We start from the raw sequence: 251580 nt of genomic DNA, 5'->3' as shown, positions 1-251580 counted from the left end.
TGACTGTTAGCACGAGTTTGTTATTGCATCATCTTCTAAAATATTTGTAAGATTGCCATGAAACTTGACGTGCATACACAGAAATAAAAGGCCACAGTGGCAAGCATGAAAATCTTGTTACTGCAATGTCTCCTAAAATGGCTAGGCATATCTACATGATTTTCACCAAAAGACTGCATTTAAACTCCAGTTAGTCCTAATAGACAAGTCATACATTGGTATAGTATTGTATGTTAACGATGGCACATACACAACTAATCTGGCAACTATCAAAGATCTCAATAAGAGAAAGAGTGAAAAGTGCATCATTCATATTAAGGTTAAAAGTTTTATTGCAAGCAGTGGTGTACTTGGCATAGATAACCACCATGTTCTTAGAAGAAATTAAGTATCAACAGTCCTAGCTAGCCTTCATTCTGGTAAATAATACATTAAAAAATTAGTAATCATAATATAATATTAATGCAAAATTCTAAGTTATCCAGAGCCTGGGTACATTGCCCAGAAAGTACACCCCCCCCCAACCCAACAAGGTAACATTTCTTGCTAATTAATATATTAATATGTCCATACTCTATCAAGATCAATTATACATCATTGCTCCAGGAAATGATTTAGATTTAATTAGAAGAACTGCTTTGTACTTGGTTAATTAACTGACTCTCTATGTAATTAAACATAATATGGATTCTTCCTTATTAGAGTGTATGCTTGAATATCTTTGCATTTAAAGATGTGAACAATCTTCAAACCCTGTCATCTCCCCCCTCTCTCTCTGCCTTCCACTCTCTCTGTCTTCCTCTCTATTCCTGTCTTTCTCTATCTTCCCCTCTCTATTTGTCTCTTCTCTTTATCTTCCCATCTTTCTCTATCTTGACATCTGCCTTCTCTTCCTTTGTCTTCTTCTCTTTTACTCTTTCTCTTTAGCATGTCCCATCTTTCTCTCTTCATCCCTATCATCCTTGCTTCATCTTTCTATATTCCTTAAGTTTTCTTCTTTCATCTTTCTTCCTCTCTGTCTCTCTATCATCTTTCTCTCCCTTTTTTCTCTCTTCCCTGTCTTCCTCTTTTGTCTTCTCATCTTCTCATTCCCTTCCCATCTTCTCTCTACCTTTCTTTTCCTCCTTCTCTCTTCCTCTGTCTTCTTCTATCTCCCCCTCACTCGTTCTCCTCTTCTATCTCTATTCCTCTCTCTTTCTGTCTTTCTCTCTCTCTCTCTCTCTCTCTTAGTCTATAACCTTTCCTTTCACTCTTCCACTCTTGCTCCCTCCATTTTCACCATCTGGTGCTTTAGTAGTCTCATATATACTCCCTCTTCCTGTCTTTCTCTGTCTCTCTCTTCTTCTGTGTCTTTCTCTGTCTCTTCATCTCTTTCTCCTTTTTCTCTAGCTCTTGCTCATACTCTCTCTTTCTCTCTTACTCCTCTCACTTGCCCTCTCCCTCCCCCTCTTTCTTTGCTCCCTCTATTTTCATCATCTGCCTCAATAGTGCTCTTATATGTGCAACTGTCTTTCTGCGGTACACACAGCACAAAATTATAAATTCTCAATATTCACTTTTTGTACTTTTACGTCAAAATGGATTGTTATATTTAAATAACAGGTAAATATGCTGGTCGACATGTTGACTGTGACAAAACTTGAAAAATGCCATGAAGGGTATTACTGGAAGGGGATGAAACAACATGTAATAAAATATGTCAGTGACTGCAATAAATGTAGTAGAGTAAATCTAGGGCCAATACAAGCAGTACCTCCTCTGAATTCTTTACCAGTGGCATCCAGAGTGTAGAGTTTGGTTGGAATCAATATTGTCTGTCCTCTTCCAATGACGGACAATGGGAACAAAAATATTGTTGCAGCCACAGATCATTTTTCAAAGTGGTCTGAGGCTGAAGGTCTCCCTAACAAAAGTACTGATGAAGTAAATAAAATTCTATTTAAAGTGACCTTGGGCCTATGGATTCGATCATAACTGATCAGGGAAAAGAGTAAACAAACAAGCTAATAGATAACCAAACAAGTGAATTGGATATGAACCACATAATTTCCTCTGCATACCATCCACAAACCAATGAGCAGAGAGAATGTGACAATGGACCCTGAAAGAAATGCTATCCAAGGTAACCAATGACCAAACAACACATTGGGATGTCTGGTTGCTCAGTACACTGTTTGCATATAGGACGAGTCTATACACATCTACCAAGGTCACATCTTTTGAGATTATATATGGTAGGAAGGCTTGTATCATTTCTGCACCTTGCTAAAGCAGAGATTGCAACTAGTTCTCTCATGATTTGTTGGCAAACATTAACACGGGGAGTTTATGGGTCAAATTCTAGCAGAAAACATTACAAATGCATTGATCTGCCAGAAGCAAAATATCGATAAAAGGAATCCTTTAAAATCTAGCAAAAGGGAAATCTTGTTCTTGTGAAGAATGCCAATAAAATAAGGCAATCTGGCTGCAAACTGGCACCACAATGAATGGGTGAATCCTTATGTAGTATTAGATACAAAGGGTCGATTAAACTGCAAAATGAACGTAGTGGCAAGCTGCTAATATTTATCATTGTAGCCACTTGAAACTTTATACAAGGAGACCAGCTATGACAAAAGCCACCACCACCAAATATGCCCCAAATTCCAAGAAAGCACTGAAAGAACTACTAAAAAGACATGACAAAAGACAACATCAGGCTTCAGCTCCTCCAACAATAAGTAATCGAAGTAATGGTAATCCACCTTAATTTCTTAAAAAAAGAAACGAGTCAGCAATTGAAAAGATTGCCAACAAGACTTCCAAGGAGGCCCCAGGTACACAAGGAAAACAAAATCATTCATCAAAATAATTGTATCTTCAATCCACCAACAGAAAAACAATGCAAAGTCAGTTGCAGCAAAATGCAAATCACCTAAAGTTTATGAAGTGACAGAAGTATAATTTACATAAGACATCCTCAACCCCAACAAAATTGCAAGTTGTATGAGGTGATGGTACAGTGTGACCCTGCTATAACATGGTAGTTGGGAGCCATAAAACCCGACTGCGTTATATACTGAACTGTGTTATATATACCCAACTGTGTTATATGCAACCAAGTCAGTTAGCTGAAGAAAATGTATCCCCCCAACAACAAAAAATTGTGGGGTGTGTGTGGGTAATAAATGCGGACGGTAAAATACGTGCTTCGTTGACACAGTTACCATCTTGAATTGATGCATATTAAATGAGAAATACACCTGTAGTGAAAACAGAGAAGACATAATATAATAGTTTACTTTATTTAGAGAACCATGAATTGGTACATATAAGTGAATCCTGTTTATATATAAATGTCTAATGTATAGCGTGAACACTGTGTACTCCCCTGCGAACCTCATCATATACATTGAATCCACAATACAAGTGATTCCATCAAAAATATGCACACACAGCTTTAAAATATTCATTAATTTTGTAACAGGTCATATTAGTCTGAATTCAGTGGAAAAACATATCACAATCATGTCACGAATGACGAAGCACATTTACTTTAACCCTTTACCTCATGCAACCGTCTTTGGATGCTTCTACAAAAGTCGCATCGAAGCGCCTTTTGATGCCTCTACAAAAGTCCCATGGAAGCGTCTTTTGACGTCAACTGTAAACATCAGCCATTTTAAGCCGGTTTTCGTAGCACTCCTTCGGGGAAAACCCCTTATTAGATACTACATTCATTTCTGCGAATGACAATTACATCAGATCACGTGGTCACTGTTTATGTACTGGTCGATATCTGCTATTTAAAGTAACAGGGTCATAATCTCCACTCTCCAAAATGGCGGTCGCGGATTTCATTCAGTACTTACAAAGTTTTCACGATTAGAATCACAACTATGAAAGATTCAATAACCTAGGTAAAGACTCTGATATTGATGTAGGCACCAATTAGTTTTTATAAATTATCAAATTCAGATGACTTAGTGATGTAGACACAGATGAAAAACTTTGAGTATGAGAAATGGCAGCTACAGTTGGTCACACGGCCTCACTGACATGACGGTGAACGAGTTCTCTCCAGATTTTAAAGCAGATAACAAATTCTTCCGTGATAAATAATTACACAGCTATAACAATCAAACTTTACTCTTAAATTGTTCGACATATAATGTGTACCAATAATGTAAAATGGCTAAAATTGCTGTTAAACGTAACATACACTACATTGCTTAACAGTTCACAGGCAGGCTATGAGTATGCGGTCGACTAGGTAGCATGTGTTCTATTTATAGCAAGCTGCACTTTGTCACTATGCTCTATGAGGTAAAGGGTTAAAGTACGTTCTAAGTCGGTAAAAGTTAATTTGTGTTTTAAGCCGCCGTTGCATAAACTTTTTCCCTACAGAAAGGAAACTTTCACAGCAAGGTTAACATTTTCAAGTCACGTTGGAAAATGCAAAAATCCATTAGATTCCATCACTTTTACTTAAGTTTGGTACTGACTTTCTTTGAAGAAAAGTTCTTTGAAAGATTATAGTCGGCTTTCTTTGATGAAGGGTGCATGCACTATAGAAGTCACCGCTAAAGGATAGCTTTGGAGAACCAAACGAATGCCCATTTCTTATTGTGGTGGGAACATCAAATAATTGTATTGCATGATTGAGACTGGTATTTTTTCCATTTGCCGAGTACGTTTTTATAACAGTCGGTGCTTCAAAGGTAATATGTTTCCTTCAAAATTTCAGCAAACTATTTTATCTGGGTACATTTTTAAAAAGGAATTGGCCATCGTTTAGACTATTCTAGTTACTGTCCCTCCATGCCTACTGAATAAACCAATAAGTAAGATGTATTTTTTTTTTTTACATTTGTGGTAGCAGCATGATGCTGCCTTCCATGCATGCATCTGAAAATTAACAAAGGATCAACAGACGATAGAGACGCAGGTGTTCTGATGACAGGGATTATTACAGGAAACATGAGCGTTCTGAACGATTTAATTCTGAGTGAAACGAAGAGGAATTTTACTTACCATCCACATACAAATGTCAGTCTTTATAAATATATTAATTACTAGCGAGCGGCCGAAAATCCGATGAAAGATAGATTACGAGACAATAACTTGTTCAGTTGATCTCCATTACCAGAAATGTCAACAACAAAAAAGCGGATATTTCACAACATACAGAACTCATGCTAGATGTCAGGATAAGCGGATTATGATATAACAGTGCACTGTTTAGATGGTTTGTCAGTATGGACAAAGAATTTGTTTATATAACAACAGATAAATTTCAGTGCATTTTATATCCAGTTTGCATCTTCCTTTCATGGGGCCTCTGAATTTCTGCACTCCAAACCAATGGTTGTATATAAAAGTTTAAACAGCCAACATGTCGCCAACAAATAAAAAAAGCCACATGGTATGTTTTACAGCCAATAAGGAAAAACAATCCAAGTTTGCGACATTGGCGAAGACCTATGCGATCCCAGAATAAACATTTTATGCATTTTTTCTTCTTCTTACTCTTAAGAAGAAAAGAAAAATACTTTATCATGTATGAGAAAAATACATACAAAATTTCAGGAGCCAAGCAACGATCGTCTTGTATTATTCATATGCGATCTCTTCCCCAAATTTTTAAAAATTATTTTTTGTGCACAAGAAAAATACATGTATATGAAATTTCGGGAGGCATGCCATGACCGTGTTATATCCGAATTCGCGTTATAATGGAGCACACTATAGCGGGGTCACACTGTAATTGTGATTAGAGCTATAAGCTTTACAATTTAGGAAGTGAAGAGAGCCATAATAATATTGTCAGGCATATGCACTCTACAATGGATACTAAAAAGCTTAGCAATTACCTCAACAACAATGTAAAGAAGTATTTACAGGATAGTAAGATGGAGTCTAATACTGTATAGGAAACTGATGCTGAGATTATGGATGTTGCATCACTGTTACCCACAGACATTTATGTATATTGTGCTAGAGGATCAAATTCTAAACCTTGTGATTGGTTGAGGTACCCAGCATCCTTTTCATTGAACACTTTCACTCAGTCTAGAATTTATTTACAAGACCTTGCAAATGATCATTTTAATGTAGTGTTAGGTTGTTCAGGAGTAGCATGAACATTAATAAAAGTTCTGTCTTATTCCGTGATTTTTGAAAGTTTTTTTGTGTCTGAAATTGTAATCTGTATTAATATAGAGGTTCATATGAAATAAACCATATGTGAGAGTTTAAGGGAAACATGTATTTTATGTTTTACATCTGGGCCATAAGCAGATTAGGAAAGAGTCCATTCATGAAAAGAAACCAAAACTAGTTGTAGTGGGGAAAGACTCGGCTAGCTGATCCCACCCCCTTTTGTTAAGTGACCCATTATATGTATGATATTTCACTTGTAGGCCTTAAGTATATTACCAAAGAGCCCATCAACGAAAAGAATTTGGTTGTGCGCGTGTGTGTGGGAGGGGAAAGATCAGCTATATCTAGTTGGTCCTAACTGAAAATAGTATCAGTCTATTATACACTATGGCCATCTTGAAAATCTTATCACTACTTCACTGAATAAATGATCATACAAGGGTCAAGCTAGATCTGAACTTTAGGGAGAAGTGACTTTTCCTTTGGAAAGAGCAACAAGAAGTGAGAGCTGGACAGGAAGAAGAGGGAGCAAAACAAGAAATGTAGTATATATATATATATATATATATATATATATATATATATATATATATATATAGTGTGTGTTTTCATTCTTATTTGAATTATGACCTCTATTTCCTAGTATGCATATCTGTATTTAACAGTGGTTTTAAGCTATACTTTATTTTCAAGTAGAAAACTTTCTGATTTCTATGTATATTAAAAACACCTCAAGTTTGTTTGTAAAACTTAACATATTCATATGCAGTGCATTTTGGCCATATACTTTAAAAGAGCACAGTAGAAGCTACAGATTGTAATGAATTGTCACTGATGGGAGTAGGTATATTACAGTAAGTGCAATTAAGTAAAAATACTTAATCATCTATCCTTAATTAAGAATTTTGTGTTTTCAAAGATCACTATAAATTGGCACTTGAAAAATTTCTAAACTTGTCTGAAACAACCCCTGTACCATGTACATGAGAGCAAAAGCACACTTGTCTTCACATCATACTGGTCGATGCACTATTAAATTGTTGTATTGACAGGAAATTCTTAGTCTAGCCCACGAAACTTTTTTGAAAGATCATTTAGAGGTCTGTAGGACTTATCACAAGATCTTTAATCATTTTTATTGGCCAAAAATTAAAAGTGATATTGTAAATATTGTAGATCTCGTCACACTTGTCAAATGGTAGGAAAACCCAATCAGAAGATACCTAAGGCTCATCTGCAACCTATACCTGCATTTGACAAACCATTTAGCAGAATAATAGTAGACTGTTGGTCCCTTACCGAAGACCAAGTCAGGCAACCAATATTTGTTGGCCATAATGTGTGTTTCCACAAGATTTCCAGAGGCAATTCCTTTGAGGAATATTAAAACTAAAACCATTGTAAAGCTTTGATAAAGTGTTTTACACAATTTGGCCTTCCCAAGTCTGTTCAGTCTGATCAGTGGTCAAATTTTATGTCTGGAATTTTCCAGCAAGTTGTATATGAATTAGGAATTCAGTAATTTAAATCTTCCTATCACTCTGAAAGTTAAGGGGTTTTAGAAAGATTTCATCAGACTTTGAAAAATATGATTCAGTCATATTTTTAAGACTATTTGGGATTTAATTTAAAATACTGTAAGTACTTTTGAAATGTTCACTTTGCATTGTAGGGAAATAAAATATTTGTTGAATTTTTCTAAACTTGCTGCTTTTCACTCTTTTCCCTTATTTTATGACCATAGAGTTGTAACACTGAAAAGCCTTGAACTGTAGAATTGAGCAAATATGGGCCATAGATCTTGTTAAACAGCTGAAGGGCTTAGAAATGAGAACCAGATCTAAATCTTCCAAACCAGACATCTTAAGCTTTCACCTGGACTCCGATTCAATGCATAGCTTTGTCTTCACCTTAGCTTCTAAAAATCTTACGCTTCCCCCTCCACCCCTCAACTGAATACTTGCACCTGCAGAGACCTTGCCATGCAATGATGATAGATATTTGGAAGCATACATACTCAATACTATAAATAAAACTTTGTCAGAGTGTTGAACAGTGGAAATAATGATTTCCTGCATCTATTTTGGGCAAACCTCCTGGTTCAAGTCGCCTCCTATCCTTGTTTCACAAAGATGATAATAAAGGGCATTTGGGGGTATATTCTGATGTTGCCAACTATCATGGAGTAATGTACCAGTTCTGAACACTTCTATTTTGCCTCAACATCAGCCATTGGGTGTTCACAAGGCCACTAGACTGGAATGGCAACACTTTGACTAACCTCTTCATCCACAACGATGGCATACATGGACATAAATCAAGCACAAGACTCAAAATCAGGTGGACAGGGATGAGATGGCAGTGAATGGTAAAGATGAGAACTTTAGACCACAAAGCTACCATGGGGCCCTGGTTTATAGAAAGAAATGTGATGCAACAATTGTGGAGAGGATCTCATCAGCTAGACAGTCCTCCAAGCAAATGAGAGAAAAAGGAGAGTCTTCACTGATTGTTGTTTTTCACAAGGACCTTTCTAACCTGCTGACCAATTTTGACCACGCTCACTGGCCCTGTTCTCAAAGCAGAATCTGTCATAGGTTTTGACAAGGTTCAACTCTATTAAGTTTTAGACCTTATTTATCACTTCCCTAAAGCAGCTATTACACAGTACATGTTTCTTATAGCCCTCACTTTCTTTTCATGTTTTTTTTTATAGCCCTCACTTTCTTTTCATGTTTTTTTTTATAGCCCTCACTTCCTTTTCAAGTGTGAGTACACTACATGCACTGTCCACAGATCTAGTTTTAATCAGATGTAGATTCCCACAAATGCGAGCATCCTCTCTTATGGAATGCTCAAGTTAAAAATGATGTCTGGGTTTTGGGTAGCTCCCTAATGGTATAAAGGGACCTAATCTATAAATTTAAAGTAGTTTCCTTTAATCTATATGAGGGCTGCTGGATTCCAGAGGTAGCAGAAAGTAATTCCTATCATTAATTTGACTGGGTAGGTATTTTTTGGAGAAACATGATTTACTACAAAATTTACTTTTGTTGTTGTGATGTGACAGAAAGAACACCAGTTTGTTGTTACTTTGGGAATGAGAATTGTATCCAAGGCATGAAATATACCCCCTGTACTGTTTTAACTGTATACTTGATAGAAGGATTATATTGTTTGGTAATTAAAAAGGTATAGGAGGTAATCCTGTTAACTCTGGTATTACAAACATAAAAACAAAAACAACTTAAGATAATTTTTTCTTTTACAGACCATTATACATTTTCAAAAACTACACTAAGTTTCACAGTGATGAAGCAGCTGAGTTAGCAAACAGTAGCTTTTGCATCCAACTATACCTCAAAGGCACAACTCTCAAAGCAGCCCAAACAGACTGTGTAACCAGTGGACCAGCCCACCTCCTTGCCTGCCCAGACTTGTTGAGCATCTCTGCTTTTTCCATTTAGAGATATGCACCAGTCATATGCACAGAATATGGCAATATGTACTGTGTTAAAATTGCTTGTGCTTACATCACATCAAGAGGTATGGAGAGGTGTAACAAGGGTTGTATATATGAATATTGTCACATATATGTATAAAGACTTACTAGGGGCAAGGGAGCTTATCCTTCTATGGGATGTGGTATTGGAATCAAGGCATGCTAAGCCCTGTACAGGGGGGTAGCTCTCAGACTTTAACAAGCTTGCCATAAGGAAAGGAGAAAAAGCTCATTGATTTCTTGCAGTTATTGGGTGTAATTATTTAAAATTGTAAGAATTTTATCTACTTAGATAAACAATGGCTCATGCATTACAAACACGTGCGTGATTTGGATTTTTAACGTAGCTTTAACAATTTTTCAGTCATATCGCTATGATGTCTGCAGTGTGGCAATTTAAAGTGATGTCTAGCACTGGGGCATTATGCCGCAGACATGTACCAGTCAGATTTATCTTGACACCAGGCCAACCAGTCCTAACACTAACCTCTTAATGCTGAGTGCCGAGCAAGGCAGCTGTTCTGTAAGTACCATTTTTATAAGTCTGACTGAGGTTCAATTCTGAAACCACAAGAGCTACTCAGCCCTGAAGCAACTCCAGAAGTGACTTGCTCACCTGTAGGTGATTTGGCATAGGGAAAAGTGGCACTGCAATAGTAATTTGGTCACATAGAAAATTAAATGGAAGATGATATCCACACAGCCCTGGACATTATATATGTATGTCTGTACTATACAGCTATAATCAAAGAGCATGTCTATAGCATGTTTTGCAATATAAAAAATAGATCCCCACTGGACTTGACATTATACTAGGGTACCAAGTCTGAGGTGAGACCCTGATCTTGGATAGTACAATGCATGACACATTCTTGTGACCCTCCCAGCAGGAGTGAAGTTACTCATCTGCATTATGCTTCTCTTCTGTGATGATGAGGAGGAGCAGGTAACTGACAAGACTGACCCAGTTGAAGACTGGGTACACAATGTAGCTTTAACAATTTTTCAGTCATATTGCTACGATGTCTGCAGTGGCAGTTTTTAGTGATGTCTAGCACTTGGGCATCATGCCGCAGACATGTAGCATGATGTCCCACCCAGTCACATTATCCTGACACCAGTCCAACCAGTCCTAACACTAACCTCTGAATGCTGAGTGCCAAGCGAGGCAGCTATTAGTACCATTTTTGTAAGTCTTTGGTTTGACTCAGTCGGGGATCAAACCCAAGACCTCCCGCATCCAAGACAGACGCTCTAACCACTAGGCCACCAGAGCGGTCATAACAAGAATGGTCATAACAAGAATGTGTAAAGAAGCTAAACTCATTTGAAATATTGTCTCAAATATAGTATTTTCCTTAAGCAGCTATTTTTGGGGGTCTCTGAAACCAAAGATCCAAGACACAAATTAATCCTTCTTAAGCAGTGATCTATATTAATTTATCAAAATTTCTGTTTTGGGAGGGTGGGAGGCAATGAGGTGACCCTGAAACATAAGTCTTGTGTTGCTCTACAGTCATAATTATATTTCTTATAGTCATAAGCTGGAGATTAAAAGGATTAAATTATAATGAGATAGATTATCATTACTGTAAATATAAAGACCACACAATGTCATTACTGTAATTATCTAGACAATACAATATCACCAATGTAATTATCTAGATCCTATGGTATCATTACCAGTCCTAACACTAACCTCTTAATGCTGAGCACCAAGTGAGGCAGCTGTTAGTACCATTTTTGTAAGTGTTTGGTATGACTTGGCCGGGGATCAAACCCACAACCTCCCGCATCCCGGGTAGATGTACACAAGGGAGAAATGTTTGTCTAAATTTTATGTGATATGAAATTTTAACTTCTTACTTCTAAAATGTAAAAAAAATAAACATGGATCATGAGCTTCTGCGCATATTTTTTTTAAAAATTATTTAGTGTCCTCTTATCCATATACAAGACATAAATATGTGGAAATATTACTCACCAGCTCTATCAATTTAAATTACTATTAACATGACAATATTTATTTTTCAGAATGAACAATTAAAACATCCCAGATAAGAGTTGACTATCGCTACAGAGCAAATAGTCCCTCACAGTTCATGCCAACAAGAAATAAAACTCTTCATAAACATCCAAGATGTAATGACTTTTGTATTCTCTTATCTTGGAGTGGACTATAAAACAAATAACATCACTACTGTAAGGAGAAATATGTGCTTCATATTCATAACCGTGTTAATCTTCATTACATCTCTCACACTCAAAGGAAGTAGAAATATTGGTTTCATGCTGTCTTTTCATCCATTCTTCCTCATCTGTCACAACAAACTTGCAAGCAAGATATCTCCTTGAACAAAGCAAGACCTGATTAAACATTTCGACAATACTAAGACTTGATTCTCATGGTTAAAGGGTACCAAATTATGCTTAGAAAACATGAGTTTGTATAATGAAGATATCTTCTAATAATGCAGAAATAAGCATTGACTAAATTTAATAAACTGATGTTTTAGGAGGTTCCTATAACCCAATTATTTTTTTGTGCAATTTTCATGGAACTTTCTATGCTGCAAAGTTATATTCTATGTCGGGGAAGGGAACTAATGCCTGCTTTTTGTAACTTTTTAGTGTTAATTATAACTACAATCATCCAAGTGTTATCAGGGATGATACAAAGCTAGGCTAAGGGTACTGAGAGAGTTGAGCTGTGGATGTCACAATGAGACTATCAATGTTCTCTCAATTTTGCAAGTACTCTAATACTGTCAGTCACAACAATTACATTTAATCCAAGCATACAATTTTGCAAATTTTTACCACTACATGTATTTTTCATTAACATATATCAACAACATAACTGCAACATTTGTGTATTGCCAATGCACAAGTTGTGAATTTTTATGATGCAACAAATACTAGAACTTACAGTATATATCAATGTGGGACTAAAATTTGGCCATTTGCTATTGCTTGATGATTCTTCTGTTTCTTAATGAAACATCTGATAAAATAAATATACAATTTACAATATGTTAAACAGGATAAAATTACAGAACACGAACTAAAGCATGATCATGTTTAATTTCATTTGGCACAATCATTATTAACTAATCAGTAGCATCATGTATGTAAACTCACAATAATGAAAAGAAATGACTAATTCACAGTGTTTGATAAAAGAATATCATATCTACCCAACAGGTTTGTCTACTTCAAGAATATGTAAGATTAACGCATAATATCAGTTAATTAATCTGTTGCTTACAAATGAAAGTCAAATGAGAAAATCACTTCAAATTACTATTACTACATATAATACAAATGTACAAGTAAACTTATTTCTCTGTTCACAGAACATTTCTGATTAATTTAATCCAGTAAGAAGTATTTGTATCACATGATCATAATCATAAATGGAAACTTTGATCTGTAAATACCTTCACAATAGGAAACAATACTGTCAACATTTTAAAATATCTGCTTCCATAATTCATTGCTTTAATATATAATATTCAAAAATATAACAATTTAAATATTAGCACAACAGCTCAGGATCAGCTGATCCATTAAATATTTTATATCCATGTCACAATTAATATGTACATGTGAAACATCTGATGGAGTTAGAAACCAGGGAGAAAAATTCGAGTAATATTCTGACATTAAATAAAGCTCGAGTGACACAGTTCAACATAACAAAGTAGGCTTCAGAAAGTTCAAAATATTTAATACAATTCAAACATTAGATCTAAAGCAACTCTTCAGGTAAAACACTGAAAATCATTTGGGTTTTTTAAAAATTGAACAGTAAAGCAAAAATGACAAGGTTAAGGTCATGCAAAATACATACGGAAAATGTGGGTAATGAAGATAATATTTTAGCAGTGCAAATCGTGCTGCAAATACTAAATACACAAACTTAAAGTGCATTATCTGTCTACACCACAAAAAAATGAGGTTCACTATAATGTGACAAAAACTATGGAGCAGAATTTTATTAATTTCCTGAAATAACTAGTTACCAACATGATGTTTTCATGCAAATAATGATATTTCATGCATTACGGCAAATTTAGCCAGCGTAGAGTTGACTCTTTCATTAGCCTTAAAACATGATGTGCACTTTTTCTGTTTTTCTGACTCTGACCCTCACCAACAGTTGTAGCTAATATTGTATTTTACAAGAAATGGCATGGAGATTCAGACTGCCCCCCCACCCATGCATGCACCTTCTTACACTGTTAGCATACCATGCTGCTCTGATAATGAAACTGTTCTCTTTACATGTTCAACCACAAAACATAAAAAGTTTTGTTTTTAAAAATATTACAACTTCAGTGACATGGAACTAAAGGCAAAAAACTTTAGTCAAAGACATGAACTAAAGGCAAAAACTAAGTGGATCACTCAAGTGTAAAAAGGTAAATTTGCCCTACATTTGCAAGCAGTTACTAGTACTCCTATAAATAAATGTACTAAAGAATAAAGTTTAATAAATGCTGACCTTGGCCCCCAATCAGATTTTTATGAAACTTGGATAACAACATGTCCCTTTTTCTTCGCAAAATATTAATTCTTATCTAGGATCAATTTTAATAAAGAAAATCAACAATTAAAATGCCAATTATTTTCTCCTGTTATGGAACCTATTTTCACAGACTAAAGACCTTTTTCAGGAAGTCGAATCTGAGTTTTTCTACTCCAATATTTAACGCATGCGCAATCAACATAGGGTAACTTTTAAGCGATTGTCATGAACATAGTGTATGTCATGAAGAAAGTTTCAAACAAATTTTTAAAGGTTTGACATCTGTACACCCTTCACAGAAATAGCGTGTTTAAAAATCATGAGTAAATAGTTCAGTAACCCGCTTAAAACAGAAAAGTAAATATGAGCACAAAAAGCATCAGAGAGGACCAGGGCAGAGGACAGGATTTGTGGGCCCTAGGAAACATTTTCCAATAGGCAATCACAAATTGAAACAATGGTGGACCCGGTGACTGTTGTAGTCCCAAAGAATTTGTCCTACTCTGTCTGTGGTCCTGGATAGGACTTAAAAAGTTGTATGATCCATTTCTGAAAGGAAAGGGGTGGGTGGATGATTTTCGTATGTGATTAGAATTACAATTTGTACAAATCTACATGTATTTAGACTCTTCAAGACCATACACTCTTGAAAACATGAGGACTTACAAATCTGTTGCATATAATTAATTTCATAGTGGGTGGATGCATACCGGTAAACACAGCATTATCAATGCCAGCGTAATCAGATCCCATTCCCAGTCTGAGAAGCCATATGAATTACACAAAGCTGATACTACTGTGGCAACTGGCCACTGCAAATGTATCGCAGGATGAGTTAACTCATCATTATTATCCATATTTGTTCAAGGTGTTAGCAAACTAAGGAGAGAGAGAGAGAGAGAATATATATTTCTTAGATAATCCAATGTAACATAAACAGTTTGGGGATTCACATTCATTCCCATTTAATTTATTAACTAAAAATGACAAATCTTTGAGGAATCTGCTTAATGTGTGATGTACCGCCTTTGGTATTCATTGTTTGCTGCTAATTAGACAAGTTAACTGGTTTATTTTTGGATCAATCTTTACCATGCAGTCATAAGAGGGTGAGGGGGGAGTTTAGATGATAGTAACATAAATAGATACTCATTTATTGTTAAAAATACTTGATGAAAATGTACATTTCAGCTCCTATACTTGTGTGCTGACATATTTTTGTTTACTACTATCTGCGGCAATCTGTAATGACAAATGTTCTATTCATGTAAGTGTAGGTCACTCGAGTTGCCCTACGTCAAATGCACATGACCGTACCGGATGCAGCTATGGGATAGGTTTGGCCAGGTAAAAATTGTATCTGAAAATAATCTATAGACAGTATGGCTAACAAGCCCTATGAACATAGAGCTGATGGCCAAAAAGAGATGCATCTTAATTTCTGTATTTGCACACAGTATGCATAATAATAAATCATAGTTTTTTGTTTTGCAACATTGTTTAAATGATGTGTGTATTTACATTAAGTTTGACTTCACATTTCTTTTTGTTTTCATTTAAAAAGTTATGTTTAACACTGACTTGCATGTCAGAATCCTGCCATGATTGCCACAGAGTAACAATTTATTTATTTACCACAAATAATCACACAAAAGCAGACTTATGTACATTAGTAATAGCCATATTTGTATAATTATGAATCAAAACCAAATGTTTGGATCAGTGACCAAAGCACTTTTATATATGTATCAGAGAGTGAAAGCTTACATTATAACCATTCGATATAATTATTCCTTTTATTGATCAATGATCACAAAATGCTTGTTTACAATTTTTTTAATGTGAGAGAAAAGTACATTAGTTAAGACATATGGTACATGACTCACTTTAGTTTTCTGTATGGTACTGTTTGTTACTTAACAGACTGACAACATCAATTTTCATATATTCATTGTGAGCATGATGAATGGACAGGCACCAGTTTCTTATTTTATTTGATATTGGCTGCCAGAATGAAAGAAGGAAAACAGAAATAAAGAGTACACAATTTACTACAAATGTATTTGTTCCACTTCCCCTCATCCCACCATTATTTCATCAACGTCATTGCTGTCAATTAATTGATCAGAAGTCATGAAAAATATTCCAACTATTGAAAACATTGAAACAAATATTTTTGCTCTAATGTATAAAAGTAAAAAAGAACTTATTATATCCACTGTATTAGCTGAAAAAAAAATCTTCAGGCAAACAAAGATTTTTTTTTTTAGAGGCTCAAAAGTTAATTCCAACATCCCTAACCCTAAACGTTATATGGTCAGTCCCTTGTACATGTGAACATACAACCAAGCCATGAATACAAATACACCAATTGTGTAATATTCAATTTAATTATCAAACAAGCAAATAAATATTCACTGGGAAGAATTATAAACTTGGGCATGCATGAGCACACACACTCAGGCATTACATCAAGCTGTAGAACAATGGTCCTTTTTTTAAAGGAGTTACATAATTAGGGATAAAGAAAATCAGATTTAAGCTGGCATATGATCACTGGCAAGGTACAAAAAATAAGCTCCATACAAAAATAAGCTCCATATAAAACCATCACTGCCACATTTTTCTACATTCACACAGGTTCTCTCTCATCATGGATGATCATAGACAAATATTGATTGAAATATGTGCATGATACCCCGAATCATACTGCCATAACTCCCTTAAGATTCTCTAGAGTGACATAGCTAAACTTGATGACTGTGCATAAGTCTCATGCGACAATTGCCTGTGCCCATTTAGGTTTGTATAGCCATATATTTTTTGTAGTTGAGTGGAGACCTTATGAAAAATGCCAAAATAAATAAAATCTTACTCAATTCAATTTACATGAGTTGCATGTCCGCATTCATAACTTTAGGGACCCACCATTTCATTTTCAGGGGATGGGGTGTGGTGGTGGACATTGACATTTTCTCCAAAAAAAAAAAGGAAAAAACATGCCCAGCTCTCAAATAGCTTTAAAAAAATCTTCTTGCTCTATGATTATATAGCACAAAAGACCCTATTAGATCTATTATATTAATGATTGTTATTTTCTTCTGGTGGGAGGGGAAGACATGGTTGCTTAGTTGGTAGAGCATCAGATTTGTAATCCATGAGTTGCGAGTTCAATACCTTCACAGGACACAACCTGGGCAGGCTGACTCAGTGTGTCCTTGGGAAAGGCACGTAGCATCCACTTCCTTGGCATGATATATCCATTAATGTTTTTACTATGCCATTCCTACCCTACCCCCCAGCATTAGTTGACAACATTAATGTGTAAGCAATCAGTTGAAATCACAGAATTTTAAAGAAAATTATATTTAAACTCTGAACTCAAACCTATGGATACAAAATAGTTAGAGTCAAAAACCTGTTTATGGTCAGTTTATAAAGATGGTTATTTTAGAGAAGTCTGATAACTATTACATCAACTCAAATGGGACTAAAACTGATTTCCAGTCTACATATGATGCCATTTAATTGAGAGGCTGATTTAAGTTAGTTTCATTGTATTCTAATTGGTGACCAAGGCAGCAAAGATCTCATGAACGTAAAAAGTCTAAAACAAAGAGGGGAAAGAAGCAACGTACATTCAGACCCCAAATTTGCCAAGTTTTTAATATTTACTTATCCACCCAACAGTCTGTACCCACCACCAATAGAGTTTAAAAACTAAAAACATCAAGGATATTTTAAAAAAATGCACAAAACTTTATCATTTCATTCAATGATTTATGATTTCCAACCTCACTGTCGCCACAGGGTCTCTAACACTGTCATCTCTGTTCATGTTTCAAACCAAATGAGAGTTTCTTTACTGAGATAGCCACATTTGCATGGATGAGTCTATTTTTTTCAGACAACAGGAATGATCTTGCTTATCATCTCTGATAATAAATAATTCAGTAAATTTCCATAACCTTGGATATTTCATCATATGTACATAAGACTTATCTTGCCCTTTTATTTTGTTCAAATTTTGGGGAGAATTATTCAAGCTGTACTTTGCAAATACTGGTTGCAGATAACAGTTTTTACCTTCTATGTATCACTGAAAATGGACTTTTCCAGGAATTGGAAAAGGACAGCAAGCAGGCTCATTTTGTACCCTGAAAACTTTCATTTGGTTTCAAACAGCAGCGATAGGGCCCACTGGCAATGATCAGGTTATGAACTATAAATGAATGAATGAAATGACAAAGTTTTGTGAAATTTGTATATCCTTGATGATTTTCATTTTTAAAATTAGTAGGAGGGTGCAAACTGCTGGGATGGCAGACAAATATTATAATACATTCTAAACAAGTAGCATTGCACAAACAACCCCAAAATGGAAGTTGATATAAAAGTATATAAATGAACTATCTGAGCCTTATAAAACTGAAAACCAAAGCCATTGTGATGAGAGCTGGTGAGATATTTTTTTTTTGGAGTGTCAAATTCCCATCTGGCTACAAGCTGATGATGAAGACTTAAGTTATATGAAAAGTCTATTATGTAAATTTAAGTGTAGGTAGATTTAAACACTTAGAAAGCAGTATATTGAAAAATCTGGACTAATTATGCAATAAGATTTTAATATCACATTTATGTTTTTCATGTGTCAACACTAGTGTGAACATCAGACACATGTTAATGTCTTCAATGCACAGGACAGGTACACAATTTATGGGGATGTTGCATTATTTTGTCCTATGATAAGCTTGGGGTGACAAAGGAAACATCAAAATACATTTTTCATGAGGGCTTACAACTAGACACAAATATAACCTAAGTAAATACAGTATTGACAACAATTAGATGTTTTTGTGTGTGGAGTTCATATGTCCCTGAGTTGCTTAGTGAAACTTATGATCACTTTTCAAAATACTTGTCTTTCGTAAGCAATTACATTATTATATGTGAATAGTGTACTCAGATATTCAAAGTCTAGTAGAATCCTACATATCTAAATATACAGTTAAATAGACATCTATCAGATTTAACAATGAAAACCGATGGACATAGTCAATATGAAGGTTCAATACACTTGGACCAAAAGTACTGTAAAATCAGAAGTGAATGCAAGATAAAATGAATGGCCATCATTAAGAAAATGCAGTAAAATGTAATGTTTTTTTCATGTAATAAATGGAAGGTACCTTTAATTGTAATTTGCTTGTTTCTCAAAAGGAACTCCCACAATATTGAAAATGCATTAATGATCAGCAGTGAAGAAAACACCCAGCCAAAACTACAATGACAAAAGCATGCACAGAGGGTAAAGAGTTGCATTTTTAAAAGTGTGACTAAAGATTCAGCAATACCAAATGCTTTCTGTGAATCTTAAATTATTACATATTTTGTGAAACCTGTACATGAGTGCAAAGTAATAAATGTTTTCAGAAAGCCATGACTTTTAGGATTTTTGTTCTTAAATTTCCCAATACAAAATTAAAAGGTCTGAAACCAAATTGTTACATAACATTATCCAAAATTGAAGCTGTCTCATGCTTTTAATGCAATTTAAACAAAAACAATGTTGCTAAACTATCTTTGGTTGATAAATACTTTGATATTTTTTAAATGTCTATATTTATTTTTAAAAATCATTACAACTGCAAATTTGACTTAAGTAAGCAAGTCCGAGTGAAAACAAAGTTTAAATAAAATAACAAATGAAATTTTCATACATACATGTGGATAAATAAATCATAGTGCTTGATTGCAAAGGATATCTAAATTCATGAATCTGGGTAGTATCTTAAAAAAAATTATTTATACATGTATCTTCATCTCATGGTTGAAAAGAAGAAAAAAAGATCATGATCAAACTTAATATCTACATGAATTTGCCATATGCACATATTCAAAAGTACTCATTGTATTACTTACTTACCACACAAACAGATTAGACCTGCCGGCAGATATGGATCAAGCTGTTCATTCTATATTCTATTACAAGCAACCAGCATGGACCTAAATCTGCAAGCACATTAAACCAAGACATATCCCAGTCTATAATGCTTGCATTTGATCATGTTATAGATGTGCCAGGTAACACACACACACACGATACTATTAATACTATATATAAATAATAATGTATGCAAGGTAACCAATGAATTAAAAACAATAAGATTAGTGATGAGAATTGGTCAGAAATTTATAATTGATAATTGGTTCCACTTAACCAACTGATAATCGATTATAATCGGTTACTAAGAGCAAATTTTATTTTTTGTTTGTTATTCAGTTATATCTTTGATCAATAGTTCAAGATGTTAGTAAATGTACAGGAGTAATCTCTTTTAATGACATGTATACTTTAACCTGATAATAATATTACATTTTTGTCTACTGTGTTGTGTGTTAGTTTTGTTCTACATCTTTGTTAAATGAATGCAACTTTTTATGGCTGACAAGTCATATGCAACTGAAATACTGCTACAATCCCCCAAAATCCTTTCATTCATATGTAATGTGTCTATAATTTTAAGTGTAGAAGGACTTGGTTTTCTTGTTTGTCATTGTTTACAAATACTACAAACTATTTAACAACTTGATCGTGTAATAATGGCCATATGTTCCTAATTATGAAATTTTGCACCTATGAAATATTCTATGGTTTTATATTTGTAGTTGTGAAGGGAATTAATAAATTTCAGGTCAACTTTAGTGGCTGGGAGTTTTACTAACCTTTGTGCTTTGCATACAACTAAAAAGTAGTCTCCCTTTACACATAATCGATTATGGAGTTTCATAATCGATTATCTTATTGGTTCGCTCAACCAAATGATGATCGATTATAATCGATAATTGGAACAACACTAAATAAGATTACTGCAAATGTCATGTGATACACTTGTCTTTTGAATTTTCCCTACTAACCATGAGCTCTGAACTAGGGACTTCTTTTCTGAATGATAAAGTGTGGACCAGGATACATTTTCATCAAAATATGTGCTGGGTGAAAAAATGACATCCTGTACCAGAAAACATATCTTATGACTTTATCTTCGAGCAAGGGGGCATGACTGCAAAATGTGAGATCCTATCAAGTCAAGATATATAATAAGCTAAAGTTTGATTGAAATATCTTCATTGGTTCAAGTTATAACTGTGTATGAGAGGTCACTGATTTACATTTTGCCTTGCTGTGACCTTGTCAATGAGACAGAGGACACTGCTAAGTATGTCAAACATTGTCCAGTCAAAATAATGGTCATGGTCAAAATTTCATTTAAGTATCTTCAGTGGTTTAAATATTATACTCTGTACACAGATACAAGTCATAGAATTGCATTCTCCTTTGCCATGGTACTGATGCTAAAGTAGGGTGCATCACTATGCTATGTCACACACAATCTAGTCATAATATATATTTCTGCAAAGTTTTATGAAAATCTCTCCAACAGTTACATGAGACCCACCAAGTGGCCCTGATGTCACTCACCTTATATATATAATTCACCATTTGACCATTTCACTAAGCAGGCATCCTGTATAATTTCCCATGCTTTATATCATACCTATATTTCCTATTTTACTATATTCTGATTAAAATTATTTCTAAAGATAACTGCATAAATAATATAGTCTCTTGTTCATAATCAAATCCATCTGAGATTTCAATGATATCAACCAATTTATCAAGTTTTATAGAAGTTGCATGAGAAATATAGTCTCTAGATAAAGAGAACATGCTCAGCCAATCATGCAAGGCATCTCATTAATATGCACTGATCTCACTTATTACAGAACCTGCTTATAACAATGATAATACACACTTACATTGGAACAAAATCTGACTGGAATTTGGTCTCCAGAGTGTAAACAAGCTTTGCCAATCCAATACCAGATTATGTCATTAATATAATGAAGATCTTCCTCATAAATCAAACCCATCAAACATCTTGATAACAGTATAGGTGTTCTTAATATCATTAATCCAAATCTATAAAAAATAAATTCCATCAACAAGGTGCAAGATCACATCATTAACTTGCAAAACGTTTAGTCATAATCATGCTCAACCAAGATTTTGATAGAAAATCCTATATAAAAAACAGTCTCAAAGTGATGACAAAAATCTATATTAGATGCGAGGTCATGCCATAAATATGCATAGGTCTGACTTATAACAAAAGTCATTAAACATCTTGATAATAACATCCTCTTTACCAAGTCTGATCAAAATTGGGTTAGAAGTGCAGCTTCTAAAGTGGTAAAAAGGTCAATCATATTCAAGATTACCTCACTATTACACTGCATGCATAAATCTTGCTCATAAGAGAGAAAACTTGATAAATAAGAACCTATTTACCTAGTTTGATAAAAATATTAGAAATGAAGTGTTGATGAGTACAACAAATGAGTCCAAAATCACCTCTTTAATATGGATGCATCTTGCTTATAACTGTACTCATCCAAAATCTTAATTATGCCTACTGACCAAGTTTTGATCAAAACTGGAGCAGGAATACAGCATCTGGAGTGGTAATGATCTCAGCCAGTCACATGTAGGGTCAATTCATTATTATATATTCAGATCTGTTATGTATATTTAAGTTGTGTAATTGGCCTTTGTGCATAAGTGAGATCTGGAGTTTGGGCTTACCCAACTATTAACATCTTGTTATTTTGTACACAACATATTACATAGCTAATTTTTGTCTATGAATTTAGATTATATTTTAGGATCATTATTACATGTACTTGGAGATAAATATATTATTTGGGTTTGAATTCAGAACATTGGCATTCCCTAGGAAAAGCAATATCTACCTACCCTTTTCCAGTTAGCTTGCTCACATTTAAGTAAACATACCTGACATTGTTTACGAATTGATGGAAAAATCACTAAGATGACATTTTTAGAAAATTATATTTTGCAAAATAGGTCAGGTGGAGACATATATGAAGTTGTTTACATAGGAATTGGAATTTACTCATAACATCATTCTTTAAAACAATAAATTTTAGTTATGTTCAGTTAATATTTGAGAAGGTTTATTTAAAGTATTCATTGGAATTACAAACTGTTCATTACTTTTCAGACTAAATCATTATTCTGGTATTATTGTGAATTAATTCAACACATTCTGGATTATATCACTGTGATACATCAAGACTGTTAGTCCAGCAACACTATTCCTGGTGATTCTTACATCAGCACATTCAAAATTGGAATTCATTCAGAATACCACTGGAATTCATTTGGAATACTTTTGGACTTGTGACAGAACTTTTAGGACTATATGGATTTAATTCACAAATCTGAAAGTGCTTTTAAAATTTTCACTTTTTTGTATTCTAGAAAAATAAACTATTTGCTGAATTTTAGAAAATTTTGTGGTTTTCTCTCTTTTCTGTTACTTAGCTAAAGACAATAGTCATAGCAGATACCAACTATTTTTGAACTGATTCAAGATCTTGATCAGCCTGTACATGAGGTTTAATCAACACCATGTCAAAATATGACTTCAAGTGTGGTAACATGCTCAGACAATCTGATGAAAATCGCTTCACTAATATGCACTGATTCTATTCTGCTCACTTCTGAAACTGTTTAAAATAATAATGACATAAATCGGAGTCAGATCACAAATATGGCTTCCAGAATGGTAATTAGCTCAGCAATCAGATCCAAGATCACCCTATTAATATCTATGAATTTCACTCATTATTAAAATTGTCCCCAATCTTGATAATATCAACCCATATTTTAAGTCTGACCAAAACTGAATCAGAAATATAGCCTCTGGAGTGGTAACAAACTGGGCTAATCAGATGCAAGATCACCTCATAAAATATGTACGTATCACTCTTTATGAAACAGCTGACATCATGCCCAATGGATACAAGGCTTTACCATAAGCTTCATGGGCCTTATAGCCATGGGTAGGAGAGTAAAAATTGGATCCAGAAAAGGTTTGTTGTTGACTATTGCTAGTGTTACATGTACTTCAATGTTCTGAACCCATTATTCTGGTACACTTGACCCTATTCAATATTCCAGCAAAATGTTAAACCCACAGTTCACTGTGGTCAACAATGTGGGTATGTGAGAAAGCTTGCCAGTAGCTTCTCGTGGGTCACTGGTTCTTCCTGGGTTCTTCCTCCACCATTAATACTGGCCACCATACATAACCTATCGTGTGCTGAAAAATGGCATTAAACCCAACAACAACAACAACAATACTGTGGTCAAGTTGCTATATATACTCACTTATAAGTCAACCTTTTTTAAATCAAAATTTGATTCATGCAGAGTAGGAGCCATCTTATAAGTGCAACAAAACTAACTGATAACCAAGAGGTAATTTTGGAAACTTGTGGTGTTTGCATTACACAAAAATACTGTGAATTAATATATTGTTATGTCCTATGTGACTATCCACATCCAGAAATGTGTATGTGGTATGTGCTGTGTTTATCTTTTTTATGTCAGTATTCTTTACACATTACTTGTATCTGCAGTTAACTAAATGTTAAAATATTATGGGTAAATACTATCCACTGCAAAGTTAAGTGTCTGTTAATGTTGTTTACCATGGGTACTTATTAGCAAGTGTGTTGCTTCTATTTTTGTACAAGTCCTAACAACCTGTATTTGAACTAATATTTGTGTTTTGCTGTATAAACACTGTGTTTGATGTAATACAAGTTTTGCTTTAAGTTGTATTTTCCTTACCAATAAGTTAGAATTGTAATTCCCAAGTGAAATTTCCCAACTTTTCTGCCAGTGTACATGACCCAATAAGCCCTCGGCTTGTAAAGGCAGCACTCAATTTCAAGTTGGCCATCCTTTTGATCTAGCTGTGAAATTAGTACATGTACTTGTTCTGCACCAAGCAGAGTTCTACATCTTTCATCTATGACCTTAATACTTGTAGCATGTAAAGGCAGCACCCTCTTTATTTTCCCATATGACAATCCTTTGATTGAGCCACAAGTCTGATAGTTGCTATGTACTGAGTAACATCTGAACTCCCTTGACAGGTGTTTGGTTTCAAACGTTAACAAATTTCACAGACTAAAGTGTTACTTATTGAGCCCAAGCTCAGTCTGTACATAAGTACCTGCCTATGACTGTGAAGCCAAGAAAATGGAATCAGACCATATTACGATGACTAAACCACGACCATTTACTAGACAATGATTGAGGATTTCAGAATTTTATCAGGGAATGAGGATGAATTCTTGTACTTTGTACCTGATGACATTCGATAACATTTATAGGATATCGTGAATTAAAAACAAATGTGGACTTAATTTCATTGTTTCTTTGTAAGATGCATGCAATTAACATATTATGGGATACTGTGAAATCGGGTCATTCTGAACTATTTTTATACCTGCATGTGACCTATAATTGAATTCATGAATTTATCATATAAATGGATATAAAATGCCAATCCATTTTAATGGATTTAATTTGGAAAAACTGTAAGTTGTTGATTTAGTTGTGTGACATGTTCTACTCAATAATAAAATTGTACTTTACATTGGTTCTGTCATTTTTCATATCTATATATCTATTAATCTATCAAGTTGGGCTTGTTCATTTTTCCAAAGTGCAACTATGACTCACTGATTACAAGTCATCCCTTTGTATGAATCTGATTTACAAAACACACCTCGACTTATAGGAGGGTAAAAAATTGGCTTTCTGTAGCCCTGAAGCAAAAAAAAAGGGGGGGGAGCTTATAGTTGAATTGACTTATAAGTGAGTATAATATGGTATACCAAGCTGCAAGACATTTTGCAGTCAGTCTGAATGAAATATAGTACCAATGATTTTACAACCAAACTGTTGCAAATTGTATGGCAAGAGAAAAATATGCATGATTGTGATAAATCTGAAAAATGTTTTGTCAAAGTAGTCATATATGAATTTTGAAGTTTTACAGTTATCCAACATAATAATAATAAAATGGACATATGTGAATCTGAGTACCTAATTTATATTAATGTCCATTTCTTTTAAATTACCATGACTATGAAATGATGACAAATGCACTGACTGTATTTTAAAAGGACCAGTGAGCCAGTCAAATGCTGATTATTGCACAATTTTTCACCATACACAAGTATAAGTGGTTATAATATAATTTTATGGTACACTCTGATCATGGCATTGACATTAAGTGGCTAGCTTTAATTTTTCAATGATATTTATTAGATAATAGTCACCTTACTTTATGACATAAAAGCAACAGCAATGTCAAAGAGTAGTCTTTCATTTCTTGTTAACAATGGTTGTGAGGTTTTGATTGAAAACTGGATAACCAGCTTTTATATTAATGTAGTTCCCTAATGACCACAGCCAACAATGATCATAGAAATAGCTATAGAACACAATACTTCAACTTACTTTTTGTCCAAACAAAGTTGATTAATTTGTACTCAACTGAAAATATTTTCTTAAAAATACAGCAGAAATAACTACAGCAATAATGTTTAAATTTTCTTTTTTATGTAAGATTTTATTCATCTACCTACAAAACATAAAAGAACCAGAAGTACTCTCCATCCATTGTGAATCATAAAAATCATAAAAAGCAGAAAGCTGGTACTAAGGTGGAAGTATGGAATGTACAAGTACAGGTCCAAAAGGTCAGCTTCCAGGTTAGAGGTCATCATCTCCAATGGCATCATCAAAGGCGGAGTTTGTTACAGCATCTCCATTCTGTGTCCCTAAGCCCTTCAAAAAAAAGAAAAAAATACATATTTATCAACACACTCCCCAGTGACTAAACAAAACTTCTGATGAATTCTGCATCTTATGCTCTAGCTTGGCATAGTCAAAAATCCATGCAAAATTGCAAAGAGAAATAGGTAAGTGTGACCTGTTCTTGCCTCTGCCAAGTAGTACCCTCAAGGATGATTAACTGACATAAATTTATTCATGACTGTACAAAGGTGTCAATGAAAAGTGGAGTAAACAAAAACCTTCATGTCATAAATGGAGCATGAACAACTGGTCATTGTGACCTACTTTTGCCCCAAGAGTGTAGCACTCCCCAAAATGAATACAGCAATCATATTTCATGACTGTACATACAATGCTGTCAGTGACAATAAGTTAAATGCACAACCCATATGTTACTGCTAGAGAATGAAAAATGTCGCCATGAGTAAGTAGAACATTCCATATAGTTATTTTTTATATTTCTTTATTTTTCCTTTTTCACCTCATTGTGTTAAATCTATTTGTAATTTGGCATTCAATGTCATTGCAATATTGTTATGTAACTAGTACTTATGGGTCTATGACCTACATTACCAATAAACAACTGTCTGTCAAATGTCATTGTACATCATTCCAAGATGAATACATTGATCAAGTTTCATGCCTATACATACAATTGTGCCATAGAAACAGAACTAAATGAAGAAAAAAACATAACATAATCATGGAAGCCTGAAAAGTCTGACCTACTTTCCACCAAGTAAGTAGTGTACTGTCCAATACGAATACACACATCAAGGTTATGCATCTATATACATTATCAGAGACTGTAAGCTAAATGCATAATGTATTTTGTTTGTTGAGGATGACTAATTTTAATACTTACCTGCTATTGCCACATTGCTCTATCTTTTCCTGGTGCTAGTCATCAGTCCAAGGACATAATTCCCTACTACCAAGTCTTGGAGGTCTTGAATAAAAAGTATCATGATCCCAGTCTGATACCTTAGTCCACTTCTGACAATAGTTCTTAAACCTGTACTATGATTCAAACACACCAGTGCTGGGAGTGAGGCAAGAAATGGGCAATAATAGCATGCAAGTACACATGGCATATTTAAAATTTGTTTTATTCCTCTTCCCACAGAACTACACTTTAATAGCAGTAATACATTACCTGCTATATTATTGCAATGATATATTCTCCAATAAGCTGTCAAGTGAACTTTACTTTGCTGTCAGTAGGATGTTCTACTGCAGACTGGAGGACTGCTTTACAACTTGTTGAGCTGATGCAATCGGACCAGAGTATAAATACTCTCAATAATGACTGAAGGTAAAATGATGAGAAAGTGGAGTGAGAGTGCCAGAAAATGGAGTGGGACTGCATAGATATGACTGAGACTGGAGATTATTTAAATAGGAACAGGAGCGATCAAGGGTACCTGATTCTTGGCCAAAAATCCTGGCAGGCAAGCATGAGTCTAAATCATAGTTACTATTGTAATGTAAATAACATTTATCTACTCAAAAACCATGAATTTCACTCCTTCACCAGTACTTGGAGGAAAAGGAAGATTGTTTTAAAGGCAAAAGTTCCTGCAATAAGTTGCACTCAGAGTTTTATAGGAGGTTTACATATTGACCGATGAGCATGTGAGGATCCATTGTGGTATCAATGGGTGAGAAATGTGGGTCCAACCCTACAGTGAAACCCATTAAGAACTTAAGAGCATTAGATGTTCTAAATTTTTCAATTGTGAATTCTAAGCCATCTTTTTCAATGAAAAGAAAAAAGAAAGAAAATATGCAACTGCAATTAAAGAGAAGCAAATAGGATCAATGAATTTCCTAGTGCAGCAATTACAGAAAATTCTCCACATGCAATTGCAAACTTTGGACACTGATTACTATTAGACAAAGCAATACATTTTGGCAATCTTGCCTGAAAACTGGTCCTGGTGGATAGATCATTTGACAGAAGTCATGCATGAAGGTGGAGAATCTGACAAATGCTGTCCAGAAAAAGATCCTCTGCTGTAACAATTTTGCTTGCCCCTTGTCTGTATACACTATCTGCCATAATATTCCTCTTGCCCGAGTGTGCCTGACTCTGAGATTTATCTCTCCTGCTGATGTCTAATGGAGGAGTTTCCAGACTTCCAAAAAGCATGAAGGGACACGAATGCCCCTTGACATCTGAGATATGCTATGATGTATGCAGCAATGTCTTATGCAGTCAATGCACTCTAGAAATGCTAAAAACACAGCCTGCATCTGCAGAATGTTGTTGCAAAAGGAAGAGTCTTCCTGACACCACATGCCCTGCAGGATCATTCCTCAGGCTTTAAGTGAGCGCCCAGACTGAATCTCAAGTGTTGGTGTAAAGGAAGGAGGTTCCTGTATAAATTAGAACTACAGACAAAAATATGTCTATAATGTTCCACAAACTCAGACAGTGATGAAACATGAGAGGATCTAGCCACACAGGGGGTCCTCATAAAGTTTTCAAAAAGATGGAAGCAAGACACAGGAGCCATACATGAAGAATTTCAAGGGGGACCAAATCCACTGCTGCAGTGTCCCTAGCAGAGAGAGGTAGAGACAAGCAGATTACATATTTGTCTTGTCCAGCCTTGTGGGAACAACACAGACTGTTCCTTGACGGGTGCAAAATATCATTCCCATGTAAATGAAATTCTGAGAAGGGATCAGATTAAGTCTTCTCCTGAGGATTAGGCCCAGACAAGTCACTGTCTCCAAACAGAGAGACAGATCTCTCAGCAGAGCATGTCTGATGAGTTGCATCAGCTAGTTATTGAAGTACTTGAGAATAAGGACCGCAAAGTATTGTAAATGAGCCACTATTACACCCATCATCTTATGAAGGCTCTGAAGTCGAAGTTTGACTATAAGAAGAGTGCAACTTTGGAAGATCTGTCTCAGATGAAACAACAGCAGGATTTTACCCTGGGCTGGAAATAATAGATGTGAAAGAAAGCATCTTGGTGATCTATGCCCATATGTTCTGCCTGATAGACACCTTGCCTTTGGCAGTTGTCTCCTTTATGCAATGCCTTTCCAGGCAAAACCTGTTCAACTGGGAAAGATCAAGAATCAGTCGAACTGCTCCCCCTTTCTCTGAAACTAAGATGATCAAGAAACAATACTCAGACTTTGTATATTCCTCTTCATCTCTACTATGCCTTTCCTGAAAAACAGTGTACACCTTTTCCCACAGGTATACCCTTTGGGATTGGTGGAACAAAATGGGCACCACTGAAAGATGTGAAGCTCAAATCTTGCAAGACCAATCTAGGGTTTATTCCTCCAAATACTGTCTCTTCATACAGAGGGGCAGCTCACAAGAGACTTTTGCTGCCCTCCATCAAGACCATAGATGTCTCCAAGGCAACATCCATATATTGCATGAGCTTTGCAGACAGCACCATAAACATCATGAGTGCATGTCTTGATGCCTTGGCAAGAGCCTTTATCAACCTCTGCAATGCAGCTGGATTTAATTACTCTACCTTCAACTGACTGGATACAACTAGAAAATGAGAAAATGATCAATATAGAATACTAGGATTATACAGTACCTTCCCAATTTGACCACTCTGATGGCCTAAGTGGTTAGAGTGTCCGCCTTGGATGTGAGTTTCAAACCCAGTCGAGTCATACCAAAGTCTTATAAAAATGGTACTAACAGATACCTTGCTTGATACTCAGCATTAAAGAGGTTAGTGTTAGGACTGGTCGGTCTGGTGTCAAGATAATATGACTGGGAGGGACACCATGCTACATGTCTGTGGCCTGCTGCCCCAATGCTAGACTCACTATAAACTGACACATCATAGTGATACGAGTGAAAAATTGTTAAACCTACATTACAAATCCAGATTACACACACACACTCTCTCTCTCTGTTACCAATTTAGTTTCATAGCCTCAAGAGCACTGATGGGGACATGGGCCCGGGTCACTGCCAAAATTCCCACATGGGAGGTAATCTTGTCAAAGTGGAAAGCTTATGGGGCCAAGCATGTGAATGGAACATGTAGCTATTTACAAAAGTGTAAATTATGGGGCAAACCAGCTTTTCTGCTTCCTGGCTCCTCCCTGGCTTCTGGACAATTTCTGAGTCAGCTACCTCACCATCGCTAAGCACAGGAGTAACAGCAGGTCTGACTTGGGTTGTGCCTGTAAGCCCATTGTCAGATAATCCCAAAGGTATGGGATATAGCTCTGGAAAAAGTTTGTTGCAAAACCCATTACTGTTTTGTTGGAAGTCCTCACCTCTACCTCTTAGATCACCTGACCCACTGGGTGAAAAACTGAAAGTAAGGTCAACATATATGAGCCTGGAATGACATGATTTTCTAGGAATGCATCTGCACCTACAACAAATGACAGTTCATCACTATGTTTTCATTCTGTGGTAAGGCAGGAGTGTTTTGTTTCATCCCCCTATTGGGAGAATGGGGTTGTACATCCCATCTTGGGAATAGCCTACTGATCTTCTCTCCCTGGACACAGGGATTGGTGATTCCCTCTCAACACCAAAGGTTAAGATAGCCCCTCTCCTTCCCTCAATACTGTGGCAGAAGAAGTGGGAAAGATCTATGGTGCACATAGTAGAATGATTCATGAAGCCATGGCAAAGTCATTTTGTGTTTCCTATTGCACTGGTTTTAAAATTAAGGTAGGTAAGTAGTTTTATTTTAAACATTATATATATTGTAATGATTAGTATATATAACATACTAAGGACTTCATGTACTGGGCAAAATCAGTTCAGTTAGATGCATAAATCAATTAATTTTGTGAATTTTCTTTTTTTTTTTAAATGTTTTTATTTTAACCCAGGGGAAAAAGTACGAGGATCAGCTATGAAAAAGCATGGATGATCAGCTGACCAGAAATACACAACTTGTTTGGCTTAATTTAAAAACTGACTGCCTCAAATGCAGAGATTTTTTTTTCTAACAAACTTCAAAATAAACAGAATATAATGTACAGAATCAGAACTCAGTGACCGGACACTTATGAATTTATTGCAATTCAAGATTACTGATGATACAGGACTTTAGAGCTTTCATTACAATGTTATCACCAATAATAGATTAAGATGAAAATTTCAGCAATACATCCTTGTTCTTTCTGTAATAAATATCCAGAAACATTGTTTCACCTTTTTTGACTGTTGTATCATAAAACTTTATGAACTTTATGCTAAGAGATAAATATGACATTCAGTTTAATCTAAATGCAAGTTCTGTGCTTCTTGGTGTTGATATTCTAGCTGAACATGACATTATCAACTTATTACTAGTACTCTGAAAGAAAGAAATACACTTCTATTGTGAATTTTTGGCACATATACCAAGATCTTTAATAACAATGAACTTTATTCTGTACATCTCTAATATCTTTGCAAAGATAGATAATATCAGAAACAGATGGGAAAAGACAAAACAATACTGTTATGACAAAATCTATATTTGCTCTTATTTTTTTTAGTTTTACCAAATCATACAAATTCTTATTCCTGTATGTGTTTATGTATTATTGTTAAGCATATGTATGTGTATATTTGTGTGCATATGTGTTTACATGTAGATAAGCATGAGTGAATGTGTGTATTACATTTTTGTAGCCATAATGTGATATATTATTTTCTCTGTATTTATTGCAGATAAATTTTTAAAAATTGTTTAAAAAAATAATTATATCTTAAATAAAGAAGAAAAAGGCCTATTCCTAAGGGCCTGGTGACTGATGCATAGTGAATGTCACTTGGGACATGACCAAATAACTGGTGACCAGTATCCAATGCTCAATTCCCAGTGCCTAGTGATAGACCTCTGACTGCGACTTGATACATACCCCAGCGTGATTCATGGCCAATAGCTAGTAACAGTGACAGACTTCAATGAACTTCACCTTACATATTATCCATTTCCTGGTGATCAGTCACAGTATGCAGATCATAGTAAGGACTGAGAAACGTGACTGACAAATGAGATCTCCTTGATTTAAATCCCAGTCTACTTGATTGAGAAAATTAACCATATTTTCCCTTGTGATGGGCTTGCCATTGGGGCTTGCCACTTCCCTACTCTTGGAAGTGCAAAGTAACTTCTTTCACATAAGACATGTTTCTACCATGTGTCAAAATGTACCCCCACCACTACTAATGAAAATGGGCACCTTCCTTATCCCTGACCCTATTTTATTGAGGCTGGCAACTTCCCTACACTAGGAAATACTATAGGTCCCTGCTCTGAGTGGAGGGCTTATCCAGAGATGAAGAGGAGGCAGCAGGGCCATTCTTCTTGTCCCTAAAGGCGGAGCTACTTCCTGACAAATACTAACCTTGTTCAGCCAAACAACATAATATTATGGGGATGGGTAGGACCTTTTTATCCTGCACTGGTTACTATTATGATACCTGTTAATATTAGAAGGATGAGAAGAAAAAAAAGCACCACTACTCAGAAAGTAATTAAACGATCAATAAACAATCTGATGCATACATATATCAAACTAAAGCAAGTACTTTAGAAGAAAAAAAAACAGAAATACTACACAAAAGAAGAATATGACTGAGAATGGAATTGCTGAGTTAAATGATGAGGTGTTGAGTGCCCAAGAGACACATGTCAAATGCATGGAGTCCAAGGAAAAGAACAATGATATTCCAACTATCAGAAGCAGATTGTGGTATCAGCCTGGAACCATGCTGGTTTTTTTTCTTCCTAAACCTTTAATTACTAACTAGAAAAAGGAACATTGTCCTTAGACTGGGGATTATCTGCACAAAAAGATATAGCAACACAATAATAGCAGGTAAGTTATTACTGCCATTAAAACTTGATTTTAATGTTAGTGTCAAAAAAATGGTCACTGTGACCTATTTATGCCTGCAGCATGTGGTACCTTCGAAAATGAATATATAACCATCAGCTTTTACATCTATAATACAATGGTATAAAAAAAAAAGATCTACATACAGCAACTTAGCCCTTACACCTATGAAGATAATACCACCATTGAAAATCAGATCCCTATGCTTTGCAGATGAAACAAAAGCTCTCAAACCAATCTATGGAGACCACTCAGGTTCCTTATGACCAAGAATCTATATATATACATGTAAATGATTTACGAACAAATGGGACCCAATGAATTTGGTCTTCAGTTAATAGTGGTTTTTATATGCAGGTAGCTATTATAGGATATTGACTGTATTGTGTACTGATATATCAGGTGGTTGCTATAGCATTTCAACCATACATGTACTATGTATTGATGTAGCTACATAAAAAAAAGACTTTTTAGCGAGACATCAAATTATTTGTTTATCAACAGAAGTCAAATTTCACTACACAAAACAAACAACATAAGCAATAACAAGATTCCCAAGTTGGCCTGATATTGCTCACCTGAGTAGTTGATATGTCAGCTTGTGACTGTAAATTCAAGCATCTACTGAAACCGCGATGAGGAAAGAAAAGTTTGGAGCATATAACTGTTATTCTTGTTGTCATTTATCTTTTTTCCTAAACCATTTATATAGGATGACTTTCATGGCATAAAAGAACAAAAACTTTATACAACCAGCATCTTACCCTTGGTTTCTCCCTGCAATGGGTCCCTGGCCCTAATTCATAACTTACAAACTGTTAATTGTCCCACCCTCAAAGCATATACACTTACCTGGCATGGATTCCTGGGTCTGCCATTAACCCATGGGGCCATGTACCTGCAGTCATAACTTTGAAACCATTGAGATCTGCACCCAAAGAAGGGGCTATCATGGTTCAATGTATAAGGCATAAGAATATGACCAGAAGTATGCAAGCTTGAATCCCACAATCTGAGCAGCCTTCCTCAGGATCTTTTTAAGGTAATGGAATTCTGTGCTCTTAGTAATTAAATTTAAAAGTGTTTCAAGAGGAAAGCATATTAGGTTGTTATACAATTTTTACGAAAATTTATGAGTAATGGTAATGAATATATGAAAAGCCTTAAAAATGAACAATACATGTGATAACATATAAACAGCAAATGCTTCAAGCATTGTAATATGGCAATATAAGCAAATGTTAAATTTCATTTAACCAAACTTATCACATCTGCATCAAAATATTAAAGAATAACAAATGTGGTCAAGTTTAGCAATAATTCTCTGCAAACAAACCTGGAAAAGGATTCTTAAAATGTTCATAAAGCAAAATCTTGTTTGTTCCTCATAATTAAATATGCAAAGAAAGTCTTACACTTAAATACCTTTCATGGTGTGCATCAGTTTTTCAGCCTTGCAGTTACATTGCATTATTAGTGAAGCACAGTATCTTTCTCTAGTAAAATAATTATTGGTGTGTATTAGAGAAGCATAGTATCTTTCATTAGTAAAATAATTATTGGTGTGTATTAGAGAAGCACAGTATCATTCCTTAGTAAAATAATTGTTGGTGTGTATTAGAGAAGCACAGTATCCTTCCCTTGTAAAATAATTATTGGTGTATATTAAAGAAGCACAGTATCTTTATTTAGTAAAAAAAATATTAGTGTGTATTAGAGAAGCACAGTATCTTTCCCTAGTAAAATAATTATTGGTGTGTATTAGAGAAGCACAGTATCTTTAGTAAAATAATTATTGGCATTGGTGTGTATTAGAGAAACACAATATCTTTCCTCAGTAAAAATGATTGGTGTGTATTAGAGAAGAACAGTATCTTTCCTTAGTAAAATAATTACTGGTGTGTATTAGAGAAGCACAGTGTCTTTAACTAGTAAAATAATTACTGGTGTGTATTAGAGAAGCACAGTATCTTTCCTTAGTAAAATAATTATTGGTATTGGTGTGTATTAGAGAAGCACATTATCTTTCCTTAGTAAAATAATTATTGGTGTGTATTAGAGAAGCACAATATCTATAGTAAATCAATTATTGGTATTGATGTGTATAAGAAAAGCACAGTATTTTTAGTAAAAAAAATTATTGGTCTTGGTGTGCATTAGACAAGCACCATATCTCATGTAAAATAATTATTGGTATTGGTGTGTATTAGAGACCCACAGTATCTTTCCTTAGTAAAATAATTACTGATATTGGTGTGTATTAGAGAAGCACAGCATCTTTCCTTAGTAAAATAATTATTGGTGTGGATTAGAGAAGCACAGTATCTTTCTTTAGTAAAATAATTATTGGTGTGTATTAGAGAAGTACAGTATCTTTCCCTAGTAAAATAATTATTGGTCTGTATTAGAGAAGCACAGTATCTTTCATTAGTAAAATAACTGTTGGTGTCTATTAGAGAAGCACAGTATCTTTAGTAAAATAATTATTGGTATTGGTGTGTATTACAGAAGCACAGTCTTTCCTTAGTAAAATAATTATTGGTGTATTAGAGAAGCAGTGTCTTCCTTAGTAAAATAATTATTGGTGTGTATTAGAGAAGCACAGTATCTTTCCCTAGTAAAATAATTACTGGTGTGTATTAGAGAAGCACAGTATCTTTCTTTACTAAAATAATTATTGGTGTGGATTAGAGAAGCACAGTATCTTTCTTTAGCAAAACAATTATTGGTTTGTATTAGAGAAGCACAGTATGTTTCCTTAGTAAAAGAATTATTGGTATGTATGAGAGAAGCACACTATCTTTCTTTAGCAAAATAATTGTTGGTGTGTATTAGAGAAGCACAGTATCTTTCTTTAGTAAAATAATTATTGGTGTGTATTAGAGAAGCACAGTATCTTTCTTTAGTAAAATAATTATTGGTGTGTATTAAAGAAGCACAGTATCTTTAGTTAAATAATAATTGGTACCGGTGTGTATTAGAGAAGCACAGTATCTTTCATTAGTAAATTAATTCTTGGTGTCTCTTAGAGAAGCACAGTATCTTTAGTAAAATATTTCTTGGCATTGGTGTATATTAGAGAAGCATAGTATCTTTCTTTAGTAAAGTAATCATTAGTGTGTATTAGAGAAGCACAGTATGTTCCCTTAGTAAAATAATTATTGGTGTGCATTAGAGAAGCACAGTATCTTTAGTACAATAATTATTGGTACTGGTGTGTACTAGAGAAGCACAGTATCTTTCCTTAGTAAAATAATTATTGGTGTGTATCAGAGAAGCACAGTATCTTTAGTAAAATAATTATTGGCACTGGTGTGTATTAGAGAAGCACAGCATCTTTCCCTAGTCAAATAATTGTTGGTGTGTATTAGAGAAGCACAGTATCTTTCATTAGTAAAACAATTCTTGGTGTCTATTAGAGAAGCACAGTGTCTTTAGTAAAATATTTAGTGGCATTGGTGTGTATTAGAGAAGCACAGTATATTTCTTTAGTAAAAATAATTACTGGTGTGTATTAGAGAAGCACATTATGTTCCCTTAGTAAAATAATTATTGGTGTGCATTAGAGAAGCAAAGTATCTTTAGTACAATAATTATTGGTATTGGTGTGTACTAGAGAAGCACAGTATCTTTCATTAGTAAAATATTTATTGGTGTGTATTAGAGAAGCACGGTATCTTTCTTCAATAAAATAATTATTGGTGTGGATTAGAGAAGCACAGTATCTTTCTTTAGTAAAATAATTACTGGTGTGTATTAGAGAAGTACAGTATCTTTCCCTTGTAAAATAATTATTGGTGTGTATTAGAGAAGCACAGTATCTTTATTTAGTAACAAAATTATTGGTGTGTATTAGAGAAGCATAGTATCTTTCCCTAGTAAAATAATTATTGGTATGTATTAGAGAAGCACAGTATCTTTCCTTAGTAAAATAGTTATTGGTGTGGATTAGAGAAGCACAGTATCTTTCTTTAGTAAAATAATTATTGGTGTGTATTAGAGAAGTACAGTATCTTTCCCTAGTAAAATAATTATTGGTGTGTATTAGAGAAGCACAGTATCTTTCATTAGTAAAATAATTCTTGGTGTGTATTAGAGAAGCAGAGTATCTTTAGTAAAATAATTAATGGCATTGGTGTGTATTAGAGAAGCACAGTATCTTTAATTAGTAAAATAATTCTTGGTGTGTATTAGAGAAGCAGAGTATCTTTAGTAAAATAATTAATGGCATTGGTATGTATTAGAGAAGCACAGTATCTTTCTTTAATAAAATAATTATTGGTGTGGATTAGAGAAGCACAGTATCTTTGTTTAGTAAAATAATTATTGGTGTGTATTAGAGAAGTACAGTATCTTTCCCTAGTAAAATAATTATTGGTGTGTATTAGAGAAGCACAGTATCTTTATTTAGTAACAAAATTATTGGTGTGTATTAGAGAAGCATAGCATCTTTCCCTAGTAAAATAATTATTGGTATGTATTAGAGAAGCACAGTATCTTTCCTTAGTAAAATAGTTATTGGTGTGGATTAGAGAAGCACAGTATCTTTCTTTAGTAAAATAATTATTGGTGTGTATTAGAGAAGTACAGTATCTTTCCCTAGTAAAATAATTATTGGTGTGTATTAGAGAAGCACAGTATCTTTCATTAGTAAAATAATTCTTGGTGTGTATTAGAGAAGCAGAGTATCTTTAGTAAAATAATTAATGGCATTGGTGTGTATTAGAGAAACACAGTATCTTTCCTTACCAAAAGAATGACTGGTGTGTATCTGAGAAGCACAGTATCTTTCCTTAGTAAAATAATTACTGGTGTGGATGAGAGAAGCACAGTATCTTTCCCTAGTAAAATAAGTATTGGTGTGTATTAGAGAAGCACAGTATCTTTAGTAAAATAATTATTGGTATTGGTGTGTATTAGAGAAACACAATATCTTTCCTTAGTAAAAATGATTGGTGTGTATTAGAGAAGCACAGTATCTTTCCTTAGTAAAATAATTACTAGTGTGTATTAGAGAAGCACAGTATCTTTCCTTAGTAAAATAATTATTGGTATTGGTGTGTATTAGAGAAGCACAGTATCTTTCCTTAGTAAAATAATTGTTGGTGTGTATTAGAGAAGCACAGTATCTTTCCTTAGTAAAATAATTATTGGTGTGTATTAGAGAAGCACAATATCTATAGTAAATTAATTATTGGTATTGGTGTGTATTAGAAAAGCACAGTATTTTTAGTAAAAAAATTATTGGTATTGGTGTGTATTAGATAAGCACCATATCTCATGTAAAATAATTATTGGTATTGGTGTCTATTAGAGAACCACAGTATCTTTCCTTAGTAAAATAATTACTGATATATTGGTGTGTATTAGAGAAGCACAGTATCTTTCCTTAGTAAAATAATTACTGATATTGGTTTGTATTAGAGAAGCACAGTATCTTTCTTTAGTAAAATAATTATTGGTGTGTATTAGAGAAGTACAGTATCTTTCCCAAGTAAAATAATTATTGGTGTGTATTAGAGAAGCACAATATCTTTCATTAGTAAAATAACTGTTGGTGTGCATTAGAGAAGCACAGTATCTTTCCCTAGTAAAATAATTATTGGTCTGTATTAGAGAAGCACATTATCTTTCATTACTAAAATAATTGTTGGTGTCTATTAGAGAAGCACAGTATCTTTAGTAAAATAATTATTGGTATTGGTGTGTATTAGAGAAGAACAGTCTATCCTTAGTAAAATAATTATTGGTGTATTAGAGAAGCAGTGTCTCTCCTTAGTAAAATAATTATTGGTGTGTGTTAGAGAAGCACAGTATCGTTCCCTAGTAAAATAATTGTTGGTGTGTATGAGAGAAGCACAGTATCTTTCTTTAGTAAAATAATTATTGGTGTGTATCAGAGAAGCACAGTATCTTCAGTAAAATAATTACTGGTGTGTATTAAAGAAGCACAGTATTTTTAGTAAAATAATTATTGGTACCGGTGTGTATTAGAGAAGCACAGTATCTTTCATTAGTAAAATAATTCTTGGTGTCTCTAAGAGAAGCACAGTATCTTTAGTAAAATATTTATTGGCCTTGGTGTGTATTAGAGGAGTACAGTATATTTCTTTAGTAAAATAATTATTGGTGTGTATTAGACAAGCACAGTATCTTTAGTACAATAATTATTGGTACTGGTGTGTACTAGAGAAGCACAGTATCTATCCTTAGTAAAATAATTACTGGTGTGTATTAGAGAAGCACAGTATCTTTCATTAGTAAAATAATTATTGGTACTGGTGTGTATTAGAGAAGCACAGTATCTACAGTAAATCAATTATTGGTATTGGTGTGTATTAGAAAAGCACAGTATTTTTAGTAAAAAAAATTCTTGGTGTTGGTGTGTATTAGACAAGCACCATATCTCATGTAAAATAATTATTGGTATTGGTGTGTATTAGAGAACCACAGTATCTTTCCTTAGTAAAATAATTCCCAATATTGGTGTGGATTAGAGAAGCACAGTATCTTTCTTTACTAAAATAATTATTGGTGTGTATTAGAGAAGTACAGTATCTTTCTCTAGTAAAATAATTATTGGTGTGTATTAGAGAACCACAGTATCTTTCATTAGTAAAATAATTGTTGGTGTGCATTAGAGAAGCACAGTATCTTTCCCTATTAAAATAATTATTGGTCTGTATTAGAGAAGCACAGTCATTAGTAAAATAATTGTTGGTGTCTATTAGAGAAGCACAGTATCTTCAGTAAAATAATTATTGGTATTGGTGTGTATTACAGAAGCACAGTCTTTCCTTAGTAAAATAAGTATTGGTGTATTAGAGAAGCAGTGTCTTCCTTAGTAAAATAATTACTGGTGTGTATTAGAGAAGCACAGTATCTTTCCCTAGTAAAATAATTGTTGGTGTGTATGAGAGAAGCACAGTATCTTTCTTCAGTAAAATAATTATTGGTGTGTATTAAAGAAGCACAGTATTTTTAGTAAAATAAATATTGGTACCGGTGTGTATTAGAGAAGCACAGTATTTTTCATGAGTAAAATAATTCTTGGTGTCTCTAAGAGAAGTACAGTATCTTTAGTAAAATATTTATTGGCATTGGTGTGTATTAGAGGAGTACAGTATCTTTCTTTAGTAAAATAATTATTGGTGTGTATTAGAGAAGCACAGTATGTTCCATCAGTAAAATAATTATTGGTGTGTACTAGAGAAGCACAGTATCTTTCATTAGTAAAATAATTGTTGGTGTGCATTAGAGAAGCACAGTATCTTTAATACATTAATTATTGGTACTGGTGTGTACTAGAGAAGCACAGTATCTATCCTTAGTAAAATAATTACTGGTGTGTATTAGAGAAGCACATTATCTTTCTTTAGTAAAATTATTGGTTTGTATTAGAGAAGCACAGTATGTTTCCTTAGTAAAATAATTGTTGGTGTGTATTAGAGAAGCACAGTATCTTTCCCTAGTAAAATAATTGTTGGTGTGTATTAGAGAAGCACAGTATCTTTCCTTAGTAAAATAATTATTGGTGTGTATTAGAGAAGCACAGTATCTTTCCTTAGTAAAATAATTATTGGTGTGTATTAGAGAAGCACAGTATCTTTCTTTAGCAAAATAATTACTGGTGTGTATTAGAGAAGCACATTATGTTCCCTTAGTAAAATAATTATTGGTGTGCATTAGAGAAGCAGAGTATCTTTCCTTAGTAAAATAATTATTGATGTGTATTAGAAAAGCAAAGTATCTTTCCCTAGTAAAATAATTATTGGTGTGGCTTAGAGAAGCACAGTATCATTCCCTACTAAAATAATTCTTGGTGTGTATTAGAGAAGCACAGTATCTTTCTTTAGTAAAATAATTGTTGTGTGTATTAAAGAAGCACATTATCTTTCCCTAGTAAAATAATTATTGGTCTGTATTATTAGAGAAGCACAGTATCTTTAGTAAAATAATTATTGGTATTTGTGTGTATTAGGGAGGCACAGTGTCTTTCCTTAGTAAAATAATTACTGGTGTGTATTAGAGAAGCTCAGTATCTTTCCTGAGTAAAATAAGTATTGGCGTGTATTAGAGAACCACAGTATCTTTCCCTAGTAAAATAATTGTTGGTGTGTATTAGAGAAGCACAGTATTTTTCTTTATTAAAATAATTATTGGTGTGTATTAGAAAAGCACAATATCTTTAGTAAAATAATTATTGATACTGATGTGTATTAGAGAAGCACAGTATCTTTCCTAAGTAAAATAATTGTTTGTGTCTATTAGAGAAGCACAGTATCTTTAGTAAAATAATTATTGGTATTGGTGTGTATTAGAGAAACACAGTATCTTTCCTTAGTAAAATAGTTATTGGTATTGATTAGTAAAACAATTATTGGTATTGGTGTGTATTAGAGAAACACAGTATCTTTCCTTAGCAAAATAGTTATTGGTATTGATGTGTATTAGAGAAGCACGGTATCTTTCCTTAGTAAAATAATTACTGGTGTGTATTAGAGAAGCACAGTATCTTCCCTTAGTAAAATAATTATTGGTGTGTATTAGAGAAGCACAGTACCTTTCCTTAGGAAAATAATTATTGGTGTGTATTAGAGAAGCACAGTATCTTTCTTTAGTAAAATAATTCTTGGTGTGGATTAGAGAAGCACATTATCTTTCAGTCGTAAAATAATTGTTGGTGTGTATTAGAGAAGCACAGTACCTTTCCTTGGTAAAAGAATTATTGGTATGTATTAGAGAAGCATAGTATCTTTCTTTAGTAAAATAATTGGTGTGGATTAGAGAATGTATTAAAAAAGTACAGTATCTTTCTTTAGTAAAATAATTATTGGTGTGCATTAGAAAAGCACAGCAACTTTCCCTAGCAAAATAATTACTGGTGTGGATTAGAGAAGCACAGTATCTTTCCATAGTAAAATAATTATTGGTGTGTATTATAGAAGCACAGTATCTTTCTTAGTAAAATAATTATTAGTGTGTATTAGAGAAGCAAAGTATCTTTCTTTAGTAAAATAATTCTTGGTGTGGATTAGAGAAGCACAGTATCTTTCCTTAGTAAAATAATTCTTAGTGTGTATTAGAGAAGCACATTATCTTTCACTAGTAAAATAATTGTTGGTTTGTATTAGAGAAGCACAGTATCTTTCCTTAGTAAAAGAATTATTGGTATGTATTAGAGAAGCACAGTATCTTTCTTTAGTAAAATAATTGGTGTGGATTAGAGAATGTATTAGAGAAGCACAGTATCTTTTTTAGTAAAATAATTATTGGTGTGGATTAGAGAAGCACAGTATCTTTCCCTAGTAAAATAATTACTGGTGTGGATTAGAGAATCACAGTATCTTTCCTTAGTAAAATAATTATTGGTGTGCATTAGAGAAGCACAGTATCTTTCTTTAGTAAAATAATGATTGGTGTGGATTAGAGAAGCACATTTTCTTTCCTTAGTACACTAATTAATGGTGTGCTAGCAGTGGCCATATTTGATGGTAAAACAGCATAATTTGTATAAATCTCAAAGGTATTCAAGCTAGGATACTTTCTGTCAAAAATTGATTTAAAGTCTGTAAATTGGTATTTTAGGGAAAAAAAAACTGTTACAGGTTTTTCCACTTTTAGCAGCCATATTGGATGGCAAACTGGCCTCATTTTATAAAAGTAAAAAGCCTTTCCTGCCAGAATAATTTCTGTAAATTGTCATTTAATTCTGTCCAATAAGTCTTAAAAAAATAGTTTAAAGGATTTGTTTATTTTTTATTAAAGGCAGCCATACCAGATGGTGAATAACATTTCTTGTAAAAAAAGAAAAAAAGAAAGCCCTTAATCACATAATGCTTTCCATCAAAATGGGTCAATTTCAGCTGAGCAGTTTCTGAGAAGAAGTCATTTAAAGTTCTGTGTATTTCTTGTAATAACAGCTCTATATGATGCAGAGATGCTGCCAGGATTTTATTTAAAGGGGGAAGCTCCCCACCCACTTGTTACAAAAATAAAGGGGGAGTAGAAGAAAAGGAAGGGAGGAAACAGTATAGTTCAATATTTACCTAACACTTCAATTTCTCTCTTTCTTTCTGATCCACTCTTTAGATTTCTATTGAAATCAAAATCTTTTAAAGCTGTTACATCTAGTTGTGTACTGGTAAGCAATAATCTGTTTATTGTTTATAAGCTTTATCTGTACCTTATCTGTGCATGAATACTGTTCTGTGCTGTGATCTCACTTTCAGTCTTCTGTCTGAAGGGACATTTGCATAGCTAGCTTAGCCAACTTGAACAAGTTGGGAAACTGTTCTTTACGGTTGTTATGTACAATTTTCTACAGGTCATAGATACTGTCTTTTTGATATTTCTGCTACAAAATGAGATTTTTCACTAACATAAGCTCTGCCAAAGTTTCACTTTCTTGAATCAGTGCTTTGCAGGCTATTATAACAGATTTCTTACCTGCTTCATAATGCTGTATTATGGTTTTAGGTTCATCAATGCCATAAAGTCGTTTTTAAGATAGAGATATTTGGATCAAATAATATCTTTAGTTTTTAATTTCACTTTAGATTATTATGTATTCAATTTATCTTAAACCTTATATGCCCCCATAGTTTCTTGCACAAGATCCAGCTGGGCTAAATTGTTTGAGAAAAGAAATGAAAATTGCACCCAACTTTTAAATTGTCTATATTTTAATTAGGCTTGGTGTTCTGCCTTTGTGACATCTAATTTCAAAATAATTCTGAGACAGTGGTTGGCCTGCATGCCATCCGCTTTATGTCCACACAGCATGTATAACAGACTCCAATCATTTATGGGTCCAAAATCACTCACTGGTATCTTCATTAACACTTTCTCAGCTCCAGTAATCTGATGTAGTTAATGAAATTAAAAACCATTGTCACTCTCATCAGCCATTATTTGCCAATGGAATCCTCATCTGAAGATGAACCACACTGGGAATCTGCCATTTTTGGTGTTATAGGTAGCATGTATTTTGAATATGCATTTGTATAACTTTGTTGATGTAAGGATCAAACTACAACAGAACGTTTGTTCCATGGCCCAAGTCAAATTTAGTTTAACATCCACTCATGTCAAGCCAAAGAACCCAGATGTGTAAATATATGCCTACCTGAAGTTGTGACAAGCACTACAATACCTATGGCATGAGTTATGTCATGACAGGTTCTTTAAGGGTTAACAATTAAATACAATTTCTATTCTGTGCAGAGTACATGTTAATATGCACAACTTTTAACTAATTTGTGTGAGTTTTCATGTATCATTCCTTTCCAAGGGTAGAAATTCATACAAATTTTGTGCAATTCCTGGATTCATGCAACTTGGCATGACTTGTGAAAAACAAAAACCATCTATGCCAGATACTTCCTGTAAACTTTGGTCACATTGTATTGAGCAATTTTTGAGAAGTCATTTTAAATTTTTGTTTCATTTTTTTCTTTAATTTTTTTATATTGTCCCCATAATAGTTTGACCACTGGGTCAGAGAACTAACTCAAGGTCACCTTCCAATCTAACATAATCTATTGACAATAAGCCCAGTGTAGAAAAACAAAACACAGACACATGCAAGCACTCACACACACAGCACACAAACTCTTTTTGATGCATAATTTAGTCAAATACAAATATACAGTATCTAGGTGACACACACTTTGTAACATTAAAATCTTTTGTTCTTGTTTACCATCAAATCAGACTCAATTAAATATTACATGATTTTTTTTAGCTTTTAGCTTATATTACAATCACATTATATGCTATAACATCATGTTATAAAATATGCAACTGAATTGTAACACATCTGTCTTAGTTACTGGTGGAATAATGGTTCCAACTGTTCAAACATCAACATATATGCTTATTTTTTTCAGATTTGATTGCAATATATTTTTCCAAATTATAGTGGACTTTAAGAAAAACTTTAAGCCCATCTAATCAAGGCATTCATTTTTACATATACTGATGCAGTATTTGTCTAGAAAAAGAAAAATACAAAGTTTCTTCATATTTTATGCTTGTATCTCCCAATATAACAGTTTCTGTACTTGGCACAATATCTATGTTTGCTTTATTCTGAATCTAATGGGACACATCATTCTACAGCCTGATTATTGCATTTCCCAAAACTAATGCAGTATTTTTTCTGGTAAAATTTTACAAAAAGTACATTCATCAGTATCAGACAATTTTATTTTATACAGAAATGAACTTGTTGGTAAACTTATATAAGAACACAAAATTGAAACCATTGTAATTTTGAGTTTCTTGTTACTGTAAAAACTCTGGCATACATGTCAGGCCATTTATCCATATTGAAATTGAAAATTCCATTCCATTTATTTTCACCAGCTGGTTTAATATCCATTGTCAAAAGTAATTTACATCCTATATTGTTATAAAATACAATAACTGGTCTGACTGATGTTGTTATATCTACCTATAACATTTTATATAAAGGGCTATGCACACTGAGCCATACCTTTATAGGTAAAGAAATTTGTGTTGAGAGTATATTTAGCTTTTAAAGCTATCAAAATCCATAAGCATATAACTAATATAGATTACATTATGTTCAAATGACTTCCTATAGAAAATTGGTACCTTGTTTACCGTTATAAAGGGAGTTCATCCATAACTTGTTTTGATAAGATCTTCTCCTGTCTTGGGTATATTTTTCTCAATTAAGTTCTCAAGCCAGTAAAATATCATACCAAAAACATTATTTCTCTTTTCTGGATAATCACATTTTCAACTCCTAACAGAAACATGTACTTTATCTTGCATATTTCATATTCAAACAAACTGACCAATTTTGTATTAGGTACTTCAATAGAGGATTTTAAAGATTAAAAAGAGCCATCAAGAATTAAAGCAGTAAAGCAGTATCATGACACCTTTTTTGTATTTGTATTATTCTTCAATAGTACAGACAATATTTCTGCATATAATAATAAGAGACATGGGGATACTGGATCACTCTTTCAATAACCTCAGGAAATTTTCAAAAATTCTCCAAGAAAGCCATTTTGTAAAATTGCTGATGGGATATTACCAGTACAATAATAAATTTGAACAACGTGCCTTATACTTGGTCCAAAATTAAAACAAGCTAATACATTATGAATAAATTTCCACAAATTTTTAACTCTTCTGTAATGTGCACAATATCATATCCTTGTATTTAGACTTAAGTATCTTCATTTTACAAAACCAATTTGATCGTCTGATATTATTTCATTAGGTGCCGACTTCTTTCTTTTGGTCATACATCCTGATACTAATTTATGTACAACATTAAGCAGAGAAACTGGACACCAGTTCCTCAGGTACTGCTTTAGCTTATCCTTCTTGGGTATGCAAGTTATAATGCCTTGTCTCAAAACAGTTGAGAATGATCCAGTTTCATATGCTACATTAACTGATCTAAATGATTTTAGTAACTTTTAGTAGTGGAACCAAATCTAATGCTGAATCAGCATAATCATTTGAACAAATCTGAAAGACCCGCCTGTCAAGTTTGGTCAAATCTTTTCGAGTCATTTTGGGAAAAGGTTGTATAAATGTCTTTTTGTCAAATTTAAATTCTGCTGAGCAGTTCTAAAGAAATAATTTTATGATTTTTATACTTTTAGCAATGGAAGTCATAATATTTGCAAGTGATCAGCATCGTTTGAATAAATCAGAAAGACTTCATATTAAGATGCTTTCCTTCAAATCTGGCCAAATTCTGTTGATTATTTTCTTCTTCAGAAGTTGTAAATAAAAATTGTTAATAGAGAAAACACAATGGACAATGAACCATATCATATGCTCACTTGGTTTATAGCTAGTAAAAAAGATGCCACAACTGCAGAAGCATTTGTTTTCTTTCTGACAGACTATCAGAGAATATTGTGAAAAGAAAGCTTCATAGAGGCTTCAAGATTTCTTCTAGACTGGTAGTATACAATTTCTAGTAGGCATGACTGATTATAAAGAAGTTGTAAAATTAAATTTGAATCATTACTGCTGATACATATTATGAAAACAATGAATGGCAGCTATAAATTAAGTCACTGACTGTCTATCCTAACAAAGCTCTCTGTAGCAAGATTTCTTGCATTTGGGACTTGATTCTCAGGGACAGGGTTACAATTTATCAAAGTTTTCTTTCCCCTACAACATGGATTCCATGTTTAAGAGATACCTGATCTGGACTTCCATTTTCAAATTCCTACTGAGAGCTGTCTGAAGAGCAATGCACAATACAACATGGCATGCATGCCATCACATGCACAAAGCATGACAGACTAGAACAATGTTTCCATGCATATCTGGACACCAAAACAGCTGTGGCATGCAATATAGTTATGTCCAACCAAGAATGTGATAGAGACATTTTTCTACAAAGTGTTGTTGCCCATGTCCATACAATCTGCTAAGTGTTTAGGTCACTCTTTTGAGGCAATCATGTATCATGTATCATGTAACATTTCTAGCTGCTACAAAAAATAAGCTTTACACTACTAAAGTTACATATGCTCAAACCAATATTTGTAACAGGCCAGTGTCCAAGCAGAAAGAAATCACTCAACATTATCTGTTAACTTCAAAGGCAAAACAATTTGTCAAAAATGTTACATTCAACAATTATTCAGAGCTGATTTCACTTAGCCCCAGATATAAGAAAATTTAAATATCGAAGCTTGGTAAACAACAGCATGTCTAATAACAATGCTTAAAAATTGTTTTCTTATGTTAATGTTGTTAATTTGATTCTGTTACTACAGCTTATACATATTGCTGTTATTATGTTTTGTTAATAGTTTAGATCTGGTTCACACTAAATATTTTACCCAAAACGTTTTTTAACTACATGTTACATACATTTCCTCGATCCCTATAAACATAATTTTTAACAAATACAATGAACAATGAGTAGTCTTAAAATTTCTAAAAATTAAAAAACTTTTAAGATTTGCCAGATTTCTGGTGAGTTTCAAAAACTGGAAATTGTTTCTCCAAAAATAACTACCTGATCACATTAACATGAGGAAATTACTTTCTTCTACCTCTGGATGCAGCCCTCAATGAATAATGAAAAATGTCTTTTCATATCTTTTATCCATCATACCAATAAAGAGAAGTAACATACAAAACGAACTCCTGTGTTTACACTTGGTAACTAGTCTAAGCTTGGGCAAAACTTATAACAGGATGCTCAAAGTTGTGTGCAATGGGTAACAGGGATTGATTGTTTTGTAATCAGCTAAATATTTTTGGACAAACACGATTTACTAAAACATTTATCTTCCAGATTACAGATAACAATAATATTTGGAAAGTAGGTAAGAGGATGAAAAACTTGAGCATCCCACCTTATCCATGTCACCTTGAAGGAGCATAATGACTGCTCTACTGAAAGGATGAGCTTTTCATAACATGAAGGCAGTACAACTGAGCACATGCATTTATATATATGACAGGATGATCCCTGTATGTTCCCACACATGGCTATTGCTTTGTATAAAAAGTTTCTCAGGTGAATCCAGCTAAAGATCATACCCAGACTGAGGTTTTGCTGTCATGAACAGGGTGTGGTAACTGTCAGGATATCTCTCTGTAGCCCAAAAAGATTTAGCTCTATTATTTGTTAGACCATGCCACACAAACAGAAGTTGGAGAAAGCAGACTCTGCATGCCAATCAAATTAATTCACTGTCTTAAATTGAAACATTATGTTCAAAGGAATGGCTCATGGAAATTGTTTGCATTTTGTAAGTTAAAATCATCCTGTGTAAGTTCAGAGTAGTGCTGATCTAATAACACCTTTAGCCAAAATGCCAGTGCTTGTTGGGTTACATCTTGCTTTTTTGCCTCAATGGGTTGGAAGAGCCTTTGATGGCCACCAGACATTCTCCCTGCACCTCACATAGTATCTGAGGGTATGTACTTGGTCCTGTAACTTCACCCGCTTGATTGGTTGATCGAGGAGAGAGGGCAATTAATGATTTATTGATTGCCTATGAACTGTAAGCTGTTCTTAGAAACAAAAAAAGAGCATGCAGCTCACTCATCCTGCAAGTTGGTGCAATCAGGAAGAAAGTCTTGTATGATAACTGCTTCAGTGATATGGAAGACAGGGGCTTGAACTTGAATGAGTTGAGCCACATCAAAACCCACGGATAATTCCATTTTGGAAAAGGTGAACGGGTTAAGTAAGGATACTTATAAATTGGGAAAAAAGTCATGAAGTTCCACCCATGCATGGAGAATGGCCTTTATTTCTAGGAGACTAAAGCGAAGATACTTTTCTAGCAGCATCAACTTGCCACTAAGTGTCACAAAGTCAGGTAGCAATCAAGTCCCCACCACCACTATAAACTGGCATCAATATAGAGTATGACCTCAAGTGGAGGGGCTTCTAAAGGTATTCCCCTGCTAACTACTTCCTGTGTTGCTATTGTAGCAGGAAGCACTTCATTTGGTCAAGATTATAACCCATCTAAATGACTGGAGATCAGGCACCCATATGCAGGAAGAGATATCTATAAACAGAACATAGGAGGTCTGATGATGCAAAAAGCTAAGGCAGATGAAGAAACTCACCTTGCCAAAATGAACATCGTAGCAGATTACTTCTACAATGTATAAACAATACTGATGATACCTTTGAAAAGAATATGAATGGCTGATATGCATTATAAAATCTATACCTAGATGAATGAAATGCTGAGAAGAGACTAGAACCGACATCACTATCCAGCCTAAACTGGGAATGGGGCATAGGTCATTTGTGAACTAAAACCTAACTTACCATGTTTTTGTATTATATTGTCTAGTGAAATCATTGACACTGCAGGAGGATATTTTGAAGTGAGATATGGTGCAATTCAAATTTCTGGTGAAGGCTCAAGAGCTGAAATTAAGACCAAATGGAAGCATGCAGAAATGGAATATTACAATGTGGTAGCTAAGTGAAGGTACTGATGTGATGCCATGAGAACAGGTTAAAGAAATAAACATTGGATGGTTAAGACTGATTTCATATTCATTATGTCGCAGACACAGGTGGATGGACCTGGCCATCTCCATCCTGAACTTTAGGGCAGCAATAAACTGATGGAATCTACCCAAGTCATTGATAGGTCTCAATTTCCTGTTAGCTTTAGTGACCAGAAAAAGCCTGGAATAAAAGATCATGAAGTCTCGTTTTCGGACTACCTCCAGCACCCACTTTATAAGCATCTCCTTCTGTAACACATCTGCCTTCATGGTATCATTTGGGATATTGGTCATGAAGGTGGAGGCAAGATAAACAAGATCTGGAACACTTCTGAAACAGGTTGATCCAAGTCTGGAGAATAGATGGAGTCTGGAGCACACAGGTGACTTTCCTACATGTGGGAGGGACAGTAAGTTATTGACAGTCAGCAGGAGACTTAGGAGAGGAGAAACATCCCTCCCCCACTGGCTTGCCTGTAAAAATTAGAGGCATAGAGCCACCTATAACTCACCTGATTAAAAATAAGATTACAGTGAGAGGAGCTTGCACAGTGAGTTGAAGGGCAATTTATGTGCAGTCTGCTTTTGTACCCACTCAATTTGAACCACAAACTGAATACTAGTCATTAGTACGTGATTTGTACCAGTGTGGCAACAAAAATGCTGGCAAAACTAACCAAAATGAGGGCCACTGAATTACCAAATTAGGTTAAATCTCATCAACAATCTCAAAGACAGAGCTAATTGTAGTATGCATATTATGGTCAATTATGATGAAGCCTGAGTGGAATCACTTAGTGTAGCTTCAATAGGATCAGAAGAAATGCCCAGAGTGGGTTGGATTGGCATCACGACACCCCCCATAAGTATTAGCCATTAATTTTGAATTTAGATGAATTGTAAATACTTCATGCTTGGAAGGCTCTGTGCATGCCCATTTTACATGGCCCTTCAAATGCTTTTTCAGACACTGGACCAAATGGTCTCTGCCCACAATGCATAAACTCTATATGGGTGTGAGGAAGAACATTTCCTGCAAACAAGGCACATCTCATGCTTGTCTTCAGAGGCTTTAAGGTGTCTGCACCTGATTGCAGTGAAGCGGTAAGAAAACAAAACAACATCCTCAAGACAAATATAATAACGGCTAAAGTAGGTGAACTCACATTATGGAGATAACTCAAGAATTGCATTATGAACTGAAGTTTAAAAGCACAATACAAATATACCAGTGAAAACTACATATTTACCAATCAATATCACATGGACAATAATGCCCAGGAAATAAAATCAATGCAGAAATACAAATAAATCCACTAGAAAAATACACACTTTGTACACCAGGCACATGAACCTTTTGACTTGCATACCACTGAAAAAATATTACATGATTAAAAATGAATCTTCAGAGGCACTGTTACTATAACTCTATTGATTTTTTTAAATATATTTTTGATGTAAACAACTTTACAGAAACATTGTATCTAATGCTGACCTAGTTCCTGACCTTGATTCAGAACCAGTGATAATTTGTAGTAAACAACTTTTAAAAAAAATGTATTATTCTTTCTCAGGGTACGATTCATAATGTAGATTCAAGGCCATACATGGATGTGTTAAATAACATGTATCAATTAGGTTTCTCAAGAGGACTGACCCACAAATTCTGTCTTGCGTTGCAGCTAGATTTATTGTTGATGAGAAATAATATTTATACTTGCCTTAACACTGGAGATGTCCAGGCGTTTTATGTTGTGACCAGTTTTGGGGCTAATTATTTTGTTTTCTTCAATTAATGTGGATTTCAAGTTGGTTTTCCCTGGAAATACTAGTGTTCTAAATTAATTCTTGAGCAAAGACAGTTATCAAAATTTAAACAGAATTTAAATTGGAATATTATTTTCTGTGATTCAACAAAGAACTGTTGACACATCAGTACCATGCTGACCACAGCATAGGTCATCACCTTCCATTTTGGATTTCATCAGGATTCAAACTCAGTTTCATTAGGACTTTTTATTACTAGGACTTCTATTTTTTAATTCTGGATTATTCTTGGATTATTTTTGGATTTGATTCGTAGAAACTTAAGTTCCTTATTCCCATTTTCACCTTTATTTTCTAGGGAAATAAATTATTTGTTAAATTTTACAAAGCTTGTTGTCTTCACTCTTTTTTTGTTACTGTTTGAAAGAGCCTAAACAGGTAACACTAAGAATATTATGGAGCACTTTGTATTTCCAGAGAATAATAATTAATTTCACCCGAATCAAAATACTACACAACAACAATACTACTTGATTCTGCTCAGATGTTAATGCTAGAATAAATAATTTTTCAACTAAACAAGATTTTATACTCTTCTACCTGACCTAGGTCACAACTAGCATTTTCTATAGAAAACAAAATATGCTTCCCAACAAGGTCACTAGCAGACAATATTCTGCCCATTTTAACAGACATCCTGGCAGTTTCTCCTATACGCGATGACCAAAATTTATCATTTTTAACAAGGCACAGAGCAGCAAAGTGAACTTATAAATCACAAATTTAGATACTAACAGAAAGCTTGACTTGCTTTCTGTTTATGTATGTAATTTTCGTAAAAGTATCTTGATATTCAATGAATTTATTTCAACTTCCAAACACCATGTAAAGTCAACAGTAAATCGGCCAGCTGACCACAAATATCATTCAGGAACTATTTATTACCCAGTGGAAAATTTCCTTCTAGAAGATTCCAAATGTTTGCAAGGTAAAATTGCTTACAAAATTGTAATACAGACTGTGGTAAACATAATGTCCATGACTCAAAGATTAACATGTTTACTTCTATTGATAGTGATCATAATACTAAACCCATAATCATAGAAAATATTAGCTATGTATTAGTTGTCTCAGAATTTTAAAAAATCAATGGTACACAATGAACTTGATTTTGGACAAGGTAGGCTACAAGATACATTTTTATATAACCACAGCATATAATAAATTTAAAAAAACAACAAATAATGCAAATCAAATATACATAACACTGTTATCAGGTTGCAAGCAAATGTCTACACTAGTAAATATCTGCGATACAGGTGACCCCCAGCAGGAACAATAGGAATTAGTCTATATGTGTTACTTCTTTCTTCAATATAACTGAATGACATTTTTCGACTTTCAGGAAGGTTGGATTCACAAGCAGCTGAGTAATTTCCTAATTTTAATGTAATCTGGTAATGTATTTGATAGAGAAATGTGAATTTTATTTATAACCTGCACAAAAGCATTTTCTTGTATAATAAAATTTCTTTTTAAATTAGTTTGAAAATACTGCAGACTGACTGACAGTCACAGAAAGTACTGAAAATCTCCAGTCTGAAGCATGCAAGACTGCAATGCAATTATGTTTTTTCACATCCTCACGATGAACAACTCCTTTCAGAGTTACAATTAGAACCACAGCAAAGAGAAAGAGACACACAATATTAGTCTACAAAAAAAATCACAGCTACAAAAATAAATTCTTACATATTGTCTGTGATTCAAAATTTTCTTCACTGACCAACTGTCTGATTTTGTTTGCTAAAAAACATATGAAAAGAAGATATTCAAATTTTTAAATTAATACCTTTATACAGGTGATGGATACTTCAAAAGTGGCCAATGTGCAGGCTGATTTAGTTTCCACATAGGATTTTCAAACAAACTGCAGACTGATCTAAATTTTCATCTGGATCATCAAATGACTTTAATAACAAATACCCCAGAACCACTAATAACATTATTATATGTGAGAAAGCTCTCATTCCCCGTAATTTGGGGCCTGTCCTAAAAAGGTATAAAACTTAGCCCTGCAGAATAAAAAATCATGAAAATGAATAAAGTCACAAAACAAATGATATACCAAAATCATGGACCACAACAAAACACAAGACCCAGAAATATTTACTGCACAGCATTTCCTATTTTTTCAGCAGTTCAAGAAACAAAATCAGATTCAGCAATAATTTTAACAAAATTAACAAATATTATCATCAGTGAATTTCAGGCAGTGTCTATACGACAATTATTTCTTTTATTGCTATTGGACAACTCAGAACACAGTGTGGCCTACTGGTAGCAGGCAAGGATTCATGATATTTGAGAAGTGGGAGTTACCTGGCTTAGCAGACCTGGAACATAATACATATCTTGAAGCAGCTAGCGACACTGAGAGGGAGAAGCATGGCATATAAAGAGAGTCAGTGATATATACTCTTACAACTTAAGTCAACAGATGGATCAAGATAATAAGTGAAAACCAATTTTTTCCACATAAAATATGTTTCTTCGAAAATACTTACCCAAGCATAATATCTTAGGAGTACTACCGCTACCTCACAAATCCAGCCCTCCCAGATACTACTTTTAGCTAAAGGGAGCAAAAAGTTGTCTGCCAATTCAAGTGGTGGTCAGGCAAAGTGATCTCCCCATACCTATAATTACGGGTAGTACTGGAGCCGAAGGCATGTCCCTATGGATGTAACTGCGGGGAGGCTGGGAGGGTGCATGTGTATTATGATTAAGTATATTCAAAGAAACATATTTTACTACAAAAAATTGGTTTCTTCTTCTAATATATTACCCAATCATCATACCTTTGGAGAATAAGTAAGAGGAGGAGGGAAGTACATCCCCTTACCCCAGAGATACCAACTCCGGTCCCCTAAGGTACTGAGACAGCTTCTAGGTAATCCAACTGGAGGGGACTCCATCTGTCAGGGTGCAGCTTCAAAAAGGGAAAAGATTTTCCCCCCGCAAATCCAGCAGAAGTCCTGAAGCCATGTCTTTAAGAAGCTGTCAATCAACTTGGAAGCGTGACCTGTTGAGCTGTGGAGATAGGTACCACCAGAACGAATTGGGCCCTTTTAAATGACAGATCTTGGAGAAAAAAGCTAGAAAATGTGGACTCCAATCTCACAGCCTGAATGATATCGATTAGAGAACAGTTGCGCGTTCAATTGCTAGGCTGGTGGCAACTGCAGTAACCTCATGAGACAAGATATGTTATTTCCCTGTATGCTGAACAAATAACCCACTTGATCCAGGATGAGATGGTCTGAGCTGATATATCATCTTGTCCTGACTTAAGAGGTAGAAAAAGGTGTGGTCTCCCTTGACACACTGGTTCTGTTCGCTTAAGGTACCACCTCAAAGATATGACTGGCCTTCAGTTGATGTGTCCAGGTAAGTTAGAGGTTTCATGACAAAGGTCTGGTTACCTGTGGAAGGGAGACTTGGCGATGAACGAGGAAGCTGTTATGAATAAGACTGACACATCTTGTTGTAACTGCAGATAATTGGGGTCTGCAGACAGGACATGTATTTAGCTGATTCTGCCTGCCATTGCTAAGGCCATGAGGAAGCAGGTCTTGTAGGAAAGATGTGCCAGAGATGCCTATGCAATTGGCTCAATGGGGGTCTTGTTCAGCCAGATTAGTACCAAAATAGGTTCCACTTGGGGCAGAGGGTTACCATTTTAGGCCGTGTATACTCAAAGTTAGTGAGTAGCTTGGATGAGTCCCTATTTTGTCCGACATCTTCACACCCATGACGATGAAAGGTGTCAGCAATTGTAGAGCGGAAGCTTCTGATTGTATTTTGAGCTAATTTTCTTTCTTCAAAGAGCCAGAGGAAGAAATTATCTATCTGTGGTATCGATGCACGGTGAGGTAAAATATGATTGATTGCACACACCTGGGTGAAAATGTGCCATTTGACTTAAAATATTTTTAAGTGGAGGCCCATCATACCTAAATGATTCTCTCTATGACTGGTTGTGAGAACTGTTTACGTCTGAGGGCCTGTTTGATATGATCCAGACATGTAGGTTCAGGAGCTCTGGACAGGTATGAAATGACTGCCATCATGGTTGTTTGAGTAGATGAGGGAAGACCCAAAGCTCCAACGGGGTTTCCGATGCAAGAGTAATGAGGTCGTTGATCCACGACTTCTCCAATCAGAGTGGTGCAATGAGGATGAGATGACAGGCTGATTTCTTTGCTTTCTGTATTACTCTCAGAATCAGTTGTGTTGGAGGGTAGGCATATGTGCTCAGGTTCTTCCAATCTAAGGATAGGACATCGACTGCCCATGCTTTTGGATCCTGGATGTGAGAGACAAAAGTTTGTGAGTTTGGTATTGCACCTTGTCGCAAATAGGTCCTCTCATGGTCAGTCCCATTGGGTACAGATCTGAATCAGTTGATCATTTCATGACAAGTCAGCTAGAATGCTGAGGCGTCCTGGTACATGGCAAACCTGTATGTGGATTTGTTGTTGATAACACCAGTTTAGAAAGGCCCACACCATGATGCAAAGGTCTGAGGGCTTGGTTCCTCCATCATTTAAGACAAGTCACTACCGTAGAGTTGTTGGACACAATCAAGACTCACTTGCCAGAGATGCAATTCTGCTACCAGTAAAAGGCTTTTACAATGGCCATAATTTCCAGAAGAATGATGTGCATAAGTCGTTTGTGGAGAGACCAGGCACCACTGGATTCCCAAAATGATGGTAGAAGGTGGACTCCCCAGCCCTCCATACTGGCATCAGTACAAATGGTAATCTCGGGCGGTGGTAGGTGCAGAGGTATACCTGCCTTGAGCCACGAAAGGTTGTACCAAGGCTTTAGATAGTGCCTCAGTTGTGAGCAGATGGTTAGAGGTTGGTCCAGTGGACAAACTTTGGGTCTCAATTGAGAGAGAAGAAGCATCTGTAATGGGGACATAAAAAGGCAACCTAGGCCAAGAAGGTCTGCTGCCACACTGAGTAAACCTAGGAGGTGAAGGAATTCAATGCTGATTCGGTTCCCCTCAAGAGTAAAGAATCACCATGTTGCGAATTTCCAATGCCCAGTCCTGAAGGAGACGAAACATGTTTTCCTGTGTGTTGAACTCCATATCTAGATGAACAATTTGTTCAGAGGGTACAAGGTCAGATTTGTCCTCGTTGATGAGAAAGCCCAGATTGGTAAGTACTATGACAAGGGTTATCATGTCATGATGTAAAATAGAACTTACCTGAAATTTTAGTTTTGATGTTGCCGCCATAGAAATGGCCCGGACATGTGCTATGACTTTATTCATGAGACAAGTGAAGACCCAGGGGCTGATATTGAGGCAGAATGGTAGTGCCCTGAATTGGTATAATATGCCTTTGTAGGCAAACCACAAGAACTTCCAGGAAGCCTGGTGAATAGGGACATGGACGTAAGCCTCTTTTAAGTCTGCACAATGGCAAAGTCTCCCTCTTGGATGGCATTTCCATTGAGAAACAAGAAGCATGAATGATGCAATTGATGGCATTGAGGTCGATGAGGGGGCGTAGAGTGCTGTTTGTCTATTTGCCTATGAAACCAAGAAGAGTCTGGAATAGAATCCTGGAGAGAGACTGTTTCAAACAAGTTATACTGCCATTTTCCAAAGGCTATCTATTTCCTTCTGTAATGTGGTGGCTTTGGTTGGATCCAATGCGACATCAATGAATGTCGGAACTCTGGACAGCAGAGGAGGAGTGTTTAATTTAATGCACAGTCCTTTGTAAACCGCTGGCCAAGTCCAGTTATCCTTGTGGCAAATTGTGTCCCATTCAGTAGTGAAGAAAAGAAGCCTTCCTTCTACCCAGATGTCTAGAAAGGGCAGATTGGAGATGGCATCATTTGTGGGGGGAAGAAGGCTGTCAAGATGAGAAATGCTGAGATGAACAAAAGGCTCCCCTCTCTGTTTTATTAGCTCTGGTGTGTGATCACTGTGGCTTATGCCGAATGGATCTCTTGTAGGACTGTTTTCTGAAGTTTGTGTCTTTAGGGTGTTTCATGGATCCCATTCCTGATTTCCTGTAGTATACTTGTAACGACGCTTGGCAACGGGTTACGGAAATTTGATTCTTTGGTGGCCTGTTACAAACCTCTTTCTGGCTGTCAAACAAAAGGTTGGATGATAAAGGTTGTGTACACAGCCTGGCTTTATAGTGCTCCTTTACAAAGGTGGAGGTTGTTTGTACTGAGTCCTGTTCAGACAAAGAGCCCATAGAGATATTATGCACTAACTGTTGAGTATCGTCAAAGACCACTCAATCCATATAAATGGAGTGCAGTTTGGACATCCCCAAAGAGGAATATATCCCAGTCTATTGATGGGGTTTCCAAGTGAAAGGTTGGCATGTGACAGTGGTAGAAATGTTGACAGAAGTGAGAAGGATGGAGTTTTTGAGTAAAGAAAAGTCTGTTAATGCTAGGATCCTGCAACTGGTGATGAAGACAGTTCAGAATGTCTGTAACCCTCCCTGACTGCAGGAGTAACTTATAGGCAGGGTCCTCCTTCTCTGTCATAAGATCAACAGATGCTGAGACTCTAGTCCAGTTTGATGTTGGTGTTGGGTGAGGTGGGCAAAACTCCAGGGGTAAAAGGCAGAATACTTCCTCAAAGGAGGCCTGGAAGGTTGAATCTTTACATGACATCTGGTAGTCCAGAATCGATGACATTCCTTGAGAACAAGCATCATCTTCTCAAGGTGAGTCTGAAGAGTGACGAGATCTGTCACCCACAAAGCTCTTAGTACATCACAAAGAGAAGTTGGAAATAGAGATGGAGTATACTTCCCTTGAAGTGAAAGGATGCCAAGATGAAAATGGTGTGTGTGTGTGTGTGTGACTTGGATTTTTAACATAGCTATAATATTTTTTCAATCATATCACTATGATGTTTGCAGTGTGGCAGTTTATAGTGATGTCTAGCACTGGGGCATCATGCCGCAGACATGTAGCATGATGTACCACCTAGTCACATTATCCTGACACCAAGCCGACCAGTCCTAACACTAACCTCTTAATGCTGAGTGCCAAGCAAGGCAGCTGATGTTACCATTTTTTTGGTTAAGTCTTTGGTATGACTCGGCCCGGGGGGGGGGGGGGGCAGATGCTTTAACTGTTATGCCACTGGAGCGGTTAGATGAAAATGGATGGTGGGGTCTGTTTTGAAAAGAGCATGTTGTATCACACAAGCAGAATTAATAACTGGTATATCCTTACTCACTGCCACCTAGTCTTAAAGGCAAGGGGAGATCACTCCATCCTACCACCACATGAGTCAGGAGACAACTTTTAGCTCCCTTTAGCTAAAAGTAGTATCTGGGAGGGCTGGATATGCGAGGCAGTGGTTGTACTCCTAAGGTATTATGACTGGGTAATGTATTCGAAGAAGAAATAAAGGGATCATATCAACAAGAAATATACCAAGCACATACAGTGCTTGACCAATACTATTGGTCTCCACCACTTCCTATCTAGTGACCTTGACATGAAAACAAAAGTGGTTGATATATGTATACTTTTAGAAGGCTCAAGGCAATAGTTGCACAGATAGGGCTATTATTAGTTGATATTTCTGTTTGAATTCCTAATTAAAATGTCAAGAAAGGGAGTTTTTAATAAAATGTAGAACCAAATACAAGGCTTGAAGCCTGGTTTAATGGGAGCATGAATCTACTACTAGGTATGCACTGACAACTAAATACAAAAATGGAACTGAGTTCAGATCCCCTCACCTCGACCACAGGTGGAGGATCCATCAGGAGAATGCAAAAGCTCGCTTGTTCTAGTCAAAATGTTATAAACAGAGTGTGGGAGGGAACTTGACCTGTGATGGCATTTCAACCACAGATATGTATGAAAAATCAAAAGAAACTTGCATGACTTTCAAACTCACGAGAAGAATCAAAATCCTTTACCCATGTGACAACAAAAGTACACATACTTAAAACTAGTATAGACACTTAACCATGTGACAACCTAGGACAGACATATTAAGTGTATGAAAACCTAGTATAGAGACATTACCATATGGCAACCTAGTACAAACACTGCGACAACCTAGTTCTGGCACTTAACATTGTGAAAACCTAGTAGAGACACTTAACATTGTGAAACCTAGCACAGGAACTTAACATTGCAAAAACCTAGTACAGACACTTAACATTGTGAAAACCTAGTACAGACACTTAACATTGTGAAAACCTAGTTCAGACAATTAACATTGTGACAACTTAATACAGAAACTTAACATTGTGAAAACCTAGTACAAACACTTAACATTGTGAAAACCTAGTACAAACACTTAACATTGTGAAAACCTAGTACAGACACTTAACATTGTGAAAACCTAGTACAAACACTTAACATTGTGAAAACCTAGTACAAACACTTAACATTGTGAAAACCTAGTACAGACACTTAACATTGTGACAACCTAGTACAGACACTAACTTAAAGACCAAAGTAGAGTGAAGATCTCAACATTTGAAATTATTTACCTCTGGTGAACTAACTTGTCTGTTGATGCCTGTCAGAATACTACTGTCTCTGGGTAGTCCCTTCCGGGTTTTCTTTACTTTGTCCTGAGGCTGAAAGGGATACAATTTTGCTTGAAAAACACCTGAGAAAATATATAGTATTTCCTAAAATGACACCACAAAATATTAGTGTGACTCCACTATAGCGCGCTCTGTTAAAACATGAATCCGGATATAACACGGTCATGGTGTGGCTCCCGGAATGTATTGTACACAAAAACAAGAAAAATTCTTTCTTAAAAGTCTGAAGAAAAATACTTTAAAAGTTTAATACCATTTGGGGGAAAGAGATCACATATGAATAATACAAGATGATCTTGGCGTGGCTCCTGAGATTTTATATGTATTTTTCTCGTACATAAAAAAGTAGTTTTTTCTTCTAAAAGGTACACAAAATAATGCATAAAAAGTTTATTCTGGGATCACGTAGGTCTTTGCCAACGTCACAAACTTGGATTGTTTTTCCTTATTGGCGGCAAAATATACCAAGTGGTGATGTTTTTTTATTGGCAACATTGGCTGTTTGAACTTTTATATACAACCACTGGTTTGGAGTGCAGAAATTCAGAGGCACCATGAAAGGAAGACACAAACTTGACATAAATTGCACTGAAATTTATATACTGTTATATAAACAAATTCTTTGTCCATATTGACAAACCATCTAAACAGTACATTGTTATATCATAATCTGCTTATCTTGACATCTAGCATGAGTACTGTATGTTGTGAAATATCTGCTTTTTTGCTGACATTTCTGGTAACAGAGATCAACCAGACCGGGTATTATCTTGTAATTTATCTTACATCGGAATTTCGACTGCTCACTAGTAATTAATATATGTATAAAGACTGACATCTTTATGTGGATTGTAAGTAAAATTCCTCTTCTTTTACCTCAGAATTAAATCCTTCAGAACACTCACATTTTCTGTAATAATCCATCATCAGACCAGAACACTTGCGTCTCTATTGTCTGTTGACCCTTTGTTAATTTTCAGATGCATTCGTGGAAGGCAGCATCATGCTGCTACCACAAATGTAAAAAAATAAATATACAAAATAAAAAATAAAAACTACATCTCACTTATTGGTTTATTCAATAGGTAGGGAGGGACAGTACCTAGAATAGTCCAAATGACAAAATTTTTTTAAAAAATGTATCCAGATAAAACTGCTTGCTGAAATTTCAAAGGAAAAAGAATACTTTTGAAGCACCGACTGTTATGAAAACTCAGCAAATGGAAGAAAAATCTGTCTCAATCATACAATACAATTATTTGATGTTGCCACCACAATAAGAAATGGGCATTTGTTTGGTTCTCCAAAGCTGTCCTTTAGCAGTGACTTCAATAACGCATGCACCCTTCATCAAAGAAAGCAGACTACAATCTTTCAATAAAACAAAGAACTTTTCATCAAAGGAAGTCAGTACCAAACTTAAATAAAAGTGATGGAATCTGATGGATTTTTGCATTTTCCAATGTGACTGGATTATGTTAACTGTGCCGTGAAAGTTTTCTTTTTGTAGGGTAAAAGTTTATGCTTACGAACGCTACCAACAGCAGCTTAAAACGCAAACTAACTTTTACCGACTTGGCACGTACTGAAAAGTAAATGTGCTTTGTCATTCGTTACATGATTGTGCTATGTTTTTCCACTGAATTAAGACCAATATGACCTGTGACAAAATTCTTGAATATTTTAAAGCTGTGTGTGTGCATATTTTCGATGGAATCATTTGTATTGTGGATTCAATGTATATCATGAGGTTCGCGGGTGAGTACACGGTGTTGATACTCTATTCATGCTATACATTAGACATGTACATATAAACGGTATTCACATATATGTACCAATTTGTGGTTCTCTAAATAAAGTAAACTATTATATATGTTTTCTGTTTTCACTAAAGTGCATTTCTCATTTAATATGCATCAATTTAAGATGGTAACTGTGCCAATGAAGCACATATCTTACTGCCTGCATTTATTACCTACATACCCCCTCGCAATTTGTTGGGGGTACATGCATCATTTTCTTCAGCTAACTGACCTGGTTGCTTATAACACAGTTCAGTCTATAACGCGGTCAGGTTCTATGGCTCCCAACTACCATGTTATAGCGGGGTCACACTGTCCATTACAGATTGTACCAAGATGTAACTTCCCTGCATAATGCAAACAAAAAATTAAATACAAAATCTTAACACTGATGATATTGCTGCCATCAAAAAATGACACCTATTACTATGTCAAAAACAAACTTGCACTAACACACAGGCTGATTATGATGAACAATTGGTCTTCCAATAAGCTCAGGTGGTCAATGACTAGTAGAGCTAATAAATTAAATGGTAATCATGTATACATCAATATTCTTCTAAATTAGTAAATGCTTCAGGATTATACATCATTTCTATCTTTTATTTTAGCAGTGGGTCAATGAAATATCATACCTATGCAGTTAATGTTACATTGACGATTCATCAAGTACTGAAACACAAAGTTGGCATGGCGTGTATGTTGAACCTGCCCCCTAGTTGTAGTTCAGATCCAAAGAAGCTTGGATAAAATGGTATTGAAATAATAGGAAAATAAAAAAGTTCCTTTAAATCAATAATGGAGCTGAATAAATACGAAATAAAAAATATCGAACAACCCCTAAATACATCTTTCTTTTCACATTTTGGGGCTTAAAAACATCCAATATTTGATGATTGGAAGGAGACTCAAATCTTTAAATCAGATGAAATGTTATATATTATTTCTCAATAATTTCATCAGACAGTCTGATGATAGCTCTGCATGTATCATTATGGTATATATCTACATAACAAAGACCTTTGTCAATTAAATGTGAACAATACTGAATTCAAACTTCAGAATGCAGTTTAAATTCATCTTTAAAAAATTTAAGGAAACTTTTAAAAATATTCCTTTTGGTTTTAACAACTCTAGTCTTGTAAAACATTACTGGCCCCTGTAGTTTCATATATTTTCATAGATCTCTATTTTCATGGATTATACAGTGCAACCCCACTATAACGCATTCCGCTATAATGCAAATTCAGATATAACACGGTCATGGCATGGCCCCCACAATTTCATATATTCATTCACACATGAAAAAATATTTTTTGTTCAAAGTACATGAAATAGTGTATAAAAATGTATTATCATTATGGGGAAGAGATCGCTTATGCATTCAAATCTAATATGATCATGGGGTGGTTCTTGAAATTTTAAATATATGTACATGTATTTTTCTTGTACCCGGAAAAATACTTTTTTTTAAAGTACGAGAAATAGCATGTAAAATGTTTATTATCATTTTGGGGAAGAGTTCGCGTACAAATTCGAATCTAATATGATCATGGCTTGGCTGCTGAAATTGAACAATTTCAATAGGTTCTTGAAGTGTTATGCCAAAATAAACATTATCGGAAATGTTACTTATTACTGATCCATGAGTAAAGCCAGTAAGTCGTCTTTGTGATTGTCTTCAATTAATTCTGTATACAATCATTGCTCAAACAATAGCCAACATGTGTTTTTTCTTTAACTGTATACACAACCAAGTAGCAGACAATGTGGTGATTGATAACAGATTCTCACAATTTAAAAAAACAAAGACCGCCAAGATGTTTGCTGGGCTTGGCGGTGTTATTAGACGCAATCAGTTGACCAGTAAATATTGAAATGGTATGAAACTGTACATGCGTTTAGCTTAATTTTTTTTTATAAACATGACTCGTGACCATTGCAGGCCTACTGCACTTAGTTCTCAGGTTTTACATGTGTATGGGGTTTTCTTATGAACTTGTTATTAATTTCCTTTTTTTAAATAAAAATATTTTACTGTTATCGAAAAGCAAGTTCACAAACACAATTTGTTCTATGCACTTTGTGCAAAAAAAAATTATTATCATTTTGGGGAAGAGATCGTGTATGAATTTGAATATAATATGATATATAATAAGATCGTGGCGTGGTTCCTGAAATTTTAAATACATGTACATGTATTTTTCTCGTACTTGGAAAAATACTTTTTTTAAATTACGAGAAATAGTGTCTAAAATGTTTATTATCATTTTGGGGAAAAGTCTGCATATAAATTTGAAACTAGACATGGCTTGTCTTCTGAAATTTAACAATTTCACCAGGTTCTTGAAGTGTTATGCCAAAATAAACATTATTGGAAATGTTACTTATTACTGATCCATGAGTAAAGCCAGTGAGTTGTCTTTGTGATTGTCTTCAATTTATTCTGTATACATTTGTTGCTCAAACAATAGCTGACATGTGTTTCTTCTTTAACTGCATACACAACCAAGCAGCAGACAATGCAGTGGTTGATAAAAGATTCTCATAATTTAATAAACATTAAGAAAAACAAAAGCTGCCAAGATGCTTGCTGGGCTTGGCGGTGTTATCAGATGCAATCAGTTGACCAGTAAATAATGTCCACTTTATTAGCTGGAAATTGAAAGGGTATGAAACTGTACATGCGTTTAGCTTAAATTTTTTTATAAATGTGACTTGTGACCATTGCAGGCCTACTGCACTTAGTTCTCGGGTTTTACATGTGTATGGGGTTTGCTTATGAACTGGTTATTATTTTTCAATTTTTTATAAAAATAATTTACTGTTATGGAAAAGCAAGTTCACAAATGCAAATCGTTCTATGCACTTTGCGCAATGATTAGTTTTCACAAAATCTGAAGTAAAAGTTATATGCACGCTGAAAGCATGTGTTGATTGTTAATTATTCTTGCTGTAGTCGTTCAAATGAATAGGCATACAAGCGTTAATTATTGGAAATTTGCAATGGATAAATGTACATGGAAACACATACGAGAAACTTTTAGCAGTATAAAATTTGTACAGACACCATTCATAGACCCTGGAATGTAATGAACTGTACACATGCTTCGTCTTTCTTAACCTAATTTTGCTGGTAATTTTTCCCATTGAATTCACACACATAATGATGTGTGACAAAATTATTGAATAGTTTAAATATGTATGCAATTTTTTCAATGGAATTACATATACTATGGATTAAGTGCAAGCCCCAACAGTACTATATCAGATGGCAAGTAAACAGTGTTGATACTCTGTTTATGCTGTATATTAGACGTTGAATTCAGACACAATGATCTGAAAATTATTGAATACTGTAAATATGTGTGCAATTTTTCAATGGAATTACATGCGTTATAGATGAACTGCATGCCACAACGGCATGACAGTAAATGGTGTTGATACCCTATCCATCATACACATTAGACATGAATACACTTATTATGTGCCAATGAGTTGTTCTCTGAAAAAAGTAAAATGCTGTAAAACCCCGCATTAACGTGATCCAATAGTAATGCGGTTCAATTTTTTGGACCCCAATCATTGCGTTATAACGGGGTTCCACTGTAGAAAACACATTTTTATGGGTCCTTAATTTTGTGGTTTTAGCATATCTGTAACTATGTCATGGATCAACCTCTACAAATTCCCCAAATAATGAATACAAAAGAAAAAAACTATGCCAACAAAGATCCTCTAGGATCATTTATTTTCAAAGGTTTCAATTTTTGTGGTTTTCTTTAAAAAATGATATTTTGACAGGTAGTTAAATTATAGTTTCTGCATATCTGTAGCAACTTCATGCATTAACTGCCACAAAAGAAAAAAATAAGCTGACAACAAATGTCACTTGCTTCAATGGTCACAACAATATTACCACATATATAAGCACCAATCAAACATCTATCAAGGCCAATCATTTACACTCAACATCAATGTTAGTTGATGGTGCCAACTATACAAACCTAATTGGTTATTAAAGTATATCTATTGATATCTTCCTATCAGTTTGGTTAATGTCATTATCTACATATGAACCAAACAAGTGACTTGCAGCCCTTTGCTCAATGCAGTTAATAACCAGTGTCAACATTTGATGCATTCAGAACCTAACAAAATGCAGAAGATGCTAACTCAATTGAAAAATAATGGAATCATTCCTTTCTTTGAGCCTACTTCATGTACTGTTAAGACACTATGGTCTTAAACAATGTAACAGAAAAAAGCGAAAACCAAGTTTTGTACAATTAAACAAATAACTTTTTTTCCATGAATAAAAAGGGAAAACTTAAAAAGAACTTAATGTGAATTAAATCCCAAATAGCATTAAAAATTCTATCATATATCCAAAAGTACCGAGTATTCTGAATGAATTCCAGTGGTGTTCCAACTTAATTCCAATATTGAAAGTGCAATATACTAATAGCCTGACAGTGTTGATGCACAGTCTTGATATACAGTATTTGCCGGTCTAAGTCAATGCAAAGTATTAGGTCAAATTAACAAATTTTGTAAATTTTCCATCCTTTATCTATATATAAGTTGATGCTGAGTATAAGATGAGGCCAGATCAATAGCTGGGCTTCGTCTTTTTTCACTTTATTTCACACAGCATCATGAATTTTACCCTATCTGTAACTCAGTAACCTTTCTGGTCAGGATCATTAAATGTAACTAAAAGTACCTAATTTGTTTCAAACGAAGTATTTTAAATGTATTTTGTACTCAATGGTGTTGCTGTAGGGTTTAACGCCATTTTTCAGCACATGATAGGCTATGCATGGTGGCCAGTATTATTGGTGGAGGAAAACCCGGGACAACCCCGGAAAGAACTACCAACCCACAAGATGCTACTGGCAATCTTTCTCACATACCCATACTAGCTGAATCCAAGACTTGAACTGGCGCAGACAGAGGTGAGATGGCAGTGATCCATAACGGAGAGCGATTTAGACCACTCGGCCACTCTGGGGCCCCTTGGATAATGGAAGTGGTAACTAAAACTAAAAGGAATTGCTTACCCAGTGGTACTAATTTATAATGGAATATTTTACTACACTTGTACACAAGTAAGACAAGTAATCAGGTGAGTGAATAATATGAATTTCAATTGGATAAAACTATTTGGATTACATAAGCCATATATAGGTCAATTTGGAGTTTAAGTCAGAGCTACGATTTTCTGGTAAAAAAAAGTATTATCTTATAGGCTGGCAAATATGGTAATCAAAAATGTCTCTAAAACACTTCAAAAATCCCAAATCAGTGATTTAGTCAGAAATTATTATTGAGCACTTTGTAATTCCAGTGAATATTTAAAATAAATAAATCCTCTCAAATATTACCTTAACACAACTAATACTGATTCCTCTAGAGACTGATGTTAACAAAGTAAACAGCCCTAATATTGAAAAAAACTAAGACACAATAACAGAACCATGATGAAGGTCATTTTCACATCAAATTCATAAACAAGATCCTTTCCAGAAACTTCCAAGGTCAAATGGCCAAATAAACATGTTTACCTCCAAGAAATAATGCTCTTAATATATAACCTAAAATCATTGAAAAATTTGCTTTGTAATATGCTGTTTGCCAAAAGAAAGACATTAGTCAGGTAGGTCCAATTCCTACCCTCTAATATGGATGAACGTCAATTACAAAAAAAAATAGGTGGGGAAGGGGCATCATATGTGGCTAATTTTTCATTCATTAATGGTGTAGGGCAACAATGAAATCCATGAAAATTGGTACACCACAAAAATTGGTCATACTACAGTATATCATGCATTTCCCATGAACACACAGGCAGCTAACCTGGGCTGCTTTGGGCGGGTTTCAAAAGAAACCCAAAAGATAAAGAGTACAGACAGATTGATAGATACAGCCATCAAACTATCAATACATTTACGTAGATATTCAAATTCTACAAACCCTTTTTATTTTCTTTCCTTGTTTTTTATTAATCAGCTCTTCCACCATTCCTTGCAGGCACATGCTCATAAGTATGGCCTGAAAAATAAAAACATTCCTCCTGATTGCTCTTTTACCTGCAAACTATTCTATGCTGTAATCCAACTTTATCTGATCCTAAAATCTTGAACAAAGAATCAAAATGTCAACAACACTGGCATCATTGCTGCTGTAATGTTTATATCTTTGAGAGACCGTCTGCTAAATACAGCTAAAACAATGAACACCATTTAGCCCCCATTTTGTTTTGATTGACTTGTACATGCACCAAACTGATAACATGATGGGGTTATACAAGTTTACATCAGACTGCAGAACTTGCACCCATAACACATAAAAGTATTCAGATTTCTGCAATACAGCAATCTCTTTATTATGTGATAAAGAATGGCATGCAATCTAATTATGAAACCTGCTTCAGAATTAACCTGAATGTTCATTTAAAAATGTGATTCAATCAGTGTTTTTCCTTTTTTTTCTTTAATTATGACAGTAAATACCATCCTTATTTGTAGCAGGCAGAAAAATGATCATAACATAATTACAATTAACATGAATATTTCAAATAACTGGTTATTTCATTTGTGAAAATGCCATCATGTGACCATGATCAACTATTAGTATGATTAAATTGCATCATTAACTATTTTTATTGCTAAAAATAATCATATGACCAACCAAATGAGTGAACACTAAGAAAATGGTGGCTAATGTACTTTGTAATTCAAACACATGAAACTGCTTGTCTCTATTTTAACTAATGTCTTCATGCTCCCCCCTCAAATGTTCATGGAGGGAATGGACAGAGTACATTTAGGTTCTTAAAGTTCTGTAAGTTTTGTGCATTAGTGCAGACTCTAAGTCTAACAATATTACTATATCTACAAAGTGATTATTCAAAGCTAAATATCTGTACACTGTGTTCATATGTGTATCAGAGAGAGAGAGAGAGAGAGAGAAAGACATGGGGAGGGAAGTGTTTCATGTTAACAGTTAAACAAATTACAAAAAATTTTCAATTATAAAAATAACCAGACAAGACTGTCGTTCCCATTTGTCCAGTTTTCTCCACTATATTCACTACTACACTCAAGACACAGTAAAAGACATAAACAATTATTTCCAAGATGATGCAACCATTCACTGCTTGCAGCTATAGGCCACTAGTGTTTCATCAATATGATCCATTATAATAGGCGGTTAAGTTTGATATTTCACTTAAAATGTATCTTAATATAATCAAAGGTGGTTGCTGAAGAATATAGACATTAAAATCTAAAAAATATTTTTTTTTCCCTATAATCAAAACACCACCATTCCATCAACCTTCTGAAGCTGTCCCTTCTATCATTCTAGTATGTCATAAACTTGGCTTAGTTCTTTCACACCAATTTGAATATCATGGAAAATCCTCCAAATATGATATTCTCTGTGTATGTGTGCAAATATATGGAACCAGCAAAGTTACTCTGATGCCTTCATTAAATCTATTTTTATATTTTTCTCTGAATTTCCCTGATTTAAAGATAGTCTTGAATGTTGACTGCAGTTGGCCATTCCCCAAATCTGGATTGATCTGACATGGTCTCCCTAATGAATACTCACACACAGAATTTCAATGGAACAGATGTCAGCAAAAATTAGCTTCATGTTGTGGTTTTTGTTTAAGAATTAAATATTTCTTCACCTATGTAAACAGATGCTTCATTCATTCATTATCCATTTATGAATTCTGAAGACTGTCAACATCGCTCTCATTTTTCATAAAGCAAAATCAATCATCATACTGGCTTGCAGAATTTATTCTATGCAAGAATGGATAATTTAAAACTGGAGAGTATTCTTAAGCAACTATTCTTATACAACAGAGAAATGAGTCCCTAAATGGGACTGATCTCAAATGCACAAAAATAATTTCCAGGAATCCAGGATAAGTCCATTTCTTCATTTTAACTGTGGAGTGTTGAAACCATCTCAGTTACTCATAATGATAACAAGATTTTCAAATTGGTTGATGTGATGTACATATCAAATTGGCACCAAGCAGACATCACTTTCATTCTTTTGGAAAAAAATCCATGTCAATATGACCATCCATTTACATGGAATAGCTACAGCAAGATTTTCAAGAATCAATGTATCAGCCAAACCATCTTCATTTAGGACCAACTGGGTATCATAAGAAGCAGAGATGTTGCTAGAAATTTGATATAGTAGTCAACAAAGCACTGATTCAAGAAAGAGGCTCGTGTTAGTGATAAATCTTATTTTGGAGCATAACATTCAATAGAAATACTACTGAGTTGTGGAAAATTGTATATAACAACCATAAAGAAGAGTCTCCCAACTTGTTCAAGCTGACTATGCTAGCTTTGCATATGCTCCTTCAGACAGCGGACTGTGAAAGGGGAGTCTCAGCACAGTACAATATTCATGCACAGATAAGGATCAGATAAGGCTAACAAAACAACAGAATAATGCTTATACAACAAGAGGAGACATCTTTTCAGGATTTTGATTTCAATGTAGCACTAATAACATGGAGCGGAAAGAAGAGAGCTGGATATGTAAGTAATATTGAACTTGGCCATTTTCCTCCATTTCTTTCTATTCCCTATTTATTTTGGTGACAAGTGGGTGAGACTGCTATCCTTTATATAAAACCCTTAACTGGTTCCATAATTCTCTATTAGGATTTTAAGTCCATTAATGCTACAGTCGGCTTGTTCAAACAGAGCTATTTTGATCAAATGAATATTCTGCTTTTTTTTATTTTTTATATTCTTGTTTATTCATTGTATCTACACTTCTACAGTACTATGGAGATTTGTGGCACAAGAATCCTCAGGCTGAATTGATTGGAAAAAGAAATGAAAATTGCACTCTCCTTCTAAATTGCCTATATTTGGAAATACTACTAAATTGTAGGATGGCTGGCATGCCATCTGTTTCTGTCCATTAAGCATGTACATCTGATTTGCATTCAACACCATTTTCGGGTTCAAAATCTCTCACTGATATTTCCAGTAATACTTTCCCAGCTCCAATAATCTGATATACTTCAAAACTTTAAAAATTACTGTCATCATCATTATAATCAGCCAATATTGAATGATTTACATTACCTGAAGATGAACCATGTTGGGAGCCAGTTGTTTGGAGTTTCCTAGATAGACTGTATTTTAAACAAGCATTTGTAAAACTTCCTAGATAACAGCAAGGTTCAAACTAAGGCAATGCTTGTTCCTGGACCTATGGTGCCAATCAAATTTAGTTAAACAACCATTTATGTCAAGCTAAAGTATCCACATGTGTAAGCAGCTCCCTACATAAATGTATGTCACAACCAGTGGAATGAGACTTTTGCTAAGTGGCTGAATTTTGTCATGACAAACACTTTAAGATAAATAAAACTTGTATAATTCACAGAGTACAGTTTTACATGCATAACTTTAAACTAATTTGTATGAATTTGCACTAATTTTGCACAATCCACGTGCATCTCTTTCAAAGTCTACTGATGAAAACCCTATGTTGATATATGAATCCATCTGGGAGATCAAGAGATAATAACATTTTCAATATGGCATGGTCAGCTTGCATCATTTTAATTTAGGACCAACTAGTCACATAAGAACTCTCCTGATTAAACCCCATGTCACTGAAGATGAGTGGTGATAAGATTTTAAGATGGCCAGCATGGTGGCCATGTTGAACATCAGAAAAGCGACATTTTAATTTAGGATAAACAAGACATTATAAGAAGTCTCCTTGTGAAAATCCCCCAAAATAACAAGATTTCCTACATGGCTGCCATAGAGGCCATAATAGATATTTAAGTCCAACTAGACACCATAAGAAGTCTTCTGGTGAAAGCATAATGTCAACATGACCAAGCATCTTGGAGAAGTAGCAACTATAAGATCTTTCAGATGATCTTTGCAGTGACCATAATGGGGGTCAGATTGGTAGCATTTTCATTTACAATCAACTGGCCATCACAAGAAGTCTTCTAGTGAAAAACCCATGTTGATATGATCATTCAGTCTGGAAAAATAATAAGATTTTCCTGATGGCCAGATTGGCGGTCATACTGGATGTCTGAGCAGCACCAATTTTATTCAGTTCCATCTAGACATCGTAAGAAACCTCTGAAGTTTGGTTCTGGGTTTTTTATGGGTGGGGGTAATGCCAATAATAATAATAATAATACCAATAATAATAATAATAATAATGTGGACTTTGTACAGCACCTAATCTTTAGAAACTGAGCATTTTACAATATTTGCTAAACCATAAAAATATATACAACTATAGGACTATTTGGGATTTAATTCACTATCCTGTAAGTTTATTTTTGTTGAATTTTACAAAACTTGTTGGTTTTTGCTCTATTTTGTTAATAATTGTAAGACCATAGAGTTGCAACAGGGTGTATACATGGGTGAGTTCAGATAGACATACAGGACTGAAGCCAGTCAACAAAATGTAGCATAGTGAACAGATTATGTTTTTGATTCTGGATGGAACAGGTAGCCAGTGAAAGTTACAGAGCAGGGGAAGGTGTATACCCAGTTCTTTGTGCTCTAAGGATGAACCAAGCAGCCTGGAATAACCCAGGAAGAACCACTGTTTAGGAAGAACAAGATATTCATGATAGCTGCTATGATGGCCATATTGGCTGTGAGATAGGCACCGGTTTCATTTATGACCAGCTAGACATCATGAGAAGTCTTTCAGAGGCATGTTTATTGTCCATTCTCCCTGTAAGAGTACTCTAGCCTGTATATCCACTCTCTCCATTCTCCCATTAACAGTGTTCTTGCCTGTATATATTTGGAACCATACCTGATCACTTGACACAGTGACCCATTGCAGTTTATCTTTCGCCATCAAATACTCAAAGGATAGCTCCAACTGTGATGGGGAAGAATTATTTGATGTGCCTGACTCATTATTGATTGTTGTTGTAATACGCCAACATCGGATCCTGGTGATTTTGAACACCCCTTCCTTGATTATTCCCTAAAATAAACAGACAGAGTTTTACTCTTAAATTATCAATAGTTAGAATTGTCTTGATGGAATACAGATATCCCATAACAATACCCCAGGTGTAATGAATATAAGAATGGACAAGATAACACTAAATGGCCCTCATACTGTTGTTGTGTGACATACAAAAATTTTTATCATACATTTATATAAAAATGTAAGGGCTGTTCCAGTAAAACATATATCCCCCCAGGGGACGGCACTTCGAAAAATCTTCTGTAGGAGGTTGTGCTTCAAACTATTTTGATTCTGACAGTGGAAGGTTAGTTAGGAAAATCACTTCTGTTGTGTGTTGTGTTAACAAAATGAGAAATCGCTGGTGGGGTTGTCAGGAAAAAAAAAAAAAAAAAAACTATATATTTAAAATCGCATCTAACCCCCTCCTAGCGGTCGAACGTGAATAAAACGTTGGGTCTGACATACAGTCCTACGACCTGACAGCTAAAATTAGCAGTGTTCCTTGAGCACATACACGCCTGGGGGATGTGGCACTAATTCCATCCCCCAGGAACATTTAGCATCCCCCCTGTGCGGGAATAAACCCGTCGCACATGCCCTTCTGGGCGCACGCGACGTAAATCCAATCAATCAATGCCAATAGACGCGAGTGCACGTAATTTGTACGATTTTGCGTACTTTTAAAGCAGTGATACGCGTTCAGCAAATTACGTCAACGTCGCGCATATAAAAAATGTGCTTTGCGCAGTATGCAATTTTTATTAAACTTTTAACTTCAAAAGTGCATTTCGCGACGTAATTCGCGCTGCCGCAGCTGTCTCACAACGCTTGATAAGATACGACATCCAGATGTCCGGATACTTCGGTTCGACATGAATGGCTGTTAAACTAAATTTGATTGGTTCATTTGGCTCTGGAACAAGCATTTTATGGTAGTTTTAGCCCTACTTTCATCATGGAAGTTTTACAAATGCGTGTTTCGATTAAGGGCCACACAGCAAACCAAAATGGCTGAATCACAACACGGTTTGACTTCAGACAAATACTGGCTGGTGATAGCTATGAAGACAATGAATTTCATGCATATTGGTCTGTTGGACATTGGGAAACTGTCACTGGAAATACCAGTGTGTGATTTTGAGCCCAAAATTGATGTTGAGTGCGAGTCCGATGTACGTGTTGGATGGATAATATGTCGGTTATATTTATGCAAGATACCCATGTCTGAACAAGCAGACTATGGGAATGTTGGACTTAAAACCCTAATACAGCATTATGGAAGAGAAAAATCTGGCATAAGAGAGGCAGCAAAGCACTGATTCAAGGAAGTGAATCTTTGGCAAAGTTCATGTTAGTGAAAACTGACAGAGGTCTCGGAAACGCTTATAATCACGCGTATTTGGACGACAATTTTTTTTATTTAGGTGGGCGGTAAAATTAAAAGACTTGCCAGTCCTCCTTCAATCACCTGCATAGTGGGAAAATGTGTTGATCAGTTAGCTGTGCTGATATTTACAATGACAGAATTTAGTGGCTGAAAGCCCCCCCCCCCCCCCGTCGTCACCATTATAAGAGTACATCAAAAGAACATGCTGCGGCAAGATCAAAGGCTTTGATATTTACAGTGCTTGAATTCTGAGGCAGAAAGACCCAGAGATGTACATTTGATCAGTTACAGCAGTACATCAAATAAACAACTTTAGCTTTCATTATTGTGTTCATTTCCGAGTGTAACGGAATAAGCAGTGCACGTGAATCATGACATGTTGAGACTTAGACTTGAATGAGTATTTTGGGGTTCAACAGGAAACTGAGGAAGACTGTAATGACATTCAGGGGAGTGCTAAAGTTGCTAGAACTGATAGTTTGGAAGGGGCAGTAGCCAAGTGTAAGAAAGTGTGTGATGCCTAGCCAGGGATGGTCCTGGCGTTTAAAAAGCTGTCGCAAAAAAAATCGCCAACTTCAATATTTTGTCGCCAATTTTCAAAAAGTGTCGCCAAAACAAGTAGTGTACATTTTTCCAAGTGTTAATTTAGTCTATTAATGTAACAGGCATGAAAATTACAAAAGATGGGTTAGTTAATACTTTAAGCATTAACAAAATGTTACAAAGTGTTACATGAAGATCCGTCGCGATTTTAGGACTGCCCACTTGTTGAATGCAGTTTCAAAGTCTAATTTTTCACATCTGTACATGCTGATTCTCATTAAATTCTCGAGAGATGAGATGCAGAGCTTATTTCTGATGTCAGTTTTTATGAGGTTCATCATACGGAATCCACGTTCACAGTCTACAGTGCTGACAGGTGACACTAGTAGTCTCTCGGCAGCCCCCCCCCCCCCCCCCCCCCCCATGGCTAGCTTCACAAAGCTTGTAGCGAATTGCTTCCTATCTCCCAAGAATGATCATTGAATGCTGTATAAATTTTCTCGACAAGAAAAATAGGATCTCCATTCCCACGAATGAAACGTACACGAGTCAACACCTGGCAATACTGGACCGTATATATAAGCATAAATTCACACCCAATTTAGGGATTCTTTCACTCCTGTATTTTGAGAAATAAATAATTATTATTAATTATGCAAAACTGTTTTTTTTTTGTTTTGTTTTTTTTTTTGCTATTTCTTGTTGCGGAGTTTAAGTCTATGCAGCCGTAACACGGGACTGATGGCAAAAGGAAAAGATCAATGAGTAAAATGCTGCACTGGCGACAGATGTAATTGTGATTGAGATTTTTTCCATTTGCTTTGTATTTATACACAGTAGTCGGTACTTCAAAGGTTATCAGTTTTCTATGAAGGTTCAGCAAAACTATTGTATTGGTATATGTATAAAAAAAACAGAAGGATTAGCCATACAATTAATTGTATCTGTTCTATTCGCGTCTTCACAAGTCGGTCAGTTGTAGGTATAGTGCGGTAGCATGATTGACTGTATCGCAGCATACAGTCCTCAGCCCAGATGTCAGCATAAGCAGATTATGATGTAACAATGCACTGTAAAGATGGGGTTGTCAATAAGAACAAAGGATCGTTTGTGTAACAGATTGATTCCAATGCATTGCTTAGTCAAGTTTGTGGCTTCCTTTCGTTCTGCCTTTTAATTTATCCAGTCCAAATCCATGATTGTATGTACAAATTAAATAACCAAAAAGTATGTCGCCAAAAAAATCGCCAGATGGGATATTTTTGTCGCCAATAAGGAAAAAAAATCGCAATTTGCGACATTGGCGAAGCCCAGGACGATCCCTGCTAGCTTAGTGCTTTGAATAAGACCTTCCTTGGATCGAAAAAATTCAGACAAACTCTGATTGACAAACAAGAGCTATGTCAGTGAATGAATGTAGAAATTAAACTCTATGGCAACCAATAGTTCTTATAATCTGCATAGTTTTCTGGGAGGGGACTGCAACTTTTGCTGGTGGGACTCATATTTTTACCAAAATGGGAGCCATGGACTCTTAGTTTTAAATTCCTAACGAGACCTCTGGTTCAGAACTTTTCTTTTTGGAACAGAGATATCCAAGACAGAATACCCATGGGGCCATACCTGTGAGATGTTGAAAACTGCACAACCATAAAGAATAGTAACTTGTTCAAGCTATTTATGCATATGCGTTTCAGACAGCAGGCAATGAAAGGAGTTCACAGCACAGAATAATATTCGTACAGAGGAGGAGGATCATATTAAATTCAGAAACAATTAACAGATTAATGCTCATAGGGAACATCAGAGAATCCCCATACAACATATTTAAGTGTGTGTAGATCTCTAGTTGGCAGAACCACTATGGCAACAAAAGAATAAAGAGACAAACTTTTATATCATGCAGATGTATGTGCAAACATTAAATGACACTAAACATAAGAGACTGGCTGATCTGTGTAAACTCAAAGCAAAATGGATAAAATTTGTCCTGTTTGTGTTCGGTTCTTCCTATGTATATTTTGATCATGGTGGTATTTTCTGCAGACCTTTTGGCACTTGGTTCCAAGCCATCATTTGGTATTTGTATTAAAAACTGGATAATTTAAAAAGTCTATTATCTAGTACACTACATTTTTAAGCAGTGTCATTAACTAATGATGAAATTGATGAAAAAATACTTGATGTCATTCTGATTCATCGATTCTTTACTACACTACTAATCTATTCATCCTGATTCTTTTTTTAATATCTCCTTTAGTCTTATCAGTACCAGTGCTTTTAATAAAATTGTAACTTTTAAGTTCCATTTTCTTGCAATCTAAATATTTGTAATGATGTGTTATTGTCAAAAGGTAAAATGTGCTTAGTGTTGTAAAATCTAAAACTATTTATTAGCAAGGGACTAAAGTAAAAAGTGGACAGATATTATTGCCATATTACAGTGCTGTTAGAAACAACATAATAGTTGTACAAGATGTATTTTGCAAAGTTGCAGAACTAGCGCTTGTATTGTCACCACATATTCTACTTAAATAATATCATTATTTCTGTATATTCCTATTAGTATTTTCCCAGTGTAGTAATTTTCTGATCTGATGTTGCTCATTTCTTGCGCAATTTTTACACATCAAAAATTCTCACAGTATCATTAAAAACAACACAATCTGCACCAAATTGAGTTGTTTGAGAAGAAAAATAATTTTTTCAACCCAAAAATCACTGAAGCTACGAGTTCTTGCATTAAAGTCTCACATTAAATAACATTTGAAGTAGCCACGATAGTTGGTTAGGATGCAACTGTACTAATTTCACCTTTGGTATATCCAAATCTTGAATGTGATGGAGGAACATAAATAAACACATCAATTTTAGAACCTGTTCATTGACTATGAATCAAGTATCCGAGTTCAACTGAATTGTTAGAAATTTTTGAATTCTTTTGACAACATCGTAATTAGCTGTCAAATATGGAGTAAGCCTATGGTCTTTTTGCCATCCCAACCAAGACCCCACCACAACCACGTGACCATGCCCAATGACATCACAGTAATAATCGCTATACAACTAGAGATGACATCTTTTCGAGAATTTGATTTCAGTAGAGCCTTAACAGAGTGGAACAGTAAAAAAGAGTGACAGATATTTAAGTGTTAGGGAGATATTTAACAATGGCTATTCCTCCCGCCACCACTTCCTCACTGGAGATGACACACAAAACTTAGAGTAAATCCTGAAATCCTGGCAGTATCCCTGCAGGGGAGATAACTTGACTATTTGATTTTATTGGTCTCTGGTTATCCCATGGTATTTCTCTTACTTGAACATTATCTTACAGTGTGTCCAGTCAGCATGGTCGAAAAAGGCTTACAACCATTGAGAGTTGTTATAGGACTCACATTACTGCAGATGTGAAAGAACAAGAACCATATTATAAATCAGTGAAGATAAAATAGAGTATATATGGGTTTGACTGTCCCTGATTGGTTGATAATGAAAGTAAGAGTTTAGTAAAAACAATCTTTTGAGAGCTTGTCCTACTTGTAACTGAAAAAAGTGAGGGACATTGTTTTATTAACATAATTTCCATCCCTTTACAGACCTGAGTTTGGACGACTCATTACTGAAATCAGCAGCTGACTCTTTGGTGCAGTATTGAAAGCACACATTTCAAATTTGTATAGGTCCAGAAAATGGTGCAGCTGTTATGGTTTTCTTTTCACAAAAGCTGTCACCATATATGTGTATATACTGATACAAATTTGATCATGAGCAAAATTTTAAGTTACAGTACTGAATTTTAGTATCATGGTGTCTGCACATGTTTACAGTGGGAACTGAATTAGTACAGAGAGTCCTGAACTCTTGGAGTTTTGTGCAGAAATATGGAATCCAAGCAGAATACATCCAGAAATGTAGAGGTTTTCAATCTTGCATTTAGTCTCCCTGTTGCATTTCACACTGATATGCATATTCACCGAACATTTGTATAGGAGTAGGAAAAGTGAGAAATTTAGATACATATCATAAACAAGACAAAGAGTATGTGGGGGGACAAAATCATAAGATCAGGCTGGAATGGAGAAGTATAATAAAAACAATAATGAGTAGAAGTGTGCCTCTTTTTTATGTGTGCAACATTATTTTCTCAGCTTCAGTAAAAAATTTCATCAAAAGGAAGACAATAAAGGGTGTACTAAACCAATATCAATTTAGCTACTTAAAAGATGCATCAAATCGATTTTAGCCTTTTGGTCTGTTTCTGTCCATTCTGGTGATATGTCCACTGAATCAGTATGGTTGGAAAAATATTTGGCAAATTTAAAATTCTTTTGGCAGAGTATGATTATACACTACTTCTGCCTGAGAGATGTGAATAATTTTATTTCTTGGTTTGTTGATTGTGGTTGTTGCTCAATTCAAAATGCATCATTGAAAAACACATTGATGCATTCTCATACTTTGTTACAAATATTTATTACAGATGCATATCTCCAGATACATGTATTGGTGAATATAGCCTGAATAAGTTACAAAAGTTCTAGTTGGAACAATGAACATTGTTAGAGAAAATTTAAGTGAGCTAAAATGTAAACTTTTGGGCAGTGTGTGATGCAGGATTGCTCAAGACTTTTCCATCTCATATGCTCATCATAAAAAATCCATTTGTACCAACTGATGATGACGTTTAATTAACTGTCAGAAAGGCATAATTGATGATATTCAAAGGTCTACAAAAATTACTCCAGTCAAAAGTTATAAACTCATACAGAAGTGGCAAAAATGATTGACTAGTATCTTTGCTGCTGTTGCCACAGTTGATTCGTTGGTTGATTTAGTTTGGTTTGATTTTTTGTTGTTGTTGATTTTTTAACCATATATTAGTGGAGGAAGAACCCCGAAAGACCACCAACCTAAATTGGTTGATCTGTGACACAAACTCACTCTGTGAGATGTGCAAGTGATGTAAAAGCAAGCACCTTAGTACACTTGGGCACATGGAGCCTCTGTTGATTTGACGTTTATCTCCAACAGCCGAAGGCATTTACACATGAGATCTCGGGGTTTCAGTAGATCATTATGGCCTTTACACCATTTTCAGATGAAGAGAATCTATATATTATGGCAGCCAGTTTTACTGTTGAAGAAAATCCAAGTCCTTTTCAGGCACCAAACACCACTTATGTAGAACCACTGACCTTCCACAAGTAACTGGCAACATTCTCATTTACACACTGGAGGCAAGTAATCACATGACAAGCATCTTGTACCACTGCCATGGAAGCCCCTCAGATCTGTATCACAAGACAAGCATCTTATACCACTCTGCCATGAAAGCCCCTCAGGCCATAGGTATAAGTCTCATATGAAAGACTAGAGGTGGGAGATGAAACCTGTGAGAACTGGATTGAAAGTGCAGAATATTACTGCTAGGCCATCAGTGATGATGATGATGCTGTTGACAATACAGTTAACTGCAAGGACATTGATTTTATGAGTACTCTGGAAAAATGATTCCTTGACTTTAAACCATTTTTAAAAATCTAACTTATGTTATAAAAATGTTTGGCTTGCTATATTTTTTTTTATAACTTTATATTAGTCTTGCAACAAGGCATACAAATAAGACATCGATAACTGAAAAAGATGTTCTTACAAGAAATGAGAAATGATATAGTGTAAAAGTAGACAGAAATAGTGCAACATCACTTTCACAGGCATCAATGGCTTTTTTCCTGACAAATCATGTATTATAAGTTTACCAAAACATTTATTGAAAAAAATAATAACAAGGAATCATAGAATCTTACAACACATTTAAACCAATACAAGATTAAACTATTATTCTAATCAAAAGCAGCATGCCTGAGAACAAAGAAAAATAGCAAGACATAGTGATCACTTTAGTAAACACACAGTTTAGTAAGAATACAAATTCATGATTTCTGTATTAGAATAGAAATAACTGTTATAAAATCAATATTCATCGATGTTAAATTTGTAGGTATTAAGGAACTGATCAATGACATCTACAGATAATAAGCCACCATGAAAATTTGTGATTTCACAGTATCAGAGACATACTTGGCTGACAGACAAACAAGCAAAAAGACAAAAGATTGATTATAATGAATAAATACAAATAAAAAGATGCAGTAGATTATATGATCTATAAGAATTCAGTAGATTACCTCCAGCCAGCTGTCATTTAAATTGCTTCTGTCCCCAACCCATTATTACAATCACTTCTACCACCCACTAACCCATAGCCAGAAATTATGTTTAAAAAATATGCTTCTGTAGGGGGCAGTGTTTTTCGATTAGAACACATCTGACGGTGGGTCATAATTTTTTTAAACTGCTTCTGTTGTGGGTTGGTTGAATTTTGAAAGTGCCTTCCCCCCTGGGGGTATATGTTTTACTGGAACAGCCCTAAGTAGATACTTAAAAAATCTGTTTATGGTTTTTCATGTCCCATCTGAAACAGAAAATATGTTCATGCAAAATGTTAAATTTTACGTACTTTTCTTCAGCCTTTGAAGTACCATTTATATTTAAGGCAGACAAGTACTAACAAATGCTTTAAACAGTCTAATAAGTTTAAGAAACTGTCTGTCTCATAACACTATTTCTCAGTGATGATGCTATGTGATATGTCTATGATTTATGTGAGTTACATATGATAACCATGACATCGGATTTTGAGATTCATTATATTTATGTAAGTTTCAAATGGAATAAACAAAAGTGAAAGTTCTATATATCATGTGACACAAGAACATTTTTTTTCTTCAATAAAACAGTCATAAACTTTGTTTATGAAGTGCACAGCCATGAGATAATAGGCTCTCAAGTTTCCATCCATGCCATGTTGTAAGCAGCATATTTAAAGTATTTAAAATAAACAAGAAAAAAAGAAATACAGTGTGACCCCGCTATAGCGCGCTCTGTTATAACGCAAATTCTGATATAATGTGGTTGTGGCGTGGCTCCCGAAATTTCAAATACATGTATTTTTCTTGTGCACAAAACATTCTTAAAAAGTATGAAAAAACCGTAAAAAGTTGCTTATCACTTTGGGGAAGAGATCGCGTTTGAATAACACAAGATGATTGTGGCTTGGCTCTTGAAATTTTATATGTATTTTTCTCGTACACGAAAAAGTATTTTTTCTTTCTTCTTAAAAGTAAGAAGAAAACACACATAAAACGTTTATTCTGGGATCGTGTAGGTCTTTGCCAATGTCCCAAACTTGGATTGTTTTTCCTTATTGATTGCAAAACATACCATGTCACTTCTTTTATTGACGACATTGTTGGCTGTTTAAACTTTTATATACAACCATTGGTTTGAAGTACAGAAATTCAGAGGCCCCATGAAAGGAAGCCGCAAACTGGATATAAAATGCACTGAAATTTATCTATTGTTACATAAACAAATTCTTTGTCCATACTGATAAACCATCTAAACAGTGCATTGTTATATCATAATCTGCTTATCCTGGCATCTAGCATGAGTTCTGTATGTTGTGAAATATCCGATTTTTTGTTGTTGACATTTCTGGTAACGGAGATCAACCGGACGAGGCATTATCTCGTAATCTATCTTTCATCGGATTTTCACTCAGAACTAAATCCTTCAGAATGCTCACGTTTTCTGTAATAATCACTGTCATCAAAACACCTACATCTCTATAGTCCACTGACCCTTTGTTAATTTTCAGATGCATGAGTGGAAGGCAGCAGCATCCTGCTATCACAAATGTATAAAAAATAATATAAATTTTTTTTTTAAAACAAAAATACATCTTACTTATTGGTTTATTCTTATTCGGTATGCATGGAGGGACAGCAACTAGAATAGTCTAAACGACAGCCAATTCCTTTTTAAAAATGTACCCAGATAAAATAGTCTGCTGAAATTTCAAAGGAAACAGATTACCTTTGAAGCACCGACTATTATGAAAACATACTCAGCAAATACAATGATTTGATGTTGCTGCCACAATAAGAACTGGGCATTAAACTTGTTCTGGCGGAGAGATCATTTGAGCCAAGCATGAAGGTGGAGAATCTGTGGCTGTTAAGTAGGAGTGATCACCTGTGGTGTGACAGGAGGTCCCTCCTCTGGGGTTAATGCTCGAGCTGGTCTATCAGCAGGTCCAGAAGATTGCTGAACCACAATTGCTGGGGTCAAAGAGAGGCTATCGAAATGACTTTAGCAGTGAAGGTCCTTGAAGTATTTTTGAGGTTATCTTGAAGACTGATAATGTGCAAACAAACAGATGATCCCACTTCCGGCATCCACTGCCCATGTTCTTTGGTTGGACACAGGAAATTTACAAGGGAAGTTATTGTTTGGATTTGTCACAAACAAGTCCATAAATGGCATTCCCCAAAATCTGAACAGGGAATCTGCTATGACCTAGAGTAAAGACTATTTCCCTTTCCTTAACAGACTGTGTATCAAAACTCGGAGGATCAACTGAGGTACCAAACCTCTATGCACACAGAGGGTGCATGTGTGCCTCATTGTCTTCTGAAGTATGATACCACTTACACACCATAACACAGTGTCCTCTTATTTTGTAAACATGCACCTGAAGGGGTAAGAACAATGCCCTCGTTTCCAAATTATTGATATAAACAACAGATCCAGGATCTGAATGCATCTCTGAACAGATAGAAGTGGGGTTCAGTGGTGTGTCTTCCAAATCAGATGATGGCAGAAGTTCAGTTCTCCAGAAAGCTGAGCATTCTGAGAATCCCTGTCCAGTTTTCAGTTTGCCAGGAGGAGAAAATGGAGAGGACACAAGTGTGATTTCCTGAGGGAAACCAGGTCTACTGCAGAGTTCAAGGTCCTCAGAAGAGAAATAAATAGATTAGCCAACAATGAGTTCTTGGTTCTCAGTGCCTCTAACAGTGTCAGAATTTTGTTTACTTTGTCCCACAGGAGAAGGGTTAATCTTCTGTTTGTGAGGAAAGCAAATTTATAGGTAAATTATGTTTCTCAGAGAATATTGACCCAACTGCATTATTAGCCTGCAACATCACAAATCCAGCCCTACTAAAGATGAAAAACGTGTGCGTGTGTGTGTGATTTGGATTTTTAACAAGTTTTCAGTCATATTGCTACTATCTGCAGTGTGGCAGTTTACAATATAGCAATCGGGCATCTTGCCACAGACATGAAACATGATGTCACATTATTCTGACACCAGGCCGACCAGTCCTAACACTAACCACTTAATGCTGAGTGCCTATCAAGGCAGCTGTTAGTACCATTTTTATAAGTCCCATGACCTCCACATCCAAGGTGGATACTCTAACCACCAGGCCATTGGAGAAGTTGACAAAAAACATCTTTTTCTGTTTATCTCATATAGACAAAAGGCAATAAGTCTTGCCATTATCTCCCCTTGCCACCAGCATGGGTCACCAGGTTCACATGGTGGGGTGGTTGGGAGTTTTTTAAGTAATGCAATTGGGTCAGTATTCTCAGTGAAAAATAATTTACTTAAAAATTTGCTTTCTCCTTCATATATGTTCACCAATCACGATTCAGGTGAATAGGTAACAGGAAGAGGGAATGCTGAGCATCCAACCTCTACGTCGGGCATATTTCAAGAGAATGATGGCTGGATACACCCTTGCAAACAATATCCTGTTCTCCTAAATACATAGCAACACAGCCTAGGGTCACTTGATATGTGACCCTTAAATAATGTTAAGATGATGAATATTGAAATATTCTTAACTACACCATTTCACTGGCTGTGTTGATTGTCTTAAATGGGTCTTGTGGCCATCTGTGTTGTTCTTGCTGGACCTACCAGAGTCAAGGTTTGCCTGTGCAAAGCTAAATGTATGAGATTAAACTCGAAAAGGTTGATTCTGCATGCCAGCCAACAGCTTCCTTTATATCTCGGGTCAAAACATGACATTCAAACGTGAAGTTCACACAGATGGCATCAATCTCATGAACGGTAATTTTCATGAGGCAACTCTGACTCAGATATTGCAAGACTTCAGAGTATGCCAAGCATATAACTCATTTCAGTCACGAAGCAAGGGCTTCAGGTGTGATATCCTGTTTCCCAGCTTTCACCAGAAGGAAAAGGTGTTTGCCTGTGCCCAACTTGTCTGTGTGTTTCAATGACAATTCTTTAATTACTGATGGATGGTAACCTAGTTTTTTGCTACAAAACCTGGATGTGACATAAGGATCACAGAACCATACCATCTGAACTGAGGATAATTCTGGTCAACTGAAAGGGCATGCAGCTCAATTATCCTGCATGCAGAAGCTAAAGCTATCAGGAAGCATGTTTTGTATGATAGTAAATTAGTGAAGTGTGGGCTAGAGGCTTGAATTTATTCAAACTGAGCCATGTTAAAAACCAGGACAGATTCAATTTCAGAAACAGAGGGGTTTTGAATGATTGAGATCATAATTGGCTAAAAGAACTGAAGGTCTTTATCATGCCAAATATCTACCATGATGCTGGAATATGTCCCAAAACATGGAGCAGTAGCCTTTGACAATTATTGAGGTCAATTGTTTCTAGTCAAAGAGCCAGAGGGACTCAGGCACTCAGAGGGATGATGTTACTGGTATGACACCAGTCCCTGAAAACATGCCACTTTCCTTCATAAGCCTTCAGAATGGAGGGCCTTCTTCTTGCCCTCAAGATTCTCTCCAGAATCAAAGGTTTAAATTGTTTGTCTCACAAAGAACATAAGAACCAGGCATGCAGAAGATGATTAACCAGTCAGGCAAGGAACACCTGTGTTCATATCTGAGAAGATACAGGTTGGCCAGAATCTTCCTGGGCAGATCTATCAATAGATTTAGTAGACTGGTGACCAAGGATTTGTCAGATCTGAGAAGGGCTATCAGAATCCTCTTGCATTCCTGACCCCATAACTTCTGGATTATTTTTTTGTATCAGGACCATGGGAGGGTAGGCAAATGTCCACAACCCCTTCCAGCTGAGTGGCAGTCTAAGCTCTGGGTCCGAGACTGGAGAGACAAAGGTGGTTAACTTATTATTACTATTCCCACTAGGGTGGCATCGCTGATCCAAGAATGATATCATCTCAGGTGTGACCATGACTGTTTGATCGAGGGCATTTGAAAATGAGTACCACTGTGCTAGCAATGTAAGGGACATATAAAAAGATGGCCAAGTGGGATAAAATCTGCTGCCACATTGAATAATCTGAGAAGTTGCAAGAACTCTCTTGCTGAAATCCAATTCCTGTTGGAAACTCGATAAGTTCTTCTTCCAAAAAGCAATGGTGACATAAATGGGGTCATCCAGAAAGCTAGGGTATGATAAAGTTTGAGCAACATGGACCACAGACATGTGTCATGCCATATTCAGTCTAAGTTGTCCAAAGCTGTCAAGGCAAAAGCCATGGTATGCTAAGTTGCACAGCTAATGACCTTTGCATTCCTGGCCATCACCTTTTCAGCCTGCATATGGATGGATTTCTCTTTGAGTCAGAAGATTGCTAATGAGGCCAAATCTAACATTGAGGATGGTGAGTTTTATATAAGCATGGTGAAAATGTCCTGGGACTTGGCTTTCTAAGAAGAAACCATGCCATTTACCAGGTCACTGATTTTACTGGGCCAGATTTGAGCCAACTGGGGAAAGAGTCAAAATGTCTCTTCCTCCTCATCAAAATCTGCTGATACTTTAACTTATAGTCTTGAGTAACGATATGGGCCTGAGGTCATTCTGAAGCTGCCAGCACCCTATAAATTTCTTCAACTGCAGCTTTGGTCAGTTCTGAGTATAGTATGAAAGAGCTTCATCTCACTGAGCTGAGTCACTGAGTTGAGTCCCAAATTGGATTTATTTGCAGCCCTGGATAAGTCATACCAGTTGGCATCAATGACTCAAGTCTGTCCTCTTTGAAAATATCAATGGCTTTCCCTTGCAGATAAGCATGAGAATTCAAAAGTCCTGGATGTTGGCGGCATAGAGACTTTCTATCATCAGTATGGCTAAATGGATGGATCTGACATTAAGATCCCCATAAATCCTAGCTGGCTGGATCATTTGAACAAAAAGGTCCCCATCCATGCTGGGACAGCTGGAGGGCCAGTTACAGCTGGACAGCAGGTAAAGGTGCTGTGGTATAAAGAGTTGGAACCAAAAGATCCAGTACAAAACCCTACATGTCCTGACTTTCAGGCCTGAAGACCATACTCTGACAAGCGATTGATTTCACCATACTCTGACAAGCAATTGATCCCACTGGGCTACTTAAAATTGGGGGACACTTTTCCAATGTGTCAGAACTGCAAGCGATGAACTAGATGGCTGGACTGTCTCCTCATATGGTCCCCATGTTGGATGGCCAGTGATGTCTGGATGACTGCTAATGGTGCAGTGGTGCAATGAGTTGGATCCAACTGAGCCAGTACAAACTCGATGTATGGTTACTTACAGGCCCAAAGGCCATGCTTGGAAATGTAGGGTTACTTACACCCACTGAGCTGCCTAAAACTGGAGAGGGACACTCCCCCAGTGAATCAGAATTGCCAGCAATGAACTTTAGGTTGTCTTCCCTGACTTATTCCATCTTTCCTTCCCTTTGATGCCCATAAGCATTTTGTAGACACTTCTTCTGAAATGGCACAAGAAGAGAAAACAAGGCATAAATTAGCAATTCAGCAAGTTACAAACTAGCCAATACTGTAGACACAATCTCCTCTAACCATATTACACATGTTGCATGTCCAAGACGATATACACTTAGTATATACAAAACTAGAGTTATGGTAGACTTCCATGCTCTGAAGTGACTTTATTGTATTTGTTGACATTTCTAATGAAAGGTCACAAGAAGAGAAAACAGCATAAATTTGTATTTTATTATGTTACTGACTTGCTAATATATATTCTCCATTACTAATGGCATAATCAAAAGTATTGTTGCATTCAAGGCTTACTAGACATGCTCTGAACTAATGCATTTAATGCATTTAGTTGACCTTTCTTATGAAATGCAACAGGAATGGAAATCAAAGCATAAATTAGCAATGCAGCTTGTTAAAAAGTCCCTAAAATCAATTCTGTTACTAATGAAGCAAGCAAAAATAGAGTCAGGCTAGCTCATAAATGACAACATGAAGTCAACAATAGCATGGTGTAACATGGTCTTAAATAGACCAAGTCCAAAAAGGGACAAAGTCCCTAAATTTGGCAGAAATTGTAAAAATATGGGATGCAACCTGCAGGAGAATGATTATCCCACAAAATAAATCCAAAATGAAAATTGGATGGTCCAATCTGAACACTAAAATGGCTCGCATTGTCGGAAGTAAAATGTACAATGTTACGAGTATAGCAACAAAGCTAAAAACTATAAACACCTGGCAGTGGCAAGGGAAGGTAATGGGCAAGAGTTATTGTCCTTTTTCCATGAGACAGAAAAAGACATTTTTCATCTTTTATTAGAGCTGGATTTACAAGATAAAAGGCTAATATTCATAACGTAATGTGATTGGGGAATGTATCTGAAGGAGAAATTCATCCCCACATATAGAAAATCTTGAGATGGAACCAGTCCCAATTTCTCTAGTTAGGTAAATTGTAAAGTCTACTCAATATGAGCCAACCAACTGATAGAAAAACTCTAATCAGCCACTGTGGATCAACCAGTCACTAAAAGTGACATTATGTGGATAGCAACTACTCACATGACAGTGGTAAATGCTCAGGCCAAATGGCAGAATATGAAATTGGAAGATTTCTCCAAGTACACACAGAGCAGGTGAGGAAAGATTGAGATTTTGGGAGTATGCATCCTGAAGATGGATGGAGACTGCCCAGTTACCAGGTCTTATAGCATTCCTAGCTGAGCCTGTGATATTAATCTTGACAGATTCCTTCTGCAAAAATGTGTTTAGGGTAGAAAAATCAAAAATAAGAAGGAAATTCGTGCCTTTTCAGGAATGATGAAAATATGGGAGTAGAAAGTCAGTCTCAGTGATGAAAAAACCCTGAAAATTCCGAAGGTTAATGCCTTGTTTCTCTCTTTGTAAGTACATCTGTCTTCAGTGATGTCACAGACCTTGTCTGACCACAGACAACAAAAAGGACAGCTAAATGTCCTTACACAAGGAGTACATGCCATGGAGGTGGGTACAAATCCCAGAGAGCTTTTTTGTGCCCACACTGACCAATAAGATCTGTGCAAATTACTAAACACACATTACAGCAGGCAAGCATTGAGTGGGAGACTAATACCTACCCAAAGACCAGAAAAACAAAAGACAAAAGAACCTAATTTGAACAAGAAAACAACAAAACATTAAGAAAAACCATCAGCAAAAATATCAAGAACTCTCAAGGGATTATGAAAACACCTCCGACTGCGGGTACATACAATCAATAATTATCACACATGTAATAAAAATGCCCGATTCACACTAACAGATGAAAATTGAAAGCCATTTTTTGTATAGCATAAAGTTTCCAACCATTAAGATGTGTCATGTAGAAAAAACATGACTACTAGACACATGCTACGTCATAAAGCTGGCCGTTATATTTTTTCAGAAAGTCATCCTACGGGAAGAAATTCTCATCATATGGACAGATTTTACAACATAACTTTTGAAACAAAACTGCAAAGGAGGAAATACAGACTTATTTATGAACATTTCAGAGTTTAAAACCATGGATCCTGAAATTCTAATGGCTTCTGCCAAATGTGTTTCCCCAAAATGAATATGTCATATATTTGTCAAATTTTATATAAAAGCACTGAAAGAAATTGTGACAAAAAAGAAAGCACTGATATACCTAATTACTGAATGTTGTGGTTCTGAATTTGCTGCTGCCTTAGTATTAGTATTATCCTTCCATGAGTCACAGGTTTCTTCTCAAACCAATTATTTATAACAGTAATGTTTCCTTCAAAACATGACAAAATTTTCCCCAACAACATTACTTTATTCCACTCTAATTTTATGAATTTTTTAATACAAAAATCAGACTGACTAAACAACACCTAATAAATTAGCATTTCTGGTAAAGTTGGATTGTGAAGTTTTTTTAATGAGGTTCCAAAATAAGTCTTGGAGGGTGATAATAAAAGTTGGCTAACATTGCAAGTATATTTTTTTCTTCATTTGTGTCAAGGCATTACATATTTTGTTCTAAAGGTATGATGTGCTGACTCACAGCAATTCAATATAGTTATTTAAAAAAAAGGCAAAGTATAAAAAACTGATGACATGTTGATAACATAGACCATGAAGTAATCATTCAATTATAGGTTTTTCAATAGGTCCTGGGGAGAAGAATTCACACCTCTTTTGTCTTCTACTTTGTGGCTATAGTGTATAAAAAACAAGGAAAACATAATGGCCCCACAAGTTTAGTTGGTAACACTTCTATGTATTGTCTGAAAAGTAAACCATGTTTGAATTAAGCCAAGTCACCTTTGAATTAAGCTTAGCTGGTGAAAGCTTTAAGGATTGTCTGACAAAGAAACACTCTAACTAGATCTAGCAATTTTTTTAATTTTTTTACTTAGTTATGCTAATTATTTTATAACTGAATGGAAATGCAAATTAAGGACAATTTGATATTATTACATGTTAAACATCGTATTACTGATGTATAATTGCTCTGATTATGTGCCAGCGAAAACCTTTGAACTATCAGACATGTCCAGCAAATACAATGATTTCAGGTTCTTTGTTTAAAACAAGTTTCTGAAACTAAAAAAGTTTTGACCTCCCATTTATGCCGATTCAAAACTAAAAATTTATGCTAAAAGCATCAATGTCATATTGCTGAAAAATAATTGATAACCTTTACCAAGCAATAATGGAGGTCTAAGGAGACTATTACCACTAGTTAAATCTTTATTTCACTATTTAATTATAATGTTGCTACAGTGCAAAAAGACACTGCACATACAAAATGGCTGAAAAAGAGTGAGAAAAGTTTATGAACATGACACCAATTATGATTAAACTGATAATCACATACCGGTGAGACTTCAACCCTAAAGTTAAGTTCCTGATTACCAGCTGCTACGAGGACTCTGGAATTAGACTTTGGATAATCTGTCAGACTGGACCGGAACTGAATGTATCCATAGTACTTCAGAGTTCTGGCCATCCGTAAGTACTACAAGAGACAATATCAAACAACTTTAATTTAATAGGACATTAAACATTCATGTTGCTGATAGGAAAATGTATTTACTTTAAGGTATATTTGAAGCAAAAACCATACTGAGTAGTGTATTGGCAAATTCAACAATGGGTTTAATAATATGATGACTGAAAGAAAGAAAAAACACAACTTAAAATGGATTTTATTAAAAGTTTTACTAACATTTACAAACGAATCTGTAAAAAAACACACAAAACAAACATAAAATTTCAAACACATTTAGATACACAATTGCTGCAATTTTATATATTGTTTTGCAGTAATGACCTAGTATATGAGTCTTTTGATGACAAAATGTGCAACAGCTGGACATGGTTATTGAATGAGACGTTTTGGTTAATGAAGAGTACCATATACACATTGTCAAGGACATGGTTTTTGAATGCCACTTTCTGGCTCATGAAGAGTACCATATACACATTGTCAAAGACACGATTATAGAATGATACTTTCTGGCTCATGAAGAGTACCATATACACATTGTCAAAGACATGGTTATAGAATGCCACTTTCTGGCTCATGAAGTGTACCATATACACACTGTCAAAGACATGGTTATAGAATGCCACTTTCTGGCTCATGAAGAATACCATATACACATTGTCAAAGACATGGTTATAGAATGATACTTTCTGGCTCAAGAAGAGTACCATATACACATCGTCAAAGACATAATTATAGAATGATACTTTCTGGCTCAAGAAGAGTACCATATACAAATTGTCAAAGACATGGTTATTGAATGACACTTTCTGGCTCATGAAGAATACCATATACACATTGTCAAAGACATGCTTATAGAATGCCACTTTCTAGCTCATGAAGAGTACTGTATACACATTGTCAAAGACATGGTCATTGAATGCCACTTTCTGGCTCATGAAGAGTACCATATACACATTGTTAAACATTGTCAAAGACATGGTTATTGAATGCCACTTTCTGGCTCATGAAGAGTACCATATACACATTGTCAAAGACATGGTTATTGAACACTACTTTTTGGCTCATTAAGAGTACCATATATACACATTGTCAAAGACATGGTTTTTGAATGCCACTTTCTGACCCATTAAGAATGCCATATACACATTGTCAATGACATGGTTATTGAATGCCATTTTCTGGCTCATGAAGAGTACCATATACACATTGTCAAAGACATGGTTATTGAATGCCATTTTCTGGCTACTGAGGAGTACTATATACACACTGTCAAAGACTTGGTTTTTGAATGCCACTTTCTGGCTCATGAAGACTACCATATACACATTATCAAAGACATAGTTAATGAATGCCATTTTCTGGCTACTGAGGAGTACTATATACACATTGTCAAAGACATGGTTATTGAATGCCACTTTCTGACTCATGCAGAGTAACAAATACACATTATCAAAGACATGGTTATTAAATGCCACTTTCTGGCTCATAAAGAGTACCATACACACATCATCAAAGACATGGTTATTGAACACCACTTTTTGGCTCATTAAGAGTACCATATACACATTGTCAAAGACTTGGTTTTTGAATGCCATTTTCTGGCTCATGAAGAGTACCATATACACATTGTCAAAGACATGATTATTGAACACCATTTTTTGGCTCATTAAGAGTACCATATACACATTGTCAAAGACATGGTTATTGAATGCCACTTTTTGGCTCATTAAGAGTACCATATACACATTGTCAAAGACTTGGTTTTTGAATGCCATTTTCTGGCTCATGAAGAGTACCATATACACATTGTCAAAGACATGGTTATTGAACACCATTTTTTGGCTCATTAAGAGTACCATATACACATTGTCAAAGACATGGTTATTGAATGCCACTTTTTGGCTCATTAAGAGTACCATATACACATTGTCAAAGACTTGGTTTTTGAATGCCATTTTCTGGCTCATGAAGAGTACCGTATACACATTGTCAAAGACATGGTTATTGAACACCATTTTTTGGCTCATTAAGAGTACCATATACACATTGTCAAAGACATGGTTTTTGAATGCCACTTTCTGACTCATGAAGAATGCCATATACACATTGTCAACGACACGGTTACTGAATCACACTTTCTGGCTCATGAAGAGTACCATACACCCTTTGTCAAAGACATGGCTATTGAATGCCACTTTCTGGCTAATGAAGTGTACCATATACACACTGTCAAAGACATTGTTATCGAATGTCAATTTCTGGTTGATGAAGAGTACAATATACACATTGTCAAAAACATGGCTATTGAATGATACTTTCTGGCTCATGAAGAGTACCATATACACATTGTCAAAGACATGGTTATAGAATGATACTTTCTGGCTCATGAAGAGTACCATATACACATTGTCAAAGACATGGTTATTGAACACCACTTTTTGGCTCATTAAGAGTACCATTGTCAAAGACATGGTTATTGAATACCACTTTCTGACTCATGAAGAATGCCATATACACATTGTCAAAGACATGGTTATTGAATGCCATTTCCGTGCTCATAAAGAGTACCATATACACATTGTCAAGGACATGGTTATTGAATGCCACTTTCTGGCTCATGAAGAGTACCATATACACATTGTCAAAGACATGGTTATTGAATGCCATTTTCATGCTCATGAAGAGTACCATATACACATTGTCAAAGACATGGTCATTGAATGCCATTTTCGTGCTCATGAAGAGTACCATACACACATTGTCAAAGACATGGTTATTGAATGGCATTTTCTGGCTACTGAGGAGTACTATATACACACTGTAAAAGATATTGTTACTGAATGCCACTATATGGCTCATGAAGAGTATCACATGCACATTGTTGAAGACATGGTTATTGAATGCCAATTTCTGGCTCATGAAGAGTACCATAAACACATTGTCAAAGACATGGCTATTGAATGCCAATTTCTGGCTCATGAAGAGTACCATATACACGTTGTCACAGACGTTGTTATTGAATGTCACTTTCTGGGTAATGAAGTGTACCATATACACACTGTCAAAGACATTGTTAATGAATGCCAATTTCTGGCTCATGAAGAGTACTATATACACACTGTCAAAGGCATTGTTATTGAATGCCACTTTCTGGCCAATGAAGAGTACCCTATACACATTGTCAAAAACATGACTATTGAATGCCAATTTCTGGCTCATGAAGAGTACCATATACAAACTGTCAAAGACATAGTTATTGAATGCCACTTTCTGGCTAATGAAGAGTACCATATACACATTGTCCAAGATATGGTCATCGACTGCTACTTCCTGGCTCAATGAGCATACCAAATATAAGTTTACCAAGGCATAGCTACCCATTGCCACTTCCTGGGAGTCCCACAAATACATTGTCTAAACTGTTTAATCAACATAAACAAAATTTAGCTTGAGAGCTACTACATACTAATCTCAGAAAAACCTAATAGATGTAGTTGGGGGTTGGGGTATGTGATTTTAATTATGTAATACTCACCTGTAATCACTGCATTGCTAAACTTTTTTCTTGCTGCTAGACCCAACTCCAAGGAGAATTTTTTCCTTCCTCCAATTAATAAATGAAGGTACAGAAGTAAACAAAAGCATGATCCCAGTCCGAAACCTTAGTCAATTTGCAACAATCAGAATAATATTCTTTATTTACTTGAACCAAAATGAAAAGGAGTGCATTGGGCAATAAAAACAAGTAAGTATTAAAAAATTAAGCTTAGTTCATCCCACCATAAATACATTTTAAAAGCAGTAAAAATCTTTGCATTGCTGAAGCTAATTGGGATGGCTGATGGCACAAGACAAGCTGTGAAAGTGAACTTACAGCAGGATGCTCTCCAACAGACTGGTGGGATGCTTTACAAATTGCTGGGTTGATACAACTGAGTCCAAGGCATAAAACCCACACTCTGGTGTGATACTGACTGAAGGTAAATGGTAAAAAATTGGAGTGAGATCAGCAAAGGTGGCTTTTCATGATTTCATCAAATGAAGAATGATTAAAAAACAACAAGATGCTGTCAACAGTAATGACATCATGGGCTTTGCTTTTCATGAAAGAAAGATCACTCACAGTTATAGCTCTTTAAAATGTCTGAACAATCCAACTTGTGGCTGCTGAAATATCAGATGTACATTTGAGAAGGAGAAACGACAGTTATGACCCTTTCTTTTCTGGACAGATTCCAGTGTAAAGCTCTAACTGTGCAAACGAGTCGATCTTACTCATCCCCAGCACAAATATGACTGAGAATGGGGATTTCAGCAGGAACAGAAGCTAAAAAAAAAATAAGATCATTCTTGGCCAGAAACCCAGACTGGGAAATAACAGATACTGAATCATACCACTGAATGATAAGCAACCATATTTTACAATCAAGGCATAAATATTACTCCTCAATGCCGATGCTAGGGAGATGAGAAATATGGTTTTAAGGGTAAAGGTCTATAAGAAATTTCATTCAAAGGTTCATAAGGTGGTTCATATAAGAACAAAAGAACACAAAAGCAGTTCCTACTTCACATGATAAAGTGAAATACTATTCTCAAGTTCAAGTACCTTATCAGTTGTCAAGATATGTGTCTGATCCTATAGTAGAGCCCATACAGAGAACTTAAGAGTATTGGAGGCAGCTGATCTGTAGCCATTATGTCTAATGAGCAATCCTTTTCCAGAGAGAAAAAGAAGTAAAAGGGAAGCAGATAGGATCAATGCATTTCCAAATTCCCTACTACACCAATTAGACAAATTCTACACATGGTGTCATGAATCTTTGATGTCATCTGCCTTATACTGTAGTATCAGAAATTTTCATGGGGGTGAATTTTTGTGGTTTTCGTTGTTACCCCTTACCATGAATTTAATTACCCCCCAAAAATGAACCACATATGACTAACACACCCTACCATTTCTGTGTTTTGTTCCTAGAGATTAACAAAGCTACTTGCATTTGATAAATCAACATGAATACTGCACTCGGGTAATAAAATATTCGCCTTTTAGACATGCTGGTTTTATTTTAACTCTTTGAAAAAAGAATTATGAAGCATCCTACATTGTTTCAATGCAGATGTATCGATAAGGTATCTGGTAGCTTTAAGTTCTACTCACTGACATAATATGTATAATGATAGATTGACATGGAGATGCTGTCAGGATTTTATGTGAAAGAAGGAAGTTCCCCCTTATCACCAAAATAACGTTTTTTTTAAGAAAAAATGATGGGAGGAGGAAACAGCCATAGTTCAGTATTTATTGAACAATTCAATCTCCACCTATCTTTTTTCCTGATCCACTCTGTTAGGACTCTGTTGAATCCAAAATCTTTCAAAGATGTTGCCTCAAATTACATAAGCATTAATCATTCATTGTTTCTGAGCTTTATCTGTACCTTATCTGTGTATGAATATTGTTCTGTGCTGTGATCTCACTTTCACAGTCTTCTGTCTGAAGGGGCATTTGCATAGCTAGCTTAGCCAACTTGAACAAGTTGGGAAACGGTTCTTTATGTTTGTTATGTACAATCATAGATACTGTCTTTTTGATACTTCTGCTACAAAATAAGATTTTTCACTAACATAAGCTCTGCCAAAGTTTCACTTTCTTGAATCAGTGCTTTACTGACTACTATGCCAGATTTCTTAATAATTCCAAAGTGCTATATCTGGGTTTGAAGTTCATCAATGCCATAGTGTCCTTTTCAAGCCTGAGATATTTTGATCAAATTAATAGCTTTACTTTTTAATTTCATTTTAGATTCTTACTTATTTCATCTTAAACTTTATAAGTCTATAAAGTTTTGTAGCACAAGATCCCACAGGGCTAAATAGTGAGAAAAGAAATGACATTACAATCTACTTTTAACTGTATTTTAATTAGGCTTGGTATTCAGCCTTTTCTACATTTAATCTCAAGAAAAGCTGAAAGAGGGGTTGACCAGCAAGCTTGTTTTTTGTCCATACATTATGTACATCGCACTCATATTCAACATGATTTTTTGGTTCAAAATCACTCACTGGTATGTTTATTAACGCTTTCTCAGCTCCAATAACCTGGTACAATTTGTCATCTGAAGATGAATCCTGCATTGAGGAAGTTTTACAAGTACATGTTTAAAATATGGGGTACCAAAATGTCTGATCAAATTAATAGCTTTACTTTTTAATTTCATTTTAGATTCTTACTTATTTCATCTTAAACTTTATAAGTCTATCTCACTATTTAGCCCTGTGGGATCTTGTGCTACAAAACTTTATAGACTTATAAAGTTTAAGATGAAATAAGTAAGAATCTAAAATGAAATTAAAAAGTAAAGCTATTAATTTGATCAGACATTTTGGTACCCCATATTTTAAACATGTACTTGTAAAACTTCCTCGATGCAGGATTCAAACTACAAAATGCTTGTTCCATGGCCCAACATGTCAAATTTAGTTTAACAAGTTGAAGACCTCAGATGTATAAAAAGATGCCTTCCTGAAAAGAGACAGATGTCAGAAAAAGCACTACAATACCTGTATTGGTTGCATGACTATGTTGTGACAAGCACGTTAAGGGTTAACAGTTGAATAAAAGTTGTATACCACACACAGTACATTTTTATATGCATGACTTTAAACAATTTGTGAGAGTTTTCATCACTGCCCTTCAAGTGCACCTACTCAAACTTTATATAATTCCCACATTCACGTGTCCTGGCAGCATCACCGGCAAAAAGAAAAAATAGAAGACAGAAAAATAAAAGATACTAATGTATGAAAATTAAATTGAATTCTTATTCAAATCAATCCTTCATTTGTGTACAACTGTTGAAACATTTAAATCCTCCTGAAAGCATACTTCATTTTATCCATGCATTTTTAATCCAAAAGAAAAATCCTGTAAAATACTATAACTACTGATTGAAGCTCTATTATTAATGAAACACTACATATATACACTAATTACAGCAAAGTATTAAAGCTCACTCTTCAGTGAATTTTGAATGAAGCCACTGGATCAACTTCATGTGAATCAAGAATCCTGGTACACATAAAATGCTTGTCAGGTAAATAATCACCAAATTACAGAATTAAACAAGTCCAGCTCCCCTAAAACCACTGACAATTAGGTCCACTCTTTCACTCATTTTCATGTGAGCTGCAATTATTCATTCAGTATCAATTAGCTTGATTAATGAAATTGTAAAGTTTACTAATACAGAGTATATATTTCTGTGATGGCCTCCATGATCTGTTTAGCATACCAGCTGTGGAACTATGATTTTAATTATTCTTTGCACTCTTTATATCTTGTAAAGTCTGATGATTGAAGTTTGTCTGTACAAGAGGAAGACACAAACAATAGAATGATTCCATTGTCTATTTAGTCAGCATCTTTGCACTTTTGTGGCATCTGTGTCCTTTGATGTTAAGCACTCAGACAAAAATAGTGTTAAGTGATTTATCTTGCTCATAGAGTAATTTGCTAATTAACATGTTAGTATTGTTCTAGTGTTGTTTGCTGTGTTGGCCTCCATTGATGACATACACTCAGACTAAAACCCAGTGAAAGTATTGAACTTGGTTTTGATTTGTGCTCATACATGAAGTATTGTTTTAAATGTTCAAGTGACAGCCATTTGCAAAGACATAGTTTTATTCTTTTGTATTCTTTCATTTGGGTATTTGCTGAGTCTAAACCACAATTAAATACCAATTAATATGAAACTCTGGCAGGCAAAACCATGAATTTAAGTACTGACAAAATTGTCCTTTTATACACAACCATAAAATATGATCCCCATAAAAATAAATGATACTACTGTAGCTCAAGAAATGCATCCGGCAACCTTGCCAAAAACTTGGTCCTGGCAGAAAGATCATTTGATATGAGCATGCCATGAAACTGTTCAATCTGAGTAAGTTTTGTGCAAGAGGAACACTGTGACAGCAGATGCTTCCTCATTCACAAAAATTCCTTGTGAACATCAACCAGCAGGTTGAAGAGATTGTGGAACCACAATCACTGGATTCACAGGGAAGGTTATCAGGATGGGACATGACTTGGAAGCCCTAATTCTGTGAAAAACCCAAGTAATTATTCCAAATGGTGGGAGGGCAAAGACATACAATTGATATTAGTGTAAAGTCAATTCCACCCCAAACCGAAGACAACCACCACCCATGCTGTCTGGTCTGTCATTGGATATAAAAGAGGGAGCTTGTTGTTCAACCTCGCAAAGTCCAGCACTGACTTTCCCACACAAGTGTCTCTGCCACTGACTAGTGGAGAGACCATTCCATTCTGAAAAGGACTGCCTGTAATGAAGGAGATTCCAGGAAAAGTAGAGAGAAGGGACACGAGTGTAATCTGAGGCACAAGTGTAACATGAAGAGGCTCTAGAACATTAATTCAGAACTCAGGTCAGAAACCTGTCCTGCTTTTTTAAGCAACTTAGATGGTGGCAAAATCTGGATCATATGAGGGATTCAAGCAGACAAAGGGGCCTTGTGATAATAATAATAATAATAATGCGGACTTTGTATAGCACCTAATCTTTAGAAGCTCTAAATGCTTTACAACATTAGACAACACCTATAAGATAAAAACATAATAATATTATTACAAAAACAAACAACATGAAATTAGAAAACATTAAAAGATTAAAAAAATGCTGAGAATATTTCAGGTAGGAAACATTATTAGGTCTTTAAGTTTGTTCTTGCAGTCGAAATAAGTGAGTTTTGAGAGCCCTCTTGAATGTGATCACTGTGTCTTTGTGTCTAAGTTCAGTGGGCAATTCATTCCATGTTGCTGGACCCTGGTATGCAAAAGAACGCTGTCCATATGACTTTGTTTTCATAGTGGGAATAATGAGCATACGATTGTCAGAAGAGGAGCGTAAGTATCTTGGTGGTGTACACATGGGTGAGGTCTGATAGGTATGTTGGACTAGAGTCTGACAGTGAAATGTAGCACAGAGAACAAATTTTGTGTTTGATTTTGGATCGAATGGATAGCCAGTGTAGGGTACATAGCAGCGGGGAGGTGTGCTCTGATTGTGGTACTCTAAGTATGATCCGAGCAGCTGTGTTTTGAACTTTTTGAAGTTTCTGGAGTAGATATTGAGATGAACCAGACAGAATTGAGTTACAATAGTCCAGTCTTGAAAGTACTAATGAACACACAAGTGTTTTAGTGGCATCAACCGAAAGATATGTGAGACCTCCAGTTGATAGAAGCAAGAACCAAAGAGGACACATATGATGCCTCACTAAGGAATTAAGTCTGCTGCCATGTTGATTGTCACCTGGGAAGAAAAAGAAGAGGGGAGCTGACAACAAATATCTTCTTGTCCAGTCCTGCTATGAGAGCTATTATTTATGAAATACTGTCAGGAGGAATACAGACAGCTTATGTATAGGTGAAAACATTCATCACGCTGTAAACAAAATTCTGAGAAGGGATCAAATCCAAATTCTTCGAACTATGGACTAGGCCTGACTAACTATCTACCAAAAAAAGACACATCCTTCAAAAGGGCATGTCTGAGTATGTTGAGCATCAACTGGCCATTCAAGTACTGGAGTATGTGAACACCTAAGGCCCGTACATGAGTAACTATTACAACCAACAGCCTGGAGAATGCTCTGCAAGTGAAAACCAGATTGGAAGGAAGTGGCTAGAAATGGAAGTCTCCTTCTCAGATGAAACTGAAGGAGTTTCCTGTTGCCTGGGAAGATGTGGATATGAAGATTCTGGAGATCTATGCGACAACTACGTAATTCAGACTGATGGCAATCCTGAATGAGGTGGATGTCTCCATCCTGATACACCACTCCCTCAATAACTTATGCCCTGATAACTCACAAACCTGCTTATAACGCAGGGTCAGGTGTGGATCCCATTTTTTAAACTAGAAAATACCCTAAAAATTGATTCCTATTTGTTGAACTTGAACAAAATCTCTACCAAAATTGGTAATGGAAACTTTGTTGAATTGCTCGTTTTATCATCGAAAACAGTACATAGGACCTGAAAATTGTAATCAACACTATGAAATATCAAATTTAAAAATAGGTCTTAAAAATTTTAACATTTTCTTTCCAAACGACATTCCTTGTATGCTGCAATTAACGATATGTTAGGATACTTCGATCAATAAAGATGTCACTTATGCCGAGTGGAGGCAGTTCTTGAATAAATTAATATAAATTAAATAATTTTTTTATCTATTGAAATTTTTATTCTAGTTCTGTCTTTTAGTTCCTTTTAAGTGTAACTGTCAAAATGCAATGTATCATCTTATAATTAAACTTAGAATGCATGAATCTACTATGACAGCTATGTCCGCGAGCATTTGTCTGAGAATCTAATTAAGTGTCGACTGTGTTTTGATAACTGTCTTCCGGTAGTATTTGTTGTATTGTTGCACTGAATTAAAAGCTGGCATCCTTTGTATTATTACAATAATTATGTCTTTTGAATCAAATAAACGAGGTTAATAAAAGAAAAGTTAATAGGCACAAAAATCCTACAAACAAAATCTAGCGACCCTGGTCATATGTCAGGTGAACTCACTTCATTTGATCAATCAAACACTTACAAATGTTATCGTGTATGTAACATGAACTACCTTAAATTAACCAACTCTTTCATAACTGCGATCAAAGATAACAAGGCAGCCAAGTGAAATGAATACTTTGTAAAATAGAGAGCTTGATTTCACAGATACGAACCATTGTGGGCAAGCAAGTTTTAGAGAATTCTTCAACTGGCATTTAGAGATATCCTCAAGGATGATAAGAAGATTCATTATTACTTCCCATGAAACTAAGACATCAATATTGTACTAACTGAACAATACAAAAATTGAGTTTTGATGTAGAAGATTGTCTCACAAAATAAATGTCACATGTTCTTGAAAAAAAGGAATCCTGTTTGTTGATGTTTCAACAATTAGTCTAGTTTCCTGCTCTGTGGACCCCCGATTTGGCAGGATAATATTAAACACCACTATGTGAACCAGGCTCATCAAGAAATCAAAAAGAAGTGATGTAATACACATATTTTTCATGTACATGTGATGGTTTTGAAACCAGTTGGAATGATCTTTGATATGTTGGACATTTTGAAAATAAATATTATTTAAACAGAATAACGAAGAACTTCATTAGAAAAAGTGTGTTATTAAAAGTTATTATTGACGTGATTGTAAAATGAGGATTCTATCAATAAATAGCCCAGTTCCCTAATGTCGTTCCCCCCCCCCAGTTTTCTCGGTGTCAAAGTGATTTGTTTATAATTTTGGAGGTCCCGTGGTAACTCGTGCTGGCTTATAGTGTGGTCTATATTTGTGGACCCTGTTGTGCACAAGTTATCAAGGGACAGGTGTATGCTCCTCCAGGAGAAAGATGTTCAATTGGGAAAGGCTGATAATGAGTTGAAAGTATATCCCTCTTTCTAAAAAAAAGATCCATAAATTAAAACTCAGACTTTGGATGTTCATCACCATCTCTACTGTGCCTTTTCTTGAAAGGGTGTACACTTCCTGTAGAGATACCAACTGGGACAGGCAAACAAAATGAATGGACTTGGTGGAGATGGAGAGTCTCAAAAACAAAGCTGACAAGTAAACCCTCCTTTATTGTGGACAGGACCCTCACATACTGTCTGTCAGGACTAACCAAGTAAACAGTGTAGAGGTCTTCACTTCCCAAGTTTTGACAGACTTGATGGGAAAAGCCCAAGTCCCTGCCAAAATCACCACCTGGGAAGCACTAGAGTTGACAGCTGGGAGCTTAATGGGCTAAGTGAACAAATGGATCCTGTAGCTGAGGACTGAAACCTGGGCTCAAGCATAGAAGAGGGGACACCACCACCCCTTTTCTTCTCTGGCTGATTCATGACCCTGACATAATATCTGAGTTATCTCCATCATCATCAATGAGTGATGCAGCAGGTCTAATTTATGCCATGCCCTGGAGAGCCTCTCAAACTGAAAAGGATCCTAGTGTGCAAACTCATGAAGGTTTTTGGAAACAAACCTTGGGGAAGGTGATAAACAGCTGTAAATGACCCAGAAGACCATGTTTCCCTTGCATTTGGATGGCAGAACTCCCTTCAAATGCTAACAACTTCCCTCCTCTGTGATGTGCTGTGAATCTCTATTTTGTCAGAGCTGACAACTTCACTCCACATGTCAGGAATCTCAGCCTTGTTGATTTGGTGACTTGCAAAGGCGTCAAAAACCCAAAGACCACTTTCTTATGGGAGTTGTTGACTTTCCTAAATCAGTAAGTGAAGCAGAATGGAGAGGGTCTTCCAGTGATGAAGAAACTAGTATCTTCTTCCTGGCCCAACATACATGGGAACCTTTGCTAAATGCCATATCTTGTCAGGCAAAAGACAACAAACAGGACAATCATCTGCGTGTACACACATAGTAGACTCGAAGCAGGTTTTTCACACAGCCTTTTTATGAATGCATTTATCCACTGCTAGAGGAATATTTAATGCTGAAAGAAAATACAAGAAATGAACAACAAACCTGAAAGAAAAAATGGGTAGTTAATAATTAGCTCAATAAAAGTTTCTGTAGAAAAAACAAGCATTTCTTTGCTGGAGAGGCACTCAAATTCCTCAAGTTCAACAAATCAGGATGCAGATGCACAATAATTATGAGAAAACAAAAACTACAACACTCCAAAGGACTGCAGAAATGTCAAAAGACATCTTAAATGATGAACTGTTAGGCACATAAGAGACACTTTTGTAAACACACATTTACTAACTGGTGATGAAAATAATATATTTGGACTGGGGAATAGTGTCAAGAAAAGATACAGTAATTATGATAATGGCAAATAATGTATCACTGCTATTAAAATTTTCTGTTTACCTCTCGTTTTGAATTTCTCTCTTGTAATGTTGCCAAATGCTTTAACTGATCTTTGGTTGCTAGAACCCACTGCCTTTCAATATCATTTGTAACCTGATGATAGAAACAAAATTTATCTGACACTACAAACAATGAAGTAGGAATACTTTGATGACAATTCAACTATCTGAAATCAAACTTTAAAAAAAAGGTGAGAACAAGAACTTAACATTATTTTTTAAATTGATATTTCTCCTGATTATTATCAATTTTGCCTGTAATTTGAATGTGTGTGTGTGTGTGTGTGTGTGGACAGATAATATCATCCATTCATTCACCCATCCATCCAATGTTCAGATAATATGTACCTCTAAGCTAAGCATGAAGAAAACAGTGAAATATATAATTTTAACTGAATATGGACATAGTTTTGAATACTGTAAGATCTGGACATAATAAGCACATACATGAAAATAAGGATGCATGGAACATTAAGTGTAAAAACAAGCTCTCCAGTACTTTTGTGGCAAAAATAAGTATAAATCTGCATGTAAAAGAAAATTAAGATCTGTATGACTTGCATTAAATCTGCATATGAGCTACAACATACGGCAATGTTACAGGAAAGTCAATTAATTAATTAGAAGTTGCAGTTAAAAAGAAAAGATTGCAACACAATAAAGAGTCATTAAATCTTTAATCTGTTGAATATTCAACCTGTACATAAAATATTCAAATTTGTGCCATCAAAAAGGTATGATTTTGAAGTTGATGCATTCAAATTTGAAATTCCTTAAAATGCATTACATGTGCCCCAAAATTTAAAGGAGCTAAAATGTGCACCTAAATAAGAATAATTACAATATTATTCAGTCCTACTTATGTGTAAAATGTGACTGCTTAATCTATCTGTAATACCTAGTGCTGTTAAAGTCTTCCTTAGTTTGCTATATCTTCTTTCCTGGATCTATATCTTGCACCTTCATATAATATATTGGGATTACTGTATTGTAAATGTCTTTTACTGTTTATAAGCATATATAATAAAAAAGTTGTCAATAATTTAAAATAATAAGTGTATATACTGATTATTCAGATTTTACAGTACCTTTTAGTATTCTGAAACACTATACTATTAATTAATGTGTTTTAAAAGTGTATTTTTACCCTTATTAATTCCCTTGAATAAATTATTGATGTGAATTTTTATCATACCTGGTCCAAATGATTAACTGCTTTACTGACAGACTAAACCAAATTTTAAGACTGACTGACAACTTTTACTGACAACTTGGACATATGTTTCTTAGCATGTCTTTGTGTTTAATTGCTTTTCTTCACAATGCCCCAACCTTAGTTTGAAAGAAAAGATAATAAATTAATACCACAGGAATAATTACATCCATTTTGACAAATTATACACCCTCTATATTGAAATAATCTCTCCACCACATACTTCCTAAATATACCATGTAGAAATTTTGCTTTTTAAAAAAAAATCAAATACAAAAAATAAAACAAGAAGAAAAAATGACAAAATGAGAGAGGTCAAATTTAAAGTCCAACCCTTATGTGAATTGATATGACTAAAGAATGATTCCACCATGTGTTAAAATTTATATAAAACATTTCAGAGTGATCATATTCTAGATTTCAGCTTCAATTATCTCTACTAAATAATTTTTTTAAAAAGAATTTAAAAAAAAAAATTCCATAGACATTAATCTCATAAGTGGCCAATATGAAATGACTTATAAACAACCATACAATATCACAAATTGTAGAGTTAAGATAGCAAAGTATATATATATATTACATTTCTCTGAAAATAGTTACCCAATCACACTAACATTAACAATAGGGGATATGAGCCTGCAAACTCCTGAATCCAGCCCTAATAAAAGAAAAAAATTATTTTCTGCTTATATCATATAGACAAAGGATAGTATATCTAGACAATTACCTCCTCTTTCCACCACTAGTTCTTGCCAGTTTTAAGTTTGGTGACCTACAGCAAGGTTGTTTGCATAGTAGGGTGGCTGGGAGGGTCTTCAAATAATGTGATTGGGTAAGTATTCTCACAGAAACAAAATTTACTTTAAAATTTGCTTCCTTCTTTGAATACACTCTCCAATCACATTAACATTAGAATAGGTAATAGCTTATGGGAATAATGAGCATCCTACTCTTATGTTACATGTTCAGGCTCGAATAAACTGTAACACAAGAAAGAGTAAAAACAACAAGCTTTGAAAAATATAACAATTTATTTCCCTGGAAAAATTATGTAAAAATGAAAAAAGATGAACTTATGGTTTTAAGAATCAAATAAAAAAATAATCCAAGAATAATCCACGAATAAAATTTGTGAAGTCCTAATAACAAAATGTTCTAATGATTTCAAGTTCAAGTCCCAACGAAGAGTTCAAGAATTACATACAACTTCCAATGTAAGAGCCCAACTACTAATGAGAATATCTCTCAAAAACAAAGGTTATATCCTATTCTAAAACACAAAAAGGGGGTCACATGATCATGTTACAGAAACTCATCAAAATTATGTACTTGTTAAAGATCATGTACACTCAGTGTGGCCCTGACGAAAACCAATTTTACTCTAAGAAATAAAAAATTTAAACAATTGTTTACATCTTAAATCAGTAGTCCCATCATGACCTCAACAACAACCTATCATTTTAAAATAAAAATAGAACTTATTTACATGGTTGCTACTAATTCTGAATCCAAGTCAGGATCTAGATCAACACCTGGTGTTTACAAAACGAACAGTCCAGGTCAAACTATTTTCTGGAAAAGTATCATCTTCAGTGAATATATTACAATAGCATGTAATGAAAAATAAATAAAATTTAAAACTCACAAACAATTAAAACTGAAACAAATATATATTAAATCAGATATAACTAAATCAAATATACACAACATCTACTTATAACTTGGGTATCCTCCTGGGGAAGAAAGGCTGAATTGCCTATGTGAACAATAACTCATTCTCCTGCTAGAGGCAACACATGTAAAGGAAACTACTCTATCAGGTTATAAGAAGATGATTGTTGAAATCTTTTCTTACTTTCAAAAATCACTGACAAATCCAGCAAAGCTAAGAGGCTGTGTTGGTTTAATTGGCTCTGGTGGTCATCTGGGCTGCAGCCAAAGGACTCACCAGATTCTGATTATGTTCCTTCAAATCTAAATCCCCAATCAAAATACTTTAGAAGGTTGACTCTGCTTCTATGATGAGGTGACTTTGATCTTTGAGAGGCAGAGTACACAGAGACTATAACCCACTGGCCCTGAAGATAGAGCTTTAGAGATTATATCCTGCCTTCCTGCCTTCATGGTGAGAAAGAGTTGCTTGCTGATGCCATAACTAGTCTCTGTACACTTGAAGCAGTGCTTGAGGATCTTGAATGGCTGTTGCTCTCGTCTTATCTACAGACAAGAGGGAGCACCAAGAGGGAGCACATGACTGACTGACTGCACACTTACAGTAAACAGTTCTTGGCCACAATGCCTAGACTGCATCATGAGGATCATCGAACTATCTGATCTGAAGATAATTTGGGTACCTCACTCACCATGCAAAGTGAAGTTATCAGGAAACAGGTTTTACATGAAAATAGCTAGACAGCTAGAATGAGAGCCAGGCTCAAAGTTTTCTCAGAGCTAAGCAATATCAGGACGAAGGACAGATTCAATCTTTCTTATGACCAATAACTCCTGTGCCAAGGTGCCTGAATGTTTCCAATATCAAGGATGGTAATTGGCACCAAATTTGTATCCCCATAGAGCCAGATAAAATAGTCTGCCAGATGAGGGATAGAGGCACTCAAAGAGATGATGGCACTGATTCTACACCAAGTCATAAAAGCTTGCCACTTTCCCTCATAAGCCTTCAGAGTGAAAGGTCTTCTTGCTCTCCAGATTTTGTCCACAATCAAGGGTCTGAATTCTTTCTCTTGCAAGGCAATCCCAACAAGAGAAAAGCATGAAGGAGAAGACAGGGTAGGGATGAAACACCTGCAACCTTTGTTGTGTGAGAAGAATACGTTTGGCTGTAATATTCCTGGGTATCGATATCATGGGCTGTTCTGTTCATAACCCAAGCAATTTGGGCCATCTGCTCCCAGGTGTGTTGGTTAGCTGATTTTTTTACGTCAGAAAATTGACAGAAAGGCCAAATCCAGTACAGAAGATGTGGCAAATTTTGAACCAGATTCAATATGACAAGAAACACATTCTTATCCACCGCATAAAATCTTAGAGCCGACATGTTAACTGCCATTATATTCTATATCCAACATTGGGAATTCAGTATAGCATGGCATGTGGTGAAATGTCTCCTGTACCAGTACATTGAAAACATAGCTGATACCTGGCTTCCAAAATGAACGTTTAAAGCATTCCCTAGGTCACAGATATATTTGGACAACCAGTCGATATTCTCCCTGAGATTTGCTAACTCAGGATTGGAAAGCAGCCAGAAAGATGGAGACTCTTCCTTGTCATTGATATTGACTGATGCTTCAGCTTTACAGTCATACATGGTGACAAGGGATGGAGGGCATTCCAAAGTCAACAACACACACTATTATCTCCTCAATAGTAACACTAAATTAATCTTCATCCTTTCCATGGTCAGATTAGAGTAAGGCTGTTGCTCTGAAGTATCTTCTCACTCACTGTGTGAATACTCTTGGTCCTCATCTGTTTCCATTTTGGAATAAATCATGCCCTGAGGTAACAATGATGCACTGCCACTATCTCTAAATAATCCACTGGTATGGGTAAGTAGTGAACATAGGTAAAGCTGGTTCTGCCGCACAATTTTGTAACACCTGGACAAGTGGAATGTTAGCTGGGAGAATGGTCAGCCATTTGTTGTATATTTGGAAGCTATTCTGGTCAGCTTCAGCAAAAGTCAAACCGTGTGTAACTGCTGGCTTGGCTACATGATCTTTCACTAAGATTCCCATCCTTACATGTGTGTGTGTGTGTGTGTATATATATATATATATGGTAAAGATCATGTATACCAACTGTTTTTGATTGAATGTGAATCCAAATAAATCACAACTTGTATGACTTGAATTCTGGCATAGAGTCTGACTTGGATTTAATGGCAGGTTTGTATATACTATATAATGTATAGATGCAAAGCTTAAAAATTAACAATGCATAGTGGTGGCAAGGGCAAATAAAGGGCATGAGTTACTACCCTTTGTCTATAATATATAAACAAAAAAGATTGTTTTTTGGTAGAACTGGATTCAAGAGATAGCAGACTCATTTCACTTAATGTTGAAGTGATTGGGGAATGTATTTAAGGGAGCAATGGAAACATAATTACTGTCTGTACCACTGTCACATCACCTGGAAAAAAAACAGTTACCTTTTTTTGAGACAATCTATTGTACCAATAGTAGTATATATCTACCTTCATCTAATGACTATGGAGGAGTCAAAATTACCTATGACAAGTTTTCTTTTAAATTTGGAAGTGATTCATTTTTTTTTTAAATCAACCATCATCTGTGACAACAAAATGCCATTAGCATATTGGCAATCTCAAGTCCAAACTCTGCATACCAAAACAATATCAAAGCTGAACTTATTGAATAAACTTCATTAAGAATTTTAAAAAAAAAACATTATCAAAATTAATTAAAGAAACATTATCTAAATCAAATAAACAAATAGTATAAAATTCAATTAAAGAAACAATATCAAAATAAAAAAAAGATTTAAAAAAGTTGCTGTAGTACGGTACTTCACATTTACATCAAACACAATGAAAAAAGCTAAAAATATTTTATATTTATGTCTTCTATGGAAACTACATTTACCGCTGGTGTAAGTTTAAATGTTTAATAATCTGTAGCTATTTTCACTTATTCAAACACTGAAAGTACTCTCCATTAAAACATTTCTATCATCCTTCTGTGTGGTATCCTTTTTAGCTCAGGACAAAAAAGATGCACACGATTGCTGGTCTCCTAAGTATCTGTCACCTCAGTAGTATGTTCTGTCTCTCTCACAATGCAAGCTTATAACAAATTTCAGCAAATGACCAACAGAAGTATAAACAATCTTCACACACAAATGCACACAAAAAGACAAATCATTTGTAAATTCACAATACATGCATGGCTAATTTTAGAAATAAAGGAAAATAATTCACCTGTACATACAACAAATTCATGGCAACTTTATTTTCAAGCAGATCATCATCAAATGCTGGGTCCCAGTAGCTAAATATAAGATATGTAAACATTATGCAGATATATGTGGATTTCCTATATTATTTTAATCATTCAGTGACTTGTATTATCTTTAGACCATTGATTTTTCAAGCCTGAGTGAAATTTAAACTGCCCCTTAAAGGAATTAAAGAACCATGAATATACCTTTTCATAACTGTGGCTTGAACAAAAAAATTACTTTCAGCAAAAAATATAAAACATAAATACATTTGTAGCTTTATCTAATATATCTCTCAATTCATAATATGCCATGCATACTGCAGAATAACTTCTGAAAAAATTCATAATATATATACTGTCTGTTTTGGTAAATACAAACACATGTACACTGGTTTGTAGTACATTGTTAGACATACAATAGATACACAAATTCTATACAGCAAGGAAAAGATTGAGAATCAGGTGCCAAAATGTACATCAGATACATGTGCAATTACATAAAAAAGTGCTGCAAATGATCAGGACCAAGTGAATATTCTGCACATGAACATTTAAATAAAAACTGTAATACCATATCGGTATGGTTTTTTTGGTGGGGGGTATAACTAATTTTAATTATGCAATACTTACCCATAGCTATTGTTTAGCTTCATTTTTGTGCCAATAAAAACACACAATCCATTTGATGTGCATATATCCTCCCTTAGCGTGAAGAATTGTCATTATGATACAATTCCTCATGCAACTTGTTCTGTCCTTGGTATGTTATGTGCAAAACAAGCAGATAGTTCATCTTTTTCACAGATGACTGATACATTAGGACATCAGAGCAGGGTGACAGGAGGGCATTTGACAATAGCTATGGGTAAGTATGACATAATTAAAATTAGTTTTACCCCAACACAAGAACTCCATTTTAATAGCAGCAATAGCGTACCATAGCTATTGTTAGCTGAATTTGTCAGTAAAGTGTGTTAGCTGATGCTCCATTAAACTGATAAAAAAACAGAAAATGGAAGGTACTCACCATTGGTGGAGAGGCCCATGTAATGGAATATTGGTATTTCTCATAGCCACATGTTATTCTCTAATGATGGGACCCAGAGGAAAAATGCCTGTGCATTATTGTGACAACAAGCAGAGGTAAAAGGAGAAAAAGGCAGTATGGGAACATCAAATCGCTGCCTTCATGATGTCCTCCAAGGAGGAGTGATTAAGGCAGAGATATGAAATATCAAACGTCATGAATTTCAGGGGCTCTAAGTTTCTCAATCAGTAAGATAGTGGCAGCCAAAATATCTATGGAACCCTTGAAAGGAAGGAAAAGACTTCCTACAGTTTCTTTATCTTTTGGATGCCTTAAGATAGAAACAGAGTACCCTCATGGGATATACAAATCTATCTGTATCATCCACAGCACACATTCGACCGAGACGGAGGATTCCTACTGGTAGAGGAGCTATGGATGATAATTGATTTATGGCTAAAATTCCAGACTGACAAATAAGGGAAACCAAATCATAATTCCCATTAAACAGGAGATGGCCAGTGGCAATAGAAAAAGCATGAATCTCACTTCATCATCATGCTGAAATGAGGGCAAGTAAAAACAGTCTTTCGAGTGATGTCCTGAAAAGAGGAATCACTCATTGGTTCATAGGGGGCTTTGACTAAAGACCATAAAGCAAGAAAGATTCCATCTAGGCATAAGAGGGTGTGAGACAGGTCTCTGCAGCTCAAAATACTTAATAATATCATTAATATTAAATTCGAAACCAATTACTGTGCCTTGAGATAATTTAATGGTGTTTGAAATGGCAGTACTATATCCTTTGTGAGTGGATACAGAGCATTATTTTGTTCTCAAAGTGAAACAAATGGAAATCGCAACAGAAATTATAGAGAGAAAACAATGACCAACAATTTCCTACTGCACCAATCACAGAAGATTCTCCACATGGCATCATTGACAATGGATATAAAAGCTTTCCTGGCCTGAATGATGCAACTGACAACTTGGCCCGAAAATTTTTCTGGCAGAGAGCTCACTTAAGCTGAGCCAAGCATGAAGGTGGAGAACTTGTGGACTATTGTGGAGGAGATATCGCCAGTGTTGGGAGAGGAGATCCCTCCTCAGTGGAAGAGACCTGGGTCAAGCAATCAACAGGTCTAGAAGATCAATGAAACATGAGCACTGAGGTCACTGAGAATGATCTGAGCAGTGGAAGTTCTGGCTTTTGCAGAACTTGAAAAATATGTCAAAAGGGTGGGAAGGCATAAACGAACAGCTGATCCCACTGATAACAGAATGCATTCACCGCCCATGCTCCTTAATACGGGACAAGAGAAACATAAAATGGAATCTGTTGTTGAGCCTGGTTGCAAACTGATTCATATGGGGCTTTCCTCCACCATGAGAAAAGGGACTCTACAACAGAGCAGTAAAGAGTCCATTCTGTGAGGATGGCTATGCTGGTTCTGGAAAGACTCTGTCAAAACATTTTTCTTGTCCGGAATATGTCAAACTCTGAGTATTATGTTCTCCAAGGTGGCCCAGAGCAGCAGGTTCCAGACAACAACACAAAGAGAAGGGGCATGTATGCTAAGGGCCTGCTTTATGCAGACTGGACCGATTTGGCAAAGTGCATTAGTAATGTTTAAAAATAAAAAAACTAATAAAATATATCAAAAGAGAGAACAAATTTTTAAAGTGATGGAAGAAACTTGTTTAAAAGTATATTTCTAAATGTATGCTCATGGGGGGCCCTACACATAAATCCAGGTGGCCCTGCCAAAATGATCCTAATCGGGCATCACATTTGCTAAGGATTTTATTATGTGCGCCTCCTTGGTGGTTGTTGTTGTTGTTATAGGGTTTAACGCCATTTTTCAGCACACGATAGGCTATACATGGCGGCCAGTATTAATGGTGGAGGAAGAATCCGGGAAAACCCCAGAAAGAACCACCGACCCACGAGAAGCTACTGGCAAGCTTTCTCACATACCCACATTGGCTGAATCCGAGACTCGAACCCACGCAGAAAGAGGTGAGATGGCAGCGATCCGTAACGAAGAGCGTTTTAGACCACTCGGCCACTCGGGGCCCCCCTCCTTGGCATCAGAGGTCATGACACATCGACCAATGACTGTCAATGCATCCTTGCAATGCTAAATACACAGCCTTCATTTCAAGGATGTTTATGTGGAGGGATGATTTGGATGGTGTCCAAAATCCCTCTAGAATTATGCTTCGAGTTCTAAATATGCACCCCAACTGGAATCTGGCATGTTGGCAAAAAGATTGGAGTGTGGCTAGATGCATGCATGGGGACTCCAATCGTGAATCTGTCCTGATTCATCCACCACTGCAAATGGTGATGAAATACTGATCCTAGGAAGATCAGTGTTGATAGAGAATCTTTGTGAGGTCTCCACCTTGCAAGAAGGAGAAACTGTAGAGGCTGCACATGAAGATATCCTAACAGAACCAAGTCTGCAGCAGTATTCAGGGTTCCCAGAAAGGACAGGTACAGTCAATCAGAAAAAGAAGTTTTTGCTCTTATGTCTCTAACTGAGCCAGGTTTCAATCATTCCAATCCAGTTCTGGTTTGTGAGGAAATTCATCCCCATGTAAACAAAGTCTTGTGATGGAATGAGTTCCAATATCTCAAGGTTGGGCAAAAGGCCCAAGTGAGTTACCACAGACCAATATCAGTACAGATGCTGATGAAGGGACTGGATTTGAACATTATGGATCAGCCGGTTATCTAAATAAATAGGAATTCCCAATAACCAGAGGTATCCTGCCACTATTTCCATAACTCAGGTGTACAGAAGAAATTGTGAATTGTAGGATCAGGAATTGTATAACTTCTCAGTCTAAACTTAATTGGAAATATTTGCGGTGAGGAGGAAATATAAGGATGTGTTGATAGGTTGATAGAGACAGCCCAACTGGACGGTCAAAGCACATTTAGGATCGATGAGGTGGTCTCCATCTTAAAAAGGTTCTTCCAGAAGAAACCGGTTTAAAGGGGGGACCCAACCATCATCCATGATGCTTTAACAGGCTTCGGAAAAAAGGCCTTGGCGAGCTACAGTGGGAATGACTGGGAGAGGGATGTACAGCAGAACAAGGCTCAAGTCAAAAAGGAATTGTGAAAACTGTATTCTCCCTTTCCAGGTTTGTCAGGCATGTCTGTTTTTTGTTTCCTGAAATCCAGATGAACTAGATGGAGGAGGTGAATTTTGAGGTTGCATATTGGACAAGGGCTGTGTCTGCTTGAAGAACCTGGTAGAAGACCCTTGATGGTGTTTCACACTGACATGCTTCCTGGCTGATTGCAATGGGCCTGGAGTGAATGTGAAGTATCTATGTTGATAATCCAACAAGTCTTGAGACGGCATGGTAGGAAAGAGGCCTACAGACAGACTCTTGGGCTTCAAGCACAGCAGCGCTAAAGATGTCTTTACTGTGATCGAGCAGTACATTTGAAGAGTCCAAGGCAACATCACAGCATAATGTGAAGAAGTTCCACTGATAAAGCCATAGAAACAAAATGTGCATGCCAAAATGTCTTGGCCACAGCTTTCAGCATGTGCTGAAGGGTGGCTGGGTTATAGGATACTTCTTTCAGCATAGTAAAAGAAGCGGCCGAGGAGGTCGGTATGTGAAGTTATGGTGACAAGCAGTTGGACTTTCTGTTCTATATACTCAATGTCTTGTACCGAAAGTCGTGCCAAGGCTCCACTTGAAACACCCACTTTGGTTGCACTGGCATCAAGTTGGGGAGGTTTCATGAGCCACTTTGGGGAATGTACCCAATAGCTGGCAGAAGAGACCAATGGTTGCAACATTGAGAAGGGAACAGCACACCCTTGATGTCTATAAATATTCTGGCCATTTCCACAATCACAGAAGAATGAAGGAGGAGGCCTGGAGGAGTCTGGTTGGGGTTGAGCCACCAACATCTTTTCAGACTGGAAAGGATCTTTTTGGACTGTGTGGCAGGCTTTGGGCACAAGTCAGGGGGTAAGAGGTGACAGACTTCATTTATTGCCTTGTCAATAGATCATACCTCCTCTTTCACATCTAACAGAGATTTTAAAAAAGTGCAAGAGCAGGCATCACTTCAGCTTCCTCCATGTCAAACTCATTAGAGTCTATCACAATGGAGACAGCATCATCGACGACACTCTAAGCTGGGGAGTGTGTAGTATATCTAAGTCCTAAGGAGGTGAAGAGGGTACATGAACACTGTGATAAGTCCTGTACTGGAACACAGTGAGTTTGGGCTGGAGGAGTGGAATGAGCTGGAGAGAGATGAGAATGTCTGTCAATCCTGGAAGAAGTGATGCCTATAGCTTTTTGTTTGGTTTCCACCTGCTGATGAGGTGAAGGCAGGACATGAGCCACAGTAACACCTGTTACAAGGGCAAGATCCAAAAGTACAAGGGGCATACATGACTAAAGCCACAGGTGGAGGGTCCCACATCTCAATGGATTCAGCGGGATAATATGAAAGGGGGCATACCAATCCAATCCCCTAGCCTAGTTGGAGCCCATTAGTTAGATTCCCAATGTTCATAATGAGGTGGTGGGGGTGGGGACTCAGTCCAAACCCTATCCCCATACTGTGAGGCCTTAGTGTGATAATCAGAGGATGCATGGTTATCAACTGAAACATCACTAAGGAAGGTGTGGTGCTGATCTTGCAAAGTGGGAGGGTGCATTGCACTACCTATGACAGGATGGTGGCATTGCATTTACTCCTCAATGGGATGCAGCAAAAATGCTATGAGAAGAGCAATGCATCTCCTCCTCTAACAAGGCACTGACACGCTATGGGACGAATGGTGCATCTCCTCCATGGAAGGCAGCAACATGCTGCTATATTGTTGCTGTATCTCCTTAAAAATGGGAGGTAGTGATGTGTTAGGAGGGGTATTCCAGTCAGAAGACACGTTATTTTCAGTAACAGACTAGCCAGAACATTATGATGAAGGAGAATGAAATTTCTTCTTTCATTTATAAGTGCAGCTGGAGTCTGCAAGATTCCAGATTTCTGCAGACCATAATTTACAAAATATGCAATGATTTTTTCTTGTACATTTGGAACATTAAATACAGTCTGGATGAGTGTCCCATGAAGACTTCTTGTGGCCATACTTTCCACAGACTCTTCTGACATTATTCCTTAATACAGTAAATAAATGTCACATATAACTCACCTTGTTTCTATGTATCACATATGGAGTAAACCACTGTAATAAATGTAGTACATATACAAAAATATAGATGTAGTAAACAGTAGCATCAATTTACCAGTCTTTATCTGTGCAAGGAAGAGACTTCTCAGAGTTCTATACAAATTTAATTGAAAAAAGAAGTATACATGCATAAAATAACAATGTGAACAAAATTCAATGCCTTGAATCGAATATCTCATATGGATACTGTATATAACATGGCTTCTGTGGTGTCAATCTAGACTAGAGAATAGGCAGAAAATGACTTACTAGTACCTTGATATAAAATGATTTTGATAATAAGTGTATCTGACTTTGGACAATAATGGCTCTACTGGTTCGATACTACTTTAAATTTTTTTGCCTTGGATGCAATTTTCAGTCAAGTGCTGACAGTACCTTGGAACAACACAAGTCATACAACTGAGCCAATGGAAATTGTTGTTTCATTGTGTGACAAAGGTGCAAGTAAAATAATAGTTTCTCATGACAATCACTTTAAAACTATGTGTTTATTTTCCAGCTCTTTCTTGTGTGTAGTAATATATGGTTCTAGAATCCTGTTGCTACAAATAATATGATAGTTACAAGTCACATAAGGTCAGCTCCATGTTCCCCACTCAATTGTAACCCTGTGTCTTATGATAACATTAATCTAAGAAATTGGTGTGTGTGTGTTTTCTCTGGGATAGTTGTGGTTAGACAAAAGATAAACCTTTGTTTTGTGATAATAGGCAAAATATTACATTGGGGTTCATTGGTTTAAGTACCAGCAACAATATCTCTGCGTCAAATCAGAAAAGTCTGCATATTTGGCACATGACGCATGAGTAGATAAAACAATGATGCACATAAAATGAATGATGTGTTATTTTTGTCACAAAAAAGAAAGCTAAATAATAGCTATGGTTAAGCTATTGCTGCTATTAAAATTGATTATATATGAACATTTCCCACTTCATGCATAATTATTATAAGAACTATGACAAAAACTGCAGCAACTTTCAACACTACTTGCCACCTTACTGTAACGCACTCCCAACTTGTTTCATCCAATAGGCACAAAGTAGGATCTCCTTCCATCCTGACTGATCTATTGTATATCCATGATGCAAAATTTTGTGTTAATGCAAAGTGTCAAAAATATCTGAGAATAAGGGCATCATGAATACAATTTAAAAAGGTCCTTCTTACTACTGCTTTACTCTAGTACACATACTGGTGGTTAAAGTTTTATTACCATCAATTCTGTAGTTCTAAATTTTCCAATTCAGTCCTAAAAAGGTCTTACCTCTTCCTCAAGACTATGCGATGTGTTGCTTCTTTGTTTGCTGATTTCAAAGAAATATAGGGTGACTCAAAATCTTGGAACTTTCTGACAACTGAAATGAGAAATCATCTAATCAAACTTGCTTGCCCTTAACCTAATTCTCTGCTGGTCACTACTCAATTTTGCTGGAATTTTTTTGTTCCATTTTAGTTTACTATAATTACTCATGTCAGTCTGCACACTTTCGATTCATTTTAATTAACGTTATTTAATCATATTTAATGATGCCATTTCACTTTGAACTTTCTGTTCAATTTTAATTTACTATATTTACCTATGTTAATTTGCCCACATTTTCATTTACTATATTTAACCATTTCAATTTTCCAACTCACAGGGTTTATTTGAGATGGTCTTGCTTACAGAGTGCTGCATATAAGCATAAAAAGACTTTGTCCATAAATCTGATGACGTAACCTTAAACTGTAGACCACATTTTTGTGGAATTTTCTGTAGAGACTATGGTGGAAAAAAAGGTAAACAGTTCTGATAGACACAGATCTATCACTGCAAAAAAAGACACAATTAGATCTGGGTCTACACTTTTTTCACCTGAATATAGGGTATACACTAGAATACAGTATACAGAATTAGTTTCAAAAGAATGATGGACCAAGAATAAAACTGAAAGAAGAAAAACATCACACAACAGAGATTAAAATGGAATGATGAACAATTAAATTACTTGCTACGTGTGATTTATTACATCACTGGGTGGTCGGATAAGAGCTTACTCAAAAAGTCTTTGGAGAGGATTTATGAGGAACGCAATTTCAACTTCTTTTAATCTTTACATTTTTCATCATATTAACACAATTGTCATGGTCCATCACTGCTCATGATGTTATGAAATGAACCACATTATAATAAGTACTGTAATATATTGAACGTAGCACAAAATACAGAATTGTGGTATGGTTTGTACTACCAATAACTGTTCATTAATGGTTCTTTGAAAAGGAGAGAAAGCTCTTAGACTAAGTTTAACTTTACTTTCTTTCAACCTAATGTGTCTTGGACTGGTATAATAATAATAATAATAATAATAATAATATAATTAATGAATTTATTTAAAGAGGGTAACACAAATAGTTAAGAACTAATCTACCTGGAGGCCCTCATACAAAAAAATTTATTTTAGCTGAATCTCTGAAGCAACTGGATATATTGGGTTTGGAAGAAGGAAATAGAGTGGGCATTTCTAATCTGAACTGGAATACTATTCCACAGCAAAGTTCCAGAGTATCAGAAACATTTTTAAAATAATTCCTTATTTGCTCTGGGAATATTATGTTTGTCAGACATGGATCGCAGGTGGTGAGTATTACAGAATAGCCTATACTGGAATGGTGATTGTAAATATTCAGGAGCACTGTTATTGGATATCCTGTACATTAATCTGGCTTTTCTCAGATTCAGTCTTTAATAGGTAATATTTTTAACTTACCAGCTAAATTTTCTTTGCTTTCTTTCTGTATTGATGTTAGCCAAAATGGTCTTTTTTGAAGATGTGCCAGCTTTGCCTAACTGTTATAAAATAGTTTTATGTGCCTTTCAGGGAAAAAATATCTTATCCTACTGAGAAGCCATAAACTTGAATTTACTTTTTTTACTGATATGTTTCATATGTTCTTTGAATGATAGAATTTTATCTACCAAAACAACATGTAGTCTATCATGACAGACCATTTGCAAATTTGTATCCTTCCATGTCAGACATAGTTCATCACTATCAAGATTTGTCCTTTTTTGCTGTGTTAAGATAAGTAATATTTTAGTTTTACCAGTATTTACCACCATGCCATTGCATGTGCACCAGTTGTCCAGTTTGTTTAGGGCATCCTGTAAAGAAATTTCAAGTTCAATCTTTGTGTTCTGAATGTATGACAATGTTATGTCATCTGCATAGAGATCTGTAGATGATATTGAGTCCCTTAGTAGAAGTGGTAAGTCATTAATAAATAAAATAAATAGTAATGGACCTAGAATTGAGCCTTGTGGTACTCCATATCTAATTGTTCCAGGTTCAGATAGTCAGTTAATGTATTATACATACTAGGAAGTTGGCAAAGAGGAGAATGCCAATGCTTCATTTATAACAAATCTAAATGTACTTAGTGAGACTCAACACTCTTTTAAATGGACACTTTTATAAATGCAAAAGATAATGGATTTTCAGGGTCTGTATGTAACTTTGAAGATGCTAATATATATGAACATTTAAATATGGAACAAGGATGTCAGAATGATAAAAGTACATGTAGTATGGAGACAATCTCAGTGAGTACCCCACTGCATGACGACATACATATAATTGATATGAAACTAAATACAAAAGGTTTTCATATAGCTCACTTAAATGTATTTGGTATAGTTGGAAATATAGACCAGATTATGTTAATATTGTCTTACAAGGAAAATAATATCCATGTTTTAGGACTCCCTGAAACCAGATTAAATGCTAACCACAATGATAATCTATTTCACTGTCAAGGCTACAGTAAACAATTACACCGGGTAAGAGAGACAGCAGGGGGTGGTCTTGGGAAGATGTAAATGCAGAAAAGCAACTTGGAGTCACATGAAATTGAGAGTATCTGGGTGGAATTTCTCAAAATAATGCAAAATCATTCCTAGTTAGTTTCATTTACAGGCCACCTTCCCCCAAAGCACATTGGAATGATAACTTTTTGAAACAGATGGAAAATGCTCTTGCACCAGGAGATATTTACGGCATCTGAAGCAATCAATCTGTTTGCCATGATGACATACCTGTGTCAAATGCCCAGTTTCTCCACAGCAGAGACAGTACTCTGCATCATAGTGCCTGAAAATATGATTTGGGTCATTTGGTCCATGGCAGTAGGGGTGAAATGATACACACCTGTGCAACATATTAATGATTCACAATTTACAGTCCACGATATGATACATAAATGATACACATATCAACTAGATGGTCTTTACAGCTTTAGAAGGTGTTTCAGTCACAGGTGGTGCCCTTTTATATGTGTTGAAATATCTAGTGTATTTCCAGAACGCATACAGGTAATGACCTAGCATCTATTTATATGATATTCTTATCCATGACAGGATAACACAAATACTTTGAAATAGACTACCTGTTAGTTGTCAGTGATTTTATTTCAACCTTTAAGGTCATTTCTGACTGCACTTTTAATCAATGTATGACTCATCTTGGCCTCCATGCCCTTTGTTTTGCATTGCTTGAATATTTTAGAAAACATCTTACTATCATTTTCATGTCTTCACTTAAATTTTGCAAGACATTACAGTATTATGTTCAAAACAAATGAAATAGTGCAATGCATTTGTGCAAGTAAATATCATCTATAAGAAGCGTGGGTGTAGGAGTGGAGACTGTTGTTGTTGTTCTAGGGTTTAATGCCATATTTCAGCACAAGATAGGCTATACATGGCAGCCAGTATAACTGGTGGAGGAAGAACCCTGGAAAACCCAGGGAAGAACCACCGACCCACGAGAAGCTACTGGCAGGCTTTCCCACGTACCCATGCTATCCGAGGAGTGGCGATGAATACCAACAAAATCTATCACACTGTACCTCAAGCTAATGCAAAACAACTGCCATGGCCATAGAGCACTTGTTTTTTGTTAGTGATAAAGGAAAACTACTGACAACACCCAAGCCCCATTTATAAAAGAAAATTTAAAATACTGACAAGGTGGCAAACTTGTGCAGTTTGAAATATGTGCTCATCCAGTCAATGATTAAATATCTCAACATAAATACATTCCAAATTTTATTCCATTGGACAAATGAAGTACCTTACTGATCATTTAATATCCACTTTTGCTGCAAGGCTTCTTTAACTTTGCCAATACTTCCCATGTGTCATACAAGGGATAAGCTACATTAAGTTCTGATTGGTGGTTATTGTTCACCTTGTACTTCACAAGCAATAACTACCAATCAGAGTTCAATATAGTGGTCCCCATCTTATATAGTCACCCCTTCTGCACCGGGAAAGTGGTCTTATAAGACAGGTGGCCTTTCCAGAGGCAGACTAAATCGTTTGTGAGAAGTATATGTAATGTACACTGTAGTAAGAAAGCTACATATTTCAAAGCATTTAATATCTTCATTTAATATCTTTATTTAAAAGTAACATTAGTTATTAAAAGGTTCCTACTATAATAATAGACTTATTTCAACTGAATATACTACATTAATCATTCTTATTCTTGGTATAAGCATGATATGCAAGCGGGTATTGTTGTCATGCACATTGCATAACCATTCAAAAATGTCATTTAAATCTTGGTACATACATAATTCTCTTTCCATCTGCTCCATTTTCCCAATGCTGCTGAATAATCGATTGGTTATGACATTGTTTATTCGAGTCTTTTCAAATCAAGTCTTTTATACATAAAATTGTTTGGCAAGTCCCCCCTCAACACCTCACCTGATGTCATCGAGTAGAATAACCAATTTTCTTCTAAAATAATACGTCTCTGCTTACTTGGAGACATGTTAATGTTTGGTAATGATTTATTTGGATGTTGCTAATTGCATGCAATTTAATTAAGCAGATGAAACTTTTGTAGTATGGATGAAATGCCTTCTTCATAAAGGAAGCATAAATGTGTTGTCATGTGAGTTTTCGGTCTTTGTCTGGTACCCTGTTTTGTTAAATTTCAGAGTGTGCACAAAATTTATTTTATCCTATGCTGACCCTGTTATGATCTTGGCAATTACATCAAGTTGTAATCATCAAAGACAAGGACTTGACAGATATGTGAAGTTCAAAAATCTATCATAACATTGTTGAGCCCATTTTTTGTTGTTGTTGTTGTTGTTGTTGTAGGGTTTAATGCCATTTTTCAGCACACGATTGGCTATACATGGCGGCCAGTATTAATGGTGGAGGAAGAACCCAGGAAAACCCTGGAAAGAACCACCGACCCACGAGAAGCTACTGGCAAGCTTTCTCACCCCATTTTTTGTAAACATCAGCTTTTATAGACAATAATATAATACTAATCTTAGTGTTACATGTACTTTAGTCAACACTTCTTTCAGTAACAGAAATCTGACATTGGGAGACATGTATTGATGACAGAGATAATCTGACTACTTACCTTATGTCATGATATGAATTAATTAATTGTTCTGGATACATTTGAAATAAAAAGTGACCACATATGAAGGGAACATTTCACATTTTTGTACCAATATGCTGGCTGCTGTCACATTAGAGGGTTGACCATTCTTGTGGGGTACTTTTGAACACAAACTCGTTGGTGCCAAGAGATTCTGGGCGTAAGAAGCGGGTGGCCACTGGTCGCAGAGGGGGGGCATTCAAGAGGGGGACTACTGTATAACATATTTCACTGCATGACACACTAGAACTTCATCGTCAAATTAGACTCAAGTAGACAAGATATGAATCAACAGATCAATTTTGCACAGAAGTCATTAAATGATTAGTCAAGTACTTTATTACATATGGGGAATATGTATGGAATGCCTTGTTTATGCTGAATATATGTAGTTGGGACAACATAATTAGCATGAAATCAGCATTATGAAACATATCACTTTGTGTTAATTTATAGGAGCAAGTGTTGTCAATAGGCATCTTTTTAAATGACAAAAATGAGAGCTTGTGCCAGTAACATCTATCTCACATAAATTCTCAATTTAAAAGGTAAATGACTAATAATTATTTATGACTGCTGAATACTGAACTCACTTGTACTATTTTGTATTGATCATTCACTGCTAGGATCAATATGTGTGTTGGTATTAATGCATCAATATACCAATGAATCATTTCTCCATTACATAGTGACCCTGCTATAACATGGTAGTTCGGGCCCACAGAACCTGACCATGTTATAGACAAACTTTGTTATAAGCAATCAGGTCAGTTAGCTGAAGAAAATAATGCATGTAGCAAACAAAGATGGTGGGTGAGGGTGAGGGTGGGTGGTGGTAAAAAGTTGGTGAAAAAATAAGTGTTTTTTGTTTGAATGAAGACAAAACTGGTTTGAAATGCACTTGTATAGTTAAAACTTAAATTTGGTTAGTATATTCCATAATGTGTTAAGCACTGTACATATAAGGAAAAACCAATGAATTCAAGTATAGATCACATGTAATAAAATTCATGTATCTGTTTCATCCCATTAGAAAACATAAATAAGACATATAAAGAATGGTGGTCCTCATTCAATCTATATCCCACTGTCAACAAAAATGTGTCACTAAACAATTGTGGTCAGCTGGATACAGATTTTTTGACATGGGATGCAGAAAATCACTGATGCGGGAGTCCTCTGTATGCATGTAATAGGTGTGCGGCAAAATTCAAAGACCTGCCAGTCCTGCTTCAGCCACCTGCTTTGTGGGAAAATGTGTTGATAATTTAGCTGTGCTGATATTTACAATGACAGAATTCAGCGTCTGAAAGACCCCTTAATGTACATACATGTTGCCATTATAAGAGTACATCAAAAGGAACAAGATGCAATAGCTGGGCAGTAAGTTCAAAGGCTCTGACTGGCGGCTGGGTGGGAAAATGCACTGATATTTACAGTGATTGAATTCAGAGGCATACATGTGGTAATTTATAAAAGTACATCAAATAAACAACTTTATCTTACATTATTGTGTTCATTTCTGAACATATCGGAATAAGTAGTGCACGTGACATCAGAATCAAGACATGTTGAGACTTAGACAAAATGTCATTTGTAAATTGGATAAGTATTTTGGGGTTAAATGGCAAACTTACGAAGATTGTAACAAGATTCAGAAGAATGCTAAAGCTGCTAGAAATGATAGGATCACAGGGTACATGTATGTTAAGTCAATTTTAAGCAACAATACGAGCCCCTGTGGTTCGGAAGGGACAGTAGCTAAGTGTAACAAAGTGTGTGATGCCTAGCTTAGTGTTTGGAATAAGTCCTTACTTGGATTGACAAAATTCAGTCTCTGGTGAACGAACAAGAGCTATTTAAGAGGTACATTGACTGACCACACTTTATTAAAAATGCCCCTCGCCTTAGCCCGGTTAGTTCTAGTGTTGTAGCGAAATGTATTTAAAAAGACATCAGTAGCTAGGCCTAGTTTTGATATCAATTACGTTGACACACTCTTGCCCATTCAGTGATTCACAAGCATGTTTTGATAGCTGATTGACCTATAACCCTTTTCCGAGTAAGGTAGCAACTATCAATTTCCTGCATGATATCCTTTGATTATAAAGCATACAAACATGTGTTTTAAGATCAGAATCGGTGATTTGGATATTTAATACCTCTTGTACACTATTTCGTCATAAAATTAGTTTGAAACTGTAAGTGAACCAGTAGGCCTAACAGGAAATAATGGCAGACTTTGCTAAGTCTTGGATGTATCAGTTTATTAGATTGTCTGTTTTTGGAAATCGACAGGCGAATATATTCAGAAAAATAAACAAATCATTGAAAGCAAAGCCTAGGTATTATTTTATTAAAGATTTAACTTTAAAATGCAAATTATGTAGGTCAGAAACGTATGGGACAATGCTATGTTGTGGAATTCATGAGATGCGCTTTAAGGTATAAGCTGTTTTCTGACTTAACATGCATTTGCAAAAATACGGGGATAAAACAGCAGATCAGAAACTATTTAACCATTGCCTAAAATTACTACAAGTTGACAAATAAACCATAAATTTGCAATCCTGTCAATGGATTGTTGTAATGAAGCTATATTAAAGTGAGTGCTTACATTACGAAAACCTCTCCATCTAAAAATAGATGCACTCATATCTGTGTTGATTCTGTAGAAAAGAATGGACTGCAACTTTTGATGGTGGGACTCTTTTTTTTAAACCAAAATAGGAGTCCTGGACTCCTAGTTTTAAAATCCTTGCGAGACCTCTGCGACACGTAGCATGATGTCCCACCCAGTCACATTATCCTGACACCAGGCTGACCAGTCCTAACACTAACCTCTTAATGCCAAGCGCCAAGCGAGGCAGCTGTTAGTACCATTTTTGTAAGTCTCTGGTATGACTTGGCAGGGGATCAAACCCATGACCTCCGGCATCCAAGGTGGAAGCTCTAACCACTAGACCACCGGAGCATTATATCATTTTGATAAATCAAGACTGTTGATACATCAGCTCATAAAGGCTACTGGTACAACAGAACATTCAAAAACATGAATTCATTCAGAACACTATATTTTTGGACTTGCAATAGAACTTTTAGGATTATATGGGGTTTAATTCACAATACTATAAGTTCTTTTTATATTTTCACTTTCTATTTGAGGGAAATAAATTATACGTTGAATTTTACTAAACTTCATGGTTTTGCTTTTCTGTTCCTTTGTTTCGACAACAATATAACTATTTCCTCTTGATGACCTTTCATGCTCTAGAAAATTAATTCATGACTGTTTAATAGATAAATTTGATAAAACCCTCTACTTTTTTAGTTTCTGCATAAACCACACCAGTTCTCAATCATACAAGTGTTTGCATGCAGATACTATGATTACATAAATAAAAAATCAACTGAAATCATGGAAAAAAAGATATAATCATGGACAAAAAGAAATAAATGTGATTATCTGACAATTATTTTGAATTAGAAAAAACAATTCATGCATTGAGTACACCAACTATGGAAAATGCAGGAAATCTACTTGATCTGTCCTTAGTTTTAAAAATAGCACTCTTTTTCACAAGAATCCCACATTCCAGCAACCTAGTTGCATCGCTGGGTGTTTGAATTTATGATAATAGTCTGACTTACTTGAATTATCACCTTTATCTTCTTTCTTGACCAAATATAGTCCAAAATAGTAAACAAATTCTTCAGCTAAATCAATCTGGGAAGCAACAGCCTGAATAATGTTGAAAAAAAAATGAAATGCACAATAATAAGATTATAAGTGTAATTGTTGTTATTATAGTATAGTAATTCTGCATATGACTGTGATAAAATTATTCAGGTATTATGCAGTTTTCAAATTCTTTCTGAACCTATCAACTAAGGAGAAAAATCATATTACTTGCGCTATTTTCATCAGAAAATTTCAACCCTCTCCAAAGATGTTAAACTTAAATATGTTGTTTACTGTAACTGTCTACATATAACTGCAAGAAAGATCTGAGAAATAATAGTTCAACATGCTTGGATATTTCAATCAAATGGGTATGAGAGACTTTATCATTTGCTCGTTCAATGGAAAGCATGGCGAGTAAATCATTCAGTCTTTCAGAATTTAGTAAGGAAAGTATTTTTCTCAAACATTTTATGCTTGCAAAACAAATTATGTGATGGTCAAGTCAACCATGACTCTGACATAGCAATGACAATGAAGTCCAAAGAGATGATATAAAGTTAAAAAATATGCATCTTTACAAAAACATACAGATAGAATGTTGTTGTTGTTGTAGGGTTTAACGCCATTTTTCAGCACACGATAGGCTATACATGGCGGCCAGTATTAATGGTGGAGGAAGAACCCGGGAAAACCCCCGAGAGAACCACCAACCCACGAGAAGCTACTGGCAGGCTTTCTCACATACCCACATTGGCTGAATCCGAGACTCGAACCCATGCAGACAGAGGTGAGATGGCTGTGATCCTTAACGGACAGCGCTTTAGACCACTCGGCCACTCAGGGCCCCTACAGATAGAATGATGTGTGTTGTTCAGTTTTTTAATTAAAATGGTAATGTACAATATCTGTAAGTATTTAAGAAGAGGAAAGCAAACTTTTAAGTAAATTATGTTTCTCCAATAAAAATACTTACCTAATACATTAAGCCTAGGGATTTAAGCTGAGCACTATACCAATGAGGATGCTTGCATGGTGGGGTGGTTGGGAGGGATTTTAAGTAATCTCATTAAGTATATTCAGAGATTAAGTATATTCTGAGAAACTAATTTACTTAAAAATTTGCATTCTCCTTCAAATACAATCCCCAATCATATTAACCTTAGAAGACTAGTTAACACATTAACCCCTGGTGACGAGTTTAAGTGGCAGGAGGTAGTAGCCTACTACCAACCGAGCTCTGTATCGTCAAGGTCATGTATGATACACTAAAGTGGGTGGTATTATAGAAAGGTAGACAGATGTAGCTCTACAATGATACCAAAAAATCTGGAATTTCTAGTTGCACTACAAAATACAGAGGAAAAAACCTCATTTTTTGGACCCGATATTTTTCTAACCAAAATTCATCCGTGGTTAGAATCCAATTTAGTGTCTGGATTTTAGACTTTTTGGTCTCAAATCTAAGGCAAACTTGTATGAACTGCAAACAGACAGCTGAACCTTTGCAAAAAGTAGAGTAAGATGGGCATTTGGAATAAAGAGTGGTCTCGATACGAAAATAATGGGTCCGTTAAGCACACACACACACAAATAAAACTTTTACCCTTCTGCTCATGCACGAGCCAAATAGCCAATGAAAAACGATGTTTCTAACACAACTAGGCAGTATGTTATTGGACGATCAACTGGAATCTGGTGTTTTAGGATGTATTCATAAATAACTTTCAAAATGTGTTTCCTACTCAATTTCAGACAAAAACAACAAAAAACCTCCAGGGGTTAATGTGTTAATAGGAGGGAATGCTGAGCACCCCACCTATACTTTGGGAAGAAAGATTGGATTCCCTATATGAATGACATCCCTCCTACTTAAAGCAACATAGCATATGGTCACATGAATCACGACTGCTTAAGATAATTACTGAAATCTTCTTACCATCAAAATTCACTGGCAAAATCAGCAAAGCTAACAGGTTATGAAAGTTTAATAGGGTCTTGTGGTCATCTTGGTTGCAGCCATGGGACCCACTAACTTCAGGTTTTATCCCTGCAAAGCTAAATCCCCAAGATAAAAGCTCAAGAAGGTTCAAACTGCATGCCTGTGAATGACTTCTATGATGTCTTAGTTCAAAACATTGCATTCAAATACAAGGCTTGCAGAGATTGCTCTTATTTGATGAGCTGAAATTCTCATGAAGCAAGTCTGATCTACTGAGACATCAGTATATGCCAAGTATACAACCCATTTATGTCATGAAGATCTGGCTTGGGAGGTGATGACCTGCTTTCTCACCTTCACAGGGAGAAAAAGATCTTTGTGCATGTCATGATTTATCTCTGTGAATCCAGTAATGCTTGAAGGCATGGACAGGATCTGACATGGCCAGTGCTCTCAACTTACCAATAAATGTGAGGAAGCATATGATAAATCTCTGAATGACCATCATGGTGACTGGTTCTTGACTACTACACATGGTTTAGTCACAATGATCACCAAACCATTGGATCTGAACTGATAATAGTTTGGGTTGACTGAAAAGACATGTCACCCAACCTGCAGCAGAAGCTTAAACTATTAGGAAACAGGTTAGTAGAGTAACAAGTCCAGATTAATGGCTCAGATTTTTCTGAATTGAGCTACGATAAGATCCTGGACAGATTCCAGTTTGAAAAAGGATGAGAGATTTTGGCATATTCAAATCAAAATTGGCTAGTAGGTATGATGTGTTTATTATGAATGATATCTCTTCTGCCATGATGCCTGAATGGAGAGATGGTTTCTGATGGTAGCTTTTTCTCAGCCAGGACACTCTAGTCTGCTAGGAATGTGTCCAATTAGTTTGTTGAGCTGAATTAGTTTACTGAGCTGAAGTTGGCAGCACTGACAAAGAAACTGCCAAAGTAGCACACATAGGTTGGCCAATTTGGTGACCCACTATTTAAGTAAGTCACCACTACATTGTTGTCCAACATAATTAGGATGGACTTCTCTCAGTGCCTGTCCTTCTAGAACTAAAAGGCCTTCATGCTAGCTTCCATATGGAGGTTGATGTTTAAGAGGCAGTTCCTTTGGTCCCCACTTGCTACTGACCATATTTGTACTCCAGCAACATGTAGACTCCCCAATAGTATGAACTGGCATTGGTAGTCACTTCAGATCAGGGCCTATCCAAAGGACTACCTGTCATGAGCCAACCATAGTTGCACCACTGATACAGGAATAATCACACCTCATTAGTGATATTGGTGTTTGACTGAATGGACTAAAAAAGGGCTCACTGAGCCACCAAAGTCACTTGTAAGGTGCATATATAAAGGCAGCACAGCAGGATTAATTGCACTGCTGCATTGAATAACCCAACAGAGTTCCAAGAACTTTCTCATGTAAATTCCCATCCTGTTTGAAAAAAGTGTTGAGTTCTATAGTATGCACAAAGCTGACATCAGGGAGATGTACAGGAATTAGACTGGTTATAACCTCCATACCAAAGTGGAGAAAACATTAGGATGGGTGAAGGTTGGATTTGTCCCTATTCATGAGAAAGCTGAGATGGATTCAAATGGAACAAGATATCACTTTTTCCTCTGAGAATAGAACTTGCCATTCGATTTTGGAGGAAATTGTCCAGATACATCTCAGTTACCATTGAAGAAGTAAACCAGAAAAGTGTGGTGATGCAGTCCATCATGTGGTAATGACCTAGCAGATTATATTTGTAATGAATTGACAGATCAAAATTAGTACATTTGTCATGGTAAGCAAACCAAACAAACTTTCACAAAGCTGGGTGAATGGCACATGAAAGTGGGCATCTGTAAGATCAAGACAGATGGCATAGGCATACTTATCGCTCTGGATGGAGAGAAATGTATATATATTGCATTCTCCATCTTAATCCTCAGTAGAAGAATGAATTCATTCAGGCAACTGAAGACTATGATCGACCGCATTGGCATTTTTGGTATGGAACAGCAATGAATAACACAGAGATTGTGGTTTTCATACAATCTCAACCAGCTGTTTCTTGATGAGTAATGTATCTCCTGCTTAAGAATTTCATCCTTCTCCAAATCTGGTGAAGAAAAAAGGGAGTGGGTTATAGACAAAATCCAAAGACCCTTCAAATAACTTGGATCAATAATTCATTTTACGTCAATAGATTGATCCAATGTTATCAGATTTGCAGGATTCTGCCCCCACCCCCACCCCAGTAGACTGTCTGTGGGTGGTGGGGGCATTAAGTCATTGGCTGGAGACAGGCTTGGGTGCCTATTAGATTTGTTTATCTGTCTTCTGCTGGCATAAGGTTGAGACCTGAATAGCACCTTGGAATATAGCTGTTGCTGTTGTTTGGGTTTAAATGGTATTTCTCAGCTCAAGAACATGGCAACCAGCATAACTGGTGGAGGAAGAATCTGAGTTAACCACCAACCTACAGGAAGTTACTGGCAACTCTCTGGCATACCCACACTGGTTGACTCAAACCCACACCAACAGAGGTGATATGCCAGTGATCAGTAAAAATGAGTGCTTCTAGACCTCCCTACCCAGTCAGAAAATCACAAAGAAGGCCAAATCTACATTGATGACATTATAATACTGTTCTAATCCCACTTTGATGTAGCACGCAATGTTTTCATTTAATACCAGGAGTACAGTCTAACAGGTGGTGGAATGTGTCTTGTATCAGACTGTTAATGGACTGCCTTCATTTTGGGATAAACCATTCCCTGTGACAATGATGATGCAATGCCATCATCTGTATATAATTCATGGCCAGTATCCTTGGTGTGAGCAGTAAATAAAAGAAAAGTCAACTCAGACATGATAATTTTGGCACAAACATGTGGATGGCTGGTTTGCAGGGAGTGTGGCCAGCATCCAGCATGGTTACCAATGGTGCAGATGGCCTGGTTGGTGCCTGTACCATGGGCATGGCTGAACAGACAGATCTATCAATAAAATCCCTGTCATGCTTGGGAAGTCTAATGCCATGTGAGATGGATGGATCAATCAGTAAGATCTCTGTAATTGTAATTGGATGTAGCCGTAGATATATTAGGATGGAAAATCTATCATTAATATCTCAGTAACTATAGAAATAGGAATTTGTAGATCTGGTGTAATGTCCGGATCAATCACAAATATTCCCATAACTGTAACTGTAGCTGTAGGCATTTTAGCACAGGGAAAACTCTATCATTAAGATATTTATAATTGTACAGAGATGAAGACATATTCCTAGCAAGACAGAGAGATATATCAATAAGATCACTGTAATTGTATCTGTCTGTAACCACAGGCATGTTAGGCTGGAAAATCTATCATTAAGATCTCTGTAAATGTCAAAAGATGAAGCAGTACACCTGATAAGATGAATGGATCTATCACTAAGATCCATGTAATTCTAACTGTATGTAGCTGTAGACATGTTAGGACAGATAAACCATTAATATCTCCATACTTGTCAAAAGATGAATCTTTAGGCCTCAAAACACAGAAATATTCTTCAATGTAATCCCCTGATTGAGTTGGCTGAACTGGCTGGACAGTCACCTCAACAGGCTGGACAACTGTGGAAAGCTTCAGCCTGCTATACAATAGTAGAGGCCAGATCTGTTGAATTCCTTAAAAACCCTATGTGCCCAGACCTAATGGCCTGAAGGCCATACTTGGACATGCAGAGGTAACTGATCAATAATTGACTTTATGAATTTATCATACAAATGGATTTAAAATGTCAAGCATTACAGATTTTAATGGATTTAATTAGAACAACTGTATGTTGTCAATTTATCTGTGACATATACCACTCAGTAACACAAATGTATTTTACTGTGGTTTTGTAATTATTTTATCCATCCATCCATCGAGTTGGGCTTATTTAATACTCCAAAGTGCAACTCTGACTCACTGATGACAAGTCACCCCTTCCAATGGATCTGACTTACATAATACACACTTATTTACAAAAGGGTCAAAGAGAAATTGGCTTTTTGTAGCCATAAAACAGGAGGAAGGAACTTAAGTAAGTATATATAAATTGTGCATTTTTTTCACCCCCTTGGTCCACTTCTGCAAAACCATAGTCTATACACTCAGACCATATAGCATAGACTGCATGGTGCTGGTGAAGTACATTTTGTACATGCAAGGAAAGACTCGCGTGTATTCCTTAGCCTTGAATTTGTTGCATTTGTTACACTTCAAATACAAATACAGGTTTTCAATGAAATGACAAGATAAAACAAACAAAACAAAACTGTATAAATTAACAATGCAAAGTCTTAATAAGTTGCTAAAACAACACCTATTACTAAACAGGTGAGCAATCAATAGACAGTGTACACATAACCGTGAACAGTAAAATTACAAAGTCCAAAAAAACTAACATTTTTGACAAAATATCTGCAAATTCAACAAATAACATTTACCAGCTGTTTAGGAATGAATATTAATCCAAATAAATCACAAATACTGTATGGATGGTTCAAATTTAACACAAATTTGGCTTCAAATTCAAAGGAAGTGTCTCATACGATGTTGTAAGGAAGCAAAGCTTAAAACCTAGAGACACCTGGTGGTGGCAAGAGGAGGTAATGGACAAGAGCTACTGCCCTTTGTTTACATAAGAGATGGGAAAGACACAATTTTGCATTTCTGCTAGGGCTGGGTTCAGGAGATAGCATGCTTTTATCCCTAAGGTTAATGTGATCTGGGAACATATTTGAAGGAGAAATGGAATTTGTGTTGCATCTTTGTATCTGCATTTTCTTGATTGCAACTATTTTATATTATATATTGATGCTCAGGTCGAGTCACAATGAAAAATCTGTTAAAAAAACATGCACCTAACTGGGAAGAAATAAAATTTAGAACATATGCCAAAACCTGATGCAGCTTACAAATATTTTTTTGAACTGCACAAAAAATGTAATTAGATTAAGTACATATTCATATAAACAGGCCTTCCAACCCTCGCTTGCCATGAATGAGAAGTTTATAATAATAATGTATAGCACCTAATCTTTAGAAGCTCTAAGCACTTTACAACATTAGACAACACCTTTAACATAAAAAAAAAAATATATATATAATGATATTATTACAATAAAAACAAACACCATGAAATTAAAAAAAACATACTGAAAATATTTAAGGTAGGGAACATTAGGTCTTTAAGTTTGTTCTTGCAGTCAAAATAAGTGAGCTTGAAGAGCATTCTTAAATGGAATCACTGTGTCTTCTTGTCTAAGTTCAGTGGGCAATTCATTCCACGTTGCTGGGCCCTGGTATGCAAAAGAATGTTGTCCATATGACTTTGTTTTCATAGTGGGAATAATGAATATACGATTGTCAGAAGAGGAGCGTAAGTATCTTGCTGGTGTGTACACATTGGGGAGGTCAGATAGGTATGTTAGAATGGAGTCTGTCAGTGAAATGTAGCACACAGAACAAATTTTGTGTTTGAGTCTGGATTGAATGGATAGACAGTGTAGGGTACAGAGCAGCGGGGAGGTGTGCTCTGATCGTGGTACTTTAAGTATGATCCAAGCAGCTGTGTTTTGAACTTTTTGAAGTTTCTGAAGTAGATATTGAGATGAACCAGACAGTCCAGTCTTGAAAGTACTAATGAACATACAAGTGTTATACAATCAACTTTGCTGACAAGCTTTCCAAATTAAGTTCCTGGATATTTAGATTAATATCAGGATTTTACTTTCCATTACTGTATTTCACCAAACCTTACATAAACATATAACAATGAGACAACATATTTTTTGATAAAATCCAAGTACAATTGAAAAATGAATCTTTATACATAACAGCATGAGGCACTCATGCTCGGATAACTAGTAAGCCTGCTTATAATGTGGGGGCTGGCATGATTCCTATTTTTCTTTTAGAAATGCCAAAAGAATTTGCCCTTATTTGTAAAACATGAAGAAAATTATGATCAAAACTGGTAAACGGAACCTTTAAATACCATGTTTTATTGTTGAAAATGGTAGTTAGTGTCCAGAAACTTAAATCAGCATCATGAAATTCTTCACTTATGATAAGCAGTCCTATATTCTGTTACATTTTCTTTCCCAAAAAAATCTCTCTGTAAATAACATTATTTGATGAATTCTGATCAGTGAAAATGTGACTAATGCATACTGGTGGCAACACTTGAAAAAATAAACAGCAATTAAACAAGCTTTGTCAAGTTAAATTTTTGTTTTAGATGTATATTTTAATTGTTTAATTATCATAAAAGTGATTTATCTTCTTGTATCAAATGTTAAAAATGACAATCTGCCATCACAGCTATGTGTACAGGCTTTTCTTTGAGAACATAATTAACTGTCAACTGTTTGGTGATCTTTAATTTGTAGGTGTATATAGTTGTAATGTTACACTCAATTACAAGACCTGCTTTATATTATCATGTTAAATATGTCCTTTGTAGCAAATCAAATAAAAAGGATGGAATAAAAGTTGAAAGTCATCCAAATCCTACCTGCATAGCAGCTAACAGTCATGATCATGTGTCAGGTCAACTTGTTTCAATTAAGTACTCAAACATTGTTATAAATATTATTCAGGTAACAATTAAACTAGTTTAAATGTGATAAATATTGCAAGGCAACCAAGCAAAAGGACTATCAATGTGAATTCAAAGCTTTGTGAGTTATGAAGAAGCATGTTCCAAAGTTTGTAAGGAACTTAAAATTCTGAGATTTTCTCAACAATCAGCTAAGTTTCACTATTACTTGCAACGAAATCACAGAATCAACATCTCATTAATAAATAAAAAAATTGTTCAGTTGTTTCATGAAACAAATGTCTCTACTTTTTGAACAAAAGGAATCTTGTTTTGCTGTGTAAAAAGCAGTAACATAATACACAATGTTCTGTTGGTATACAATGAGGCACACATGTACATGATGTGTTGAAACCTTTGGACATGTTTCAGGCAATCTTTCTGTGAGGTTATCTTGAAAATAAAGGTAACTTATACCAAAAAGTAAAAAGTTCCATTAGAAAAAGCTGTTCATTGATAATCTTCCCAATGCAATATAAAACGAGTATTCAACCATTAAACAGTGCTGCTCCCCCCCCCCACTTCCAAGGTCTTCTTGATGTCTGGCCAGGATGGCACCCCCTTCTTGACTTCTCATAGGTCACTTGGTAACTCATGCTCTCACTGATAGTGCATTCTATGGTTCTGGACTCTGTTGTACACAATGTTTGTGATGGAAAGGTGTATAAACTTGAAAAGTCTTCATGCCAGGATGCTTTTTGTCAAAGGTTGTCAAATTTTATTAAGTGGTTTTGGAGAAGCTGCTCAAACATTTTTCTATTTTTGGAATAGTGGCAATATTGGATAGTGAATCTGCCTTTTCTGTACAAATTTGAAAGGTTGATTTAAGATCACTCAGACTTGCAGCTAAGTGCTAAAAATTGGTACAACTGGGGCTAGATTTAAAATAAAGTCCTATCTCAATTTGCCAACGTCCATTTATCTAAAAACTGCTTTCTTGGTATTATAAAGAAGTGATTCATGAAAATTCATTTAAAAAAATAAACTTTTTTGTCCAACAATTACTGTTTAACAGATTTATTCATTCTTTTTATCAATGGAAACAACTTGCATCTGGTAACCAAGATCACAATGAAATCTATTTCAGTGTGCATTTCCAGTACACCTGCTCATAAAGGTCAGTTCCAGAATCACCCTGTTCACCGTTTTACTTTCAGGTTCAACTTCTACTGACAGGTTTCAATTTAGACTATTTGCTTACAAAGTTTTAAACAAAAGTACCAACAATTGTGAAATTCAGCAGTTGGTATAACTAGAATACCTCAAGCACTTCTTCTGTTTGGTCTGTGGACATAATATTCAAAGGAATCCTGTGTCCATTCATGAGGAAAACTTCAAGAGTCACACTCTCTGCTTGCTCTTTTTGAGTTTCCTGGAAATAAAAACAATCAGAATTTGAAGTCATGTTTGCCACAAGCAATGCTCCCCACAAATATAGCATTTAGCTTTCACAATGCCTATTACGGCAATAAAAGAATCAAATTGGGTGGCAGATGTGAATTAGAAGGCACATTTGCAAAGAGCTGACCAATCTTCAATTCTTAACTGGACTGGTCAACATATAACTCCTAAAACAGCCTGGATTAATCCCACCAAAAATACTTCTTAAACTAATGTACCTAATAAAGGGTCTCAAGGTAAAGTAGTTCTCATTTTTAACTGAGTCAACCTCTAAAAATGAAGTCTTTATTATTATTATTATTACAGTGGTCCCCCTCTCATATGGCCACCCCTTCTGAACCAGGAAAGTGGCCTCATAAGACAGGTGGGCTTTCCAGAGGGGGACTAAAACATTTGTGAGAAGTATATGTAAAGCTATATATTTCAAAGCATTTAATATCTTCATTTAAAAGTAACATTAATTATTAAAAGGTTCTTGTTATAATAATAGACTTATTTCAACTGAATATACTACATTAATCATTCTTATTCTTGGTATAAGCATGATATGCAAGCGGGTATTGTTGTCATGCACATTGCAAAACCATTCAAAAATGTCATTTAAATCTTGGTACATACATAATTCTCTTTCCATCTGCTCCATTTTCCCACTGCTGCTTAATAAATTCCTTACCAGTTATGACATTGTTTATTCGAGTCTTTCAACATAAAATTGTTCGATTGAGTAGAATAACCAACTTTCTTCTAAAATAATACATCTCTGTTTACATGGTGACATGTTAATGTTTGGTAATGATTTATTCAGATATTGCTAACTGTATGTGATTTAATTATGCAGATAAACTTTTGTAGAGTGGACGAAATACCATCTTCATAATGGAAGCGATGAATGCGTTTTGTGATTTTTTTGGTCTTTGTCTGGTACCCGGTTTTGTTCAATTTCCGTGTGTGTGTGTGTGTGTTTATGCACAAAATCTATTTTTAGCCTATACTGACCATGTTATGATCTTGACAATTATGTCCTGTTGTAATCATCAAAGAGAAGAACTTGACAGATGTGTGAATCCCAAAACTATCATAACATTTCCTGTAAACGTCAGCTTTAATATACAATAATATAATCTAAGTGTTACACGTACTTTAGTCAACACTTCTTTCAGTAATGGATGTCAAACACTAGGAGACATATATCAACAGTAGAGATACTCTGATACATGACATGAATCAATTATTGGTTCTGGATACATTTGAAATAAAAAGAGGCTGCTTGTGAGGGGAACATTTTACATTTTTGTACTAATATGCTGGCTGCTGGTCGCATTAGAGGGGTGGCCGTCCTTGAGGGGTACTTTTGAACACAAACTAGTCGCTGCAAAGGGAATCTGGCCATAAGAAACGGGTGGCCACTGGTGGGGTGGGGGGGACTACTGTATTTTTTTTTCTTCACCTGCACCCGCAGTTTCTTTAACTCTGGAATAGCCCTTAATGAGTTCAAAGGAGCCAGGTAATTAATTCTTCTTCTATGCATTTACTCATTTCATCTTTTTAAATCTATTCTACATCCCAAACAGCCACTGACAGAAATGGTAACAATAATAGTACCATATAATAAAAAAAAATCATTATATCTAAATAATGCACATACAAATAACAGCTAATAAGAACATATGTATTTGTCTATTCAGGATTTATAAAGCATTTCTTTCAAATAGGTTCTTAAATCTGCAATACTGTTACTCATAATATATTCTGTAAATGAACCAAAGTAAAATTGATTAAAAGACTTGTTTTCTGGTGAAATAATTAATTTTGCATCTAATACTTCTTACTGGAACACTACAGGCTTGTTTGACTTACATAATAGGGGCAGCCAAGATAACAGTGTCCACATCTAAGGACAGTAGATTAAAATGTCTTCATATTTGCTCATAGGAGTTATTGGTAAATCTGGTATTTGAACCTTATGCAGATGAGTATGTATGTAGGTAGGTAGGTTGGTAGGTAGTTATATTTGTATGTATAGATGGATGGATGGCACATCAGCTAAATCTGTGGCTACATAGTACTGATTCAAAGTCAATTCTAAAATGTCAAAATTCTAACAAGCAGCCTAACTAACAAGTCAGATAGAACATCAATGCCCAAACCAATCAACACAGGTCATTATATTGGCTAAATTTATTCTTTCATTGCTATTTATAACATTTCTTTCAATATTATTTTTTGACTGATAAAATAATTCAAAGTCCATTCAAGGCTGCCACAAAAGAAAGTGATTTCTCTCCCAGAACAGAACAGGAAGAAGTTAAAGAGCATCAGGGAAACTCGATATACTTATATCGTAATACCAAAGTAATCTCCTGTTTTAAAAACAATAACATCAGACATAGTTGCATTTAGTGATGTTGTAGCTTCTGCACTTATCTAAAAAATTTTGAATGGTTATTTGTTTATTGCTTGATTATTATAATAGATAGGGTAGCTTCTTTTTTCATTAAAGTTTAGCACTAGAAATACCATTTGTTGCTGAATATAATTTTATCCGAGTCTTCTTCAACACAGATAACTTGATACATAACCTTGAGCTGCCTTTTGGCACAACTAGAAGTGACATTTGGTGTTAAATTCTGATTTTACCATTCTCCAGGAGTAGAATAGGTCTATTTGATGTTGATTTAAGAAAAATAAACTGAATGCATTTATTTTTGCAATTTCTAAATGTATTTCTTATTTTAAGTGACCTTTGAATATCTAAAGCTTAAATTATTAGGATTGTATTTTGAAGAATTATCTTGTTAATTCAACACATTACTGTAGCTCTACCAAGACAATGAGACCAACATCTAACCATTTGGTCACAGACAACTAATTATCTAATGGGCTACCAAACCAGATATATGTGTGACTGGGGGAGGGGTAAAATAATCTGTATTATGTCTAGACTTCAGAAGAAAGAAGTACACTTAGACTTAAGTCTGTCTAAAAACATTGTATTTTGCCCTATTTGGCAAAATGGGTACCTTCTATAAGAAAAATATGGTCCATTAAAAAGAGATTACATGTTCATTATCTGTTAAATTTAATATCTTGCTTCTGTAGCTCAGTAACTCATTTATGATAACTTTTTCCAATTTTGTATTAAATTCCATCCATTTTCTCAAATGTCCTCCTGAAATATCTCCACCTCTGGTGCAATGATGCAACTGGTCAAGGAAGCATTTTCCTTTTTTAACCCTGAGTGCCTGTTTATGTGTCATGAGGTTGTACCATACTTTAAGCTTTGTACCATCAATATCACTTATGACACACCAAAGTGGGTGATATTACAGAAAAGTAGACAGATGTAGCTCTACAATTATACCAAATGGTGTTGAAATCTACTTGCATTACACAACAGAGCAGAAAAAGACTTTTAGAGAGAAAATATTACTGATTTTTGGAACCAGAATTGTTTCACCCCTACTATCTAACAGGAACAATTTTCAAGATGACTGCTGTTGTGGCCATACTGAATACAAGATTTTCAAGATGACTTCTGTTGTGGCCATAATGAATACAAGATTTTCAAGATGATTGATGTTGTGGTAAGAGTTTAACGTTGTTTTTTCTGAGTTCATCGTGGTATAAACTGTCAGTTGCCGACTCACACGGCAAATAACGCCCGAAGGGCGTTATGTAAGCTGTGTGAGTCGGCAACTGACAGTTTATACCACGATGAACTCAGAAAAAACAACGTTAAACTCTTATAATTGAAATTTTAATTATTTGTTATGTTATTTTGTTTGCATCATTAAAAAACAGAAATCTTAATTGAGCGTAGTAATACATGTTTGTGGTTTTTCTGTTACGTAGCTATTTATAGCACTTGGGATGTCCAGCTTGATCGCAATAAGGTCATCATAATACCAATCCTTCAACCAATGGAAGCCAATTTTTTTCAATTATTTTTTGTTTGTTTGTTAGAATGTTGTTTTTCTTTAATGCTTACTTCATGTCTGCCTTAACTGGCGGTGTTTATCTTATGCTGTACACGTGACTCTATTTATAGAAGTGGAAAAGTAGTTCTCCTTACAGTTCATACAGAAATGAACGCAATTCGTTTTGATCACGTGGTAACATTCTGACCAATGGAAATGTTACTTTCCTGTACCAGCTACTGGCATTGCAATTATGCCATAATGAATACAAGATTTTCAAGATGACTGCTGTTGTGACCATACTGAATACAAGATTTTCAAGATGACTAACATTGTGGTCATACTGAATACAAGATTTTCAAGCTAACTGTTGTTGTGGTCATAACGAATACACAATTTTCAAGATGACTGCTGTTGTGGTAAGAGTTTAACATTTTTTTCTGAGTTTATTGTGGTATAAACTGTCAGATGCCGATTCACACAGCAAATAACACCCGAAGGGCATTATGTAAGCTGTGTGAGTCGGCAACTGACAGTTTACACCACAATAAACTCAGTAAAAACATTAAACTCTTATAACTGAAATTTCAATTATTCATTATGTTATTTTGTTTGCATCATCAAAAAATAGAAATCTTAATTGAGCATAGCAATACATGTTTGGGGTTTTCCTATTACGTAGCTATATTTAGCACTTGGGATTGTCCTGCTTGATCGTAATAAGGTCATCATAATACCAGTTGTTCAACCAATGGAAGCCAAATTTATTCAATTTTTAAAAAAAAAAATAGTTAAGAATTCCTATCCTTTAATGCTTACTTCGTGTCTGCCTTCACTGGCAGTGTTTATCTTATGCTGTACACGTGACTCTATTTAAAGAAGTGGAAAAGTAGATCTCCTTACAGTTCATACAGAAATGAACGCAATTCATTTTGATCACCTGATAACATTCTGACCAATGGAAATGTTACTTTCCTGTACCAGCTACTGCCGTTGCAATTATGCCATAATGAATACAAGATTTTCAAGGTGACTGCTGTTGTGGCCATAATGAATACAAGATTTTCAAGACGACTGATGTTGTGGCCATAATGAATATAAGATTTTCAAGATGGTTTCTGTTGTGATCATACTGAATACAAGATTTTCAAGATGACTGCTGCTGTGGCCATACTGAATACAAGATTTTCAAGATGACGGCTATTGTGGCCATTCTAAATACAAGTTTTCAAGATGACTTCTGTTGTGGCCATAATGAAAAGATTATTTTCAAGATGACTGCTGTTGTGGCCATAATGAATACAAGATTTTCAAGATGACTGCTGTTGTGGCCATACTGAATACAAGATTTTCAAGATGACTGCTGTTGTGACCATACTGAATACAAAATTTTTAAGATGACTGCTGTTGTGGCCATAAAAATACAAGATTTTCAAAATGACTTCTGTTGTGGCCATACTGAATACAAGATTTTCAAGATGACTGCTGTTGTGACCATACTGAATACAAGATTTTCAAAAGGACTTGTGTTGTGACCATACTGAAGACAAGATTTTCAAGATGACTTCTGTTGTAACCATACCAAATACAAGATTTTCAAGATGACTGCTGTTGTGGCCATAATGAATACAAGATTTTCAAGACGACTGCTGTTGTGACCATACTGAATACAAGATTTCCAAGATGACTGCTGATGTGGCCATAATGAATACAAGATTTTCAAGATGACTGCTGTTGTGGCCATACTGAATACAAGATTTTCAAAATGACTTCTGTTGTGGCCATACTGAATACAAGATTTTCAAGATGACTGCTGTTGTGACCATACTAAATACAAGTTTTCAAGATGACTTCTGTTGTGGCCATAATAAATAGATTATTTTCAAGATGACTGCTGTTGTGGCCATAATGAATACACAATTTTCAAGATGACTTCTGTTGTGGCCATAATGAATACAAGATTTCCAAGATGATTTCTGTTGTGACCATACTGAATACAAGATTTTCAAGATGACTGCTGTTGTGGCCATACTGAATGCAAGATTTTCAAGATACTGCTGTTGTGGCCATAATCTATACAAGATTTTCAAGATGACTGCTGTTGTGGCCATAACGAATACACAATTCTCTAGTTCTTCCTCCACCAATTATACTAGTAGCCATTTATAGCCTATCATGTGCTAAAAAAAGGTGTTATACCCATAACATCACCACCACCACCACAAACAACAATGGAATGAATGTGTTGTTAAAGTTTCAAGACAATCCTCCAGGACTGGTACTTTACCAGAAGTAGAAATATCAAATTTGTGCTAATAAAAGGATGGATGTCAGACAATGGTCAAGAGACTGCCTCACAAGTTCTTCTGGCCTATGACCAGTACAGCCAAAAACGAATCAAATGATTCAATATTTTTCAATGTATTGATAGAATGCATAAAAATGTATGGACTCACAAAGATAAAACAAAGGGGGTCAGACATTAAATGTAATAAAATGTGCAAGTGTATACTTTTTATTAGTTGCTTGTGTATTATGTATTATACATACATCAATATAATAATAATAATAATAATAATGAGGACTTTGTATAGTGCCTAATCTTTAGAAGCTCTAAGCGCTTTACAACATTAGACAACACCAGTAAAATAAAAAAAAACATAATATGATTACAAAAACAAACACCATGAAATTATAAAACAATAAAAAACATGCTGAGAATATTTAAGATAGGAAACATTATTAGGTCTTTTAGTTTGTTCTTGCAGTCGAAATAAGTGAGTTTTGAGAGCCCTCTTGAATGTGATCACTGTGTCTTTGTGTCTAAGTTCAATGGGCAATTCATTCCACATTGCTGGGCCCTGGTATGCAAAAGAACGCTGTCCATATGACTTTGTTTTCATACTTGGAATAATGAGTGTACGATTCTCAGAAGAGGAGCGTAAGTATCTTGCTGGTGTGTACACATGGGTGAGGTCGGATAGGTATGTTGGACTAGAGTCCGACAGTGAAACGTAGCACAGAGAACAAATTTTGTGTTTGATTCTGGATCGAATGGATAGCCAGTGTAGGGTACAGAGCAGCGGGGAGGTGAGCTCTGATCGTGGTACTCTAAGTATGATCCGAGCAGCTTTGTTTTGAACTTTTTGAAGTTTCTGGAGCAGATATTGAGATGAACCAGACAGAATTGAGTTAAAATAGACCAGTCTTGAAAGTACTAATGAACACACAAGTGTTTTAGTGGCATCAACTTAAAGATATTTGCGAATTGAGCTGATGCGTCTCAGCTCAAGAGATGCAGCCTTGCATATGTTCATGACATGTTGGTGCAATGTGAGAGTGTTGTCCAGAGTAACACCTAGGTTTCATACTGATTGTGTGAATTTAATGTTGGTGTTGCTGATATTCATTGTTTGAGGTAAAGGATGTGAATGAGAAAGTCTTTGTGTTGTGATCTGAATGGCCTCAGTTTTATCATCATTCATCTGCAGCTTGTTAAAAGTCATCCATGATTTCACATCAGAAATGCACCTCTCTACACCTTGGATGGTAGTATCAACTTCAGTTGGGTGGCTAGATTTGTATATTTGGGTGCCATCAGCGTACAATTGATGAGACACTGGATGACGACTCATGACACTTGAGAACAACTGAGTGTACAGAATGAAGAGAACAGGTCCAAGAACAGACCCCTGTGGAACACCACAACATAGATCAACTGGGCTGCAGTGTATTCCATTTGCAGATACAATTTGTGTCCTGTTGACCACATAGGACTTGAACCACAGTAAGGCTGTATCATGAATGCCAAATACATGCTGGAGAGGGTGAAGTAATGTGTCATGGTCTATTGTGTCAAATGCTGCAGACAAATCAAGGAGGGTGAGAACTGTAATCTTTCCACTTTCCAACGCAGAGAGAATGTCATTAACTACTTTTAGAAGAGTAGTTTCAGTACTGTGGCAAGGGCAATATGCAGATTGTACATTGCTAGAAAGACTGTTTGAATTTAGATGAGATATAAGCTGGGATAGAACCATCTTTTCTAAGATTTTTTATATGAATGGGAGATTAGAAACTGGGCAGTAGTTCTTTAAATCGTTATGGTCTAGTGTTGGTTTCTTCAGCAGAGGCTTTACAATGCCAGTTTTGAAAAATGATGGGAATTCCCCAGATGAGAGAGAGGTATTAATAACATCAGTTAGTGAAGGCAATACTGGATCTAAGCACTCAGGCAGCAGTGATGTTGGAATTGGATCAAGTTCACATGACTTTGGTGCGCTCTTTATCACGATTGTACGTACAAAATCCATAGAGACAGGTTCAAAATGTTGCTAATGGTTGCCGCTCAAATTCAGTATCCCAACTGTATGGTGACAACGAGTCAATTGAAACTGGTGTCAAGCTTACCTCTAATGGTTTGTACTTTGTCACGGAAGAAATTTGCAAACATGTCCGGAAGGATGACTGGAGAGAAGGTAGTTGGAAGTGGTGTAGATTTGTTCCTTGACATTAGCTTGTTAGTAATCTCAAAGAGCTCTTTGCAGCTGAAAATTTCCATGATCTTAGTAATATAATGGGCTGATTTTGCTGCATGGACTATATTTGTGACATTCTTCTTAGCGGCTTCATAGATTTGCTTATGAATAGTGAGTCTGGTGGAAAGTAAAAGCCTCTCAGCTTTATAGCGGTCTCTTTTAGCAGTGTGAAGCTGGTCCCTAACACTGCTATACCATAGAAAACACTTCTGAATTGATACTCTGCACTTGGTAGCTGGGGCATGTTTGTCAAGCAATGAACGCAGGCAGTTATCAAGTTGTTCTACGGTAGGAGGTAAGCAAGTTGTTAGGTTAACTTGGATGATGTGCACTAGTTTGGTTATATTTATCATGCAGAGATTTCTCTTAGTAGCAGATAAAGGTGGAGGGTTAGGGACTGATACAATCCTCAAGATGGCATATGATGCAGAGGTGATCTGATGCAAGGACATGGGATACCAGGGAGGACCGCAGAATGTTTTCATCAGGTCTATGAAGAATCCAGTCTAAAATGTGACCATGTTTATGGGTGGGTTGGTTAACTGATTGTTTGAGGTTGAAAACATTAATGGAATCTATGAGTTTTGATGTATTTGGGTTTCTGGGACAGTCAAAGTGAAAGTTGAAATCTCCAAGAATAATCAGGTTGCCACCTATTGAATATGGTATTCTGAACATCTAAAGCACTCACTCTCCTACTTGGTAACAATTTAAATATTAAGATTACCTGTTGTGCACTGAGGAGAAAGCCATTGAAGGCATCACTGCTGGCTATTATAGGCTCCTGACTTACTGCAACAAAAGAAAGACAGCATCAACTTACAGGTACAGTGTATGTTACCAACAATGAGAAGGTTAACGTGAGATTAACAGTGATGTATGAGATGCCAATTAACAAAAACATAACATTTTCACTTTTCTATCTACATGATACTTGTATACATGTACAGTGTATCTGACATTAACATGTCAATCTGATGCCAATTTTGTTATGTATATGAAACTTTAAGGACAGGAAAATAGATGTATTTATTTTCACATGAGGACCAGACCTGCATCTTTCACATTTGACCATCACTCTGTCATATCTAAGAATTAAAAATCCACAGTATCAAGACTTCCACTATATGCTAGGTTTGGACAGGATGACTGCACAATGTACATATTGTCAAAATAAAAATAAAATTTCTTTTTTATGTAAAATACGTTTCCTCAATAATACTTACCTGATTATAATGTTAGGAGTTTTGTCACTACTTTACAAATCCAGACCTCCGATGCAAATAATAAAAAAAGACACTAACACCATCTTTTAACTGGGTTTAACATCTGCAAGTGCTAAATCATTTTACCAAAATGTGAGTGATACATACATTGTATTATGGCAAATAGATGAAAGTGGTACATAGTGTTATGGCAAGATAATTGTATATGCCACTACCACTGTCATAGTTGGGTATAAAAATGGAAACTGTTTCAATACGAATTGCATTGATAAAAACTGCAAAAATAAAAGCAATACCAACTTCAGCACTAAGCTTTATGACAGTGATAGGTGAAAAATTGTGTGTGTGTGTGTGTGATTTGGATTTTTAACATAGCTTTAACAATTTTTCAGTCATATCGCTACAATGTCTGCAGTGTGGCAGTCTATAGTGATGTCTAGCACTCGGGCATCATGCTGCAGACTTTCAATTTTGGCAGATAATTAAAACATTGCCAAATGCTATTAAAATTTTTATTAAAATATTCGTAATAAATTTGCAATGTAACATAAATAGCATCCTCAAAAATAAATTAAAAGTGAACATTGGCAACAGTCCCATAGTACAAAGAGTCAATAAAATGTTAACAGAATAGGAATTCCACAGATAGTAATTTTATTTCTGGCATTTATGATCAAATTAGCACCAACTTTAACTACAGAACATAAAACATCTTTTTCTAACTTCCACTTTTATCTCTGAAAGAATATTTGACATAAAAATTTACTCTGATTAATAATTCAATGTATTAAAACAAAAGGGGTGGGAGGAATTGTGTAACATCAATGTAAGACAAAGTGAATTTCACTTTTGTGTGCAATCAGGCACTGTGACAGACTTTATGATGGGGAACAAAATAGTTTGCACTGTTATGTATATTTAATTTGTTTGTTGGTTTTTCTTAATGATTAGATGTTATGATTATCTGTATTTTGTATCAGACCTTTGTCGAAAAATCAAATTAATGGTGTACCCGACCAATGACCTTTTTTTTGTAAACAACATAATACATAGTTAATATTTCTCTCTGAGTATAGATTAAATATTTCTCTCTAAGCATAGATTAACACATTAACCACTGGTGACAAGTTTAAGTGGCAGGAGGTAGTAGCCTACAGCTGAGCTCTGTAGCATCAAGTTTGTATAAGATACACTAAAGTGGGTGGTATTATAGAAAGGTAGAAGATGTAGCTCTACAATGTTACCAAATAATCTGGAATTTCTAGTTGCACTACAAAATACAGAGGGAAAAACCTCATTTTTTGGACCGGATTTTTTTTCTATCCAAAACATACGTGGTTGGAATCTGATTTTGCGTCTGGATTTTAGACTTTTTGGTCTTAGATCTAAGGCAAACTGGTATGAACTGCAAACAGACAGATGTACCTTTGCAAAAAGTTGGATAAGATGGGCATTTGGAATAAACAGTGGCCTTGATACAAAAATAATGGGTTCGTTAAGCAAAAAAAAAAAAAAAAATTTAAAAAAAATCCAGCTTTTACTTTTCTGCTAATGTGTGAGCCAAATAGCCAAGAAAAACAATGTTTCTAACACAACTAGGCAGTATGTTATTGGACAATCACCTGGAAGCTGGTGTTTTAGGATGTATTCAGAAATAGCTGTTTCCTACTTGAATTTCAGATGAAAACGACAAAAATCTCCTGGGGTTAATGTGTTAATGGATGTATTTTGATGACGTCACCAAATTTGAATATTCTTTGCATATTTATTCACTTGTGCATCAACATTGCACATAAATTACAAATTTAGCAATTTCTTGATGATTTGTAAAAAAATTTTTTACAAATCCTTGTTTACACATTAATCCCTGGTGACAAGTTTAAGTGGCAGGAGGTAGTAGCCTACTGCCGAGCTCTGTAGCATCATGGTCATGCATGACACACTAATAAAAGTGGGTGGTATTATAGAAAGGTAGACAGATGTAGCTCTACAATAGTACCAAATAATCTGGAATTTCTAGTTGCACTACAAAATACAGAGGGAAGATCCTCATTTTTTGGACCCGATTTTTTTCTACCCAAAATTCGCCCGTGGTCGGAATCCGATTTTGTGTCTGGGTTTTATACTTTTGGTCTCAGATCAAAGGCAAACTGGTATGAACTGCAAACAGACAGATGAACCTTTGCAAAAAGTAGGATAAGATGGACATTTGGAACAAAGAGTGGTCTCAATACGAAAAAATTGCTTTTTATATAATGTTGTCAACTTGAAAAATTATTCGTTCTTGCCTTAACCTCAGAAGCAAAATCAGTCTTATTGTTGTCTTCAGTTTTTAATCTGGTTGGATTTATTTTATTCAAATTATGATTCACTGGAATTATAAAGTGCTCAATAACATTCTTAGACTAAGACATTATTTTTGGAATTATAGTGAATTCAGACAAGGACATTTTGGATTATATTACATCAAAAGACTTAGCACAATGCCAAATTCCAGGCCATTGGCTTTTCAGCATATTTGAGACTACAGGCACATCAACACATTCAATATCAGAACTTATTTGGAATACCACTGGAATTCAGTTAGAACTTCATACATTTGAACTTGTGATAGAACTTTCTGACTATTTAGGATTAATTCACAATACAGTAAGGGTGTTGGGTTTTTTTACATTTTCACTTTGTATTCTGGAGAAATAAATTACTTGTTGAACTTCACATAACTTCTTGTTTTTGCTCTTTTCTGTTACTTAGTTTAAGACCATATAGTTTTAACACCTCATATCACTCCTTAACAAAAGCTATGGTCATCTATATTTCATGCCCTGCCCAAATACATTAGGAAACAAAAGGATTTTGTCAAAGATTTTATATATAGGCAACAAAATATACAGTGCACAAAAAATTACTTTAAAAAATAATTTATGGTGTCCCACCAAATACAGTGTCCTAATATATATGACAAATACAGTGAGTGGCAGTAAAAATGTCTACAGACACCTTATAAGGAAGATATTTCCCATCTTTCCTTAAGATACCTTAAGGCAGAGAGGGTGTAAGAATCTATCTTAATCATACCCAGCAAAGAATTCAGCTGAGATTGGGGATCTCTACAGGTAGTGAAGCTTGACAAGGTAACTGATTTCTGCCTAAACATCCCAGTTCACAAAGGAGAGAAACAAAATTTAAATTTCCATTAAACTGGAGACAGCATGTGTCTCTACACAATGCATAAATCTTGCTGCAGCTTCTCAAAAATGCTAGAGTGAACAAAAACAGTTCTAAGTACAAGGTCCTAAAAGGAGACATCTTTCAAGGGTTCATAGGTGTTTTGGTCAAAAACCATAACAAACAAGAAAGATTCTAAATGTATATAAGAAAGCATGAGACAGGTCTATGCAGCTCAGAATACTTAATAAGACCATCAATGTGTGAATAAGAAACAACTGCAGTGCCCAGAGAGAATTTAAGTGTATCAGAAATTGCCATTGATAATATATGCTCAGCTGCTTTTGTTCTCAAACAGGAACAAAAAAACAAAAAACTCGACCTACAGAATTTACAGCAGGACAGCAAGGATCAACAAGTTTCCTATTGCATTAAGTACTGATGATCCTCCACCTGGTATCATAGACCTTGGATGCCATTACTCTACTGGCCTGAATGATGCTACTGGCAACTTGGCGCAGAAATTTGTTCTGGCAGAGAGATTGCTTGAGATAGCCATGAGCGAAGATGGAGAATCTGGGGACTGTTGTGACAGAAAACCTCTCATGATCAACAGGTTTAGAAGGTTGCTGAACCATGATTGCTGGGGCCAAAGTGGGGAGATGAGAATGATCTGAGCACTGCAAGCTCCGATTCTTTGTAAAACTTAAGGAAGCAGACAGAATGGTGGGAACATGTGTGAATAGTCAATCCAACTAAAGGCTGAAAACGTCTGCTGCCCATGCTCCCTGATCTGGGACAGGTGAGACATAGAAGGAAGTCTATTGATGACCCTCGTTGCAAGCAGGTCTACATGGAATCTTTCCCACAGTATGTAAGGGAACTCGGTAATAGAGTGGCGAAGAGATCATTCCATTAGGATGGCTCTGCCATTCCTCAAAAGGCTGTCCACCAATATATATTTCCCTAAATTTTTTTAGGGTGATGTGTGCCTTCCTGATGTTGGATATGTTGTCTGGGAAGATCATGTCACACTGATCGCTTATTCTATTCATGCACCTGTACAACATTTGAGACACTGTTTTCATTTCTAGGTGTGTTGATGTCAAGAGACGAGTCTGTAAGAGTCCAAAGAACCTGAAGAATTATGCCTTCTGGCTCTAAATGAGCACCCAAACCAGAATCTGATGCATCAGTGAAGAGGTAGGAATAGGGGTTTCCAAATCCAGGAATCTGTCCCAATTCATCTAACAGAGCAAATGATGAAAACTTGGTCATAGAGTGATCATGGTTGATAGAGAATCTCTGTGTGGTTTCCAAATTATGAGTTGGAGGAAGTGCAGATGTCACATATGTAGATGTTCAAGGGAAGTGGCTTTCAAGGTTCCCAGTTTGGGATAAGTAAAGGCAAGCAGATATCATGATCTGCAAACAGGCATCCTGAAGGTCGATGAAGACCAGCCAATATGATGGATGAAGATTGTTCCAGACAGAGGAAGTGGTATTTATCTTGAAAGGTTCCTATGGAAGAAACTGGTTTAAAGAGGAAAAATTGATTATAATGCGAAACTTTCCATCTTTTGTGACTAGAAAGATTCAGAACCCTCTCAGATGCCCATTTCTGCATAAGCAAGTGCATCTCCTACCTCAATTTCACTAGACTGGACTGCTGAAAGAACATGGGGGTCATTGGTAGAGGGTGTTGTTACTGAGAGTATATAACCCTCACTCACAATGGAAAGAACCCATGAATGATGTATGACCAGGCATCTGCAAAGAGGCTTAGATGAGCACATATGGTGATGTTAGGAACAGGAATGAATGACAGGATAGGGTTTGCGTCAGTTGCAAAGGAAGGTGGGTCAGAGAACTTCCTTTTTGAGAGTCAGCAGCATCTATTTCCTGTTCGTTGTGAACCTGACTGATATGGAGGTCCAGTTTGAGGTTGCATGTTGGACAATGGCTGCATCTGTTTGATAAACTTGCTGAAAGACCCCTATTCCATTCTAATTTTTATGCTTCCTGGTCAAATGTGATGGACCATGAGCATTTGTGAAGAATCGATGTTGATGATCCAGCATATCTTGAGAGAACATTGTAGGGATGAATCCCCTGAGGAGGGTCTTGACTTCTAATGGAGCAGGGATCTACTTTGTTAAGCAAGACCTTTTATGAATCCAAAGCAACAACATGGCTTATATGCAGAAATTTCAAGAAAATGTGCATGTCTGGATGCCTTGGCCACAGCTTCCAGTAGACTCTCTCCGCATACTAAATAATGTAGCTGAGAAGATGTCAGCATGTGAAGCTATGATAATGAGTAACCTAACTTTCTGTTCCATCTCTTAAATTGTTTTGATGGGAAGGTATGACCAGGCTCCTATCAAAATACCCGCTTCAAATGAACCTGTATCTAACTGGGAAGGTTTAGTGGGCCACTTCAGGAAATGTACCAAATAACTAGCAGTGGAGACCAGAGTGTCAATGTCAAGAAAGGGATGGACCAGCCTCAACACTGCTGAGTGAAATTTTGGCTTGTCGCAAACCTCCTGAGAAATTTCCTTGATCACAGTGGAATGAGGAAGAAGTAATAGGTCTGGTTGAGGTTACACCCCTAAGATCTTTTCCAGAATGAAAAGATTCTTTCTGGACTGTGTGTCTGATGATTTTGGGCACAAGTCCAGGGGTATGGGTGGTATGCTTCATTTACCACTTTATGAAAAGACCAGACATCATCCTCATCATCAGAGAGGAAGGTGTGGGTTTGGAAGGAGGCATCACTGGTGCTGCTTCTACCTCAAACTCATCATGAGGTCAGAAAGGGCATCATCAATGACTAGCATAATCTGAACCAGAAAATGGTTGGGCATCAGAGAAGGCATCAGTGCACCCTGTACCACATTGAGTAATTCAAGTTGGTAAGGACAGGTGAGATGGGACTGCCTGTTTGCCCTCGATGATGCGACACCTCTTGCCTTACATTTTGATCTGACCTGGTGTAGAGCTGATGGCAGGACACAAGTCATATCATTGCCTCTACCAGTACTCAAAGAACTTTTTTTAGACACATGCCCTGGGCTGGTGACTTAAAATAAACTCACAAGTCCGGACTGAAATTCCACAAGCACGGACACCAACTTCCAGATGCCCTAAATTTCTCCTTTTTTATTATTGTCACACAACATTACACCAATTCAAATATAAATTCATAGGGTTCAAAGGTAATGTAAGTGCCATTGGTGTCCATAACTATGCTGGTATGCTTCACAAAGTAAAACACCATCAACCAAGAGTTCTGAAATTTATTTTGTTGATAGCTAATTGCTTCTTAAATCGGCTTCAAAACTGAATTACACTTTAACACTATTTCAAATGATCATGCGTTGCATTCTATATATGCAGTAAAATATAACTTCAAAGAAACATTGCCACTTGTTCACAAACTTGTCAAAAATATAAATACATACGGCTTAAGCATTCTCATTCAATAATATGTAATAACTTTTGTTCTTGTACAGACATCTAACATCTCTTTGATTTGCCTATAGTGGGCTGTTCCACTTCTTGATCCTACCTAATATGCAAATTTGCACAAAAGGCTCACCAACTGCAGCCCTCCAAACACATCTTCCAAACACCTCTCACTAGCTATTGTCAGCCAATTAAGTAATATGTGAAATTGTAATTTGTACCTGACCTCTTTTCCTTTAATTGCCACTATTTAAACTGCCCAAGGGATAGTTTTACATCAGCTCCAATCATGACTGTTTACCACTTATACATGCTACATGTCACAGGCAAGTGGTGGGTTGGGGGGTAAAATGACTGAAAATTATGTTTTCTCGCAACACAAACAAGTCAGGGGATCTGGGAGTACAAAATCATATTTTTAACATGACATGCAATTCTTCAATCTGATTAAAATCAGATCTCAACTGCACATAACACAGTGGTGACACATTATATATTTTAGAAAGGTGTACCCATGCCCTGAAAGGGTAGGTGTGTGTGCATGATTTAGCTTTAACAACTTTTCAGTCATATTGCTATGATGTCTGCAGTGTGACAGCTTACAGTGATGTCTAGCACTGGGGCATGATGACGCAGACATGTAGCATGATGTCCCACCCAGTCACATTATCCTGATACCAGGCTGACCAGTCCTAACACTAACCTCTTAATGCTGAGTGCCAAGCAAGGCAGCTGTTAGTACCATTTTTGTAAGTCTTTGGTATGACTCAAGTTTTGTGCACAGATGACAAATTATGCAAGACAGTGGAGTGGGAGGCGGGTGTTTCGAAATAGTGGCAGGTAAGTTTTGCATAATTAAACTTAATTTTACTCCCCCTCAAAAAACTGTATTTTAATAACAGCAATTACTGATCCTGCCATTACTGTGTAGCTGACATTGTCACTTAGGAGAGTAGACTGATGCTCGGGGAGGGGGGGGGCAGAGAGGAACAACGTGTTCTTACTGCATCAAACACAGAAGTTGTTTTTGTTGTTGTAGGGTTTAACTCCATTTTTTAGCACATGATAAGATATACATGGCAGCCAGTATAAATGATGGAGGAAGAACCCTGGAAAACCCGGGTTAGAACCACGTTAGCCAAGCCTGAAACTCAAACCCATGCAGAGGTGAAATAGCACTGCTCAGAATGGTGAGCACTCTAGACCACTCAGCCACTCTGGGTCACAAACGCAGAAGATTCTCCACCTGGCATCATAGACCTTGGAAGTAGAATCTCTCTTGGCCTAAATGACACAACAACTCAGCCCAAAAACCTGTTCTGGCATAGAAAACACTAGAGATGAGCCAAGCAAGAAGGTGGAGAATGTGTGGGCTGCTGTGCAGGAAGGATCCCTGGTGTAGAGACAGGATCCTTTTATCCTACCAGCTGCTACCACAAGTTCTGCAACAAATCACTTGTTGTAGCAGTCATAAGGGTCAAAAGGCACATGTGAATCTGTGATTCCACTGGAAGCTTAATGTACTGACTGCTTGTACTCTCTGATCCAGGGCAGACACATTAAAAGAAGTTGTTGAGCTTGGTAGCAAAGAGGTACACTAGAGGTCATTGCCAGAGGGAAAAACAGCAGCTCTGTTACTGAGTGGTTAAGAGACCGTTCAGTTGAGGAGGGTTCAGTCTTTTCTGGATAGACTGTCTAATAAAGGTGAGCAGATAACAGTTTCCACTCATAGCATCTCCAGGAGTGACAGGATTCAAGTTTTGGTTCATAAGTAAGTTCATCCCCATGTAAACAAAGTACTGTGACTGAACATGTTCCAACTTCTTGAGTTAGAGTGGAACAACAGCAGAAATGATCCTGATGAAGGGACTGATCTTAGACATGACGAATCAGTCAGTCATTGAAATACTAGAGAATCAATGTTCCCTGTATCCTGAGGCAGGCCACTGCTATTCCCATGACCCTGGAAAAGACTCAGTGTGCAGAAGAGATTCCAAATACCAGTACAAAGAACTGAAAAACTTCCTGGTCTAAGCGAAAATGAAGATATTTGAGGAGGAAATATGGGGACATGTAAATAGGCATCCTAAAGGCCAAAGGAGATGTCCCAATCTAATAGATGAACAGCATTCTGGATTGAGGAGGTTGTCTCCATCATGAAGGTTTCCTCCAACAGAAACTGGTTGATTGGGGATAGATTGATAATGATTTGAAATTTCCAGCTTTTCTTGGTGACCAAGAAGATTCAGGAGTAGAAAACAGGGGACTGATCATTCAAAACTAGGCCTAACTACTGATGTCTTGATACAACACTAGAACTAACCGGGCTAAGGTGAGGGGCATTTTTAATAAAGTATGGTCAGTTAATATACCTCATAAATAGCTCTTCTTTGTCCATCAGAGTGAGACTGAATTGTATCAATCCAAGTAAGGACTTATTCCAAACACTAAGCTAGGCATCACACACTTTCTTACACTTAGCTACTGTCCAATCCGAACTAACAATTCTAGCAGCTTTAGCACTCTTTTGAATCTTGTTACAATCTTCGTAAGTTTTCCGTTTAACCCCAAAATACTTATCTAAATTTACGAATGGCATTTTGTCTAAGTCTCAACATGTCTTGATTCTGATGTCACGTGCACTACTTATTCCGATACATTCGGAAATGAACATGATAACGAAAGCTAAAGTTGTTTACTTGATGTACTTTTATAAATGACCACATGTACATCTTTGTACATCTCTGAGTCATTCTGCTGCTGCATTCAATCACTGTAAATATCAGTACATTTTCCCACCCACCTGCCAGTCAAAGCCTTTGAACTTGCTGCCCAGCTATTGCATCATGTTCTTTTTTATGTACTCTTATAATGGCAACATGTATGTACATTAAGGGGTCTTACAGTCACTGAATTCTGTCATTGTAAATATCAGCACAGCTAAATGATCAACACATTTTCCCACAAAGCAGGTGTCTGAAGCAGGACTGGCAAGTCTTTGAATTTTGCCGCACACCTATTACATGTGTAAGCAGGACTCCCGCCTCAGTGATTTTCTGCGTCCCAGATCAAAAATTGGCATCCAAATATGCATAATTAAGCGTTTCCAACACCTCTGCATAGTGAAGTGTGCAGTAAATATAACACCTACAGAGGTGTAGTATATGAGAAGATCAATATAAATCTGAACCATTTTACACTTTTTGTACATATTTGCTATCTATAGATAGGTTTTTTTTAATAGTAAAATCTGATTTTTATAGCTGTATAATTATTTGTCACCCCAGAAATGTTATGCACCAATAAGCTTTAGAATTTCTGTGAGAATTAATTTCCTATCAAGTCAGCAATGCTGTGTAACCAACAATAGCTGGCCTGTCTCTACCCCTAAGTCTACTAGCTTGTTGTTTACGTATGTGTCACTAGATCATCTAAATCTGGTAAATTATCGAAATCAGTATTGCCTACACCAATCTTGATGCCTATATCTGACTTGTTAAAGTCTTCATAGTCACAATTCTAATTATCCAAACTCAAGAAAGTTCTGAATGAAATCAACGGCCTTCATTTTATAGAAGAGAGAAACCAACCCAGTTTCTTACTTAAAGTAAAAAATTATCTTATCATAAGCACCAACCATCTGATATGACATCATATTCACTTTCCTCAATGCTTTTAGTTTCTAATAGGGTATTTTCTGTAAAGAGTGAGCTACAAAAACCAGCTAAAAATTGTTGATGTTACCGTAGGCATTGAAATGTGCTCCTATGCAGATGGTACACAAGTGTCAAAATGTACTTGTATGCAAATCAGACCAAAACATCAAATGGCACTTCCATTAGGATCCTGAAGAGGCATCCAAAACCTCTTATGCAAGATAAAGTGTTAAAAGGCATTTTTAAGATTGAGAGAATTTGTCAGCTTGATTTCACATATTTTATTTTTACCTCAGCCATTATACAGTAGGTATATTGCATGGTTTATACAATATATATGAACCAACTTTTCTTTTTTCTTTATTTTACTCATGCAAGGGTTCTCATCAGAACCTTGGTTCACATCAATTACATTAGGCTGCTCCTTCTCCTATAAGCAGGATGAATTTATCATTGTACTTGGCACTGATGACTTTATTTTTCCAATTCACAAAGTCTGCACCTATGGAGCAATGTATGAGTTGATTTTTGATAATTATAGGGATTAAATAATTTTCAGCTACACTTATGCCACAGATATTTTAGAGACTGAAGGTTGGGTATAATTCATTATGGATTGGAGATGACTACAGCATATTTTTCATGCATGAATTTTAGCATAATGTACACACAGATTTGGATACATCCAATTTTAACTTGGATGCCGGACCATCATTTACTACTTTTCAGAAGCAAGGAATGTGGTAGTTGATCCAACAATTTTTGGCATGTTTGACAGCCATAAACTTATCTTGTTTTTTTTGGGGGGGGGGTATGTCAAATTTAAAGCCCATTTTGAACACATTTTTAGGACCCATCAACAAAATGTTTGAAAAATAAATTTTGATAAATTCTATTATTAAAATTTCTTGAATAAAAGTAAGTTACTTATCAAAAACTATTGCTTGCCATAATACAAATTTATAATAGTAACTTATAAATAATGTCACCTATTTATATTCTGTAAAGAACGTGCTTCTAAAATCTATTTTCTCCTTTCTTTACATTGCTTCTCATTAACTGAATTCTTTTTCAAGCTCAAATGCTTAGTTTTTTTTACTGTAATCAAATGATTTCCAAATGACTGATGGTCAGTCCATCATTGCATTTCACATATGTTATAGATTAAAAGGATAGATACGTGTATGTGCTCCACACTGGTAAAACCTATGGTTTCAACACATTACAAATGTGTTTGTCAAATATGTAAAACCAACCTGATTTGTATGCAAAACATTTCATTCATATCTGACAGCTATTTCTTAGACATACATCACTTTTTACACTTGTTAAATGTGTCAATCAAACATATTTTTACAGTTGGTTTACTGAGCATGATGGACATCATATGAAATCTAAAAATATCCTTAGAACTTCACGTTTTTATATGAAACTTCAAACATGTTTTACATCATGGCAACATTAATGGTGACAAGCATTTAGTTAATGAAACTTCAAACATGTTGTACATCATGGCAACATTAATGGTGACAAGCATTTAGTTAATGAAACTTCAAACATGTTGTACATCATGGCAACATTAATGGTGACAAACATTTAATTAAGAATACAAACTGAAGATAAATTCTTACCAATCTGAATGTACTTCTCCAACATGAGACGTCTCTCATCCAACTTTGAACCTGACAATGGCAAAAGCTTCTTTGGAGGAAATGGTGGCAAAGGTTTTGAGCCAAATTCTTTTTGCAACTGAAAAAAATTTAGGATGTTAGCAATATGGGGAATAGAACACACATCTGTGCTAAAGAGAACTTTTTAATCCAGACAGTATTTTAATGCTGATTAATGGATAAATGTAACAATAATGGGCCAGTATGATTAATGGATTACTATAGAAATAATGGGCCAGCATGATTAATGGATCACTAACAATAATCAGCAGGCATGACAGTATGATTAATAAATCACTGTACCAATAATGAGCCAGTATGAATAATGAATGGATCACTGTAACAATAATGGGCCAATACGATTAAAGGATCACGAACAATAATGGGTAAGTATTTCTTGCAAATATGAGAAACAGCTGCAGGCAGAGAAAGTTCAATTTCACTAGATGTACTAGTATTTAAAAGCTCTGTATTAAAAGCATCCAAACAGTGAATGAGGCTCTTCAAAATTAGCTAAATGCAAATAGGTAGGCTTCCTTTCAAATAGATATGTATATGCACCAACATTTCATGACAAGGTCATTCTTTGTTCAAGTGCTATTTTTTTCTTATGGAAGACAGGAAATATCATACACAGGGATTTGCCCAAATCTTCTTACGTGTAATCTGGATTTGGGAGGAAAAAAACTCGTGTAACTGAATTCAATAACAAAAATAATTGACAATCTGTTTCTCCTATGCTTTTAATTTATAGGCTTTTTCTAAAAATCTTTGTACAAGTTTACATGCTTTTCAAGGCAAATATCATGTCTCCTTTAGCTTCTCAGACTTGGGAAATTTCACATCTTAAAATGATATGTGCAATTTAGACTTGAAACTCTGATGGTCAAATTTCTATACTTTCTTTTTGGTTTAAGAATTGGTCCTGTAGTAGGGCTATAAAATTTTCATCTTTCTAAACTTATTTCAATTTATGTATCACCTAAATACATTTAGTACATCAGTATAGTTGTGAAACATTTTTCAACCCTTTAGTAAACTTGTGGTGTTAATGTACTTTTTATACAAAATGAAATTCACTGCTTGTAATGCTGTTGCATTTCTTTAATGAGACTCTAATTTATGTTATTTATTTATTCCTTTAAAATCTATTAAATACTGACATACCCAAACACTATATGCAAACTGTTAAATGGGTACAATGTGGCAAGTTATTTTACTTCAAGTCAAAAAACATGGTTTAAAATAATCTTCTTCCCACAGCTGCATACCTGCCAGAACACAATGTCATGCAAAAAACGCAATCTTTAATTCACAGCTTCTGACACAGTAGTGTTTACAAAAGTGTGATTCCAGGAAATGTTATGATGGAAAAAAATAAAGGGGACACAGAGAAATTCCTATGCTGACACCATGATACATGCTGAAAACCTGTAAGCTGTGTAAGTGCTCATGAAAACTATGGGACAGTCTATACAGTTAATTGTCAGCTACTTGTGGGACAGAGGCACTAAGAAAAAACCATGTTATTTGACTTTGCACCTGCCCATGAATACACACCACTTTTCCTCGTAAACCTTTAAAGTAGAGGGCCTTCTAGCTTGCACAGTTCTTTTCACAACTGAAGGGCTGAATTGTTTTCTTCTGCAAGGATCTCTGGACAAGTGCCACGTGTGAAGGAAATGGCCCAGGCAAGGAAGGAACGCATGGATCTAAAGTTGTGGTTGAAGATTTGGCCTGGATCTTCCTGGGTAGATCTATAGCTAGATCAAGAAGATCACTGATCGAGGATTTGTCCTTGCGGAAAAGGGCAATCAAATTCATATTGTGCTTCTGGCAACTCAATTTCTGAATAATCTTAGGAACTAAGATCATTGGGGGAAGGCAAAGGCCCACAGACCATCCCAACTGAAAGAAAGTGTTCTGTTCCAAGCCTAGGGATCCTGTACTGGGGAAATGAAGGAAGGCAGTTTTTATTCCTTCTAATTACAAAAAGACTTATGTCCCCATAGTAGATAGATCTGATGAAAGACCAATGGATGGAGGACATTTCTATATGGTGAATCCTGTTCTTCCTTAACAGAGAATCCACCAAGAAATTTAGTATGCCAGGAATATGTCCCACTCCAAAAATGAAAGGCTTTGATCCACAACATATTGATCTTGAAAACTCTCTCCTCTGGACCCCACTAGCTGATGATGGCATCAAAGCTAGGTAACATCAGAAAACCTAAATGAAGTTAAAGGGAAATGATATTGTTCTCTTCCTTGACTAGAACTGAACTGACCCTATGTTCTGGAGGATGTCATCTAGATATGCCACTGTGGAAGTAGATGAAGTGCAGTTTTGTAGATTTGTAAAGGGCCAAGGACTTATGTTCTACAGGAATGGGAGAGTGTGAAACTGATAACATGATCCTCAGAATGCAAACTGCAAGAATTTCCATGAGCACAGATGGATTGGAATGTGCAAATATGTCAGATTTAGACTGATTGCAAATTCAATCAGATGAGTGGAGAGATGGATCGATCTGGCCATCTCCATCTTGAATTTTGGTGAAGTATGATCAGAAAAAAGCTTGAAGTAAAACCCCCGAGATTGTACATTGTGAACAATTTCCACCACCTGCTTCTCAGTGAGCCTTTACCAAGTCTGACGGTACTTCTATCAGGAATGAAAAGTACAAAAGAGGAAGAGGTCAGTAAAACAAGATCAAGAGCACATATGAGACAATTTGGCTAGCCCACTCCCTTGGCAACAAGAGATTGATCAAATTTTGTTTGGCACCTACTAGGAAGTTGTCTGCAGGCAATTGAGGATACAAATCAGCGAGAGAGGAGACTTTGGGGTTGAAAAAATTTGTATCTTATCCCTTCCTTGTGACTACATGCATCCAAAACTGATTAGCAGATTCTCTCCATGTACAGAATTGCGATCACAGCTGGTTTTTGGGTTTAATAATGATCCCTCATCCCCTAGTCTCTGGTCATCCTGTCTTCAAGGGTGAATTGGTGATGATTAATAAGGTTATGGTTGCTGTACAGATAGATAGAAGGGCAGTTCTTGGGCTGCCTGCCTCCACACTTCTTTTATCTTGCCACCAAACAGCTAAGCCAATCTGAAGGGAGTGGTTCACAGGGTCAGAACATGGTGTGGCTTGAGTGAGATTAAGCATAAGCATGCATCCAGTCACACAAAATCAAGGTTAACTAAACTCATCAAAGCATTCACTACTGCTTGGTGGGCTGTTGAATTAATTACCTTTGCTATTCTAGCTGTTGACTCCCACGTGTGTTCATAGCCAGTTTATTGCCAGAGATACTAAGTCCAACAAAAAAAATGTGGCCATGATACTGCGAATGAGCTTCAAAGTGATATGCATAACTTAGATTCCTAACATTAGTGTGATCAGTGAACCATATTTGAAGGAAAAACTGCAGAGGGTGCATACAGAGATATCCTGAGAGAACCATATCTGCTGTGGCAGTCAAGGTTCCCAAATGGGAGATGTAAAGGCTGTCTTGATTGTAGCAATTTAGAAGCATCTGGATTCATTCTATCTGGTCCAGTGGAACATTGGAGTTTCTAGTTCATGAGGAAGATCATCCCAACATACATGATGACCTAGATGGCATGAGCTCTAGCTCTCAAGGCTGGGTAAAATATATGAACAAATTAATGTCGACCAGCAATGGAACAGATCCTGATGGAGGAACAATAGCACTGTGTATTAGCCTGTCATAAAGTACTGAAGAATCATACATATGCCGCTACTGCTTCCTAACTTGGGTGAAGATGGGTGCAGAAGTAATTCCAAATGGCAGATCCCAGAATTGGAAAACACGCTGGCACTAGCAAAACCAGCGACAAAGGAACTATTGGGATGTGTGAGTAAGATTGCCAAATCTGATGGACATGTATTCTGAATTGAGGATGTGGTCTGTCTTGAAAGGTTCCTCGATGAGAAACCACGTGAAAAGGGATAGATCAATTATGATCTGAAACTTAGCACTTTTCTTAGTCACAAAGAAAATTTGAAAGTATAATGTGGGATACTGATTGCTCAGAACCTTCTCAACTAGATTTTCTGCAAAAGGGTGTATACCTCTTCCTTTAGTTTAACCAGAGTGGAGTGGTGAAAAGGAATGGGAGCCCTTGACAGCTTATAACCTTGCTCAAAATGTAAAGGACCCAACCACTGTCCATAATGCTTGACCATGCCACCGAAATGAGGCCTAGATGAGCACTGACAGGAACACTTGGGGGGTTTTGTTCCCCAGCTCCTCAGAAAAGGAGAAAGGGTTAGAGAGCTTCCTCCTTGGAGGTCCTGTATTCATTAGTCAAGGAAATTTAAACTGAGGTTGTGGGGTGAATAGAGGCTGCATTGGGCCATAAGTAGTGGTAAAGGCTCTATGCTGATGGCCCTTCAGGTCTTGGGAAGCCTCAGTAGAAAGAAGTCCTGGCATCTGAAGAAGCAGACCTGAAAAGGTCTTTACTATGATTAAATAAGACCTGAAGGAGTTAACACAACATCACTGCAGAGGCACAGAAGTTGTGCCAATAATGCCACTGAAACAGAAAGCTGATTTTAGCTAGTTTCCAGCACACCTTCTACATTACCAAGCAATGTCTTGGCCTATAGGAAACCTCTCTGAGATTTTCACAACTGTGGATGAATAAGGAAGAACAAGAAAATCTTTTTAGTTCTGAGCCCCTGAAAACTTTCCAAAATGGAAAGAATCTTCTTGGACTGTGCACCTGATCGTTTCAGGCGAAAGTCTGTTCCTAATAGGTGATCAGATGTTTTCCTAATCTAAATGAAAGGAAGTAGTGGGCCTGATCAATAGAGTTGGATCCAAGTTGACAAGGACAGATAGGGCATCATCATCTAAACAACACATTATAGAGGAATGATTGGGTACCATTAAGTCCCTCTGAAGCAGAGGCAACATGGGAACACTCAGTGTTACTACCCACTGCTCATCGTGGTGAGTATGATTTCTGTGTGTATGAGAAGCTCCTGTGGGAAGATGAGACCACTTGTTTTCTCAAACCATCTTGATTGATGTCAACTGATAAGATGATGATGAACCACAGCAGCAACTCTATTCTGTGTCCAGGGTCCAATAATCCATGAAGGCATAAAGGAACACTTGCACTGAGATCAAGAGCCCCACATCCCATAATAATTCATTGAGATAATAGGGACAGGTGGGACACAGATCTGATCCCCTACCATAGTCTGAACCCAGTGGTCAGACTCCCATTTTTGTAAAGGATGTGACGGTTGAGTTAGGATATGGATGAACTGTTGTCTGATCTCTGTCTCCATTCCATGAGGCCTCTGAGTGATGACTGGTGAATACTGAACAGTAATCACTATACAAAGTGTGGTGCTGTTCATCCCACTTGAATGGGTGTGACATGCTACCTAGAAAGTGCAGCTCCTCCCTAGTGGGAGGATGCAATACACTAATGTGAACATATGAATGTGCTCAGCTATTCCACCCTCACAGAGAAGGCAATACACTCATTAAACATTCAGTCCCTCCTTTTGATGAGAACTCACCTTTCTCCAAAGAGATTGCTCCCATAACCTCCCTGGAACCTGGAAGTACTTTTCTGACTTGAAGAACCCATTAACTTGCAGTAAAACCATAGGGACTCTACAAGAAGTGAGATCCTGAGAAGTGAGGCATCTGGTGCTTCTCCTCCAGCACTGAGGTTGCAAAATGCTAATCTTAATGTGAGAAATACTCAGTTCCTCCTCTGTTGTAGGATGGGGACATGATGCACTTCTCAAATGCTCAGTCCTTCTATCTGGAGGGGCCTTGCCTATCTCTGAGGACCCTGGTTCTGTAATCTCCTCAGACCTGATGACCTGAAGAGCTAATCATCTTGCAATGAGAAATTCTGAACAAGAGAGAGGAGATGTTTCCTCTGTCCTCAATATGTCTCCGGAATCTGCAAGATTCCATATTTCATTATAAAACCACATTCGCTCTGAACAAGTGAGGCAGACTGTTGTGTGTGTCCATAAGCCCTTTGTTTTGTGGCCATAGTTTTTCCTAGCATTGTTGTCTGAAATTAAATTTTCTGCACGAAAACAATGAATAATGAAAATATACATACACTATGTCACACTGAATTCACCTGTTATTTACACAGTGTGTGCTTCATACACCCTATTGGATAGCACATGGTAAATAATGAAAACTCACCCATCTTTTCTTTTGTTGTTGTTGTTGTGGGGTTTAACGCCATTTTTCAGCACAAGATAGGCTATACATGGTGGCCAGTATTAATGCTGGAGGAAGAACCCGGAAAAACTTGGGACAGAACCACCGACCCACAAGAAGCTACTGGCAAGCTTTCTCACATAACCACATAGGCCGAATCTGAGACTCGAACCTTTTCTTTTGTTAGAAAAGATGAACATTCAACTGTGAAGACACTAACTTTTAGTCAAAGCACAAACACACACACACATTAGCACATAACAAATATCAAAATACAACAGAAAAAAATAGAATTTGGTGTTTAGACTATATTTAAGCTGGGGTTTCTTGGTGACTTAACCATAACAAGTTGTATTTTGATACAAAGTATAAGGAACCCCCTGATTGTGGGATACATTGTGGTAATCTATGCAGTCCCTACACAAACAGTAATCTGAGGAGGAAGGGTTTGTTGGCATGGAAAATATATAAGGACAAGGAATAATGACCAAGCTATACAACTTCATTCACTGAAAGACTTCAATGTGGTATATAACTCCTGGGAGGAGTTGGGTACATCTAAATAATAATATAAAAAATATGGCCTTGTCAATATTTTAAATTAGGGCAATTGATTTGTTTAAAGCCACATGTCTTGGCCTGTGTCTGAAAAATGTTCTTTCAGCAATGTCTTTATATTTTTTCATTTATTGTCTGTGTAATTGTGATTATGTGTGCATGTGTGGCTGTAGGGGTGATAATGACAATGCTTAATCTACCATTTTTGTTGTTGTGTCAAAGCATTTTAAGTGCTTTAAATTATAAGCTCCAGTCATTTTCTAATGGTGTATACAAGTATACAACTTGTTCTCATTTGAAAAAGTTGCTTTTTTTGATCATTCACACTGACACCTACCCATCCTCTTGGAACAAAAAATACTTTTCAAGTCTCAAAACCCCTAAATAGCATCTTAAAGGCTAGCAGGTATGCAGCTCCCAACGGTATGTATTAAAAATCGTTTCTCATGAATATCATAGTACATACAAATTCAACCAAAATATGTCTCTTGCAATAAGTATGATTTATGTGCATGTCATTACACACACAGACATCTGCACAAATACTCACAATAAAAAATTGAATGTTACACCAAGCTTGCTCAGAAACTGGAGTGAGCACAAAGAAATAATAAACTTTCATTTTTATTCCTTTTCTTTTGTTGCATTCTTACAACTAGCTCCAGCTATTGTATTTATCTCTAAATTTAGCAAAGAATGTATAGGCATGATTTACATACACAAATAATATCATCCACAAAGTTTACAAATTAGTTTCACATGGGTACAAATCTATTCTCAATCCATGAAGTTAATGTATACATGTATAATCTTTGGTGTTATGTTTTTTTTATAACATACCAAGGATTTAAAATTTTTATAAAAGTCTGCTTGCCCTGGGCAAGCTGATTGGAAAACTGAACTTGCCCATAGAAAATCTGAGCTTACCCCAAAAATATAATATTCCTACATGAATAAAACAATAAGATAAAATATGGCATATCTTGTTATATTTAAATTTTTGTTTTCTTTCTATCTTTACGGACACCTTAAAAATACATGCAGATAAATAAAGTTTTCCAAAAATATATATGTGAAAATAATACATGTACATAGATATGTAGATTAAAAAGAGTTTGAGTTAGCAGAAAAAGTTTGAAGAGCAAAGGCATACTTGAAGTTGTGCATGTATATAAGACAGAGAAACGGATAGGTAGAAAAGGGTTTGGAAACTGCTAAGCTGGCAATAAGGATCAAAATATTTAAAATCAGACTATTGGAAATGACTTTAAAAAACTGTTTTTGTCATTTTCATTATTTGCTATATAAATATGTATCAGTCTTCAGCAATTATCACAAACAATACTGGCAAGTGCTATATTTCTGTGTAATAACAATCATGATTTGAACGAAATCCTCTTGCTTTACGATGTAAAATTTTTAGGAAACTTATACCGGCTACCTGTTGAACGTAACAATAGGTTACCCAGGTACCAGATCAAAGAGAAACTGTATTAAATGTGAACCTGAACCGCTTAGCTGTAGTTTCACAAATGCCAATCCCTAACAGAGGTATAAGCATAATTATTATTAATATAAGTGGCAAAAAAGCATAATCTGAGCATAAAATGAGCAATCTGTATATTACATGTCATAATTACAGAAAACTATGAAAAAGATGTACATGTATTTATTTTTGCTACAAATCTGGATCTGCAGTTAAAATTGTTGTCACAAATCATCTAAATCCATGTGGATTAGTAGTTAGTACATGAGTATAAGCACAAAAAAGGCAATAAACTATTTATGCATAGCACTCACTTTAACTACCATAGTCTACATGTCTATAGTAACTTTCACAAATAGTCATAATGTCCACAAATGATGACTGATTTATTACAATGTCAAATTCTTATTTTAAAATTTTTAATGTGCTATTGATTTCCTTTTAAAGATGCAACATGTTTCCGCTAACATTTTTTCACATAACATCCATCAGTCACATCCATAGCCCATTTATTATATTATCTAAGACATGATTTCACAGTCAAGAAACCTGTCTGTTTTCTTGAAACTATTTCATGTATAAATGGAAAGAAAGGAAATTAGATAGAGGTCTAGTGATGAACAAAGGGGCTCGTATTGTTTACAATTTAACGATCAGTCATGTATGTACTATATAATCATACAAAAACAAGTTGTTAATAGTTACGTCATTTTCCTTTGGCCAATGAGAGGGCCATATTCCATTCAGTGAGTTGCACTTGCATATTAAGCAGGTGCAATCATGACAATGTCAAGCGGTAGCATGGGAAAATGGTTCAACATTCCTTAAGGGTAAGATAGTAAGCCAAACTTTGGACAGGCATACAAAGTCAAATGCATGAACTTAGGGTAATATCGGTAGCAAAATTATTATTCTATGTGAAGTCTAGCTTGAAACATCAGTGTTGATTCTTAAATATGTTGCATGAGAAAGGACAGAAGTGTCACCCCTTGTATTATTATATAGTACATGTATGACAAGTAAATTTTAAGCAATGATATGAGCCCTTGTGATGATGAATAAATGCACACAAAACAGGAACCTTCAAACTGTAATTGTGTCTCAATCTAAACTTGGAAACTTTTTTATGGGGTACCCGATTGTCCATTTTATTACCCAGGTTATTATCAATGGACAAGTATCCAAGTATCTGAGTACCCGTTGGATCTTTACTCCTGGTGGTTAATTGTTAGAGATGAGAGACTTTTATTTCCAAACACATGTAATAGATATCTCCTGAGCTGTATTGTTAACAGTTAACTTGACATAATATCTGTGACATGCATAAAAAAAATCTTTGAAAAGATTACTTTGAAAAAAATCTTTCAAAAGCAGATTGCTTAGAGAGCCATCTGACAAACTGCCTGTGGCAACCTTGCGACCTGAAAGTCGGCAAATTAAAACATTTCAATATTATGGTACATGTAAAGAAAAACTAGTAATGCAAAACTATTACTCTAACAATATTCATATATAACACAACTTAATAAGAAAGAGTCTCTCCAAAAAAGTGACTATCTATCGACTATTCCAAAAGCATTTCCTGGGATTCAAGGTAAGACCATTTGTTATAAGTATGATTTCAACCTAAGTGCTGTATCAGATTCCAGCTGTTAGCAGAGACAATTGGCTAGAACATTAATCCCATCATCATTTGTATATTTTTGATACCAGAGATTGTCATTTTTGTTGTTTATCTTCTCATAGCTAATTGTGCCTGGACTAGTAAGGCCAATCTGATAAGGCACAAATGTTAAATTAATTAAGATCCCTTATCTCTAACCCTAACTAAAACAAGAACAAAGTGGTAGAGCAGGCAGTTTTTAGTTGGGTTTGGTACTGTAAGCAAAACTGGTTTTCTAGTTTATGTGAAGATTTTAGCTTAATTTTACATAAAGTTGTAGGACCTTTACTTGGTGTGTCCTTTGAACATGAATGTAACACCATTTCTTCTCATTTATATAACTGCTGAAAAAATATCCAATATTCTTATGCAATAAGATTTTCAAATTAGCCACAGTGACAGCTATAGTGGATGTAAATTCAGCACCATTTTCCTTTAGGACAAACTAGACATCATTAGAAAGTTTTCAATGAAAACCCCATATTGATATAACCATAAATTTAGGAGAATGAATTTCCGACTATATTTTCAATATCATTGTGGAAACCATATCTGAGGTCAGATCAGCACCATTTTCGTTCAGAACCAACTAGATATTATAATTACTCTTCTGAAAGAGTAGTGATAACAATATAGCTGTAATGGTGGTCATCAAAACTGTCAGACTAATACCATTTTCTTTAGGAAAAACGAAACACAGCAAGAAGTCTTTCAGCAAAACTCAGTGTTGATAAAACCTTCAGCTGTAGAAGCCATAACAAGATTTTCAAGATGGTTAATGTGGGGGCCATATTGTATGACTGGAACCATTTTCATTTATGATCAACGAAGCATCAAGAAACGTCTTCTGGCAAAAAACGAATGCCAATATAACTTTCCATTTAGGAGGACTTGCAATGAGGAGTTCAGAAGAAGAAGCAATAACAAGATTTTCAAGATGGCTGCAGTGGTAGACATATTGGACATCAGACCGGCACCATTTTCATTTAGGATTAACTTGTCATCATAAGAAGTCTTTTTGTGAAAGCCCACTTTGTTATGACCATCTATTAAAGTTGATTACTGGAAGTCTAAGCAGCACCCTTTTCATTTAGGACAGAGACCTTGGGATTAATGTGTGCCTCAATTTTCATGGTAATCCTCCAAATATGCAGAACAAGTAGCGATAACAAACCTGCGCTAATGGATGTAGGAAGATGAACACTGGACAATGGACACCAGTCCATCAAATAAACACTTATGGTCTCTGACAAGTAGTGCAAAAAATTAGCAAAATGAAGATTAGAATTAAAACAACTGAGTTTTTCACTAACAGATTTGAAACTATAGAAAGTAGTGGGGCACCAAGGGCATCCTACCAGGTGAAAAAATGAGATCATTATGAAAACAAAAAACAAACAGGGGCTGCAAATATCCATACCCCTTTCTTGTTCATTCAAGAAAATTCACAAACATCATTATCAGCCTCACCCTACTGTAGGCTTTCAGTGCTGGGATTTGAATTCATCATGCTTTTTTAGTAACCATTCCCCTCTAAAATGTATTTTGAACTTTCGAGTCTATATATTTTCTTCCCAATATGCTTCTCTGGAAAAATATCTGACACAAGCTCAAACTCAATATGGGCAAACTTGGGTTTAAAAGGTACTTGTCCATCCAAACAGCTGAGAGAGAAGTCATGTTCAGTTCTCTTATGTGTTTCGGCTTGAATAAACAGTAACAGAAAGAGTGAAAACAACAAGCTTTTTAAAATTTAACAAATAATTTATTTCCTGGAAAATTCTGTAAAAATAAAAAAAGGAGAATAAGAGTTTCAAAAATCAAATCCAAAAATAATCTAAGAATAATCCACTAATTAAATTGCAAAAATCCTAGTAATAAATGTTCTAATAATTTCAAGTTCGAATCCTGATGGAAAATCCAAGATGGATGACAATGACATATGCTGTAGTCAGTACTGTGCTTATCTACAGTTCCCTGTAGAAATACAAATATTGGCACTCCAGTGTTGGAAATCCAAATTAATTTGTAAGCAATGACTTTCCAAAATGTCTGTGTGAGCACTCCTCAAAATATTTCCAGAGAATAAAGAAGAATTATTACTGTTCAAATCTGGCTACAACAAATTAACTTGACGTCAGTATGAAAAGCCCAAAACGTTGCAAATTGGGGGGGGGGGACATCATCATGTTTATATCACATACACAGAATATGGCCTTGATTAGACCAATGATTTTATTTCCAGAATACAATTTTTTACAAATTGTTTACTTCTTAATCCACACAGTCCCATCATGACCTTCACAATAATCAATCATTTTAAAATAAAACAGAACTTTTATTTACTAATTTTGAATCCAGGTCAGAATTTAGATCAACACCTGGTGTTTTTAAACTAACAGTCAAGGTCAAACAATTTTCTGAAAAAGTATCATCTCTAGTGAATAAATTTACATTACAACAGCATGTAAGAAAAATATTTTAAAAATATTTAAAACTGACAATTAAATTATAATAAATATATATTAAATATTAAAAAAATGTAACAGTTCATAATGCTCAATGTTCTGCAATGTTCTCAACACAGAACATAAATCAACACCTTCATTTGACATTTACATGAACCACGTTCTTCAAATGCATAACTGCATTCAGTTTAATTTCATCTATAGAGGTGATGCTCGATTTAGGCCATAGATGTGTTCCTCAGGTTATGGCCTAAATAAAAAGTACCTTTGTGAGTGATAAGATGCATGTTCATGCATGTATGTGATCTATGCTCAATTCACAGCATATGCCACAAGCAATGGCATAAAAAAAAATCACAGTGGCACAAATTGAATATTATTTCTTCATTATAAATGCCAATAAAATGAAAGCATGTAAACTGAACTGGCACATAGAGAGCATCACCTGTGGTTCCTTTATTTCACATGATATACAATATCAAGATCAATCTCACATTTTCTTGTGCAGATATAATAATATGAATATTTACAGTTTAAAGAAAATTTTAACAAATTGGAAATAAATACTTCTACTTCATCATATCCATTATATTTTAATTGTAATATCTGTACATAGACAAGATTTGCTGATTTGCAACTCCTAACCTAGCCACAGTCAGTTTGTGAGCTCTGAATATGCCAAGATTTCTTACTCTAAACAAGTTTGTGAAAGATCATTTTTGATGCATGTCACAGATTGCATGGTGACTAGATAATAATTGTAATAATATAACATGTTATTTCTTTGACACATGTTTGGAAATAAAAGGCAATGACTAGCCGCCAAGAAATCTGTGTTTATTACAAACTGCAATGGCTAAAAGGAATTATTTTCAAATCATTCTTACAAAATGTCTTCTTGTCAGAGGTCGTTTTGATGTATGTTACTAATTTCAAGGTGAAAATTGATGATGTGGAAGTGGTATCAGACATGTGAGAAGACACAACACACCCTTCCTTTATTTCCTAATAAGCAATGAGTGAATTCATTGATATTGGAATATTTTAGAGAGTTTTTACTTTGTTTTCTTACATGATGGATACTTAAAACTGTATTATCCACTTTAGTTTAGGTGGAAAGGTAGATAAAGAAATATATATGAAAACATAAATTAAGTTAGCTCAGTTCAGTTCTTGGATGTTTAATTTCTCAGCTTACAGTTTTCTACATAAACATGTCTCTTCCCTCTCTCTCTCACCAAAATACATGTATTTCCAAAACCCTTATCAACCTATCCATTTATCTACTTTCTTAAATGTACACCTGTCTTTGCTCTTCTAACTATATCTACATTCTAACCCTTCATCTTTATCCTCCTATACATATCAATATATGTGTACTGTTTACAAGCATCTTTTTCTGTAACTTTAAATATTGACAAGATACAATGATTAAAAACAAACAAAACAAAGTTCTTTACTGCAAAAATAATGTGATTTCTTTAAAACATATGTAGCTAACTTTACCACATATTTTACTTCAGATGTAATACTTCTTGTCATATCTTTGGGGGAAGCCAAAATCCCCCTCCCCAAGGCAAAGTTCAATTTCCCAGTCAACTTGTAGTGGATAAACAAGGATTATCATTTCAAATGTACATACCCATCACATTAATGTTTGGAATACAAACCCTACTACCTCCTAAATTCAGCCCTCCAAAAGATGAAAATTTGTCTGTTATATATATATATATACACACACACACACACGAGGTCTCGCTAGGATTTTAAAACTAGGAGTCCAGGACTCCCATTTTGTAAAAATAGAGTCCCACCATCAAAAGTTGCAGTCCCTTCTTTCCTACAGAATTAACACAGATGTGAGTGCATCTATTTTTACACGGAGAGGTTTTCATGCAACAGTCCATTGACAAGATTGCAAACTTTTGGTTTATTTATTTGTCTATGTACTTGTAGTAATTTTAGACAATGGTAAAATAGTATCTGATTTGCTGTTTTTTCCTGGTATTTGGAATCAGGTCACAATGAGTACTTCCAGTTCAGTACCCAACTTCCAGTTCAGTACCCACGAATGTAGTTCTAGTCTATTTTGGAACATTTTTCCTCTCTCATTTTGGTGGTGATAGAAGAGTTTTATTTATGCATTTTTGGAAAGGATTTTAAGGTAATTGTTTATTCTTGAGAATATGAGCTCAGGGTGTGGTTGTCCATGTGTATTTTGGCGACAGTGCAGAGTGAGTAATAAGGCCTTGGTGATGATCCAGAAGTGAAATCTGTGTTCTGTTTACATGCCGATCTGTTGACAGTCCAGCATCTCAAAAAAGAGCAGGTCAACCACTGACAAGAACTTCACCATGAAGTCATCCTTGAAGGTATTTTAGATTAACATATGATTTGTATTGATTGTCACACAGTGGAAAGGTCAGTACTGAGAAACAAATGTAGAGAACATATAGTAAAATTAATTTTGTTCTATGGCCATTTTCACAAATACATTTTAAGTCAGAAAACACATTAGACCTTAAAGCGCATCTCACAAATTCCATAACATAGCATTGTCCCATACATGTCTAACCTACATAATTTGCATTTTAAAGTTAAATCTTTAATAAAATAATACCAAGGCTATGCTTTTAACAGTGTACAAGAGGCAGTTAATATACATCCAGATCACCGATTCTGACCTTAAAACACAAGTTTGTATGTTTTATTATCAAAGGATATCATTCAGGCAATTGATAGTTGCTACCTGCTCGGAAAAGGGCAAATGGTCAGCTATCAAAAAATATGCTTGTGAATGAGCAAGAGTTTGTTTGTCAACTTAATTGATATCAAAACTACGCCTAGCTACTGATGTCTTGATGAATACATTTCGCTACAACACTAGAACTAACCGGGCTAAGGTGAGGGGTATTTTTTTAAAAAGTATGGTCAGTCAATGTACCTCTTCTTTGTCCATCAGAGCGAGACTGAATTTTATCAATCCAAGTAAGGGCTTATTCCAAACACTAAGCTAGACATCACACACTTTCTTACACTTAGCTACTGTCCCATCCAAACTATCAATTCTAGCAGCTTTAGCACTCTTCTGAATCTTGTTACAATCTTCGTAAGTTTGCCGCTTAACCCCAAAATACTTATCCAAATTTACGAATGGCATTTTGTCTAAGTCTCAACACGTCTTGATTCTGATGTCACGTGCACTACTTATTCTGACACATTCGTAAATGAACACAATAACGAAAGCTAAAGTTGTTTATTTGATGTACATTTATATATGACAACATGTACATCTCTGAGTCTTTCTGCCGCTGCATTCAATCACTGTAAATATCAGTACATTTTCCCACCTGGCCACCAGTCCAAACCTTTGAACTTGCCACCCAGCTATTGCATCATGTTCTTTTTTATGTACTCTTATAATGGCAACATGTATATACATCAAGGGGTCTTTCAGTCACTGAATTCTGTCATTGTAAATATCAGCACAATTAATTGATCAACACATTTTCCCACAAAGCAGGTGGCTGAAGCAGGACTGTCAAGTCTTTGAATTTTGCCACACACCTATTACATGCATATGGAGGACTCCCGCTTCAGTAATTTTCTGCATCCCAGATCACAAATTGGCGTCCAAATATGCGTAATTAAGTGTTTCCGAGACCTCTGTGTGTGTGTGTGTATATATATATATATATATATATACACACACACACACACCAAGGGCAATAATTCTTGCACATTACCCCTACATGTTGCCTACATGTTGAGCAAGACATTGTGTAATGGGATGCTCACGTTGTGGGGAGAATGGGAGGGTATGGTTAAGTATTCTACGAAAAACTTAATTTACTAAAACAAATTGCTTTCTACTTCAAATATGTTCCCCAATCAGATTAACATTAATGGGTAATAGGTGGAGGAAATCTTGAGCATCCAACATATACCCCAGGTAACCTCTGAGGGGAAAATATTGAATTCCCCATGTAAACTTAACCCAATCTCCTAATTGTGAGCAGCACAACCAAGGGTGACATGGTTTACATCTGGAAAGAAGCAATGAGACCTTCTTACTACAAAAAATATCAAGGCAGATCCAGTGAATGCTGTGCAGACTGCTTCTCTGGAGGTTGGGCAGCCGCTTGTGCGACTGAGACTGGGACTACCAGATACAGAGTGTATTGCTGTGGAGTCAAGTCTGAAAGACAAAAAGTCAAGAAGGTTTGACCATGCATGCCAACCATTGGTCTCAACAATATCTTTGATACAGACATTAAAAGCAATGCTCAGAGATTACTCTTATATCATCAGCAGAGAACTTCATGTGGTAATATGTCAGAGTATGTTGTGTGTTTTATCCACTTCAACCATGATGAGAGGTTTAACTGGGAAATCAAGCACCACAACTGGTTCAGTCCACTTCAGTTAAAGTCTGACTACATTTATTGGGTCCTGTTTGAAAGCATCTGTGGATATATCAAAACAGCAGTGACATTTTGATTGCCCACTGATGGCAATCTTTCTTGGAAACAAAACAGAATTGTGTCTTAAAGAACACCAAGCCATCTGATCGAAACTGAGAGTAGGCTGGGTCAACAGAGATGGCATATAATTCACTGATCAATAGAGAGATCATGTAGTTGACTGACTCTGATGCTGAAGATACCCTATCAGGAAACAGCTTTTGTATGAAAAGGAGCTTCATCAAGGTCCTGTCTAAAAGGCTTGAAATCACTTGAGTTCAGCCAGACCAGAACCCAGAAAAGATTCCAATTAGGAAACAAAGTGAATGATTCAGGCCTACATAAGTCAAAGCTGGAACAAAATCCTTGCTGCCATGATGATGGTATATATCTGATTTCACAGAAGGGTAGCCCTTAATTGGACACAACTTTTTCTCTATGAACAGCCAAAGGAAAAAATGTCAGCTACTTGTAAGACATAGGCACTCAAAGATATGATGTCTTTTACTTTGCTGCAGTCCCTGAAAATGTACCAAAAAAGTGGTGGGCCTTCTTACTTATGCAATTATTTCCATAAGAATGGTTGAACTGATTTTGCTGCTGACACGAGCCAAATGTGAAGAAACAGTAATTCTGGACAAGGATGGAACATATGGTCTGCTGCTATTTCAGCAGACTTGGCCTGGCCAGGATCTTCATGGGTAGATCTGTCATTAGATCAAGAAGATCCTTGATCCAGGATTTGTACCAGCAGAGAAGGGGCAATCAGAATCATTTTGCACTTCTAGCCTCTCAATCTCTGTTTAATTTCTGGAACTAATATCATTGGGGGCTAAGCAAAGGCCCACAGATCCTTCCAACTCAAAGAAAGAGTGTCCATGAACCAGGCCTTGAGATCTGGCAATGGCGAATGAAGGTGAGCAGTTTGTGATTCCATCAGGTTTCAAAAGGTTTGATCACTATACACCCCCCAAAGCTGGTAAATCTGATGCAAGACTGACAGATGCAGAGACCATTCTATATGGAAAATATGTCCTTGCCATGAAAAGAAGTAACCATGACAATGAGTCTGCTGGTAATAGATGATCTGGATGTTGATATTGTGTTGTGTGCACTAACACTGAAATTCTCAGACCAAAATGCAGAATTATGGTCATTTGGAACAGCCCTTTCTGAGGAGATGTGATATTATCAACAAGTTGTCTGATATAATGAGCACAACTGTGTCCTGAAGATGGTCATTCCAAAATGTAAAAGCTTTGATGAATGATAGCTTGCATCTCCAGGAGACTGACATGGAGACCTGCCTTCCAGACTCCACTGGTTGCTGAAAGTGATAAGTCTAGGAATAGATGGGCTCCCCAACTACCAAAGCTTGTGTCTGTGCAAACTGTCGAACCTGGTGGCCACTATTCAAGAGGTATTCCTGTTGTGAGCCAACAGTGGTTGAGCCACTGGCCCAGGAATGATACAATCTCGCTCATTATGCTGATTCTGTAACTGAAAAACACTGAAAATGGGAGCTTATTGAGTGCAAGGCCATCTGCAAAGAGTGCATGTGTGGGATAATATCTGCAGCTGGACTGATTAATCCAAGGAGTTGCAGACACTCCCTGGCTGTCATTTCTTGTTGGAAATGAGTGTACCAGGTTCAGGTGGGTAAGAAATTCCATACCTAGCTGGGCAAACTGTTGGGATGGGTATAGATCAGACTGTTCTCAAGTGATTAGAAAACCCAGATGATGTAAAAAGGAAATGAGATGGTTCTTTTCTTTAACTAAAATAGAACTTACCATATGTTTTTGGAGAATGTTGTCCAAATATGTTGCAATGGAAGTGGATGCTATCATCCAGAACATCAAGACAACAGGGTTAAGTAGCTCTGTAAAGGCCCAACAACTTATGTTTATGCCAAATAGTAGAGTGCAAAACTGGTAACAAGTTCCTCAGAACATGAAAAACAGGAATTTCACAGAATAAGGCAAGAAATAATTCGGTAAACCTTAGAACAATTTTGGTAATTGGTTTCAAAGACACACACAGTATTACCTAGGATAGTTCATATTTTTTGTGACTTGGCAAGACATGTATCCCACATCAGTTCGCTCACAGTGAGATACCCATATAGCACGATTTGCACGTGTACTTTACCCTTGGTCGTGTCCATTTTTCTCTCTATATTTATAAGAGACAAATTGTCTTATGTGAGAGAGTGATCGCATGGATCTTGAGAAGAAGTGCCTACACTTACTCTACAGCCACAGAGGTAAGTGTTAAATTATACAGAAGTAAATTTTATGTGTGTTTGTGTGTGTATATATATATATATATATATATATATACACACACATAAATGTCTCCCTTTTATATACTGTCTTGATGTGTCATTCTTTGGATTTAAAACACGAAAAAATTGTTGGTCTGTTACAATTTATTGCTAAGGGCTTTATTTTGTCGTATAACAATGTGGTAGCATGTATTTATGCATTTAGTTTATTTATTATGACCAGCTGGATATATTTATAGAGGGATGGATGGATGGGCTGGAAGAGCTAGAATGGTGAGTCTGTGACCTGCAGTGTGGCAGTGAACCCATTTCAACCGACAGTGTATCTGTTACATGAATTCCAACCCTTGAATAAGGGCAGTATACACTTGTGTGTTTACAAGGATATGTATTTTCATTTATATCATGTGGTTGTGTGAACCATACATATTTTTCTGTATTTTTTCTCTGTATCATATGGTTGTGTGAACCATACTTAATTTTCTTTGTATCATATAGTTGTGTGAATCAAATTTTTTTGTTGTATTTTATGATTCTGTGAATCATACTCATGCTTTTTCCTTTGAATCATATGAGTCTGTGAATCACATTCTTTTTATTACATATACTGTGTGACCTTTAAACCATATTGATATTTTTTTTAATACATGAATCTGTTGGGGTTTTTTTTATAACATGTTCGATATGGTAGTCTTATATCATATGTAGTGGATGGGTTTGTGAGTCTACTTGCATATGTATTGTCGTGAACATTTATTTTTCATTTCATAAAATTCATTCACTCACATTGCTGGTGTTATCACTCAATCCACAAGTCCATATGCTTTCAAACATATGGATGGGAATGTGGAAATATGTTAGATATAGACTGGTTGCATATTTGTATGAACAGACGGAGAGGCAAACTGATCTGGCAATCTCATCTAGAAGTTTGGTGGAAGTATAAATTTATTTAAATGATTGAGATTGATGACTGGTCTGAGTTTACCATGGGCCTACCTGACCAGGAAAAGCTTGGAGTAAAAACCCCAAGATTGTAGATTGAAAAAGAGCCTCCACTGTCAGCTTCTCAATAAGTGCCCTGATCTCTAAAATGGCAAGGGGGATAGCAAAACAAGATCTGCAGTCCCTCCTAGACAGTTTGGATCACCCATTAGTCTTGTGGGAAGAAATCAATCCAATGCTGTCTGAAAAACAAGAGTGGTGCCTACCAGATAGCTGTCTGGTAGACCATCGCACGAGTCAAATGCGAGAGATTGGAGGCTTGGGGTAGAGAAATTTTGCTTACAACCCCTATGAGACAATTACCTCTGAGACTGATCAGCAGATTATCTCTGTGTATAGGGTTGGAATCACAGCTGTTTTTTCGGTTGAAAAGTGAATGATTCCATATCCCACTCCCATCTCCTGTCATTCTATCTTTGAGGAAGATGATTTATAATGGGATTGTTTTGTAACAAGATGAAGGGGCAGTGCCTAGGCTGCCTGTCTCTGTACTTCCTCTATCTTGCCACTGAACAGGAGAGGTGATCCAAAGGGAGTGGTTCACATAATCAGGAGGATAACTTCTTTATCCATCTTACAGCAAGTAGGCGATGTCATATTGGCTATGGCACAGTTCTTGTCTAATGCCAGGAGATTTGTAGAAAAGGCATCAGAATGAGTACCAGCGAAATATAAAGCATGCTAGTATCTCACTCTGAGAAAAAAGGCTTTGGTAATTGCTTGATTTACTGATTTTGGCAAAAGTCACTTTGCAATTTCCGTATTCTTCCCATCTGTGGGAGAAGACAAAAGGAGAGGCTGACTTCATCATTAATATCAACTGAGGCCTTGACTGAGTATGCTGGTTTAGAGGAAGGACGTGGCAGATATTCCAAGTTTGATAACACCCAATAAATATCCTTTCCAGGCAATTTAAAGCTCTACTCAGGCCTCTCCATCCATGGTGGGATCTGAATGTGAACAGTCATTAGGTTTATCCCAATACTCAGTGTGAGGATCATCCTGGTCATGATCAAGATCTACAGCCATATACCTGAAGGAATAGACAAGGTGTCGCCATCTTCTCTAAGGCTGTCACAGTATTATTCCAGATTGTAAGCCAAGTATAAAAGCTATAACATATCAATTGGATGTATCTGTCAGATGGGTATGGATGTCTGGGCAAAATCAAAATAAGTCAGTACTGGAGTCAGTCATACAGCTGGAAGTGTAGGCAGAGACATTGCTGGTGAAGACATATCTATCAGTAAGATCCTAAACAAAGCCAACATTCCATAACTCTATTTGAATACTTGACAAGGTGTGGCATGGTATACCATGGAAGGCATACAGTAAGTGAATGGTATGGACTGCATCTCCAATAGCTGGATGGTATAGTCAGCAGTCAATACGTCATCAAAATGAAGAACGGTTAGATGGGATGGTTCATTCATTTATAAACCCCATGCACCCAGACTTACAGGCCCTAAAGCCATGCTCAGGTTTGGAGGGGGACAATGCCTGCTTAGAATTAGGTGGAAACTCAAATTCTTGGCTCAGGCAGAAGAAAACAGAAAGATAGTAAAACGTTGGCCAGAACTATTGTCTGAATATACCTCCCCGTCTGTTTGTACCTCCCTACCAATGTAATAAACAAAAAGCACAAATGAGATAAAAGATGCACAGCACTTTAGTTCATTTATTGATTTATAATTTCAAACCTGATTATGTCCAGGGGGGCCCTAACATCATTATTGGCTACATGTTTCAGTGTAAAAGAAGACCCTGCTCGCCAGTCATTTCCAGTTCATGGACAAGTCCAGTTACAGCATAAAGGTATATTCACCACTACACATGTATGTACACAGAAGGAAAATACTAAGTCATTGCTTCTGATATTTACAATGTCAAATCAAGCAAAGGAAAAGGACAACTACAAGTTTGCCTTTCACATGGATTTAACAAGCAGTGTAATTTCTATGTTCATGTGTCCAAAGCAATATAACTTGCAACATGATGATAATTTATAGAATTATCTGGCATTTACCGAATAAGATGAACCACGTCACTCTGTTATCTGAGGAAAAGAGACTCATCTATAGTGTATGTAATATGACACTGTGTTAGTATGGAAAGTCAACTGAGCATGAAAGGTGCAGAGGATGCCAGTGTTAAGGCCACTCTGGTCAAAGTCAGGTTAGAAATTAAAAATCAATGAATGAATTAACTAAGTTCTGTGCACTTTTTATCACATTAAAGATTTATATTATTGAAACTTGTAGGGAGGAACAAACAAATGGGGAGGTAATGAAAGGTGACTATAATCAGACTATAATCAACTCTGTCATCATCTGCTGTACCAAACAATGCACTTATAGTTCCAGTGATGGGGTAGATTAAGAAGTTGCTGCTTCCTCCAGTTCTCAATAAGTAACAGCAGCAGTAAGTAATGTTTGACATTTCTTCATTGGAGGAGGGGGTCAGTGGCATACCCCACCATTCTGGCCACAGACTCCATATTAGGATGAATACTCAATGCATCTGTACTCTCAGTCTTTGAGTTTCCATGTCACTCCTTGTTCTTTAAGTTTTCCTGAGCACTGTAAACTATGTAGTATCTGACTAATTAGCTCAAGTGCTGCATCTATCTCATGATGTATTCTTGATACAGGTGATGCATGGATCATGTGAATCCTCACCAGTCATGAACCTTTTTGCACTTCATACACTTTGTCATATTTGTTATGTCCTGAAATGACAAAGGAAAAAAGAAAGAAAAAATTAATAACAGTTAATTATGCTAGCAATTTCAGATACACCAGCTGTGATAGGGGTGTTAAATAGACAGCATGTACAAACACAAACTACAAACATGTTTTTGTATGACAATTTAGCTATGTTGATCATGGAGTCAGAGAACACAGAGACTAAGTCAATGTAGGTAAAGAAAATTAAATAACTATGGTCTAAATTTAAAAAATAAAATATAGCACCTGTAGAATAAGATATGTCTGAAAATAAGGTAATCCTCAAATGATGGAATGAAAATAACACAAAAATCCACTTGGTTTCGGAAGGCTAAATGAACTCAATGTCAATTCACGTGTGAAAGGTTCATCTAGCACCAACTGAAGGTGGGAAGGGGAGATAATGAGCAAGAGTTATTACTCTTTGTATGTAGAGAGACAGACATTCAGGCAGAAAAGACACATTTTTGTCTTTGGGATAGCTAGATTGGGGAAGTAGTAGGGCTTATATTCCCAATGTTAATATCATCGGCGACTATATTCAAAGGAGAATTGAAAATTTATGAATTTTTATTTCAAAATATTAAGAAGCGGTAATAATGATAGACATAGTAGGTCTTAAGCTGCCAAACCTTCTGAATTTATCCATGTATGTTTCATATTTCTGAGTAACCTATATTTACCATATGAAGCCCAAGTAGTCCAACTTGGTTGTTTCAGCACATGGAAATGACCTGTGCATAGGTCAAGTTATCCCTCAAATATTTTCTGCATTGCTAGTGAATCCACATTGCTGTGTGAAATGTAAATTGGGGGGAGTTCATTTTAATTAAGCAATATTTACCTGTCGCTATCATGTAGTTTATCCATTTTTGTTCCAAAAAAACACCATCAATTTCATGTGAATACATCCTTCTACAGAGAGGAGAACTGTCAGTATGCAAGCTGCTCATGCACCTGGCTTGAGGCATGCATAGAACTGACATATTTTTTCACACCGATTCCGCCAGGATGTCAGACTGGTATGTATTGTATAATTGAAATTAGTTTATAAGTGGATTATGATATAACAATGCACTGTTATGACGGCATGTCAATATGAACAAAGAATTTGTTTATCTAACACTATATAAATTCCAGTGCATTTTATATCAGGTTTGCGGCTTCCTATAATGGTACCTCTGAATAGTTTGAACAGCCAATAATGTCACAAAAAAAACTCACCAGATGGTATGTTGTGTCGCCTGTAAGGAAAATAAATTGCAATTTGCGACACTGGTGAAGCCAGTGTGATCAATGAATCAACTTTTTACAAGTTATTTTTCGTACTTTTAAGAATTTTTTTTTCATTGTAAGATAAAAATACATGGATATGAAACTGCACAAGCAATGCTACCATTGTTTTGTATTAGAATTCATATATGATGTCTTCCCTAAAATGATAATAAACCTTTTACACATTACTTTATGTACTTTTAAGAAAGAAAACCAAAAGTTTTGTGTATGAGAAAAATACATGTACATGAAATTTCAGGAACCATGCCAAAATCGTGTTATATCCAAATCTGTGTTATAATGAAGAGTGCTATAGCAGGGTCACAATGTATTTCTAATGAAAATTTCACTAACTTGTAATCAAAGGTCAGGCCCTGAACTTAAATTTTAGTAAACAGTAAAAATCATGTAGGCACAACCCTCAATCATAACAAAAGTCAGGAACACAATATAAATTAAATATTCATAACAATACCAACTTTAAATATTAAAAACTATTTCAATCTGATGCTTTAGAAATTACAGAATTTTACCTGCTCATGGAAGGCATAGAGGGCACTGTATCTCACAGAGCAATGAAAAACACCGTTGATATGAATATTGAAACTCTGAAACAAATATAATGAGAGTCAACAAATAAAAGTTAGGGCAAATAATTTTCAAACAGTAATCTCTGGGAAACTACTGAAGTTCAAGATATTAGGAAAACCCAGTGTTTATTCTGGGAAATGTGTATTCAGGGATTCATGCTTATTTGTAAAAAATATTTAAATCTTGCCAAAATTTCAAATGCATGCTAGAAAATAGTGCACATTTCATTTTCAGTAATAGCCTGTATATCATTCAATTTCTTGTACATTTCAAAACTCACCCCATATTTCCAGTTCTAGATTTGACATTATAAATCTGATACATCAGATATAGATTTTAATTTGGACAAAACTTTAGATGCATAATAAAGCTTAAAACCTTATTCCAAATAGGGTTTTCCTCTGTCTACTGATTCTCGTACAGATTCAGATATTTTAATAAAAATTTCAATTAAACATGTTAGACATCAAAAGGCATCCCTCATTTATTTTCATACAAAGAATACCAAAAAAATAAAATGTAAACTTTTACTAGATGACTTCTGCACAAATCAGGCTAGAGGTATGACTGATAAGCTACAAATCACATAGTCCTACAATGTAAGACATTGACCCTGATAGTTATGTTTTGGGGGTCAAGATCTTATTGCCTCAATACAATTGCTGTGTAGCATCCTCTGATGTCAACTAACATTGTAAGCAGAAGTCAAATTGTCAGGAATATCTCACAAACCTGGCAGCCCATATTGACGCTTTTCTTCAAATTAAAGTCATAAAGTCAGACTTTACTCTGATGTCTTTTTTCTAATAAATTCACATTCTCACACAAGCAAACAGACTCATTTCAAAGTTCCATTGGCCTACATTTCAGTTCCTGGAATGTGATGGAAGCCAGGATGCCAAAATCAAATTGAACATGTTTCTTGAACAAAACAAATAAAACTATACTAATACTGAAGTGTTTAGATAGCTCAGGTAAAAATAGGAGTCCCACCACCAGATGGTGCAGTCCCCTCCCATAAGCATAACTGGCATACCTGAAGTAGCTAAATGTCAAGATGAGAAAAACGAGGGGTTGTCATATAGCTTACTTTTCCAAATTCTTCCTACCAGTGACATATAGCTCTTGTTTCTTCATTGGAATCAGATTACATTTTGTAAATTCAAGGAAAGGCACTATTCCGAACACTAAGCAGGCATCACACACTTTCTTACACTTGGCTATTGTTTAATCCAAACCATCAGTTCCAGCAAATTTAGCACTCTTTTTAATCGCATTACAATCTTTGTCAATTTACCTTTTAACCCCAAAATACTTATCCAAATTTGCAAACAACATTTTGTCTAAATCTTAACATGCCTGAATTTTAATGTCATATGCACTACTTCAGCTATACATTGAAATAAACAAGATAATGAAAGCTAAAGTTGTTCACTTGATCTACTCTTATGATGACCACAGGTATATTTCTGGGTCTTTCTGCCTCTAAATTCAGTCACTGTAAATATCAGCACATTTTCGAACCACTCAGTAGCTAGTCCCAGTCTTTGAACTTGCCCACCGAGCTATTGCATCATGTTCTTTTGATGTACTCTTAAAATGACAACATGTACATCTGTGGGCCTTTCAGCCACTGAATTCTGTCATTGTAAATATCAGCTCAGCTAAAATGATTAATTGATCAACATATTTTCCCACTCAGTGGGTGGTTGAAGCAGGTCTTGCAAGCCAATAAATTTGCCAGACAAGATTTTGCGTGTCTACTGAGGACTCCTGCATACATGATTTTCAGCATCCCAGATTAAAAAATCATGTCCAAATAAGACCTCTGTAGCTTCGTTTCTTTCAAGATTTCTTATCATCCCTTTAACTGATTTCAGTATTCGATGTCAAGGCCAACAGAACTTGAAAACATCCATTTGCTTGTGTGAGAAAATGAATTTACTAGAAAAATGACATCAGAGTATGCAAAGTCTGAACAAAACATTATGGCTTTAATTTGTAGAAAAGTACCAATATCTGAACATGCTACTCATCATTCTTATTTGGGCAGCAAGACCTCTACCCCCAAAACAAATATCAGGGTCAGTGCAAGTCCTATGATGTTATTTATGTTTAAGTACTATGTATTACTACCCAAATAATGGCCTTGTATAGCGTGTTCAGATTTAAGTTGACATCAGAACAGTCAAATTTTCAGGAATATCTCACACACTTGGAAACCTTTATCAACACTCTTCCACAAATTGATGTGTAATTTAATATACATACTGTGCCTTTTTATCCAGTTGGAATCAAAATCTGACACTAGCAACTGGATGCATTTTCATGTTCCATTGAATACATTTGAATTTGCTGAAATGTGACGGTAGTCAAGGTATGCTAGAGTATTTCAAGTAGGTTCGGGGGGGGGGGGGGTATGTTTCTTGAATGAAACAAATTGTTCGTTACAGTTCGAATTGGCATAATATTTTTTATTTGTTTCATTAAAGAATAATACTTCAATTTATCCCAATTCTGGCATTCCTGGAATTCATTGCTTTGCAGCAAACTGAAATGTAGGCCAACAAAAACTTGAAAACAGGTCCATCTGCTTGTGTGAGAATTTGAATTTCTTTGGAAAAAGACATCAAAGTAAAGTCTAACTAATACATTATAACTTTAATTTGTGGAAAAATGCTGATATTCATAGCTACCAACCCTCCAGGCTCGCAATGAATTAAAATAGGGATAAAAATTTGTGAATTTTGACATAAATTCATGAAGCGATCTTCGAGTCCAGGAATATCTGTCAGAACAAATGTTTAACCTGGTCTCCAGCTGATAAAGGAGGATTGTGTTCAACAAGAAAACTCACAAATAATGCTTCAGAGTTGGTAGCATGCAGGTCTTCCGTTGATGGCTTAAAATATTCCAGAGCTGAAATCTGCTGTCAGTTCTTAATTTTCCCAACCTCTATGTGTTTTTTGTTATACATGTGCTTCCTCACATCCTCTCTGCCATCATGCCCGATGCCAAAATTTGTGACACACTGCATGCAAAAAAGCATGACGTAAATTGGTGTTTGATGGTTAAATGCACAGCCAATTTTTGGTATATTCCAAACTAAACTTCACTTTTTGTGCAATACATTTCTTTTTCCTTGCTGGTGAAGACATTTTAAAGATGTAATGCCTAATTTAAATTAGTGTTTGTGATGCATGCATGGAGTAAAATTCCAGTTAGGCCCCAATTTCTCTCAAAAGCATTTGCAAAACTACTCTTATACATATAAATTAAAATACACTTAAATGCTTGCTACCAGGCCAACTGTACCAATCAGCTATAGTTTCACTAATATCGCGACCAGCAGTACTGGACCATTAAGACAACTGCATATATCACAACTAGCACTTAACAGGAAGTTATTTTATTAAAGATATAAAATATATGAGAATTGGGGAATTCGTGATTTTTCTGCATGCGGCATAAATTCGTGAATCGCAGAAAAAGTCATGAAATTCATGCCAAAATCGTGAGGGTTGGCAGCTATGGATATGGGCTGCCAAGTGTGTGATATACTCCTGAAAAATTTGACTTTCGTTATGATCTCAGTCGACATCAAAACATACTACACAGCATCATCTTTTAGGCATAAAGACCCCGACTGCTAAAACATAAATATCAAGGACGACATCTAGCACTGAAGTAGGAGAAGTAATACAATGTAAGACATAGCACATGTTGTTTTCGTTTTAGTGCTATGTCTTACTACCCAATAATAATAATAATGAGGACTTTGTATAGTGCCTAATCTTCAGAAGCTCTAAGCGCTTTACAACATTAGACAACACCTATAAGATAAAAAAAACATGATAATATGATTACAAAAACAAACACCATGAAATCAGAAAACATTAAAAAAACAAGCTGAGAATATTTCAGGTAGGAAACATTATTAGGTCTTTAAATTTGTTCTTGCAGTCGAAATAAGTGAGTTTTGAGAGCCCTCTTGAATGTGATCACTGTGTCTTTGAGTCTAAGCTCAATGGGCAATTCATTCCACATTGCTGGGCCCTGGTATGCAAAAGAAGGCTGTCCATATGACTTTGTTTTCATAGTGGGAATAATGAGTATACGATTGTCAGAAGAGGAGCATAAGTATCTTGCTGGTGTGTATACATAAGTGAGGTCAGATAGGTATATTGGAATAGAGTCCGACAGTGAAACGTAGCACAGAGAACAAATTTTGTATTTAATTCTGGATCGAATGGATAGCCAGTGTAGGGTACAGAGCAGCGGGGAGGTGTGTTCTGATCATGGTACTCTAAGTATGATCTGAGCAGCTGTGTTTTGAACTTTTCGAAGTTTTTGGAGCAGATATTGAGATGAACCAGACAGAGTTGAGTTACAATAGTCCAGTCTTGAAAGTACTAATGAACACACAAGTGTTTTAGTGGCATCAGCTGAAAGATTTTTGTGAATTGAACTGATGCGTCTCAGCTCAAGATATGCAGCCTTGCATGTGTTCATGACATGTTGGTGCAATGTGAGAATACTGTCCAGAGTAACACCTAGGTTTCATACTGATTGTGTGAATTTAATGTTGGCATTGCTGATATTTATTGTTTGAGGTAAAGGATGTGAATGAGAAAGTCTTTGTGTTGTGATCCGAATGGCCTGTTTTATCATCATTCATCTGCAGCTTGTTACATGTCATCCATGATTTCACATCAGAAATGCATCTCTCTACACCTTGGATGGTAGAATCAACTTCAGTTTGGTGGCTAGATTTGTATATTTGGGTGTCATCAGCATACAATTGGTGAGACATTGGATGATGATCTATGACACTTGAGAGCGACTGAGTGTACAGAATGAAGAGAACAGGTCCAAAAACAGACCACTGTGGAACACCACAACATAGATCAACTGGGCTGCAGTGTATTCCATTTGCAGATACAATTTGTGTCCTGTTGACAAGTAGGACTTGAACCACAGTAAGGCTGTATCATGAATGCCAAATGCATGCTGGAGACGGTGAAGTAATATATCATGGTCTATTGTGTCAAATGCTGCAGACAAATCAAGGAGGGTGAGAACTGTAATCTTTCCGCTTTCCAACGCAGAGAGAATGTCATTAACTACTTTTAGAAGAGTAGTTTCAGTACTGTGGCAAGGGCGATATGCAGATTGTACATTGCTAAAAAGACTGTTTGAATTTAGATGAGATACAAACTGGGATAGAACCACCTTTTCTAAGATTTTTTTATATGAATGGGAGATTAGAAACTGGGCGGTAGTTCTTTAAATCATTATGGTCTAGTGTTGGTTTCTTCAGCAGATGCTTTACAATGGCAGTTTTGAAAAATGATGGGAATTCCCTGGATGAGAGAGAGGTATTAATAACATCAGTTAGTGAAGGCAATACTGGATCTAAGCACTCAAGCAGCAATGATGTTGAATTGGATCAAGTTCACATGACTTTGGTGCACTCTTCATCATGATCGTACATACGAAATCCATAGAGACAGGTTCAAATGCTGCTAATGGTTGCCGTTCAAATTCTGTATCCCAACTGTATGGTGACGACGAGTCAATTGAAATTGTGGTGTCAAGCTTATCTCTAATGGTTTGTACTTTGTCACGGAAGAAATTTGCAAACATGTCCAGAAGGTCAACCGGAGAGAAGGTAGTTGGAAGTGGTGTAGATTTGTTCCTTGACATTAGCTTGTTAGTAATCTTGAAGAGCTCTTTGCAGCTGGAACTTTCCATGATCTTATTAGTATAGTGGGCTGATTTCGCTGCATGGACTATATTTGTGACATTCTTCTTAGCAACTTCATAGATCTGCTTATGAATAGTTAATCTGGTGGAAAGCCAAAGCCTCTCAGCTTTACAGCGGTCTCTTTCAGCCGTGCGAAGCTGGTCCCTAACACTGCTATACCATGGACAACACTTCTGAATTGATACTCTGCACTTGGTAGCTGGGGCATGTTTGTCAAGCAATGAACACAGGCAGTTATCAAGTTGTTCTGCGGTAGGAGGGTAAGCAAGTTGTTAGGTTAGCTTGGATGTCATGCATTATTTTGATTCTATTTATCATACAGAGATTTCTCTTAGTAACAGATAAAGGTGGAAGGTTAGGGACTGATACATTTAGATGGCATATAATGCAGAGGTGATCTGATGCAAGGTCATGGGATACCAGGGAGGACCGTAGAATGTTATCATTAGGTCTATGAAGAATCCAGTCTAAAATGTGACCATGTTTATGGGTGGGTTGGTTAACTGATTGTTTGATGCTGAAAACATTAATGGAATCAATGAGTTTTGATGTATATGGGTGGGTTGGTTAACTGATTGTTTGATGTTGAAAACATTAATGGAATCAATGAGTTTTGATGTATTTGGGTTTCCGGGACAGTCGAAGTGAAAGTTTAAATCTCCAAGAATAATCAGGTTGCCACCTATCAAATTTCCATAGTCCAGGAGATTCGGAAACTGCTCCAAAAAGACAGAGTCAGCCAGCTTTTTTTTCTACTAGGAGGAGGGCGGTATAGGCAGAAAAAATGGACTTACCTTTGCTCCAGTGTGAGTGTGATTTGGACTAGTTCAAACGATGTGTGGTCGAAATTGAATGTTGTGGTGTGGTTAAGACGTTTTATCTTTGAGTTCTTTGTGATGACAGCAATTCCACTTCCACGAGAATTACGGGGGAACGACTTGATGGAGTAACTGGTGGGTGTTAGATCCACACACTTGGGCTCATCGCCTGATGTTTTTTGCCATGTTTCTGTCAGGAAAAAGATGTCAATATTCTGGTCGTTGATAAAATGAACTATTTCTGTGAGCTTTTCCGGTGGTCCTACTGAATGGGCATTAAATAATGCAATACGCAGAGGTATCTCTTTGATAGTTGACACAAAGGTTGACAAGCAGCAGCAGAGAGGGTGAACAGACCACTTAAGGGAGTGGTCACCCTTGTGTTTGACCAAAAAAAAATAGTGACCCTTAATAGAGGTCAATTACCACGTCTACGATTATTGTTTGTCCCAAACAGAATTGTAGACGCCCCTCTCTGCTGCTATCAATATTGGGAATCATCATCTGAATCATGGGAATCTTCATCTGTTTCATCTTCATCTGAATCTTCGGAATTTGTTCTATGTTTCAAGTAATATTCAAGTTCTGATGGTGGTTTTTCTATTTTTGGATTTATGTTCTTTCTGTGTTTATAATATATCATCAAACTTCTGTATTCCTCTTTTGCTGATATTAATTAAATTATTATGTTATAATAAAATGATACATCCAGAATCTCATACTGCAAGAACAGCTCGAGAACGATTAGAAGCAATTAAAAAATTTATTCCTGTCAAAGACTCATTTAGAAAAAATCTACAAGCGCGGCAAGAAGCAAAATTTGAGTTTGAAGAAGGAACTAAAAAACTATTTAAACCCGTCACTGCAGCTACTGAACAAGTTACAACTGTCATCAAAGAAGATCTTCTTCCGGTATCAAAAAAAATAGCAAGAAGAACTAAACAGGCAAGGGAGATTTTACGAGACCTTCCAACTGACATAGCTGCAACTCAGCCTCCACCTGTTGGTGAGGAAATACTTGAAGGTATTGGAGAACTTCGTACTGAAGTCGCCGATGTGAGAAAAAAACTTGCATCTAAATCCAAACCAGCAGGAGAAAACGTAGAATTAATTGCAAAATTTAACGAAGGAGTTGTTGAGGAAATTAGAAAAACTGAAAGAGAGAGATTACCTGAGATGATATTAGATAATATATCTAATAAATCTAGTATTTTAAAACCCTGTCATGAAAAAACAAATGATGATAATTTCATTAAATGGATATATCGCGTATATTACAACAAAAAACAAGCTAGAGGTCTAGAATACGAAAGACTTAATGAAGAAGTAAAAAGACTTTATAGAGAGAGACGGGAACAACCAGAACAAGGAGAGTCCTACCAGTATCAGCTTCCTCCACCTCTGCAACAAATAGAACAACAACAATCTTCTTCGCCGCAGCAAAGGTTGAAGTCGGAAATTAAAAGGACTAAAGAGCTAATTAAATTACTCCCCTCGAAGAAAATTTCTTCGCCTTTACGTAAAATTTCTTCACCGGTTGTAACATTTACACCGACAGGTTCACCACATGGATTTCGAGAAGGTGACTCACCCCCAGCCACCACTGAAGTACTTACTCCGGTAATGCAACCACCAGTATTTAAAACACCTCAAGATGAACCTAAAACAGGACGTGGTTTATGTCCTGATAATATCATCAATGACGTGTCACGGTTAGAAGTTCTCATAGGAGGAAAACGAGCTGGAAATAATTCACCAGAAATAACCAATGAAGCAGCTGATATTTGTCGGCGACTATTTCAAGGTGGTATCATGGATATCGGCATTTACCGAGAACTTATTGATGAGCTCGTTGATGACTAGTTGTTAGATAAATGGTAAATAAAATAAGATGATTGTGCATGATAATCATGGTAAACCCACACAGGTTAGAGCGGTAAACTCACGATTACCAATCTATAGTGTTATTTACGGAAATGGACTTGGTGATGTCATTCGGGGATTATTCACGAGGATAGCTCCAAAAGTAGCACCTGTTGCAAAACAATTATCGATGAAGGCTATTGATATTGTTCGTGATAAAGCTCCTGGTGCAATTGTCAATGTTGCTGGTAAGGCGTTCTCGGCGATCAAAGAAAGACTAGCACGATTATTGCGACGAAAACAACAACCACCGGTGAAACTGGCAAGTACTGAGGTGATGCCCGCAGATGTTAGTAAAATAATAAATCAGGCTGCAAATCAAAAACTAGCGGCGATATCTGAAGAAGCAGAAAAAAATATAACAGCAAATTTAATAGCAGGAAGCGGTCTTCGTCGACGATGATCATCATTTGGAAAAATGGTAACTATAATAAAAATGTTCAGGCGCGAATCAGACCCAGCATTTGATATGGAGGCACCTGTCCTTAAGTACGAGTCAGTACGTGATTATCAATTTTATTCTTATGACGCAAGACTACCAAATCAGCGGGGGAGAATCGAATTACAGGTTCATGATACAAGTAGATATTTCTTGCCCGCTGAGGCGTTTATTGAAGTAGAAGGTAGACTTGTAACGAATGTTGTAGCTAATACGCCATATGCTGCTAATTTGCGTGTTGGTTTTGTCAACAACGGGATCATGGCATTATTTAGTGGCGCCACATACATGATTGATGGAAAAAATATTGAATCAGTTCAGAATGATGTCGACGTTGCTACAACAGTAATTGGTCTGGCGAGATATTCTGACGACTTTACAAGATCAGCTGGTCCAACAATGATGTTTGCTAAGGATATTACCAACAACGCTGATCATGTTCAGTATACCAAAATACGAACACCACAAAATACTGCAGTTAATCCACAACCAGTTGATTTTGAGCACGCAGACAGACCAGGTGCTGATTTTGATATTATAGGAACCGTTAATGCGACTTACAACCTAGGATTTGCAACACGCCGGGCGGCGCTGTCGGGAGATAATAGAAATTTTTCGTGTGCAATTCCATTATCACACATCTTTGGATTCTGCAGAAATGTTAGAAAAGTCATCTTTGGAGCTAAACACACAATTGTGCTCGTAAGAAAAAGTGATGATAATGATGCAATCTGGCGAGGTGCTGGTGTTGTCGAGGGTAAAGTAAATATATCAAAACTTTCACTATGGATGCCAGTAATGACTCCATCTATTACTGAGGAACAAAAATTACTATCTTTTATGGATCAAGGCGGTAAATCATTGCTATCATGGTTAACAGTAACCACAGATGCTGCTCAAAGCAATATTAATGGTTTATTTACATGGTATATAGCATCCCAACAGGGTGTTTCTGCACCACGACATATTTTTATTGCACTACAAGATAATGCTCGGACGAAAAATCAAGAACGTTCACATATGATATTTGACAACCTTGGAGTTAATGAAGTTTCCTTACGGATAAAAGGACATCAAGAACCAGCCGAGGATATACAACTAAATTTTGATCAAAATCATGTAGCGCGCGCATATCATCGTTTAATGTCATTCATGGGACGTGATCAAAATATAGATACCGGCTTGCAAATATCACAACTAGATTTTACAGGTCTATATCCGATTTATTATTTTTCACTAGAACATCTTGATTTATCCAAACAATCTGTTGTTGATATACACTTTCGAGCTCATGTTACTAACCCTCCTCCTGATATACCCGGTCCACCAATTGTTCCCGGCTTCTACAGAGCGATCGCGGTCATACTTAGCGACAAGGCCATGTTACTTGAAGGTGGCAGTGGTCGAATGAGGGTCGTTGATGCACCAGTGGAAAATATTTAATCGTGTTATTTAGAAAAATATTATTTATATAAAAATGTCGTATAGTCATGTTAATGTTACTCTGACCCCGGGTCAGGTAAAAAAGCTTCAATCAAAAACCGCCAACAAATGCGGAACTAAAATATCACTAAAACGAGATCATATTAGTGGTGGTCCAAACAAATTATCGCTGACAAATAATCAGATTAAACATTTCAATAAAGCCCTAGAATCAAAAACTGGAGTTCAATTCCATCTCTCCCCGAGCGCCATCAAAGACATGGTTAAAACGGGTGGTATATTTCCACTTCTTGCGGCCATTCCGGCATTAATAGCTGCGGCTGCTCCAGCCGTAGCAAAAGCGGCCGCGTTAGGTGCTGTTGGAACAGCCGCTGGAATGGCACTAAAGAAGGCAACAGGGCGAGGATACAAAAAAAAGGGACGCGGTCTAAGATTACCGGGATCTCGTTGGGGGAGAGGCCTAAGGCTTCCAGGATCATTTCGTTAGACGTTCCAGCATCAAATTTTGATTTACTTGATGCTGCTAAAAAATTAAAAATATCTGCCTTTAGAGGTGTTTTTCTGCGAGATCAATTACCGAAACAACCAAACAAACTAGAAACAGGTATTATTAATCTTGACAAACGTTCCGGACCCGGTACTCATTGGGTATCATACGCGGTTGATCCGCGTGGAATTGTTTATTTTGATTCGTACGGGTTAGCTCCACCTGTTGAATTTATCAAGTATGTCGCACCACTCCACGCAACAACCAGAGGTTATAAAGTTTGGTATTCAACGCTACCCACACAAACAATGACAGATCCGCCAATATGCGGCCGTGAAGTAATTAATGTACTCGACACTATATCAAAATCATCCAGGCCGCCACATAAAGTCGTGCACGATTATACAAGCAACCGATTTGTTGCGCGTAAAGCATTTTAAACAACGGATCTTATTATAATGGTTGACATTTACGGAAGATCTTCTACTAGTAAGAAAATAAAATCCGACGTTGATCTGTCAAAGTATGCGACTAAAGATGACCTCGCTGATATTATGAACCTTGCTGGAGTTGATCCGGATGAGGTTGTTATTTTTCAAGATCGATATGGTAAACTAAAAACCAGCAATATCAAATGGAATGATATAGTCCGGCGAGTACTTGGTGCAGTTACAGATAATATTCCCGTGTTTACTGATAGCGGCAAAATCAGAGATTCAAGTATGTCACTTAAAACCATCAGAGATGAAATTGCAAAAAGTGTTGCTAATCGCGTGAGAAACACCGGTGACACAATGACAGGTGAACTTAGCATGAACGGGAACAAAATAGTAGTTTTAAAAGATCCAACATCTGACGAAGACGCAGCAACAAAAAAATACGTCGATGTCAACTATGGCACCGTAGACGGTAAATTATCCACGTTACGGGCTGAGTATGACGTTAACGCAGGAGCTTTTGGAAGATTTCGAAGAAATTTTCAAAAAACCGATGATACCATAGATAAATTCTTCGGTACTCCACGCGCCATTGACATGAAACTCGTTGATATCAAAAATAACCTAGACACGATCAAACAAACACAGCAAGACGTCGTAGCGGGAATTCCTGAGATTGTCAGTAAAACCAATTTGATTAAAATTCCAGCTGGAATAACTCCCGGGCATATTACAAACATCGTATGCACGGTATCATCGGGATTTGCAACATGGTCAAAACAAAATAATACCATCAAATATACCGCAACAGTCACTGGCGTGTACAGGCTATCTGTGTTTAGTGCTGCAAAATTTGAAATATTTACAACGTTTCCATGGCGTCATTCCACAGACAGGTTTTCCGGGGTTGTATCTGTTGTATTAAATAGCGGAACCGAAGAAATATTTATTCTGGAAGCAGATGATAAGAAATTAACCGCAACATCCTTCTGGTGGTGTTTGGAATTTGTAGCTGAAACACCTCAATTGGTTACTGTATAAAAATATATATGGACGGTGCACAATACAGATACAATCAAGCGCGTGAATGGCAGGCGGCGCTAAAAGATCAAGTTGATCAATATACAGTAAAAGTAAAAAAATAACGACGACGATTGGTTATCGTTGATGTGATTGTTTATTCAGTATCCGCTGTTGTTGCTGGAACCGGTGTAATATTATCAGCGTTGACAACGATGGCACCAGTAGCTGTAACTATCTGTATTTCAGCAGCAACAACTATTGCAGGTGTGCTTGGTATCATCACAAAAAAAATATGTACTTGTACGAACGAAAAATTATCCGATTACAAAATAAAATTACATACAGCGACGGTAGCATACTCGAAATTATCCTCGTTGTTATCAGCGAGTCTCAGTGATGGAATTATATCTGATTTCGAATTTTCAATGATAACCAAAATATACGATGAAGGTATTAAAGATACAAGTATCAATAATGACAGAATTACTCCAGCAGATCGTGACCAACACAACTCCGCCAAAGATAACGATGATCTCGGTAAGTTCAATTAATCCTGAATTTAGTGTTAATTTTCCCACTGCAATTCCAGTAAAAGAAATAGCACTAGCACAATTACGAGTATATTACAGCTGGCCAAATATCAGATCAAAATCATTTAATGGTACACCAGCAAATAATTCGCTCGTATTTACTAACAAGAACAAACCCGATGGAACACCTGACTGGGTTGTTGTTGGAATACCAACCGGCAGTTACGAGATTGAAGAGATCAGTGAGGAATTTGCGCGTAGAATAAAATCAATAACGGGAAAAGAATCAAAAATATCAATTAATGTTCATGAACCCACCCTGTCCTCGACGGTTGAAATAAACTCGCCTGATTATGCCGTTGATATTTATAAATCTTCAATCAGATCCGTGCTAGGATGGCCTGAAATTCCCCCGGTGCATGAAGGACCACCAGAACCAACGAGGGGTGATTTTATCACAGATGAAAGAAAATTTATGACAGTTCCTGAATATAGAGAAAAATTTCCATGGAATAGAGCCGGTGATGCGTACTGGGTTTATAATTTCAGTGATGATATAACCTACATAAATGTTTTTAGACTGTATACTAATCCCATTAATTTTGAGATCCAGCAATCAATCGACAAAATACAAAATCTGTTTTCATCGTTATCGCAACATTATTCTGAGGATATAAAACAACAAATTATTGAGTCAATACAGCATCTAAATCAAGAAGGATCAGATCTTAATTATATTAATGATGTTTTTTCTGAAGCAGCATCTAAACATGCTCTTCCCTCCCCCCGTCCTAGAAGACCATTTCTTGATCATTATACAATATCAGAAAAAGAGTATGCAGGGGGGGTTAATATCGTATTTATATTACCAAAATATGAAAAGGATAAAATAGACAGAATTATCAACGAAAACTTTCCTAAAATACTCGATGCGTGGAAAAAACTAGCACCATTAGCAGTTGTTCTCAGATATGATAATGATCCACACGGCGGCGGAAGACACGTATCTCCGCGGATCGTTAATATAACACCGACGGTCGCGGTCAATCTGGTTTGTGACGTAATCGATGGCAGCTATCAAATAGATCTCGGAAGATCAAATCAGGCTCAACAAGGATACATCCTGTACACGTTCACACCACAAGTTCCCCCTGGAAGTTTAATCGTGCAAGAACCAACTAATCCCGTGTATTTACGGTGTCACAATAATATGTTAACACGAATCAATTTTAAACTCACAGACCACCTTAATCGCTTAATTGACATACGTGAAGAAGAGCTTGTAATAAATCTGTATGTAAAGTCGTAAGACTTCCGTCGTAAGGATTTCTGTCTAAGGACTTTTGTCGTAGATCTTCATGTAATGGAGGGTTTTACACGCGAGGATATCTTAACAGTTAGAAGAACATTTGTAACAGAGATCAGACTCAAATTCGATCAACTTAAAAAAATATTTTATTATTACTAGCACAAATTTGTGTTTGGTACAAATTAATCGGCCCAGGCAACTAAAAAAGCTAGTCGATGAAAGTAAAATTAAAATTTCTATCACAAAAAAAATAATATTTATTAATTTTCCTGATTTTTACTGAAATTGTACAAATTACTTGATTTTGACTACCAACTACCCCCCCAGAAACATAAAAATGCACGAATTACTTGATTTTGACTACCAACTACCCCCTAAGAAACATAAAAATGCACGAATTACTTGATTTTGACTACCAACTACCCCGTCAGAAATAAGAAATTCTAACCTTGTCAAATTGTTCCTAACAAATTTTATTTATCATAAATTAATTTTATTTATTAATAATATTATTTTTACTGAGATTTTTATTTTTTTTTACTAAAATACAATGAAATTGCTCAATTTTCCTGATTTTGACTACCAACTACCCCGTCAGAAATCAAGTAATTCGTGCATTTTTCTTTGATTTTGACTACCAACTACCCCGTCAGAATCAAGTAATTTGTGCATTTTTCTTGATTTTAGTATAAAAAAAATAAATCCTCAGTAAAAATAATATTATTAATAAATAAAATTTATAATAAATAAAATTTATTAGGAACAATTTGACAAGGTTAGAACATTCTTGATTTTGACTACCAATACACGTGGTCAGCGTTGACATGGACCCCAGTTACCAAAACTTTCATTTTCATTATCACCAGTAATGAGGTTACTCTGGATCGTTTCACCAGTAACGAGGTTACTCTGGATCGTTTCACCAGTAACGAAGTTACCTTCTGACATTATTTTTCTTAATAGTCTTATGCGAGTACTAATCGTTTTCTTTGCCTCATACTCGTGGGATAATAACGACTTAATTCTTTCTACGGCGGTAGAAAGAGGAACGAACTCCTTCACATGATCATCTTCTACGGTAGCTAGCGACTGAAACATTGCCGATTGAATCCGTTTCATGAGCCTGTATTCAGATGATAGTGTGTGTGTACCCATGGTTTTACGTTCTTGTAAAATCTCAAAGTCAGAAACTATTTTTTCAGGATTAAGTTCATCAGATATATTAATTCCATCTTTTTTTAATTTTTTAATAGCGACAATTACATCATTGATATTTTCATGGTTCATTATATAATATATAAATCTTTAAAATAAAAAAAAATATCCCTAGAACACCTATCGAGTGTATTAGCGAGTTCGTCGGGATGTTTCAGGGACAGCACAACCAAGAACTCGTAGCTTGCCACCGCAATCTACCAAGTTCATTAGGCAAATATTCCCTCTACGAGAGCCCCTAACCCGCCAAACAATGGTCTAGAGGCCCAAGAGGGAGGACAGCACAATCCTCATTAAACTCGTAGCTTGCCACCGCAATCTACCAAGTTTATAGGATATACACATAACATATAACTAACTAAGGACGGCACAAGGACAGCACAATCCTCATTAAACTCGTAGCTTGCCACCGCAATCTACCAAGCTTAGAGGATATACATATAACATATAACTAACTAAGGACGGCACAAGGACAGCACAATCCTCATTAAACTCGTAGCTTGCCACCGCAATCTACCAAGTTTATAGGATATACACATAACATATAACTAACTAAGGACAGCACAATCCTCATTAAACTCGTAGCTTGCCACCGCAATCTACCAAGTTTAGAGGATATACATATAACATATATACAATGAAATGGTTATATACAATGAATGAAGAGCCCCTATCGAGTGTATTAGCGAGCTCAGATTATGAATGAAACGGCACTAACTAAGGACAGTACAAACATGTACGCTCAGCAAAATCCCACCCACAATAATTAATCCAGTGGGTGATACGAAAATATGTATCAACCACAAGTCAATATTGTGGTTGGGAATTTTGCTGAGCGGGGGGGTTTTTGCGGTTCCCCCCACTATTATAAAAATCGCAATTATGTGTACACCACCGACAAATTGTCAGCCATGGGGATTCGATCCTGGACCACGAGCGTCACAGTCCAATACCATACTGATCGAGCTATCAAACATTGTTACGAACATATGTTTCGGAAGTTAATATATAGCTAGCTATATAGCTAAGGAACCAATATTTACACTAAACAGCGGTTTCTGAATAATAACAGTTTCTGTATTTATAACAGTTTCTGTATTTGTAGCGGTTTCTGAATAATAACAGTTTCTGTATTTATAACAGTTTCTGTATTTGTAGCGGTTTCTGAATAATAACAGTTTCTGTATTTATAACAGTTTCTGAATAATAACAGTTTCTGTATTTGTAGCGGTTTCTGAATAATAACAGTTTCTGTATTTATAACAGTTTCTGAATAATAGTTTCTGTATTTGTAGCGGGTTTCCCAAGTAGACTGAGAATCAATAACAACAGTTTCTGTATTTGTAGCGGGTTTCCTAAGCAGACTGAGAATCAATAATAACAGTGGCATGAACACACAACTGCAGGTCGATTACAATGACAAACGGTTTCTGTTTCACACACAGCTTCCTACGGATCAATAACATTATCATGATCTCTCGTAATGTTGTATGATGGGGAAATATTTAAAAAACATAAATAATACTTCTACGAGTAATTAGTTACGATGTAATTAGTTAAACTGACTAATTACGATCATAAAAAACCAACCATCTACGAAGAAAACTATATATTACAAAGTAATCTCCCCTTATATAATCAAAAATTCAGTAGTGTATGGAGGACCTACTGTGACATAAATTAAAAAAATTAATTCAATGTGGTGATGATAGCTAATAATGTGGTGATGATAGTTAATAATGTGGTGATGATAGTTATTGATACTTAAAGATAATTTTCTGTTTATATTTTTTCGAGAAGGTGGTTTTATATATATTTTCTGCTACTTTTTGTACTGATTGCGAGTGAATATCAAAATATTTCGCAGCCGCGTTCATAGACTGAAACATAATTACTTTGCCAGTTTATATGCTTGTGGAAATTACCGCCCTCTTTCCGATTGTCTTACATCTTCCTGTATTACCGCGTGTATTATTCTCGCTTGTAAATTGGATAAATTATTGTTTTGAGTGTCCCCGTCAATATGATCAATAACAAGACCGTCATTGATCACTCCGAAGAAACATTCATACGTAAATCTATGACACAGATAATGTTTCTTTTCCCCCCCGCATGTGAACATTAGATAACCAACATTAGTAATATAACCAACTTGTTTCTTCAACTTGCAGTGTCTGATGATACCATTAATATTTGATTCATAGTTTGTTATGACAGGATGTGGGACAAATATATTTTGCTCCATTATAATAATATTATATGTTTAAATCATTGTTTGTCTGAAATCTTGATATATAATCCCTCACGGATTTTATAGCGTTTTCACCGCTATTATTTTTTTTGTCATAATATCTTTTAAGTTCTCTGAACCGTTTCCCGCCGCACTTCCCACATAATTCTGTCTTTCCTCGCACTCCAATACCACACCGTAGACATGGTATTGGTCCTAGACTTCCTCGTCGTATGTTTTGTGAGTGCATCCAACAAAATTCCTTTCTACAGGATTTGTTGCATCGATTTACCGAGCCGATCATCAACCATCTGCATTGGGACATTGTATATATATATAATTTTCTTTATTTAAATATTTGTTTTAATTATATGAACGAGTTTGAGAGATTATCCCAAACTAGGCCTGTTAAATATAAATTCAACCTTGACAGATTATCTTCTGACTTGCCAGTACGAGATCTGGTTGATCCGAAAAATAAAAGTTTGATCTCGAAAATTCACGACGCCAAGAAAGAATTTTACACGGATGGTGCATCTCATACATGGTCAACGTTCAAGATTATACGCAACACTGACTTTGTCACGGAAGCTGTCACGGACGCCACAATGAACGACAAGCGAGCGGCAACTATCATTAACTACATCGCTGAATACGAGGGCAATCAAAAATATTTCTTCAGAGTAAAATTTATTGTATTAACAGAAACAGGTAGTTGGATTATCCGTGACAAATATGATCCTGTCCTTGGTAATAATAAAACTATCATATTAAGTAAAAATTCCAGACCGGGTCTACTGACAGGTATTGACAAACCGTATTATGAGCGAGCATATCCTGTAACGGCGGTTATTTATGGAATCTATGAGATAAATAAAAAACCTAACGTTGATAAACTAGCGCCGATGAAATTTTCAAGGTTAAATTGTGTGGCTGAACGAGTAATAGAACACTTTACAAACGCGATGCGTGGAAATGGATTAACTGATTTAAGGCGTGAAAAAATAAACTCGTGGGCTGATTCAGTTAAGGATACCGGTGCTACAATAAAAGATGTTGCTGAGTTAGGAAAAATATTAAAATTTCCAATAACTGTGGCGACAATAACGGGAGAAGTACTGTACCAGTCGAAATATAAATCGAAAGGAGCTCCAATAAATATTATCGATCATAACGCGCACGCATGGACTAACGCGGTAACAATATTTCCACGTGATCGAACTGTTAGATTTTACCCCCCAGATAATTCTGGGGCAGATAATTCTGGGGCAGATAGTATGTTTGATTTTATCAACGAAATAAGTAAAACCGATCCTGTATCGGTATGGTTATTTAAAAGTAATGAGGAGGGTGAATTTGATCAGTTTGTCAAACCGAACGGTGAAATATATCGCACAGAATCCCTCCATGACGAGATGAAAAATCTTGCGACGTTTTTACAGTGCAAGCACGCGGAAAATACTGACAAATTACTAACTAATTGTTTTACCATTCCATCTGTTGCGGCTCATTTCGCCAGAGAACGAAATTCATGGAAACCAACACGATTTGATTTACTCGAGGACGTACGCGCAAGTTGCGTCGAATATGGACATGGCGGATTATGGAATACCAAATACAATTACAATGATGTTATTTCGGTTGATATGGTTGCATGTTATCCAGGAAGTTTTCTGGGATACGGAGATTGTTCTACGTACTTTGAAAGATTTGGTCACCCTACAAACGAGATGACGCGAGTGGCAATTAATGGACCATTACCTGATTTTGATCTGACTGGATTCGCCTGTATTGAATCATTCGAGTTTAACGAAAATCTTCACAAGATTTGTTATGTTTGGTTTGGCAGACATTTTTGTGAAAAACGTTGGGCACCTATAGTTTTGTTACGATATATGCTAGATTGTATGATACTGCCATCGTTGGTGGTCAGTGAGGCAATTATATCATATCATGCACAGACCAAAGTTTGGTTGCCCATGTCAGATTCTGAAGTTATCAGCGAGTTTAAGGATGTTTCCGAAGATGATATTCCTAATAGACTCAAAACCGCAAAAGATCTCGGTAGAAAAATTATAGGAAAATTTACTCAAGGTGGTGCATATGATTATAACAGACATCACGTACGATTAATTCTAGATGATGCCGAGTACGATTTTATAATCGCTGATACAACGGCGAAAAATACGTTTGTAAATCGAGAGAGTGTTTATTTATCCGACGGAACAAAATTGGGTACGATCGTTAGTTACATAAATGACGTCTCCCCGCAATATACTCATCTAAGATCTTCCATGTTGGCTTATGTTTCTATAAATTTATTATCGATGATTAATAGATTTCCTGAGACCGCAGTCAGAGTCGCAACAGACTCATTTTATATTTCAAGTAAATATTTAGAACCTGTTATGAAATTTACAAGTAATGATGAACGATGGGGTTCGTGGAGAATAAAAAAGGAACTATTACACAATTATACAGAATCAGCAGATGTTCCAGTGAGAGATGTTTATCGTGAGGGTAATAAAATATCAGAAATGTCGAAGGCACCATCGTTGAGTGATCCAATAACCAGATATAAGACAGTATATCTCAATGGACCTGGTGGATGCGGCAAAACAACTCGAACGATTAATGTTTTTAGAAATTCAGATATAATCGTGCTGACACCCACACATAGACTTGCACGTGAGATGAAACAGCGGCAAGTACAATCGTGTACGTATCATAGTTTCTTTCGGTGGCGCGGAGATACATGGACTCCTGAACGGATGGGAGAAAAATATATACCTAAAATAATTATTTGGGATGAGATATGCACGGTGTCATTGGATACATTAAAAATGTTTCTTGATTGGTTGTTGACGAAAAATACCGCCATAATAATGTGTGGCGATCATGGTCAACCGCCGCCTTTTGTTGGACCATCTCCACATGATTGGTTAAAAAATTTCGTTGATTATTACGAAGAAATAGATGATGATCATAGAGCTCTTGATGCAAATTTGAGGGAGTTTAAAAAATTAATCAGATTACAATCAAACAAAATTCAGTGTGAAATAATACGTGGAGTGATCTCAGAGACATCAATGAGTGATTTTTTGAACTCATGGAGACCCAACGATTTGATCGTAGCAAGCAGAAAAATAATCAGAGACGCTTTACAACAACAGTTATTTCAACTACATAAAGAAAAACACTCAGAATTACCCGTACCGTTGTGTTATAGACCATCAGATACACGAAAACAGAATATTAATGTTGATATTCCAGGACAGACTGAGAATCAAAATCTCGTATTAAATGATATTGTCGCCGTTGATATCAGTGTGGTCGAAGATGCAATACACGCTGACAAATCTCCATGGGTGTTGGGATACGCCATGACAATCCACTCGTCTCAGGGATTAACTATTTCTGACACACGAGTCTGGATTGTAGACGATCGCATCGAGTGGTCAAATTTAGTTTATTTGGCGGTATCGAGGGTCAGAAATATATCTCAATTACGTAGAATTATAATTCCTGAAATCGTTGATAAATTTAACATCATCGATGATGATATAATAAGAAAAAAATTAATCGGATACAAACAATCTGACAAAAAAAATAAACGTGACTTTGATCTTGATGTTGAATTTATTATTGAGTTAAAACAGCAGCAGAACAATCATTGCACCAGTTGTAATTGTATAATGTTATGGCGGTATTCGAGTAATGATTCAAGACAATTTACCGTAGATAGAAAAGATAATAGTCGCGGTCATACACGAGAAAATACCATGTTAACCTGTCTTGAGTGTAATCGACGTAGAGGCGCTAGCGCCTTGGGTGCTGGCACTAGTGCTAGTTAAGTGATCGAAATCACCGAAGTGATCGCGGTGGTAGTTGTGTATCCGCGGGAATTATTTGTAGTTGTTCACGTGTAAATCCACGTTGAGGAGCGGCCGAATCTAATCTGTAGATTGCAGGTCTGGAAACGCCTACATTTCTTCCAGTGGATCTTGTCACGGTAGATATTTTGTGTGTGGTAACACTCCAAATAGGATCAGTTGCTCTCGCTTTACCACCTTCAAGTTCACCAGGCTCATATAAATATCTGACTGTGACATCACCTAATATTTTTTGTTTTCCAGCATCTTTCTGTTGTGTTGGTATATTTTTTTTTGTGACCGCGCTAATGGGTTTCATGTTGGTTGTTCGTGTAATCTCATTATTTAATGCAGCTATCACGCCTGGTAATCTTGCAACCCATTCGCGAGATCTTTTATCCTGAATAAATTCCCTCGCGTATTGATATCCAAATAACCGTTCAGCAAGTGTTCGATTAAATCGCTCAACAATTGCTTGATCACGGTGAATTGCAGTATGACCTCGTCGTATTTTGGTATTATGTTGTTTCATCAGCGATGATACTGGACCAAGAAATTCCTTGCCAGGATCAACCTGTAGTAGCTGCGGCCATCGTAGACCACCTCGTGGTCCACCACCTCATTGATAAATTCGTTCAAACGCATCGGCTACTTCAGATGATGTTTTCGCCGATAGCGGCTCTGCTTCTTTATATCTACTTGCAACATCAACTACGGTTAACGCGTACTTGTACGTTTTTCCACGCACAGTATCATGCAGTAAAAACAGAATATCAGCTTGATGAACTTCATTAGGAACACTGACATCGAAATACGAGTACTGAATTTGTTTAGGACGTGGTAGATAAATTTGCCATATTGCCTGCCTGGACAACCACGCGCTAGCAGTAGAATGTTTAACCGCCGCTGCATCAGCGAGTTTACCAATTGCTGCTTTGCCTCTCCAGTATCCTCTCGGCGAATAATAAATTGATTCCATTATTAATTACCAGCCCCAATCGCTAATTTACCTTTCATCGAGGATCTTACTAACCAATTAGCTAATGATTCTCTAATATTTTTATTTTTTATAGAATTTAATGAATGAATTAATTTTACATCTGCAATATGCCTATCTTGTAGATTTTGACTTTTATAAGCTACATCATGAGCATGACAAGCTCGATCAATAGCGTTTATTGGTTCCTCGCCTGGTTTTGGTTGATCTTGATCATCGAGCCTGATATCGAGTCGAGTACCAGGACCGCAATAATTATATCCTGGTAGATGTTTTTCTCCACTGTATTTAGCCCATGGAGCACCTGGAAACTTTGACATCAAATTAGCAATATCACCACCACGCTTATTAGGTAAAAACGAAAATTTCTTTCTACCGCATACAGAACATTTTCCACCATACGTTATTTTTTATTTTTTGTTATAACTGTAGCTAAATCAGTAGTTGGAGTTTTAACTTTACAGCGTAAACAATATAAATTCATGTTATAATATATATGGATATAATTGATTTCTCAGCAACTCGGCAGCGAGAGCCAGTTAAACACCATCCTGCACTACCGAATTCCATCCGAATGATTATCATGGGACCATCTGGATCGGGTAAGACGCAATTATTACTTAATCTGATAATGAGATGGTTGAAATGGGATAAGTTGTATTTAGTAGCACCATCCGTTGATGATCAGCGATGTTATGATGTACTTAAAGATTTCAATGAAAACGCGCGATTACTGGATGAAGATAATGATGTTATAGAGTTTATAATCGATATTGATGAAGCACCATCCGTAGATTCCATAGACGGATTTATTAATAATTTAGTTGTATACGACGATGTGATGCTAGATAAACAATCAAATCCAGCCAGAATATTTTCCCGAGGGAGACATAAAAATACAGACGTGATCTATGTTACTCAACGATATACACAAATTCCGAAGGTGATCAGAGACAACTGCAACATTTTAGTTGTGTTTAATGGCGTAGACACACACACGTTGCGAAATATTCATAAAACTTGGTGTGGTGGTGACATGGATATAATTAAATTCAAAAATTTCTTCTCACGAGCGCAAGCTACCCCGCATGGATTTATAACAATAAATTTACATGATCCAAGAACAAGATATCGTGTGGGTATTGATAAAATATTTGGGTAACAGGGGTGATGATAAAATTAAATTGAATTAAACAGATATCATTAATATAATGAACAACTGTGCGTGGTTATGTCAAGGAACCACTAACAATTGTAATAAAAAATGCCGTGGAGAATATTGCAAGAAACATAATTATCTTATAAAGAAAAACCCTCATGCTGGTCCACGAGGTTGTGTTGGTTGTAACAACGGCGTTAGAGGATTATATCAGATTTGTAAAAATTGCGGTGGAGATCGATACAGAAGTTTGATGATATATTATAAACACAGAAAGAACATAAATCCAAAAATAGAAAAACCACCATCAGAACTTGAATATTACTTGAAACATAGAACAAATTCCGAAGATTCAGATGAAGATGAAACAGATGAAGATTCCCATGATTCAGATGATGATTCCCAATATTGATAGCAGCAGAGAGGGGCGTCTACAATTCTGTTTGGGACAAACAATAATCGTAGACGTGGTAATTGACCTCTATGAAGGGTCACTATTTTTTTTTGGTCAAACACAAGGGTGACCACTCCCTTAAGTGGTCTGTTCACCCTCTCTGCTGCTCAAATTTATTGGGATTTGAATTAGGTTATCTAATAATGGCCTTGCATAGCATGTTCCGATGCCGGTGGACATCAGAATGAGTAGTCAAAGTTTCAGGAATATCTCACACACTTGGCAGCCTATACCGACACTCTTCCACTAATTTATGTATAATTAATATACTTACTGTGCTGTATTTATCCTGGTGTAATGAAAAAATGACACTAGCAAATGGACGCATTTTCATGTTCATTTGACATACATCTGAATTTGTTGCAATGCGATGACAGTCGAGGTATGCCAAAGTATGTTTGAGTAGGTTCATGTGGGAGATATGTTTCTTGAATGAAACAAAAGATTGCTTACAGCTCTAATAGGCAAGATATGGCTGTATTCGTTTTGTTAAAGGAAACTATTTCAACTTAACCCGACTTCTGCATTCACGGCTTTCATCACTTTCCAGCCAACTGAAATGTAGGCCAATGAAACTTGAAAACAGGTCAATTTCTTTTGTGAGAATTTGAATTTATTAGAGAAAAGACATTAGGTTAGTAATGTCTGACGAAAACATAATAACTTTACTTTGTAGAAAAGAGTCGTTATTGGTTGCCAGTTGTGTGTGATATTCCTGAAAATTTGACTTTCTTTACACTGTTAATCGGCATTAAAACACGCTAGACAGTGCCGTTAGTTTGGCGGAAAGACCCACCACCACCACCCCATACAAAAATATCGGGTGATGTGTCTTACGTTGTAGGACTACAAATTACATAACAACTGCAACTAACGGTGAAATCTTATGGACTAATGTAATTTCGTCACTCACTGTGTAAGGTACGCCGTTTTCACCTTTTAGTTCCTGCGTATCTGGAATCGAAAAATGCATTCTGCCAACCTGTATTTCAATCTATTCGGTCAGTTGATAGAACAGATTAAACACTCCCACTTTTAGGTGCCATGTATTTACGAATTTCAGTTTCCTCTAAATGTCGTATGATTCACATTTGGAACTTGATAGCGATAAAATATGCAAGATATTTATTGAAAACTGCTGCTAATACTCCTGCTGATATTTAAAAGTGCAGCAAAGCGTGAAAGTAACTTCCAGTAACGCGTTTACGCCTCAAGCCTGTCATATCAACCGGAACCGGAAACAAAGTATAGTGACTCTCACTTACCTGCACTTCTTCACCCTAAACCCCCAAAAAACGGAAAAATCCTAGTCAACCAGGTATTCGGGAAATTCTCTCACTCGATTTACTAGATAGTCTGAAATATCTCTCTCTCTCTCTCTCTCTCTCGTCATAAAAACAAACTAAATGAAAACTATAAATGCTTCAGTTATTCTAAATGATTTGTTATTCACATTTCTTACACATTTCACAGAAGTTGTGTCCTTATCTCCAATTCTGTGTTTTGCTAATTGGAGCAAGTTTTGCATTATTTTCATTCATCTTCGCTTACTGACATTTTCTCCGCAAAATTTCCTCATTACACTTTCGTTAGAACTACATATATGTTAGGAATTATATCTGTACCAGTAATCATTTTTGCAGATATTTATATATAAATAGAACTTTGGTATATCTTACTGTAATACTGTTTCCATAATATTTTTACTGAACTTTTATCACAGTGTGTTCTTATTTTTCAAGAAAATAGACTAGCATTTCAAAAAGCTCCAAAATGTATTTACAAAATACTTTCAGTTAAGTAAATCAATTAAAAAAAAGAAGACAAAAATCAAATTTATAAATAACCCATCTATAAATAACGTCGATATATCATGCTTGGTTCAGCTAAATCTCGGAGCCTCTCGAACAGTTCTCTTCGTCTTACTTAACTTACCGACACTATACAACCAAAAAATAGGGACATAGAAAAGGGATATTATAGAGACTCATTTAGGGACATTGTAGGGACATTCAAGTTATTCAACTATTTTAACCCGCATAGCTATAGCGTACCTAATCATATGTCCCTAGTTATACACATATTCTAAAGCATAACAGATCACGTATCTGACTACTCAAAGCTATAAATAATTTATGTATAATTAACTGATCTCCTGATCGGCTCAGCTAAAGCTCGGAACGTGCGTGCGTGTGTATGTGTGTGTGTTTGATTTTCCCCCTAAGAAAAAACACTTGTCCCTAAACACAAAAATTGTGTGTACGTTTGTGTGTATGTGTTGTTTATGCACGCGTTCGTTTGTGTGTGTTTATTTTGCTTGCGTGCGCGCGTACATTTGTATGTGTTTGTGTGTTTGATTTTTCCTTAAGAAAAAGCGTATCCCTTGAAGAAAAAAAAAACATGGAAAAGTAATAATGTAGGAAGTGCGAACCATATTTTGAAATCAGCCACAAACTGGCAATTATGTGACTTGCTAAAATTCATCAAAACACTGTATGATATTGATGCCAATCAACAAACTGAGCATTGTCGTGCTCTTTAAGATATGGGGAATTTTAAGTTGAGCACATATTTCTACATCACTGGATTGATATAATTCAATGGACAAACATTTTTCAGGAACTGAAAGACAGGAATTTTATTTATCAACGACTATGGTTGAACCAATACAAACATTGTATTTTCTACAGACGGAAAGCGATCGGTACACATATCTGCTTGAACAAGAATAAGCCCAATCAGAAGAGGCATACATTTGCAGAGTGGATGCTAAATGAAAACTACATGTACAGAGTTTGTGTTGATATAAGATGGTTTGCCTCCATGGGGACCGCCCTACCCATATGTGCCAAAACCCATATGTACCAAAAAAGAACTAAAAGAGCAAACTAATCAACAATTTTGCACTTACTTTCAATTAGTAAACACTATTAGTGGAAAAATTAAGACCATCGGCTGAATTAAAAAAAAATTGTATAGGGCCATTTTACAAAAATGTGTAGGTGATCCCTGAAATAGAAACATAGATTGAAATTGTTAATATAAATATACTTGGTCCTTTTTGGTGAAAAGTATCCATTTTCACACTTTATACTAAAAAGTGAAACTAAATTAAAATAAGCTAATACACAAATTTTATTCTTGAAATAGAAATATTGATTGAAGCTGTTAGCAAAACCACAATTAGTCCATTTTGCAGACGGCAACGTTTTTTGGTGTGTGTGTGTGTGTGTACAAAAAGGCCAATATTTAATCATTTATATTAATTGAAATATTAAATGCTATCTAGATTAAGTTAATACACAAATTAATTGCATTCGCGAAATCGACATTGTTATAATTAAAACGCACTTTATTATGCCCACCCGCTGTCGGGTAAACAAACCAATTATGCTTAGAAAAATAACATTTATTAAATGGTAGAAATCCAGTCTCGGTCACCAACTATTGACGAAGGTCGCAGCGAACGTTGGCAATTGGCACGTTTAAATCTCAATGGCACCGACTAATTTATCGCCAGGTCAAGGTTTTGGATCCCAAGGGATTAATGCTGTCCTTTTGGGGCCGCCAGGATCGGGCAAAGGGACACAAGTACTTGACTTTTGTTTTGAAATATATGGTTTATGGGCAACGTGTTTGGGCCAGATATTCGCATACGCTCCCGTTTGTACACCTAACCGATTTTAAAAACGATAAACATGAAGAGTGTATGTGTGTGTGTGTTTATATATATATATATATATATATATATATATATATATATCACAAAACTTTTGTGATTTCTTTCATGTTTAAGTTCTGACTGGATTGTGTACAGGGGCTCGTTAAAAGAAAATCAAGGGATGGGGCTCTAACCTGTTGTTACAGGTTAGAATCCCCATACCCTTGATTTTCTTTGTAACGAGCCCCTGTGTACAGGGGTACAAACAAAAACGATTGTGTGCGAATAGTTCTGAACAACCTTGACAATAATAGTTCTATTCGTACAACGTTAGACCTCGACCATGATATTTGTTTTGGACGTTGAGGTCTTACTGCCCAAATACTGTGTCCCGATGTCGATTAACATCGGAACGATAAGAAAAAATTTCACGAATATCTCACAATTGGCAGCTCATATCGGCTCTTTTCTACAAATTAAAGTTATGTTTTAGTCAGATTTTACTTAACCTTTTTTCTAATAAATTCAAATTCCCGCAGAAGCAAATGGACATATTTTCAAGTTCTGTTGGCCGACATTAAAGTTAGCTGAATAGCCATAAAGCGGGTAATGTCAAAATCGGTTTAAAGGATAAGAACCTTTAACAAAACGAAGCTATCTAAACACTTTCTTCAGTATTAATATATTTTTAATTGTTTCATTAAAGAAGTCTACTTTTACTTCATCTGATTTTCGATACTAACAAATCATCATTATTATTATCAGAAAACCTGGAAAATCATAACAAAAATCTTAAAATGCTGCTTATCGCCAGCAATACAAGCATTCCTAGTCCTACTATTTATACCAAATACTTGCAAAAATGGTACTATCAGCTGCCTCGATTGGCACTCAGCATTAAGAGGTTAGTGTTAGGACTGGTCGGCCTGGTGTCAGGATAATGTGACTGGGATGGACATCATTCTACATGTCTGCAGTATGATGCCCTATTGCTAGACATCACTATAAACTGCCACACTGCAGACATCATGGTGTTATGACTGAAAAATTGTTAAAGCTACATAAAAAATCAATACCACACACACACACATGCAAAACGATAATGTGTTAGTTGTTTTAGTCTTCAGCAGTCATGAATACTTGTATTAGCTTGCCTTGTTATTCTTTTACTACAGAATTAATTTGAAACAACATTTGCAGTACTAGGCACTCATTTTTATTAGTAAAAACGAAATAGACCATTGAGAATACTCGCTGGATGTCTGCAAATTAAAACAAAGCAACATGGTTCATAATCTGCCCCTCATTCCGTGCTAATTATCTTAACCCAGCAGCATGTTCAGCATTTAGGATACATTCCAAATGTGTTCCACATGTATAATGACGTACTTTACTCATCATTTAATAACCATTTTTAGGCAAAGCTTTTGTTTGAATTGAATCTTGTCTACTTTGGTTGATTTGAAAGCAACACTACCAGTGTCACATGGCGTAATATGTTACTCTGAAACCTTATTGCTTGATCCTGTCCAGGTTATATAATAACAACCAATCATCAATCAGAAATCAGCATAGCTTATTCCCTGAGTGACAAACGGGAAGTACTAGCAATGCAACAGAGACACTTCACGAAAGTCATTTATATATACATGTAGTACTTAAACAGATATGCTGTCAGGGTTGCAGTTGCCTGAATCTGTCAATATTTTTATGAATTCACACACTTGGAGAACAGTGATGTGTGAGAACTCCAACAAATTATGAAAATATACTCTGCAAAGTATACAATGTTTATGTAACCATTCTTGTGTTTTTCGGGTAGGCAACTGATAGCCTAAATTTGATTGGCTCTTTGTGCCCTGGAATAAGCATTAGGGCTTAGTTTGAACCTTACATGAAGAATGTTTTACAAATGCATGTTTAAAATATGAGCCACCAAGAAAACCCAAATGTCTGATTCCCAGGTGGTTCATTACGTTTTCGTTTGGTAAGTACTGGCTGGTGAAAGTGATGATAACAACAATTTTTAAAGTTATGAAGTATATTGGATTATTGGAACTTTGAAATTGTTATTGGAGATACCAGTTTGTGATTTAAATAGCTATAAATATGAGCCAGCTGTACATGTTGGATGGAAAAAAATAGAGGGCATGATGGTCAGTCTCCATTTCAGCTGTATTTCCAAATGTAGACAGGGCAGAATACTGAGCATATTAAAGACAATTTAAAAGTAGAATGCAATCATCATTTTTTTTATCATTTGCTACAAAACCGTATATACTTGTCAGGGTTAGAATAAACGGGATAAATAAGGATGAAAAAATTGAATTAAGAAGTAAAGATTTATTTGAATACCTCTGTCTGCACAAGCAGACTTTAGCATTGATGGACTAAAGACCATAATCCAGCATTATGGAACAGATAAGAAATCTGGCATGGTAGTCAGTTAATTAATGATTTAAGAAAGTAAGTTTATGTTAGGGAGGAAGGCTATTTTGGAGCAGGTGTATCCAAAAGATAATATCTCTGAGCTCTGAAATATTGTGAATAACAGCCACAAAGATCAGTTCCCCAACATCTTCAAGCTGAGAAATCTAACTATGCATATGCCCCTTCAGCTTGAAGCACAGAAAAATATTCATACACAGATAAGGAACAGAGTATGCTCAGAAATAATTAAAAGATTAATACTTACACAACTAGAGGTGACATCTTTTAAAGATTTTGATTTTAGTAGAGCTGTACAAAAAGTGGAGCAGGAAGAAAGAGAGAGAGAGATATTGAAGTGTTAGGTAGATGCTGAACTGTGACTGTTCTTAATCCCCCTTCCTTTCTACCCGACACTTCTTTTGGTGACAAAGGGCAAAGTCGCCCTGAAGATAAAACCCTAGCAGCATCTCTCCTTACATTGTACATGGGGTACAAATTTGGAATTTCCCTTTTAGTGAAAGATATTGAACAAGTGAATGATGGTGATAATGGAATAAATAAAATTAGCACAGAATCAACAATGTGGCAGATTTTAAACTGCTTAAGTTTATCACCTTGTGTAAAAAGATTTAAACAAATATGGAATAGGACAGGATGTTGTCAATAGTTGTCCTTCACCTACAAATACAAGTACCTTTGGTCACAGCAGTATTTGCATCAAAATGTAAGATGATGTGATATATTATGCTGGTATTCATTCTCATTCCCATGCCTGGATTTGTTCTAGATGAGATTTTCTTTGCACGAGGAAAATTACTTTATTTCTTCTGTTTTGAAGATAACATCATAATGTCTTCCAAGTTTAAGTGAGACATGAAATTGGTAATAAGATGTTTTCAAAGCATTCATGAAGTGTAAAACAAAGGGCCTGGTGGTTAAAGTGTGTTAAATGGAGCCACCATTAAATTGCTTAAACGTTAAATAAAACTCGTTGACAACCAACAGGTAGTCTTTTTCAAAATACTTTTGTTTTGTTATCGGTGAGAATTGCATTCAGATATATGATAACTATATCTCTATCTGTAATCTGCATAATGGAAATACTACCAATATCCACATACGTAAAAGGGCACCACCTACCTTCCAGAGAAGGAAAGACCATCAAGTTTATGTGTGTATTGACATGTATCGTATCACAGGCTGTGTATTGTGAATGGTATCAATATGTGGCACAAGCGTATCGTTTCACCCATAACCTCGACCCTGATACATATTTTTTGGTTGTCAAGATCTTACTGCCTCAATAACAACACTGTGTAGTGTTTTTTTCTCGACTAACATCGTAACGGAAGTAAAATTTTCAGGAATATCTCACACACTTGGCAGCCCATATGGGCGCTTTTCTTCAAACTAAAGTCATAATGTTTAGTCAGATTTTATTTACTCAGATGTCTTTTTTTCTAATAAATTCAAATTCTCATGAATGAAACAAAATAAAATATATTAATATTGAAGAAAGAGTTTAGATAGCTTTATTTTGTTCAAGATTTCTTATCCTTTTAACCAATTTCAACATTCTCTCACTGTAGAAATGTTTTATATCAGAATGTATTCCTGCCTTTTACAATATAACAGCATAAAAAAAATGCAGATAGTTGTTTCTGCTGTGAAAGTCTTTTGTGATTCTGATTATGTTTTTAAGAATTTTACACCAGTGTTAATTTCCCAAAATGTAAACAATTATAAATCTACACATACAAAAACTGAATTTCGGAAAAGTTTATAAGTAAGAAAATTAATACCATTGTAGCATGAATGTTTCCTGCCAGTGAGTATGAACTCTCAACCTTGTGTTTCAGAGTTAAGTGTGCATGTTGTACTTTATCCACTATGCCACAGTTACTAGCTGCAAAGTAGTATACCACATACAGAAACATGCCAGAAACTTTTCAAAGAAATAAATTTGCATTATTTGGATGCAAGGAGTCAAAAAGCTCGAACCCCAGCCCATTCATACCAAAGACTTATAAAAATAGTATTAGCAGATTCCTCACTTGGCACAGAGCATTAAGAGGTCAGCCTGGTGGGACATGATGACTGATGGTTTCACTGTCTATCTTTGGTACATTTTTATACCAATAAAACCTTCAATGACTTGAGAGGCAAGTCTGTTAATTACCTGCCATTTACATGTATTAGTGAGGTGATGTGATGTGATTTTGATTTTTAATGTAGCTTTAAAAAATTTTCAGTCATAACACTACGATGTCTGCAGTGTAGCAGTTTATAGTGATGTCTAGCACTGGGGCATCATGCCGCAGACATGTAGCATGATGTCCCACCCAGTCACATTATCCTGACACCAGACCGACCAGTCCTAACACTAACCTCTTAATGCTGAACGCCAAGCGAGGCAGGTGTTAGTACCATTTTTGTAAGTCTTTGGTATGACTCGGCCAGGGATCAAACCCACAACCTCCCACATCCGAGGCAGACGCTCTAACCACTAGGCCACCGGAGCAGTATTTTACATGTATTAGTAACGAAAATGGTGATATTCAGCAAAAACCTCTTGAAATTGCAAATGCATTCAATGATTACTTTGTGAATATAAACAGAAATTCTTGTGGGTCTCACGGCTCATAAAAGATTCTCCAGCAATGAATTAAAGGAGCACATTTCTTCAAAACTTAGCAAAGAAGAGTGCTTCAGATTACCTAAAAGTCTTGAATTCATTTTAAATGAATTAGACCAACTTAATGTTAGAACAGCAACATGTCTAGATGATATATGCAAACTCATCTCATTTGAGTGCACCTTCACTTATGTATATCTTCAATCTAAGTATTTTTACAGGTATTCTTCCCAATAGGCCAAAACTGGCAAAAGTAACTCCAATACATAAGAATGGAGATCTTTCTGAGATGAATAACTATATATCTATATCAGTTTTATTAACGATAAACATACTAGAAAGACATGCTTGTAATGAATTTAGAAACTGTGTGGATTCATTTTATTTACTAAATTCATGACAATCTGGCTTCTGTGAAGGACATTTATGCCAGACTACACTAACTAGAATGGTGGATGCTTGGATAACAGCAATAGTATAGGCACAGTGTTTCTTGACCTTACAAAGGCTGTTGACCTTCTAAATCACAAAATCCTGCTGGAAAAGCTCAGCATATACCAAGTTAACCATGAAAGCATAACTTGGTTTCAAACCTGTCTTGAAGGTACACAAGAAGTTTCTATTTTATATAAACTTTCAGATAAGACACTGATCAAGTCAGGTGTTCCACAAGGATCAGTTCATGGATCATTACTCTTTCTGCTGTACATCAATGATTTACCATATCACACTGAGCTATCCACCACCACCATGTTCACAGATGACACAACATTATTATACATTGGATCAGTAGATCATGAGATTAGTACTATATTAAATAAGGATTTGGTAAAAATAAATAACTGGTGTAAACAATGGTATGAAGATAAATGCAGCCGAATCAAAAGCCATGATTATAAGTCATCGAGCAAGAGTAAAAGATGAGAAAAATGATTTCAAAGTAATGATAAAAGAAATGGATATACAACAGTCTGAAAATGAAAAACTGCATGTCATCATGATAGACATTATCTTGTGCTAGAAAATACAAGTTGATAAGTTCATTAAAACTGCTTTATCTCTTGAACAGAATAAAATCCCTCAAGAACATTGAAAGATATTCTAAAGTGTATGTATCATGCCACACCTAGAATATTTAGAATATTTTTGTTCTATCTGGGGTAATAATTGTTTAGAAACTTAGGAAACATTACTAAAATTTCAGGAGCCAAACTTTGGAATTCCATACCAACTTATATAAAGTCAGCTGATTTATGCCAAGCTTTCAGGCAGCTTCTTAGTCTACATCTATAGAAACAGTCATTTGTATGATTGTGTTTAATTCAGTTCTGCTACTTTTTACAACATCATTATCATGTACTCACTTCCAAAGTTTTACACATAGTTGAAGCCTTGTACATATTTAATGTAGGAGTAGATCATTTGTCTAGTTTTTAGTAACATTTGTTGTTTAAATACACCTCATCTGGTAAATTATTATATATATATATATATATATATATATATATATATATATATATATATATATATATGCAGTAAACTGACAACAAACAGTACAAAACCAGTTTCCAACTAGCCCAAATGATTTCAACTCTGAATGAGTCATTTTCAAAGGCATGTACAAGACACAGACAAGACAAACAGAAAATACGGAAAGTATTGAGGTTACAAAAATTTTACATCACTATTTCTACAGGAATAAAAGCTTTAAGGTTTTGATACTTCATTTAGTTGCCTTCAACTTGATCCTGATGCTGAAAAATATTTATATAACCTAAAAATTGATAAGCCATATCACTCTATGTTTATTTTATGTCTGTTTGCATAACTTCAAATTATGTCCTAGATAATTGTTTTAGTAGTAATTATAGGTTATTGGGTGACTAATAAGCAAATTGAAAGAATTATTTAAATGTGTCAGCTGCAAAAAGATGATTTTATTTGTGCATGGCTGTCCATTTCTAGTCTTCTTGGTTTCAGTGTTCTAAGGTGAATCCAGTAAGATTCCTTCTCTTTCCTGGTTTTGGAACTCCAGTTGCAATAAGTGTTATATTACTGAATGTGTGGCCGTTGGAAGAGAAGTATATTGCAACTGGACTTAAGTTGAGCTTCTTTGTTCAGAGCTGGGAAGATTGATCCTTTTGTGTAAGTTTTCAGTTTCTCCAACATAAGGCTACAGATCTTACATGTGATGAGATAAATTACATTCTGTTTTGCACGTTCTGTTTGGACCATGTATGTTCACTGTGTTAGTCTCTTATCGTATGTTGACAGGTTTTGCACCTTTTTTTGCTACAGGGGCCTGATATACTAGGGTGGTCTTGCTTAGTATTAGGCATTAGCTTTGCCCTGACTAGAATGTCAGTGAGGTTTTTGGGTCTCCACTAGGCTGCTACTGGTTTGTTGGGCCAGATTTTTTCCCAGTTGATCATTCTAGTAAATCTGGCCCCAGTTGTTGTCAGTTTATTGGATTCATCTTAATCAATCAATGACTCACATGATCCCTTGCTGCATCTAGTGCACTTGAAAGGACTGTTTTTCACCATATGATTTGTATTCAGTTTCTTTATTATTGAAAGTTTGCCTTTTTATTTTTGTTTTAAAACCATTCTGCCTATTATTTATTAAAGTAAATTTTATTTTTAACATGATAATGTAACTCAAAAGATTTCTTTGTGTCCTAAAAGCTGGTTTATTCAAGAACACAATAAATAAATTTTATTTAGAGTAGTTTGCATTATATAATAATAAACATCAACTCAATGGAGCTATTTTACAGACTTTTAACAATAAAAAATAATAAAAACGCAACTAACATTAATAAGATATGTACATAGAGTGTTATACATGTAGCTTTAGTTGGACAATGTAAGACATCCACCCTGATTTGTAAGATGAGTTTGATTTACATATTACAGCCTTATTACTGTAATGCACTTTAGCTCTGTTTTGTATGCTTTGCCAGGGGAACTTGAGGTCAGTTTTTAAGAATATTTTGCATCAATGGCAGTCTATGTTGACAATTTCACAGCAAAGAGCTTTGGTCATGCTATACTTTGTAGTGTGCCTTTTTCCTCACTGAATTAAGTCTGGTTGTATATCTCAAATTATGGTGACTGCAAGATCTAGTTGTAGATTAGCAAGGGGAATGCATGCCAAATTTGGTTGAAGTAAGAGTTAATTTTATGAAATGAAACAAAAATATCCCCATTTTAAATATTCAAGAATCTTGTTTTTGTATATTGCATGTGAATTACCACTGTATATAAACAACTCAAATTTTGATGACTTTACCATTTTATGCATAAATTTACCAATTCCGGGTACCCCAGGTCCTGTTTTGAAAATGGTAGAAAAGAACATATCAGTACCAAAAAAAAGCATTATGGGTAAGATCCTTTGTAAAGTTCCTACCTCATTATCTTGTGTCTCTGAACTCTGGTATTATCTATCTCTTCTGTGTTTGACTATTCTCTCACATGCATCCACATATATACTATATAACATACCAACCCCACATCCCTTACATACAGAATATGATTGGCTAACCCTTTCTAAATGAAGAAGCATCTTGAAAGTCTTGATTTTGCTTCTGAATGGATGGCAATATCATAATATCAACAGGTTTTTTTAAATAAAAGACTTATTATGATGTCTACTTGGTCCTGTATCTAAATGATGCAAATGTGACTTCCAATATGGCCACTGTAGTGGCCATTAAAAATGGTGCCAGTCTAAAATACAACATTGCTGCCGTAGCCAACTTTTCGAAAGTCTTATTTCTACTCTTTCCTAGATGGAGCATCATATCAGCATTGCATTTTTCACCAAAAGATTTCTTATGCTGTCTAGTTCATACTAATTGAAAATTATGGCAGTCAGAAATCTAGAATGGCCACCATTGCAGCTTTATTTAAAATATTGATCCTCCTAATTTGAATGTCATATCAAATGGGCTTTTCACCAAAAGACTAATTATGATTATCTGATTGGAGATATGGTAGCAACAATGAACATTGAAAATTGTGTCACAAATTCTACTTGATGTTCATATCAACACAGAGTTTTCACCAAAAATCATCAAATGGCATCTTATTAAATGGTGCAGATGCTTCTTGGTTAATGTACTCAAATGTCCAGTAACTAGTAGAAGTAAAATTTAGACTAATATTTTAAATATTGATACCCTCTATCAAACATCATATGTCATAGGACTAAGGTATAAATAGGTTTCAGCTCTTACAAGTAATTTGCATGGGTGGGGGTGAGTTTAGAATCTCTTGATTAAATGGCATGGTTTTGATATTGTATCTTTTTGTCAAGACTTATGCCAAGCTTTCAGGCAGCTTCTTAGTCTACATTAGTACACATTTAAAATTGGAGTAAATCTTGCAGCCCTAATCTGGGGCCATTTTTTTTTACTCAGGTAGGGTGAAAAGTCTTTATTCTACCTTACTGAAGTTTAGAATATTATATGCAGTACTAGATGTGTTATGCAATTAAATAATGTTCTAAAGGTATTACTAAAGTTCTTTGCTTCAGTACATTCAGTATACTCATGGATATTAATGATGTTTAGGGAAATAAATTGTTTTAAAGTCTTGGTGCATATACCACTAAAAATAAGGTCATTCATGGCATTGAATTGGGCAGGCCTCATAAGGGAGACAACAATAAATGTGGTACAATGAATAACAAAAAGTTAGCCTATTACAGAGCTGACTTCAAGCTCTTTGTTTACAATACAGTCATTTTAACTCTGGAAAATAACAATTCAGTTGTTCATAAAATGGAGAAATGGGTAAAAGTTTACTGGAAATGAATGTCTTAATTTGACTTGGTTGTGTTTAATTAGGTAAGCAAATGACATGATGATTATTAAAAAAATTAGATGTGGATTTCTAGATAAGCAGCATATTTGCATATTTTACACAAAGAAATTGACATAAAATGCAGAACTTTTAAAATGTATTAAAATTACCCAAAACAATTTATGTAGCTGAAAGTTGTTAGTGCATTGCCCAAACCATAAACAAAGTCCATCTTTAATGACAGAGCAATTTGCTGACAGTAACTTGTGCTAACAGGGCACAAATATTATGACAGTGTTCCCCTTTTTTGTAACCCTCATTGGTGCATCAGAGATCCCCGATTTTTAATTCGACCCCCAGTTCTGACACCAAGGTTTGTTTTATACTTCATTCAGGGGAGTTTTGACTCGCTATTTTGCACCCATGGAAAATATAATCAAATGCACCTCGAGTTATTTTTGGTCACTTAGCTCTTTTATGTAGTTGAAAGATCATTCCGGAAGCCTAGTGGTTAGATCATTTACCTTGGATGCTGGAGGTCGCGGATTCAAAACCGTCGCAGAGTCATACCAGAGACTTATAAAAATGGTACTGGTTTGGCACTCAGCATTAAGAGGTTATTGTTTGGACTGGTGTCAGGATAATGTGACTGGGTGGGACATGATACTACTTGTCTGTGGCATCATGCTCCAGTGCTAGACATCACTATAAACTGCCACGCTGCAAGACTTAAATTTTTTAAAGCTGTTAAAAATCTATAACACACATTATGCAGTTGAAAAGATAAGAATAATGTCTTGATTATTAAGATTCTGCCTGGCCCCAGTTTCTCTAAGTATTTCAATTTTTTTTAACTGGAACTCAGATTTTTGAATACTATTATATTTTTTTAATTGGTAACAAGGATTTATTCACAGGTCAGTCAGGGACTAAAATACATAAATGCTTGATTTGTCCTGGGAGGACTCGTGCTTTACCTCTGATTAGGTTTTCATACAATTTAAGGAATTACTTTTTTTTAAGAATAAAAAGGTGCCGTATGTTAAACATAGAGCTAAAATGTTATTTGCATCCTTGTCACTAACACTACCTAAGGTAAGAATGCAAATACCTTCTGAACTATTATAAATAAGTCAGATGATGTAAAATATTAATTTTAGGAGAAGATATGAAATTTTCTTGACATCAGGGCTAGGTATCACAAATGTTCATAAAATACTCTACAAAAGTTTTAAAAGTGCGAGTAATTTCAAACTGGAAGTAAACTAATATTGATTAAATTCTTATCTAGAGCTGTGGTGGACACACTGTCGAAAACAGTGCATCTGAGTTGTTGAACATGTATTTCTGAAAAAGTTTGCAGTGTGAGAAAGAATGAAACACTATACTGGTTATTTAAGAAAAACTATTACAGAAGTTTGCAGAAAATTCATATAAATGAGACAACTTGAGCTTTTGAATCCACCCTGGCCAGAAATAAGGTAAAACTAAATGAGTTAAAATGTTTGGCAGAGGTGGCATGGCGGCTTTTGCTGGTAATTTGAAAATGACAGGCCTCCAGAACTTTTGGAAATGCATTAGAGGAGACGATACCTCAGCTGTGTTTTTTTAAAGCTGTTTTGTTTGGCTATTAAAGAGTTGCATGTTATTATTAAAATATTACCGGCATAGACAAGATGATTTGTTAAAATTTTAAAACCATTATAAGATTATATATGCTTGTTGAGGAAACGAGAATTTCATATGAATTTATTTGAAATAAGCAGTTTCAGATAGTACAGAAACAATAATTCTTTCCACACACCTTCAACTACAATTATACAATCAATTTATAGCCAGCTTATCTCAGACTGTTTTGTATGTATGAAAAAGTAAAATGAAAACCTGCATTACCATCATGCAGCTTTTTTAAATGGTTATTACACACTTTATTATCAACATTAGAAACTCAAAAGTCTTTGCCATGGCAGTTTGAGTTAACCAGTTGAGTTCTATGTATGTTATGTTAATTCAGCAAGTTCATCCTTTCTATGAAATCTTTCCTTTTCTTGTAAATTATAGTATATTCGTTATTCAATTACATACCATGAATGTAAACAAGGGTCATAAATGTACACAGTAGTTATTTTTTTTTAATTGCCTATTCCAGGCTCCCATGTTGGCTAAAGAATACCAAGTCTGCCACCTCTCAACAGGTAAAATATATTTGCAAACAAAACAAGGATAGATAAGTTTATGATACTTTTTCTTGGTTTGATATTGTGATATAAAAAAGGTAACATAAAAAGTTGGGGGTTTCGTTTTATTTTAGAAGTTGTGAAATAAGTTTTTTATGTGTCTATAAATTTACCATGACTCCATGACTATCATTGAAGCCTAAAATAACTTCAGATAAAATGAAAGTCATATGGTAGAAGTGATAAGTTAAAACAAAAATTATCATAAAACTATTCATTTTTATGGAAAAGGTTATCAATGTGCATGTATGTTTGTGTCCTGCTGCTATTGCATAGCTAACCTATTTTTGTGCCGAAAACTTGCTGTCGTTAGATGGTTAGATGTGACTGCATCGTCCTACAGAGTGGAGAAAAAGTCAGAATGACCTATTGTACTCCAGTCTTTTATTTTGCACACCACTCTATATGTCACATGGTTTTATGCAAAATGTAGATATTATTTGTCATCTTTTTCACGGATGCCATACTGTGTAGACATCTGCCAAAACTGTCGCCTAAGAAATTACATCTGTAGAACTTGTGGTCTTTTGCAGTTTTTAATTATACAGCTGTCTGTTTTGTTTTCTAAGAGAACCTTATTGAACACACATTACATATATACAAATAACTTTGGTATGTGTAAGTATTTGTGTTTTGAGGAAAACAACAACAGGCCCTGCTTCATATTGAGGTCATCATTTCCCTTGCTTATATAAAATATTGTGGTATAGGTAAGTCCTTGTATTAACACATTAACCCCCCTAGCGATGAGTTAACGTGGCAGGCAGTAGTAGCCTACTGCCGAGCTCTGTAGCGTCACGACCATGCATGATACACTAAAGTGGTTGGATTATAGAAAGGTAGACAGATGTAGCTCTACAATGATACCAGATAATCTAGAATTTCTAGTTGCACTACAATATACAGAGGAGAAAACCTCATTTTTTGGACCCGATTTATTTCTACCCAAAATTTGCCCGTGATCAAAATCCGATTTTGTCCCAAGTTTAGACTTTTTGGTCTCAGGTCTAAGGCAAACTGGTATGAACTGCAAACAGACAGATGAACCTTTGCAAAAAGTAGAATAAGATGGGCATTTGGAATAAAGAGTGGTCTCGATACAAAAATAATGGCTCCGTGTAACAAAAAACAAAAAATGAACTCCAACTTTTACCCTTCTGCTCATGTGCGAGCCAAATAGCCAATGAAAAACAATGTTTCTAACACAACTAGGCAGTATTTTATTGAAAGATCACCAGGGATTTGGTGTTTTCAGATCTATTCAGAAATAGCTTTCAAAATGTTTTTCCTACTCGAATTTCAGGCAAAAACAACAAAAACCTCCAAGGGTTAATGTGTTAAAGGGTGCATTTTGATGATGTCACCAAATTTGAATATCACTTGTGCATCGACATTGCACATAAATTACAAATTTAGTCATTCCTTGACGATTTGTAAAAGGCTAAAATGACAAAAACCTCCAGCTGTTAATGTGTTAAAAGGAAAATAATAGGAACTGCCTAACCTTGCAGACATGTTTCCTCTGTCTTCAAACTCACACTGTATTCTTTTTGTTTGCATACATTACACGTTGACATTGCATATGTATTTGAATAATGTATTAATAAACAAGTTCCCAGGTGAGTTTTTGGAAAACTACAGGTAATTTTTCATGAGGTCAGCTCTATAGTTTACTTCATGTATACAGTGTTGTAGTGCATACACACAGATTTTCGTGGCAAGATCAATCAGTGCAACCATGACACTGTATACAGCCAGGTGAGTTTCAAGGCAGCCTTCCCTCTAACTGTGTCAATGGGTACTTGGGTACCCACCCATTCATAATTAACTAGATAATACAATTGACCCATTTATTTCATGTAAAAAAAATTCCCAAATAATTATGTTTCCAATTTTAGATCAAAGAATATATCTGGCTTTGTCAGGAATGAGCAAGGCACAGAATAACGAGTACAGTTCAAGGCTTGTGTCATGAGAATATTGGCTGCTGTGCAATTATTCCATCATAGACTTCCATCTACTGATCTTACATTTTCAACATGTGCAACCATATATCTCCGTACATTGAACAGTTTCCTTATTTTCTATTTATTGTAACTGTACTTAACACACTTCCAAGAAAACAGATGGGTTCCTTGCATTGGAAAACAGTTGTCATAGTTTCATTATAATTTGACACATACTTAAGTAGCAGACCAGCCTGTATTGAAAAAAATTGTGGCACCAAATTTTAAATGAAATGGGCTTTATCGCTATGACCCATGGATGTTAAATGACTAAAAATGTTAGAGGAAAGGGATTTTGTTAAACTGAAGAACCTGTTGCATCAAGAAAAGGACAAATCAATAGAGCTTTACAAATTTCAAAAGAGAAATTCAACAGTGATGTAATACAGCATTCAGAATTTGTGAACTTGACTTATCAAACTTTCAGCAAAGTTAAACATGTGATGGAGTCTAGTTAAAGTGAATGTTGCATATAAATACTTTATCATTTCTTTTGTTGTTGTTGTCTGTATTCACATACTAATCCATTTGGATTTAGCCGATTTTTGACAAGCATTTTAACAAACATCAGATCTTGGTAAGTAGCAAAAAGAAATGTACATTTTTCATATGGTTTTCTGTAATTGTGTTACGAGTCTATGCTCTTAAAATAAGTAACAGAAAAGAGCGAAAGACAACAACAAGCTTTGTAAAATTTAACAAATATAATTTAATTCCCTTGAATACAAAGTGAATATGAGAAAAAAGAACTTACTGTAAATTAAATACCAAAATAATCCAAGAATTACAGACACAAGTCCTAGTAATTTAAAGTCCTGAATAGAACTCTATACAAGTCCCAAAGAAATCCAAAAACTGAAGGCGATGAAATGTCTGTTATAGCTTCTGGAGTGTTGATGTGTAAACAGTCTTTTGTTGAATCACAGTAGTATAATTCCAGGTTTAAATTCAATATAAATTCCAGTGAATGCCTCTATCCAAGAATTTTATCAGAGCACTTTAGTTCTTCCAGAGAAATAATCACTTGAATTTAATAATTTGGGGTAAATAAAATTCAGCCCAACTGGTCACAACATAATACAACTTGAAAGTGCTAGATGTTAAAGCACAAATGACCAAGTCCTCACAATCACAAGATTATGTTGTTCTCTACTTGACCTCAGGTCACAATTAACATTTTCTAATAAAGAAAATACCTAATGGAAAATAACCTTATACAATGATCCTGATGTTTACAAAACAATAACCTGGATTATGTATAATTCACTCGGGGGAAACTCCAAAACTTTGACCCAAGGACTGCAGCAAAGGAATGTACATCCAGCCCATGGCTGACAGCAAGCTGTTCAACATCGCCCTTCTATATGCGAAGACTAAAGTTACAAAAGGTTTTCATCCATGAATTGTGCTTCATCAATGATGAAGCCTTTACATCACACACAGAATATGGACTGCAGCATCTGGTATGCCGCTTCTCCCACACCTGTAAGGAGTTTGGACTGACCATCAGTCTAAAGAAAACAAATGTCATGGTGCAGGATGAAGACTCACCATCGCCATCGATGGGCACAACCTGGAAGTTGTTGAGAACCTGACATACCTCGGGTCCACCATCTCCAGCTCGCTCTCCATTGATTTCTGAGGTGAATGGCAGGATTAACAAGGCAGCAACAGTTATAGCTAGACTGGATCAGAGGGTCTGTAACTACCCCATCCTCAATGAGAAGACCAAACTGCGTGTCGATCAGGCCTGCATGCTCAGCACACTCCTCTACAGCAGCAAGACATGGACCACCTATACGAGCCATGAGAGGAAACTCAGCAGCTTCCACCTAAGATGCCTGCGGCGCATTCTGCACATCCAGTGGCAGGACAAAGTACTCAACATAGAGGGTCTGGAACTTGCCAACATGAACTGCATATTCTCCATTCTCATTGAGAGGTGCCTATGCTGGCTCAGCCATGTCAAGATTGGACCCAGGCTGCATTCCAAGGACCTGCTATACGGCGAGCTAGCAGAAGGCGCACAACTTACTGGATGGCCACATCTGCGTTATGAAGATGTCTGCAAGAAGGACATAAAGACGGCCAACATCAATGTCAATGACTGGGATAGCTGTGCTGATGACCGCTCTACCTGGAGCCTAGCTGTCAGACAAGGACATTCAGAAAGCCGAGGAAGCGAGAAACACAAACCTTGCTGCAAAGAGAGCCAGGAGGAAGGCAAAACAACAACAGCCTCAACAAGAATCAGTGTTCACCTGCAGCAAGTGCAACAGAAACTGTCACTCTAGTGTTGGACTCTTCAGCCACTCGCGAAGGTACTGATAGGACACTCAACCGGAAGCTACACCATCATCTCCCAAAGATGGACGGATGCCAAGAGAGAGTCATTTCTATGCTCAGATTAAATTTTGTTATTTGAAATGGCCAATATATTTTAAATCATAACCATATTATGTTTGGAAAATAAAGATAACTTAGCTGAAAGGTGATTTTATGTTATGAAACAAAAAAAACAATGGCATTAAATTTGATGGTTAATATACTTGCAAGAAAATTCAAAACAAAATATATTGTAAAAATCTAATTAAATAGTTAATATTATATAAAAGAAATGTTTCATTTGAAAGAAACTTGTTTGGTTATGCTACTTTGTTAAAGGTATTACTCTTAATTGTTCAGTTCCTTGAGTAATTTAGAATGAAGCAAACTGGTGCCGGCTAATAATTGTAGGGTAAGTGGAATTGTTTCTATTCCACATGTAATTAGCATTCTCCTGTGTGGATTCCAGGTTAACAAGAGCATATACATGCCTTCGTACTAGCAGTATGACTGCTGTGTGGAAGCCAGGCTAACAAGATCCCATTTATGCCTTCATTGTAGCTGTTATGGGAACCATCTGTCCATTAACAATTTCTCAGTTGGAAGAGAAAGTGTGGCCTTAAAATTCTTTAAATACAGTAATTTGGTCCAAAAGGACAGAAGGTTCAACTTTACATTGACTGATTCAACTAAAGTAGAATGAGCTAGACTTAATTGTGAAACTTCTCAAATCATGAAAAGTTACAGTGTGAGGGTCAAAAGAGTAACATTCCAAGCAGGAATCTGTGTGACAGTGGATCAAACCTTTTCACAAGATAATACTGGTTATTTGAGCTGATGTTTTGTGAATGCAAAGTTGAGCAGTGAGATGTAGACATGATGTGGTGTTGGTTATTGTATTCTTGTCTTAACTCAATACATTAGGTTGCCTGTTTATAATGACAGATTTTGGATTTTCAAGAAGACATGTCGTAGAAATCAGACTTGAGTGTTTTTTGTGTCTTTCTTGCTTGTTGTCCATATGGCTGATGTCAGAAGCATGGGGTTGAAAGGCTTACTTTGCAGTTTATTGCATTTCATTCAAAGGACCCAAATGCATAGATGAATGGACTGAAAATAAGACCCAGATGGAAATAGACTCAAATGGAAAGAATAGAATTGAAGAAGAGACCCAAATTGTATCTAGTTGACCCATGTGAACTGTTTTAGTAGGCAGTCAACATGTCCCCTTGAGTCTATGTTTTTCTCCCATGAGTTATTTTGAAAAGAAGGTCCTTTTTTGGAAATATTTTGTTGTTGCAGTTTTGTGTGGTTCATGTTTTCATATTTACAAAGCAGATAATACATGTCTGTTTTATTTGTGCTCAGAATTTTAAATAATAATTCATCTATTACTTGCATTTGCTCTCCTTGCATCATTTATCTCATTGACTGAATGGTTAGGTCATGTTTGGCCAGTACCAAGAGTAATCACCATATAAAAGTTTGATCATATATTAATATGTATACATGTCTTACTGTATGAACAGATTATAATAATGATAATAATAATAATGACCTTATTTAAAGAGGGTAAGACAATTACATGTAGCTAAGAACTAATCTACCTTGAGGCCCTCATACAAAGGAATTTATTTATTTTAGCTGCATCTCTGAAGCCACTGGATATATTGGGTTTGGAAGAAGGAAATAGAGTGGGCATTTCTAATCTCAACTGGAATACTATTACAGAGCAGAGTTCCAGAGTATTGGAGATGTTTTTTAAATAACTCCTTATTTGGTTTGGGAATTTTATACTGTTTGGTAGACATGGATCGCAGGTGGGGAGTATTACCAGGTAGCCTATACTGGAATAGTGATTGTAAATATTAAGGAGCACTATTATGAGATATCCTGTACATTAATTTGGCTTTTCTCAAACAGATTCAGTCTTTAATAGGTAATATTTTTAACCTACCAGCTAAAATTTCCTTGCTTTCTTTCTGGATTGATATTAGTCCAAATGCTCTTTTTTGAAGATGTGCCAGCTTTGCTATGTTTTTATCATTTGAATTACCCCATACTGTATTACAGTAGTCTAAATAGGGTTGTATGTAACTGTTATAAAATAGTTTTTTCTGTGCCTTTCAGGAAGAAAATGTCTTATCCTACTGAGAAGCCATAAACTTGAATTGACTTTTTTTACTGAAATGTTTGATATGTTCAGTCCATGATAAGTTATTATCATCCAGAACACCAAGTAGTCTATCACGACAGACCATTTGCAGATTTTTATCCTTCCATGTCAGACATAGTTCATCACTATCAAGATTTGTCTTTCTTTGCCATGTTGAGACAAGTAATATTTTAGTTTTACCAGTATTTACCACCATGCCATTGCATGTGCACCAGTTTTCCAGTTTGTTTAGGGTATTCTGTAAAGAAATTTCGAGTTCATGCTTTGTGTTTTGGATGTCTGACAATGTTGTGTCATCTGCATAGAGATCTGTAGATGATATTGAGTCTCTTAGTAAAAGTGGTAGGTCATTGATAAATAAAATGAATAGTAATGGACCTAGAATTGAGCCTTGTGGTACTCCATAGCTACGGTAATTGTTCCAGGTTCAGACAGAACATTATTTATGTAAAAATGTTGTGCAGTCTCACTTAAGTAAGAAGTAAACCATCTAATCGTTATTTCATCTAACTGGTAGATTTTCAGATTCTTCAAAAGGATTTCATGATCCACCATGTCAAAAGCTTTCCTGAAATCTACAAATACAGATCCTATTATTCTACCTTGGGCAAGTGCTTGAAGCCATTTATCAGTTAGGGTGATCAAGGCAGTCTCACAGGAATGTTTCTGTCTAAAGCCTGATTGATTAGGGTGTAACAGCAAGTGTTTGGTTAAATTTGACATGAATGAGTCATGGACATGTTTTTGAATCAATTTTGAAAAGTTCAGTAGTATTGAGATTGGTCGGTAGTTATCAGCATCGTCCTTAGAACCAGATTTATGAATAGGAGTTACTTTTGCAGCTATCCATATTTTAGGGACAGATGAGGTTGCAATACTTAAATTAATTATGAATGTTATGCTATCTGCAATAGCAGAGGCAGAAGATTTAATGAGTCGTGGACCAATCTGATCAAGTCCTGTAGCTTTTTTGGTATCAAATACATGAGACATTTTTGAACAAAGTTTTTGATACTGGTGGGATAGAGAAACGTACCTCCTTAGAGATTTTGCTGCTGCAGAACTTCTTCAGTTCATTAAAGTTGTTTTCTATCACTGGTTCTTTTAACTTTGTGATAATGTTGGTGAAAAAATCATTGAAAACATTTGCAATGCCACTGTCATCAGTGACTATGGTGTCATTTGCCAGAAGTGAGTGAATTTTATTTGTCTGTTTTTTGGTGCATTCCTCCAGTGAGTTCACTGAAGACTTTCCAAATGGAGTTTGTGTTGTTCTTTTTGTTTTCAAGCAATGATTGATAATAAGTTTTGTTAGCTTTTTTAATCATACTTGTTATTTTATTTCTCCATACTTTATATTGTGCATGGTTTCCCATAGTCTTGAATTGGTCTCGTGTTTTCATAGCATCTAGGATTTCAGTAGTAAGCCAATTAGGTTCAGTTTCAGTCTTTACTCGATGTACTTTCAGTGGGGCATGCTTAGATACTACATCCATAAATAAGTCAGTCCACACCCTCATGGCTTCATCTGTGTCATCCAAATTTTGAATCATATTCTATAGAACTTTATATAGGTCATTGAGAAATTGGTCTTCATTAACATTTTTGAACGATCTGTAAGTGATCGTTTTGTGTGCATTTTTCTTATTTTTCTTGCATTTAAAAAAAAGTAGGATAGTGGTCACTAAGACCAACATTCGGTACATTAACACAAGCCACATTGTCTGTTAGGTTGATATAAATGTGATCAATAAGAGTGCTCGATTTTTCTGTTACCCTTACTGAAAAGCAGTATTCAGTGTTTGGTTTTAGAGCTTATGGTCTGTTGTCTTTTGTCCTTTTTCTATTGGCAACAGTTTTTTATAGCTACTTCACCTAAATTACTTGGAGGATTGTCATGAAACTTTAAAACACACACACACATACAGTTTATTTGGTCCTAACTAAAAATGGTGCCTCTCAGACCTCCAACTTGGCCACCACACATATGTTTGTCCTGGTTTAATTGATCAATAATACAATGTAAATTTACATCTGTATTAAGTTTTAAAGCGCCATCATGTTTTTACTTGTTAGAAATGAAGTAAGCAGCTTTTATAACCAGTGAACTTGAAAAGTTCATCATTGTATGGTTATATGTATATTTGGGCAGTATAGTTAGATGTAGTTATCCAGATGATGATTATCTAGATTATTTGTCCCTATTGACTAAAATCTTGACCCCCAAAATGATTGTTTATTACAATACATATATAAATGAAACTAATTTACTCGTCATGATGCCAACATAGAACAGAGTAACAGAAATCATGAACAAAACACAATCACATACAATGACAATAGTAATTTGAATAAGTAAATTATATTTTTAAAGTAGAAATCTATGTAATTTGGATAGAGGGTGTTGCAGGGAGACATGGATTATTCTTACATAAATACACACCTTCAAAGCTAATCATTCATAATTTACAGACTTATTTCCAAGGTATGTGATGGACTGTCAGTCAGTGGTAAATTAATGAGTGATCAGATTTATTCATTTACTGACACTGGTATGAATAGAATCCATGTGAGATGAGTTTACCTTGATTAGAGTCCACTGATGTTTATGTCTATCTCACCACACATAAAACGGCAGTATGTCACATCTGTGTTGTCATTCCAGTATGAATAGTCTGAGATCTCCAATAGGAAGTATTTAATTAAAGTATGTTATTAATATCTTTATTGTTTTGTACTTTTTCTACTCTTAGACATGTAAAATATCCACAAAACACTTATATATATATATATATATATATATATATATATATATATATATATATATATATATATATATATCCTTTCAAGTGCACTGAATCTAGCAAGGGATCACGTGTGTCAGGGATTGATTAAGATAAATGTAATAAACTGACAACGAACAGTGTGAAACTAGTATCTAACTAGCCTGAGTGCTTTCAACTCTTTAATGAGTCTTTTTTAAAGGCAAATACCAAATATTGACAAGACAAACAAATAAAACAGAAAAATGTTTATGTTTGTGAAACTTTACATGTTAAACATTTTTATTTGTTTGTCATGATCTTGTCAATTTATTGCACATATATATATATAGAGAGAGAGAAAGAGAGAGAGAGAGAGTAAAATGTACAATTATTGGACTTTTAATGCAGATACTTCCAATCTCATGCAGTTTTATCATTTGACCAAAACTGGATCATCTGGGTGACCATTAGCCATATGAAATCATTGTCACCAAGTGAATCTGGATAATTGATGTATTTGTGCATTTTGATATATTTGGTATATTGTGCAGTCCTTACTGTACAGATTTGGTGCAAATTTGTAAGAAAATGCAATATGATTGTAAAGCAGCAGGATCTGTTCTAGAACTGGATATAGGAGGGTGGGAATTAAAGAAGAAATAAGGATGTGCAATTTTTGCACATTCAGATTATATTTTGGTTGATTTCTTAGAAATTTTAGTGTTATTTCAATGAACTTGTTATCCCATCCATTTGAGCTTCAAAGATTCTGAAAAGTTGATTATAGGGTTCCTGATAAAAATATCTATGGGTTGACTCTCTGTAATGAACATTAGGATTCTTAATGGAACTCCATTGCTAAAATTCAAAGAAAATCCCTTTGAATCAGCATTTTAATCTTTATTGCTTAAATGTTATTACATAAAATACTTGCCAATAGTACATTTTGATCATGTTGCAGACCCAAACATATTTCAGGTGACATGTTGCGTGCAGTTGTGTCCTCTGGATCATCCCTAGGGCAGAAGATAAAAGCTGTGATGGATGCTGGTCATTTGGTCAGTGATAACCTTGTAGTGGAGATGATTGACCAGAATCTTGATAAAGGTGACTGCCGCAATGGTTTCCTGCTTGATGGATTCCCAAGAACTGTTAAACAAGCAGAAGCTGTAAGTCTCCCCCGACTTCTTTCTCTCTCTGGCCTCTTTAACATTTGTCTCTGTCATAGTTTTTTAAGTGCCCAAGGAATTGCAAAGTTCAGACAGCTTTGGAAATTTAATGTCAGAAGTTTCATTTAAAAAATTATATTCTGCCAGGAATCCTTGTTTGATGATAAGAAAGAAAAAAAAATTTGTCTTCAGGAAATCTGGAATTGTGACAGCATTATCCATTCATTTCAGCTTGATCAGCTGTTGACCAGGAGGAAGACCAGGCTTGACTCGGTCATTGAATTTGCTGTTGATGATAACCAGCTTGTCCGTCGTATCACAGGAAGACTAATTCACATAGCAAGTGGAAGATCCTATCATGTAGAATTTAACCCACCCAAGAAGCCAATGAAAGATGATGTAAGTATAACCCACCCAAGAAGCCAGTGAAAGATGATGTAAGTATAACCCACCCAAGAAGCCAATGAAAGACGATGTAAGTATAACCCACCCAAGAAGCCAATGAATGATGATGTAAGTATAGCCCACCCAAGAAGCCAATGAAAGATGATGTAAGTTTAACCAACCATAGAAGCCAGTGAAAGATGATGTAAGTTTAACCCACCCAAGAAGCCAATGAAAGATGATGTAAGTTTAACCCACCCAAGAAGCCAGTGAAAGATGATGTAAGTATAACCCACCCAAGAAGCCAATGAAAGATGATGTAAGTATAACCCACCCAAGAAGCCAATGAAAGATGATGTAAGTATAACCCACCCAAGAAGCCAATGAAAGATGATGTAAATTTTACTGAGACTGATTATTCTTTAATCCACATTGGTGGAAGAAAAAGATGTAATGGCCACTTTTCCAAAAGCAGTGAGTCAATGACATCGGACTATTCATTCCAAGACTTATGTTCTTTTTTTACTACAAAATTTAATGGCATTATGGTCCCCAATTTAACTTATAACATTTGCTTTTAATTGTATCATATTGGCAAGGGTAGCCATGTTATATTGACATTTCTAGTTTAAAAAATAAAAATCATTTTGTTCTCCCCAGAAATTTTTGAAGTTGTTGGGGTGATCATGTGTCCCAAGGTGTTCAACATGCAAATCACTGTGTAGAAGAAATAAATATTCAAGTATGTTATCAAATATATGACACCATTATATTACATAATTAGACAAAAAACTCTTGATATTGTTAATAGAAATATAAATGGTTGACATGTGTATTTATTTAATAGAAGCAGTTACTTATCCTGTTGCTGTTGCTTAGCTCATCTCTAAGCTACCCTCTTGTTCTACCGTTTTGTGATAGACATACTCTTACTTAATCATACACTGTGGTATGGGTAGATCTCTATGTTCTATGACAATAACAGGCCCTGTTCAAATGCCGAGGACATTGTTTCCTCCATTTTAGTTTCAAACTCTATTATTTATAACTTTGCCACATGCTCACTTTGATATTGTTTGTGTATTCGCATGTTGCCTCAATAAACAAATACACAAGTGGAATATCTTATTTCTTTCTATAGAAAATACACAGGTAATTTCCATTCTTTGTTCATTGGTGCATAAGACTAGTTTTGCAGCAAGAACCATGTTTGTAGTGCTTATACAGGGGTGTGTGTGGGAAGACTGCTACAGACCAGGTGAATCTCACTGAGATTCACTTTTTCTTGTTAACTGCAAAAGAAAAGTCAGGAAAACAGATTGCAGGGCAGTGTGGCTGACTGCCAACCCTTATGATTTTGGTGTGAATTTCATGACTCTCAGTACTGATTCTCTGATTCATGCCACATGCCAAAACATCACAAATTCCCCAATTCTCAATTGCTTAAATTGGGAATAAAATAACTGTTATCCTGTTAAGTGCTAGTTAAAGCAGCATCAGTGGTCACTGATACCAATAACAGTCCTGTATTTCTAGTTGTGATATTATTTATTTGAACTATATCTAATTATTGCCCTGTAGCAAGCATTGTAAAGTATATAATCTATATTTAGAACAAGTTTTACAGATACTCATGAAGAAAACTGGGGCCCAACTGTTTTTTTTAAAAAAAATGGCACATGTACATCCAGCAAGTGTAATTTTTTTTAAACAAACACTAAAATGAAAACAGTTGTTGTTGTAGGGTTTAATGCCATTTTTCAGCACAAGATAGGCTGTACATGGCAGCCAGTATAAATGGTGGAGGAAGAACCCTGGAAAGAACCACTGACCCATGTGAAGCTACTGGCAAGCTTTTTCACATACCCAAGATGGCCAAACCCACACAGACAGCAGTGAGATGGCAATGATCCATAACGGAGAGCGCTTTAGACCACTCGGCCACTCAGGGCCCCAAAATGAAGACAGATTTTTCTAGTGTAGGAATTTTTGAGATATTGAAAGATTAGTGTATATCATAATTTGCTTAAGTTCATATATTTCTGCTCATGCGCTGACACCACTAACTGTTAACAATTTGACATTTCATCATCTAGATTAATACCATTTAGTAATCAAGCTACGCTACAGTTAAAATGTTTTCACCTCCAAGGAAAAAGATACGTAGACCGCAAGAAGTGAAGTGTAGATTGGAGTACATGAAATATTGGCCTGGTATTCAGCCATCAGCCATCGATGTACATTATGCTTTTTTGCACAGTAGTGTGCCGCAAATTTTATAATTGTGGATGTGCACAGGGGCTTGTATTGTATCATACATTTACTGTATAAAAATATTATATAGTACATGTATGTCTGATAAATTGTAAGCAGTGATACAAGCCCCTGTGGGCATATGGCAGAACAGTGTGAAAAAGCAGACTGCTAGCTAAAAGCATATAGATATGGGGGAAAATTAAGATCACACCACCACCCCCAGCAGATTTCATCTCTGGAGTACATTAAGCCACCTACTCAAATCCTGCAAGCTATGACTGCTGAAACATTGTTTGTGAGCTTTCTTGTTGAACATAACCTGTCTTTCTCAGCTGGAGATCAGCAACAGTGACAGTGAAAAAGTATTCCTATTGTGAGGATGAGAAAAAAAGACAAACTTAGTGCTTCCTTAGGTGTTGAAAATTTTTAACAATTTTAGTCACTAAGATTGACCAGCAGGAGAGAAGCCTGAACTGTTTAGAAAACAAATTTACCATAACCAGATTGAGGAAGTTCAGTAGTGCCACAGCATTATATCATGAAAAACAGTGTGAAGTATATCAGTAAATTTGACTGCACATAAATTTGTACATGTAATCAGTGTAAATGTTTTATTTTTTCGGGGATTTTCATATAATGCAGTACTGACCATCAAAATGGATGGAGCTTGTGTCATGATATAATTTTGTACTAATTTTGTTCAAAATTCACAAATTTGTATCCCTCTTTTCACTACTGGCAAGTCTGAAAGGTTGGCAGCTCTGGTGTGGCCACGAAAAGGCTTGTGGGATACCCACACAGATTGGGTGGGGACAGCCTTCAAGCCATGAGAGCTTCAGCTACCAGTACATTCCCCAATGTGGTCCATCAAACCTCCTCCTTTGGACACCAATGTGCTAAAGTGGGTATTTCTTCAGGAGCTTGGGGATGCCTTTCCATCAAAACAATTGATGTCATGGAGCAGAAAACCCAGTCACTTGTAACTATAGCTTTGCTTGCTGACCTGTTCTCAAGCTACTTCCTTTAGTATGCTGAGAGAGGCCTCCTTGAATCCAACCGCATTACAACATGTGCTGGAAGCTGTGGCCAAGACATCCCGCCTTTTACTATCTGTTGCCATGGCATTATCAGTGGCAGTATATCCCACAGGGGTGTAAAATTTAGAGTTTTAAAAAAACCTTGGTGTCAGAACTGGAGGTCAAATAAAAAATGTGGGGGTCAAATGTACTAACAAATTTTTATCTGACCTGTACTTTTTCAGCTTCAAATAGGATATTGCAACTTGCACAGCATACTCTCTCTCTCTTTCGCTCCCTCTATAAAAATACAATAAACCAACACGCACAATTAACACACAAATGCATTGTCCATTCAAAGAATAATTCTATTAGTTCAATTTCCATTAGGTTTAAAGTCGTACTTTTAACAGTCTCCTTATAATCTTTTGCAGCAATATTATAGACCAACACATTACATTTAAGCCAATACAAAAAGCCAATTAAATCTTTTTAACCAAATGGCAGTTAATTTACTGCCTGTCAATAAATGTGTACTATCATTGCTTTCATTATACTTCGTCCTAAAACACATTTGTCCAAAAATAAGAGGCTAATGATTCATCTTCTCTTAAATAAGTTACACTTGAACTTTTAGATGATTCTTTTATTGCAACAAAGTTAAAAACCAGCAAAATTTGCAATTACCCGCTGATTTTGTAATCCAAATAATGCATTTGTCTCTGCAAGTTTACTGATTTCTTTTTTGTGAAAGAATGTCTTGGGTGATAATGTGTTCTCCAGATATCTTGTGGTGAACAACTTTAGGGCAAATTTCTTAAAATTCTTAAACCCTATCATGAAAAGATTATTCACTTTTGCAGCCTTTGCAATCACACAATCAGAAGTCACACCATTAATCCCAATGGATGTTGTATATTCCAGTCATGGGAATTATTTTCTCCATTTTCATTCAGGTTAGCTGCACAGTTACTCTTTTGTGTTCTGCTCCTTTCTCTTTCTTGGCTAATGATTCCTAGTGCATGCCATTTTAATCTGGAGATCACTTTCTAGTGCAGCAAGCATTGAGGTTAAACAGATTGCTGAACTCTATGGAAATTGCATGAGAGCTTGTGAGATATGGGGAAGCTACTAGTCTTAAATGATCAAGCTCATGCCTTTTACTCCTGATTCTTCTTGGTCACCAAGAAAAGTAGGAAATTTTGAATCTTAATGGATTTCTCCCCACTCAACCGGTTTTTGCTGGAGGAAACATCCATACTCAATCCAGAATGCTCTTTGTCAGTTTGATTAGGCTGTCTACATTGACATTCAGGATGCTTATGTACACATTCCAGTATTTCCTCCTCATCATAAATAACTTTGTTATTGTCTGGACAAGGACATTTTTCAATTCTGGATTCAGCTGTTTGGAGTCTCTTCCCCATTAGGCATCTTCACCCAGATCATGGGAGTGATATGAACCATTAAGTGTAGCTTCCTTCCTCGATCTTACTCTTAAAACTGTGTTCCTTCTTACTCTTGCCTCTGCAAGATAAAGAAGCAAGATTCCTGCCTTGTGTCTCCTGCTTAATGGGAATTATGACTCCCTCCCTTCTCTGCCAACCATGTTTTCTTGCAAAATATCAGTAACCTTTGGTAGCTCTCTTGCCCATAGAGATTCCCAGTCTCTGTAAAATCTGTGATGGGGATGATCAAGATAAACTCGTATGCCCCATGCATGCTCTCTGCTTCTATCTTAATGCCTCCAAAGCAAAAAGAAAGGGTAGGCAACATCGCTTTCTTCCTAGTTAGGGCTTCATAAACATTTTGCCTGCCACTGTTTCACTGAGTCCCTCACCATTTGAGACTTTGCCTTTATGAAACTTAAACTCCATGAGATTCAAGCTGTTGCTACCTCATGGGACTAGTTTAATCATGCTTTCCTTGACGATATCATGAAGGCACTCCCATGCTATCTTTTCCACCTTCTACCTCCACTCACTAGCACAACAGAGCACAGGCATTTTTTCTCTGGGTCCCTTTGTTAGCGTACAGTGTGTAACTCAGAGAGACATGAACCTTCTATAGATGGACCTTTCCTTCTGTGAAGAGTGCGTTTAATTTCTGTTTTTGACATCAGCCTACCCACCTTACTGATAAATTCAGCTAAGCAATAGCAGCAGGATAAGTAATTGATGCTATAAAAATGTAGTTTTTGGGGGTAAAACTAATTTTAATTATGCAGTACTTACCTGTCACTATTGCTGAATACCCTCCTCCCACCCTGCTCTGATGTCTAGAATAATTGTCATCTGTGAAGAAGATGACACCTGAGTATATCTACCTTCTCCGCATAACCATGTGACAAGAGTGGTGTGCAGAAGGTCATACTGACTTTTCTTCGCTCTGTGGGATAATATATTCAGTTCATGCAGATGGTGTATTTTCGGCATGTAAATAGATATGCAATAGTAACAGGTAAGTATAGTGTGATTACAATTAGTTTTGTTCTACCCCTCCCCCCATACTACATATCAATTAACAATATTGTATAGGAATCATGTATAAACGCTGTGTTGACTACTGTGATGTGCCACTTTGCTCCATTACCTTGGCAGTACACTGAAAGTTATTTGTGTGCATTATTTTGACTGATTTTGGCATTTAATAGCCTGCTTATGTTGCTGTGCTGAAATTTTCAGAATTAACTCCACTTTTTTTTTAAAGATCCTGTTAAGTAGCATTCTTGATATTTTAATATGGTCAGAAAATGTCTTTATTAAAACTACTCTTTTCTCTTTATTATTATTTTCATTTTCATTTTATGAATCCATGCTGAATTTCTCATGATTGGTAGAAAAGTGCAGTGACTCATATCAAGTGTAAGTTAATGTCTCTCTTTAAAAATACAAGTGAACTCTCTTGATAGATACTTGTAAAATTATCAAATAGTTAATGTCAAATCCAAACTACATATTTATATAAGAAATGGTCTTTTTTTAAAAATGTTCTTTCTTGATGCACAAATATATAATAAGGAACAACTGTAAACCATAGCTGGGTCTTAAATCATTTGGGAAAGTGAAGGTTGCAGTTACGTATCTTTTATTTGTAGGTTCTTTATGAAAAATTTCATTATAGCCAAGCAGAAAAGAAATTTTTTTCATTGAATTAAACTGAACCAGAAATACCATTTGAACTGTTGAATTTATCATGTAGATTCCAATGAAAACCTTGTTCCAGCCTCTTTTCTATGCCGATAGGTTAATCATGCATTTCATTAGTGGCAGTCGTTATACTGAAGCTGTAACTTGGTAGTGTATGTAGTGATATTTTGAATCATAAGGAGCAACTAAAAGTAAAGGAGTGCTTAGGTAACAACATAAACTTTATGCTTTATACATGTTTATCATTACCAGCTGATATATCTATTTTGGATATACCAGTTACTCACAGCGGAAATAAGGAACTGTTATAGATATGTTGATGTCTTTATTGTCTGTTGCAGGTAACTGGAGAACCTTTGATCAGACGTTCTGATGATAATGAAGAGGCACTCAAGAAACGTCTTGAAGCATACCACCAGCAAACAAAACCCCTTGTTGACTACTATGCGAAGAAGGGCATTCACACAGCTGTAGATGCTTCCATGAAACCAAACCTTGTTTTTGAAACTATAAAGGCAGCATTTTCAGCTAGCAAATCCAAAGCACGGGCAACTTTCTCAGTTTAATCATCTTGAAAAAGATATTGCTGTATTTTGTGTGATACTTATAACAGTAGGTTTATATTACAGGGACCAATTTTTCGCAAAAGAAGGCATATAATTTTCTGTTAAAGAATTTAGATTTCTCCACCAAGTTCCTTGAATACAAAAGTCATTAGAGATATTTATATAGTGTTTTCTACAGCATCTGTAATAGGCATTGTAATCATCCTTTCCAAAGGACACATTCAGTGCACTTTTAGCATGTTGAAGGGCGGACTTGTTTTTTGCCACAATTCAGCATTCAGTTTGTAATAATAATGATAATAGTAATATTATTATTATTTATTATTATTATTGATTAAATTGTTAGCACAGTAAATGTGTTTTCAGTTTGTATCATTTATAATACATTTATACAGTGGAACCGCACTATAACATGCTCCGTTATAACACAGATTCGGATCTAACACGGTTGTGGTGTGGCTCCCGAAAATTCGCATGTATTTTTCTCATACACGGATAAAAGATCTTTCTTAAATGTACCAAAAAAATCCGTAAAAAGTTTATTATCATTTTGGGGGAAGAGATCGCATCTGAATAATACAAGACAATCTTGGCTTAGCTCCAGAAATTTTATATTGTGTTTTTCTTGAACTTGAAAAAAAATTTTTTAATTGGCTACATTGTTGGCTATTTAAACTTGTATATACAACCATTGGTTTGGAGTGGGGAGATTCAGAGGCCCCATGAAAGGAAGCCGCACACTAGATATAAAATGCACTGAAATTTATCTATTGTTACATAAACAAATTCTTTACCCATATTGACAAACCATCTAAACAGTGCATTGTTATATTGTAATCACTTATTTTGACATCTAGCATGAGTACTGTATTTTGTGAGATATCCACTTTTTTGATGTTGACATTTCTGGTAACAGAGATCAACCGGATGAGGCATTATCTTGTAATATATCTTTCGTTGGATTTTTGGCCACTCGCTATTAATTAATATATTTACATAGCTGACATTTGTATGTGGGTAGTAAGTAAAATTCCTCTTTTCACTCAGAATTAAATCCTTCAGAACACTCACATTTTCTGTAGTAATCCCTGTCATCAAACCAGAACACCTGTCTCTCTATCGTCTGTTGACCCTTTGTTAAATTTCTGATGCATGCAAGGAAGGCAGCATCATGCTGCTACCACAAATGTAAAAAAATAAATTTAAAAAAATAAAAAAGTCTTATTGGTTTATTTGATAGGCAGGGAGGAACAGTAACTAGAATAGACCAAACGATGACCATTCCTTTTTAATAATGTAATAATTTTAAACAGAGACAGAAAGAAGAATTGGAGAAATTTATACAGCAGCAAAAGGAAGCAAAACAAGCTTTTCATCTACAGCAACAACAGCAAGAAGAAGAGGTAAGAAAAAGAAAAGAAAAAAACAACAAGAAGCAGCAAAGAAACAAGGGTGTGAAAGTCAAACCATTACGGTACTGTTAGACATTTTAGCGGAGTTAAGAAGTCTGAAACAAATGTATCAGACTTCTTTATTACGACTGAAGAGTAAAAGACCTTCCTGTGCTAAACAACCCAACCCTGTGACAACACCTACCTTACCACCCTTAGTGATTTCTACTAAATCATCATTGTCAGTACGCAGTCCAGAAGTAGGCCTTGGCCGTGGCAAAGGCTTAAGACAGTTAAAGTTGATTGTTTGAATCAACAAATACTCCAAAGGTCCTTTTCAGGGCCACCCATTTCTCTCGAAAAGATATAGTATTTCAATTGCCAACATCAATTAAAACTAAAAAAAAACAACCTTTTTTACCCTTATGGTAGGTGTGAATGGTTGAGTGCGTGAATGTAGATTCTTATTCTAAAAATCAAAACCAAGATACTTACATTTTATGACTGGTCTATTCTGGTACAAATTTTTTACAATCCAATTTACAACACAACACTTTGAAAAGTTCACAGGCTTCTTCTTTCTCTGTTTTCACTCTTTTTTTTTCCAATTTCTTCACTTTCACAGCTTTTTCCTCCTCTTCATCCTCACTTTCTTCCCTCCTTCTTTTCTTCTCCTGCTTCTGTTTCTTCACATGTCTACGTTCTTCCTCTTCAGATTCCCTCTCTTCTTCTTGCTCCTCTTGTTTCTTAGGGCATTCTGAAGACCAATGTCCTTTTTCTTGACAGTGATAACAGGTATCTTGACTTTTGTCTCTTCTAGCCCCTGTTTTGCTTTTTTGACAGTCTGGACACTCTGAAGACCAATGCCCTTTATTCTTACAGATATAGCAAGTATGTTGACTTTTATCTCGAAAGGAGGATGAGTAGTCTGTCAGCTTGTCTGAAGAAAAGTTTCTAATGACCCCTCGCAAAGCTCTGATGAAAAGTTTGATCTGTGTAGTCTCTTCCATCGTTTTGCTCAGTTTGAGAGTGAAATGAATAGTGGAAGGACAAGACACACACCCTTTATATATATGCTGGTCTACCATAGATATAAAGTGACCCATGGTGTTTCACATGTAGTCATTTGACTTTTTGCAGTCAAGATGAAACAATCGAATCCAATCAAGAAGAAAGTAAGAGGCAGAAACTTGATCTATCGCCTTGTACCAGCACTGAAGTCTTGGAACAAATTCATGCCAGTGATTTTGAAGATGACATGAGTGAACTATAATCCAGACCCAGAGAGTCTGTACCTAACCAACCTTCACCACCGTTAGTCAACCCTGAAAAGTACTATCACATTCGAGAGACGGAACCAAGCTTTCCAAAAAGAATTAAAGAAACATGACATTTTTTTTTTTTTACCACCGAGAATCCTGAAACCAAAGCTAGCATCTTGGAACGTTTTCAACGCACTTTGAAAGAACATATGTGGAAATATTTTACGCATCATCACACTCTGAAGTACAGCGACATCTTACCGCACTGGTGCAAGCGTACAACCAATCTTACCATCGAAGCATTGGACGTGCTCTTCAAGAGGTGACTCCCGACAACGAAGTGCTGGTTTCTGATCGCCTGTTTGGTACATCCCCGACAGGGGCTGTCCCCAAGAAAAGTGAAGTGTTGGCCGTAGGAGATTGGGTGCGCATTGGCAAAACCAAACACACTTTCGACAAAGGTTACTTACCTAACTGGACCACCGAATTGTTTTGTGTCACTGGACGAGTGCATGTTCGTTATCCTGCCATCTATAAATTGGAGGACATGAACAGAGAAGTGTTAAAAGGAACGTTTTATTTGCCCGAGTTACAACATGTCACCAAAAAGAAGACTACGTGTATGACGTTGAAAGCATTCTCGAACGCAGAACCCGTAAAGTGGGCAAACGACGTGTCAAAGATGTCAAAGTACAATGGAAAGGATATCCACCCAGTTTTGATTCTTGGATCGACGCTTCGCAAGTCATCGACTATAAAAAGAAGTGACCATCATGCCCTTTCACACAGATTCAGCTACTGCTACCACTCCTTCACCCAGTTCTTCTCTGCAAGATTTACAGAAACAACCCTTGTGGGTGTGGTGTGGAGAATGTGTGCCTAAAACGCAAATCATCTTTTTCTGCCAATCTTTGTGTGTTTTGTGTCATCGGTGCAGCCATCGCCAGTTTGAGTTTGCAACAAGAAGACAAACAATTGTGGACCATTTTATTCAGCAGTTGCATCAGTTACCTCTTCCCAATCCCTCCCTGAAATTCTCCTCGAACAGGAACAATGGGAATCTTGTGTCCAGCGCCAGTGTCAGTCACCACTCCAACAACATTAACCCTATTTTGGGTGGAGAAACTCCTCTGACTTCCAGTAACCCCTCGGACAGTCACAGAACTCTGGAATTATGAGTCACCATAACCAATTTTACTTAACCTTACCCAGTGACAGTTCCATGGAGGTGTTTCCCAACAACGCTTTGTGCTGTTACACGGCCAAATTACCTCAGGCCATCCAGTTAGATCACAAAGCCCATAGGGAAGTGGCTTTAGTGGAAATCATTCACCCAACCCAAGTCTTCAGTGTCCTTCCCAATCAAATCAAATTTTCAGTGGAAGTTCATGACGAACAAATGCAGCAGTACTTGGATACCGATGTAAAATATGATAAGAAAACCCCCTAGCACAAAAATCAAAAGTCGACCACATATCACTTGTTCATTCCTCGAGGCTATTATTTTAGCGGACAACATTTGGTGAGCACCATTGCATCCAGGTTTAATGTCGTGTTTCTTAAAGCTTTGGAGAGTGTCAAAATAAGTGTCACCCTTGAGTACCATAAAGTAGCTCGTCACTTCCTGGTGAAATTCCGGGGGGGAGGGAGCAAAGTGTTGTCCATTTTATTTTGTCCTGAATTGTTTGCCGTGTTGGGAGGGGACATGGAGATGAGGATGTCCGTGATCAAGAAAAACGAATTACCAGTCATTTCCGACAGCGATTCTTTTGCCAAGTTATTTCGTTCCTCAGTAGAACTAAACCAAGCACTGAATTTGATCTTTGTGTACCCCGATGTGGTGGAGTATAACGTATTGGGACACACCTCCGTACCGTTACTGCATGTCAGTCCTTTCACAGTGGATTCTGCCACAAACGCTGATGAGGAAGGTGGAAACACTTATCACATTCACCGCGAATTTATATAACTTCACTATTTGCCTGTCAGCAAGTCTTATTTGGACACTGTCAACATTGCAATAAAAGGAGATCTGGAACAAAATATTTCATTCACCAAAGGGAAAGTCACAGTGAAACTCCATTTTCGAAAACGGTTCTCTAACGACTAGTAAGTCATGTATATCTACTGTCCCGAAGCATTGCTCGACAGTGAGGACATGGTTTAGGAGATATGTTGAAATCAGCCTTTCGTTCAGTGGCTCCAGTGTTGAAACCGATGGTGACACGAGGATTGCACGCCTTGAAAGATGCCTCACTGATGCAAGGCAAAGAATTTCTCCAAAATGTCATTATTGACAAACAAAACCCTAAAGAAGCCTTCTTGAGGGCAGGCAAAAATGTCTTGCTGCAAACTGGTAAAGACATTTTGGGTCGATGAGAAACGCCTATAAATGCCCTGAACGCTGCTGAGTCAGGCATTCCCGCTTCCTTGACTCCACAGCAAGGACACGGCAGAAAAAGACGACGAAGAAAACACCCTTTTTGATTATTAAATTATCGAGAAAGAGAAAAATGATGCACCTAGAGTTTTGTACCTGTTCCAAGTCGGAACTAGATCTGTTTGCCATGCCATCCACTATGATGACCATGCAAGAATCCCAGTGGGTCGAATTTCATCCCATCTCTTCTCTGACGGATTCAGCTCCCATTGAGTTTGATATCAGAGGTCAGCCCGAAGATTACATCAATCTGAATAGCAGTTACCTGTACATGAAAGTCAAAGTGATCAAAACGGACAAAACTAATCCCACAGACGTTGCTAGAGTAGCTCCTGTCAACAATTTCATGCATTCCTTGTTTAGTGAAGTGGACTTGTACTTGAATAACAAACTGGTCAGCAGCAGCATGGATACTTAACCTTATCGCGCCTACCTGTAAAATCTCTCGACGTACGGAAAAGAAACCAAAAACACTCATCTGGATGATTGCGTGGTATGGAAAGCTGACACAGCAGGTGAGAACATGTTTAACGACACAGCCCTGAGAGAAGATGACAATCTTCACAATGTGGGGTTTAACGAATGTAGAAAGAAAATTCTGCAAGGACACAGTTTAGAATTGATGGATCGTTTGCATTTGGACATGTGGTTACGAGAAAAGTATTTGCTGAACGGGGTGGATGTCCGCCTGAGACTGAATCGTAGCAGTGCCGCTTTCCATTTTTGGCTCATGTTAATGAGTACAAAACCATCATCCAAGAAGCCAGGCTCTACATGAGACGTGTGCAAGTGTTACCTAAAGTGGGAAACGACATCAGTCACACGCTGAGCAGAATGACTGGCAAGTATCCAATACGCCGCATGGAAGTGAAAACGTTCACTATTACTGCTGGACAGCGATCATGATCGAAGATCGTCTGTTCCAAGGACAGTTACCCAAGCGTTTGATTATTGGCATTGTCAAGAATTCAGCCATCAGTGGAGCCTACAATGAAAATTCTTTCGAGTTTCAACATTACAATGTGTCCAAAATCGAAGTCAGTCACGATGGCAAGACCTTGTGTACCGGACCTTTCGAGCCTAAGTTTGGTAACGAAAAGAATTACTTGAGATCATACTTGTCCATGTACGAAGCTACCCTGCAGTTAGGAACCAACACCAGTCACGGCATATCGTACGAGGATTATGCAGGAGGCTATGCTTTGTGGGCTTTTGATTTCACTCCAGACCAAGGCAGCGACAAGGGACATTCGGGTCAGATTCAAGTGGAACTTCAGTTTGCACACCCACCTCCAGACCACACAGTAAACATCATTCTGTATGCCGAATTCGATAATACCCTAGAAATCAACAGTTTGAGAGAAGTCATTTTAGACTATTAGAAGCCATGGAAGAAGAAGTTAAAAAAAAAAGAGGATTCATTGACCTTCCCTGTGTGAGAGTAGGTAGCTTAAAGGAAGCTATGGATAATGTAACGATAGTGAGATGTTTCCTACAGTATATCTTGGTGTGGAGTGAGTGGTCATATGTGAAGTGGGGTTTAGACCAACTTATAAAAGCCGAGGAACTGATGAGACGAGTGCTAACCCAAGAGGTAAAGAACATAAAAGTGGTCAAAGGAAAGGAAAGATGAAGAGAATAGAAAGGCAAAAGAAAGCTTTGACAAACTCAACAAGAACCAGATCAAGATCCAACAAAGTCAGAGCAATGGGTCATCCTGACAGGATGCCAGAGTCTGAAAAGAAGGAGAAGAAGAAAGGAGTATTAGGAAGAGTCGGGAACTGGTGGAAAAAATGGAGAAAGTAGAAGAAGAAGAAACCAAAGGACCTCTTCAGGGCCATTCATAGGTTTCTTGCCTAACCCCTTCAACAAAATATTTTTTAAATGGGGTATATGTATAATGTAAGTCTTGTCTATATTACATAAATCACCCATGTTCAATTCCCATTGTCCCTATACAGACCCATCCACGTTAAATTTCCCCATGTTAAATTCCCCTTGACGCTATAGTGCCAGTCCTGTATTCCTCATGTTAAATTCCCCTTGTCGCTATAGTGCTGGTACTGTATTCCCCATGTTAATTCCCCTTGTTACTATAGTGCCAGTCCTGTATTCCCCATGTTAAATTCCCCTTGTCGCTATAATGCATATCCTGTGCTCCCCATGTTAAATTCCCATTGTCACCAAAGTGCCAGGACCTTATTTTAACATTAAAGTCCCCTTGTCGCTGAATCGCCCCCATTCACTACTTACGTCATCTCGCTAGAAAGACAAAATACATGCAGGTATGTCCTTGAACAGTCTTGTCCAAACCTACAAAACGGGGACATGATCTTTACCATCAAAATGGGGACATTTTTATTTTAACAAATTAAGGTCGAGAAAGATGTATTTTACGACGCATCGTAAAAACCATGCATAATATCTGCATGGAACCTTTTATTCAGTTTCTTGTGTTCCCGATCTAATTTGGTGTTATGTTTTGTAAACATTGGACTACCCATTATTAAGCATGTATATCAATATTGCTCTCTGTGTTAAAAAAGAAAATGGATCATTTGTATTTCTCTGTGTGCAAATATGATTTAAATGTTCTTAGTTCTTCTTGATGCCATCTACAGTGAGTAATTCGGAAGCAAAGTGCACAAGCCAACAGCAAAACAGGTTGAATTTTTAATGCGTAAACGGGGACGCAGTTTTCCGACTGATACACACGAGGTTTTGAGTCGAGTGGGACGTGTGTGTATTGTTGGATAATAACATGATCTGAAAAAATACCGACACAACGGGGCGATGCTCATGTACGTTTTTTTAAGGTTTGTATTATTAGGTAAGGTCTTCGCATACCATTTAAGCCGACATTACAAAATGGGAACGTCCCTTTTTCGAGGTGTCTCCAATCTGTTGGTGTGTATTCACAATGATGTCTGCGTTTCACTCATTTTACAAATGCAGACAAACACACACACTTGTTCGACAAGACATACACACATTATTATTTATAATTTTGCATTTTCACACACCTTTACCCCATATGAATAACCAAGACTGGATACCAATAGCCGGGTATGTTTATATGAAGATCCCTCTAGTATTGTATACATTATACCATAGTATTCGACCATCATCTCAGTCAACACATCATGCACTGACCTGAAATAAACAATTTTATGCAAGCAATCATACAAAATTTATGCATTTATGTTTAAGGAAGTATATCGGCTGCACAAGTTTCATGTTTGTACATAATTACCAAGGAGTTCAAAGTTTATAATAACGTTTCTCATATTCTTTGCAAATATTACTAGAATTACTTCCATATACGTACTCTTCTTCAATAAGATTCATTGGACCAAGGTTTCTGTGGCTGATATCGAATGACGTATCTGTGTTGGGAATGTGGACAATTGTACTCGCACCATATGGATCCACTTCAGTTTTCGTTGGAATAGCATTCGACAACTTGCCAATACCAGAGATGTATGAAATGAATCAAACAAATAAAAACCATTCCATTTTCTATTTTTCTTTGCACCAGATAATGATTTTTTTATTTTCGTCATATGTATAATGTCAACTTGTGACTATGGAAATATAAATATTACGACAGTCATGGACGGAGTGGTTTAATTCATCGCCTTACGAATGCATCCAGCTCACCGCCGCAGGTTTGATTCCAGTGTGAGACGGGTTGAAACTTTGCATGTGAGAAAACTTGCTACTCGATTCATGTATCCGTGCTCTCCCCCCCCCCCAGCCAAATCAGGGTACTTTTAGATTAAAGATGTCAGCACCATTTCTGGATAACCGCTGTGAATGTTATGATTAATTAATCAACTATGTTTTTACTTGTTTATATATACAACATCATAAGTACGCCATGAACACTATGTTAATGTTGTTTACCTTAGTACAAGTGTCCTTAAAATTCCTCTTATCGCCTTATGAAGTTTAAACACTTCCACTTAACTCCAAGAAAGGCGGGTCTACTGGCTCGTCTTGGTCTTCATCTGATACACCTATGGTCACAGCAACCTGTTATAAACGATTGAGGTCTATTTATTAAATGCAGAATTAGCCTCGATAAACGCTCATGAACAAAATAGTGTTACGACTTGTCAGCACCATTTCTAGATAACCGCTGTGAATTTTAAGAGAAATTAATTAACTATATTTTTACTTGTTTATATATACAACAAAGCTGTGTTCACCGGCTCGTCGTTGTGTTTCACCTACCACCGCCATGGTCATACTTAGTAAAAAGTATGTCTTATATTTTAGTTGCTTTATATCATATGCAATTCAATTCTCTATATGGCCTGCATGTAAAATTGATTCCCGTCCGGTATTTACAGCCTCTCTGTATGCCAGCAGTGATATTCTTAGAATAAATAATTTATTATATAATCTTCTTAGATAAATGTTTTCGAGTCATACCCTGTAGGATGTACAATTAAAACATGCAAAAGACAAAACATTCATACGAGATTTAATGGAACACATGAAGCTAAATATTACTATCATTAGCAGAGAATTGTCATAATTGTCTTAAATAAAGAACTGTTTCTTAAAATTGTTTCCCAAATGTTGTAAAAGTTAGCAATGGGTAAAAGTCTCGTTGATAATTTTATTTTTAATGGCCTGTACCGCTGTCGTTATATGTTTCATTGTAGTTGTTGTGACTTCAAGAAAAAGTCGAGTATGTAAGAATAATAGATGTGTTTGCTTGTGCTCCCCAATTTCCAATTGAATGCCACATGGA

General features: G+C 36.0%; 2 protein-coding genes across 5 annotated transcripts; one reads left to right on the top strand and one right to left on the bottom strand.

Annotated features, from left to right (window-relative positions):
* Positions 1-12711: 12711 nt before the first annotated feature.
* On the bottom strand, positions 12712-209369 carry LOC149784321 (sorting nexin-17-like). Of its 4 annotated transcripts, XR_016413845.1 has the most exons (16): positions 209053-209369; positions 183979-184053; positions 159236-159353; positions 146811-146875; positions 137489-137599; positions 127603-127693; positions 118767-118857; positions 111205-111274; positions 105024-105116; positions 91957-92097; positions 73841-74017; positions 68954-69031; positions 61116-61205; positions 54295-54348; positions 20104-26913; positions 12712-19458 (listed from the first exon to the last, which is right to left on the bottom strand). XR_016413845.1 is itself a non-coding variant. In XM_089932348.1 (15 exons), the coding sequence occupies exons 1-15, from the start codon at positions 209110-209112 to the stop codon at positions 26839-26841; spliced, it is 1389 nt and encodes a 462-aa protein (XP_089788474.1). In that variant the 5' UTR covers positions 209113-209369; the 3' UTR covers positions 12712-26838. The 4 variants fall into 4 exon arrangements, 3 of the variants coding, with proteins under 3 accessions (XP_089788474.1, XP_089788475.1, XP_089788476.1); XM_089932348.1 differs by having other exon boundaries at positions 12712-26913; XM_089932349.1 differs by lacking the exon at positions 54295-54348 and having other exon boundaries at positions 12712-26913.
* Positions 209370-211564: 2195 nt separating this feature from the next.
* Positions 211565-242080, top strand: LOC149784320 (adenylate kinase-like). Its single transcript, XM_089932347.1, has 5 exons — positions 211565-211730; positions 223826-223871; positions 234164-234354; positions 234586-234753; positions 241501-242080. Exons 1-5 carry the CDS (start codon positions 211635-211637, stop codon positions 241723-241725), a joined length of 726 nt encoding a protein of 241 aa, XP_089788473.1. The 5' UTR covers positions 211565-211634; the 3' UTR covers positions 241726-242080.
* The last annotated feature ends 9500 nt before the right edge of the window (positions 242081-251580 follow it).

The sequence above is a fragment of the Sinohyriopsis cumingii genome, chromosome 14 (genome assembly GCF_028554795.1).
Source record: "Sinohyriopsis cumingii isolate HCF-2022 chromosome 14, ASM2855479v2, whole genome shotgun sequence".
In the NCBI taxonomy this organism is placed as follows: Eukaryota; Metazoa; Mollusca; class Bivalvia; order Unionida; family Unionidae; genus Sinohyriopsis; species Sinohyriopsis cumingii.
Note: the sequence above shows the minus strand (reverse complement) of the source record. Positions and strands in the feature narration are given on the sequence as shown.

Excerpts from the sequence above, each read along its gene's own strand:
- LOC149784321 (XM_089932348.1), bottom strand. The coding sequence starts at position 209,112 with ATGCATTTTTCGATTCCAGATACGCAGGAACTAAAAGGTGAAAACGGC. Across the intron at positions 184,054-209,052 it reads AAAACGGCGTACCTTACACA|AGTTTCAATATTCATATCAA; the intron begins GTGAGTGACGAA and ends TATTTGTTTCAG. Across the intron at positions 146,876-159,235 it reads GGAGAAGTACATTCAGATTG|TAAGTCAGGAGCCTATAATA; the intron begins GTAAGAATTTAT and ends CTTTTGTTGCAG.
- LOC149784320 (XM_089932347.1), top strand. The coding sequence starts at position 211,635 with ATGGCACCGACTAATTTATCGCCAGGTCAAGGTTTTGGATCCCAAGGG. Across the intron at positions 211,731-223,825 it reads GATCGGGCAAAGGGACACAA|GCTCCCATGTTGGCTAAAGA; the intron begins GTACTTGACTTT and ends TGCCTATTCCAG. Across the intron at positions 234,355-234,585 it reads CTGTTAAACAAGCAGAAGCT|CTTGATCAGCTGTTGACCAG; the intron begins GTAAGTCTCCCC and ends CATTCATTTCAG.